At 48.7% G+C, this 279,659-nt stretch overlaps 13 protein-coding genes across 29 annotated transcripts; 5 read left to right on the top strand and 8 right to left on the bottom strand.

Moving 5' to 3' along the window:
- Positions 1–19,245: 19,245 nt before the first annotated feature.
- SMPD1 (sphingomyelin phosphodiesterase 1) lies at positions 19,246–23,827 on the top strand. Of its 2 annotated transcripts, none has more exons than XM_082340331.1 (6): positions 19,246–19,694; positions 20,629–21,401; positions 21,967–22,138; positions 22,444–22,520; positions 22,726–22,871; positions 23,059–23,827. In XM_082340331.1, the coding sequence occupies exons 1-6, from the start codon at positions 19,395–19,397 to the stop codon at positions 23,466–23,468; spliced, it is 1,878 nt and encodes a 625-aa protein (XP_082196457.1). In that variant the 5' UTR covers positions 19,246–19,394; the 3' UTR covers positions 23,469–23,827. The 2 variants fall into 2 exon arrangements, with proteins under 2 accessions (XP_082196457.1, XP_082196458.1); XM_082340332.1 differs by having other exon boundaries at positions 23,039–23,228.
- Positions 23,828–23,959: 132 nt separating this feature from the next.
- Positions 23,960–46,569, bottom strand: APBB1 (amyloid beta precursor protein binding family B member 1). 4 transcript variants are annotated; one of them, XM_082340318.1, is made up of 14 exons: positions 46,453–46,569; positions 38,392–39,123; positions 32,641–32,816; positions 32,490–32,546; positions 32,321–32,406; positions 32,143–32,206; positions 31,552–31,701; positions 31,046–31,173; positions 30,532–30,646; positions 30,299–30,383; positions 29,940–30,023; positions 24,937–25,052; positions 24,616–24,792; positions 23,960–24,531 (listed from the first exon to the last, which is right to left on the bottom strand). In XM_082340318.1, exons 2-14 carry the CDS (start codon positions 39,107–39,109, stop codon positions 24,364–24,366), a joined length of 2,124 nt encoding a protein of 707 aa, XP_082196444.1. In that variant the 5' UTR covers positions 39,110–39,123; positions 46,453–46,569; the 3' UTR covers positions 23,960–24,363. The 4 variants fall into 4 exon arrangements, with proteins under 4 accessions (XP_082196444.1, XP_082196443.1, XP_082196442.1 ...); XM_082340317.1 differs by having other exon boundaries at positions 46,403–46,541; XM_082340316.1 differs by lacking the exon at positions 46,453–46,569 and adding an exon at positions 45,998–46,155.
- Positions 46,570–54,577: 8,008 nt separating this feature from the next.
- HPX (hemopexin) lies at positions 54,578–63,421 on the bottom strand. The gene is made up of 10 exons (XM_082340344.1): positions 63,304–63,421; positions 63,091–63,155; positions 62,921–62,992; positions 62,621–62,742; positions 60,854–61,004; positions 59,948–60,160; positions 59,577–59,684; positions 55,302–55,432; positions 55,059–55,221; positions 54,578–54,922 (listed from the first exon to the last, which is right to left on the bottom strand). The coding sequence occupies exons 1-10, from the start codon at positions 63,384–63,386 to the stop codon at positions 54,663–54,665; spliced, it is 1,368 nt and encodes a 455-aa protein (XP_082196470.1). The 5' UTR covers positions 63,387–63,421; the 3' UTR covers positions 54,578–54,662.
- Positions 63,422–72,056: 8,635 nt separating this feature from the next.
- TRIM3 (tripartite motif containing 3) lies at positions 72,057–95,886 on the bottom strand. Of its 2 annotated transcripts, XM_082341494.1 has the most exons (12): positions 95,737–95,886; positions 87,826–87,991; positions 82,238–82,469; positions 81,865–82,016; positions 81,479–81,659; positions 80,465–81,197; positions 80,260–80,363; positions 74,589–74,756; positions 74,230–74,398; positions 73,905–73,975; positions 72,758–72,898; positions 72,057–72,631 (listed from the first exon to the last, which is right to left on the bottom strand). In XM_082341494.1, the coding sequence occupies exons 2-12, from the start codon at positions 87,954–87,956 to the stop codon at positions 72,479–72,481; spliced, it is 2,235 nt and encodes a 744-aa protein (XP_082197620.1). In that variant the 5' UTR covers positions 87,957–87,991; positions 95,737–95,886; the 3' UTR covers positions 72,057–72,478. The 2 variants fall into 2 exon arrangements, with proteins under 2 accessions (XP_082197620.1, XP_082197621.1); XM_082341495.1 differs by lacking the exons at positions 87,826–87,991; positions 95,737–95,886 and having other exon boundaries at positions 82,243–82,460.
- LOC309605583 (uncharacterized protein) lies at positions 95,751–96,640 on the top strand (the record flags this gene model as incomplete). The annotated part of the gene is made up of 2 exons (XM_082341676.1): positions 95,751–96,260; positions 96,500–96,640. The coding sequence occupies 2 exons, from the start codon at positions 95,751–95,753 to the stop codon at positions 96,635–96,637; spliced, it is 648 nt and encodes a 215-aa protein (XP_082197802.1). The 3' UTR covers positions 96,638–96,640.
- A 1,500-nt stretch (positions 96,641–98,140) lies between these two features.
- Positions 98,141–103,008, bottom strand: ARFIP2 (ARF interacting protein 2). Of its 2 annotated transcripts, XM_082341627.1 has the most exons (8): positions 102,877–103,008; positions 101,934–102,074; positions 101,581–101,677; positions 100,736–100,854; positions 100,338–100,559; positions 99,660–99,817; positions 99,337–99,511; positions 98,141–98,877 (listed from the first exon to the last, which is right to left on the bottom strand). In XM_082341627.1, the coding sequence occupies exons 2-8, from the start codon at positions 102,030–102,032 to the stop codon at positions 98,722–98,724; spliced, it is 1,026 nt and encodes a 341-aa protein (XP_082197753.1). In that variant the 5' UTR covers positions 102,033–102,074; positions 102,877–103,008; the 3' UTR covers positions 98,141–98,721. The 2 variants fall into 2 exon arrangements, with proteins under 2 accessions (XP_082197753.1, XP_082197754.1); XM_082341628.1 differs by lacking the exon at positions 101,934–102,074 and having other exon boundaries at positions 102,877–102,985.
- Positions 103,009–103,084: 76 nt separating this feature from the next.
- TIMM10B (translocase of inner mitochondrial membrane 10B) lies at positions 103,085–120,430 on the top strand. 4 transcript variants are annotated; one of them, XR_014231426.1, is made up of 4 exons: positions 103,085–103,231; positions 103,423–103,518; positions 103,716–103,980; positions 120,309–120,430. XR_014231426.1 is itself a non-coding variant. In XM_082341696.1 (4 exons), exons 1-4 carry the CDS (start codon positions 103,175–103,177, stop codon positions 104,497–104,499), a joined length of 291 nt encoding a protein of 96 aa, XP_082197822.1. In that variant the 5' UTR covers positions 103,085–103,174; the 3' UTR covers positions 104,500–105,534. The 4 variants fall into 4 exon arrangements, 2 of the variants coding, with proteins under 2 accessions (XP_082197822.1, XP_082197821.1); XR_014231427.1 differs by lacking the exon at positions 120,309–120,430 and adding an exon at positions 104,495–105,534; XM_082341696.1 differs by lacking the exon at positions 120,309–120,430 and adding an exon at positions 104,495–105,534 and having other exon boundaries at positions 103,716–103,848.
- Positions 105,674–192,148, top strand: DNHD1 (dynein heavy chain domain 1). The gene is made up of 46 exons (XM_082343922.1): positions 105,674–111,817; positions 112,179–115,332; positions 115,655–115,724; positions 115,834–115,907; positions 116,179–116,992; positions 120,309–120,479; positions 125,470–125,673; positions 125,753–125,863; positions 127,878–128,034; positions 131,427–131,681; positions 131,790–131,927; positions 132,061–132,112; positions 142,762–143,027; positions 143,118–143,361; positions 147,757–148,094; positions 148,399–148,533; positions 148,639–148,915; positions 154,225–154,352; positions 154,454–154,652; positions 154,761–155,194; positions 155,648–155,888; positions 157,271–157,396; positions 157,704–157,801; positions 157,905–160,791; positions 160,992–161,169; positions 161,340–161,532; positions 161,762–162,050; positions 171,213–172,809; positions 173,004–173,212; positions 173,411–173,615; positions 173,691–173,793; positions 177,577–177,726; positions 177,975–178,157; positions 178,283–178,714; positions 178,931–179,402; positions 186,241–186,522; positions 186,766–186,918; positions 187,098–187,276; positions 187,409–188,371; positions 188,415–188,757; positions 188,952–189,074; positions 189,160–189,361; positions 190,163–190,254; positions 190,416–190,565; positions 190,789–191,576; positions 191,760–192,148. Exons 4-46 carry the CDS (start codon positions 115,844–115,846, stop codon positions 192,108–192,110), a joined length of 14,976 nt encoding a protein of 4,991 aa, XP_082200048.1. The 5' UTR covers positions 105,674–111,817; positions 112,179–115,332; positions 115,655–115,724; positions 115,834–115,843; the 3' UTR covers positions 192,111–192,148.
- A 140-nt stretch (positions 192,149–192,288) lies between these two features.
- RRP8 (ribosomal RNA processing 8) lies at positions 192,289–208,080 on the bottom strand. Of its 6 annotated transcripts, none has more exons than XM_082341572.1 (8): positions 207,718–207,862; positions 206,314–206,732; positions 205,656–206,109; positions 205,436–205,565; positions 205,159–205,265; positions 204,978–205,074; positions 200,512–200,661; positions 192,289–195,305 (listed from the first exon to the last, which is right to left on the bottom strand). In XM_082341572.1, the coding sequence occupies exons 1-8, from the start codon at positions 207,804–207,806 to the stop codon at positions 195,255–195,257; spliced, it is 1,497 nt and encodes a 498-aa protein (XP_082197698.1). In that variant the 5' UTR covers positions 207,807–207,862; the 3' UTR covers positions 192,289–195,254. The 6 variants fall into 6 exon arrangements, 5 of the variants coding, with proteins under 5 accessions (XP_082197698.1, XP_082197696.1, XP_082197695.1 ...); XR_014231409.1 differs by lacking the exons at positions 192,289–195,305; positions 207,718–207,862 and adding exons at positions 204,505–204,749; positions 207,871–208,041 and having other exon boundaries at positions 200,570–200,661; positions 206,314–206,683; XM_082341570.1 differs by lacking the exons at positions 192,289–195,305; positions 207,718–207,862 and adding an exon at positions 207,871–208,080 and having other exon boundaries at positions 197,276–200,661; positions 206,314–206,683.
- A 59-nt stretch (positions 208,081–208,139) lies between these two features.
- On the top strand, positions 208,140–214,774 carry ILK (integrin linked kinase). 3 transcript variants are annotated; one of them, XM_082341543.1, is made up of 13 exons: positions 208,140–208,283; positions 208,672–208,852; positions 211,942–212,107; positions 212,290–212,385; positions 212,576–212,672; positions 212,771–212,854; positions 212,966–213,051; positions 213,181–213,290; positions 213,401–213,528; positions 213,620–213,741; positions 213,841–213,940; positions 214,048–214,178; positions 214,362–214,774. In XM_082341543.1, the coding sequence occupies exons 2-13, from the start codon at positions 208,764–208,766 to the stop codon at positions 214,509–214,511; spliced, it is 1,359 nt and encodes a 452-aa protein (XP_082197669.1). In that variant the 5' UTR covers positions 208,140–208,283; positions 208,672–208,763; the 3' UTR covers positions 214,512–214,774. The 3 variants fall into 3 exon arrangements, with proteins under 3 accessions (XP_082197669.1, XP_082197671.1, XP_082197670.1); XM_082341545.1 differs by having other exon boundaries at positions 208,187–208,283; positions 208,718–208,852; XM_082341544.1 differs by lacking the exon at positions 208,140–208,283 and adding an exon at positions 208,305–208,418.
- TAF10 (TATA-box binding protein associated factor 10) lies at positions 214,747–216,171 on the bottom strand. The gene is made up of 5 exons (XM_082341672.1): positions 215,898–216,171; positions 215,604–215,758; positions 215,300–215,364; positions 215,097–215,211; positions 214,747–214,913 (listed from the first exon to the last, which is right to left on the bottom strand). The coding sequence occupies exons 1-5, from the start codon at positions 216,127–216,129 to the stop codon at positions 214,824–214,826; spliced, it is 657 nt and encodes a 218-aa protein (XP_082197798.1). The 5' UTR covers positions 216,130–216,171; the 3' UTR covers positions 214,747–214,823.
- Positions 216,172–217,029: 858 nt separating this feature from the next.
- On the bottom strand, positions 217,030–223,601 carry TPP1 (tripeptidyl peptidase 1). Its single transcript, XM_082341602.1, has 13 exons — positions 223,505–223,601; positions 223,318–223,389; positions 222,916–223,055; positions 221,933–222,083; positions 221,599–221,726; positions 221,325–221,503; positions 220,937–221,135; positions 220,600–220,788; positions 220,291–220,360; positions 219,739–219,859; positions 219,496–219,654; positions 219,203–219,328; positions 217,030–219,029 (listed from the first exon to the last, which is right to left on the bottom strand). The coding sequence occupies exons 1-13, from the start codon at positions 223,546–223,548 to the stop codon at positions 218,889–218,891; spliced, it is 1,719 nt and encodes a 572-aa protein (XP_082197728.1). The 5' UTR covers positions 223,549–223,601; the 3' UTR covers positions 217,030–218,888.
- An 804-nt stretch (positions 223,602–224,405) lies between these two features.
- On the bottom strand, positions 224,406–259,232 carry DCHS1 (dachsous cadherin-related 1). The gene is made up of 21 exons (XM_082341334.1): positions 258,953–259,232; positions 243,089–244,996; positions 237,201–237,389; positions 236,879–237,110; positions 236,511–236,747; positions 235,155–236,180; positions 234,741–234,934; positions 234,434–234,530; positions 234,174–234,331; positions 233,103–233,967; positions 232,769–233,008; positions 232,549–232,674; positions 231,781–231,990; positions 229,871–230,749; positions 229,633–229,746; positions 229,247–229,458; positions 229,003–229,157; positions 228,681–228,811; positions 228,282–228,565; positions 227,814–227,952; positions 224,406–227,480 (listed from the first exon to the last, which is right to left on the bottom strand). The coding sequence occupies exons 2-21, from the start codon at positions 244,874–244,876 to the stop codon at positions 224,869–224,871; spliced, it is 9,888 nt and encodes a 3,295-aa protein (XP_082197460.1). The 5' UTR covers positions 244,877–244,996; positions 258,953–259,232; the 3' UTR covers positions 224,406–224,868.
- Between the last annotated feature and the right edge of the window lie 20,427 nt (positions 259,233–279,659).

Below are 279,659 nucleotides of genomic sequence, written 5' to 3'. Positions count from 1 at the left end.
TGAAGTAAGCCAGACAGAAAAGGACAAATATCATATGATATCACTTATATGTAGAATCTAAAATATGATTCAAATGGACTTATTTACAAGAAAGAAACAGACTCATAGACATAGAAACCAAACTTATTGTTACCAAAGGGGAAAGGCTGCAGGGATGGGTGGAAGGGGGGGATGAATTAAGACTTTGGGATTAGCAGATACAAACTACTATATATAAAATAGATAAACAATAAGGTCCTACTATATAGCACAGGGAACTATATTCAATATCTTGTAATAACTTATAATGAAAAAGAATATATATATATGTATATATAACTGAATCACTTTGCTGTACACCAGAATCTAGCACAACATTGTAAATCAACTACACTTCAATTTTTTAAAAAAGATTTACAAAGTTATGGAACAAGCTGTAGAAAAAATTAGGGCAAGCTGACTAGAGAAAAGCAGAAAAACTGCCAAGCAGCACTGATGGGCCATGTGAAGCTGTGGATTATGAATTTATCATCATATCAATCTTCTCCCCTATAGAATTTTCTATAACAATTTCAGCCCCTAGGATGCAGTAGTAGAAAAGCCAGATGAAAAGGACAGAGGGAAGAGGAGCAAGGGAGCTGCAGGTGTCTGTGGAGAATCATTATAACATTAGATTATAGAATATGATCTAGAAAGAACATGAAGCCAGGAGGGGTGGATAAAAGGGGAAAAAATAATGACAGATTGAAGGTATTGATGAAGTCAGAGAGCTATTGCAGTGGTGGGGAGTGGTGAGTGCATCCAAGCTCACCACTCAGGTGCACATGTCCGCACAACTATACATATTGGTTTTCTAATTAAATTCCTGTTTTCTGGCTGAAAAGTGCCACCATGGCTTAACTTCTATGGATAGTCGAGATGCTAATAAATGTAAATGATCCATAGGTTGTGGACTGGATTCCACCCCCGTTCAGCCCCACCCCAGTACAGGATGGTCCCTCCGGCATTTCACTCCACCCATGGTGTCAAAGACCTGATCACCTGCTTCAGTGGAGCTCAAAATATCCTGAGTCATTGAAAGTGGGGTGTCCACATGGGGCAGTATAGTTGGGGTGCAGCACTGTCTCAGGACACACACAGGTAACCTTCATCATTAGTAACGTGTACGCATAGTGGTTGGGGAACCTCCTCCCAACGATGACTGGGAGATCATCAGCCAACACTGGTGACATGGGGTGGTCATGTGACTGTTGACAGGCAGTCCACAGGGCATAGCTTCTGCCCAGCTTCCTGATTCTGGCTGATGGAGGTGGTACGGGCTCAGGCATCTTGGTGCTGACCCCGGAATAAGAGTCACTCCCGGTCCAGACTCCCAGCCTACCTTATCACTACCATCTCCTTGCTATCAGAAGTCCCCATGACCCTTATCTAGTTTCTCCAGGGCAAGGATGTGGGATTTGAATTACCTGCCTATCCTTGTTCTGTTCCCTATCTATTGTAATGGCATAAACTCCATGCCTTGATCCCCTTCCCTTTTTATTCCCCAAAGCTTGTTTCAAATAAACACTACACCCAGATACACACACACACACACAGACACACACACACACTACTCTACTCTAAACATTAGCCCTTTGCTTCTATTTGCATTCCTCCTACTAGCATAATCCTAAATTTCCTTGAGGTAGTATGTATTTCCCACTGTCTAGAGCCCTGGGCAGCAAATATTTCCTGTAAAGGGCCAGATAGGAAACACTTTAGGTTCCAGGGTCATAGAACCTCTGTTACAACTACTCAGCTCTGCCATACTGGTGTAAAAGCAGCCATAGACAATCATAAACTAGGGAGGGTGTCTGTGTTCCAATACAGCTTTATTTATAGGCATTGAAATTTGAATTTCCTGTAACTTTTGTATGCCACAACGTATTATTCTTCTTTTGATTTTCTTTAACTTTTTTTTTTTTTTTTTTGGTTGCGTTGGGTCTTCGTTGCTGCGCATGGGCTTTCTCTATTGCAGCGAGCAGGAGCTACTCTTTGTTGCGGTGCGCAGGCTTATTGCGGTGGCTTCTCTTGTTGCAGAGCATGGGCTCCAGGCACATGGGCTTCAGTAGTTGCAGTGCGTGGGCTCAGTAGTTGTGGCTCGCAAGCTCTAGAGAGCAGGCTTAGTAGTTGTGGCACATGGGCTTAGTTGCTCCGCAGCATGTGGGATCTTCCCAGACCAGGGAGCGAACCCATGCCCCCTGCATTGGCAGGCAGATTCTTAACCACTGCACTACCAGGGAAGTCCCCTCTTTAACTACTGAAAAGTGTAAAAACCATTCTTAGCTTATAGACTGTCCCAGAAAAACAACAATGGGCCAGATTTGGCCCATGGACAGTAGTTTACCCACCCTCTGTCTAGAGGAAGAATATGCAGAAAGGAAACACACACACACACATAAAGAAAAATATTCCAAGATATCTCATGATTATTTATAGTGGAATACTAAACTGCTTTTAAATTTTAGAGTAGAAGGTGCTTATTACAGCATTCTTCAAGTTTTCATGGAGGGGAAGTACTTCTGCTACATTTGTGAGCCAATAAGGTAGGGGGTCTCCAGGGAAAGAAAACCAGGAGTGGCTTTCTTGACATAAGAGAAGCCATTTTTGACCTAAACCACTTTGTGATCTAAGCCTGGCCACAATGCTAGCCCTTGAACAGGTCTCAGTAATGAATGATCTTAAGGGAACAAAAGAATGCAGAAATAAACTGTTATCAGGCAAGAGAAGTAGCAATAGCAAAGATAACAAATCAGCTGTAAAGGCCCCCAGTTCTGTTTCAAAGACTACCCTAAAGCATTGTCTTGAGCTGTTTTGCAGAATTTAAACCCTCCTCAGGTGCTCAACCACGAGACCAACTGGAACCTAAGGGATGAAATGTTGACCTCTTCTGACCCTCGTGACTTCTCTCAACTAAAGCTTGGACTCTGCAGTCACCCAAGCCCCATCATGGATATGCATGTACCCTTAACTTGAAACTTCCCTGATTTTGTTGTTCATCGAGACACTGCTTTGGGAAAGATCCCGAGTCTTTCCCAAAGATCCCTGGTTCTCCTTACTTGCTGCAGGTAATAAATCCTTCCTTCTCTCAATCTTTGCCTTGGTTGTGTCTTTTAGCTCGACACCCACCAAGAGGTGAATCCAGTTTTTGGGTAACACGTTCTCCACAAGAGAACTCTATTGAAAGAATGCTTCAGGTCTCTTTCTCCTCTCGCCAAACTCGTGACTCAGTTGGTGAAATGAGGCAAGTGGCTGCTAAACCACGGCCCAGTCTTCTGGCTCTTGCTCTCACATGGGGCTTGCAGGCCCACACGGAGCACACGCTTCCTCCACTCTCGCTCCCCTCCTTCTAGAGCAGCAGAGTATACACATCCCAGGCAGTGCACCAGTCAATCCACTGAGATGGATGTGAGAATAAAATATTAGGCTATGAGAAGAGGTATTTATTTTTATTTTTATTTCATTCTCTTAAATTTATATTTTAATAATTTTTAAAGAAAAATAATGCAACAGTAAATTTATATGTAGTGATTTGCAAATGAATGAATATATGAGAATGAGTACTCAAAAATCATTTATTCATAGGAATTTGCAAGTAAAAAAGTGTGTTGCTCTCTCCCAGTAGATGGGCGGGGCCAGGCTGTGATCCTCTATGCTTCTAGCTGAGTAAAGAACTGTTCTATAGCCCGAATTTTCCCCACAGATTGTCCCAAAGTCTGAATCTTGCTGAAGGGTGGCTTCAGGAGAAGATTCATAGGCAGTCTCACGCTGGCCTCCGGCCTCAGCATCCTCCTCCAGCACAGCACCAGGTTAAAGCAGATGGTGCCCCTCCATCCCCATCTGCCTCTGGGCATTTACCCTCCATTCAGAATCCAGTGAGGACCCAGTGTGATTAACTGGCTCCCTGGAACCACCCCAAAGTTAGCTCTCTGTATGTTGACATGAAAAGATACTTTGCTAAGTGAAAGAAACAATGTACCTTTTTTCCTTTGTGTATTTTGTATTGTTGCCTATAGATACACATGCAATGGAATATTGAATGAACTGAACTCAGTGAAGTACAATCATGTCTCAGCTTTCTTTCCTACCACAGCCTTCACCCAGGCTGCATTGAATGCCCTTTCACACCACCCTTCCCATGATGTCTCAAGTAGATCTCATAGATTTCTGGTCACTTTCAGATGGAAAGAGTCTCACATTCGTAATTAAAACTAAACTCAGGATTTCCCTGGTGGTCCAGTGGTTAGGACTCTGCGCTTCCTCTGCAGGGGACACAGGTTCCATCCCTGGTCAGGGAACTAAGATCCCACAGGTCGCGCAATGCGGCCAAAATAATAAATAAAATAAAATAAATCAAATAAAACTAAACTCACTTCGAGGTATTGAAATGATTCTGTTCTGCCTAAATCAAAATTCAAGACATTTCCAATTCAGAATTTCCCCCGTTAACCTTGCACTTCCAGCTCAGGCCAGTTCTGTGGCCTGGGGACTTGTAGTGATGAAAGAAGATGTGAATAGCTCTTTCATTCTCCATCCACCTCCTTCACCTCCCACAGTTGGCTCCTCCAGAGTCCCCAGAGCATATTTGCACAAGAGTTTACTTGAAAGACATAGCTGGAAAGAAGGCAGCAAACTCTGTGTCACATTTCAGCTCTTCCAAGAACTCTCTCACCACACTTTGCCCTGGTAGCGTCATTGAGATTGCACTGGGTATATGTTTCTGCAACTCTCCCAAGACTTTCTCCCCAAGAAAGTTACCAGGTTCCCAATCACTCTGAGTGGTTTCCTTGGAACACCGCGCCCCTCTCCCCATCTGACACACACACATACACAAACATACTTAGAAAACCATAGCACTTGCCCCGTATGCTTTAACTTTCATAGAATTTCAGACTTATATAGACTGAAGGTGGATGCTAGGGTTTGGGTCAAAGGATCTATTCAGCCAACTTTTAAGTAATCCTTTAGGTATGTGTATTGCCTAAGGCTAGAGCGTTTGTCAAAATATTTAGATATCAGAAGTCTCATTCAGGCTTCCCTGGTGGCGCAGTGGTTAAGAATCCGCCTGCCAATGCAGGGGACACAGGTTCAAGCCCTGGTCCGGGAAGACCCCACATGCCGCAGAGCAACTAAGCCTGTGCGCCACAACTACTGAGCCCGCATGCCTAGAGCCCATGCTCCGCAATAAGAGAAGCCACCGCAATGAGAAACCCGCGCACCGCAACAAAGAGTAGCCCCCACTCGCCACAACCAGAGAAAAGCCCGGGGGCAGCAACGAAGACCCAACGCAGCCAAATAAATAAATAAATAATATAAATAAATAAATAAAAGTAAATAATAAAATTAATTTATTAAAAAAAAGAGTCCCATTCAACATTCTGTTACACACACATACACACACACACACACACACACACACACACACATTATGGCAGGAACATTCTACAAACACACAGAGAAGTAGTCATGGTTCTCTCCAGAGAAAGGCTCAGGAGTTTGGGGTAGGAAGAAGGCATCCTCTATTTAAAGTATACCCATTGGGCTTCCCTGGTGGCGCAGTGGTTGAGAATCTGCCAATGCAGGGGATACGGGTTCGAGCCCTCGTCTGGGAAGATCCCACATGCAGCGGAGCAACTGGGCCCGTGAGCCACAATTACTGATCCTGCGCGTCTGGAGCCTGTGCTCTGCAACAAGAGAGGCCACGATAATGAGAGGCCCGCGCACCGCGATGAAGAATGGCCCCCACTTGCCGCAACTAGAGAAAGCCCTCGCACAGAAACGAAGACCCAACACAGCCATAAAAATAAATAAATAAATAAACCCAAAGTTTTTAAAAAAAAAAAAAAATTTAAAAAAATAAATAAATAAAGTATACCCATTAAAGTACTTAAAAACAATTTTTAACATGTGTATATATTACTTTTTCAATTTTAAGAAAACTGGCTGTTAAAAACATTGAAATCCTCCCTGTTCATTCTCCCATCTCCAAGATGGTCTCTGAAACACCTTACTGGGGTATGGTGCCTACACTGGTGTAACAGAAAAGTGTGGGTGGTATTACACAAAGCCAAGCAATGGCATTGTTAAAGCAACTTCTCAAACAAGTTGATTTAATCAAGGGTTAAAGTTTTATTTTAAGCTATCCCTCAAGGGATCTAGGCTTCCAAGAAACCCAGTTGAAAACAATTTTTTCTTTGGAGGAAAAAGGAGTATGTAGATAAAATTATTAGCTAAGATGCAAGAAAAATATGTTTGGTTAAAGATCATTAGGCTCATCACAAGACTAATGCGTAACTGAGAGGGTTAAATTCTAACTTTCTAAAAGGGACTGTTAATCAGATCAATCAGATCAAACAACAAGGTTCTTTTCCATTTAGTCTATCCAAGTGGTTCAACTTGACCATCTGGGCAATAGCATAAGAGTTCATCTTTTCTCAGGTTTTGGATCATTTTTTTTTCCTGTTTCTAATATCTGGATTCCCAGTCTTTTTTTTTTTTTTCAGTTTTATTGAGATATATTTGACATATATCTCTGTGTAAGTTTAAGGTGTACAGCATAATGACTTGACTTACATATATTGTGAAATGATGACCACAATAAGTTTAGTTAACATCCACTATCTCATGTAGATACCAAAAAAGAAAAAGAAAAAAATGCATTTTTCCCCCTTGCAATGAGAACTCTCAGCATCTACTCTCTTAACTACTTCCAAATATACCATATAGCAGGGTTAAGTACAGTCATCATGTTGTACATGACATCCCCAGTACTTGTTTATCTTATGATTGGAAGTTTGTACCTTTTGACCTGGATTTCCAGGCATACTTGTCAATAAGGTTGGTTGTTTCTCCTTAAATTCTTTGTCCTTCTGCTATCTCTGTACTGTCAACATTCTCCTCCAGACCCCCGCCTCAGCCTCACTCCTTTCTCAGAAACAAATAAACAGTGAGCACCCGTTCCAGGAAGTGGGGACAGAGCAGTGACACTGAAGCTGTGCCCTCGCAGACATCCGGTAACTGGGTAACTGTCTCAGGCTGGGCGCCTGACGTGCGTGCTGCGTGGAGACGCACCCTGTGCGTGTCCGAGTGGCTGAGCTGAGACCTGAAGGATAAGATGTTAGATGAGGGAGAAGGCAGTACAGACCAGGGCCCGTGTGGTCTCAAACTCCTACCCGCTGGAGGCCACAGGGACTTTGAAATCCCTTCACTTTCTGTCTTCTTCCTCCCCCTACACAAGGCTGAAGTACAGCAACTTCAGCCTCGGGGAAGCTGTATCTCTTTTCTTGTCCCGGTCCAACACTTACACGTGTGCTCCATCTGCCTATCTCCCAAGCCAGAAACCCTGACGTCTTTAACTCGAGTATTCACTTTTTTCACTTATTTACCTATGGATCTGATGTGGCTGCTTGGAAGGTATCAAGAGTTCCCTCCCCACAGTGTCCAGTTGGTTCTTTTGAGGCCGCTTTCAAATATCTCTTCTATCTGTACGCCCTGCAGAAAGCCCCTCTTCAATGCCACTTTTCAAAATTCATCATCTCTAACTTGACCTATCACCATTCTTTACCAGCTGATCTTCTGGCCCTTCCTCATTGCAACTCCATAGCTTATGGGGACAGACCCCTGATTAAAGGATCCTTTAGTGACTCACTTGTCCAGATTGTAGCTAAACTCTTCAAGATCTGGTCCCTGGCCACCCACCTCTCTTGCATCTCCTCTCAAAAGTACCCTTCATCTAAACTTTCAAAAATTTCCCCTTGTTGCATAATATTTCATGCCTTTGGTCCTTTACTTATACTCTCACATCTAATTTATTTAAGCAACCAATCTTTTTTTCTAATAAATTTATTTATTTATTTATTTTTGGCTGCATTGGGTCTTCGTTGCTGCACGCGGGCTTTCTCTAGTTGCGGCAAGCGGGGACTACTCTTCGTTGTGCGAGCTTCTCATTGCGGTGGCTTCTCTTGCTGCGGAGCACGGGTTCAGTAGTTGTGGCTCACGGGCTTAGTTGATCGGCATGTGGGATCTACCCGGCCCAGGGCTCAATCCCCTGTCCTCTACATTGGCAGGCGGATTCTTAACCACTGCGCCACCAGGGAAGTTCCCACTGAGAGACTTTTATTGTAGGTCTGTGCTTTCTTATCTGTATCTTCCCACGGGTCCACAGAGCTGTCTGAGGGAGCTGCTGCTGTCTTTTTTTTTTTTTTATTTTAACATCTTTATTGGAGTATAACTGCTTTACAATGGTGTGTTAGTTTCTGCTGCATAACAAAGTGAATCAGCTATACATATACATATCCCCATATCTCTTCCCTCTTGCGTCTCCCTCCCTCCCTCCCTATTCCACCCCTCTAGGTGGTCACAAAGCACTGAGCTGATCTCCCTGTGCTATGCGGCTGCTTCCCACTAGCTATCTATTTTACGTTTGGTAGTGTATATATGTCCATGCCACTCTCTCACTTCGTCCCAGCTTACCCCTCCCCCTCCCCATATCCTCAAGTCCATTCTCTGGTAGGTCTGCGTCTTTATTCCTGTCCTGCCCCTAGGTTCTTCAGGACCATTTTTTGTTTGTTTTTTAGATTCCATATATATGTGTTAGCATACCGTATTTGCTTTTCTCTTTCTGACTGACTTCACTCTGTATGACAGACTCTAGGTCCATCCACCTCGCTACAAACACCTCCATTTCATTTCTTTTTATGGCTGAGTGATACTCCATTGCACATATGTGCCCCATCTTCTGTATCCATTCGTCGTAGTCATCTCTGTGTCTCGCGCTCCCTGGCACAACACGGGGCACAGAGCAGACTCCCCAAGTGTTTGCCACCTGAATGGCCAGCTGGCCAGATGAAGGAAGGAAGAATATTAATAATAAATACACCCATTCCTTTGAGGATTAAGACTAAACTCTTTAACGCGATCCTCCTAGTTCAGCCGGTGCCAGCCTCTCCAGCCTCAGCTCTTGGCCCTTTCCCAGTCCGACTCCCTCTCAGGGCTCCCGTCTTCTCTCCCAGTTCCCGAACCTGCCCAGCCTTCCCCCGCCAGAGGACGGTGCGAGAGGTTCCCTGTGCCGGAGCATCAATCCTCCCACATCTATGCACACAAATCTCCTCCTCTGGAAACCTCCGCGAGGGCCCTCAGTTGCAGGGGACGCTCCTCCTCTCTGCTCCCAGGACTCCTCTCACTTAAACCGGTGAAGCACTCATCCGACTGATTAGAATTGCTCAGTTACTAGCACGATTGGGCCTCGGTATCCACGAGTTTGGCATTCACGGATTCAACCATCTGAGTGGTTGCTTAACTCCACGGGTGCCAAACACGCGGATATGGAGGGCCGACTGTACTCATTGTACGATGCCATTTTATACAAGGGATTTGAGCATCCAGTGGATTTTGGTATCTCCCGAGCTCCCGGAACCAATCCCCCATGGATACCAACGGTCAACTGTATAACAATATAGAGAAATTTCTAATTATATTTTTCTTAGATGCAGAATTCTTCCCTCTCCTTTCAGAGGAGAATTGTTTGTATTGAGTGAATCCTTTGATGAGAAGTTTAGGGGTGGGGAGATTGAGGCCCCGGAAGGCTGCATGAATAACAATAGGTGACTATACAGTAGGGCTTTTTTAAGGAGACTGAATTCAATGAGGGTTTTGTTTTGACAAATCAGTGTGTATGTGTGTATGTGTGTGTGTCTGTGTGTGTATGTGTTTTGAGTGAATGAATGCATGACTTCCTGGCTATAAAAGGAGCGGTTACTGTCTGTTAAATAAATGTTCCCTACATCCTAGGTGGAGCGGGGTGGGGGGTGGGGGAGGGGTGGGTTTCAAAGTTTCCCACATTCTTTCCTTTGGCCTTCACCTCACTTCAGCCAGAGTTCCTCTCCCCTGACAGTGGACCCCGTGAATGGGGGGTGGGAAACCGGGGAGGGCTGGGAGTTGGACCTCATTAAATTAAATCAATGATCGTCAATACAGATGGCAGATGCAGACGCTGTATTGCTGTGTATTGCTCTAAGAACTCTTTAGCTCACTGAATCTTCACCACAACCCTGTATTATTATCTCCACGTCACACAGGAAGAAACTGAAGTTCAGAAAGTGACATGCTTTGCAGGGTCACACAACCAGCGAGTGGCAGAGCCAGGATTCCAACCTAGGAGCCTGATTCTAAAGCCCACACCCTTAGTCACTGCCCTGCCACAGCGGGCTCTGTAAGCACTGCGCTGGAACTGCCTGTCAGAAGAAACCAATTCTTCAGGGTCTCTGGTACTCCCTAAAAATTCCACAAGAGGGAGACCTTTCCCCATCAGTTCTTGGCTGCTGATGAATTACAGATTTAATTTGTAGTTTCGCAAGCAGCCCAAGAATTGACTGGTTACCTGTGTAGAATTTGAACAGGTTTCCTGACAAAATGGAACACTAGGTACCCTAAATGGGATCAAATTAGCCCAAATTAACTAGGAAGTTCACGGTCCCAACCAGGCAGCCCATATTATCCCTCTGCCAATCACTCTCCTAGACTGGAACCCAATTTGCGATGGCAGCAGGGGCTGTGTGAGCCTTAGATCTTTAAACACTGGGCTCCCCTTCCCTTCCCCAAGTTCTCCCCATTGTCCAGGAGGCTGGGAGCCTCAAAAATAGGTTTCAGTGGTTCTAAAGGCTGGAGAAAATCAAGAATAAAGTTGTCCTTGACCACTTTCACTACCAGCCCTGCAGCGCCCCACTCATAATGACTCTTAGGCCACAGGATATCCAAGTTGTATCTGTGCCCTATCCTAAGACAGACATTGGGAATAAGAGTGTGGTGGGCGTGGTGTTATGCCCCCAGGTTCCCCTTCAGGTATGAAGGACTCACTCCTCCAGCTGCTGGGGTGCTGCTGGAACATGGCCCTCAAGGATGAGGCACTATAGGAGCCTCCACCTAGGACAACCACCTCGCCCAAGGCTATACCCGCTTTCTGGCGCAGCCCTCATCCTATGACTGATCTGTTTTGGCAGAGAAAAAAGGTCCAATCCCCTTGCCTCAGCTTGGAACAATCCTGAAGGGTCATCTCAGCTTCAGAGTTCACTGTAGGATCAGCTGCGGCCTCTGTAGGGAATGTATCAAAGCTAGTCCTCTCTCTCTGCCCAGTCCTACTTTCTTCCTTTCTGCCACAGGTGGTGATCCTGAGACTACTCCCTAATACACCTGCTGCAAGTTCATCTCGATCCTAGGGTCTGATTCTTGGGTAACTCAACCCGTAACAGTTGGTACCAGGGGTCTCTGAAAAAGCACATGCTGGGATGGGATTTGGGAGCTGGATCACTCACTACCCAGCTGACAGTGAGGACCCTGTCACTGATCAGGTGGAGCTTGGAGAGACCCTACTGGTGGCAAGAAATGCATCAGGCTTTTGAGAAACATGAGGGAAATAGTAACTATAAGGATAAGGGAATTGCTCAGTCTTAAAAAAGAATGAGGGCTTCCCTGGTGGCACAGTGGTTAAGAATCCACCTGCCAATGCAGGGGACACGGGTTCGATCCCTGGTCCAGGAAGATCCCACATGCTGCAGAGCAACTAAGCCCGTGTGCCACAACTACTGAGGCCACGTGCCACAACTACTGAAGTCCGTGCACCTAGAGCCTGCGCTCCGAAGCAAGAGAAGCCACTGCAACGAGAAGCTCGCGCGCAGCAACAAAGACCCAACACAGCCAAAAATAAATAAATTTAAAAAAAAAAAGAATGAAATAATGCCATTTGCAGCAACATGGATGGACCTAGAGATTATCATACTAAGTGAAGTAAACCAGACAAAGACAAATATCATATGATACCACTTATATGTAGAATCTAAAAAAAAAAAAAAAAGTACAAATAAACTTATCTACAAAACAGAAATAGACCCACAGACATAAAAAGCACACTTATGGTTACCAAAGGGGAAGGAGGGGGAGGGATAAATTAGGAGTTTGGGATTAACATATACATACTACTATGTATAAAATAGATAAACAGCAAGGTCTTACTGTATAGCACAGGGAATATACTCAATGTTTCAATGTTTTGTAATAACCTATAAGGGAAAAGAATCTGAAAAAGATTATTTTATATATATATTATATATATTCTTTTATATATATGTATATAAAACTGAATCACTTTTTTGTATACCTGAAACTAACACAAAATTGTAAATCAACTGTACTAAATAAAAATAAAAATTTTTAAAAAGGATAACGGAACTGAGTGACTATAGCTAAGCTTGATCAATACTCTGGAAAAGATAATGGAAAGTTGAAAATAATCAGCAGTTAAAAGCATCAAAAATGTTTGGGATTGACATATACACACTACTATATATAAAATAGATAACTAATAAGAACCTGCTGTATAGCACAGGGAACTAACTCTACTTAATACTCTGTAATGGCCTATTTGGGAAAAGAATCCAAAAAAAAAAAGAGAGAGAGAGTGGATATATGTATATGTATAACTGATTCACTTTGTTGTACACCTGAAATTAACACAACATTGTAAATCAACTATACTTCAATAAAAATTAAAAATAAATAAATAAATCACATCAAAAAAAGTGATGGCCCATACCAAGTGAGGAAGAAATGCCATAACTGACAGGGAGGATTTAAAAGGCTCAGAAAAGAGACTTCCCTGGTGGCGTAGTGGTTAAGAATCCACCTGCCAATGCAGGGGACACAGTTTCGATCCCTGGTCTGGGAAGATCCCACATGCCGCAGAGCAACTAAGCCCATGTGCCACAACTACTGAGCCCACGTGCTGCAACTACTGAAGCCCGTGCGCCTAGAGCCTATGCTCTGCAACAAGAGAAGCCACCGCAATGAGAAGCCCGCGCACCACAACGAAGAGCAGGCCCCGCTCGCCACAACTAGAGAAAGCCCGCATGCAGCAACAAAGACCCAATGCAGCCAAAAATAAATTAAATAAATGTCTTCAAAAAATAAAAATAAATAAAAGGCTCAGAAAGTGGGCATTGAGAATGGATATATCAGGCTGGAAAACCCACTAAATAATTATGTTCCTTGGGGCAGCCTGGAGGATACGCAATTTATGAAAGCAATAAGGAATGTGTGATGAGAAGGGCACCAGCATCACTAAGAATCTCCGTCATGGCTCTCCTGTATAGGCCAAGACCAATGGTAGGAAATGCCGCTACTGAGCTGGGCGCACTGATAGCGATGGAAATGATAGTACTTTCCCCCCAAAAAAGAGGCTAGGTGGCAGCATATAACCAACAGAAGCCCCCACTAGCATAGGCCCAATAGCAAGGGCTCCCACTTACCAAGGCTGACACAGCTTTTGCCACTGACAGTGCCTAAGCTGCTAGCAGCAAAAACAAGTGCCATCTTCCAGCATGCAGTGTCTACTTTAATACAACAACCTTTATATGGAGCTGTGTGCCCAACAGATAGAACATGTGAGTCTAGAAACAAGGGGAGAGGGAAACAGGAATGGCGTGCTTACCATCACTCCTGTGATCCAGTTGGGCAATTTGTATTTCCTGCCCCTACAACTCTAGGATCTCATGTTTAGAGTTTCTGGCTCCCAAACAGAAAATGCGTCCAACAGGAGAGAGAGTATGGCTGCTGTATAGGAACTCTGGGCTCCTTGTGTGAAGGGACCAGCAGGCAAGAAGAGGCATCGCCATGTGGACTACAAAGTAAATCCTGATCACAAGAACAAGGGGAGGCAGGATGGGGGGAATTCCCTGGTGGTCCAGTGGTTAGGACTCCGCGCTTTCACTGCCCAGGGTGCGGGCTCAATCCCTGGTCCGGAAGCTAAGATCCTGCAAGCCGTGCAGCACAGCCATAAATCAATAAATATTAGGTTAGCCAAAAAGTTCATTTGGGTTTTTCATGTTACAAAAAACCGGAACGAACTTTTTTGCCAACCCAATAAATAAATAAATAAGGGGAGGCAGGATGGCTGTTACACAAAGGAGACGTAAGGGAATGTGTTTGGCACCAGCTGGTCCACTTGGGAGCCTCTTGATACTCCCCTGCTCTGCTTTTTGACAGTAATGACAAGTGCAGCTGCTATGACCTGAGGAGAGCATGGATGCCACGGCTCAGACCCCTGAAGGGAAAAGTCTGGGTCGCATCATCAGGTGAGCCACTGAAATCAGCAGGAGTGCTAGCTAAGAGTGAAGGAAATCTAAAAGGTCTAGAAGAGGAAAACGATAGGTATCAGTTGCTGTCCTGAGATCAGCTACTGGGACTTCCCCAAATGAAGCTGCCCCTCACCCTATTTCAGGACAACCCTGAAGGGTCATCTCAGCTTCAACACGCCCATAAAATCCACTGGGTCCTCTGCGGAGACAGCATCGCAGCTCCACTGGTCCCTCTGCTCAACCCTGCTGCCTTCCCTTTCCTCCCACAGCTGTAGATTCCAAGAGTACCTCCTAATAAATCTCTTGCTTTTTCTTTTTGTTTTTTTGGCCGTGCCTCTTAGTTCCCCGACCAGGTATCAAACCCGGGCCCACAGCAGTGAAAGCGCAGACTCTTAACCACTGGACCGCTAGGGAATTCCCAAACCTCTTGAATGTTAATCTCTTTCTCAGAATCTGATTTCTGGAGAACAATGTCATCCATGTCAGAGGAAGAGGGGCCTTTGATCACTTATCCATAAGAATAAGGATGCTTGATATGCAGCAAGTGATGGTTCCATCAAAAGCAACAATATATGTGAAAACACTGTGAAAAAGAGGACTGGGCAAATGAAAAAGGAGGGAGTGATCAAGAATGGTGTTATTGGAGCTTCCCTGACGGCGCAGTGGTTAAGAATCCGCCTGCCAATGCAGGGGACACAGGTTCAAGCCCTGGTCCGGGAAGACCCCACATGCCGCAGAGCAACTAAGCCCCTGCACCACAATTACTGAAGCCCACGTGCCTAGAGCCTGTGCTCTGCAACAAGAGAAGCCACCGCAATGAGAGGCCCACGCACTGCAACGAAGAGTAGCCCCCACTCGCTGCAACTAGAGAAAGCCTGCGCACAGCAACGAAGACCCAACGCAGACAAAAAATAAATTAACTAATTAATTTAAAAAAAAAAAGAATGGTGTTATTAAGGAGATGGGATACGAGTGAAGGATAAGACTGTCGACTGAAAGAAAAACGCGCAATGTAAATTTGTGAGTTAAGACCTTACTGCGGGACTATAACCCAGGAGACAGCCTCTAGGATAGCTCTGAGGGATTGCTCCAAAGAAGTAAGGGAGAAGCCAGGATATATATGAGGTTTTTGCTGGGAAAACAAACAAACATATAGTTGAACATCAAAAGATTGCTGCTAATCACGAAGAACAGGCATCTCAAGTTAATTATTTTAGTTCTTTTCCATGTATGGGAAGATGCAAGAATCTTGGTTCGTTGAAGTTATTCTTTTTTTTTTTTTTTTTTTTTTTTGGCCATGCCATGCGGCACATGGGATCTTAGTTCCCTGACCAGGGATCAGGGCCGTGCCCCCTGCACTGGGAGTGCAGAGTCAACAAAATGGACCACCACGGAAGTCCCTGAAGTTATTCTTTAAACATGCATCTTAACTATCTAGGCAACTGCAGTGCTTGAGCCTTGTAGAACTGGAGTGATACGCAACATTTTTTGTTTATGAGACTTTGGAAGATAAGGTCTTGGAGAACAGATAGAATGTGGGCCCTGAGGGTCATCAGTGTCCTACATGAGGAAGGACAGAGACGCAGAGCAGTAGCAGTTGAGGAGAAATGGGGCTACTTGAAATCCCTTTCTTAATAACCATCTAAAGATATCCACCCTGTTGGGATGAGTCCCTTGATCCTCCCATCCATGTCTCCCCATTCTCTTGTTAATTAATATAATGTTTTTATTAGCATCTGTAAGACCCATGAGGGGAAGATAACAAATTCAATATGACTTCTTGGACTGGTGCTCCATTATGTAGCCGTAAAGTTACATGAGGTGTCAATGCAAAAGTGATGCCCATGCAAAAGGAGCCTGCTTAACCATAGCATTTACCATGTCCTGGGTAATGGGTATAGTCAGTGGGTGAATATCCAGGTCATCATAAAGCCAGTTCCACATGGCCTGCATATGAAGCAGATCAGCTGCTTTATCTGAGGTGTTCCACTTGACATTTATGAGGGTTGCTGAATAATTACCCTCATCGGGGTAAACAGACTTTACAGTGGCTTTTATCCAATCCAACAGCCTGGCCGTTTCCTCAGGAACAACCTGCTGTGTGTCTGGATCACATAACCATCTGTAATTGTTCCATAGTAAGCTATGGGTCTTGTATCAACCCAAAGATGCTCTTCCATTCTGTAGCATTTAAAAGCAAAGATACTGCCCCCAAATTAATCATTCTCACAATCCATTTCAGTGAAGATTATTTAGGAAGTTGATGATACTAATCTACAAAATAAAACAACTCTTTCACATTATATCCCCTGGTTTTAGTAGTTTTCTTGGTTTTGTCTTCTCCCAACATGTACTACCTTCTTGGTGACCAGAGTCTTAGAGGTACCCGCTGTCGTCCCCACATAATTTTTTCCCTGTGCAGGTGGCTCTGAGGCTAGTAGCTGAAGCTCAGACCAATCAAGGTCCAAGCCAGCACTCTCTCTCACTTTCATTTTGGCTACTACAGATATCAATAATCAAGAGATTATACAGTTTGCTTTTTTCTTATTAGTTTCCATTTCCTCAAGTACCTAGTGAACCAATGCCCCAGGAATTGGATCTACCTCTAAATTCCACTGGTAAAATTTACCTCTGGTAATTGATTACAGCACATCTGTTGCTTCATACCATGGGTGCCTATGAGGTCACCCAGGAATCAAAGGTTCCTTGTCCTCTGCCCTTTCATCCTATCTCTTCCCAAACCACTTGTTTCCATGAGCTAGGGCCAAGCAAGCAAATCCTACTTCTGACACCAGTTCTGGGGGTGCTTTCTTTGACACCAACCAATTCTCCAACACCAACAAATTTTACAACAATTCAATTAAATTCTGATACTATCTACCTGGAGTTAGCATCAGATTCCACAAATTAAAGGGTTCAGTCCCACAAGATTGTCCCCACTCCAGAGGCCAGTCACAATGTTACCGGAAAACTGGGTTCACCTCTCAGTGGGTGTCAAGCCAAAAGACACAAATGAGCCAGAGATTAGGAGAGGGAAGGGTTTATTACTTGTAGCAAGTAAGGTGAACCCCAGGAATCTTTCCCAAAGCAGCATCTCCCTGAACAGCAAGATGGGGGAAGTTTTAAGCAAAGGGCTCATACATATTCAAGAAGGGGCCTGAGCAGGGGAATTCTGCATAGAATTGAGGCAAAGGTCGATAGAGTCCCAGCTTTAGTTGATTGAAGTCAGAAAAGGTCAACATTATCATCCCTTAGGTTCCAGTGGCTCTTGGGTGTTCACTCAGAAGAGGGGTTTAAATTCTGAAAAACAGCTCAAGAAAGTGCTTCAGGTTGATCTTTACCATTGAAACAGAACTGGGAGTCTTTACAACTGATTTATTGTCTCTTTGCTATGGTTACCTCTCTTGCCTGATAACAGTCTTGTTCTTTTTTTCCCCTAAGATCTTTATTACTGAGACCTCTTGAAGGGCAGGCATTTTGCCAGGCTTAGATCACAAAATGGCTTAGGCCTAAAATGGCTTCTCTTATGTCAAAAAGCTATATCTGATTCTTTTCCTCTGGAGACACCCTACCCTATCTGCTTACAAAATGTCCCAGGTTGCCACCTATACTTCTGACCAACCAGCTGTAAATTCTAGGGTTCTATGACCCTCTACTCAGGTTTGATAATTTGCTTAGAACAGCTCACAGAACTCAGGAAAACACCTTACTTACATGTCCTGATTAATACAAAGGGTACAATTCAGGAATAGCCAGATGAAAGAGACGCATAGGGCAAGGCATGAGTGGGGGAATGTCACAGAACTTCCACGCCCTCTGCAGGTATACCCCCCTCCCAACACCTTGATATGTGCACCAACCCAGAAGCTCTGCGAGAGTTTTTATAGAGCTCAGTCTCCAACCCCCTTCCCCAACCAGAAGATTGGGGGTGAGACTGAAACATCTCACTCTCTGATCAGTTCTTTCTGGTGACCAGCCCCATCCTGAGGCTATTTAGGGGTCCCACCTTAACTCACCTTATTAGCATAAATTCAGGTGTGATTGAAAGGGGCTTGTATATGTAACAAAAGACACTCTTATCACTCAGGAAATTCAAAAGGTTTTAGGAGCTCAGTGCCAGAAACTGGAGATAAGACCAAATATATTTTCTATTATACCATAATTACTCTATGTGATATGATGTGGGGCGGGAAGGGCGGGGAGTCACTTGAAAAAAGTTCTCAAAGGCAAGAACTGACAGGACTTGGTAGATCTGTGGATCCTGGAGAAGCACTGAGTTACACAGTTTAGGTTTTAATTGCTATTCTGCCACTTAACTTTCCTATGCTTCAGTTTCCCCATCTGTAAAATGGAGGTAATAATAGTATTATACTTACTTCTCAGGGTTATTGTTAGAACTGAGGATTAGTCATTATAAAGTGCCTGTTTCAGTGCCTGGGACATCCTATAGAGCTCAGTAAATGATAGCTTTCACCATCATGGTTACAGGAAGGTGGCAGACCCAAGTTCTAATCCATGTTCCTGTCTGTATGGTCTTTACCCTTTCTTGGCCACTTCACCATTTTTGAGTCTGTTTCCTCATCCATATAATGAAGGTATGGGTGTCCCCGCATGAGCCCAGGGCCCCTTCCAACTGGAGAGGTCTGAGTCAGAAAGATTATCAGTCAGGGCGACTCAAGGGTGTGGATAGCAGTGGCAGAACATAAGAAATTGAGGGTCGGAGCCCTCTGGGCCGGAGAGGTGACAGTGTGAGAATCCCCTCCCCGCTGCGCTCCTGGCCACCAACACCCCCTATGTCCTCTCCACTTCCCCAGTTTAAAGCCCGGTGGGCCTGGCAGTTAGCTATTCCAGGAATTTGAGTGCAGGTTTGGAGAGAGGAGGGGCCTCTCACCAGCCACACATGACCGGCTCCAGCAAGAGCTGGGCGGCTACAGCGGCCTCGCACAGCTGTCAGAGCCTGGGCGGAATCGCAAGCGGGATCCTGGGCGGGTCCCAGGCGCGCCCGGCCCACTCCCCCTGCACCTCCGCCTCCCTAGCCTTGCCCGGGCTGCCAGCCAACGCGATCAGCTGCGGCGGAACCGAGGAAGAGGAAGGGGCGGAGCTGCTTTGTGGCTTGTCTCCGAGCAGTCAGCCGACTACAGCGGGGGACTAATCGGTGTCCCTGGCACCGCCAGGGATCCTGAGAGCCAACCAGGGCCTACGCCATCCGGGGCCGGGCGGGCGAACCTGCCTGGTCTAGGAAGCCGGGCGATGCCCCGCCACGGAGTGTCTTACGGCCAGGGCCGCCCCAGGTCGGGCCGGGAGCAGACACTGGACAGGTCCTTGGGGGCCCCCAGCCTGAGGCTCCTGTGGATGGGCTTGGCGCTGGCGCTGGCCCTGCCCGACTCCCAGGTTCTCTGGGCCCCTGCCGGGGCCCACCCTCTTCCCGCCCAAGGCCATCCCGCCAAGTTCATTCGCCTAGCGCCCCAGCTCCGGGAAGCCTTTAGCTGGTGGAACCTTACCTGCCCCGCCTGCAAAGGACTGTTCACCGCCATCGACATCAGGCTGCGGGTGAGCGCTAAAGGGGCTGCGGGAGGTGCAGGCCAGAAGGGAGGGCTGGCGGTGGCGGCTGGGGCTAAGGCCGGCGCTCCGGGGTCCCCAAGAGCATCCCTGATGGAGAGGCTGTCATCCACAAGCCTTTACTGAATTTGCCCCCCTTTGGGGCCCCCCGCGGCTGCAAACCACCACCAGCACTACCTCCACTGTGACCTATTGAAGTAAGGAAAGAGCGCAAGTTACATGCTGGGCACCGTGCCAACCCTTTTATACAGGCTAAATCTAGCCTGCAGGGTGGTTTCATTACTGTGGTTATCTCCGTTTTACAAATGAATAGCAGCCCCGGAGCTGAAGTCACTTGTAGGAGGGGCCGGCTGCTGGGGGGTGGGCTGGACTCCCACCCAGGCGTGCCTGACCGAATGCCCTCCGCCTTACACCTAGCACCTCCAGCCCCGAGCACCGTGTCTGGGACCAGCTACTCACTCAAAGGGGACCTGAATTAAGGAATATCCAGAGGTGTGGGACTAGTTGGGGCTGGGCTGCCTTGACCGACCCTGATGGGGTGATGAGGAGCGCTGGTTGGTAGGTGTGCTTTGTGGGGCTCCTTGGGGAATCAGGGCCCTCTCCTCGTGTGTGTCCCCAAACCCTGGTCAGTCTGTCATTCCGCCCAGCCCAAATTTCAGAGCACTCAGCAGACTGCCTGAGAAAGCCAGCTGCACAAGAAAAGGCTTGAAATGACACTGAGCTAAAAAGGAAGTACCGGCCTGGTGACGCCTGAGTCAGGGCAGTGTCTGTGAGAGGCAGGGGTGAACTGACATCTCTTCACCATGTGGTACTGAGTCCATGCTAGCCCCAGTGTGGATATGCAGGCCCACGGGTCGTATCCAGGTGTTGGCCTGGTCCCTGTGCTCTGTTTCTGACTTCTCACCGCTGGTTCTTCCCACCACAGCACGAGGACAGCGTGGCCCGGGTGGGCTCCATGGCCATCAAGATGTGCACGCTGCTGAAAATCGCACCGCCTGCTGTGTGCCAATCAGCTGTCCAGCTCTTTCAGGACGACGTGGTGGAGGTGTGGACGCGCTCGGTGCTGAGCCCGTCCGAGGCCTGTGGTCTGCTCCTGGGCTCCTCCTGTGGACACTGGGACATCTTCTCATCTTGGAACATCTCTTTGCCGGCTGTGCCAAAGCCATCCCCCCAGCCGCCCGTGCCCCCGGCCCCGGGCTCCCCCGTCAGCCGCGTCCTCTTCCTCACCGACCTGCACTGGGACCACGACTACCTGGAGGGCACAGACCCCGACTGTGAGAACCCGCTGTGTTGCCGCCAGGATTCCGGCCCACCGCCTGCCTCCCGGCCCGGTGCTGGATACTGGGGCGAGTACAGCAAGTGCGACCTGCCCCTGCGGACCCTGGAGAGCCTGTTGAGTGGCCTGGGCCCCGCCGGCCCTTTTGATATGGTGTACTGGACGGGCGATATCCCTGCCCACAACATCTGGCAGCAGTCTCGTCAGGACCAGCTGCGGGCCCTGACCACCGTCACAGACCTTGTGAGGAAGTTCTTGGGGCCAGTGCCTGTGTACCCTGCTGTGGGCAACCACGAGAGCACACCTGTCAATGGCTTCCCTCCCCCCTTCATAGAGGGCAACCAGTCTTCGCACTGGCTCTATGAGGCGATGGCCAAGGCCTGGGAGCCCTGGCTGCCTGCTGAAGCCCTTCGCACCCTCAGGTATTTGAGGCCCACGGAAACCCAGGAAGGGAGGAGAAAGATGGATGAAAGTGCAGGGAGCAGGGAACCTAGCATTATGTGTGGCTACTCTAAGCTGAGTCCTCAGCTCTCTCCACTGGCCCTCCAAATCGGACCCCACTTTCCGTTTCCACCCTTATCTCCAGCCACCCTCCTTCACAGGGTGAAGGGCTAGCAGCATACCTTCTCCATGGTAGTCTGTGTCTTTGCTCATGTTGGCCTTCTCTAAAATGCCTTTCCCTCTCTAACATCCCAGCTTTTCCCATCTTTCCCAGGCCTAGGTCCTCCTCCCTCTGGATGGCCTTTGCCTCTTCTAGCTCACTTTTATGTCTCCTCTGAACTCCAAGAGCCTTTAGTCCTCTGAGCCACTCGCTTCAGTCACACGGGCCCTATCATCAGTGCTGTCTGATCTTCAGCTAGAACGTGGGCTTGAGGCTAGGGGCGATGTCCTAGGTGCCTCTGCCCTCCACCCAGATTCCTTGCACAGGACTGGGCACACAGGGCTAGGATTATGAATGCGTGCTGACCCGTGTTCACTTTGTTTCAGAATTGGGGGGTACTATGCACTTTCCCCACGCCCCGGCCTCCGCCTCATCTCTCTCAATATGAATTTTTGTTCCCGTGAGAACTTCTGGCTCTTGATCAACTCCACAGATCCTGCTGGACAGCTCCAGTGGCTGGTGGGGGAGCTTCAGGCCTCTGAGGACCGAGGAGACAAAGTGAGGGAGAGTGGTGGGAACCCAGTGGGGCAGGTGCCGGTAGGGTGGGAGGAAAAGCAGGCCCTTCACAAACAGACTTCTCTCTGGAGCTGGAGCACCCATGAGCAGAGACGCTTGATTTTCTGGCACTCCCAACAGTGTTCCTTGGGGTTTCAGCTCACGGTCACCCTTAGAAAGTCCTTTCATTTCCTCCCCGTCTCTGGCCAGGAATGCCAGCCATTGTAGGAAAGATGAATACCAACTAGCCTGGCCAGGGCTTCCTGGACCCCTCTTGCCCTGATAACCGTCCTTAACTCTCCCCACAGGTGCATATAATTGGCCACATTCCCCCAGGGCACTGCCTGAAGAGCTGGAGCTGGAATTATTACCGAATCGTGGAGAGGTAGGAGGGAGGTGTGTTGGGGGCGAGCGGGTGAAGAGCCTAAAGGTCAGAAATTCCCTGGAACATCTCACCATCCCTGCTGCCCCACTGGGGTGGGGACGCCACTTCCTTGAACAGGATGGAGAAAGCAAGCATCCAGTCCTCCCCAGATCTCCTCCTCCCCCTCGCTTGAAACTTCTGAATATGATTAGTGTCTTCTGGCCAGGTATGAGAACACCTTGGCTGGTCAGTTCTTTGGCCACACCCACGTGGATGAGTTTGAGGTCTTCTACGACGAGGAGACCCTAAGCCGGCCGCTATCTGTAGCCTTCCTGGCGCCCAGTGCCACCACTTACATCAGCCTCAATCCTGGTGAGTGAGGTGGAAGCAAATTGTTGGGATAAAGGAGGTCTGGGGATAGAGGAAGCTGGTGAGAGGGAGGAAGTTGTTGGGGTAGAGGAAGGAGAGTTGGAGCCAAGGCCGCCCAGGGGCGAGCTCTGCCTCCCCACTGGAGTTGCCTTTGCCCTTTCCCTCTCCAGTCAGCCCTCCCTCCTTGCAGGGTACCGTGTCTACCAAATAGATGGCAACTACTCCGGGAGCTCTCACCTGGTCCTGGACCACGAGACCTACATCCTGAACCTGACGCAGGCGAATCAGCCCGGAGCCACACCGCACTGGAAGCTCCTCTACAGGGCTCGGGAAACCTATGGGCTGCCCAACGTGCTGCCCGCCGCCTGGCACGACCTGGTGTATCGCATGCGGAGCGACACACAGCTTTTCGAGACCTTCTGGTTTCTCTACCATAAGGGCCACCCGCCCTCAGAGCCCTGTGGCACACCCTGCCGCCTCGCTACTCTGTGCGCCCAGCTCTCCGCCCGGTCAGACAGCCCTGCTCTGTGTCGCCACCTGGCGCCGGACGCAAACCTCCCTCCTGTCCAGAGCCTGCGGCCAAGGCCACCATTATGCTAACACCCACGGGGCCCAGAGGTGGGAAAGTGCTTGTCTTCTTAGGAAAGGAGCGAAAACCCCAGAGGGACCCTGTGGTGAGAAGAATGTCTGGTGGAAGAGCTTATCCCTGGGCCCAAGCACACCTCGGAAACAAGACCTCCTTTCCTGGATCTGGTTTAGCAAAATATGGGAGCGGGGCTGGCTGCTCTGAGGCTGCTCCCCTTCCGTGGCCGGGGAGCAGAGGTCTAAGTTGGCACTGCCCTAGGAAGACCAGACAGAAGCTGTCACCCCAGGCCTGTGCTGGCCGGCCAGGAACCCTGTACTGCTGCTGCTGCCTGCTTGCCAGGCTGTTAAAATAAAAGCAAGGGACTTGGACTCCAGACCCTGCTGTGACTGTCCCAGTTTCTTCTTTTGAGGCAGGAAGGGCAAGGGGGCCCTGGAAACAAGAGCCTAACTGAGGGATCAAGGTACCAGGAGTGATGGTGTGGTACAGGCACAGGAAGGCACACAGCTCAGCAGGGCAGACTTTATTAGTGATATCAGTACAGCAGAGGTGCCCATGGAGCAAAGGGAAGGGGACCCATGCCGGGACCAGTCCCCTCCTTCTGCCCGGGCAGGACCCTACGAAAATGGGGCCTGGCCTAGACCAGTTCCTCCTGCTCCACCTGAAACGTGGCGATGGAGAGCCCGGGGCTGGCCTTGCTTCCTGCTCCTCTTCTCATCAACCCAGTATTGTCACTTCCTTGCAGGATTAGATCTCCCTCCCCAGCCCCTAGGCAGGGAACCCCAGCTACTGGGGAGGGGCAGCTCTGGGGGGGGCCTGAAGTCTAAGAATAACCTGTAGGGCCCCTCCCTGCCCCATGCCCTTGAATTCCCTGGGGCCCAACGCAAGCAGGTGGAGGGAGTACTGAGGGCTTCAGGGGGTGTGGGCCCCCAGCCGTTTGGGCTTAAGGGAGCCCCACAGCGACTGAACGCCCCTGCGGACGGTCCACCCTACGCGCCGGGCGACAGACTCAGCTGGGGGTGCCGGGAGGCAGGAGGTGGAGGCCTGGGAGCGGGCATCCAGACACTTCTGGTAGCGGAGCTGCAGAGAGGCGGGAGGGGCGGTCACGCTCCAGCCTGCCCCGTGTGGGCCGGGTGCCACCGCTCCACCACCCTACCCGCTTACCATGCACGCAGCCTGCACGGCCTCTGAGAGGCTGGCAGCATTGGGCTCGCACCAGAACATGTGGCAGCAGAAGGAGGCTGGGCCGGCAGCCATGATGAATGCAAACGTGTGGACATCTCTGCCCACGGCCAGGAAAGACAGGAAGCGCACGCGGCACTCCCCCAGCACTGCCTCCGTCTGCGGGGAGGGGAGCCAGTTGGAAAGGAATAGCCCGCCCCTCTTACACTGGGTGCGTCCATCTTACTGACGGCCCTTCCCCTCATTCCCGGTCTCCCCTCCGTGGCAAGGCCCCTCCATAACCTTCTCCACCCAGGTCTTTACCTGCTGGTGCAAGATGGTGAGGGTGGCAGGGGCCACACTGACGTGACTTGGGGTCCACTGCTCACGGCTACTGGAGGACAGGACCGATTCCAGGGCCCCATTTATCACATCTACCCCTGAAAGATAAGGACATGAACATGGCACTGCCGGTGGTGGAGAGAGGATACCCCCGCTCTACACTAGACTTTCCAGCTCTGCCCAGTCAAGCCCAGGGCCTTTGCTCCATCCCCACTTCACTAGCCTACAGCCCTGGGTGATGCTGTATCCCTTCCTTGGTCCTCTCCTCCTTGGCTTCAGTGACTGGCACTTTTCTCGCCTCTTCCATCTTGAATCCTAAGCTTGGTTTGCTTCACTGACTCTCTTTCTCCAGCCTCCTAAGCAGACTGACCCCCCAAATCTCTATCCTCTCCATATCTTGCTCTCCACATTCAGACATTCCAGGGCTTCACACCACAAGCACTTCCAGATCAGCCCCTGTAGGCCAGCCCTATCCAATCCTCAAGATCCAACCTTCATTTTTGTTTTAAAGATTTCCATTTGAGGAATGTTTACTCTTGTGTCATACCGTGCTAAGTCATTACAGTGTACTACGTCATTTACAATCTCACAATAGATCCCTTTATCTCCATTTTATAGATAAGGAAACTGAAGCTGAGAGAAACCAGGTAATAAACCTTAGGTCACACTAAGAAATGGGGATCTGAAGGCAAGCAGTCTGATTCCAGAGCCTGGGTTCTTAACCAGGCCTTTCCCCTGCCCCTTGCCTATAGTCCTAGTTTCAGAACCAGAGTGCTGTCAAAATCTTAGTTGTACTCAGTAATTTCTGTGACTTGCTCAAAAGCCGAGGAACCCAAGGTTCCTGGCTTTTAGATCAATCAACTTTCCCTTGTAACCATATCTCCTCTACTTCAAACTGCTGTTAAACATCTCCACCCATGCATCCCACTTTTGCTTGTACTCAGCAGAGAACCAAGGCAGGAGCACACTGGCATGGCGGGGCACGGGTTCTGTTCCCTGCACTGCTCGTGAGCTGGCTGTGTCATCTGGGTACCATCGCAGTGAAGAAGTTAGAGTGACCGATGCCAATGCAAAAGCACACACCTCTGTGGTCTGCTCTTGGGCCCTCTTGCCCCTTTCAGTGCCTCTGGGCTCCCACTAGGAGCAGAACACGTGGACCCTTTGAGGGCAGAAAACAGATCTTCCTCGAAAATTCTCCCTCATCTTGGCCTTGCTCGTCTTACCTCTGGCTGGATCAAAGCCAAACTCCTCTCCTAAGCATGAGGTCCTCCAAAAACTGGCCTCATCCGATCTGTCAAGCTTCATATTTTACTGCTCCCTGAGCTTCAAACGATTTATGTAGCATTATTAACATCTAATCTTGGCGAATGCCCAGCTAGGCAGATGGGGAATACAAAGTAAGAGAAGAGGATGCCCTTGAGAGACAGACTGTAACTGAGGGAAAAGCCTCTGTCTAGAGGGCCCTTCCCCTCTTGACTGTCTGCGAAACTCCCAATTCTCACGCTTCAGAGTTCACCCAGGGCCCACCTGGGAGGCCTTCCCTGCTGCAGGGCAGAGAGGGTGTTGCTGGGACAACTTTCAGCACACCTTGTCACTGCTGGGAAACCTTTCTCCACACTGGGCTGTGGCCATCTCAAGGACAGAAGCCAAGTTTAATTCATGTCTGTGTCCCCAGTCCTAGCACAGGGCTTATCTACTGAAGGAATTCCAGATGCTTGAGCAAGTCACCCTCAAGGCAATGTGGGCAAATGCACCCAAACTGGTATAACCAAGCAACCCAGGAGCCACAGAAGGCTGACAACACAGGCAGGAGTGGGTGGGCCAGGGCAGCCTGCAGAGGGCTCAGGTGTGAATGACACTGATGCCAGTCAACGGAAAAGCTCAAAGATCATGAGTGTAGACCAGACATCAAAGTCAAACTGCTTAATAAGCAGATGGAGCTGTGGAGGTGGCACCTGGCCCCAGGATGGGGAGAAGCAGCATGCAGGTGGGGAAAGCAGTGGAACTAGGTGGCCTGGAAAAAGTCTATTTGGTAACAGCTCAGGACTGAAACCTACACCCTGACCCCAGCCCCAAGCTCCCAATCCCCCTTATCCTTATTTTTTTTCCATCTCAGTTGTAGCCTTCTAACATACTATATAATTTACTTCTTTTATCTATCCTGAATAGAATGGCAGCTACTTGAAGGCAGGCATCTTGGTCAGTTTTGCTCATTAACATATACCAAGAACCTAGAGTAGTGCCTGGCACAAATCAGGCACCAATAGTCATTTGTTAATGAATGAGTGATTAATGAGTGAATATTGCAGCTTCAGGAGGGACCAATGTTAAACTCATGGAGGTTAAAAAGGGAGCATAAATAAAGCATGAAGTGGGACTTCCCTGGTGGTACAGTGGTTAAGAATCCGCCCGCCAATGCAGGGGACACAGTTCGATCCCTGGTCCGGGAAGATCCCACATGCCGCGGAGCAACTAAGCCCGTGCACCACAACTACTGAGCCTGCACTCTAGAGCCCGCGAGCCACAACTACTGAGCCCACGCACCACAACTACTGAAGCCCGCGCGCCTAGAGCCCGTGCTCCACAACGAAGAGTAGACCCCGCTCTCCGCAGCTAGAGAAAGCCCGCGTGCAGCAACGAAGACCCAATGCAGCCAAAAATAAATTTAAAAAAATAAATAAATTTATAAAAAAAACAAAAATAAAGCATGAAGTGAGTTTAGGGACTACAGTGTGAAAGCCGTGGCTTCAACAGAGCAGACCCACTGAGCTGATGGACAGCAGAGGGGCCGTCAAGGGCTACAGACAGTTGCTTTAATGTGGTGAGAACTTATGTGAGTGGCAGGTGGATAGGGGAGTAGGGTAGTAACTGGAAGAGGCGTGAAGTTGAGGGTGAGTGGGAGGAGGAAACTAGCGCAAAGGGGAAGGGCTCAGCCACGCCTCCTTCCTGCTCCCCCAGCAGGATTTTCTCGCCTGCAGCTTCACATCTGTGGCAGTGCCACGGAATCCAATCCACTCCTCTCTGCAAACCCAGGCCTTCCTTCAAACCCCAGCTAAATCCCCCCCCCGTCTCTAAGAAGGTTCCCTCACTGAATGTAAGGTGCTGGTCATTAGTCAGCATGGTTTGAGGGGAAGAGCAGAGAACTGAAGATGACCAGGGTTAGTAATGTCCTTGGTCTGCCATCTCCTGGGCTATGTCATTTGAGGCATTCTTTCATTTGTGTGTTTGTTTATCCATTTACCCAACACTGTCGAGTTCTTCCTAAGCGTCTTTTGACATGACACCCAACCATTTCTTAAAGCCGTCTCTTTTTTTTCCCTCTGACCTCGCTCCTCCACTGTCCATTAAATGTTGGAGGGGCTCACCGCCAGGCCTAGGCTCGTTTGCCTTCTCGCAGTGGCCGCCCACTTTCCGGGCTCGATCTTCTTCACACTCGTGGCTTTCAGTACCTCTCTAACCAGTGATGCCCACATTTGTATCTCCAGCCCAGACCCCTCCTCCGTGAATCCAGATGCCAATTTGAGTTTGCCGCTCACCTTCCTGAAGGCATATCAAACTCAGCATGCCTGAAAATTGAACTCAAATCTCCAAACCAAAATTGGCCTCTTCCAATGCTTACTACCTTTAGAGAATGGCACCACTATCCGGTTAGCTCCAAACGCCAGGAAGCCAGGGGTCAGCGTTAGTGCCTCTGTCCCTCACCCCGCATCCAACCAATCACCAAGGCCTGCTGACTTTACTTGTCTAATCATCTCTTGAATCCACACACTCCTCTGCAGCCCCAGCACAGTCCAAGATGTTCTCATTACTGGCCACAACTACTGCAAGATCCTCCTGGGTTCCCCACGTCCCCCTCCACCTGCTGAGCAGCTTCTCCACTGGTATAGCCAAGGTGAGCGTTACAAAACTCAAATGATTACGCCTAGTGCGCTCCAGAAAAATCCTCTTATAACTCCCTGCCGCTCTTAGGTTGAAGAACAAATCACTAACATGGCCTATGAGGTCCCGCAGGGTCTGACTGCCGCCGAGCTCCCAGCCTCATCTGGCACCGCTGGCCTTCTCTCAATGCCTTTGAAGTACCAAGGTGCCTCCCATGATGGGTCCTCACACTGTGCACTCTGTCTGGAGTGATCTTTCCCACTTTACTCCTGTCTCCATTCCACTTGGCCACATTAGATCCTACTCATTTTTTAAACCTCAGTTCAAATGTCACTTTCTCAAGTCCTTTCGGACTCCCTACACTAAATGAGGCTCCTCTGTTACACAGTTTCATAGCGTCTTGCTACTTTCTTTCAGCGAATGACTCAACTTGTAATTTTACATTTATCTGTGTGATTATTTGATTTATTCCTCTTTTTTTCTACTGTAATCTCCTGTAACCTCCATGAAAGCAGGGCTGTGGCCATTGTTCTCCCAGGACCTGGTACATGGTAGGCTTCATAGGTATTTGCTAAGTGAATGAACAAGTGAATAACAGGTACTGTAAAAGCATCAGAAATATAAGAGTGGACCTAATAGTCTCTACCCTCGGTTTCTTTATCTATAAAATGGGTATCATCATAATCCCAACCTCACAGGATCCTCAAGAATTAAATGACATATAAGGGAGTACTTTACAAACAATAAAGCACATTGACAAATATGCTCACTGCTTCCTCTCTAGATGCTCACAGCCCATACCAAACCCAGCTCCCGGCTGCTCCAGCGTTTCCAGTCATCGAAGACCTGCCTCCCAACCTAACCAAAGCTTTTCTGTGGGATTCAGGAGTGGGTCTCCCTATATGCCTGGTTCACTGGTTCACAGTGAGTGAAGGCAGGGTACGGAGTGCAGCTGGGACAGAAGTCCAGGAGGTGGGATGCATTTTGAAGGGCAGGGAGACATCAGCATGAGGAAGGTCTGGTAGAAGGGGCACTGGGAGGCAGAGGGTGGGAGCAGAGTTTTGGGATCAAGGAGGTGGTCCCTGCGTGAAAAAGGACACACATACCAACAGGTTTAGCAACAGGCACATTCCCCAGGTAATAGACTTGGAACTTTTGTACCAACTCATTCTTAGGCGCTGGGAATTCCACTGCGGGGGAAAAAAGAAGAGGATCAATCATAGTGGCAGATCTTGCTCACTCCCAGTCCCCACCACCAGGGTATAAGCTGGACATTCACCCAGCCAAGGCCCTACCTCCACCCCCTCCCCCTGCCTCCCTTTAACCAAAGTCCCTCCACTTATTTGACTCAAAGAATTGAGTCTCCATTTTTCTATCACTCTGTCCAGTAGCTCGTGCCTCTTCTTGGGTCACCCCACCTTTGCCAACAAAGCTGAGACAGACCTGGCAGGGTTGTGACACTGACCTTGGAAAGGGACATCCACAAGTTTAGAGTGGTCCAGAGAGAGTCCATTTACCAAGCAGCGGGCATTGCGCCGTTCGGCCATGATCTGCGGAAGGGGAAAGGGGAAGGCAAAGAGCGAGGGAGGGTGTGTTAGGCTTCACAGCCCTGGAGCCCCCCACCCCAACTCAGTGACCCCACCCACATCCTTGTAGAGCAAAGGTGGCAGCTAGTCCAGGGTGCGAAGGGGGCCGTGCCTTAGAGCAGATCTCATGCAGGCTGGTGGCGATGTTCTTGGCAGGTGCCTCACAGCGAAACACGTGGCACTTGAGCATCTGGGTCAGCTTATCGCGAGCCACGTAGGCAAAGTCCCTGTTGGGGGGAGGGGCACCTCAGCGGCTCCCAGTGCCTTCCAGTGCTGAGCCTCGTTCCCACCCCACCCACGCCCTCCCCATCCATCGCAGCTCCTCCAGGCCTCTGCCCTCGGGATGGGGTCCTGCGGGCGCTGCCTTCTGGCCGGAGGGTAGACAGGCAAGCATGCCGAGGTCGAGGAGAATGGGCGAGCACAGCGGGCAGGAAGGGGCAGGGCAGAATAGGGGAACTTGGGTGCTTCATGGCATCTGGTCCAGGTGTGGGAAGAGGAACGGTCAAGGCAAATTAGGCATAGTACCTCTCTCTGGGTCCGGCAGCACAAGAGAGGCAAAGAGCAGAGTTAGGGAGGAGGGCCCCACTCTGACTGCCCCCACCCAGGATCCCTGGCCCTGCTCCCACCTTCCGCTGTCCCGCCCGACGCCCCACACGCGAATGCTGACGATGGGCTGGGCGTGCAGCAGGGCCTGACTGTGCGGCTCCACCAGCTTTAGCGTCTCATCCTCCAGCTGTAGCAGCAGATCCTTTCCCTGCAGGCCCAGGAAGCAGACGCTCAGCGGTGCCCCAGCTGGGAAGGTGGCTGATCTTTGCCACTTCCAGCTTGAGGGAGGGCGAGCCACAGCCCAAGGGCCCTTGCTTTGGTGTCGGACCAGCCACCCTGCAGCCTCACTCTAGTAAAGGTCACACCCATCATCTCTAACAACGAGACTCCTTTTATCATCCGCATCGCCGTTGGACAACCATCTCCCAAGGTCCCAACGTGGAGTCACACGTCCATCTCACGGGCTGTCACCTGGTGGGTGTTCACCTCCCTCCCCAGCCCTTGTGGCGGCAGCTGGGCTCTCGCAGCTCTCACAGTTCCCTTCACTTCTCCGTTGCCCGGCCACCCTGCCAGCTCAGGCCCTCACCTCCCCCCAGCCCCCAGACATGGGGTCGTGCAGATTGTTTTTGTGGTAGGAGAGCTGACGGATGCAATTGTTGACTGCCACGCTGCTGCGGCCAGGGGCCAGCTCCTCCTCCGTCATCTCCACCCAGCCAAGGGAGCGCACGGCGAAACACTGCCAGACACAAAACAGGGGGTGGGAGATAGAGGCTCTGAGCTAAAATCGGAAGAGCCCCCAGCCCAGGACGCAAGGAGGTTTGCTGAGACCAGAGGAGTTCCTGACTCAGAACACGGCGGGTGGGAGGGTATAAGACTAAGAGGTTCTACAAACAGGATATAGTTGCAGGAGGGGTGCTGGTCTCAGAGGAGACCCCTGCCAGTCAAGGAAGCATCTGAGCCAAGCCTGGAACGGCCCCCTGCCAGGCCACAGGACTGGTTGGTTGAGTTAAAAACTGAAGTGCCTTCCGCTCAGACACAGGGGTCTGTGCTGAGACTTCAAGAGCTCAGGACCTGGGAAGCTGTACTGAGACCAGAGAGGCCTGCAGAACATGACCCAAGGGGCATTCCTGTACACGGGGGGGCCCAACGTGGGAACGGGCATTGGTCCTGAACAAACCTTGATCCCTGGGTTGGCATTCCGTGGGGGCAGCTTCTCCTCCTCTTGGGGCAACGGCTCTGGGCTGGAGGCAGATGGTAACACTTGGTACAGGCCCCCAAACGGGGAGCTGTCCCAAGGTCCCTTCCAGACAGACCCAGCCCACTGTCAGCCCACTGTGTCATGCCTTCCCACTTACCTGAGGCTCTGAGCTGGGAAAGGCAACGTCCCCTCCTCAGGGTCCTTCAGTCCCAAATCCATTGGGGCCTCCTCGCTGGGCTCATCCTTGGGAAGGGGAGAGAGGAATCAGGACCGAAATGATGCCCCTTCTCCAGCTCCTCCACTGTGAAGGAGGTCCCCTCACTCACCTTCCAAAATTCTCCATCCTCGAAGCCTTCTCCATGCGCGAAGCCGGTCCAGGTGAGCTAGGAGGGGTGGGAGCCAGGGGTGGGTGGCTCATCTAGCAACAGCAGCGCCACCCTCCCCCCTGGTCAAAACCATCAGGCCCGCGAGCCTCACCTGGGACTCCTCTCGGGGGCTGCTCCCCTGTGACGGGGAGGCCTGGCCCGGGGGCTCCCACTGAGTGGTCCCTGTTGGGATGTGCCAGTAGTAGGTCCCTGAGGTGTCCTGGACCCTCATCCATCCAGCTGGCAGGTCGGAATCCGTCTCGAAGGCGTTCGGGTTCCAAAAGGAATCTGCCAGGTGGGGGGTCTTGGTGAGGGTCTGCCCACCCAACAAACAAATCGTGGGTGCTATGGCCAGTCCCCTCCCAAGACCCCACGGTGGAGGAAGGGCGGGGGAAGGGCTCCAGCACAAGGTTCCTGCTTCCTCCTAGAGCCTGAAGTCTGGACTCACAGCATGGGGGGCCCCCAGCATGAGACGTGACTCAGGTCTCCTCCTGGGCTCTGCGCCTGGCTAATATAGCCACACAGAGGGAAGGAGGGAGGCAGAGAAGGGAGGGAGGTTGAGTGACCCCAAATGACCTCCTGTCATACATATCCGGATCACAGGTGCACACACTTAGCAGCTCCTGCACACACAGGTGCGCACAGACATAAAACATATACAAGCCCTACTACACACCTGTGCAACCACCACAACCCCAAGGGTGTGTACACACAGGAGACACCTGCACAGACAGCAGGTACTGCATACAGGTGCACGCGCAAGTGCAGGGGCGGACACACACACACCAACTCCAGCCATCCACTAATGCGGCCACCATACACGGAGGAGTGCGCACATACAGCGATAGAGTCCAGCCCCTGCTACACGTGTGTGCAGAGACCACACCCACAACGACCCCCAAAACATGTGTGGGTACCACACAGACAGTGAATGCACATTCAGACACACAACATGTGTCAACCTCTGCCACATGTGTGCAGATACCGCAGACACCCACAACCTAACCCTTGCCACACACGAATGCAGGCAAACATTTCATGCACATGCACACACACCACGCACCTGTGACACGGCCCCTCCTCCCCCGGCAGAGCCACGCCACTCCAGCCCTGCAGCCCAGCTGAGGCCTCCACCACTTCTGTGCTCCCTGCCAGCCCCGCCCCACATCATGCCCGGGCCCGTGCTGCCCCTCACCTGGGCTGCTGTCCTGCAGGACGATGGCCAGGAAGAAGTCCTGGGAGAACATGGCGCTTGTTCCCAGCCCCTCCTGCCTCCACCCTCCCTCCTCACAGCCCCTCCAGCCCAGCCAGCTGGGCTCACAGCCTGGTGCTGGGCTGCAGAGAAAAGCTCATCCCGCCCCCTTCTCACCAGGGCAGAGCGCCTGCCAGGCAAGATCCTCCCCCGCCTGGAGCTCACTAGGGAGGGGCCAGGACCACCAGGGAAGGGGACCCCATTGGGGTGGGGATGTGGGGTAGGGCTCATGAGACCCCAGCCTTCCCTGCTCACATCTCTTCTTTCTAATCCTGCATCCCCTCCCCCAATCCTGAATCTCCATCCCACCCCAAAGCGGTCACCTCAGTGCCACAGTCAAGCCCAGTCTTAGGGACACCAGGAGGCTCAGCCCTTCGGGAATACCCCAGCTACCTGGGGCCCTGCAAAGCCTAGAGCTCTCAGTACAAACAGGGTGTGGCTTCAAGGTTCCCAGGGATCCCTCCCCTGCCCAGAACCTGCCCAGCAGTTCAAGCGGAGAGTGGGCTTCAGGGGCTGGGCCCCAGCAAGCTTGAGGCCGGGCTTGGGGCTTCCCAGCACCAACCCCCCTCACCTGCCAGGGCCCAGCTAGGCTGCAGCATCTCCTCGGCAACCGCAGCACCAGGACCGGCTGGGAGCGCCCAGACTGCTGACGTGCTTCCCGTTACCAGGGAAACCAGAAATCCTGACTGGTCCAAGAGGCAGCACTGAGGGACAGGCAGTCCCCAGACCCAGGCTGCTGGGCAAACAGGCACGGAGGGCTGGGCGTGGGCGTGGTTACACCAAGGTGGATGCATACCTGACGTGAGAGTCACTGGGGCGAGGTGCCTCGCTGCCCTCAGCTTCCAGATGAGGTGGGCCCACAGAGGACGGGCTCTTCTTGCCCATCCAGCCTCTAGGTACCCATTACTGCCTCTTTCCCCCTTACCTCCCCTCCCCTCAGGCCCTAGGGAATTAGAATGCCCGCTTTTCCCCAGAGACCCTCCATCGTCTTCAGGGCTCTCCCGCCAAACCTTCCAGGAACCCCACACCCAGGGCAGTCGTGCCCCCTAGAGCCACACCTTTCTTCCTGAAGGGCCACAGACCCCTTGAATCTGCGGACCAGTTCACCATCTTCTGACTGAGTCACACACACCAATCCATCTGCCATCCCTGTCAGCCTGCACCTTCCTGCTTCAAAGAGCTTCATCCTTCCGATCTGTCCTGGAGGGGCCGCTCTCCCCCCTTGACCATCTGGGAGGCCCTTCTGGAGCTTGGCGCGTCTCCCTCCAAGCACAGCCCCACCCCGGCCTTTGCTTCCACAAGCACGCATTTATTCAGGAATGTACACTTTCACTCCTGCACCAATTCATTCAGGCGCTCCTCCACGCACTCAGAGGTTCATGTATCATTCATTTACCCACGCCTGCCTCCCAGGCTAAGCCAGACGTAGTCATTTGCTCAGGAGTCAGGAATGCTCTCCTTTCCCCACCCCCACGCACACCCGTGGTCCAGACTACTAGTATCTTCTACCTGGGTCAATGCAGCAGCCTCATGAACGGTCTCCCTCTTCCTGTTTAGTCTCCTCCAATCTGAGCTTCATGCTACACCCCAAATGATTGTTCCAAAATGCTAACCTTCTCTCCAGTTGAATAATTGTTTTCTCCTTGACCTCAGGATAGAACCCAAATTCCTCTACAAGGTTTGTTTGCTGTTATGAGCCCCTAATCACCTGCCTCTCAGCCTTACCTCTGACCACCCTCCATACCTCTGGTCTCTCTCTCCCTGCCTGGGACACGCCCCTTATCCTCCCTGAGCCCAGTCTCCCTCCCCTCAATCTTCACCTGGCACCAGCCACTCCTCCTTCCAGCATCAGTGTAAAGGTCGCTTCTCAAAACTGACCCACCCCCTCTCCCCGACCCTGCACACAGGCAGGGTGTGTGATATCCCTCCTGCACCTCCCCCACCCCAGGGCCCAAACTACCTGTCTACTTCTGTCTCCACCCTAGACTGTGAGCGCCCTGAGGGCAGGAACATCTGTCCCCCGCAGTATGTATTCTTAGCATTTAGGACAAGGCCTGGCACTGAGTATGAACCCAACACAGGTAGGAATGTTCATTCATTCATCATTCATCATTTGGTCGTCATTCATTCATTCATATACTTATGCATGCAATCAACAACTTTGTGGAGATCCTAGGGTGGGAAGGAGAAAATAATGTTTGCTCAATTCTACCACATTCCTACAGGAGCCCAGACCTCCTCTGTGGCCTTCCTGGTCATAGCAACACAGTTACAAAAGAGGCAGTGACGCAGCCCCTTCTGCTACCCTCAATTAACACAGCCTCCAGCAGAGCTTGATCCTTGCCCATCCTCTCGCCACACCAGCTCCCTTGCTGAGGTCACTGCCCGCACCCAGCATACCCTTCCCAGCTCTTCAGCAGTTCTGCCCTCCCACTCCCAGAAAGCTCATAGGAGCGGCCACTACAGTGACCATTCAGGGGCCCCAGAGCAGCCAGGCTCTCCATTATTTGGCCCCAGATTCACACCCCCTAAGGCAGAGGTTGCAAATAAGCAACCTGCAGTCTGATGTAAACCTCAGATAGATTTTGTTTGGCCTGCATGGTGCTTTTTTAAAAAACAGACTTGGTCGCTAACGTTTAGAAATTGGGATGTTTCACATCGATATCTAGTTTTCAGTTTCCCTTGAAAAGTTACACGAAGTGGCTCCACTGAGACTACATTTCCCCCCACCTAACCCTATAAATAACCAGCTGGAGTGGAGTAGTAGCTGTTCCCTGCAAAAGGGATCCAGGCGATGACCACTGACGGCCGCTAACATCCCCCTAAAGACAGGCAATCAGACTTTGTCTTTGGTAGAATTACTCAATACCACCCGTGAAGTGTTCTTACAAAAACAAAACACAAAAAAACCTCGAATCTGAATCTGATCAAGGCTCTAGAATTCACTGCCAATTTACAGGAAATACAGGGGAAGAGGAACATGTTCAACACCGCACAGGGAGGGTCTGCAAATCCAGACCACGGAAAGCCCAGGGCAAACAACACAGTGGCTTCAATTAAAACAACAACAACAACAAAACTGCGAGCAAAGATAGAGAGATGGAGGAATAATGCATAGATCAAAAGAAACCTTGACATATCGACTCTCAAAAGGTCTGTTCCTATTTGGATATTGATGCAGTGAATCAAAACTTTTTAAAAAGAGTGGGGAGGACATTTATCAGACAACTGGGAAATGTAAACATTGACTGGATATTCGATGATATTAAGGAATTATTGCTAAATTTCCATAGGCATGATATTGATATTGTGGATTTTTTTTCAAAAGAGTTTTATCTTTCAGAAAGGCATGAATGAGTGGGGACTTCCCTGGTGGTCCAGCGGTTAAGACTCCGAGCTTCCACTGCAGGGGGCGTGGGTTCGATCCCTGGTTGGGGAACTAAGATCTCGCATGCCTCATGGTGCAGCCAAAAAAAAAGCATGAGTAAACATTTATGGATATTTGCTTCAAAATAACCTAGGCTGGGGCCCAGGAGTAGGTGGGGGTATAGATGCAGCAAGGTCAGCCACGTGTTGATAATTGTTGAAACTGGGTCATGGGTAAATCAGGCTCATTGTTCTATTATTTTTGTATATGTCTGAAAATGTCCATAGTAAGTTCTTTGAAAGGGGATGACATGCTGCCCTGGGCTCATCTGAACTGCATGCTCCCTGCAAAGGTCCCCCAGTTTAGGGTCTGGGTAAGGTGCCTGCTGCCTGGTGTGGGAGGAGTCTTTCCTTACACTAATATCCAGCCCAGGCTTGTGGCCGCAGCCCATTATCTCTGCTCTTTGCTCCTCAGCTCTGTCTGCATCTCTATGTGACACTAGCAAATGCAGAGACTCAACTTATTTAAATGGGACACATTTAATGGTCAATCCTTGGAGTCCTAATATCTATCCCCCCAACCCCAACAGAGCATATGTTTATTCTTCCTTTGTTTCCTAACTTTTAGTCAATATCTTATTCCTGACTAAACAGTACTCTTGCAACATCCAGTGCAGTGCTCTGCACACAATACCCCAGTCTTTCCAAATAGACCTCTGTGGGGAGGAGCTGCCTCTTAGAAACAGCCCGGAGTGCACCTGGGCTCATCGTGCTGTAGGCATCGGTGACAGCATAAGGGCCAAGAGCTCGGGTTTGCACTTGCACTTGGTTTAGATCTCAGTTCTCCTGTGATCTCAGACTGTCTGTGACCCTGGGAAAGGACTAAACCTCTCCAGGCCTCTTTTTTGTCACCTGTAGTATGGGCATAATTATGGTATCTACCTCACGTTATAGTGAGGATTCCATACGATAATGCTGAGCACAGAGCCAGTACCTGGTAAGTGCCTCATAAACAGACCCCTAGTCCGTCATCCATCGGGAGTGTGGGATGGATGGGTCTATCAACTTGTTCAAGCACTCTCTGAATGCAGGGACCATTTCCTTCAGGAAAACCTGGGCATGGCCTGCTGAGGACTGAGGACACAGGCTCTGGGACTCACGCCCAGGCTGACCCTCTGTAATGGAGGGACCCACCCTCTGCCCTCCTGCCCTCCCACATTCCCCATATCAAGCTCCACAAGGTACCTGTGTCCTCCGGGGAGCCATAGGAGGGGCTGCCCTGGGATAAGGTGGCCCAGCTCGAGTCCTCGTCACTGGCTGCGCTGTTCCGCATGCCAAACAGGAGGCTGGCACTCTTGCTATGCTCTCGGGGGCCGTCTGCAAGGGCCTGGGGCCCGGGGGGCATCTCCGCACTCTCCAGGGGCTCCGGCAGCCCTGGGGGAGAAGACAAGTCCTCCTCCTCCTCTTCCTCCTCTTCCTCGTCGTCCTCCTCGGCCTCACCTGCCGCCTTCTCCTCTCCCTCATCTGGGCCCTGCTCTCGGGTGCTGATGATCAGGCCGGGTCCTCGGAGCCCTCTGTTGGCCGCGTTATGGGCGGAGAGCTCCAGCTCAGAGTACAGGTGCATCAGGCCTTTGGGGCCCAAGGGTGCCATCTCGGGCTCCTGGCTGGCTTCCTCGGCCAGGGTCAAGGTCACGTTGCGATTCTGGTCACGGTGGGCTGTGGCGGCCCGCCGGAGCTGGTTCTGGCCCTCCTTTAGCCACTTGGCATTGGCGGGGCCTGGCTCGGGCCCACCCCCCTCCCCCATGGCGCTGCGCAGGTCCTTGGGTCCCACGGCCGTGGCCTGCAGCTTGGCGTTGAGCAGCTGGTTGTGGGCAGCGTGCAGGGGCAGGGGCAGGCTCAGCGCGGGGCCTCCGTGGCTGTTGGCATTAATGGCCGACTGGCTCAGGGATGATGGAACAGACATGGCCTTGGCAGATCCTGCGGGCGGGGAGGGGAGACCACGTTGAGCCTCCAGGTCAGGATAGCAGCACCCCTGCTTCTGTCCCAGGCCTGTGCCCTGCACCTCCTCATCTCCCTACACTCAGCAGGCCAGCACACACCGTTGTGTCCGCTGAGCTATTTTCCCAGGAGAAATAACTGGGCTCGACTTCTGTCCGCCATCACCACCACCACCGGCTCAAACCCCACCCCCACTGACCGGGCCCAGGCCCGCAGTCCACCCCATCCCCAAATCCCCAGCCCTGAGTTTGCTGGGATAGCAGAGCCAGCCCCTGCTTTGCCCTCACTCCCAACTGCAGAGACGCCACACAATGGCTCTCTGTGCATCCCCACCCCCAGCTCACCCAACTGGGGCTTGCTGTGCCAGGGGCACAGCTGGTGAGGGACTGGCTCGTGTGTTCTGGACACTGGACACTGCCTGCCCCCTTCCTCCTGCCACACCGCTATGCACAGCCCCACCACTGTGAGCTCCCCACGCTCTGCTCCTATCATCATAAATCGCTGGGTCCAGTCAGCCCCCAAGCCCACCCCATCCTAGGGACCATGAGGACAAGAGAGAATGAGCATAGACCAAGCCCTCAAGGGCAAGGTCCTGGGAAGGCAGGACATAAAGGAAGGGCCTTCAGCTCCAATTTGTGGTTCCTTTGACCAGTTGAAGCAACATTTTGGTGACTGTTTCTATAAAGTATCTCACCTTGGGTACCAATTCCTCTTCCAGCCCCTATAATGCCCCATGCCTGGGTCACTGCAGGAGCCTTTGATCTGGACCCTCCAGCCCTTCAGGTCTTTGCCCAAATGTCACCTTTTCAGTGAGGCCTTCCCTGAATACCCTTTGTAAATCTGTAGGCCACCGTGCCCCCTCCCAGCAATCCCCAAACTCTCCCCAGCACCCAACACCATCTGACAAGCTAATTTATTATTTACTTTGTTTAATGATTGCCTGCTCATGACTCTAATTTCAGTTCCATGGTGGTGAGGATTTTGTCTTTCTTGTTTTTTTTTCTTCAATGTAGTATGCCTAGGGCTTAGCACAGCGCTGACACAGAGCAAGAACTCAATAAATATTTGTTGAATCAGTGTATGAATTTACCCTCCCATCTGCCCCAGGCCCCATTTAGCATCTCCTCTGCCAGTTTCAGAAAACATACTCTGGTCATGTTACTATGTCTCAACCATTGCTCATGATGCCCCAACCAAACCCCACCTGCCCTTCAGGTAAGGGGTTCTCCTGTCCCACAGTGAAAGCCCACCAGTCCTATCCCCTCGGACCCCCTCCTGCATCCTCAGAAGCGCTTCGTGGATCACCTTCTCCTCCTATCAGCCAAGCCCATCACCCTAAAGATTGATCTCACCCTCAAAGCCCCATTCCACCCTCCGCATCTCCCTGACCTTCTGCTGCTAGGCTTCTCTCCTTCCCTGACCCCCACTATAATGTGCTCACTCCCTGGACCCTCCCTGGCCACCCCCTCACAGTTTATTTTCCCTGACCAACCATTATCCGACTGTCTCTCCGCCTGACCCTCTTAGACACTATCCTCCCCTCCCTGATACCCTCACTCAGAGCTCTGTCTTCCTACTTGACCTCCCCTCAACACGCAACTCTCCCCTACGGACGGCCCCCCAGGCACACCTTCCCCTCAGACTCCCGCTGCACAGTCCTTTCTCCTCAGTTTCTTACCTGAGCACTCTCCACCTGCCTGTGTGCCCTGAGTTCTTTCTCTCCTTGAACCCACGGCCCCAGTGCTCTCTGTCTCCACAGCGCGGCTCTCAGCCCTGAGCACAGACTGCACGGACGTGTTTAGGCTGTCCCACAAGGCTCTGCCGTCTCTCGGGTGCAGTGCCGGGTCCTGGGGCAGGAGCCGTAGCTCGCCTTTCCATCACTCCTAGCCCCCCAGACCCTAGCACAATGCTATGCACACATCTGTGAAATAAATGTGAGAAGGTCCCCGTCCACGTGTCTGCCTCACATGTAACTACCTGCTGATCTGCTCGGTATGGCTCCACCTCGGCAATGAGAAAGCTCATGGCCACCGGCATAAATGAGAAAGACAGACGGCTCTGTTTCTACCCAGAACCACAGTAATCTTCCAGAAATGGAAACCAGATTGTGTCACTCTCCAGCTCAAAACATTAGATGGCTCAAGACTGCCTTTAGGATAATGTCTGTACTCGTTAGCAGATCACCAAGAGCCTCCTTGAGCCAATCCCTATGACCTCTCGGGCCCCCTCCCCATCCTGTCTCCTTCCCACCTTACACTCCAGCCACAGGAAGTATGGTGGATTCTAGAACATGTCACACTCACACGGCCCTGGCTCTTTGTTTACACTGATCTCTCGGCTTGGAATGCTGTCTCCCCTTATGAGGACCTCGGCTCATGTTTCACTACTTGGCTCAGCGGTCAAAGCTCCTAAGCAGTAAGTCTTTTCTGTTCAGTCCCCTATCCCCATCCTCACGTGCCCATTCCCTCCTTGGCTCACCATACCCAGTACTGCATTCTGTCCGAACATCTGAGACCCTGTCTCATGCAACTTCGCACCCCATTACCAAAGAGAGTGTGCTGTGCGTCTGCACAGAGTGGGCCCCTGGTCGGGATGGAGAGGTGAGAGGAACAGGAACTAGCAAGCTCAGAACTAATTGGGAACAGACACTGAGACAGGCTCGTGTGGCCTCATGGGCTGCGGATGGGAGTGTCAGGGAGGGTGCTGGAGAATGATGCAGGGTCCCTGAGAAGGAAGTAGGATGGGGTCCTGGACAGGTGAGGCCTGAGATCTAGGGAAAAAGGGAGGGAGGGAGCTAGCTTAAACCGATATCCTAGCTCAAAGGCTGTTCCTTTGAGTGGCAGCTCCATGAGTTTCAGGAGATGGAAGACCCCGTGACTCTGTCACGCTCAGAGCATCGTAGGGGTGCCGGGCCCTTCTCTGAAGCAGGAGTGTATGGCGCCAGGTTTCTCAGTGCTCAGGCCAGGACCAACCTCCTCCGCATTTGGAAGTGTGGTCTGGGAAGGGCAAATGCCCCGTGAGGCTGGGACAGTGAAGAAGCAGGGTGACTTCAGGGCAGGCCTGCCCATCTGGTCACGGGGGCAGAAAGCACCGGGGGAGGGAAGGGGGAAGTTCTGCTGTGTGAAGAGTGCTAAAGCCTGAGCGCCTAGCCCAAAGCAGTGCGGTCTCCTTCACCTCACTTTCTAAGGTCAAAGGATGACCAGCTGCCCAATACCTTCAAGAAGGGGCACAACCTAACCTCTCCCCTCTCACTGGTGCTACCCATACCTGGAGCCTCTCAAAGGATGGAAAGAGCCAAATGGATTCTGGCTCAAGGCAGGGAGCTGGGCGGAGCCCTCAGGGGAGGAGCTAAAAGAGTGGCCACTAAGCCTGAAGGGGCTGATAGGAGACCACACGGGTAGACAGGTGAGGCCTGCTCAAGGTCAATGGTCTTCTAACCTGACCACTTACTATACGCCAGGCACTGTGCTGGGCATGGGGGGAGACTGATGAATAATAAAGAAATGACTCTTCCCCGAAGGAGCTCACAGTCTAGCAGGGAAACAGTCACTGAACAACTCATTACAATGCAGTGTAATGGCAGTATCTAGCACTCTAAGCCCTCCCTATTTGTTGAATAAGTGATTGACTATTTTGATGGGGAAAGAACAGGGCACTATAGGAGCCCTAGGCTTACTTTGACTGAGACATTGGCGAAGACCTGCCTGAGACAAGAATACAATTCTCCTTGGACCACTCCCTTCACCATCCCTCCCTCTCAGAGGATGACCCCCAACCCCCAACGCCCTCCCAGTTCACGGAGGAAATGGCAGCCATCAGCCAGAGAACATCCTCAAACCTACAAACTTACTGACTCAGCACCTACCCTTTTCTCTCCTTTTTCCTAAAACCAGTTGCTTCACCTGTCATTTAAATCCTGCCTTTCGTGCCTTTCCAGGAATTGTATGCCACTGTTAATCCATTTTTTTCTTCTACCTAATCAACCGCTCCTCAGTGGGATCCACTATCTCCCAACTTAAACACAGAATCTTTCTTGACCTGACATTCTTCCAGCGCCACTTGCTACTCTCTTTTCTCCCCCACACCCGCAAACTTCTTGAAAGAGCTGTCTTTACTCATGGTTGCCGTATCCGCACCTAGGTCTCACTCTTCAACTCTTCCCAGTCCCGCTTTCACTCTCAACATGCCTCAGTAACAGCTCCTACCAAGGTCAACATGACCCCTGTGTCATTTAATCCAACAGACACTTGGAGTCCTCGTCCTGGTTGTCCTCTCAGCAGCATCTGACACCATGGGCCTCTCATCCAGCTTTCATCCATGGCTTCCACACACTACATCTCCTGGTTTTCTTCCTACACTCTAGTTACTGCCTGGTGGTTTCTTACACTCCTTTGCTGGCTCTTCATCCTCTGCCAGCCGTTACACGCTGGAGTTTCTCACAGCTTGTTCTTATGCCCTTTTCTCTTTCTCACCCGATATTCGACACAGGTATTCATTCATGCCCATAGCTTCAGTTGCCCCCTACAAATTGATGCTTTCCAAAAGTACACCTTCATTTCAGACCTCTCATCTGAGCTCCAGACACACACATTCAACTTTCTGCTCAACATCTCCACTTGGCTGTCTCAAAGGCCTCTCAAACCAACATATCCACTCCTTTCAGGATCTTGGCTCATGGAATGACATGACCAGCAGTTCTTTTCTGTAAACCAGAAGTAGCAATACCATTCTTGACACCACCTTCTCCCTCACTCCCCACATTCAATCCATCCCCAAGTACTGACGATTTTCTATCCAAGAAAGACTTTTGGACTTGTCAACTCTCTGCATCCACTACCGTCAACAGTCCACACCAATGGCAAAGACTTTAAGATCAAAATTCTTAACATGCCCTACATTGTCCGGCTCAGCCTTCCTCTCCAGCTTTGGCGCTCTGCTGTCCAGCATCACTGGCCTTCTTTTGATTCCTCAAAGACATCATGCTCTCTCTTTCCATAAGGTATCTGCACGTGATTCCCCCTCTGCCTGGACCCTCCTTCCCCTACCCTCTCAGTCTAATTCCTTTGCCTCTTAGGTCAAATGTCATGTTCTCAGAGACGCCTTCCTTGACCCTCTCTCCCCACCTCCTAGTCCAGTTTAGTTGGTGCTCTTGTGTGTTCTCAAGGCACCATTCACCTTTCCCTTCATGGTATTTATTACATTCGTAATTTTATTCTTATCTGATTTTCCCCTTAGACTGTCAGCTCCATGGGGACAAGGACACAGTCTATTTTGCTCGTAATTATATATTCAGTGCCTGACAGTACCTGGTATATATTAGATGCTCAAAGTATACTTGTTGAATGAATAAATGATCAGATAGTTTTGTTTTGTTTTTTAAGGAAAACACTACGTTAGAGTATTAAGAGGAGGTAGACAAGAGGGTATGTTATCAGAGCAATCAAGGAAAAAAGGGGGTGTGAGGCCTAGATTAAGTTTGGCAGCAGTGGGTGAGATGGAGTGAAATGAATGGATTTGTAAAATAGGTAGTGGATGTAACAGAACTTGGTGACTTAAGATGTACAGAGTGAGAGAGAGAGAGAGATTAATCTAGAATGTTGCGCAGGATTCCAGCTTGGGTAGCTGATTGGAAAGTATCCATTTCTGAGAGTTGAAGGAGGAACAGATTTGAAAGAAGGGATAGAGAGGGAACATAGGAAAGATAATACAGCTTGGGATCAGTAAGTCTGGAATTCCTGCTGGATTTCCAAGGGGATGTCATGAGGCCAGTTGGATATTGCGTCTGGAGTTCAGGAAAGAGATCTGGGCAAGATGTATAAATCCTAGAATCATATATATATATATAATCCTATATATATATATATATATATATATGAAATTTGAAGCCTTGAGAGTGAATAAAGGACCCGAGGAGAAAGTGCAGAATGAGAGAAGATAGCCCAGGAAAGAACCAAGAGCCTCACCAGCATCTAAAGAGAGGGGAAGGAGGTAGCAAATGAGATTGAGAGGGAGCAGACAATGCTGCAGGAAAATGTTTCAAGGAGAGCTGACACACACCACCAATACTAGAAAATGGAAAGGGGATAATAGGAAAGTGTCCATTGGAGTTGGCCACATGGACGTCTCCAGTGACCTTGGCTTGAGCAGTTTCCGTGGGTGCCAGAGACAGAAGACCGAGTGAAGTGAATGAATGGGAAGTGAGGAAATAATACGTCAAGTGTAGACGAGGTTCTGGCTTTAAGGAGTGGAGAGAGCTGGGACTCTGAGGTACTGGGAAAGCAAGAAACGCACAGGCAGATTCAATAGGTTCGAAATAGCCTCTGAATTGGCAGTGGGAAAACTGCTCCTAATGGGTGTTCCTGCCAATGCTAGGCCTCCTGGCCGAGGGGGGACACAGCCGGCCCCAGGGCACACCCCTCGGTCGCCGAGGGCAACAGGATGCGGCTTCACAGATTCCAGGCCTGGGACCCTGCAGGAACCCGTGCAGCCTCTGAGCTTACCTCACCACACGTCCTCTTCCCAGTCCTTGACCTCCCCTCCCCCATCCCCTAGTCCCCATCCCCCATCCCCCCACCGCCCCTCGCTTCCCTTCCCCTCTTCTCGCTCCCTATTCATCCCAGAGGGGCAGGACGTAAAGGTCGGGGAGGGGACGGTGTGAGGACCGAACTAGAGTCCGACCTTGTAAGGGGGAGAACAGGAGGGTAGTCGGAATACGCGGTGGGAGGGCCGCGCGCGGGGATGGGGCCTGGCGGGAGGACGTGGGCCGCCGCGGACTTCGGGCTGCGGGGTCCGCCGGCCACTGGGGGCCGGGATCCGACCGCCCGGGCTGGGTCCCGGCAGGGGCAGCTCCTACCTGCGCGGGGAGGCCCCAGGCCCAGGTGGCGGAGGTGGCTCAGGCTGCAGGGCTCGGGCTCCGCGGCGGCTTCTCCATCACAACATCCCCCGCCCAGGAGCGCGCGGGCCGCGGGGCCGCGCCCGGAGCAGCGGAGGCGCGCGCGGGGCAGGGGGTGGGGGAGGGGCGCCATCTTGGGCCGGGCGCGGGTCGGGGAGCTGGAGCCCCTCGGGGGCGTTACTGGTTGCAGCCGAGCGGAGAGCCCCTCCCTACGGGACCCTCGGGCCTCGATGAGTCCAGAGGCCCAAAGCCCCTCGCCGGCCGCCATCCCTGCGCCCGGGTCCCAGGGTTCCAGAGCGCTGCCCCAACCTCCGCCGACCCCCGCCCAGCCCGGCACCGCCCTCCACCACGAGGCCTTGGACTCACCCTGCGCGGCCCACTGGGCCCTGGCCCCGCACCCCGGCGGGGCGACTCACCGAGGGGTTGGAGCGGGAGCGGCTGTGGCAGTGCCAGGGCCGCGGCCGCGCGGGGAGGGGCTCCGCGGAGGCAGCCTGCTCCGCTCTTGCGGCAACACTCCGTGACGTCCTGGTGGAGGAGCGATGAGGGCACAGCGTTGATGATAATAATAGCTCTTATTTAGTGGCCGCTTACACGGTGCCAGGCTCTGTGTTAAACCCGTTATATGCATTCGTCCTCACATCAGCCCTGTGAAGTCGCCACTATGATCATCCTCAGTTTTCAGAGGCAGATGCTGAGGTTCAGAAAGGCAAAGCGACTTGCCTGCAGTCACAGGTAAGTGAGGGAAACTAACTGGAACCCAGATGTTTCTTAACACCCTACCACTGCTGCTGAACATGAAACTCTGACACCAAGGCCTTGCACATGTGAAGAATGAATCGCTCCCTGGTGGAAATTCACAGGAGGGAAGGAAGAAGGGGGAATGTGGATGAAAAGTGTGAAGGAAGGAATGATGGGGCCCAATATTGCACAGACTCCCTGGATAGTGAGATAGTTCCCAGTGGTCAGGTCAGCGGCACAGAGGCTGTCAAAGATAGTGAGGGGGAATATTACCATCTAGAAACCCTCTCCTGGCTCATTCCTCTAAGGCAGACGTTTTAATTTATTGTAACTAGTAAGTACTGAGCAACTGACTCAAGATGCCCTCAAGGTACCTAAAACTAAAAATGTCCAAATCTAAATTCATTGTTTCATCCCCTTTATTGGCCTTCTAAGAAGTTTCACTGGGGTGAAAAAGAACCCTCCCCAGTGCATGTGTGCATGAACACAAACACACACACACACTCACACACACACACACACACACACACACACACACACGACTGGATGCAGCTCCACTTTATCCATCCCAGTGAGTGGCACCACCATCTACTGCTTGCCTAAGCCAGAAGCCTCAAGATCATCTCTGACTACACTTTCACTTGATTTGAGGTGAATATAAATGTTTTAACTTTTTGTTATGGAAAATTTCAAATATATATAACAGAAGGAGACAGAACAGTATAATGAACCCTCATATACCCATCATTCAGCTTCAAAAATTATCAACTCCTGGACAAGAATTTATTATGAATTGACAAACTTCTATGATATATGAACCATGTACCAAGTCCCAAGCTAAGTCCTAGGGACCCAAAGATGAATCAGATTTGAGTGTCACCCAACCTGGAGGGTATAACATATGACCTTTGTCCTTGAAAGATGAGTAGGAGTTACCCAGAGGAAGAAAGGTGTCCTCATTCATTTGATCATTCTCTCTCAACAAATCATTATCATGTGGGAGGCACTGTCCTTGGTGCTAGGAACTTGTAAAGAAACAAGATTGAGTACTTGCCCTCAGGGAGCTTGAATAACAGGGGGAAGAGATATTAAACATATGATTAGAAATGTGATGAGTATTTTGAAGATGTACATGATGCTATGTGAATGGACTAAATTTGGTCTGGGAAGGTTTGGGAAGGCTTTCATATGGAAGGGCACTTATGTGAAGGGAAGGGGTGAAGGAGATAGAGGTTATCCAAAAGAAGAGAAAATGATTCCAAGTCAAAGGGGAAGTACAATAATGGGTGGCCAGTATGGGTGTGGAGAAGAATGGCATAAGGTGAGGTGGAAAGGTGGACAGGTGCCAAATCAAGGAGGGCCTTGTATGTTAGGCTTAGGGTTTTGGACTTCATTTTAAGGGCAATGGACAATCAACATAGAGTTTGAGGCAGGGGAGGGGCATGTTCACCCTTGCATTTTAGATCACTTCTGGCTGCTAAGTGGAGGATAGATAGGAGGAGAGCAAAACTGGCAAGGTGGAGACCAGTTAGAAAGCAATTGATATAGTCTAGGTAGGAGATGACTATAGTGGTGGGAGTAGGGATGGAAAAAATTGCATAGGTTTAATAAATGTTCAGGAGGCAGAATTCACAAAAACTGGTGATCAATTGATTGACTGGCTATGGTAGTATAAAGGAAAGGATGACTTCCAGATTTCTGCTTGAGCAAATGAAAAGAATCCAGAAATATCACTCATTTTAAAAAAAGCCCACCAGAATACTTGTCTTGCCAATCCCATTGAACAGAATGGCTTCAATATCCAGGAAAGTCTCTTCAGGTAATCAGAGGTTCACAGATAGGATGGTGAGGATGGGGAGAGGAGTCTAATTAGCTAAGATGAAAAAAGTAAAGTGTACAGTTCACACACAGTGCAGTTTGACCCCCACACCATCTTCCTGAATCCCTGATCTCCTAGGTCTGCAAAGCCTCCTGATCAGTGGGGAGTCAACCTGTACCCTTCACCCATCCCTTCTCTATTGTATCACATCCCCCTTCTGATGCTTTCTAGAGCAACCAATAGCCTATGAGCCACCTCAGATGCTATGTGTGGTTTTGACCAATGTGGGTCCCTCTGAGGCAGCAAACTTTTAAAATTATTACCTTGGACCTATCAGGAAAAACTTGAATTAGAAGCAAATCCATCCAGAGTCATTTACCAAGAGTACTGGCTTTATGCTATTTGGTTTGATAGATCAGCCTGGTGGACAGCTGCTTTACCAGGCACTTGGCACCCAAATCACCTGTAGGGAAGAATAGAGCTTACAACTCAATTAGCAGCAAAGACACTTTTGGAGCAAATGCAGCCTTTTCTACCACTACATGTAAATATTGCTTTGATATTGTAATTTTTATTGTAGTTGATCCAATAAACCCTCTTTCTTCAGGGTGGTTGTTATCATTTGGGAAGTCCATAAGGAGTAGAATCTTCCTACATATTATATCGCAATGGAATTCATAAATCAGTTGCTAGTCCTGGCAAGGATTTCCTCAACACCCTTCTTCAACAGGATTGTTCTAATACATTCCCAGGAAGAGCATATAGGGTGAGAAAAGAAAAGGAGGGAGGATTGAACATTTGGCAAGCCAGCAGAGGAAAAGAAGGCGAAGAGGAAAGATGAGAAGAAACAGAGAGTAAGAGACGATCAGGAGAGAGTAATGTCATAGAGAAAATCCAAGGGAGGAAAGACTCAAGGAGGAAGACATGGTCCACAGCATCAAATGCAACAAAGATTTCCAACAAGGTCAAGGCAAAAATGTATCCTTTGAGTTTGGCAACATGGAGGTCATGTATCCCCATGATATGATCTAAATCAGCAGAAAATGGAAGCAGAAGCCACAATGCAATGAATTGAGCAAATGAAAATGAGGAAGTAAGATAAGTAAGTGCAGATCCCCCTTTTGAGAAAGTTGGGAGAAAGGATAGACAGTAGCTGAAAAGTGATATAAAGTTAAAGACTCTGGTTTTGTCTTTTTTTTAAGATGATGGAGACTTGGCCATGGGTATAAACTACAAAAAGATACCAAGAGAGAAGATAAATTTGAAAGTAAAGAAAAAAGATGAAAGATGGATTGAGATCCTGGAGGTGATGAGAGGAGGTGGGATCAAGGGCTCATGTAGAATTGGACACCCGCACTTTAGAGGCTGAAGGGATAGGGGTGAGGGTAGGGGGTAGGTAAGGTAATTAATAAGGTGGGAACAGGCAAGAAGTTAAGGTATTTCATGCCTAGTGATATCAATATTTTCAAAGTCTTTAGCTGAGGAAGGGAAGAAGGGTTGGATGGAGAACAAGGAAAACCTTACAAGATAAAGTATTATCCTGTCACGAACATGTTGTTGTTGCCTTTGTTTTTATCAATGCAGCATCTTTTCCCCCTCTAATTGGTAGCAACACATCAATTTTCTTTGAAGACCCATCTCCTCCCCACTCTTAGTCTATGTAGTTTAGATGGGACTCCTTCCACTCCACAACCCACTTCAGTGTTGGGCTCCTAACCCAGGATCAAGTCAAAGTGATCAATTCAGATATAGGCACATGACTAAATCTGAGCCAGTGAAACCCAGTTCCGGGAATTTTCCTGCAACTTTTAGGCAAGAGGAGCTGGGCCTATCTTGCCACCAGGAGGGGTGAGCCTGCTTGAGAATGAAGCCAACTCAAAGAAAGCAGAGCTAAGGGCTGGAGAGAGACAGATGCCTGATAACATCAATTTAATGCCTATATTTACCCTTTCCTGAAGCCAGGTAAGTTGGTTTTTTTGTTGTTGGTTTTGTTTTTTTTTTTTGCTTACACCAGTTTGAGTTGGGTTTTATCACTTGCAACCAAGAGTTATGACAAATGCATGAGGCCAATATTGCCTGTTGGTACTCAGCCCCACATCCAGTCTTCTGTAATCTCCCCTGTACCAACAAAGCTGGAAATCTGAAAACCACATTTCTCAGATTCCTTTGTCGCTTCGTTCCGGTTAGGTTCTGCCAATGGGAACCCTCGCTTGAGGAAGGTGGGAGGAAGGTAAAAGTCGCTCTGCTTTTGGCAGTGTCTCTGGCGACCGCAGCAGCAGTGGTCCCAACCTAGCAAACGTGGAGGCTGTTCCAGCAGCATCAACAATACAAACTCCAGCTGCATCAGCAGCCAGTGCAGATGTGTGGGTTCTACCTCCTTGATCTTTAGGCAATGCCTTTTCTCCCTTTTGCTCCTCTAAGCCAAGATTAGTGGTGGTTTCCTGGTCTCTGGGTAACACTTCTTTCCCTCTTATGCTTCTACATATCTCCCCCACAACTTTGTAACAAATTATTTGCATTAAGTCCTTCTCTACTTGGAATATCTAGAGTGCCTCTGTACCCTTACGGAACAGTGATACAATACACATTTTCCTACTTTGCATACACATGTGCGTGTACACACGCATACACCACACACAAGGCTCAGAGAGGCTGAGTTTCTCAAATCTACAGTTAGTAAGTGGCCTAGCTGGGACTGCAGTTCAGACATGTCTGACTCTAAAGTTCTCAACTCTTTCTCTGACCTAAAGTTCGCTTTTGTTGTTCTTTTCTTTTTCATAGTTAGATTAAATAGAAGTTAAAGGGGACAGAGAAATAAAGGCATTGTTAAGAAAGTTGTTCAGATGATCAACCTTGATGTTCAATTTGGGTAGGAAAAAGAATAGCCTTCAGGGCATGGAGGACGGGGAGGTAATAAAGGGATCAAAATCTCTATAAAGTCAAAGAGCAGGAGAGTGAGAATGAAGTTGTGAGGGAGGCAGAAGGATGAGGGTAAGAGGCTGCGGTCACAAGGCTGATGTTGGAATGTAAGGAATTTCTTCACAGGTGGAGCAATTGTGAATGAGGACTAGGGTCTGAGTTTGGGTGATTGAAGTGGGGACTTCAGCAAGTAAGGACATAGTCAGGAGGTTGGTAGATGAAGACCATAAGAATACTACAGCTCGCTTGCTTGACGCCAAAGGAAGAGGAATTTAATCTGCATAGAAAGAAGAGAAATGGCGTAGACGTGTGTGGGAGTCATGCCAATGCTGAGATGCTTCCCATCCACTGGGACAGCTATAGGGAAAGGAAGAGGGCCCTGGGGCAGAGCCTGGTCTCAATTAAAGCTGCAGGTAAAGAGTTAGAGAAGCATATTAACTGTGGAGTGTATAAAGAATATAGAGAAGCTTATTGACCATGAAGAGTGCATTAGAGAGGGCACCATGGAAAGTACGGGAAGAAGAGGCACAATGATGAACAGGGAAAAGGGGCCATGGAGCAGCTTGGAGGTGAGATTCTTCACTCTCCCTCACCCTCCCATCCAATCTATCAGCAAGTCGTATAGACTGTGTGCTAAATGATTTTTAATCTGCCTACTTCTCTTCATCTCCTTGGCACCAGTGTCCAAGCCTCCATGATTTACCACCTGGACCACAGCACCAACCTCCTCAGTGGCCTTCTCAAATCCACAGCGGTCTTGTCTCACCCAGTACCCACTCTGCAACAGTCAGAGTAATCTTTCTAAAATGTAAATCTCATCACCTTACTCCTTTGTCTAAAATCCCTCAGTAGGTCTCCATTGTCCCAAAGATAGACAAAATCCAAGCTTCCGAGCCTGACACGCAAGTCCACATGAGATGAGAAGCCCCTGGCTCCTTCTCCAGCCTCATCTCCCACCAGCCTGTCACTCATCCCCTGTATTCAGCCCTGCTGAGTAGTTGCGGTCTCCACTCCTGGCTCTTTGCTTGTGTTGCCTCCTCTGTCTGTAATGCACTGCGCATGGTAGTGCGTAGCAGGGAATATATATTTACTAAAGGATCACGTACCTTCTATTCATCTTTTAAAATTCAGCTCAAGTGTAATGTCATAGATGAAGGCTTTCCTAAACCCCTCTCCATCGAGGTATTGCTGGCTCCACTTTCATTTGCATATATCGTCTTCCATCTTAATGTCTGTCTCACTCTACTGCATTTATCTGATGCCTTGTCTGCATCCCCCTCCTGACTGTGTAAAGTAGCAGGCCTTGGGGGCAGGGACTGTCCGATTCATCTTTTGATCCATTGCCTGACACACTGCCCAGAACATAGGAGGTACTAAATGCATGGATGGAAGAAGCATGAGTTGGACCTTTTCTGGGAGTCCTTGGACACAAGCTAGAGGCTTCCCTGCAACAGAGCAGATGGGAGAAGAGAAGAAAGAGGAGACTTAAATTCTCCTTTCTCAATAGAGAGGAGGAAGTTAACCTTGAGTATCCAGCAGAGTTGCTGGATAACTGTTTAGACACCTCTAGCCTCCCTGACATGATGCAGTGATGGCCCCATAGGTGACACATGGACTGAATAAGGCCCAGAACTGAGACTCTGGCCTTGTCCTCACCCCTCAGACTGAAGGAGGAGCAGCCAATCCCATGAGGAGAACCATCCAGACATCTTCCGGGTTGGAAGAGAAAGCTCAAGGCACTCCTTGGAAGTGGACCCCACAGCCCTGGTGCCTGGCCCCTACCTTAGTTCCCAGCCCCAGCCAACCTCAAGTGCTGGGTGGACCCTGATCTAAGGGTCCCAGGTTCATCCCCTGCTTCCCTTCCTAGCCGTTGAGGCTGGGGGAGGAGCCTGAGACAGTTCAACTGAACCGCAGGGGCCTGGTGCCTATTGGGAGCCACTCTATGGCCTGGCCTCGCAGTGCAAAACTTGTCCATCTACTCTTCTACCCATGAAAGCCCCACAGAGCAAGGGGCCACCAGGTCAGGAGGGGTGACCCTAAACCAGGAGAGGCCATGGGCCAGAGTGTGGGTATCCTTTCAGGCCCCTTCCAGAGTGAATCCAAGAGATGGGTTGAGTCCATACTCATTGTCACTGGGAAGTGTCTAGTATTATACCCATTTTATGGAAGAAGTCACTGAGGCTAAGATATGGAAGCTCAGAATGAGGGCCCCCTGCTAGAGTCTGAGGCTATTTTTTTTAGCCTAAAACAAACAAACTTTCAAGCTCAGGTGGGTTGGAAACATAGAGGAGGAAAAGGGTCTCACCTGAGACCCAGTTGCCTATAGTCCAGGCCAATCCCCAGTCAAATGGCTGTCAGTAAGTTTGGAGCCTAAAGCCTTGGTCAGCTTATGACCTGAAAAGAACAAACCACTGCAACCTCCACCCAGATGACATTCGCTGGCCTAGATGGTGCAGATACCCAGGGGACTTAGCCAGCAGGACCCCCCAAGGGCTGTGTGACGTTCTTCAAATGTGTTTCATGGTGCCCGCTCCCCGAATCAGGCCTTCTCCCCTTTCCCCAGCTTGCCTCAGGTGAGTGAAAACACTGTTTTCATTCCACTTGTTATGCCTAACTCATAGCAACCAAAGACTTGTCTTCTGGAGTGATGCTCCCTGAACCCCCGGACCTACAATTTGAGGGCCCCCGCGGCCCTCCGTGGCAGCACCGAGCCAATCCACTTTGCACAAACATAGCTGCCTCCAGCCCTATTTTCCCAATGTCCTGGGGCCAAGCTGTGGTCAGTTATTAGCAGGCGGGGGCAGAGTCCCTGCTCTGCCTCTTACGTGCTGGGTAGACACAGGGGTTCCTTTCTCTACTTTTGTTCCTCTGTTTCCCTCTCTGTGTCAGTAGTCTGGAAGAAGTCAGTTTATGACCGGGGTTCAGGAATCACCTGTGCAGAAATGAGGTCTGTCCCTGAGCCCTCCCCTCCCTTGTCTCCCGCAGCCTCTTTAAGAGCCTCAAAAGAGAGGTTACGAGCTTCTCAACTCAAAGAAAGAAGTGAGATCGTTCCACAACCAGGGCCCTTTGATTCAAGCGAGGAAGCACCCTGGCTTTATTGTAAGGAAAACCAGGAGAAGGAGCTGGGCCAGACTCACATCAGCAGTGCTGTCAGTGAGGGCAGCCCAGGAGGCTGTTTACTTTCTGAGGCTGGGGAAGGGCCTCGGTCACATTCAATTTCTCCACGTCTCTGTAGCAGTACAAATTGGGGCCTTGGACAAGGTACAAGCCGAGACCATTGGCGGAACACGAGTTGGGGCCCAGAGACTTTTCCGTACACAGGGCCGCGTCAACCTTTTCATGGGGCCAAGGAAGCTCTGTCCACGTGGCTTGAGCTCCTAACTTCAGGTCCAGCCACCACAGCTGCCGTCCTAGGAAGAAACACCGGACATAACATGGCTTCCACGTCATGGGGATCCTGACCTGGCTCTTCTCACGCCCTGACGGGGCTCTGTGCCAGGGAGAAGTAGCAGAACAAGCCACCCCTCAGCACCCGACGCCCCTCACCTGCCATGACGTGGAGCAGAGAAGACCCAGGACAGGTAAAGGCTGCATCCACAGTATCAAGGTTGATCCCATGAGGGCTCCCGAATTCCTTCTCCAGCCGCTTTGGATAACCCTCTACTAGGGTATAGCCTCCCTTTGTCAGGAAGATATATACCTCGGTGCCCTGGAGGACAAAGGACATTAATCAGCACAGAGCTGGGTATTTTCCCTGTCTCCACCCCAAGCGTCTCTCCCAACACACACCTGGATCAGATAGAGCTTATCATCCCAGGAAAAGGCAGTATCCACTGTTGAAGGACCATGGGGCCACAGATGCTCGATGGGCCAGCTATGCCACCCGTCCCGGCTGGTGTCCAGACGCCAGTAGTGGGATCCTGTGGGGTAGCAGAGGTACCTCTAGTACTGGTGGTAAAAGGCCAGGCAGTGAAGAGGCAAGTGACAGAGGCAGGGGTGAGTCTCGAGAGGGAGGAAAGAATGCATCCAGAGGCCAAGAGGGAAGAGGCCATGTGAGGAGTTGAGCAAGACTTGGTTGGCAAAGTTGGGCATTATGACCTAATTGGAATTGGAGTCAGTAGGGGCCTGACGGAAGGGCGAGTTTGGAGAACAGTGGCCAAGTTGCTAGGCAAGGCCAGCGTCATGGGGTTCAGTGGGGTCTCCTTATGCATCTCAGATGTCTGTGTGCAGAGATGCTACAATGAGACAGTGGCCAGAAGTTAAAAGGGAAGCACCGCAGCAAGCTTCCACTGGGCGTTCTCACGCTGGCTGTGTTCTCTAATCCCTTGAGATGGTAGGAGACGGAGGGAGTAGCCAGACCAGCGCCCTAATTTTCCTCTCCCCTTTTCATAACAACTTATTAAAGGAGTTGTCTAAACTCTCATTTACCTTTTCTTCCTCAGCCCATTTCACTTACATTCCTGTTTCCCTCTTCCATTGAGATTTCTCTTTTCAAGGTCACCAGTATCCTCCAACTTGCCAAATCTAATGTCTTCATCTTACTCTACCTCTCAGTGGCATTTGACTGCTCACAGCTCCCTTCTTTAAATATCTTTTTTGGATCTTGGCTCTGTGATTCCAGACTCTTCCAGTGTTCTTCTTATCTTTTTGACTCCTCTTCAGTCTGATATCTATTATTGGAATCCCCCAGTTTGGACCTCTGCTCTATCTACACTCACTCTCTTGGTGATTTCACCTAGTCCAGGGCTTTAAACACCATCTATATACAGATGACTTTTGATCTGTTCTCTTTGGATCTGATGGACTGCTTCTTCGAGTGTCAGGCTCAAACTCAGTTGCCTACCTGACCTGTCCATTTGGGACCATTAGACACCAAAACCCTAATGTGTCCAAACTTATTTCTGCCCCCACCAAACACACACACACACACACACACACACACACACCTCCTTCCCTAGTCTTTCCCAATTTTAGAAAAAGGAACCACCAGTCACCTAGTTTCCCAGTCCCCAAAAGCCAAGTCATTCTTGAAACCTCTCTTTTCCCTTCCCCACTCCGATCAGTATCCAAGGCATTGGTTAAGTGCCATGGGCCCGACTTCCAGAATACATCATGATGACTCCTCACCACCTCTGCTGCTGTTATCCCAGTCCAAGCTGTCATCACCTCCAATCCAGACAGCTGCAAGAACTCCTCGCTGGATTCCCTGCTTACACAATTGTACCTCTGTGACTTATATTCCACAAGAAGCCAGGAAGATCTTTTAAAAAAAATAAGCCATGGGCTTCCCTGGTGGCACAGTGGTTAAGAATCCGCCTGCCAATTCAGGGGACATGGGTTCGAGCCCTGGTCCGGGAAGATCCCACATGCCGCGGAGCAACTAAGCCCGTGCGCCACAACTACTGAGCCTGCGCTCTAGAGCCCGTGAGCCACAACTACTGAAGCCAGCGTGCCACAACTACTGAAGCCCACATGCTTAGAGCCCGTGCTCTGCAACAGAGAAGCCACTGCAATGAGAAGCCCGCGCACCACAACGAAGAGTAGCCCCCGCTTGCCGCAACTAGAGAAAGCCAGCGCGCAGCAATGAACACCCAACGCAGCCATAAATAAATTAAATAATTAATTAATTAAAAAAGAAAAAAAGACAGATGCTTAAAAAAATAAGCCAGAACATATCACAGCCCTGATCAAGAACCCTTCCTGGCTTCCTTTTACAGTTGAAAATCCTTACCAGGCCCATGTAATCTGGCCCCTGCCTCCCTCTTTTCAAGCCACTTACCTGCTCCTTCTCAACCTATCAGCCACACTGGCCTCCTTTCTTGACCCCTCAAAGTATTTGCTCTCTACCATCCCTAAAATGCTTCTCCTCCAGTGCTTTATGTGGCTAATTCCTTTTGATCACTGAAATCTCAGCTCAAAAATCATCTCTTCAGAGAAGGGGCCCCTAATTCTCTTCACCTCTATCCCATTATCCTGTCTTATTTTCTTCACAGCTTTTTGGGGACACTTCACATTTTTTATTTTATATTTTAAAACATCAACGACTCATAAATTCATTTATTCTAGCTTCAAATGGTATTTGAGAATAAGAAGCATTCTGATGTTCCCAGAACACATCACAGCTATTAACACTGCCTGAAAGTATTCTCTTTCATTTTCTCTTTTTTACTGTCCTCTCTCCCGCTAGCAGGCTCTCTGAGGGCAAGTGTCTCGTCTGCCATGTTCACGACTGTATCTCAGTGCCTAGAAAAATGCCCAGTGCCTATCAGGTGCTCGATATTTTTTGGTGCTCGAAAAATAGCTGGTATTCCCAATGCAGCCACAAGTTCTCTTTATGGGTATTAACTGGGCAAGTCACAGTAACTACATATCCACCTTCCCCTCCTGCTCGTGGCCCCTATTTTGAGAATCAGAGCTGTGCTGCATTTTGTGCAGAGGAAGTAAGTGCTGAGCCCCCAATCCATTAGAAGCCGATGCAGAGGCTGACCAGCAGCCACTTTAATGTGGTCTGGAATAAAAATACGGGCTGAGCCAGTCCCATTCTCTCTCTGGAAATCCAAGTAGGAAAAAGGGAGCCGAGGCAGTTATCAGTCAGATCTGAGGCTAAAAGATCCTGACTAGAGAGAAAGTAGAGAGGGCATGGTGGTCCCTGTGCGAGCCGAAGTAGTGACAAAACAGAAAGAATGGATTAGCAGCTATGAGGTAGAGACAAGAGATTTATCAATAAGGAAGAGGAGAGGACCAGCCCTGTGCTGAGTGGCTGGGTCACACTGGTGTTTTGACCAAGATAGTGAGTTCCCACCTCAGCTGGGTATTTTTAACATAACAATATTCTCTCAACAGCTATAGAACATCTCTAATACTCTTGATTTAGGAATTCAGCTGCATTCTATTTATGGACACATGGTCTTGAGGTTCCATGATCTCTCCATGGCTGGGTGTTCTCTCTACATCTCTGTGTGGTCCCTGTGGCCCTATTTTCTTAGTGTCTCTATCTCCATATCTCTCTATCTCTATTTATCTCTCTATCTCTATAACCATTGCTATTTCACTTTGTGTATGTGTCCTCCCCATGGTGACTTGCTCTCACCATAGCTGCATGTTCTCCTGACATTTATGTGTTCTTACTCTGGCATATATTCTCAGCATAGGTCTACCTTTTCACTACAGGTGTGTGTTTCATCACGGATGCATGTTCTCATTACAGCATGCATTCCTGCTGTGGGGATATGCTCTCCTTGCGGCTGTGTATTTTTCATTACAACTTCGTAGTCATATCTGATCAGATTTATTCAGGGATTAGGAGCAAGAAAGGATTTTCACTCTTCTGTATTCTCACCACTATTTTACATTTGTGTCTGATCATACATATATCTTAGGCTGAGTGTAATGTGGTAGGTCACTCCTTCTCTTGGAGCTGTCCTCAAGTATAGATCAAGACTTATCACTACCTGTCTGACTAGCCCTAGAACATCCTTAGGTATCATTAGATGGCTTTTTAATGGCACAGGTCTGGGGAGAGGGGTTTCTCCTGGTCACTCAGAGGAGAAATCTCTTCAGGCTGGTGAGACTATTGCCTGAAGGTCTAAGGGACTGAACACCTCTTGGCTGGTTCTCAACAATGGGAGCGTCTCATCCCCAGGTAATGCTGTGCCCAGAGGCCTGGACATAGGAACCAGGCACCTGGAACAAGATGGAGCTCCTGATGATAAGCTCAAAGTGGGGAGGTCCAGAGGACCCTGCAAGACATGCAAAAGCAAAGAGAATATGAGGAGTCACAGGGGCCAAGAGGTCCAGAGAAGGCACAGATCTGGGAATGGATGGTACTGGGAGGCAGACAGGTGAAGTTAGAGGCCTCAGCAATGAGAGACAGGTTGAACCGTATGCATCGGACGAAATGAGGTGTGAAAAGGGGCATGATAGGGTGTAAGGATGGGGGCCGATGGGACAAAATATGGGGCACAGTGATGAAAATGGAGGAAATGTGCCAGAGATGAGAGACACACATGAAAGAGATGGGAGGTATGGAGGGCAGAGATGGGGGAGTTGGAGGGCATCTCTTACCACTGAAGGCATAGGTGGCACCATGTTTGTCAGACAGCAGTGCAGACAAGACTAGATCTGGGCTACAGCGTTTATCCCTATGGTGGGTCACATTCCTGTGTGCATGGCCTTGGGGGAGAAATAGGTGAGGGGGAACACAGGAAGGCAAGAGGTCAGAATGAGTTCCGAGGTGGAAGAGGTGGCTGGGGTTATTGGGGGTGCAGGTTTTCCCCATATGAGGACAGCTGGGAAGAGCCAGAATGGAAGTGGAGCTAGGGCAAGGGCCAAGGTGTCATTCCACAGGGTGAAGGTAGGAGCTGGGTTATATGGGGTCCACGAACCCAGGGAAGGTGGACAAATTCCAGGAGGTCCCAGGGCTTGGGCTTTCTCACCTCTGCCAGGGCAGGGCATAAAGTAGTCTCGGACATCCAGAGGGTATTTAGGATACATATCTCCCGTGACAGGGTTGAAGCGCAGGAATTGGTTACCCCAGAAGCAGTAGTAGTGGCTGAGCCATCGCATGGCAGAAGAGCAGTTGCCAACAGCCTGCCAGGAACGTTTCTTTACGGTTTTTGTAGTGAAGTCCCAGAACCTCATGTGGTTGCCTTTGTCCAATCAACCAACAAGCATTCAGTGAGGCCAGGCTGTGCCTTCCCTTGTGCTTGTACTGGCCCCAGGATGGACCAGATATGGTCCCCATCACGTGGAGCTCACAGCCCAGCAGGGAAACAGTTGAGGAAAGTAATCATACAATAAAATGGAGCAGCAAAATACACATGATCAGCTCAGCAAGGGCGGTGGGACGAGTCAGGGAAAACTTCCCAGAGAAGGTGATACTTAAACTAAAATCTGAAGGAGGAGTTACAAGGCAGACAAGAGGGGGAGATGTAACTCCAGAAACAAAAGTCTAAAGCATGAAGCAACTTGGGTGTATAGGGAACAGCATAGAGTTTCTGGGGCTTCATATTCAAGGTAAGGGTTTGATGAGACTCAAGGCTGGAGGGTCAATAGGGACTTGGTCATGGAGAACCTTGTATGTAAAACTAAGGAACATAGATTTGTCCTAAGGGTCATGGGGGACAATGAGGGACTTTTAGCAGAATTACACCCAGTTACCTTCTCCAGGATGACTTCCCCTCCTTCCCCTACTCGACCTCTAGACCATAATTGGCTTCTCTACTCCTTCCCTTCCTCAGGAAACCATATAGTGGTTCCACCACCACCACCATCCCTACCACTACCTGTATCACCACCAACCTACCACTACCCCAGACTCCCTTATTCCAGCCTGGACTGACCTTGGAAGAAGAGGACACCCTCATGTAGGCATTCTTCATGGTGACATTCCACAGCTGCATCCACTGGGGATGGGATTCCAGGAAACTCCTCTTGGAGCAACTTTGGATATTTGCTCTCCTTCTCAGGAGGGTATTCCCAGACTCTGTCCCCCTGCATGCAGAAACATGCTATTTTTAGCATGCACGCCAGATACTACTGCCACTCTGCCATCCCACACAACATCTTTGATCTATTGCACTTACATAATATCCTTCTGCAGTCCCACACACTCTCAATCCATCTGTGGACAACAATGTGCTGTCCCCTCGCACAACTTCAGTTTGTGCAAATCCCATCACTGTTACTATACCACACACAACTGTCTATGTACAACCAGATACTCCCATGGCACAATTATCTGCAATACCACTGGTTTTGGCAAACACATCCACAAATAGTCATCCTGCAATCATCCATCCATTCCTACATTCATTTGTTCATTCATTCACTCAAGAAACAGTTGCTGAATGACTTACCATATGCCAGGTATTGTGAGAGACACTGGGGATAAAGGGGTGACAAGACTCTGTCTCTGCCTTCAAGGAATTCACTGTACAAAAGCAGAAAGGATCCTACAGTCCTAGCCATGTGAGCCCCAAGGTGGAGGCATGTGAAGTGCACTGGGAATACAGGGGGAATACCTAAGTCAACCTAGAGAATTCCTGGAAGGCTGCACAGAGGAGGAGGCATTTGGGCCAAGAGTTAAAAACTGAGCAGGAATATTCCAGGTAGACAAGTGTGGACTGGGCGTTATCAGCAGAGGGCGTAGCGTGTACACAGCATGCTCATGTGGCTGGCACACAGTGAATGTGGTGGAGGAGGAGATAAACCTGCAAAGATAACCAAAGTCCAGGTCTCAAGACCCATGTGCACCTGGCTCGCAGGAATCAGCACGTGGTGGTGCCATTTGCTGAAATAGGGAACTCAGGAGGAGGGGTGGATTTGTACAGAAGATATTGAGCTCCGTTTGGAGGATGCTGAATCTGAGGTGCCTACGGAACATCTAAGTTGAAGATGTCAGCCTGGAAATCGGAAAGAGATGTCTGGAGCTCCGGGGAGAGATCCAGATCTGGGGTCCACAACGTGGAGAGAACTCAGAGCCGTGGCAGTGGTTGAGATCACCCAGGCAGGGTGTATGGAAGGGCTGGGAAGGATCCCCAAGAAACATTCAAGGAGTGGCCCAGGATGAGAAGCCTGAGAAGAGCAGGAAAAGAGGCAGGAGGGAAAACAAAGCCGGCAGTGAGGGCCGCCCCGACCACACAGCATCTTTGTGCGAGTCAAGAGAAGGTGCCAGAAGGAGCAGACACAGGCTGGGCCAAGGCATGGGACTTGACGAGCACAGTAGGCTGGATTTCATCCTCCACTTGCCCCTCGGCCAGGTACCATTGTGTCGTGAACAACCTGGCAACCATAGGAAGAAGACTTGATGCAGGGTCATGGAAGCAAGGGAAGAAATTTCCCGGAAGGAAAGGATGGTCGACAGATTGAGGAGTAGCAGAGAGGTGTGGACGCAGATTAGGACTGAAGAAGAGCCACTGGATGTTGTGCCTCCCAGGCCCGCATGCACACAAACTCCCCTAGCCTGAGCTTTCTCAGAAAAGGAAGGCACAGGGGGAGGAAACCTGGAGCGTGTTGGTAAGGGCTCCATGCCAGGGCCACTTGGGGAAGGGTCTCTAGTGTTGATTCCAGCACTTCCTGGCCTGGCCCTGACCTTGGTCCAGCCGTACCTTGATCAGAAAGACTCTGTCATGACCATGGCGGAATGCAGCATCCACAGGGCCGGGGACATCCTTCCACCTCTCGGAGATTAACTCTTGAGTCCAATTGTGACCCTTCCACACGAACTCCCCTGCAAAACGCACACTCACTGAGGGACCCGGAACAAACTTTTGGCCTACCGAGCTAGTTACAAAGAAGCTATGGGTGATACTCTCAGATAATTCCTACGATCTCCCGCAGATGGATACACCCTCGGTGAAGGGGACCAAGTCTGAGGTCCCAAATGCCCCAATCCCAGCCCCTCATACCTTTAAAAAACAGCATAGTCCCATGCTCATCCAGGGTGGTAGCATCAAAGCCCCAGCCATCCGAGCAGCGTTCTGGGAAGGAGGTGGGGAGATAGCAAATAAAAGACCAGTCAGATGATACAGTGCAGAGACACAGCTAGACAGATAGACTCGGGAAGTCAGGGTCTCACCCATCACATCTGGGTCCAACTTGGTTGCATTCCCACCTTCAGCTTCATGCCTAGGGGCATTAGCCCTAGAGAGAAGACACGGAGACGTCTGGCTCCACAGGGTCCAATCCCTCTCCTTTAGCTGCTGACCCCAGACTTGCCCCAGACCTAAAAACTGGCCCTAGCCCACTCTAATCTGGAGCCCGGCCCTCCTCCAGCCCCGGCTTCACTCACAGAGAAAGAGGATGGGCGTTAGCCAGAGACCAGCACAAGCCCAACAACCACAGTACAACTGGCGTTCCCAGTGCCCGAGCCATGATGAGCTGGAGAGGCCACAGGACAGCTCTGGGCACCTGGCTGAACCCCTATATAGGCATGGCAGCAGCACCACCCCACCTCCAAGCCTGCTGGGAATGAGATCTCTCAGGGCTATGCCAATATTGGGTGATTACATCAGTGCAAATAAGGTCAGGGTCTGGACAGAAATCTGAGTCCAAGACTAACTCTTCCCAGCAGGAGGGCCCATCCCCCTTCAGTGACTTTTGAGCAGTGACTAGCCCAGCCCACTGATGTTCAACTGTGACTCTCTTCACCTTGGTGATGGGTCTGAGTGCCCGTAAGGTCGGGGAAGGGGGTAGATTGATTGAGGACCACCTTTCTGTGGTTGGATTTACCTCAACAATGCAGGAGGTGAGAAGAGGAAAGTAACATTTTTGTGTACTGTGCCATGCCCAGCTCTGAGACCCCTAATGACACTGACACTTACATATACTTAGTAACCACACACATATGCAAACACACTTAGAACTACTCAGAGAACAGCTTCTTCCAAGCTCCATCAGGGGCCTTTTGGGGGCATTCCCAAGCCTCTTTAGCTTTGCCCTTGATGGGTCAATAATATTTCACTGTTGCCAAAAGTCCAAGTTCCACCCTAGCCCCCACCCCCATTGACAAAGAGCTTTGCAAAAATCACCTGGGAGAGAAGGGCTGACAGTAATGGTGCAGGAAGAGGTGTCTCTCTTCCAGAGAGACCTACTAGTAATTAGACTTTCTCCATAGTTTCCACCTTAAGGGGAAAGTGTTTTGTTTACCTATCACAGAATAAATAGAACTGTACTGGGGTTTCACAATATTTACAGCTGATTCTTGCTTAAATGTTATCCTCTCAATGAAGCCTTTCTTGACCACCCCATCTAGCTATTTCAGACTCTCACTTGTTTCCTTTGTTACTTAATAAAACTTGAAATTATTTTGTCTGTCTGCTTACGCTTTTGCTTCTGCTTCTGCATGCTTGTGCTTTGTTTCTTTGCTTGTTTTGATTTGCCTGTTTTATGTACCATTACATTTTTTTTTAATGTTTTTGGTTTTTTGCCACACCACGCAGCATGTGGGATCTTAGTTCCCCAACCAGGGATCGAACCTCTGCCACTTGCATCAGAAGGGCAGAGTCTTAACCACTGGGCCACCAGGGCAGTCCCTGTACCATTACATTTTCTCCACCTAGTACCTGGCATGTACAGGCATACCTCAGAGATATCACAAGTTTGTTCCAGACCCTTGCAATAAAGTGAATATTGCAATAAAGTGAGTCACACAAATTTTTTGGTTTCCCAGTGCATATAAAAGTTTTGTTTATATGGGACTTCCCTGGTGGCGCAGTGGTTAAGAATCTGCCTGCCAATGCAGGAGACACGGGTTCAATCTCTGCTCTGGGAAGATCCCACATGCCGTGGAGCAACTAAGCCCATGCGCCACAAATACTGAGCCTGCGCTCTAGAGCCTGCGAGCCACAACTACTGAGCCTGCACTCCAGAGCCTGCGAGCCACAACTACTGAGCCCTCGTGCCACAACTACTGAAGCCCACATGCCTAGAGCCCGTGCTCCGCAACAAGAGAAGCCACCACAATGAGAAGCACGCCCACCGCAACGAAGAGTAGCCCCAGCTCGCCGCAACTAGAGAAAGCCCACATGCAGCAAAAAACACCCAACTCAGCCAAAAGTAAAATAAATAAATAAATAAATAAATTTAAAAAGTTATGTTTACACTATACTGTAATTTATTAAGTATGTAATAGCATTAGGTCTAAAAAAAATGTACATAGCTTAACTTAAAAATACTTTATTGCTAAAAATCCTAACCATCGTCCAAGCCTTCAGGGAGTTATAAACTTTTTACAACAGTAACATCACAGATCACCATAACAAATATAATAATACGGCTTCCCTGGTGGTGCAGTAGTTGAGAATCTGCCTGCCAATGCAGGGGACACGGGTTCAAGCCCTGGTCCGGGAAGATCCCACATGCCACGGAGCAACTAAGCCCGTGAGCCACAACTACTGAGCCTGCGTGTCTGGAGCTTGTGCTCCGCAACAAGAGAGGCCGCGAGAGTGAGAGGCCTGCGCACCGCGATGAAGAGTGGCCCCCGCTCGCCGCAACTAGAGAAAGCCCTCGCACAGCAACGAAGACCCAACACAGCCCCAAAAAATAAATAAATAAATAAATAAATAAATAAATGCAATTCACTTAAAAAAAAATTAATAATAATAATAATGAAAAAGTTTGAAATATTTCAAGAATTACCAGAATGCGACACAGTGACATGAACTGAGCAAATGCTGTTGGAAAAAATGTGCCAACAGACTTGCTCAACATAGGGTTGCCACAAACATTCAATTTGTAAAAACAATGCCACATCTGTGAAGTGCAATAAAGTGCAATAAACAAGTATGCCCGTAATAGATGCTCAATAAATATTTGTTGAATGAAAAAAATTAATTTCAAGTACTGAATAGTGTTACTAACGTTGCAGCCAAATTGCTAACAATTTTCCTCCTTCTGGGGTAAGGAGAATATCAGGATTGGGGGTGTGTTATTTTGGAGGCATGTTGCCATCTAAGGGTCACAGGTCTCCTTGGCACTGACCTTCATCTTATGGTTTTGTTTCTCTCTCCAGTGTCCCTGCCCTACATCCCTCTCCTCCTCTTAGCCCTCCTATCTCTGGTACCTGCTATCTTCGGCACTCACTGGGGCTACTCCCAAAGTCTGCCCCATTTCTATCTGAGATGTAGTTGCAGGAGACAAATATGGGCAGAGTCAGCTCTGGGCCAGGCTGAGGTTCCAGGATCCCTGTTCCCCAGTCCAGCCTGAAGGAGCCCTGATCCCTCTCAGATGCCCTTGACATATATAACCTTAGCAAAGGTCTCACTTCCCTTATCTACTCTGCGAAGATTCCTCCTAACAGGAAGACAGAGATTTCTGGGACCTCTGGAACAGCGTGTCATCATGCCTCTGCCAAAAGGATCAACATCCTCTCCTGACTTACAGTGAAGACAGCCACGTTAACAGCATTGCTCCCCTTGGGTTAGTGAACAAAGCTGGACTCCCCAGGCCCTTGGTAGCATGGACAGTGCCTCGGCTCCCTCAACAGATACCTGACACCCACCTTCTCCCACTTCAGGGCATCTCTGACTGCACCTGCTTCCCCCCAGCTGCTGGGCACTGGGCACTGGGGGCTGCTACTCCCAGACTCCCCCTCTCCTGTTCTTCAGCCTCGAAAACCTTAATATAACCTTCCTGGGATTCTCCCTCCTTGAGCACCCAGTGAACCTTTCATCAGCAAACCCCTCAACAGCTGTCTGTAGCTCCAGAACTGTGTCTGCGTGTCCTGCAGATTTCACTGAGCCTGCCTGGGGAGATGGAAGCGTTCACACCGAGTCACGAGCACCCCTCAGAAAACCCACAGTGAAGGTCTTCAAGAGTTGTACTGGCAGGGCCCCGCACAGGCCTGCTGGTCCAGGAAGCAGCCTCCCTGTGCCCTAGCAGGGCTCTTTGAGGGGAGACAGCACATATACTGGATGGCGGTTTTTCAGCTCAGCCTCTTCTTTCCCACACAGCTCTGGTCCCCTTCATAGCACCCCTATCTACCTATCGCAGAAGAGTGATTTGTGGCACTCTTCCACTGTTGTTTCCTAATTTGCTTGCCTACCCTAAGGTGGCTTAGATGCCATAATTGGAAGCCTTCCTCCTTCCTCCCGCCCACTCCCATCCCCCCAGCCTCTCAGGGACTAGACTAGCAGAGTCTTCTACATGGCAGGCAGCTCAGGTTGGAGCTCATATTCTGAGCAGGGGCTGAGAGGCCATTTGAGAACCCAGGCTGTGGATATGTTGGCCATTCTGGTGCTGGTAACAGGGCACAAGGCAACTGTTCTCAGGGGGCCCAAGAAAGGGCTGGCCTTGCTTCTCTTCTCCTCACTTGAGAGGGCTGTTTCTGCTTGTCCTGAGTCTTTCCCAGCGCTCTGGCTTCGGCTCAGGACAAAGCGCTTGCCCATACTTGGGCCTGAGCGCCCCCTGGAGGCCGAAGGGATCAGTGCGTTTCCACCCTTCGACCAGAGGCTACAGCCCCGGAGCTTTTCCTCCCAGAAACTGGCTCCCTACAGCCTTCCTCCTTCGCTCTTCTCAGCCTGGCTGTGGGGCCTTAGTGCCACATCCTCTCCCTCTGCAAACCTCTGCTGCCCAGAGCGGGTGCGGGGATCTCAGTCTCTTGCTTGATTTCTTGGGGAATTCAAGCCCAGAAATATACAACCGTCCCGTTTTCCATGTAGTCTTCCCAATCCTCATAACAGGCAGCTTTCTGGCTTCCCCCTGAGGCAGTCTGAATATGGGCCTGCAAACATCTTCATGGACAGAGCTTTCCCCTGCATTGCCAGGGACCACATTTAAGCTGGACACTGACCCACTGTCCCTTGGAATGGCTGTGTACAGCCTGCCCTGCTGTCATCTGAGTTCTCTGACCTCAGTTACTTGTCCTGGGCCCACTGAGTGCTGCCTGTGCTGGGCCTGCTGCCTGTGGCTGTGTACTCCAGGGAGCAGAGACTGGATTCTCCCTTGCCCTGGGCTTAGAAGAATTGGGATGCAGCTCCAGGTACCAAAAAGTGCTTGCTGCTCCCAGCCAACTCCTCCAGGATTTTCTCTTGCTCTGTTTCTAATGGGCCTTCCTGCATAGTCTATTCTTGCTTCCCTATGAATAAATAATTATAATAATAATTTGCTCATATCTATTGGGCACATGTACGTGCCTGGCATTGTGCTAAACACTTAACATGGATTATTTTATTAAATCATATTATTGGTATGATTTAATAAAATATATACTGTATTATTAGTCCCATGTTACAAATGGGGAAACCGACGTTTGGTGTCTCAGCCAAAGCCCATTATTAGCAAGCGGTAGAGCCATGATTAAGTTCCGGCTGCCTGACTCCCTGGGGTGTGCTCTTTACCCTATCAAGGGGTGTGCTGGTGCATATTTAACAGCCAGCTTTCCAGAAGGGAAAAAGCCCTGATGTGTAGCATTCATTAGTTTCTGTGGTGTAAATACTCCTATCACGGCCATCTTCAAGCTACCAACGAGACCAAAAAGCTACCAACAAGCATCTTCAAGCTGCATCTTCTCATGGAGTTGAGAAGAAATGCACAGTAACATACTACTTACTATATGGTATTTCCACCTTGCAGATAGGACACATATAAATAAGCCCAAGAGCACAGGTAATAGTAAAATGCAGTAAAATAATCAGGAAGGCATGAGTTTTGAGTATTTATTCTATTTGATTTTAATAAAATGAATTTAATTTTAAATTTACATAATTTAATTTTTAAATAATGGCTGAGTTTTCAACAATCAGTTGTCAAAATTCCTGCAAATTTTGGGAATTCCCTGGTGGTCCAGTGATTAGAACTCCGAGCTCTCACTGCAGAGGGCCTGGGTTCAATCCCTGGACGGGGAACTAAAATCCCACAAGCTGTGTGGCACGGCCAAAAATAAATTAAAAATTCCTGAAAATTTGACAATGAGCCCTCGTGGGCCAACATGAACCAGCTCCAGCACTGCACTGTTCACCATCCTGCCTCAATGAACAGGACCAGGATTTTATCTGCTTTATTCAATGCTATATCTTCAGTGCCTAGAGCAGGGCCTGAAACACTGTATGTGTTTAATAAATATTGAATCCTATTGTTCCTACTTCCTAATTAGACCTAAGAGTGCAAACACCATCATTTCTTATCTGATTACTGAAATAGCCTCTCCCTCTCTGCTTCTCCTGCCCCTCTATAACACATTCTTTGTAGCAACCATGGTACTCTTCAAAAACATATCTGAGACCACCTTATGCTCTGGCTTAAAAGTCTTTTTTCTTGAAGATAAAAATCAGTCTTAATTCTACTAGCCAGAGAACACCACTATATTTTAACATTTTGTCTATTCCGGTCTTTTTCTATTCTTGCAATTTCCTTTTTAAAACAAAGGTATGATTTTATAAACCTTTTTTTCTGGGACTTCCCTGGTGGCGCAGTGGTTAAAAATCCGCCTGCCAATGCAAGGGCACGCGGGTTCGAGCCCTGGTCTGGGAAGATCCCACATGCCGCGGAGCAACTAAGCCCGTGCGCCACAACTACTGAAGCCTGTGTGCCGCAACTACTGAGCCCACGTGCTGCAACTACTGAAGCCCGTGCACCTAGAGCCCGTGCTCCACAACAAGAGAAGCCACTGCAACGAGAAGCCCTCAAGCAGCAAGGAAGACCCAGCGCAGCCAAAAATAAAAAAAAAATAAAAAAAAATAAAAACCAACGTTTTTTCTGTAACAGTGTATCTCAGACTTTGGCGTTTTGAAAGGATGCATATAATTCCATTATATGTGTAAGCAGAACTTTATATAACCATTCCCTGCTGATGGTCATTTAGGTTTCTCCGGGATTTTTTTTTTTTTCTATTATAAATAAAGCTCTGATACACATTGCTGCACACACCCTCTTTGTGCATTTGCCCAATTATTTTCTTAGCAGACATGCCTAGAACTGCAAGACTAGAGATGATTTTAAGGCATCCGAAGTCTTAAGGAGGAGCAGTTTAGAGAGGTTGAATTTTCCTCTGTTTGTCAGTCCCCCTTCTCTTCGCACCCGCAGAAGCGCTGTCCAGCTGCCGGTTCATCCTGTAAGGCAGCCCTTTCATCCCTGTCACTTCAGCTTTTCCATGGCTTACTCTTATACTGCAAATCAAATCCAAACACTGTACCTGAGTTAAATGATCCAACTCAGGCCGGACTCTCCAGTCACCCTGGCCTCCTTTCAGATCCTCCAACACACCAAGATCTTGACCCCTCAGGACCTTTGTACCTGCTCCGCCTTTGTCTGGAAATCTCTATCTCCTCTCTCAACCCAGCTGGCTCCCTACCCACCCCGCAGCAACCCGCAGGTCACTGCTCAAAGAGGCCTTCTTCGCCCACCCTATTTAACACCATTTCACTCTCTATTTTATTTAATGCGTTCCATTCATTTCCTTCACAATTTAACACAAACTTTCATTACACCTTCAGTTCCTTGTGTCTACTGGTTTGCCTGCCTTCCCAACTAAACTATAAGCTCCGTAAGGGCAAAAGACCATTTCTGTCTGTATTCCCAGGGCTCAAAACTCTGCCCAACCAATAGGAAGTCTTCCGAAGTACTTTTTGAATGAATAAATGAACCTGTAGGCCACATATGGCCATAGGGCTGTTCTGATCTCCAGACAGCCCTATGTAAGCAAGGTATGAGCTCTTGCAGGACCGCAAAATAACTTTCTGACCTGTCCCAGCAGGAGGCTCTGCTGCAACCCCCAGGTCTGTAAAGATCGTTTAAGACTTAGGCCAAATGAGTCAAGGCATAGCTTCCACTGCCTGTCACCCCTTCCATCTACTTCTGGGCCCAAGGTCTGAATCGGAAATGAAATGCCCACTGTGATCAGATCTAGGAAAACGTGAGTGACTGCCCCCCACACACACACACCCCCCCCCCACCCTGGCTTGAGATGCCTTCTGCATGGCTTAGGCTGGTCCTGAGTGACTGATGACTGAGCACACCATCTCTGCTGGCCAGGGCATGGGCTCAGGCAATCCTACTCCTAATTGGGGCCAGGGCCTGTTAACACTTGCCCTAGAGCCTTCAGGGAGTTCATCTGTCCCTCCACCTGCTTACCAGGTCCCAACCAGTGGGGCCAAAAAGCACCAGGAAGGTGAACACACCATGTGGTCCACACGGTGTCCCTTTGATCTCTGCAAAGCCCCTATGGTCTTCCACAGGTCCATGGACAGGCCCTCCCACCCTAGCGCTGGGAATCATGCTACACCAGGACAAAGTCTTGAGCTTCCCCATGGCCTCTTATAACCAACCTTCCCAGATCCATCACTCCCCAAATATTGTTGAGTGCCTTCTCTGCCAGTCACCATGCTAGGTGCAAGGGGCGTAAGAATGAGTAAGGTGCTGTAACTTACCAGTTAGGAGTATGACACCTACAGATTCAAGACTGGCCTCTGCTCTTACTCAGCAATGAAGAGCAGCTTCAGCCTTCTGTAGAGAGGGAGAAACCACAGTCCCTGCCTCCCAAATCGCTGAGAGCTAGTGCTAATTCTCTCTGGAACTGGCAGCCAAACCCTGGCAGAACAGAGCTCAGGAGGGGACGCTAGGACCCTTGTTCCACTGTGGGGAAAGGGCAGCAGTCTTGGCATGAAGAGCAGGAGGATGAAGCAGAGCTCCAAGCCTTCAGGACTGAGTTCTCCAATGGGCCACGGAGTCTCCCACAGCCAGCTTCCACCTGGGCTCGCCCCAGGTCCCTAACCCAGGCCTGCGTTTCAAGGATTGCTGTCATCCCCACAACTGTTCTCCCTACAGCTGCTGGCTGTGTTCTAGGCCAGGGTCATTTCTCAGCCCCAGAGCAGATAGCCAAAGGACTCACTATTTCTGCAGGAGACGTGGGTCTGGGGACAGGCATTTAGAGGTGGCTGAGCCCCAGGCGTTCCCCCTCTCTGCTCTCCTCTCCTGAAGCTTCAAAACATCAGGGCACATTTGGGAAGCTGGGTCCCCTACCCAGCTGCTTGCCCACCTTTTCGTCAAGAGGTAGTTGCACCCTCCCCTCCCCTCCCAGCCCCGGCCCACAAGAAAGCAACAAAACCATCGTGGTGAACACATTTATTTAATATGAGGGGTGGGTATTGCTGTCTCTGTCAGTGTGTATGGGCTGGTAGGGAGACAACCAGAGGGACTTCTGCCCTGGAGTAAGAGGCTGTTCTGGCCCCAGGCTGGGGGTGGTGGGGAGCAGACTGAGGGGATGGGGTGGTGTGTAAGGAGGGGAGGGCAGGGTGAAGCTCTGCACACATCCTTGGGACCATGGTCCAGGCCCACCCAGTCACCAAAGCAAGAACCGAATAAATAAAGTGCAACCGTGGGGCTGGGAGTGGGGAGAGGGAGGGCACCGGGCGCACCCACGCCCGCAGCCCACATTCAGTGCTGCCAGGTCTGGCCCACCTCCTGGCCAGACCATCTTGTCCAATCACCCCTATGTCCGTCCCTCCAAGAGCCAGGCAGGCCCTGTGCGGCTACTGGAGGTAGCGATAGGCCTTAAAGCAGTGGTTGCCCGCGTCGGCCACCACCACGTGGCCATCCGAGGTCAGTGCCAGGCCCTGCGGGCCATACAGTGGCTCTGCAGATGTGTTGATATAGGACAGGAAGGAGCCAGAGCTGTCGAACACCTGAGGAACGAGTGGAGATTGGAGGGAGCCGTGAGATCAGGCAGATGAGTGGCATTTGGGAAGGGGGTGCATGGGGCCCAGCGGGAAACCTCCCCCTGGTGCCAACCCTGGGCCTTCCTTCCTCACCTGGATGCGGCTGTTGCCCCAGTCAGCCACGATGATGTTTCCATTGGAGTCCACAGCTACTCCCGTAGGGGCATTGAACTGCCCATTGCCCTCACCGTGGGAGCCGAACTTGAAGAGGAACTCTCCGTCGGCACTGTACACCTGGCAGGGGAAAGGGCTGGGGACTGGGGACCCGGCCTCAGGCAGAAGGCGGGGCCTTGGAGGAGGATGGGGTGAAGCCCCAGGGCTGAGGACCCCCAGATCTGCAGCTATAAACCAGTTCTTCTTCCCAGGCTTCACGTCCACGCATGCCACTGCCTACTGGACACCTCCAGCTGATGTCCCTTGGGCAGCTTATCTTCCCTGGGAAAGTAGTTCTTCTTTCTCCTTCCCAGTGACTGGCAACACCCAGGTAGCCATGAGTCATTCTCAACTCCACCTTCTCCTCTGTTTGACGGCCAATGAATTACCACAACCCGCTGACTGTATCGCAAATCTGTACCCTATGCATATATTGCCACTGCAATGGTCCTCAGCTAGATTATTGTAAAAGACTGATCTTCCTGCCTCTAGTCTCACCCCAGCCAGAGCGATCTTTCTAAGACACACAGGACTGCATCACCCTCCTGCCCGCAATCATTCAGTGACTCCCCATAGCTCTTAGGAAGAGAGCAAGCCCCTTAAGGGAATGAGCAAGCCTCATTCTCACCTGGCACCACTGCCCTCTTCAAACCTCATCTGAACTACTTGTAGTTTCTTGACTACATGGTATGAGTTCCCACCTCCTTGGCTTCTCCTGTCCCCCTACCTTCTGGTGAATTCCCACTTGTGCTTAGTCTCACCTGAATCAAATGCTCCTGCTACACCCTCACCCAGTTTCCCTGCACTCTCCTACCACAGAATGTATCACATCACACTGTAATATCCTGGCACCTTCTTCTCTTCCCCACTAGACCATAACCAATAAGATAGGGAATGTATTTGCTTTATTCATCACTGTATTCCCAACTTCTAGCATAGTGCCTGGGACAACGCAGCCACGCCATAGATGTTAATTGTTCAAATGAATGATCTCAAGGGGGAAAAAAGGGAGGTGAGGGAGAGAGGAGTCTTGTGCGAGAGGAAAGGGTGTTGGAACAGTGGTCACGCAGGGAGGGAGGACACTGACCTTCACGGAATGGTTATGGAAATCCGTCACTACAATCTCATTCTTGTTGTTCACAGCCACAAAATGGGGCCCTGAAAATACAAAGTGGGCTCTCTGGCAGTAAGCCAGGATACTGAGTGGGATGGGGAAGAACATCTGGGATGACAAAGCTGCGGTGTGAGGAGAGGGGTGGGGTCTCTGGGATGATGGTGCCAGGGTATAGTGAAGGGACAGGGTCCCCTAGGGCCAAAATATAGGAGGAGGGGGTCTGTAGAGCTGGGACATCCAGGGGAGTTCTCTGGGACTGGGGTATCGAAGACTAGGTCTCTAAATTCTTTCCCAATACCTGCAAAGTGGCGGTCAGTGGCCCCACGGCCCCCAAAACGGCCAACCAGCTTGCCATTGGGTTGGAAGGTAAAGACGCAGCAGGACTTGTTGTCGACCACAATGATATGCCCATTCCGGTCTACAGCCACTCCCTTGGGGCCCATGAGGCGGCCAGCTCCAACCTTGGTCTGGAGGAAGGGGATATCTGTTAGGGGCTTTATCCTGCCCGGTGGGGAGAGTAGTCCCAGCCTGGCACCAAAGCAGAACCTTAGGCTGAGGATGGATTGAGCAGTCCAGGCCCTGACCACCAGGAGGCACTAGAATGGTCATCTCAGCTGGCCCCAGGGGTGCAGAGTAGAGTGACAGCAGGCCTCTCACCTTGAACTTGCCCTCAGGGGAGAAGATGCTGACCCAACGGTTGTCATAGTCTGCCACGATAATGTCTCCATTGGTGTCCACAGCCACACCTGTGGGACGCTGCAGCTGCCCAGGCGAGCGTCCTCGGACCCCAAAGCGGAACTTGAACTGGCCTTCATTGGAGAAAACCTGGAGCAGAGGAGCAAGGGAGGGAGTGGGCAGGAGGGGAGAGACTGTAGGCACAGAGGGAAGGGAGCAGGATCCTGAGGGAGGAGACCCACCCCCATTCATTCATCACTCAACAAGCACTTCCTGACACCCTGCTGTGGGTAGAATCAGACGTTGCCAGCGCAGACCTTAGGGGACATGCAGCAGAGGTGTGAATGGGACTGTAAGAACGTGAAAGGGGTGAGAGGTGGTCCCAGGGCAGGGGCAATCCGAGCTAATAGCCTAATAAGGATGCCAAGAGATGAACCAAAGTTGGCGAGTAAAGAAGGAGGAAGAAAGGTGTTTAAGCAGAGTCAGCAGTATGTAGAAGGCACAGAGTCCAACAGGAGCACTGCTTGAATTCAGTATGGGCACTACTTGCCTAGTGTGGATGGAGTGCAGTGGGCACTCCTGTAAAGAACAGAAGGAGTAAGGTTTTATTCCGGGTATGATGAGAATTCACTGAAAATTTTTGGGCAAGAAAGTGACAAGATGAGATTTGACTTTGTAGTATAAGAAATATATTTGAGGGACTTCCCTGGTGGCACAGTGGTTGAGAATCTGCCCGCTAACACAGGGGACACGGGTTCCAGCCCTGGTCTGGTAAGATCCCACCTGCCGCACAGCAACAAAGCCCGTGTGTCACAACTACTGAGCCTGCGCTCTAGAGCCTGCGAGTCACAACTACTGAGCCTGAGTGCCACAACTACTGAAGCCTGAGCACCCTAGGACCCGTGCTCCGCAACAAAAGAAACCACCGCAATGAGAAGCCCGCACACCGCAACGAAGAGTAGCCCCCACTCGCCGAAACTAGAGAAAGCCCACGCACAGCAACGAAGACCCAAGGCAGCCAAAAATAAACAAATAAATAAATTTGGGAAAAAAAAAAAAAAAAAAAAAAAATATATATATATATATATATATATATATATATATATATTTGGCCTTTGTCCCCAGTGCCTGGCACAGAGCTCCTCAAACCCTTAGAATTTCCTGATCAATAAGAGTGTCTTTTGTCATTCATAAGGAGTCCCTTTTGAGTTTATGCTAATGAGGTGACTTAGGGCAGGGCCCCTAGATGGCTTCAGGATGGGGCTGGTCACCAGAAAGACCATCTGACTAAAGGGTCGGAACTTTCAGCTCTACCCACCAACCTCTGGGAAGGAGAAGGGGTGGGGAGCACAGATTAAGTTTTATAAAAATTCTTGAACAACAAGATTTGATGAGCTTCCGGGTTGGTGCCAGGAGGGTGTGTACCCCAGTTCCACAGGGACCAAAGCTCCTTATACTAGGGACTCTTCCAGACCTCACCCTATGTATCTCTTACCTGGCTGTTCATCTGTATCTTTTATAATATCTCTTATAGTAAACTGATAAACATAATTAAATGTTTGTCTGAGTTCTGTGAGCTGCTCTAGCTAATTAATTGAACACAAGGAGTGGGTTGTGGGAACTTCCAATTTATAGCTGGTTGGTCAGACTACAGGTGACAAACTGAACTTTTGATTAGCATCTGAAGTAGGGGCAGTCTTATGGGACTGAGCCCTCAACCTGCGGGATGTGATGCCATCTCCAGGTAGATCATGTTGGAATTGAGTTAAATTTATAGGATCCCTGGTCGGTGTCCACTGAGAACTGGAGAACTGCTTGGCGGTGTTGGAAAAAGCACATGGGAGCTTTTTCAGAAAGAGCACTCTGGCTGCAGGGAGGAGTCGAGACTGGGACCTGGCCGCCCAGTCAGAGGTGCTGCAGTGGTCCAGGTGAGAACTGATGATGGCTTGGACCAGGGCACTTGCTGGAGGGAAGTAGATGGATCAAGAGACATACAGGAGGAAGACTCCACAGGACTTAGCAGCAGACAAGAAAGGGGTAGGTAAGGGTGGGGGAATGGACAAGGATTAGCCCATCCAGGCTATGAGGCTGATAAGGTAATCTGGACAGAGGAAACCTTTCAAGCTCTCACCCTCTTCTACTTCTTCCACCTTAGCAACATGCTCAGGTCTCACCATCCTAAAAGCACCTACGATTTTAACGCTCCTCTCCTCTATAGCTAAGCCTTCGTGCTTCTCCTTCACAGCCACAACATCACTCACTGCATAAGCCTCACACATTGCTTTGTTATAACTCTAGGGACACAAGATAAATCAGAGCCAGGAGCAGCCTTGGAGAACTCGAGTTATGGGCCTTGGCCTTGTTCTTTGATTCAGATGTTCTCCCTCCTGCGTGGACTGAGCCCCCTGCCCCTGCACCATCCCCATTTCTTAGGCCCGCAGGGCTGTTTGAACTGGTCTCACCAATGGACATCACTTCCTCCTGATGTGGACCTCCCATCATGCCATCCCCTGGCTGATCAGAACAGCCCCTGGCTTCTGCCCTGGTCCCCTGTGGTTGGACAGCACTTGCCAGCACGAGAAGGCAGGCACCACGGGCTGAAGAAGTGCTGTACCACCAGCTGGGTAGTGAGGCAATGTGTCTGCCTTCTCCACTCCGAGCAGCTTAGTTTCTAGCTCAACACTGAGGCTTTAGGGGGTCTTCCTCTTCCCATCCTATCCTAACCTATCCCACCCATTACACCTGGCCAACTCCTACTCATCCTCCAGTTCTCAGAATTTCCAGGTCACTTCTTCAGAGAAGGTTTTAATGATCAACTCCATCTCCTATATCAATATACACACATAAAGTTAAGTCTCCGTGATATATGCTTTTTAGCTCTTTTCATAACAACTGTCACTCCTGTCACTAAATAACTGCTAAATATCCTTGTCCCCCATCTAAGGATGTAAGCCCCAGGTGGGGCAGGGACTGTGTCTGTTTTGTTCGCTGCTGCATTTGCAGCACCGGAATAGCAACTGGCACACAGCAGACATTCAACAAATGAATGAATCCGTCAGCTCACTCGCAGACCAGAATCGGACGCCTCCCCTTGGATGCCGCACAGCGATCTCAAACTCCCCGCACGCAAAAGTGAATTTATCAACTTATTCCCAGGCCCGCTCCCAAATGGCAACACCGCCTACTCAGGTCACCAAGCCCTGCAATTCTTGATCTCTCCCTCTCCCTAGACATCTGATGGCTCATGAAAACCTGCCGTATTTGCTTCCTTATCTCTAGAATCTGCCAGTGCCTTAATTTGATCCTTAACATCTCTCTCTTTTGCCATGGTAGCAGTAAGCAACTTCAGGATCTGAGTCTACTTGGGGGAGAGACCAAAACAAAATAAAACAAACCAACCAGGGATTCTGGTAGAGAATGAAAAGTGCTATATGGCAAAAGGCTGAGGGAGCTTGGAGGAGAGTGTGATTAGCATTCTGCCTGAAGGAAATGAGGAAGTTTTCACAGAAGAGCTGATAAAATTTCTGGACTCAGACAATTACACAAGGATGTAATATATCCAAATCAAATTCTTCATTCAGAATCACAAAATGTTTCTTCTCTTCTGTCAGCTGATGCTGATTCAGCACAAGGAGAGGATCTGCCTCAGCTGCCACCATAGCCGGGTCCAAAGGAGGAGAAGTTCACAAGAATCCCAATCCTCACGAACCGAGGGGGGGGTCACAGTGCATCTGGCAGCCTGGCCCACAGCACACCTGAGAACCCCAGAGTGAGAGAACCTCAGCTTTGGAATCGAGAGCCAGGCTCCTAGCAGCTATGAAGTTGCTGCGCGGGTGGCAGCAGGGGCAAGGAGGATGGCTGTAGTAGAAGGGAGTGTCTGGAGGGGGGAGGGGCTGCACTAGGCCCTCCCTCTTAAGTCCCCACCCTGAAACAACAGACAAACACAGCCCCTCGTCAGGGAGACAAAGTGGCACATCTTTCCGGGGATGTGAGTACCTGTGTGTGTGCGCCCCAGGGGAAGTTTCCCAAACCTCAACGTTTGTGCCAAAAAGCATCCTTGGCATAAGAAGGAGGAACGGAGTTGGAGGGTGGAGGGTGTGATGGAGTAGGGCCTCGGCACCACCCCTACCCATCCAAACCCCTCCACTCCTCACTATCCAGCCTGGACCCAAACGCCTCCCTGCGCTGACCTGAGCCTCTCCTTTCCTCTGCTCTTAGGAACAAGGTGGGAATAAAGGTGGGCTAGACAGGCTTGGGAATATAGTCATGGAAGAGTTCCTGGCTCCTTCAGTAGGCTAGGTGGAAAGCAAGGGCCAGGAGAGCAGACACTGAGGTGACAGGTCTTTGGCAGAGCTGCACCTGTGACAGGGGTACTCAGGCAGAGGGTCAGGAAGAAGTTTAAATATACAGATGTGAAGTAAGGATCTTCAGGGAAAAGTTTTACTACCTGACAAAATGTTTCCAAGAACTGAAAGTTTACAGTAGTTAGAAACAATCCTGTACAGAATAAAATCAAAGTTCCACAGCTTCCTCTCCAAAAGCATTTACCGCGTGACCTCAGCTACTCCACTCCTAAGAGTAATCTCCCTTCAGCCGCCCTGGGATCCTTCCAGTTCCCTGAACAACGCCCTAGAGCACCTTCCACCTCCTGGCTTTTGTCCCCACCTGGACAATGGTATTTTCAACAACAGCTAACAGTTAGAAGGTTCACTTGGTGTCAGGCACAGTACATGATGTCATTCAATGCTCCCAGCAACCCTCTGAGGTATTCTTTTCCTAATTTTACACATGAGTTAACCTAAGCTCAGGGAGGTCACATGACTTGTCAGTAAGTGGCAGAGCTAGGATTCAAGCCCAGGTGTCTGGTTTCAGAGCCTGAGCTTTGAACTGCTCTGCTGCGCCTACCACACTGGTGCCCGTCACTAGGCTCTGCCTGTTCGTAGGCTCACTACAAGGAAAAGAGAAAACCGCATCTTCTGGCTTTATGGAGCTCAGAGTGCAGCAGATGCCATGTCCCTTCAAGTGGCAGATGCTTTACTCAGGTGTGTGAGGCACTGGGAGGGCCAGAGGCAGGACCACCTATGAGGATGCACTATAGTCTAGCCACTGGAAGGCACCCCTTTTCACCAGTTATCCCCATTTGACTGTCTAGTCAACTGGACGTTTGCGGAGACGGGCACGGACGACACGCATTCCGGATCCACGCAGGCATGTTGGAAGATAGTGGGGAGGTGCAGAGACTGCATCCTGACCACTGTGGTGGGCAGAAAGCAAGCCAGCCAGGTGGAGACTCAGGTGGAGGCAGAGGGGAGGGAACAATGAGCCAGATCTTTGGGGTCCAGGTGCTGGTCTGGCCTGAGCCGCAGCCTGGGAGGTAGAGGCTGCCAGCACAGTAAACCCTGGTGCCTAACTGTGAAGGTGCTGGTTACGGCTGTGGCCCTTGTGGAACGGATGGCGAGTGAGTGGGTGAGGGGTGGTGCTATGATTCATTGCGCTTTAAGTAAAGGTACTATCTGTAGGGTTTCATCCTTCAGGAGGCGACCTGTATACTTTGTTGGGTTTTTGTTTCTTTGTTTGTTTTGTTGTTGTTTTGTTGTTGTTTTAGTAGGCTGTAGCTTGAGAACTTCTATTTTGGTGTTAGGGGAGAGCTTACCTGGATACATTGGTTGTTGCTGTCTGCTACCACTATGCGGCCGCTGCTGGCTGCGGACACACCCTGTAAATTGGTGAATTCACCCTTCTCCCTTCCACGACTGCCTGTGGGGAAGAAACGGGGTGGAAGCAAAAAATTCACACTGAGGCATTTTGACCTGGCCCCGCCCCATCCCCCCTCTGGCTCCGCCCTCGGCCCTCTGTACCAACGCGGAAGACGAGCTCGTCCTCAATGGGGTTGTCCTTCCGTTTGCCGCCGGTGCTGTACATGGAGCTGGGCCGACGCACCGCCTTCTGGCGCACGTGGCTGCCCGGGCCGCCAGGGGACTTGACGCGGCGCTTGACGTCGTCCGGGGAAGGTGGCAGGTCCCCAGGACGCAGGGCCCGCACGCGGAAGGGGCTGCCGCGCACCGGCTGTCCGTAGAGCAGCACCGAGAGGAGCAGCTCGCCTTCGGTGCGCGCCGTGTACACCAGCTCGTACGTGCCGTTCTTGTGGTCCACCACGGGCACCGGCAGGCGTGTGCCGTCGGGGCCCGTGATCTCCGCGCGCAGCTCGGCGCTGCCTGTGCGCACCAGCCGCCCATCCTTGTCTTTGGTAGTGACAGTGAGAGAGGCGGGCTGGCCCACCAGCGCCTGGCGCAGGCCCTCGCCAGTGGCCACCGTCTCGTGTGCAGTGGCGCTCGTAGTGAGCAGCGCACCCAGATTGAGCACCGATCGCCGCAGCCCGTCGACCTCGAGGACCAGTTCCAGCTGCGCGTTCTCGTGCGGCCGCTCTGGGAAGGCCTGTGCTGCCAACGCCGCCAGCCGCTCTCGCATGTGCTTGCGCACGAGCAACACCTCCGGGGCCGAGCCCAGGCGCAGTGCCTGCTCAGCGAAGCTGCAGCTACTGCCGATGTGCTCCTGCCCCTGGCGCAGTGTGTCTAACTGGGTCTGCAACACCTGAGGAGGGGTTAGGGGAAGGTTGGGTAAGCAGGCTCATGGAGGGGAAGGTGAGGGGGGCGTCTCTGTGATTCCTGATGAACTTGTGCTATGGCGTGAAAGGAATACAAGAGGGTGAGTGTGGACGAGGGACACAGATGCCCGCAGTACCTACTGGCCACGCCAGAAGGGGGCAAGTATAGACTAGGGGAAGGGGTGCGTGGGTGTGGGAAGCAGGGGACGCGTAGAGGCAACAGGCCATCTCATGATGGACGGTGGTGGGAAAGGGTGAGCAGACACACCTTCTGCTTGGCTCCACAAATGGCCTCCAGGTCGCTGACCAGGGCCTGCTTGCGCTGCTGCAGCGCTTGCTCCAGGTCCTCGAAGGCTGCGCTGATCTGGGCCAGGGCCTCCGCCTTGCGCTCCTGCAGCTGCTGGCTGATGCCCCCCACTAAGGCGATGGCAGCGGACAGCTGTGGTAGTCTGGGGAGGGGAAACATCTCATACCAGGGCTGCTTGAGGATGCCCTCACCAAACCGTCCCTTCTCCCTGGAGACCCTACTGCCGCCCTCCAGGATTTCCCCTCCCTAAGAATTTTATCTCCACCCTCCGGAAGGTCCCTCCTCTGCCCCTGCTGAAGCACCGTCCCAGATGGCCCCACCAGCGCGGGCTCCCGCCGGGCGCCTACCGGCCGCGCACCGCCTCGAGCTGGCGCTGCAGGGCGGCCTTGTGCTGCTCCACCACGTCGCGCAGCAGCACGGTGCCGTGCTCCCGATGCTCGCCGGCGCGGCACTCGCCGCACATGGCCGTCTCACAGGCCTCACAGTAAAACTCCATCGTCTGGCGGCGTAAGGACTCCCGTCAGGCAACGACTAGACACCACACTTCTCTGTCCCCTCCCCCCCCCACCTGCCTTCCTTGCCTCTCACCTTCCAGGTGCACCCCCCCCCCCACCTGGACCACTTAGAATACCCTCTCACCCACAGCCACTCGGCCCCTCCCCCGACCTCTCCTCCCCCTCCACCCCAAGTCCTGGCCTCACTGGGCCTGCTTGGGCCCACCTTGCCTTCATGGTTGGGGCAGGAGAGGGGGCGGCCAGCCACTGCGCTGAGGGGGTGGGGGTCCTCGGGGTCGTGGGCCCCATCAGGTGCCTGCTGCATGGCCTCCATGAGGCTGCTGATGAAGAAGTTGTTCTGCAGCGCAGAGACGCCTTGCTCAGGGAGGATGGACGTCTGCCGACACACTGGACAGGACAGCGTCAGGCTCTGGGCAGGGATGTAGTTCTGGAGGCATCTGGCCAGGGAGGAGGGGGAGTCAAAGGGATGAAGGGGCGGGGCGGTGTCAGTGCACCCCTCCTCTCACCTGCCATGGGTGCCAATCCTTCTCCTCACAGGTGTGCTGTTACATTCATTTTGAAACCTCTCTGGCTGGCACACGCATCTTGTCCTAACAGCAGGGGTAAAAGGCCTCACCTCTCACAACTGAGTGGGAACACATCCCTGACGTCTCTCAGAAGATCAGACATACCCACATTCCTCACAGTGTGCACAGACACAAGTTCACCTTTCACAGGTGTTTACAATCCCTTCTCACAGAAAATGTGTGACTACCTATCCCCGCACCATTAACTCATTAAACATTTACTGGCTGCCTACTCTTGCCAAATTTATGCCAAGCTCTGGGGATACAAAGATAAAGCACAGTGCCTACCTCTAAAATACTTCCCGTTTGTAGAGAAAAAAAGTAACAAAATTAGAGTTTGTAGAAGTAAACAGTGTGATGATTAAAGGCATGGGTCCTGGAGCTAGGCTGCCTGGGTTCAATTCCCAGGTCAGTCAACTCTTATACTGTATGACCCCTGACAAGTTACTTGACTTTTATGAGCCAAGAATCCCTCCTTTGTAAGATGGAGACAGTACAGGCTTCACAAGGTGTGGAGAATTAAATGTAAAGTGCTGACATGCCTGTACAATATATCGTACAGAAAGTATGATATATTGTAGTATTACAATACTATTATAATACTAATTATAGCTATTCGTATTACCTATCATTAATATAGGGAACACAGAAGATGCAGTGATAAGGAAATGCATGGAAGGGGCCTCTGGTAGTAGAGAGGGTAAGCAGAAAAGGCTGAAGAGAAGGTGACGTAAGCAAAATCTTCATGGACAAATAATTGTTAGTCTAACCAAGAAAGGTGCAGGGAAAGGAGGAAGGGTGTTCCAGATACAGAAGGTGGCCAGAAACAGCATAGTATGAGTAGGGAATTATAAGCAGTTCCAGGTGGCTGGAGAGAACGTCCAAGGCAAGGAATGCTAAGGGAAGTCTGGAGAGAGAGGCATGGGCCAGCTCATGGAGGGCTCCTGGGTCACATCAAGGAGCTCAGAAGTCATCTCAACGGCACGAGGGAGTTGCAGGAGCATGGTACAGCCAGGTTCACATTTTACCAAGTCCCCCTTCACTGCCTCTGTGTGGAGGGTGAGCGTGAACATGATGAGACAGCAGACGACGGGGAGGAGCATCCTCCTCAGCATCCAGCTACCATTTACTGAGCACAGTGTGCCAGGCTGTGCTTTGCACTTGGTGTTTGTTAATGGCCTCAGAAAGGGTAAGTGGTCCAAAGTAACGAAGCTAGTAAGCACAAGAGCCAGATCCAAGGCAAAGCGTGTGCTTGACCAAGGTACTCTTGTAATAGTCTAGGCAAGAGGTGAGGAAGACCTGGATTTAGGCAACAGCAATGCAGACTGAGGTGGAACAAATTTGAGAAGTATTTAAGAAGTGCAGGGCTTCCCTGGTGGCGCAGTGGTTGAGAGTCTGCCTGCCGATGCAGGGGACACGGGTTCGAGCCCTGGTCTGGGAAGATCCCACATGCCGCGGAGCAACTGGGCCCGTGAGCCACAATTACTGAGCCTGCGCGTCTGGAGCCTGTGCTCTGCAACAAGAGAGGCCGCGATAGTGAGAGGCCCGCGCACCGCGATGAAGAGTGGCCCCCGCTTGCCACAACTAGAGAAAGCCCTCGCACAGAAACGAAGACCTAACACAGCCAAAAATTAATTAATTAATTAATTTTTTTAAAATTAAAAAAAAAAAAAAAGACAGGGAGGCCATCAACATTTAGATGGCTTCTGTAGCCATGGGAGAGGATATGATCACCAAGAAGGGGATTACAGTGCCAGAGCACCCAGCAAGTACTGAAAGAGGCGAGCAAAGAGGAACGGGCAGAGAGGTAGGAGGAGAGAGAGTGTCAGGGCAGCAAAGTGAGTAGTGCAATTTCAGAAGCAGGGAATGAGTAGTCATCACTGTCAAAAGCAGCTGAGGAGTCAGGGAAGGTAAGGACTGGAAAATGCCCATGGAATTTGGCAACTGTAAGAGTACTTTTGTCTGTGAAGAAAACAGTGAGTGGAGGGAGGGGTAGAGGAAGGAAGGCTTGACTCTGGCCAGTTGAAGAGTGAATGGGAGGTTGGAAGTTTGAGTAAAAAGGAGGTTGATGGGTTGGATGGCAGCTGGGAGGGACAGAGGGACAAAGGAGTGTTCTTATCTGTTTGTAATGGGAAGCTTGAGCATGTTTGTAAGTTGAGGAGCCAGTAGAGAAGGAGGGAGGGAAGAGACTAGAAGACATGGGACGAGGTCTGGGGATGGGAGAGTGGCTTAGGTTGGCTGGAAGAGGAGGAGTAGACCCCATCCTCTGGACGGAGGGAGGGCAAAATGAGGTGGATGCACTTGAGCACAGGGGGCAAAATTGCAGAGAGGATGCCCAACTTGCCTCGGGCAAGGTCAGCTGCTGAAAGCGAAGGAGTGGGGTGGTGGTGGGAATCCAGGAGGACAGGGAGGCTGGGATTAGTCACTGAAGGGAGGAGGAGAGGAATCTTACTAGAAACAGACTGACGGCAGCTGTGTTTGGAGACCACAAATTTGTGGAGGGAAGATTTACATGTTGCAAAGTTTCCCATATCCTCAATCTCTTCTCTTAACGTTCTCTACACTTCTTGATCTGAATTAATTAATTTTTATTTATTTAACAAACACTATGTGCCAGGCACAATTCTAAGTGCTTCACAAATATTAACTTATTTGTGACCTAGTTTCCCCTTCAGTCTTCTCGAGTTGAGAGTGGTTTTTGTCTCATACTCCACATTCCTCAGGACCAGAAGGTGGGGTTGAGTCCTCCCCGCCCCCAACTGGAACATTTCTAAATTCTTCTTCTTCAGCTCCTTGGAAGCTCAGGCCTTCTGTCTACAACACCCCTCCTTGATGTCTCCGCTGACTCAACGGTTGCTTCCCCACTGGCCGAAGTCTTTCTTCTGGCTCACTCTCTTCTGTTACCCTCCCTCCCACCCCAACACACACACTCCTGCCATCATTCTCGGTGGCTCTGACATCCACAGGGTGACCCACCCACCGTCAAGATTTCTTAGTTCCTAAGCTTCCTCTCACCCCCTCCCCCAGTGATCTTTTCCTCCAGTTCACCTCAGCTGTCCACTCCCATGCTCCCAGCACTACCTATGTCTCATCACCCATCACGGCATCAACTACGAAATCTGCATTTCAACCATTCCACTCAGTTCCCCTGTAACTCTCTCCCCAGCTTTGCTGCATCTGGGGTTCACCCTGAATACCTTTGAACTCATCAAGATCTCCATCCTACGTGTTGCACATACCTGGCTTACGACTGCTTCCTAACTGGCTTCCTGTTTCCACTCTTGCTTCTCTAGAATCCACGCTCCAAACGGCAACCAGAATGAGCTTAAGAAAAATCTAATTTATGGAATTCCCTGGCAGTCCAGTTGTTAGGACTCCGTGCTCTCACTGCCGAGGGCTCGGGTTCGATCCCTGGATGGGGAACTAAAATCCCATAAGCCATGCGGCGCGGCCAAAAAAACAAAAGTCTAATTTATGTCACATTATTTCCCTGCTAAAAAAAAAAAATCCTCCGGTGGTTTCCCACTGCATATAGAACAAAATCCAAAACTTTCCTAAAACTGCCAAGCTCCCCCGTGAACTGTTCTGACTCTTTCGGACCTCACTTCATCCCACTTTCCTCCTCACTCAGTCACGCTGGCTTCTCCTCTGGTCACTGAACATGCCCCACTTACTCCTTTCTTAAGGTCTTTGCATGGAACAGCGCAAAGATAATCCTGTTGCCTGGAACAATCTGTACATGTCTGTTTCCTTCTCGTCCTCAGGTCTCAGGTCAAATGTCACCTCCTCGGGGAAGCCTTCCCTGATGACTCTATGTAGACTAGCCCCTGGCCCAACCGCCCTCACTTACTCCCTGTTTATTTTCTGGAAAACACTTAGTCCAAGCTGTGACTCTCCTGCTTGATTATTTGCTTGCCTACTGTCTGTCACCTCCCACTAGAGCATAAGTCTTTGAGAGCAGGGACCAGGGGATAAATGAATGAGTAGCATTAAGAGAGAAGGCTCTGCAGTTAAACCTGGATTCAGACCTCGACTATTTACTTGCTGCGGAGCCTCGAAAATATCTCTTAATTGACTCTGAACCCTAGTTTCCTCCTCTCTAAAATGGGGATAATAAAGTATCTGTTGTGAGGATTAAGTAAATCAATACATGTAAATCACTTAGCCAGTCCCTGGCAAATAGTAAGCAATCAATACACGGTAGCTACTGTTATAATTTCTCAGGCACTGATTTTCTCCAAGAGTGCTCAGTGATCTGGGTATAGGAGAAGGTATGGAGATATCCAATTACGGCTCAGATCCAGGATTCAGCTTCTGCCACATGGGTTTAGAAAAGGACAAAGGTGTGTGGGAATTGTAGAGGCCTATGGTCCACCATGGGATTCAGGATGGGTAGGAAAGAAAGGGAGACCAGGAAGGAGATGGAGGCTGGGAGAAGACGGAGCAGTCAAGGGCATTGGACATCTACATCCAGTCAAAGCTGGTGTAGTGAGAGTGGGGTAATGGAAGCCAAGAGTGGGATCCTGGAGTTTGTAACCACAGAAGAAGTGGTATTATTCTGGGTGTTGGCAAGATGCAGGGCGTCATTGGGAGGGTGTCTGACTGAGGTGGCACAGGACTACATTTATCTGTAGTCTGACTGTATGATGACTTGATTACTATCTTTCTCCTTCACTATACTGTAAGCTCCTTAAGAGCAAGGATCATATCTGTTTTTGCTTATCACTGCTTGCCCAGTGCCTGGGACAGGTCTGGCACATAGTAGTTGCTCGATAAATAAATATGTGTTAAGTGAATGAATAATAGATAGAAGCCCAGAGGCTGGGAGGGGTTGCCTTTCATTCAGTGCCTCAGGACAACAGTGAGGACAGGCAGGGAGGACAGACCTAGCTTTGAACATCTTCCCACTGGTCAGGAAGTTCTGGGGCCAGAGCTGGTTGAGAGTCTCAGCTCTGCCTGATTTCTCTGGGGGTGTCGAAGGCTGCCTTGGCGTTTGGGCAGGGGCAGAGAAGGCCCTGTTGTGGGCAGGGGCCACAGCCCAGTGTTAGGAACCTCTGGTCCTCTCACAGGTTCTTGCACCGAACCCTTACCTCCTGTAGGCTGGGGTTCATCTGCTCCCCTCCATGTGTGCACATATCTCCCTCACCTCTTACAGGTTTACACATGCCACTCCCTTCGCCAGGGGGCCTGCAAGGTCCTCATCCCTCCCCGGTACACACACCCTCACCTCTCACAGAAGGTGTGCAGGCAGGGCAGCACCTTGGGGCACCGGTACCGATCCAGGCAGATGCTGCACACCAGGAACTGCTTGTCCATTGGCTGGACCTCTGGGCCAGGGCTGTCCTCCCTCTTCGCCATGGTGCCCACGGATGGCTCCTGCCACTCACACCAGCCTGTGTACGGAAAGACGGTCAGCACCAGGGAAGCCAGCAATCCCTCCCTCCACCTGATCCCCATCACTCAAAACCCCTGCAGAGCACTAGCCCCATCTCTTCTCTGCCAGGGACCGAGCAGCGTGAAGAACATGGACTGAGTACCCTCCGAGCCTGCTGCTCTGGTTAAAAGCACAGGCGTCAGGTTAGATTGATTTCAAACCCAGCTCAGTCTCTTACCAGCTATGTGACCTTGCACAATTCATACACCCTCTCTGAGCCTCAGTTTCCTAATTTGCAGTTATGGAAATAATAATCCCTACCTCAAATGGTTGTTTTGAGAATTTGCGATAGTGTATGTCAAGTGTGTGGTACGGGGATGCCCTTCACTGACACACCCACCCTTCATCTCCTCTGCCTCCCCCAAACCCTCCCCCAGGAGGCTTTCCTGTTGGAGTGTCTCTCCTCTGACCACCTGCAGCCCTTCTATCTATGCTCTGACCCACCTCCCAGCACAACCGCCCGGGATCACATTCTTTTCCACATCCAATCAGTATCCAGGTCTCGTGGATTCTGCCCCCCAAATACCTTATCCCCTTTTCTCCAACTGCACAGATACCACCCCCAATTCAGGTGCCACCAATTCTCTCCAGCGATAACAGCAACAGCCTCCTAACTGGCGTCCTTGTCTCCTCGCCTATGCCTTCTCATCCCTCTCTCTCACAGCCAGAATGAGGCTTCTAGACACAGATTCCATCTTGTCACTAACTCCCTGTTTAAATTCTTTCAGTGGTTCTCCATTGTCCAGAGGACAAAGTCCAAACTCCTTAAACAGGCCAACAAAGCTTAGCTTTGGCCCATACCTCCCTCTACCACCTCACGTCTCATGATTCTGTGAGTAGTCACACTGGTTTCTTTCTTTTCAGTTCCTGGAAATCTCCTTGTTCTCTTTTGCTTCTGGGCAGTCACACATTCTGTTCCCTCTGCCTGAGATCCTCTTCTCACCCCCACTTCGTCTGGCTAACTCTTGCTTATCTTTCAGGTCTGCACGTAAATGTCACTTCCTCCAGAAGGCCTTCCCTGATTTCCTGAAGTCTGGGTGAGGTGCTCCACCTTTATGTCATTCTGCACCCTGTCTTTCCTCCATCCTGGCCCTTATACACTATACTGTAATTTTCTTGTTACTTCTCTGCTTTTTCCATAGTATGCAGAGTTCTTGAGGAGAGGCATTATATTTTATTTCTTTTTTATTCCTAGCACTTAGCACAGAGCCTGACATAAGGATTGGTCTATATTTATTGAATTAATTCAGTAATTCAACAAATATTTATTAAGTGCCTACTTTGTAAGGCGCTGGGGATAGAGTGATAAACAGAACAGATATGGTCACTGTCCTTGTGGTGGGGAGGTAGTGAAAAGTAAATAAATGAATAAATACATAATTACAAATTGGGGGACGGGAGTGCTATAGAGAAGAAAAGAATGCTATGAGAAAGAATGCTTTTTTGATTGGGTGATTGGGGAAGGCCTTTCCAAGCAGGTAACTTTTAAGCAGAGCTTTGAGGACTAGAAGGAAAATAGTAGGGATGAGGGTGTGGGCATCAGAGAGTGAGGGAGGGAAATCGTTCTAGGCTGAAGGAACAGCACGAAGGAAAGTCCTTAGGCAGAGACTCACTGAGAACTCGAAAGGGTTCATGTGGTCAGAGCAAAGGGAATAAAAGGCCGCAGGTGAGTTTGGGAAGGTAGGCTGGAATGAGATCACAAAGGACCTTGATGTTAAGAATCTGGGTTCTATCCCAAATTGGGAGGGAAATGATGCAATTTACAAAAAATAAAAATAAATTAAAAAGCTACACTGGCAGCTATGAGGATTGAAGAGGAGCCAGGGTGGAAGCAGGGAGACCGCCTGGGAGGCTACCCCAGTTCTTCAGGTAGGCTGATGTTGGCTATTAGCAGAGCTATAGGCAAGAAAGTGGATTGATTTGAGAAATAACCATGAGGTTGAGTCAAAAGGACACCACGATGGACTGGATGTGGGAGGGGAAAGGAATGACAATAAGGACTCCCAGGTTTCTCCCCTGAGGAGGATGGGCTGTGCCTAGAGACAGTGAAAGCTAAGGAGCTGATCTGGGCCATTCCATTTTAACCATGAGACGTCTGAGAGGTGCCTGTGTGATACCCAGGTAGAAATGTCAAGTAATAAATAGAATATAGGAGCTCCAGGGAGAGGTCTGGGCTGGTTTTTGACTTGGAAGCATTGGCATATTAATGACACAAGGCAATGATAACGGATGGGACCATCTAGGGATAGAGAGTGAAGAGTGAAGGAGAACTCAGAGAGATGGGAGGAAGACCAAGAGTGTGTGGGATGAAGGAAGTCAGGGGAGGGGGGGGATTCAAGAAAGAAGGAGCGGTGAAGTAAGATGAAGACTGGAGAGTGTCCACCAGATTTGGCTGTGGTGGAATGGGAGGGGCAGAAGCCAGGTCAGAGTGATGGAAAGATGAATGGAAATGAAGAAATTAACACAGCAGTTGTAGACGATTCAGGAGAGAAATCTGGCCATGAAGGGAAGCAGAAAGATAGTCAGACTACTTCAAAACAGGCAGTGACTAGGAGCAGGTCACCACTATCTGTGCCCAGCTCGATGCACCATGGCCCTCTCTAAAAACAATGCATGAATGAAGAACGAATGAATGAATGCAGTGGGGCCAGTCCAGAGTGCAGAGCTCTCTCCAGGTTTGCGGAGGGGCAGGAGAGGGGCTCAGCTGCATGTGCCTTATGTTTATGTGAGGGTGGGCATGGATAGGGTAGGAAGGGCATCCCTGAATGTGGACACTGGGATTCTGAGGTTCTTTCTCCAGATGTGCAGGGCTCTGAATCTGGAGACTTAATACAAAGACAACAACATAGCAGGAGCAGGACAGATTGAGGGTTGGCAGAGGGAGCAGGAGGCCAGAGCCGAGCTGAAGCTTCTGTTTGGCGAAGGGGAGGGCTGCGAGGAAGAGTAGGAGTGGTCTGCTGGGCCCTTCTGGGGCAGCTGGAAGTCAGGCTCCGCCTCTCTCCAAGCCCAAGGGGCTCTCCCAGCCTGTCACACAGGGGCGGAGATTGGGCAACATCCAAGCACAGACAGCTCCCTCCCTTCCCCTTCCTGCTTCAGTTCCCCACCCAGACGTGCTGGGCGTACAGCCGCTGAGGTCACACCCCTGCCTAAATCACCAAGATTCCCTTCCTCTCCTGGGCTTTTACTCCCACCTCTCCCATCTCGCTGCTCCTTAGAGATCTGCCCCCAAGGTCCTACAGGCCATGGTTTAAACAGACTGTTTATCACAGCAGGTACTTGGAAGATCTTGAACTCAGAGCTGAGATTTCACCCTCCTTCCTCGGGCTGCCTACTGCCATCTCTGCATCCCTTATCCTTCCCATCTTTTAACTGAGGTTCTAAAGGCACTTCATTTCCTCTTTCAGCATTCATTCAACACCTCTGCTAGGCCTGGGAATACAAAGATACATACTCGCAGCTCAGCCTTCATGGATTCCACAATCTAATAAATCAATTAATGTAGTGCAATATGGTGAGGGCTATGACAGGGAAGCACAGATTGCTAAGAGTCACCTAACCTAGATCTGGGGCGAGGGAAGGATGTACAGGAGGCTGGAGGTCCAGGGAGTTCTCCTGAAGAAAGGGCCATTCAAGAGCTCCAGGATGGGTAAGAGTTACAGAGAGAATGGTGCCTTCTGCATCAGGAGACTGAATCAAACACTGTGACAGGGGAGGACTAAGAAATGAGATGCAGTGGTAGGCAGGAGCTAGATCATACAAATCTTTGTTGGCCTTACTGAGGAGTTGAGACTTTACCCTTCCCTGCTAGGGGATTAAGGCTTTATCCAAAGAGCAAAGGAGCAGGGTGGGGAGGTGGAGAGGGTTTAAGTATAGAGCGAGAGAGCAAAAAGAGTAAAGTTTTGACTGCACCGTGGAAAACAGGTGAGGGGTATCATGAGTAGAAAGTTAAGAGACTGCCATGATATTGTAGAGGAGAGGTGATGGTGGCCTTGATTAGGGGAGTAGCAAAGGGGAGGTTGACAGAAGTGGATTTTATAGGGAGGAATCAATAGAACTTGGTGACCAGTTAGTTAGATAGGAAGAGTAGAGGGAGAAGAAAGAATTAGAGATGATTCCTAGTTTTCTGGCTTGAAAACTCTGAAAGACAAGCAGTTTGGATGGGAGGGTGACAGGCTCAGTGTTTAGTAAGAGGAATCTGAGGTGCCTATGGGACATTTGAGAGGTCCAGCTGGCAGTTGGAAAGATAAGCTGGAGCCTAGGAAAGAGGTCTGGCCTGGAGGTATGGATTTGGGAGTTGGTGTAGAGATGGTACCTGAAGGCATGGAAGTGGATGACATCACCCAGAGAGGGCATAAGATGAGAAAGGAGAGCCTCTGACTGTGCCCCAACGAACCTCAACATTTAAGGGACAGGCCCAGAAAGCAAAGCCTGAAAAGAAATTGAAAAGGTGTGGCCAGAGAGGCAGGAGAATCAGGAAAGAGATATGAAAGCCAAGGGAGAAGAGAGCTTCACAAGTAAGAGAACAATCTGCATTGTGAAATGCTGCAAAGAGTTCCCATGATCTAAAGCCCAAAAGAAGCTGGTATTAACCTCAGGGAGTGTGGTTTCTAAGGGCTGGAGGAAAGGAAGCCAGATCCAGGGGGCTGAAGAGGAAGTTGATTGTGAGCAAATGAGGACAGCCAGTGCTGATTCCACCTGATCTTTGACATCTGCAAAGGATGTGTTTCAAGGCTTTTCAGTTTCTCCAAATTCTCAAACAGCATCTAATTTCCTCCATGACTTCCTCGTACAACCTCATGAGAGTCCCAGTATACATGATTGACACAGCTGTGAGTGAAGGTAGGTGACCGAGGCATTGTGAAAAAGTGGATGCAAGAGGCCAGTTAGGCTCGCTTGCTTCTGAAAATGACTCACTCCTGGTCACTAGCCTCCAAGTGTATTTGATCATTTGAGGCTTCAGCAAAATGACAAATGACTGCAGGATACAGTCTTTGGGTTTTCTCTGAAACAGATGAAGACTTGGAGGAGGTAAAGTCCTCAAAGCCAAGGAATCCTTGCAATAACATTCGCAGGGAAGGAAAATGATGAAATTTGCAGTACCATCTCTCCCACCTCCTACTGCCAGACTGAGCAAGTAGGTGAATGAACCATTCAATGAGCTGATCAACCTATCAAACAATCAAACTTCCTGGGCACTCTGGACAAGGCCCTTAAAGTGGTTACTGGAGACACAATGCTGAAACAGACACACTCCCTGTCCTTCACAAGTTCTCAGACTAGTGTGGGAAACAGACATGGAAATACACAACTACCACGTGATAAGTGTCATGATATTGACATATTCAAACTGCTATGGCAGCAAAGAGGAGGAAGTACCCAACTCTGAAGGTGGTGGAGAATAAAGAAGACTTGCAGAGGAAGGGATGTATGAGCTGGCTCTTGGGGGACAAATAGGAGTTTGATAGGTACACTGGGAAAACAGTGAGTAATGGAACAGAAGCATGAAAAATTAAGAAACATGGACCAGTTGGGCAAGAGAGCAAGACTCAAAAGGGCAGAGGTTGTACTTGATGCTATCACAACCCACTCGATGCGAGTTCTCCACTTGCCTCTCTGGCTGCTCCTTCACTGTCCATTCCTTATATGTCTAGCTCCTCAGGGCTTTGTTCTAGGGCCTCTTCTCCCCTCACTTTCATACTGTCTGGAAAAATCTCACCATCTCCCATGGTTTCAGTTACCATCCACTTGCTAATGACTCCTAAAGCCTTATCTCCTGTGCAGAAAACTTTTTGAACCCACCACACCTGTATATCCAGCTGTACCTTGGACATCTGTACAGGGGTGATGCTAGAGACTAGTCTAAAACTGAACTCACTTTCCCCTAACCCACTCATCTTGCTGCGTCTCTCATCTCAATAAAAGCCACCACCATCCACCTAGCCACATCAGCCAGAATCCTGGGAGTCTTTTCAATTCCTCCTCTTCTTTCAACTTTCAGATATAAGGTATGACTATTATTCTTGTTTCTGCTCCTAAAATGTGTCTAGGTTAAAAGTCAGGAGATCCAGGAGCTAGTCCTGACTCTCACTAATTTCACCAATGCAAGGTAAGACTCTGGACAAGTTCCTACTCCATCCCCTTACTTGCAGATTGGGGGAGGGTGTCTTTTTCTTCCCCAAATCTGAGATTCCCAAGGTTTTCTGTCCAGCCAAAGGTCCCTACAGACTGTAATATGTACCCATGATTAAATCCAATCTTGTACTACCTTGAGTATGATTGCTGGTTTCCACAGGAAGGCTAGGTGTGTTAGAGAGTGGTTGTAGTTGTCCCCACCTCCCTTGCAAAATAAATGTTTGCTGAGTTTAGGGCACCCATGACACTCCCTCTGGGCACCCCCTACCCTAGCCTAGCAAAATGGTTTCGCTCCATTTTTCTGAACACAGCCTGTACTATATCAACGATGGGCCTTTGCTCAAGCTCTTCTCTCAGCAAGAACGCCATTGTCCCCTAAGTGGCTGAGGCAGCACCCGGCACACAGAGGGTGCTCAGTATATGTTGGTGATAAGAGAGCCATGTTTAAATCACTGCAGTATCCTCTCACCAGACAGAGAGGCAAAATCAAAGGCAATAACAAGACAAGTGAACGAAGTTCCAAGGAAAAAGACCTCTACTTAACATAAAGAAGCTTTCCCATAACAGAAGTAGTAAGTGCTCTGTCACTGGAGGCATGCAAGCCAAGAGAAGCAGGGCACCTGTCAGGCCTGCAGCTCTGATTCCAATTCTGCAGCAAATCAGAACCCTGCTTAGGGGATGAATGGGCACTGATGAGCTGGACAGACAGGCAGGGAGAGACCTGTGAAAAAGACCTCTGCACCTGCTCCAACCTCCCAGATCTCATCTTCCTACAGGGGCCAGTCCTGGGTTTCTGCTTTCCACATCGGAGACCCCCACACCAGGAACAAGCCCAGGGCTGGCCTTTAGTGGACTGACCTCCCTGGGGTGCAGCCTGCCCCTCCAACCTGCAACCATCTGTCCCTGCAGGTTTGCAGCCCATGATCTGAAGCCAAGTCCAGAAGGGAGGAGGCCAGAACCAGGGAGGAGCCTGGGGTCCTCCAGGCGGGGCCCAGGCTGCAGGGGAAACAGAAGGGTCCTTTCCTACAAGAAACAGCCTCCGGATGCGGCTTCCTGTCCAGAGGCCAGAGCTAGAGGAGGAAAGGGTGTCCTCTATACCCGCCGGTGGGCCTCTAGGTGCCTGAGAAGGGAGGGGGTAGCAAGGGGTGGAAGTGTCTGCACCAGGGAGAAAGGAACCCTCGGACAAGCTGGGCCACAAGATTCCAGAGTCCCACTCAGCAGCCCCACCCGCTCCCCCACCCCCCACCATCCTCGGCCGCAGCGTTCGACACCCTCCGCCAACATACACAAGCTCCCAAACCCCGCGCTCCTCCAAGGAAGCATCACCCATCCACCCGCGCCTCCCCCCTCAAACATGGACCTCACGTGAGCAGCCACAGCCCGAAGAATCCCCCCACTGCTCTCACGGACAGGGACACGCCTCACGTGGACAGAGACAGGCACAGCTTTTGAAAAAGCATCTATGCCCTCACCCACAGACACTCGGACACACACACCGCCGCTCGCACCCGGACCGGGACCTGGGCAGACAGGGATACAAACGCACCCCTGGGGGCCGCCCTTCGCACTCACCGCGGCGAGGCAGGATGGGAGGGCCAAGACCCGGACTGCGGCCACTCCGAAGGGCCCGCGGCGCTGCCGCTGCTGCCAGCGCCCGTCCGCCCGGCTCTGCCCGCGGCGCCGCCCCACGTCCCGCGCCTCCGCCTGTCCCCGCGCCGGCGCCGCCGCCGGACCCGCCGCACAGGCCGGAGGGAGGGGCCGGGGCGGGGCTGCGGACCAGCCGGGGGAGGGGGCGGCTCGGAGACCGAAGACCCACCCACGCCCCGCCCGCCGCCACGGAGGCCCCGCCCGCCCCTACCCCACCCGCACCGCTCCTCCAACTCTCCCGAGGCTCCTGCAGGAGCTGCCTCCCCTGTCGGGCTGGGGAATCCTTGAGCAGGATCCCGGATCCCGGATCCCGGATCCTCGATCCCCGCCAGCTGCCTCTGGCTCCCGACGGCTCCAGGAAAGGGCAGCGCAGTGGGTCTCAGGGACTGGGCGGACGCTCCGTCACGAAAAGGCAGCTGGACAGCAGGGTGTTCGGACTCTGGGAGCCGGTAAAGGCTGTCTCCTGGAGGTGCCCTTCCAGGCTTTCCTGGGGGGCTCCTACGGACTATGTTAGTGTGGTCTCTGCTGAGCAGGGGGAGACAGGGATCGCCGGTGCCTCGGCACGGATCTCTGGGCGGCGGACGAGCCCCAGGGTAGAAGGGCAGTACGCAGAGCTCTGGGAGAAGGGGCTGACGGGGTAGAAAGATGGGGGACTTAACTTGGCTCAAGGTGCCTGGCTCTCCCTCAGGAGCCCCCTCGCGAGGAAATTATGGTTCAGACCATCCAGCGACTCCCTTCCACCCTCCAAAGACCAGAGCAATTCTCAGAATCATCGCCTTGTGGAAAAGCAGCCCCGGTGGAAAATAATAAAAAGCATAACAGTTAACAAGGACTGAGTGCTTATTATGTGCCAGACACATAACGAATCACTTTACATATATTATCTTCTTTAGTACTCATAATCTTAATAGGTAGCTTCTTTTATTAGCCGTGTTTTGCAACGGAAATAACTGAGGGCCCTTGGCTCCCCAGACATTAACCCTGATCACTCAGGCAGAAAGTGCTGGAACCAGGGTTTGAGCTCTGCTTATAGGTCCTGCCTCCAGTCACTTGGAGCCTCAGTACCTTTCATGCTGAAAAAGCCCCAGTGGCCCATAAAGTGAGGGGCCTGTATGTGGACCACCCCACTCTATAATGAAGCTCCAGTCAGATAACTGCACCCTTCCAGAGGTAGGGGAGAATGCTGAAAAATTCTGGAGCAGTCCTTGGTCAAGGAGCATAGGGTGATGGTACCTGGTCCCTGAGTAAATCAAAGTGCTATTGGGGAGCTTTCTCGCATCACACAAGGTTCAGATTTGGGCTCAACACCTGGATGCAGCAGGGACCCTGGGAAGTGCCTTGACTTCTCATCTGCCTCAGTTCTGGCACCCAGCACAGGTGCTCTGGTGCTTGTAAATGAGCCTCAGACAGGGTTCACGCTTGCTTTGGAATATGGGGCCAGAGCTAAGAGACTACTCAATATGAGGCAACTCCGGTCTGTATTACACTATTTTAACCCTCACAAAGACTTCTTTCCTCAATCCTAAACTTCTCCCATGTCATCAAACATCTGCTGATAAGGCTTCACAGCTCCTTTGAACAAAGGGCAAAAGTCCTTAAGCAGCCTGAAAAGGCTCAGCATGATCTACTTACTACCTTACCTCTACAGTCATCCTCAGCCACTCCCCCTTCATTTTTCCCAAGCTGAATTCCTTCCTGTTCCTACTCAGGGCCTTCACATATGTTGGCCTCTTTGCCTAAGATGCTCTTCCCCCTACTCTTTACCTGGCTGTCCTCTAGTTACCCTCAGGTCTCAGCTTTCAAGTTGACATCCCCATCTCCACCCATCTAGGCTAGATGCCCCTCCTCTGTGCTCCCATAGCTCCCTGTACTTCTGTATTTCTGTATCCTAGTACTTATCACTGTATTGGAGTTGCCTAGTTACTTGCCTCTATCCCCCACTAGGCCATAAGCATTGTGGGCAGGGACCATGTTTTATTCCCTGATGTTTCGCCAGGGTCTAGCGCAGTGCCTGGCAAATAAAAACACTCAGTAAACATTTGCTGTATGAATGACTGGATGATGGAGGTCAGTGGGCCCAACCCCCTCTGGGCCCTGTGTTTTAAGATCCATTGCTATCTTGGTGCTAGCCTAAAGGGCAAATAAAGCTTTGGCTCCTACTGGGGCTGGGGGAGGAGAGTAGGCCCTCAGATTGTTTCCGAAACCTGTGACTTCAGCTATCTCGCCCCAGCTCTCCTGAAATGATAGGATTTTGGTGTGTAATTAGACTGAGCGTTTCTCTACCCAGACCACCCTCCTAGAGTCCCCCACAAATTGACCTCACTGGGCCTGCTTTTATGAAAGGTTTATTCCTAGTGCTAGGTCCCAATCTTCCAGGGCTCTAAGCACAATTAAACTGGGTGGGTAGGTGAGGGGAGACCCATTCAGATGCAGGGCCAGAAATGGGGCTCCCCATATCCCCACCCCTTTGGTCCCAGTCCCCTTCTCTGCAATGGGCACGCATTGAGGAGGGACAAAGGATATTGGAGGCAACATCATTGGCCCAGGGGAGCCCAAGAAGAGCTGCCATTGGCTGACAGGGCCTTTTGAGGCTCTGCCATTGGTCAGGGGGCACACCCCAGGAACTGGGATAGGCCTGAGGAGTGATGCCATTGGCCAGGGAGTGGTTTTTGTCATAGCCTTTGGCTGTGGAGTGGAAGGAAAAGATCTGGGAATGAAGCCCAGTGGCCAGGAAGATAAAGGACAGGGCAGCAGCTGCTGGGCCTGCAGACCTCCTGTCAGGCCCCAGCCAGGGAAAGGGAACCCAAGCCAGAGCGCAGGTGGCAAGGGATGTCCCATGTCCAAATCTCCCCCACCCTGGGACTGCCCCTCCCAATGTCCTTCTTGACAGCCAGGTTGGGCTGGAGTGGCTCACTGCTCCTCTAGCCAGGAGGGCTTCTCAGCTCCTGGAGGCCGCAGCTTGATGTTGAACTGCTGCAGGGTCTGCTCCAGTTGTTTCTGGTTCCCAGCAAAGTAGGCTGACACGGCATTGTGGAAGAGCAGCAGCTGCTTGTGCATCACCTTGATCTGGGGGTCCAGCAAGGTCAGCTGAGACTGGACTCAGACACCCTTCCTGAGGGGCTATGAGCCTGAGCCCAGACCAGGGGCACATGGACTCTGCTCTGATGGTGCTTTTGGAGTGGGGGCTGACCTCCATCAAGGGGGCCAAAGGATAAAAGCCAGTGTGATAGGAGAAACCGGACTTGATTGGCAGGGCCAGAGGTTCTGGCACCCAAGCTCAAGGGCTGGATTTTTCCCAGTTATGTTCTTGGGATCAGCAGCCAAATCGTCCAATAGGAAAGGGCCGGGGATCAGAGGGAGGGTGACAGGAAAGGTCCAGGGGCTGAGTGGGCTGGGGGAAGATCCCACTCCTTAGCCAGGCTGTATTTCCCCATCCAATAATGGGGAGGGTTTTTTCTTGGGGGGGGGGTGAGGTCAGTGTTACAGATGGGAAGGTGGGCTGGGTCAAAGGGGTGGGGTTAGCACCTTGTTTTCTTCCAGGAACTTGAGCTTGATGGCCACATCTCCCCGCAGCTTCTCATATTTGTCCCGATGGGCCTGGAAAGTGGCCTGGGCACTCTCAAGTCGACCACGCATCCCTGCATCACGGGGGCCTAGGCTCAGCTCCTCTAAGTCTGTCCGGTAGGCATCGTATTCCAGCCTGGGGAGGGGGCGATATGGGCTGGTCTCCACCCCTTTGCCCTCCACACATACTCTCCTTTCTTTTCTCAATTCTTATGCCCCTAAAGCTCAAACTTCCACCCATGCCAGCCAATGCCCCAAACCCTAGGCCCTGCCAGTGCCCACACCTGGCAGCCTCATACTGTTTGACAGTCATGAGTGTGTCTTCCATGGTCTTGGTTACCAACGTATTGATGCTAGAGACAAAGAAGTTCACAGCCCCTAGCAGCGTCTCTCCGTTCTTGCACAGCAGCTTCTGCGTCTCTGCATTGTAGCCAAATTCCTCCTGAGGGCAGAAGGGAGGGACAGGCCTTGAGTAACAGTCGGGGCTGTAGGGGGCCCTTCTTTCCCCTCCTGTCCTGGGAGGAACCAGCCATTGAAAGTGGAACAACCCAGCACTGCCTCCAGCAAGGCTCCCTTAGCCAGAAAGTTAGTGGGGCTGCCCTGGGGATGCCTGGGGCAGGAATGTGGGAGTGAGGGCCTCAGATGAAGTTCACAGGACTGGAATAGGGAAAGCTAGTGAAGCAGGCAAAGGAGGGGCTCCGATTAGGCTGAGCACTGAAGGCACTCCTGTCAACGCAGAGAGGGATACTTGTGATGCACCTGGTGTGCCGCCTGCCCCACCCCCTCCAACTTCTGGACCTCCGTACAAGCCCCTGCCTCCACAGGTGGGTGCTGCTGGGGGCAGAGCTGGGCCTGCCCTGGAGGGGTTCTCCCTCTGGGCTGCAGGAGGGAGGGAGGCTGAGGGGTGACTGCCTGGCGGGCCCGGGCCCAGCCCCCAACCCTCTCAGGCCTGGCTGAGGCACCTGAAGCTCTGGGGACTTCTGGCTGAGGTCAGCAAAGGCATCCCCTAGTGCATGCTGGGTCTGCAGCAGGCTGTAGAGGTGGGCTGTCAGTGCCCGGCCCAGCTGCAGGACACTCTCATACTTGCGCTTCGTCTCACGCAGCAGCTCAATCTGCAGCTCTAGCTCCAGGTCCACAGTCCGGGAGCCTCGGCCAAATCGCTCTGATAACAGCTGCTTTGTACACTGATTGGGAAGTGAGGGAATAGGTCAGAGACCCTAGCACCCTGTCCTCCCAAAAGGTACCTACCCCAGCATCCCCAGGCTCCTAGTCTCAGCCATAGATGGGACATTAGGATCTGGAAGATGGGGAAAAGGTACCCAGGGGAGTTTGGGGGAAGGGAGAGGTGCTTGAATCCCACCTTATATGTGTTGATGCCCCATTTCTTGACGATGTCAAACTTCTCTCCAGCGATGCCCCGAGCCACCTCATCTCCGGGGCCAGTAGGAGTGGTATTGTGAGATGGATGGCGGCCAGACCCTAAAGGACCAAGTTCTCTGACACCAGCCTCTCTCAGATACAATCAGACACCTCTGTGGTTCCGCCCATACTTCCCTCCCAGCACATGAAAATGACTTCCCTGAAGGAGCAGAAGCTAGAGACAATTAGATTCTCCTACTCACTAGGAGGAACTCATATATTGTGCCCTGAGACCCAAAACCCAATATACATCCGGCCTCCTTCTGAAGTGGTGGTGGGGATTGAAGAAGGAGGGAAGAGGGAGTTGCTAGTGTACAGGGGTAGAGAAAACAACAGGAAATAGGCTGAGTATGGGGTGACTGATCAAGGATAGTGTCAAACAGAAAACCCTGCTGACATTCCCATGTGGATACTAGTCAGTGTGAGATTCAGAGCTGTTTGTTCCTCTAAATGTTAGAGTCTAAAGTAAAACTCTGAGAAGCCTCACAAAGTTCCAAATGAGATTCAGGCTCCAGAGTAGGCGGGGGAGGCCTGTGAAACAGAGTTCTTTGCTTGACTTAGGTGGTGACAGCAGAGAAAGGACAAGTGGGGCTAAATGACAAGTGGGAGCAGATGGACACCTCTGGGAACTGGCCTTGGGCTGAGATTCCGTAGGGTTCATACTAGCAGAGGTTCCCAGGATCTCCAGACATAATTCAAGCCTCCTTAGACATGCTCTATGCTCCCTAGAACCACCACTCTCCCCCTCTCCACTCAAGCTCCCTGTCCTGTTCTGATCATTCATACCTGTGGGGATGAGTCCATCACCAGAGCCCCCATAGCCACCAGACACAATGCTGGTTTCATTGAGGTTGGGTCCTGACACCATCACCTGCTGGAGGTCCTATAGGCCAGAGAAGAGGGGGGCTTCAGGAACATAGGGGCAGCTGAAGCATTTTGGGGGTGAAAACAAGCTTGGATTGAAGCATCATAGAGAGAGCACACAAAGGAAGTCTGCACAGAATCAGAACAAAGATTTGTAAAAAGATTGAAGGGAGATAGGTAAGTTAGGGGAAGGCTACTGGAATAGGGGCGAGAGTTCAGGGTTTAGGAGTTGGGATTCCTCAATTGAAACAATATGAAGAATCAAACAGAAGCACCTGCTCCAGCCCATCATCCTCAGGAAGCTGCCCAGCTTCGCCATTCCCGTGGATGGGGATCTCCATTGTGGCTGCCTTCCCTAGGATCCCGTCCGTCATGGCTAGCGAAGGGACTGGAGTCAAAGTCTCTACCCCAGCACCCTGCAAAGCCCAACACAGACAGTTCTGGAAACTGGCCAGTACTCCAAAGAGGAAGATCTCCCCTGCCATTTCGGAGGTTGTCCCAGGGCCTCAGTGTTCTGGCGTTTGGCCACTACTCTTACCTGAAGTATATGTATTTCTTCCCTCCAAGGTGCATATTTGTAACACGCACACCCAGGCCTCAGGTGTGCCTGACCTGAGGTCATGTTCTCATGAACCCCCCATCCTACCAGGACTCCGGTGATCATTCATGCATTCAATCACTCAACAGACATTTAATGAGTGCCTACTATGTGTCATGCACTATTTGAGGCAATAGAAATACAGCAGTGAACAAGAGAGATAAAGTCTGTGCTCTCAAGAAGCGTATGCCCATGCAGGTGTTTCTCCCCATCAGGAGATGAACCCCTTTCCCAGGGCTCAGGTGTGTACCCCCACTCAGGTATGTTCACCACTGCTTGGCCTTTCACACTCCTTTAGTGTTTCTTCCTCTTTCCTGCAGGTGGTCTCCCCCTCCTCCATCCCATGCACCTCCTCTTCCTCGGGCCCTCCCCCCTCAGGCCTTAGTTGAATCAGTTGGTATAAGTTCCCGACCTCTGGGAAAAGCCTCTTTTTCCCAGTACATAGGTAGGTGATCCCTTCCAAAGTCAGTTATGTCTCCCCAGGTGTGTGAGTCTCCGCCCTCCCCCCATACACCTGGGCATCAGGTGTGTCCTCATCCTTCCCCAGGGTTCAGAGGCATCTTGTCCTCAGGTCAGGTTCGTGCATTCAACTTGCCCTCGCCCATGCACGTCCCTCTCACCTCGGGCCGGGCCGCTCTTCCCCTCAGGGCGCCAGGCCCGGGCCGCGCGGGGACCTCGGGCTCCAGTTCCCGTCGCGATCCTAGCGGCAGGTCAGGGACTTGGCGGAAGTGACGTCCTCTCCCGGGCAGAAGAAGCCGGCCACGTCGCAGATTATGAGGGCGGAAGTGACGTTAGCATCTGGGGGCAGGGCGATCCTGGAGCCAACCTCTCTGTCCCTGGGGAGCCACGAGAGGTCACTTCCGGGGCATGACCGAGAAGCTGTGAAGGAAGTGACGTAGGGCACGGGCCGGTGGCGTGATGGAGCAGCAGCAGCAGCAGCAGCAGCAGCAGCAGCAGCAGCAGCAGCTCAGAAACGTGAGTGGGAGCTTTAGGGCCATGCGTTCAGCTAGCATCCCTGTCTGCACGGCGGGAACTCCAAGGAACCAGGCATCAGAGGGCTGGGAACGTCGGGCCATGGGGTGCGGTCCTGGGAGAGCTCGGGCGGCGCGGCCTTGAATTGAGATGTGGCCCCTCTTCGCTGAGTTCCTTGTCCCCTTTCTTCCCAGCTGCGGGACTTCCTGTTGGTCTACAATCGGATGACGGAACTCTGCTTCCAGCGCTGCGTGCCCAGCCTGCACCACCGAGCTCTGGATGCTGAGGAGGTTAGGTGGGGGAACTGAGTAGGGAGATGACCCTCGATCCTCAGAGCTAACCGTAGACTGCTTCCCTATTCTGCCACTTCCCCTACCTCTGGCCCTGGCCTTTCTACGATCCTCGCCCCTAGGCTGGGGATGGGAGAGAAGGAGACGGACCTGACAAGACACCTTTGGCTTCTACTTCCACCCTGTCTTCCTTCCAGGAGGCCTGTCTGCACAGCTGTGCTGGGAAGCTGATCCATTCCAATCACCGCCTCATGGCCGCTTACGTGCAGCTCATGCCTGCCCTGGTACAGCGCCGCATCGCAGACTACGAGGCTGCCTCATCTGTGCCAGGTGTTGCTGCTGAACAGCCCGAAACCTCGCCATCAGGGAGCTAGCCGTCCCCAACCCCGGGAAGGGAGGCACTGGATGGACCCTCAAATTTAAGGAGCCAGTGGACCTTGGGCTGGGTGCAACCTATATATAGTAAGTGAGGAGTTGCCTGAGAGCTGGGTACTGTTGCTCCTTTTCCTGGAGCTAATAAACCCACTTTTACTTTGTTTGGTTTATATTCTGGGCAAGGAAGCTTTGCCCACTTGATTGGCACCATCTTTATTATTCTGTCAGGATGCTTCAGCCCTGGCAGCAGAGAAATTGCCTTCAATGTGTAGAAGAAAAACCTCAGCATTCCCAGGCACCTGGTTAAAGCGACGTCTGTGGGTACAACTTTAAGACTGGTAATAGCGACAAGAAGTTGGTTTCTGCCCAGATGACAGAAAATGGGAACTCTGTCTAGCTGTCCTTAAATCTGTCTGACTTAAATGGCTCACTTAGAGATATCTAAGGACAGCAGATTAAGAATCCACAGGGCTTTTAGGCGCTACCTCCTGGGAAGTCAGTAGCCTCAGACAGAGATGAAACCTGTAAGAATTCTGGAGTGTTCTGGAAAGTCAACCACTTCCTCAAGTTGTTACTTACTTAATATTTTCTGTCTTCTTAGGATGAGCAGTAAAATCTTTAAACAAAGAAGATCTGTGTACTTGTCTTCAGGAGCAGTCAGAAAGGGGAAAACTTGTGGAACCATATTCTGCAATACAGTCAGACTCGAGGGATAAAAACCTAAGGGAGGGGCTTCCCTGGTGGCGCAGTGGTTGAGAATCTGCCTGCCAATGCAGGGGACACGGGTTCGAGCCCTGGTCTGGGAAGATCCCACATGCCGCGGAGCATCTGGGCCCGTGAGCCACAATTACTGAGCCTGCACGTCTGGAGCCTGTGCTCCGCAACGAGAGGCCGCGACAGTGAGAGGCCCGTGCACCGCGATGAAGGGTGGCCCCCACTTGCCGCAACTAGAGAAAGCCCTCGCACAGAAACGAAGACCCAACACAGCCATAAATTAAATAAATAAATAAAATTTAAAAAAAAAAACCGAAGGGAGAAGTAGATGGTGATGGTTATGGGAAAAAAAGGAAGAAAGCCAAATCTTCAGGACTTCTTGAATGTTACCTTAATGTCTCACTGCTTGTCTGTAGTCTCCTGATTCCATCTCTTCGTCTACCCCACATTGTTCCCACTGTGCCTGTTCTGTGATTTCTAATTCCAACCTGTCTGTTCTTCCCTCATTATTTCCCTCCGTGTGGAATTTACTTCTGTATTCAGCAATCTGAGTGGCCTATCCATCACTGAATTTTCTTGCCATTTTTGTGTCCTTTTTGTATCAGCTGTTTTAACATTTCTGTTCCTCTATTCACACTGCTAGAGAAAAACAAAGCTGTGTAGTGAATGCCACTAAATATTCAAGGTCTCCAACCTCAACCAAGCCCTCGTTACAAACAAGCAACCCTTTGTGGGTTCCTGGTCTGTTTGCTTTCCTAATCACTACGGCAGTTATTTTACACCTTCATTGCTCTCCTTAATCCCCTACCTCACCCTCGACTATTCCCCATCAGGTGACCATGTTTGATTTTTAAAATGGAAGTAGAACTTCTTAGACATTGGTTTCCACAATCATTAAAAAAAAAAAAAGAAGAAAATAAAAGAAAACTTATAACCATCCACAAAGCAGATGTTTTCTCTCCTGTACAGATCAGGATGTTGAAATTCTCTGGTAGCAGACCCTGTCTGAAAATGCAGACCTGTGTTTAAAATCCTTTACTACACCAGGCTGCCTTTCAAAATATCTGTTGAGCACCTTCTTTGTATAGGTTCTGATCTTGGTATTATCCCCACTTAACAGATGAGGAAGCAAGAATTCAGTATGTACCAGAAGCCCACCTTATACACAGTTACCTATTGAGAAAAGTGGCTCTAATCAGCTTTTTGCCTCATTAGCTGAACAAATCTTGAACAGAAAGGCTTGCCAAGACCCTTCCTTAATAAAAAAGTTGTTGACCAGGAACTTTCCTACTGAGTGGCTTCATGTCTGCCCAATAAAGTTCTCTCCTTGAAAAGTAAATGCAGGTAAAACAGCTTGTGAACCTTGCAATTCCCAGAGACAGAAATGGAGACCTGGGATATTGTTGTGATGGTGAGAGGATTCTTCTACATTGATTTTTTTTTTTTTTTTAATTTCAGTGTGTGCTGTGTACCTTGTTTTCTTTTTTTTTTGTTGTTATAAATGGATGGGCAGTTAATTGAACCCAGTGTTTATATTTTATTTATTTATTTATGGCTGTGTTGGGTCTTTGTTTCTGTGCGAGGGCTTTTCTCCAGTTGTGGCAAGCGGGGGCCACTCACTATCATGGCCTCTCTTGTTGCGGAGCACAGGCTCCAGACGCGCAGGCTCAGTAATTGTGGCTCACGGGCCCAGTTGCTCCGCAGCATGTGGGATCCTCCCAGACCAGGGCTCGAACCCGTGTCCCCTGCATTGGCAGGTAGACTCCCAACCACTGCGCCACCAGGGAAGCCCCCTACATCGATATTTATGTATATCCCTGCAATAAACTTCCATTGTGAATTATCTATGTTTCCATGTCACATAATTAGTAATTGCTGGAGAAGGGCTAGGAACACAGATCTGTCTGACTCTAAAGCCTGTGTCCTTTGAACTTCCAGAGCTTATATTTGCCTGCTTATCTGCAGTCAACCTTTCCCTAGGCATGGAAAGACAAGTGTCTCTCAATCTGATCCACCAAGACTTTTTAATCTCTTCTTTCCTTTCTGTTTATAAATAGGTTCAATATTTATGAAAAGAACCTTATTCCTACTATCTGTCTTCCCTTGTCACTGAAATCTCCTTCAGGTCTTACCATAACGTCTTAGCCATTGTTACAATGAGCAATGTGATGTTTCAGGCACAACACGAGGGTAAATGTTGACAAAGCTTTATCCCTTTATCACAAACGTATTTGAGACAGGGTTGTTCTTGCTATTGTGGCTTCAGAACTTAACTGCCTACTCCTTTGCAAAGTCTAATTCCTTTGAGCCTATTCAACTATACCACCCTCTCTTATTACTTATCTGTAGTAACTGCCACTCTCCTACTTTCCTCTACATAGCTAGCTCTTGGTCTTCCTATCCACCTCTTGATACTTTAATGTTGCACAAGACAGTCCGTTCTGTTTCTCTTAGTTCCTTGACCCAATCTCTAATGATTTCTACTCTGTCTCAGCTACTCATACTTACATCCTTTCCATTGTCACCACCCCAAACTGCTCCATCTTCAAAGCACTATTACTTGCATCTTATTCACTGACTGTATTCCTTCCACTTTGTTTATTGAACTATTCCTCTACCATTTTTTTATTTAATTTCACTGCAGCATTCATACCATTGCTTCTACATTCTCTCCATTAACACCTTCCTGTCTTTAGATTCCTGTCGAGCTTAAATTCTAGTCATTCTTGGGACTTCGCTGGTCGTCCAGTGGTTGAGACTCTGCATTTCCACTGCAAGGGGCCTGGGTTCGATCCTTGGTCTAGGAACTAAGCTCCCGAATGCCATGGGGCGTGGCCAAAAACAAAGTCCTTACTAAATTCTAGTAATTCTTTTGGAATAGGCTAAATTTCCTTCCCTCTCATTTCTTTGTTGGACTTGGGTAAAATGAAACATTTGTGCCTGCATTTGGACATCTAAAAACTGCCCAAGGTAATCACTATAGAGCAGATTTATATCGCTATGAATCCATGGTTATCAACTTCAAATGGAGTCTGAGGCCCTGTAATCCCACTAGATTTTTCTAGTTGTCTTTCCTGTTCCCTGCAATGACTATTTCAAACCAATATTCTTTTTTTTTATATAAATTTTTTTAGTTTATTTTATTTTTATTTATTTATTTTTTGGCTGCGTTGGGTCTTCTTTGCTGCGCATGGGCTTTCTTTAGTTGCGGTGAGCGGGGGCTACGGATCGTTGGCGGTGCGCGGGCTTCTCATTGCGGTGGCTTCTCGTTCCGGAGCACAGGCTTGTGGCGCATGGGGCTCTAGAGCACAGGCTCAGTAGTTGTGGTTCACAGGCTTAGTTGCTCCACGGATCTTCCCGGACCAGGGCTCGAACCCATGTCCCCTGCATTGGCAGGCAGATTCTTAACCACTGCGCCGCCAGGGAAGCCCCAAACCAATATTCTTAAGCCTCTTATTATCCCCACGATTCTCTTCACTTTCTGCAGGTAACCTTATTTTAACTTCATAGGCAAAAGTAGAAGCTATCAGTTAGGAGCTCCCGCAACATCTTGCAACTCAAAACTTGGTCACCCATCTACATCTGCATCATTCTCTCCTCTTTCCCTCCCGTCTAAACAGGACAAGTATCCCTCTTAAGGCCAGTGCCTATTCCTGTGCACTGAATCCTAGTCCTTCCTTCTTTGGAGATCTCTGACTTTTTCCCACTTTACTAAATTCTCATCAGTGTTTAACCATGCCAAAGACTCCCGTTACAACAAACAAACCACTCTACCTCACAGGTACCGTCCAGTTTTTTTCCATTTTACAGCTAAACTCAAAACAGTGGATACTTTGGTCTTCTCCATTCCCACTTCTCCGCCCACTCTATTTTGACTTCTGTAACCTTTATTCTATTGAAATAGTTCTTCCTGAGGTCACCCTAGCTCACCAAGTGACCTTCATATCCCTGAATCCAGTGGTTATTTCCTCAGCTTACTTCACTTCTTAGTGGCATCTGGTACTATCGACTTGTTCCTCATGGACACTCTCACTGGTGTCTGTGATTCCACTCGTGTTTTCACTGCTACCTCTGGCCACATCTTAGCCTCCTTTGCAGGCTTACCCACCTCCAGCCATTAAATCTAAAAGTTTCTCAAGGTCCTGTTATTTCTCAGTGTAATTTTTCTGGGATTGTTTCATGCCCATTTTGAGCGTTAGTCACTGATAATTCAGATCTCTCCTCTGAGCTACTCGATTTGACATCTCCACTTAGGTGTTTCAGAAACATCCCAACTCAACATGTTTCCTCATAAACTTTCCTCCTATGCCTGGTACTCAACCAGTTGCAGAAACTTGAAACCTCACTCAATTACCAAATCCTATCAGTTTACATTTCTAAAAGTCCCTTGATTCTGTCTGCTTCTCTCCATCTTCACAATCTCCCACCAAGATTACTGCAATTCCTGCTTCTTCCCATATCCACTTCTGCACCCCTCCAATCTGTTGTCCATTCATTGGCCAGATGACACAAACTGAGGCTTAAAACCTTGCAGTAGCTCCCTCCCCATTAGGATTCAAAACTGACATTCTACACATGACCTACAAGGCCTTGCATGATCCAGCCCCCCCCCCCCCCCCCCCCCCCCGCAGCCCACCTCAGCTTAATCTTGTCAGTAACTGTCAAACACCAGACAGTTAATGCTGTTTGTTGAACTGAATTGAATGGAACTGAACCACACCTCACTCCCTCTCTGTATTCTAACAACTCTGGCCTTTCAGTTCCTCTAACCAGTCATACACTACTCCGTCTCGGGGCCTATCTGCTGTCTCCTGACTTGGAATGCTTTCCCCCTTACTCTCCCTACCTAATTTCTACTCATTCTTGAGTACTTAGTTCAAATACTGTGTCCTCAAATAACACTTCCCAAACTCCAGCTCCCATAAATGCTTATGTTTTTGGCATGTAGCACTTGTACACTTGGTAATGATCAATATAAACCCCATGAGGTCAGAGTCCTTGTCTGTATTGCTCACTGTTGTATCCTCATTACAGTGCCTGGCACATAAAAGTGCTTGATAAATATTTGTTGAATGAGCATCTTTCAGTCTCTTCCTAGCTCAATCAACTGTTTATATAATGAGAGAAAGGCTTTTTATCAGAAGGGACAGCGATGAATCTGCATTTAACCTTTGACCTTTTGCCAATGATTTAGAGGTGTTTTTCATTCAAACCTTCACTTTTTGTATCTTCCTCCCTTAAGCAGATAAGTCAACACCTAAAAGCCTCCATCTGCAGCAAATCATTCAGATCTTGTAATGAGGGATTCTTACCAGTCATTTACCCAGTTAAAAATTGGAGGTTCTGTTACTAAGAAGGAAGAGGAGAATGGTTACTGGGAGACACCTGCCAATCCATTATCCGTACTAACCAAGAGTGATTCATGTAAAATATAAAATTTAACCATGGTACTCATCTACTTAACGCCTTCCATGACCTTCAGACTCCTTAGCCTCACAATGGAGGCTTTCTCTGATCAGGTCCTAGATGACCTCTCTGGCCTCATCTTCAGCCAGCTTTTGATTATCTTATCCTCGTTATAAAAGAATTGATTTATTTGTAGTGTTCAGACACATCATGCTAATTCTGGACTCTTTCCTTTTCTGGGTATGGCCCACATTCATCCATACATTTATATATTTCACAAATACTTGAGAGACTGCCTTTACCAGCATTGTTAAGCCCTGCAGATACAGAGGTGAACGAGAAAGATGCAATCGTCGTTCTCTTGGAACTTAACATGGATATGGTGAAGGTCAATATAGAACAAGTAATTGCAACCGTGACGTATGTCAGGAAGAAGAAATGTGTGTTGTAATGAGAACAGACAGTAGTACTAACTTAACCCATGTGTGGGATGAAGAGGAACTTCCCTGAGGAAGTGATTTTGAAGCTGAGATTTGAAGGATGAATTAGAATTAACCAGGCAATAGACAGAGGGAAGGGCTGCCCTCCTTTCCTTCATGTCTTTGCTTAGATGCCACCTTTTATTAAGGTGATTTATTATTTATTACTCTGATTACCCTATTTAAAATTGCAACCCATCCTCTCCTTGGACATTCCTGATCCTCTTTTTTTCCCACAGCACTGTCACTTCTCACATACTACGTAGTTCGCTCATTTTGTTTATTATTTATTATTTGTGTCCTCCCCCACTAGAAAGTCAGCTCCATAAATCAGGAATTTTTGTCAGTGTTATTATTTTGTACACTGATATAACCAAACACCTAAATTGGTGCCCAACACAATTGATACTCCACAAATATTTGTTGATAAGTGAAGGCAAGAGAGAATATTTCCAGAGCAAAGGTCTAGAGCTTGGCTTTAGAGGGAGGAGGATCGTCTCTTATTGGTAACAGGAAGGAGGGAGGAATGGATGAGATCAGATCTAAGTAGTTTTTTGATTTGGTTTTGGAAGATTGAGAGTTCCTTTTAAATAGCTTGTGTAACAGTTAGTTTTATGTGTCAGTTTGGCTAGGTTACAGTACCCAGTTATTTCATCAAACGTTAATAATAGAGGTATTGCTATGATCGTATTTTATAGATGTGGTTAACATCTATAATTAGTTGACTTTAAGCAAAAGAAACTTCCCTCAATAACGTGGGTGGGCTTCATCTAATTAGTTGAAGGCCTCAAGAGCAAAAACTGAGATTTCCCAGAAAAGAAATTCTGCCTCAAGATTGCAACATTAACTCCTGCCTGAGTTTCTAGCATGCTGACCTGCCCTATAGATTTTGGACCTACCAGCGCCACAGTCGTGTGAGCCAGTTCCTTAAAATCAGTCTCTCTCTCCCTCTCTCTCTCTCTCTCTCTATATATATATATATATATATCTCTTTCTTCCTCCCTCCCTCCCTCACTTCCTTCCTTCCTTCCTTCCTTCCTTCCTCCGTCCCTCCCTCCCTCCCTCCATTCCTCCTTTGCTTTTTTTCTCTGGAGAACCCTGACTGATACAGCATCTACATTTTTTTTTTTTTTAAGTTGGAAGTGAAGTTATCATCAGAGAGTAAAGCCAAAGAAAATGGAAGATGAGAAAGTACAGCAGAAGGTTTGAAATAGTCATTGCACAGAATGAGAGAGTGAACTGACAAAAGGAACATAATTAGATTATTAGGTAGTGCTGAAGGCTCAGTAGAGGTTACTGAACAGAATTCCCTTTTGGCTTTGTCTGTCTGGAACTTTTTTTTTTTTTTTTTTTTAATTTTTTTTATAGCTACTTTTATTTTTATTTATTTATTTATTTATTTTTGGCTGTGCTGGGTCTTCGGTTCGTGCGAGGGCTTTCTCTAGTTGAGGCAAGTGGGGGCCACTCTTCATCGCGGTGCGGGGACCGCTCTTCATCGCGGTGCGCGGGCCTTTCACTATCGCGGCCCCTCCCGTTGCGGGGCACAGGCTCCAGACGCGCAGGCTCAGTAGTTGTGGCTCACGGGCCCAGCTGCTCCGTGGCATGTGGGATCTTCCCAGACCAGGGCTCGAACCCGTGTCCCCTGCATTAGCAGGCAGATTCTCAACCACTGCGCCACCAGGGAAGCCCTGGAACTTTTTTTAATTGAAGTATAATTGATACACATCGTTATATTAGTTTCAGGTGTGCAACATAGTGATTTGACATTTATATCCCTTATGAGATGATCACCACAATAAGTCTAGTCACCATCTGTCACCATTTAAAGTTATTACAATATTATGGACTGTATTCCCTCTTCTGTGTATTACATCCCCATAACTTAATTTATTTTATAACTGGAAAAAACTATTATTTTAAGGCCTAAAACTTTAAGGCCTACTGTAACTCTTCCTTGCCCTTTCCAGGAAGGATTCTTATTTGTGCCCTCATTGAACCCTTTTATGTCTCGTTCACCATTATGTCCACAGCACTTGGTAGAGTGCCATAAACAACAACAAAAACACAGCTCACACAAATCAGTTATATCACGTGTGTATTCTCTACCAGGCTCTAGTCTAAGCATTTTATATACATTAACTCATTTAATTCTCACAACAACCCTGTAAAGTAGGTACTACTATTATCTCCATTTTACAAAAAAAAATAGAATTGCAGTAAAATCCCACGACTAGCAAGTGGTGGAGTCAGGTTTTCAATCCAGTCAGTGTGACTTCCAGAGTCTGTCCTCTTTCTCACTAATGAAGATTGATTGCTATACATTTATGCATTTGTTCCACAAATATTTTCTGATGACCTACGCATGGTGCCTAGCACTAGGGGCTGGGGGTACAGCAGAGAGCAGTCAGAATCTGCCACCGTGGAGCTTATACTTCTAGTCAGGGGAAACAGACAATAAGCAGTTAAGTAAGTATTGATATGAGATGGTAATAAGTGCTATGGGGAAAATGAATGCAGGGTAAGAAGGATAAGGAAGGTGGGGAGAGTGTTGCTATTTTAGGCTAGGTTGTCAGAGAAGAACTCACTAATGAGGTCTCCTTAAGCAGAAACTTGAAATGAGGGAGTAAGCCTTGTGGACATCTGGAAAAAGAGTGTTCACTGTGGTATCAGCCACTACTTGCCCACAGCATCCATTGTCCCCTTCTTCCTTTACTAATAGAACCCCTGACTTCAACCTGGGCAGATGGTGGCTGAAAATAAAGATCAGATTTTGCAGCTTTCCTTGCAGCTAGGTGTGTCCATGTGATTGAGTGATGCATGCATTGCCAGGTTGTGCCCTTAAGGGTAAGGGTATGCCTTCTCCTACTCTTTCCCCCATCTCACTACTTGGGATGGGGCCCAACACACATGGTGTTGAACTGTCTTGGACCTTGAAGATAAGGACCACTTCCTTGGAGAAGGCAGAACAACTAAAAGTCTGCCATATTAGCCCTGGAGTACTTATTCCTGGACAGTTGTGTGAGAGAAAAAGTAAGCTTCTATTATGTTTAAGCCATCGTATTTTTGGGGTCTTTTTGTTATTACAGCATATGTGTAGTAGACAGAATGTTAACATGGTGCCCAAGATTTCCCACCCCCTGTGTACACACCCTGTATAATCCCTAGGACTGTGAATATGACAGATTTTACTTCTGTGATTAGGTTGAATTATATGACATACTTGACTGTAAGAAAGGGAGATTATCCGGGTGGGCCTGGCCTAACCACATGAACTTTTTAAAAGCAGGGAGTTTTCTCTGACTGGTTGCAGAAGAGAATGTCAGAAAGATTTGAAACATAAGAAGGATTTGAGGCACTGTTGCTGGTTTGAAGATGAAGGTGCCATATGGCAAGGAAGACAGGTGGCCTCTAGGACCTGAGAGTGGCCCCTAACTGAGGCCCAGGAGGAAACAGGGACCTCAGTCCCACAACCGCAAGAAACTGAATCCTGTCAACAACAAGAATGAGCTTGGAGGAGGATTTTCTCCCAGAGCCTCCAGACGAGAACTCAGCCCAGCTGACCTTTCAGGCTTATGATATCCTGAGCAGAGAACCCAGTCAGGCCATGCTGGGCGTCGATGTACAGAATTGTGAGATACTAAATGGATGTTGTTTTAAAGCTGCTTAGTTTGTGGCAGTTGGTTACACAGCCACAGAAAACTTCTCTGTCTTCTAAATGAACCGTAAGCAGAGACGTACTGTATGAAGGCTCTGGGGGTGGGGGTGGGGCATGCTCAGTGTGATCCAGGCACAGAGGAGTGGTGTGAATAGAGATAGAAGGACAAAAGGCCACAGAGGTAGCAGCCAGCTGATCAGATAGCAAATTGTAGCCTGTGTAGGACTTCGGCTTTCCTGAGGGAATGAGATGATAAGGCATTAGTGAGTTTGAGCAGAGGAGTGATAGGATCTGCCTGTATTTGAAAAAGGTCACTGGCTGCTCTGAAAAGAGCAGATTGTAGGGGCAAGGGAGGAAAGAGACCAGTTAGAAGTCTATGGAATAATCTAGGTGAGAGGTGATAGTGGCCTAGACCAAGGTTTAGCTCTTAGGGTGGTGAGAAATAGTTGGATTTTGGATATATTTTGAAGCTATAGCTTAACAAAATTTGCTAAAGCATTAGACGTGGGATGTGTGTGGGGGGAGAGGGGAGTCAAAGGTGACACTAAATTTTGACCCAGGCAACTGGAAAAATGGACTTGCTATTTACTGAGATGGGGAAGACAGTGAAAGGAACAGGTTTATTTGGGAGGGAGGCAGTTAGGAGTCTGGTTTCGGACATTTTAAGTTTTTAAGTTTGGGATTCTTATCAGATATATAAAGCAGAGGTGGGACTCTATCACGTGCTGAATTTCTATTCATTGTAATCATTCAGGCGTTCCCTCCACCTCCAACCCCCATTTTGAGCTCCCTGCGATCAAGGAGTTTGTCTTGTTTGGGTTTTTTGCAGGGGGTGAGGTGGGCTAGGCGGATTCGTGCGAGTGCGTGTTGGGTTGGGGAGTGTCCCAAAGACATAGCTTGCTGGTGCCCGTGGCAGCTTACAGGCTCAGTAATAGATAAACAGGCACATGCATTACACCTGCCCACGATGCCCTCAGGATTGCGACTTCCCCAGATCAACCACGTAGCTCTTTTCCAGACCCAACCGGTCAGACGGCCTGTTCCCAAGGCCGTAGGTTCGGCCTGGGCCCGGCCCCTCCCCCCTAGGCCCCGCCCCTTTCTGGCTTCACCCGCGCTCTGAAAGGAGGCTCGGGCCTCAAGCGATCCTGTAACTGTTCTAACCGCTGGGAGCGGGTGGAGCTGCGGGTGAGTTAGCTGCTGGGCATCAGCTTCCTTTCGCACGGCTCCCCGCACCGCCCCCAAGACACCCACTCTCGCCACTGCCCCCAGGCATGTCCCCTCCTGCGCTCCTACGGATCCCCCTCCCCTCCCTTCCCCTCCTCTTCCTTCTCCTTTCCTCCTCCTTCCAGCCCGGCCCTCTCCGCTCTACCCCGCGCCCCACTCCATCCAACCAAGTAGTTCTCTGTACCCACTCCTCTGCTTTCTGTCCTCAACACATCCCTCAGCCCGTGGGCAAATGGGACTGCGGCTTTGCTGCCTCTGAGTGACGACCTGTTCCTCCCTTCAGGCGATCGCCAGGCTCCAGTCCCAGTGACAGTTCCCTGCTGTCCTAAGGTCCTCTTGAGTGAGCCCTTTCGGTGTGTGTGTGATCACACGTGTGTGTGCCGGTCTCTGGGTGGAGGTGGCTGTGAGTAGAGCGAGCCTGTGCCTAGGACCCAAGTCTACGTTCATCCATTTCTCCAGCAGGCACTTCCCCATGAAACCTCACCAGCAGATACCGCTCTCTTCCCTTCCCTTGCCTCCCGTGCCTCTTAGGCCAGGTGAGGGGACAGTGTTCTGGGCAGTGGGAAGGGACTTTTGTGCAGGGAGGGCCCTACCTCTGTCCTGGGCCTGCTTTTTACCAGTCTTTGGGGGAATCTGTGGGGTCGGTTGAGGGTCTCAGGAAAGGCCCTCTGCTGGTCTAGCTCTGCCCTTCAGCTCCATCCATTTTCCTGTCCTAAGTCCCTCCCTCCCCCTTTCTCCCAATCCCTTTGACCTTGCCCAGAGCCTAAGCCCCCTTTCTCTTGCCCTCTCTTGGGCTGAACTAAGCAGGTGAGATCCAGCAACCACGAACCTGGAACTGGCAGTCGGATCCTGAGCAGTGGGCGGGGTCAGTTCGACAGCAGTTGAATGCCTGGCTCCTCTTGGTCTCGGATGAAGAGGCGTCATCTAGAGCCCTTGAATCTCAGCACTCTGTAGGTGTCCTAGACAAAGCACAGCAGCCCTGGGCCTGTCAGGGAAAACAGAGGCAGTTCCTGAAGGCAGTGACTCAGTCAGGGCGGCCTGCAGTGCTGGAGCTCCTGGTAGCTGAGCTCCAAACTCTGTTCTCAGCAGTGCTGCAGGATGGCAGCCCCGCAGCTTGGTACTACATGTACGCAGTGCTGGGTCTGCTGCCTCCATATCGTGCGCTGCTTGTTGGTCGCCTTGATTTGCTGCCTTTCGTGGAGCGGCTGTACCGCTGGGCACCCTGGGTCCAGGCCCAGCTCCAGCTGGACCTGCTAGGTGCCATAGACCAGGCCTTTCCCCGAGACACCTCTTTGTTAGAGGGCACCTCCCATGTTGACTGCTATCCCCAGAAGCAGAGGTTCCATCACGGGCCCCCACGCCCAGCCTGCCCTTTTGTGCAGGCCCGGTGGGGAGGGCAGCAAGTAGAGGAGGGGTTGGCCACATGGCTACGACCACTGACACTGCCTGAGCTACAGCACAGCCTGGGTATTGTTGGTACTGAGGTGGCCCTGGAAGAGGCCCACTGGCTAGATGGCCTTAGCCTCCTGCCCTTGGCACTAGCGACGGACATCCCTGTACAGTATGAAAGCAGTGACGGTGACAACGCAGAAGAGGAGCCTGTCGGAAGAAGAGAGACTAAGTAAGTGAGGGACCTAGTCTGGGGCTTTGAGCAAAAGAGAGACAGAACCCTCTTCCCTTCTGTCTGCAAAATAAACCCAGTGGTCTCAGTGTTAATCCCCATAGGGAAATGCAGAAATTAATGGAAATCAAAAGTCAACGATGAGGAAGCCAAAGCTTCAGACAATAGCTTGAGTTTCCAGAGTTTCTAGACTTCTTTTTCATACAGCGCTTAGTTGTTTTTCTCACTTGTTCGTAATCCCTGAGTCTTGCCTCTGGGCCTACCCAGTGCTGGGTGCTGGATGTTTGATCCAGGTCCTTCCCTCGGGACGCTCCTAGGTGAGTGCTTGTCTGAGGGCCCTTCCCACTCACATCTGTGCGAACTAAGCCAGCTCCAAGGCACATTACATTTGGCAGCACTGACAGATAGGACTTTCATCCTGACCTTCCAGAGCCTTCTTCCTGCCCTGCGAGTGAGGGGATCCTGGCCCCTGGAGTGCTGATTTTCTCCCCAGTCTGGCTCTCATTGCTCTCTTCAGGGTTTCAGAATGCCTACAGAGACCCCCTCTTCTGAGAGTTCTCTAACTCTAATCTTGGAATTTCTCCCTGTCCTCTGGCCAGCTTGTCTGTGACATATTCACTGTCTGGGAAGAAGGGTAGTTTTACGTTTAATCTAGCTTGGCTTTCTCAATTTTTGCTCTAAGTTAATGGCTGGGTCAAGTTTTTCCTGAAGTCTTAATGGTGGGCAGATAGGCAGGCTCCTGGGGGCCTGATGACAGGTGGCCAGTGCCAACAGTGTATGCCTTCAGCAACCCCAGCAGACTCTTCTTCTTCAAAGATCTTCCCTGTGCCCTAAGTATAAGTCTCCTTTCCTGGGGGAACCTAACTTGAGTGAGAATGGGCTGAGATGTTGGCAAGAAGCCAAGTTCTTTGTCCTCTCTTTGGAGCTGGCGGTAAACCTCTGAGGCCTAGCTAATGTGACTTAATTTGTACCATGTTCCCCAGGACTGGCCTCCCAGGCATTGATACATTCAAGAAGTATTATTGGTTATCTAATATATATCAGGAACTGCTAGATGGTGAGGATACAGAAGTGGTAAGATAGACTCAAGCTCTTCCCTGGGGTTTTACAGCTTAGTTAAGGGAGATAGATGTTAAGTAAGTTGATTTAAGTAAAATATCATGTTAAGTAAGTTGATTTAAGTAAAATATCATTACAATTTGTGTTAAGTGCTATAAAAATCAAAGAACACTGCCCTTCCCCTGGCTGCTCCTCTGGGGTGTGTGTGTGTGTATACACATCAGAGTTAGGGGAAAGCACATCAGAGGAGTTTGGGTTTAGATTAGGGTTAACAAAATATCTTGAAGATTAGGAGGTGAAATAAAGAGGAAAGTTTCAAGGAGGAGGGAGCAGTCAGTAGTGTTAAATGCTACTGAGGCAAGTAAGAAAAACCTGAAAAATACTCATGGAATTTAGCAATAAGGAAGAGGTTGGTGAGAGTGGTTTCAGTGGAGTTTCGTGAGGAGGAAGGCAGATTGTAGTGTGTACAGGAGTGAATGGAAGGTGAAGAAGTGGAAATCACATTTTGTTCTTTCATGAAGCTTGGCTTGAAAGGGAAAGAGAGAGATTAGGACAGCAGATTGAAAGAATAGTGGTATCTGAGTAGGACTCAAAGAAATGAAGAGATATTTATAGTCTTTAAGTCAGTGCTTGAGAAGTAAGTGCTCAATAAATATTTGTAGAGTTAATGACTAAATATAGGCTAACAGTCAAAGAAGAAGAGATTGAAAATACATCATGAAGGGAACTTCCCTGGCGGTCCAGTGGTTAAGACTTCACCTTCCAATGCAAGGGGTGCGGATTCGATCCCTGGTTGGGGAGTTAAGATCCCACATTCCTCGGGGCCAAAAAACCAAAACGTAAAACAGAAGCAATATTGTAACAAATTCAATAAAGACTTTTAAAAAAATGGTCCACATCAAAAAAAAAAAAAATCTTAAAAAAAGAAAAAATACATCATGAAGACGGGATAAGTGATCCCGAGCACAAATGGAGGAATTAACCTTGCAGAGAAGAAAGTCACTCCTTCCTCGCAAATTAGGAGACAAGATTAGGATGGAAATATGTACAGATAAATGTGTGGAAAGGCAGCTGAACTTGAGGGAGTTACTTCATGGCTGAGAGCCTCAGTTTTCCCTGGGCAGAGATGGAGGCAGAGAAGGGGACCGGGAGCTCAGCAGGGCTGGGCATAGGTGGGGGAGTGGGTAGGTTGAGGCCTGGAATAGCAGCTGAGGAGACTGCAAGGGGTAGCTCCCTGAGGACTTGTACTAAGACATCAAGCAGAGTGAGCCCACAGATGAGACTGGACACCAGGAATCTATAGAGGAGCTGATGATATTCCTTTGTTCTGAGATCGTCTGAACCTACTTAGATCATGTAGCACTTTAATTATTGAGGAAATGAATCTTTAATAGCAGTTACACCATTAAGATGTCCTGATCTGACGTCAAAATCATAAACCCTACTGTTGATGTGAACTTTAGAATAGGATTGCATTGTATCCCTGGGGTAACTTGTTCTGTTGATCTAGATTTGGGTCAATTAATGACACGAATATACTTTGACTGATTAATTTTTCAGAGAGTTTTTGGTTTGTTTTATTTTTGTGCTCTAACCAAAATTATTAGTCCAGGTAATTGACTTTTGGCTTCTTGAATAATTAATTTTAATACCAATTTTATCAACTGGTATGGTAGAAGTGTAGGAAGATTGATGGTACTGGTGCAGGCTTGAGTGGGCTGCAGGATGCATCATCGGATCCCGGCTGGGAAGAGATGGATGTGAAGCTGGAAGCTGGGTGATGATGGAGGAAGAGTAAGAAAGAATCACAAGCATGGAGATCACGCAGGGTTGGAAAGCAGGTATAATAGGGGCAAAGATAGATCAAGAACGTTAGGAGGGCTGCCAGAGAGAAGAAATCCAGGACCGTGGGCTGGCAAGGTGATGAGTTGGGACAGCCAACTATTCCCATTACTTTTACTCAGTATTATGTAATACTGACGTCATAGTAATCACAATCAATCCAGAATGATTATTCACTTATCAGAAAGGGAGAGGTTACTCACACACAGGTGTACGAATATAGTTGCCTGACTGTATCTCCTCATGGGCTGTATTTGCTCAGTATGTGAACCTTCGGGTGTCGATGGTCGACAGGCTCTGACAAGGTCACATCAGGTCCTCTCAGGCACCTGATCTAGCACCTTTATTCACTGGCTGACAGTGGCCACCTGACCGCTTTGCTCTGCCTCTTCTCTCCTGATTTTTTATCATACAGGTCTCAGCTTGACTCAGAAGTTCCTGGGGAGATCTTCCAGAAAAGAAGCACTGGCTTCTTACCGCAGACTTCCCTCCTGGGAAGCCAGATAAGGACCGTAATGAAGACAGAGAGATACCTGAAGAAGATCCACTTCCTCTATCTCAACGTGGCTCCCGGCCGCTACTTTCGGTGAGAGCCCATGCCCAGACCCTTGTCCTACTCCTCCCGCTCCCTGACTTCCTCCCGTGCTGTCTTCCCCCTCCTCCTCCTCCTCTCCAGACCCGCTCCTCTCCTATCTTTCTCCTCTCCCCTCTCATTTCTCCTCTGTCTCCTGGTTTCCCTCTGTCTTCCCTTCTCCTCAGCCTCCTCTCCACTCTTCACCTCCTCTTGCTTCCCTTGGCTCTCATAGCTTTTTGTCTTAGTCATTCTTTTCTACTTTTTTCTCTGTCTTCTTTGTTCTGTCCTAGCGTGATAGGAACATTTGGTCATCGCCTCGGAAGGGAATGTAATGGTGGTCTCTTCTAACTCCAGTGCAAGAGCCCTGGTGTTTGTCTAAATCTTGACTCTCAGGGGAGCTTTGTGTTGTGCAAGGCGTCCTGTTCCTTAGACTACTTTCTTCTAACTTCTACATTTTCGTCCTAATTTTATCTCTGTGCGGTAAAAACAAGTCTCAATCCACATGACTTGAGAGGCATTCATTCACTTTCCTCTATCAGGTCCAAATCTTAGTATTTTTACATGCTTTATTCAAGTCTCTTCTCTTCCCAGAAATAACAATAACAATTACCATTAATCAAGCTTTTCTATATACATGTGTCATTTAATCCCCACCTACCAGACGGGTGCCATTATTATTTCCATGTATGAGATGAATAGACTGATGCATAGAGAGGTTAGGTAACTGGTCCAAGACCACATAGTAAGTGATGGAAACAGGACTTAAACCTAGGACTGTCTTAACTCAAAAGTCCACACTGTTAAGCAGTATCTGATACCCACTCCCAGGGAGCCTTATTTCCTGCGTACACTGACCTCTTTCTCCTGAACTTAGGTGGCACTAATGAGCTGTACCATCCATTGATTTACTGATCAGTTCATTTAACGAAAGTTCACTGAGAGCCTTGGGCCAGTTATTAAGCAATTGTCTCTTGGCTCTAGTTCTGCTCTTCTCTCCCTGCTTTGTAATACTGGGGCTGGGACTGCAAACTTCATTTCTCCTTTTTCAGCTAGCTTCCTGTTAGGTTTGATCAATAGGGAGTGCTAGAAGGAGACTGGACACCAGGATAAGAGGAGAAGGGACTTTGTCCTTCCTTTGCTTGCTCTTCATGTCACTGCCCCGGAAATTGTCCTTCACTGTGGCAGCGGCTGGCAGTTTCTGAATCAGCCTCCTCTGATCCTGAGAGGGACCAACGCCAGCTGGGTAGCATCTTCCCATCAGAGTTGTGAGTCACCGCTCTGCAAGGCGCACCCCACCCCCTTCCAAACTCCTTATATACTAGTAATAGCCAGGCAGCATCTCCTTCTTAGAGAAACCTCTTCCTTTTGTTCCTCTAGTTCTAGGGCTGGCATCCATTTCCTGCAGTTATTGTCTCTGCGCTTAGTATTCCCTTTTTGCTTTTTAGGTGTCCTATGACACTTTTTCTAAAACACATTTTCTCTGTTAAATTCACTTTGTTGAAATTCCTAATGCAATTTATGTTTTCCTGACTGGACTCTGATATAGTACCTGATATTATGAGTGGTCCCAGGAAACAATCCTCAAATATGGGATTTTGATATTATTTTGGTAATGTCCTTGGCCTTGGACAGTACCGGCCTCCTTGTTAATGGGAAATAGTATACTAGTAATCCATGACCTATAGTGGCATCACAATTAATTAGTCACTGTGGTTGAAAGTGATAACCTACCTACTGACACTTAGTGGCTGCTACACTTGACTGTCCAGCAGTAGTGATAGTAATGGTAGCAATGTTGGATGAGATGCCTGTTGACCATGGTGGAGAGCCTACAGAAAGAAAATTACAAGCTTAGGGCTTTCAACTATCAGCTCAGTCATACTCAGAGAAGCAGCACAATCAAAGATAATTAGGCACAGAGAGAGACAAGAAACCATGAGCAAGAGAACTAAAAAGGCAGTGAATAATCACAGGGCCAACATCTGTCAAAGAAGGAACCCAGTGAAGTGAGTTTCGCACTTGGTTCTGCTTTTCCCCGGAGATTCCAGTAGAGGCAATGGTGTGTCAGTTTTACTATATGCTCCTGAAAGATGGAGAAGAGGAGCTGAGCTTTCAATAGACTCAGAAAGCTAAACAGCAGAAGTTGCAGCTGGGGGCCCACACCAAGGAGGGAGGTGTTTTCTGGTTCAACCTGTGTTGTAACCAGGGTCCCAGCTGGAAGCCCAGGGGATTTAATTTGTGGGTTCTCTGATGATTTTCATATTTTACCCAGATACTTTGCCCAGTTTTTCTAGTTGTTCTCAAGTAGGAGTGTTGGTCCAAATTTCAAGTGCACCATCAGTAAAAGTGGAAACTGGCATTTTTTGTTTCACTTTATTTATTTGCCATGTAACAGGTTTTCTTTCAAAGTATTTGCATTTATCAAAATTTTCTTGGTACTTCCCTGGTGGCACAGTGGTTAAGAATCCTCCTGCCAATGCAGGGGACACGGGTTCGATACCTGGTTCGGGAATATCCCACATGCCGCGGAGCAACTAAGCCTGTGCGCCACAACTACTGAGCCTGCGCTCTAGAGCCCGCACGCCACAACTAGTGAGCCCTCATGCCACAACTACTGAAGCCTGTGCACCTAGAGCCCGTGCTCCGCAGCAAGAGAAGCCACCACAATGAGAAGCCCGTGCACCACAACGAAGAGTAGCCTCCACTCCCTGCAACTAGAGAAAGCCCGCGCACAGCAACGAAGACCCAACGCAGCCAAAAATAAATAAATAAAATAAATAGATTTATTAAAAAAAATTTTTTCTTGTACTTGTCCTAGATTTTTTTTTTTTTTTGTCATACCACGTGGCTTGTGGGATCTCAGTTCCCTGACCAGGGATTGAACCCAGGCCACAGAAGTGAAAGCCAGGAATCCTAACCACTAGGCCACCTCCCTGTGGGACAGGGAACTCCCTGTCCTAGATTTTGATTTATACTTAGGGGAGAATATATTCCTTCACTTCCCTAGAGTCTTTGCTCAGCTATCCCTGACTCCTGGTCCTGTGCAGGAAGAGTAGCCTCCATTAAGAAGGCCACAGGGGAAGGAGTGTTCCCTTGGGAAGTCAGGCCTCAGTTAGGGTAGGTAGCTATCCTGTGGGATGCCAAATGACCCAGTGGTTAAGAGAGGGTGCTTGAGTCAGGTAGATTTGGTTTTTAAGTCCTGTATTCTTTCCTTAACTGCCTTGTGCAAAGTTATGACCTCTTTTTGTTCAGTTTTCTCATCTGTAATTTGGGGATAATAGTACTTGAGAAGATCTAGTCACTTTGTCAGAAATGAAATAAAGTTTTTAATTATTTATTTATTTTTGGCTGTGTTGGGTCTTTGTTTCTGTGCTAGAGCTTTCTCTAGTTGCGGCAAGCGGGGACCTCTCACTATCGCGGCCTCTCTTGTTGCAGAGCACAGGCTCCAGACACGCAGGCTCAGTAGTTGTGGCTCATGGGCTCAGTTGCTCCACGGCATGTGGGATCCTCCCAGACCAGGGCTCGAACCTGTGTCCCCTCCATTGGCAGGCAGATTCTCAACCACTGCGCCACCAGGGAAGCCCTGAAATAAAGTTTTTATATGACTTGACTTAGTGAATTTATTCTGGTATCCATGTAAATGCTCTTGAGTCATTTGCTATGTATTCTAGAGAGAGAGAGAAGGGTCGTTTCATCTTTTAGGCATTATATGCATGGGACCTGGGACACACTGCCTTTAAAGGGCTTAAAAATATATTTAGTGCTTAAAAGTATTACTGGTTCCAAGTTATGAAAAAAACCCTGCAAGATAAAAATTAATAAATGCTTGGGACTTCCCTGTGGTCCAGTGGTACCAATGCAGGGGACGCAGGTTCGATCTCTGGTCGGGGAACTAAGATCCCACATGCCACGGGGCAACTAAGCCCACGTGCCACAACTAGAAAGCTCACGCGCCACAACTAGAAAGCCCACGCGCCACAACGAGGAGGCCTTACGCTACAGCGGAGGATCCCGCATGCCACAATGAAGATCCCGCCTGCCACAACTAAGACCTGACGCAGCCAAAAATAAATATTTTAAAAAATTAATAAATGCTTTATTAAATGTGCCCAAACATAGCATTATGGCAACTAGTTTTCTGCAACTAGGTACAACTATTATATAGTTACATATAAATTGTATTTAATGTGGGATGTAGGTGCATTTTCTTGAAATAAGACAACTTAGTAGGATTTTAAGATGGCTCTGGAGGTACTTGTCTGGTTCACTAGGTGGCAGTTTTTCTCTTTATTGGCCTGTGTCTAGTCTTCTAGTTACTCTTGCTTTTCCCCATTCTCAGTTACTCCAAACGGCATTCCCTGATTATCTCTGCATGTTATTTCAGCATCTAGGGATATACATACTTTATCATTTCTAAGATGCACATTTCTTTTCACATTTCAACATCTCCGAAACATCTCATGTTACAAATTGGTGGCATATCATATTGGCGGCATTTTTTAATTTTAGCATTTCATAAGAAAATGTTGCAACTAGGGACTTCCCTGGTGGGCCAGTGGGTGGGACTCCTCGCTCCCAATGCAGGGGGCGCGGGTTCAATCCCTGGTTGGGGAACTAGATCCCGCGTGCATGCTGCAACTAGGACCTGACATGGCCTAAATAAATAAATAAATAAATAAATAAATAATTTTAAAAATACTGCGAGCTTACAGTTGATGGCATCTTAGATTTGATGGGATGTTAGCTCTCTGGGTCTGGAGATAGGAACTTCTTGAGACTGGCTAGGGGTCTTTTTCTTTCTTCCCACCTATTTTTGGCTGCTGTTTCTTCTTAATATTCCATCTTTCTGGTTTGAAGATCATTCTGCTCTCTTTCCCCTCTTCCCACTTTCTTCCGCCTTCTTTCCTGCTTCCTTATTTCCCCCTTCCTGTCCTTCTTTTGTCCCTCCCTGGAGTCTGCACAAGTTTGCAAGGCTCCCACTGATCTGTGCCCTTTCTTAAAGACCTTACAGCCTGATGGTGGTACCACCCAACAAGGTGAATTCTGAGCACTACATCTTCTCTCCCTTTGGGGTCCTGCACATACATCCTGTAGAGGGCAGTGAGGCAATGACGCTGGGTACCTGGCACCACCGCTCTGTCCTCTGGCAACAGCTCCAGTTCATTCCGTTCTTTAAGTATTGCCTCTTACGCAAGGCCTTGGCCTGGTAGGTGATGACGGGTATGGGATTTGGGAAGAAGTGTCACAAAGAGCAACAGCCACTCTCACTGCCCTCTGATCTGTAGCTGGAAGAAGGGTGTGAAGTTGCAGAGGCTGCACCGGCACCGGACTTTCCTAGAGAAGCATCTGCTCTTTGCCGTGCCCCACTTTGGAGCTGGGCTACTCCATATTAGCAGGTGAGGTCTTCAAAACACAACTTCAGTGGCCTTTAAAAAATTATTTTACAAGAAGTAACAACACGTTCATTGTAGAAGATTTGGAAAATATAAAAAAAAAAGCACAAAGGAAAAAAATCTTCAGTCTCACCATCTACAAATAACCATGACAAACATTTTGTTGCATATCCTTGTAGTCTTTTTTTCCATCACATATACCAATGTGATCATACTTTACATATTGTTAAGTAACCAGTTTTTTTCTCTGAATAATATATTCTGAATGTAGCTCTATGTATTAATGAATTTCTACATCAACTTGCCCCAGATCATACAATTATTAAATATCAAATTTGAGGATGTAATGCAGGTGTTTGAAACTCTGCTCTTACTATGGTATTACTTGGATTCTTTTTTTTTTTTTAAGAAAATCTTAGTTACTCCTATTTTCAGTACTTTCTTGCTTTCTCTGCACAACTCTTCAACCACTCCAGTTATGTTCTGTGATAGGAGTTGCAAGCTCAGATGCCTACAGGGCCCAAGTAGGAGCTATGGAAGAAATGCAATGGGTTCGATTCAAGACTTTAGGGAGTGTGGGACTGCAGTCAGTTTGGAGATTGCACCTAAAAAGGACAGTCACTACTCAGTTCCAACTGACTGTTGCCATGGGGAATATGGGTCCAATGCGTCAGCCACATTATTTTTTCAGGATGACCTGGGAATCCACATTTTGTTGTCAAATCTCTTAATTTTACCTGGTTAGTGAAAATTTTTATTAAAACACTGTGCTGGCCAACTCTTAGTGGTACATATAAAAACCTTTTCAGTCTGAATTCGTCCCATGGGCTACCAGTTTGCAACCTCTACTCTAGGTATCCTCCCAGTCTAGCTTAATCATCATGGCATAATTGGGCTGCACAGATCTGAATTTAAGTCCTGAACACTAGCAAGGGACTTTACTCTTTGCGCCCCAGTTTCCTGATCTGAAAACAAGAGAGGAAGATTTCTGCTACTCACAGCTGTAGTGAGAATTAAATGAGATTGTGAATGTAAAGTACCATGTTCAGTGCCCCAATAGGTACTGAATAAATTACATCCATTATGATCATCCTCTGCTTATTAGGGGGGGTCCTTCATTTTTTCAAGGATATTTAGAGATGTAGATTTTTCAGGGTGGTTGTTTGGGGAATGAATAACAGAAGTGGGTTTCATCAGGGATGAAACTTCCCTGTAGGGAAGTTGGAGGTTCCTCACCTTTGATTCTAAAACCTACCTGTCCTATATACACTACCAAATATAAAATAGCTAGCTAGTGGGAAGCAGCCGCATAGCACAGGGAGATCAGCTCGGTGCTTTGTGACCACCTAGAGGGGTGGGATAGGGAGGGTGGGAGGGAGGCGCAAGAGGGAGGAGATATGGGAATATATGTATACATATAGCTGACTCACTTTGTTGTACAGCAGAAACTAACACAACATTGTAAAGCAATTATACTCCAATAAAGATGTTTAAAAAATAGTAAAAAAGAAAGAAAGAAAGAAAAAATAAAATAAAACCTACCTGTCCATCTAGACTGTTAGGGCCCTTGGCTTCCCCTATTCCACGGAAGAAGCCGCTGCAGTCTCTCCTTCTAAGTCACACCTTGGGATCTCTCTGACCCTCTTTCCTGGCGGAAAGGTAACTCAGTGTAAACATTTGCAATAGATAACTAATAAGAACCTGCTGCATAAAAAAATAAATAAAATCCAAAAATTTTTTTTTTTAATTAAATAAATAAAACAGAAAAAAACCAAAACCAAAAAACATTTGCACATACCCCAAGCCTTTCCCAAAGAGTTCCCCAGCCAGCAACTTCCTGGGCTTAAACTCTTCCAAAGAACCCTCAAGAGGAGGCTGCACTGTTGGTCACTGGGAATATTATAATCTCTCTAAACCTTTGCTCATTCTGAGGTGAGCTGGGCTAGGAGGAAGTCAAAGGTGTCCAAGGTAAGAGGGCAGAGTCTCTGGCTCTGAGCAGTTTAGTCCTTGATTCCAGGCTTCTGCAGGAGCTGCGCTCTGAGTCCTGGCTCCCCCATGAAGCAGATCAGTGCTACGAGTTGCTGGACCTGCGGCGGGCTCTAGCCAAGGAAAACCACAACGCTCTGCGGCTGCTCCATCGCGGCCTGCGTCTCTGCACATCCATCCTTCATCTGGTAAGAGGCTCCGATTTATTGTGAGCTTTTTCTCCAAGCTGAACTCGCCAGTGTTTCAGCCTTCTCTTGGCTTAAGCTTCCCTGTGTGTTCTGGACTCTGCAGTTGGCTCAGAGCCATTGTCCTGTCCAGCAACAGCAGTCTCTGCTCTAGGTGGATGGATTAATAACAGGCAGGCAGAGACTTGGACTCAACCGTTTCCTAAGGCCTTGAGCAGAGAGGAAGAGGAACATAACAACGTCTGTTTTTTTCGGTTGTTCGTGCCAGGAGCCTTAGAGAATTTGAGAGTTGGAATCCTGATCTTTTGTGCTGCTAGGCTCATCTCTGAGCATACCTTGAACCTTTGACAGGCCACTGTGGCTGGTAGAACCATCCAGTCATGGAGTCCTTCCTTCGTGTGCCTACTTTGTATCTGTGGTACATGCCACCTAAGTACAGTTTATTGAAATTTTTGCATATGTCTACACCCATGTAACTACCAGCGGGTCAAGATATAGAACATTTATAGCACCTCAGCAAGCTCCCTGGTACCTCTCTCATCAGTGCCTCCACAAAGGTAACCACTACTCTGACCTCTGTCACCACAGATTAATTTTGTCCAATTTGGAATTTCATGTAAATGGAATCAGACAGCATGTGCTCTTTTTCGTCTGGCTTTTTTTCACTCCACATTATGTTAGTGAGATTTACCCATAACATTGCAGGTAGTAGTGGTTCACTCTTTTGTATTGCTATGTAGTGCTTTACTATAAAAATGTACCACAATTTATTTGTTAATTCTCCTATTGCTGGACATTTATGTTGGTTCCAGTTTTTTACTATTGTGAATAACTGTTATGAACATTTTTGTATGTCTTTTGATGGACATAAACACTCATTTCTTTGAGGTATATATTCTAGGAGTGGAATTGCTGGAATAGGGTTTATGTATGTTTTACAGTGCCAAACAGTTTTCTAGAGTAGTTGTACCAGTTTACATTCCCATCCGACTTATAGTTGTCCTGTGATCTCATCAGCACTTGGGAGTGTAAAGGTTTTTAATCTTAGCCAAATTGGTGAGTGTACAGTGGTATTTCATTGTGGTTTTAATTTGTGTTTCCGTGATCACCAGTGATGTTGAGCATCCTTTCATATTTTTATTGGCCATTTTGGTACCCTCTTCTCTGAAGTGTCAAACTTTTGCTCATTTTTGATTGGGTTGTCTGGGATTTTTCCTACTAATTTGTAGGAGTTCTTTATATATTCTGGATATGAGTTGGTATCAAATATATACATATTGTGGACATTTTATCCTAGTCTGTGGCTTACCTTTTTACTATTTTAATGGTATCTTTTGATGAGCAGAAGTTCTTAATTTTCTTGAAGTTCACTTTATTATTATTATTATTTATTTATTTATTTTTTGGTTAGTGTCCTTTGGGTTCTGGTTTAAGAAATCTTTGCCTACCCCATATTCTACTATGTTTTCTTCTAGAAATTTTATTATCTTATCTTTTACATTTAGGTGTATGATCCATTTCAAATTAATTTTTATGCATGGTGTGAGGTAAGAGTCAAGGTTTATTTTTCTCATTTATTGAAAAGACTTCCATTTCCCCACTGAATGACAGTGTTGTCTTTTTCTTAAATCAGATGATTGTGTATGTGTGGGTCTGTTTCTGGACTCTGTTCTGTACCATTAATCTATTTGTCTGTCTATTTGTCAGCGTCATGCTATCTTAATTATTGTAGCTTTATAGTAAGTCTTAATATCTGGTGTTGTTAGGTCCTACAGCTTTTTGTTATTCAAGATTTCCCTAGCTATTCTAGGTTCTTTGAATTTCCATATACATTTTAGGGTCAGCTTGTTAATTTCCACAAAGTAATTTACTGGAATTTTTTTTATTAGCTTGCTTTGAATCTATGGATCAATTTGGGGGAGAATTGATATCCTAACAATATTTAGTTTCCTAATCCGTGAACATGGATCTCTTGATTTATTTTGATTTCTTTATTCTTTCTTTTAACTAATGTTCTTTTTTTAAATTAATTAATTTTATTTTTGGCTGCGTTGGGTCTTCGTTGCTGCACGCGGGCTTTCTCCAGTTGCGGCGAGCGGGGGCTACTCTCCGTTGCTGTGCGCGGGCTTCTCATTGCGGTGGCTTCTCTTTGTTGTGGAGCATGGGCTCTAGGCGCGCAGGCTTCAGTAGTTGTGGCACGTGGGCTCAGTAGTTATGGCTTGCGGGCTCTAGAGCGCAGGCTCAGTAGTTGTGGCGCATGGGCTTAGTTGCTTCACGGCATGTGGGATCTTCCCGGACCAGGGCTCGAACCCATGTCCCCTACATTGGCAGGAGGATTGTTAACCACTGCACCACCAGGGAAGTCCCTCTTTAATTACTCTTAACAAGGTTTTGTGGGTTTCCTTTAGAGGTCTTGAAAATATTTCATTAGATTTATTACTAGATATTTGATATTTTTTGTTGCTATTATAAAAGGTATTTTAAAGCATTATTGTTTTCTAATAGTTGCTATACCATACACAAAAATTAATTCGTGATGGGGCTTCCCTGGTGGCGCAGTGGTTAAGAACCTCGCCAAGTCCAAGGCATGTCCGTATATGACACGCCTAGCTTAGGTCTCAACTGCCTTGTGTCTGGATCTCAGAAGACTGGGTTCTGAGCTCAGAGTTAGCAGAATACAATCCACAGACAACTCGTAGTTCTAATCACAAGCTCTGTTGAACATCAGAAAGAATAGGAGAGCAGCAAGGACAAAAGGTCCATCTGGCAAAATATGTCTTTCTGGTGTCTCCCTTCTGTTCCTCAACAGGACAGGCCCAGAGGTGGCAACTATCAGCAGCCTTTGTAGGCTGAGGAACTTCCCAGTTGTGAGAAGAACCCACAAAGAGGTCCCCAAGCTTTTAACCCTATTTTCTGTCCCCCACTAGAAAGTCTGTGTCAGTAGCCGGAGACAGCTTCTACTCTCGCAGAAGGCAGTGTTGTGCTGGTCAGCAGGCCACATCACCCAGGCCTAGTGATTGGACTCCATATCCTGGAATAATTGCTGAGCCTTACTTAGCCAGTCTCTCTTTTCCTTTGTCTGATCTATGCATTGTGAATCTCTCTATTTACACATGCACAAATTTTCTATTTGAGTTCCATCCTGGGGGCTTTTAGCAGACAGGCCTGGCCTATCAAACTAACTCACTGTGGCCTCTCAATATATGTTCTCCATTTCACATCTTCTCTGGTCACTTAAAGATTTCCAGGGCCAATCTCTACTAAAAAGCAGCCATTCATGTGTATATCTAGGTTTTAGGCTCCATGACCTGAGAGCTTTGCAACAGGCCAGTGGGTGGCCAGTTTGGTCTCCATCCCCTTTTCTCCAGTGAATTTTCCACTCTCTATTCTGACAGATTCATGAGGATACATACCACATGCAACAGGGCCTGCAGGAGCAAGTGAGAAACTGCAAGAGGATCAGGACAGGCCAGGGCTCCCTGTACCTTCAGAGGGTGCAGTGCCAGCAGCTAGAGCAGAAGCTGATGCAGGCAGAAGCCTGGCTGCTGCAGATGGGGCCGCTGGCCCGCCTGGTAGACTACATGATTTGCCAGAACCTCGTGTCCATCATAGAGGACGAGATAACCTCTTTTGTGGCCAACATCTTGCAAGTGAGGTGGTGGGTGTCATGTGTGGAGGTTGGCGGGCAGTCAGGGGCCAGCTGGTAGGGAGCGGATACTGACATCTAGCCCCACAACCTCTCCTTACCCCCCCTACAGGCGCCAAGGCAGAAACCCTTTCTCTCAGCGCAGCTGGTCTTTGACAGTTGTGGCCAGCTGTCTCATGAGCCCTGTATTGAAAATATGATCCAGATTATAACTGGGGGCCTAAGGTCTACGAAGGCCTCTGCCCTGAAGGTATTCTGGATTGGACAGGGGGCTGGCTGTAGGAATTCCCAGTTCCTATCCTCTGTATAATCAGAAGCTCTCAGCCTGGTCTGAACTCTCATTGTTTGCTATTTCTGTCCCTTCTCTGTACCTTGGCCTGAAGGTAATGCAGTGTACAGACCCGAAGACCTTCCGGGATTCCCTGTATTTTGAAGGTATTTAAGGAGCCCTAGGCAGCGGGGAGGAAGAGTGGAAGGAGGGAGAAGGGCACATGCAGTGTCCTAATGGCCAGAGAGTCGGGCACTGGGCATGGATGGAGCAGCTCTAACCTGGGTCTGCATGTGTGTTGGGCGGTAGGAGAGTGGAGACATGTTTTTGCTTACTCGTGCGTGTGCCTATGTGTATGTATGTGCACGCACCTGAGTGTAGTGAGAGGTGTATGAAAGAGTGTGAGTACATTGTCCTCTGATTTGTTCTAACTCCATGAGGTTTTTCTCTAATGTCATAATGGCGTTTCATTTACAATTGGATTTGATTGCTAAGTTAATTTGTACTTGTTTGAAGAACTCTGCCTGTTCAATATTTGCTTTATTTCATGCAGCTCTTTTTCATTTCATATAGAATAATTCATTAGTATTACTGAGCTATTTTATAGTTACCAGTTATCATTGATTATCAATCCTCAAACTAGTAAATCATCAGGGAGGAAATACACCTTCACATTCCCTTTATTTGGAATACTCACGCCGTCACAGATAAAACCATCAAATGCATTCAGTCACCTCTGACATGTAGGCGCTTTTTCATTTTCCCATTCAACTAGTACGTTTTCATTAAGATGATGTAAAGACACCAGGTTAATTTTAGGAATTAGGTGACAAGGAAGAAAAAGGGTCATTGAAAGGAGCCTGTGTTTTTCTTTTCTTTGTTTGTTTTTTGGCTGTACCTCGCAGCATGCAGGATCTTAGTTCCGCGAACAGGGATCGAACCAGTGCCCCCTGCAGTGGAAACTTGGAGTCCTAACCACTGGACCACCAGGGAATTCCCGAGCCTGCGTCTTTAACAAATCACACCAGTTGTGGCACATTTTTTTCTCAAGTGAATCTAGATTAATCAATAGAGATTATTGATGTTTGTTTTACATGGTACAGTGGAAAAAGGAAGGGCTCTGAAATCAGACAGGCTAGTTCACTAATCTGTAAAATGGGAAAACAAAAATACCTCAGTTGCAGCATTGTTTTGAAGAATAAAAGAGTAATATGTTTAGAATAATGCTCAGCACATAGTAGTACGTGTTACAGATAGTATCTTAGTAGTAGTAGTATTAAAGATTTAGGTAAATCATACATTTCACAGTGCTTCCTCATTATATGATGTACTAATTCATACTATGCATATGCTCCAGTATTTTCCTTTGAATGGCAAAACAAACAAACAAAAACCCCTTAAACTTTTATTCTAAATTCTAGTGAAAGTGAGAATATTCACTTGCAATGTCTTGGGTTATCCCTTGTACTTTTAGAAAAGCAGCAGGGACTGATGTATATAGGGGTGAAGTGTCACGATACTCATATCTTGCAAGTATTGGGTTGGCCAAAAAGTTCATTTGGGGTTTTCCATAACTATGGAAAATCCTGAATGAACTTTTTGGCCAAACCAATAGTTTAGGGAAAAGAAAAATAGAAGGAAAAACAAAAAAAGCAATGTGGCAAAATGTTAATAATTGTTGAGTCTAAGTAGATAGATAAAGAAAGGAGTGTGTAGAACCTTTAAACTTTTCTGCATGTTTGAGATTTTTCAAAATCAGAATTTGAAGGAAAAAAACAAGATCAGCATGGAAAATCAAGTTAATATCGTGGAGGAACCAGAATCAAAGTTCTGATTTGGGATTTTTCTGTAAGTTCTTTATGAAAATTAGAGTAATATACAATAAACATGTAGCAGGTAAAACAGTATAAGTAGTCTTTAAGAAATACATTCATCTGAGAAATCTTTTACTTAAATGAGGCAAAATTTATATGGCATTTTAACCAAATTACAAAATGATTTCAGTACCTCCATTTATACCCAAAAATATGAAAAATAAGCCCCTTATAACAGAAAATTATGTATTTACTAGATTCTAGTCCCTAAAAGAATACCCAGTGCTTTACTAAAGTGCTTGTAACATATTCTCTGTTCATAAGCTATGTTCTATGACATTTTCCAGAGGGCAGTCTTAGAACTGGAACATTTTGAGACCAAAAAGAGGTTATTAATGTTACTATCGGATGCTCTTACAGTCTTATCAGGAATATTCTGCAGTTTAAAACTGAGAAATACAATCAGATAATCATTTTTCTCATCTGGCAGGTGTCAAGTTCAGGAACTATTACCTTAAAGTTCTTACTTTAACTTTACTATAGCAATATCCTACCAAGATCGGAATATCTCTTTGAGAAATGAAGGAAACAATAGCAAAGATCAACAAAACTAAAAGCTGGTTCTTTGAGAAGATAAACAAAATTGATAAACCATTAGCCAGACTCATCAAGAAAAAAAAGGGAGAAGACTCAAATCAACAGAATTAGAAATGAAAAAGGAGAAGTAACAACTGACACTGCATAAATACACAGAATCATGAGGGATTACTACAAGCAACTATATGCCAATAAAATGGACAACCTGGGAGAAATGGACAAATTCTTAGAAAAGCACAACCTTCCAAGACTGAACCAGGAAGAAATAGAAAATACGAACACACCAATCACAAGTAATGAAATTGAAACTGTGATTAAAAATCTTCCAACAAACAAAAGTCCAGGACCAGATGGCTTCACAGGTGAATTCTATCAAACATTTAGAGAAGAGCTAACACCCATCCTTCTCAAAATTTCCAAAATACAGCAGAGGGAGGAACACTCCCAAACTCATTCTATGAGGCCACCATCACCCTGATAGCAAAACCAGACAAAGATGTCACAAAAAAAGACAACTACAGACCAATATCACTGATGAACATAGATGCAAAAATCCTCAACAAAATACTAGCAAACAGAATCCAACAGCACATTAAAAGGATCATACACCATGATCAAGTGGGGTTTATCCCACAAATGCAAGGATTCTCCAATATATGCAAATCAATCAACGTGATAAACCATATTAACAAATTGAAGGAGAAAAACCATATGATCATCTCAATAGATGCAGAAAAAGCTTTCGACAAAATTCAGCACCCATTTATGATAAAAACTCTCTAGAAAGTAGGCATAGAGGGAACCTACCTCAACATAATAAAGGCCATATATGACAAACCCACAGCCAACATCGTTCTCAATGGTGAAAAACTGAAAGCATTTCCTCTAAGATCAGGAACAAGACAAGGGTGCCCACTCTCACCACTATTATTCAACGTAGTTTTGGAAGTTTTAGCTACAGCAATCAGAGAAGAAAAAGAAATAAAAGGAATCCAAATCAGAAAAGAAGAATTAAAAATGTCACTGTTTGCAGATGACATGATACTATACATAGAGAATCCTAAAGATGCTACCAGAAAACAACTAGAGCTAATCAATGAATTTGGTAGAGTAGCAAGATACAAAATTAATGCACAGAAATCTCTTGCCTTCCTGTACACTAATGATAAAAAATCTGAAAGAGAAATTAAGGAAACACTCCCATTTACCATTACAACAAAAAGAATAAAATACCTAGGAATAAACCTACCTAACGAAACAAAAGACCTGTATGCAGAAAACTATAAGACACTGATGAAAGAAATTAAAGATGATACCAACAGATAGAGAGATATACCATGTTCTTGGATTGGAAGAGTCAACATTGTGAAAGTGACTATACTGCCCAAAGCAATCTACAGATTCAATGCAATCCCTATTAAACTACCAATGGCATTTTTCACAGAACTAGAACAAAAAGTTTCACAATTTGTATGGAAACAGAAAAGACCCTGAATAGCCAAAGCAATCTTGAGAAAGAAAAACGGAGCTGGAGGAATCAGACTCCTGGACTTCAGACTATACTACAAAGCTACGGTAATCAAGACAGTATGGTACTGGCACAAAAACAGAAATATAGATCAATGGAACAGGATAGAAAGCCCAGAGATAAACCCACACACCTATGGTCACCTTATCTTTGATAAAGGAGGCAAGAATATACAATGGAGAAAAGACAGTCTCTTCAATAAGTGGTGCTGGGAAAACTGGACGGCTACATGTAAAAGAATGAAATTAGAACACTTCCTAACACCATAAACAAAAATAAATTCAAAATGAATTAAAGACCTAAATGTAAGGCCAGACACTATAAAACTCTTAGAGGAAAACATAGGCAGAACACTCTATGACATAAATCACAGCAAGATCCTTTTTGACCCACCTCCTAGAGAAATGGAAATAAAAACTAAAATAAACAAATGGGACCTAATGAAACTTAAAAGCTTTTGCACAGCAAAGGAAACAATAAAAAAGACAAAAAGACAACCCTCAGAATGGGAGAAAATATTTGCAAACGAAGCAACTGACAAAGGATCAATCTCCAAAATATACAAGCAGCTCATGCAGCTCAATATCAAAAAAACAAACAACCCAATCGAAAAATGGGCAGAAGACCTAAATAGACATTTCTCCAAAGAAGATATACAGATTGCTAACAAACACATGAAATGATGCTCAACATCACTAATCATTAGAGAAATGCAAATCAAAACTACAATGAGGTATCACCTCACACCAGTCAGAATAGCCATCATCAAAAAATCTACAAACAATTAATGCTGGAGAGGGTGTGGAGAAAAGGGAACCCTCTTGCACTGTTGGTGGTAATGTAAATGATACAGCCACTATGGAGAACAGTATGGAGGTTCCTTAAAAAACTAAAAATAGAACTACCATATGACCTAGCAATCCCACTACTGGGCATATACCCTGAGAAAACCATAATTCAAAAAGAGTCATGTACCACAAAGTTCAAATTGCAGCATTATTTACAATAGCCAGGACATGGAAGCAACCTAAATGTCCATCGACAGATGAATGGATAAAGAAGATGTGGCACATATATACAATGGAATATTACTCAGCCATAAAAGGAGACGAAATTGAGTTATTTGTAGTGAGGTGGATGGACCTAGAGTCTGTCATACAGAGTGAAGTAAGTCAGAAAGAGAAAAACAAATACCATATGCTAACACATATATATGGAATGTAAACAACAACAAAAAAATGGTTCTGATGAACCTAAAGGCAGGACAGGAATAAAGACACAGACATAGAGAATGGACTTGAGGACATGGGGAGGGGGAAGGGTAAGCTGGGATGAAGTGAGAGAGTAGCATGGACATATATACACTACCAAATGTAAAGTAGAAAGCTAGTGGGAAGCAGCTGCCTAGCACAGGAAGATCAGCTCGGTGCTTTGTGACCACCTAGAGGGGTGGGATAAGGAGGGTGGGAGGGAGACATAAGAGGGAGGGGATATGGGGATATACTTATGCATATAGGTGATTCACTTTGTCATACAGCAGAAACTAACACAACACTGTAAAGCAATTATACTCCAATAAAGATATTAAAAAAAAAAGAATACATTTTTGATATTTGTGGTAAGATAAATCTGTAACCCTGAAAAGGGACAAAGGATTGCTTCATTTTTATTATAAAAATCTCTTGAAGTAGATTTTTGTTGGAATGGTGTTGAAGTTAGCTTAGAGATATAATGCAAAAAATGAAACTGTCCTTACTATATATTTTTCCAGGGGGCTGCATATGGCAGGGAGGGTATCTTGGGAATGTGAGGTGTGAACAGTATGACCAGCAAGAGGAAGTATAGATGGAAGCAGTGTAACAGTGAGCGGATTCATAGATGAGAGAGGAAGGAGTTTTTTTTCTTGCCACTCTGTAAGAAATTTTGAAACAATGAAAAGTCCTATAAGTGTGTTTGACAAGATGCTTTGCTCTGTGTGAAATATCTGAGTTACTCATTCAAGGAAACCTACTGTAAAGATCTATCATTATTTAGGTCTTTCAAGTTGGATGGATATTTTAAAATGCAGCTCCATGTTGACTCATATGTATTATACTAAAACATATATATTTTAAATGGAAGCCCAAATCACTTAGCAGTGACAGGTAACTTATATTTCTTTGATTTACTTGATATCAGGTCTCTTTATTTCACTCTTACTCTGGCTAAGAAGTCATTAGTGTTCTGTTCTGTTGGGATATTGCATTCGCCAAATTATATTAAAAATGCACTAGCTTTTCTTTCCATTGCTCAGAACCACACATGAATTGACTATATAGCATCATATTGCCTGAGTGCTCTCATGGGTCTTGGCACCTTGAATCACAGTTCTTCAACCCCATCTTTGTTTTGGAGCTCACAAAACAGAGAGTTACCAAATTCAAAGGCAGAAAAGATGTAGCAGCACCAAACTTCAGAGAAATTGAAACTAGAAAGTCAGGAAGAGAGTCCCTGTCTCTCAAATTGGTGATTATCCTTTCATCTATACTTCTGTCTGTGCTTCTTCCCAATTCCCCTGATTCTCTCCTAACACTAGCTGTTTCTGCTTCCTTTGAACTTTCTGCTCCCTTATAACCATTGCTTCCAAATGACTTAGACTTTCTATGGCACCAACTCCATTCTTGACTCTATATATGATCTTTCAGTTAAGTTCTCTTGATTGTGTGACTTAGTTCAAATTTTCCAGACAAGAAATATGATTGATTCAGCCTATCCTATAGAGAGTCATGTATCCATAAGATCTGGCAAGAGCAATGGGTCATGGTACAAATTAATTGGCTTTCGCTATAGGTCAGAGCATATCCTCTTAGAAGGGTGTATATGGTGGAGGAGGCTCCAACCTTCAGCTATGCTTGTCCTGGCTATAAACATCTATTATATGGGCCTAAATGTGCAAGTTGGTTTTGGATTACATTTCCTAACTCAAAGCTAGCTAAGGAAAAGGGGAGATTTTTTACTGGCCCCTATAACTAAGAAATTAATGAATACAGCTGGATTCAGGCTCAGCTGGATTCAGGGCTAAGGCAATGTCATCAAGGCTTTATCTCTCTCTCTTAGTCCTTTGATTTTACTTGTGAGTTTGAATTCTAAGTCAGTGAGAATGCTGTCAGCTGGAAGTAACAGAAGACCTAAGAGTAGCCTAAACAATACAATCATCTCACATAACAAGAAGTTTCCAGGTAGCTTCCAGGGTTGGTTCAGTGGCTCAGAAATGTCATCAAGTACCAGGCTCTTTATATCCTTCCCTGATTCCATTCTGGGTTTAGCTGTAGTTAAGGACAGATCCTCTTGGAAGGGTATATGTGCTAGGGGAGGATGCAATCAAAAATCTTTTTTCATCCTCAGGCTATTGCATTGTAGTTGCAAGACAAGTTGCAGCTCCATGCATCCCATTCTCAAGCAAAGTCATGTTTTAAAAAGGGGAGGCAAGGTTAGAGAGAAAGCTCTCCTTGCCTGACTCTCACTTATTATCAGGAAAATAAATCTTCTCCAGAAACTCCCCAGCAGATGCACTGTTACATCTCATTGTAAAAATCTAGGTGTGGGAAATCAAATGGCTGATATTTTTAGTTTCTCATGGAAGATAGGCTCTACCACCATGGAAGAAGGGAGAAGCAAATGGCTATTAGTTGGTCAAGCAATATGCCTTCCAAGGTTTCATTCTTCAGATAGGCTCTCTCCTCCTGGCAAGCAAGAGAATCACCAGCATTCTCTACATTGTCATTTCTGCTATATTCTTACCCTTTTAATAATTTTATTATTGAATAAAACCTCATTTAAGTTTAGTTCTACAAGTAACAATATATTTATGCTCACCAGCAGTCCTTATGTTGATGTCTCTTTTAGTCATTTTGTTTGCCCAAAGTTCATTCTCTATTTAGATTCCTCAGGATGGGCTTGTGGGAGCAGAATTCTCAAGTTCTTCTATGTTGATAATAGTTTGTACCCTTTGAAAGTTAGTATTACCAGTTGTAAAATCATTGCCTCATATGTTCTTCCTTTCCATATCTTAAAGATATTACTCCGTTTTCTTCTGGCATTAAAAGTTGTCAAAAAATCTGATAATAATCTAATTTTATTTCCTTTATTAATCACTTGCTTTTTTTTTTTTTTGCCTAGATACCTAAAATATTTTTTCCTTTTTCCTTGAAATTTAGTAATTTTAGTAGAATATGTCTTGGTATTGAACATTCTAAGATAGTATTCTCAGGTATGCTCCTTTATAAAGTAGCTTTAAGTATTTTTTATTTCAGGAAAGTATTCTTGAATTAAGGCTTTTAGTATTGTTCTCTTCCCTTGCTTTGGATTTTTCTTCAGGGACTCCTATTACATGTGTTTTAGATCCTTATCACGTTTCTCCCAATGTATGTTCCTTTCTCTTGAAATATTTTTTTTAAAATCCTTATTTCTTTTTTATTTTGTAATTATCCTTATTTTTACCTTCTATTTTTCTTAAGGCATTATTTACCTGTTAAGTTTATTTGCTCTTATCTTCCTTTTAGTTCAGTTTCCATTCCAAAATTATGTTTTCTTTTATTTCTAATTCTTTCCTGAGTTCTGTTGCATAATTTCTGAGTTTTTCTAATTCTGATATGTGGTTTTCTTTCATGCGTTATGCCATTTTCGGGGTGTCTTTTGACTTGTTTTGAAATGGGCTTGTTTTGATCTGTTTCCTGACATGCTTTCATTGTCTATAAAGATGTTATTCTACTCCCCGTTCTCTTTTTTCTTATACTAGCTTTGTATGGGGTTTGATGTTGGTACTTTTCTGTTACTCATTTCTGAAAAGTTCTCTTTTACTAACTTTTAGGAGACAGCTTGGTTCAAGAATAGTTTTCTAACCTTTCAATTTCCTTTTCTGTTGATTTTCTGTAGTATTCAAAAAACGGGGGCTAACTTTCTGAGATTTCCTGGTTTCTGTTTCTCTCTCCCACTTTTATTCGGACCTTTTCTTTTTCTCTATTGCTTCCATTCTGCTCACTTTTTACTTTACCCCCAGCAGTTTCACCTTAGTGCTGAGCACTGTCCCAGAAGGGAGCCCTCGCCGGTTGGTTTTAGGAGCTCATTGGGCATAGACTGCTAAAGCTTCTACGAACCTTACCTACCTGCTACTGGAGCGGGCAAATCCCCTTCCATTTTTACCTGCTGTTCTCGAATTAGCCCTCTTCTTTCCACAAAATGCCTGTTGGCTGTTGCAGAGTTTTCCTAGTCTCAGGTCAGTCTGGTATACCATTGTTCTCCTCTGCTTCCTTCCCCATAAATGGCGATGCCACTTGAGTCTTGAGGCTGTAGGTGGTTTGTTCCCACCCACTTATATTTTAGTGTTTGTAAGGATCCTTTGTCTTCATTTTGTTAAAAATGTTATCCAGATGGGTTTTTCGTTTTACTGTCTAATTGCTCTGTCAATTTTATATACCAAATTCATGTGGGAATTTGGAATAGATTTCAAAATTATGCTGCCACTTCCACCATCTTCCTAGAACCCCTCTGGCATTATTTTTAAAGGATCATTCTGGTTATGCAGGGCAGACTGCAAAGTGATAGAGGCAAGGACCAAAGCAGGGAGACGAGTTAGAAGGGTATTTCAATAATGCCGTGAGATTTGATGGTGACTTGGGCTGGGGAAAGAGGGGAAGGCAGTGGTACAGGTGGTGAGAATCGGTTGGATTTTGGATATATTTTGAACATAGAGCCAATGGGATTTTCTGATGGCTGGCTGTGTCGTATGTGAGAGAAGAGTCAAAGATAGCTTTAAAGTTTTTGACTGGAGCGCCCGGAAGAATGGAGTTCCCATTTACTGACGTTGGAGGACTGCATGAGGAGCAATCTGGGGGGGCAGATAGAGATCAGAGCTCATTTTGGGCTGTTAAAAGTTTGAGATGCATATTAGGCATCTAAGTAGAGATGTAGACTAGGCAGTTGTTTAAGTGGGATTGGGATTCAGGGAGAGATCTGAGCTAGACATAAGTTTCAGAGCAAATAGGTGGTATTTAAAACCATGAAACTGGATGAGCTCTCCTAGAAAGTGAGTACTGATGGGGAAGAGAAGAGATCTGAGGATGGGCCCTTGCGGGCACTGTGGTGTTTAGGTGTTGGCAGTATGGATCTAATTTCTGAACGTTTCGATGCTTCTTCTCCCTTTTTGTGCAAAGTTTTAACACAAATACTAAAATTGGCAATTAAACAGTTTCTAAGAATTAAGGGGGAGGCCAAGTTCAAGGATATTCCTTAAGACGGATACTGAGGACGGGCTTGCTCAGCTTCCTTTCTCACCTCCTCCTCTGTTCTGCAGAGGCTAGAGTGCTATAAACTGTGTTTCTCAGACCCCCTTGCGGCTGGGAGTCATATGTGATTTAGATCTATATGTGACTTCAGCTCAGAATTGAAGTAAGTAGGGGAGAGAGGCAGGGCATATGCCATCCATTCTGCTGGTGGGGCTCGTAATCGCTTATGATCATGTGCTTATGTAGCTGGTGGTATGGCAATGACATCCCAATTTACCAGGCAGCACAGAGCCCTAGACACTTGGCCTAGAGTGTTTTTGTTTTTCAGCTCTTGCAGTTATTCACAACCCATGTAATAATCTATAATAATTTCCTCCCTGCTTTTACTAGCTAGACTGAATTCTGTTCTCTGCACCTGAACCCTAACTAATAAATTCCCTTGGTGGGTCTGGTACTGTGTTTATGATGTAGATGTATGTGTAAACTCACTCATGAACAGAGAATGTGTGTGTGTGTGTGTGTGTTTGTATGTGTGTGTACACACTCAGGGTAGAGGGAGAGGTTGTGTGTGGTCCCTGGAGGACCAGGGAAAATTATGGCATGTACCCCCCTAGAAGAACATGAAGAGGAGGACCCGGACACGGACTTCATGATGCCCAAGTTCCAGGGCCAACCCAGCGACGCTGTGGACATTTTCTGCGGCCCGAGTATAGGATTGGTGTGGCCCTGGAAGTCTCACACAGTTACTGAAGCCCTGGAGGTCTGTGGGCACCGGCTGCGGGGCCAGTACTTGCCCCCCAATTATAAGCAGCTGCAAGAGGACCTGGACAACAGCCCTCGAATCCAGCAGGCACTGGCTGTACAACAGGCCCTGCTGGAGGTGGGGACAGAGGTTTAAAGAATGGGACGGTGGCCACCAATTCCCATCATAGCCACCCACCTCTGCCCTAAACACCTTGTCTGCCCCTAGGGCATGCTGCGGGAGGTGCAGGAATTCTGCAGGGACCATCACTGGATGAAAGGCATTTATGAGTTCCTGCAAGCCTGGGGGCCTCAGAAGCTGGAGTCTATGAGAGGTTGTCCTGTCAAGAACTACGCGATGCTGGTGAGCTGCCTAAATGGTTGGCAGGCCCGTGTCTCCAGCATCCCCATGGAGCTGGTCACAAAAGGCGGGCTGCTGCTGCTGAGCTGCCGTGACATACAGGTAGAGATGGGTGAGTGCTGCTTATCTTCCCTCCTTTCCTTTGCCTTCTGTACCTTATCCACACAGCCCTTCTTGGGCCTTCAGTGTCCTCCAGGGACCTTTGGTGCAGGCCCCTCATTGGACCTGTACAGCCTCCCAAAGCCCCAGGTCCCAGGCCCTTCCCTTTGCAACTGAAGGTGTGATCACTGCAGAGGACAGCCTCTCTGCCTGTCTTGGCTCTACTCATTCACCATACTCCCTAGGAATTGTGTCCCTGTCACCTAGCACTTTCTATTCTTATGGCGCGGAAGTAGTTCGAACCAAATGTGACTGAGAAAAATCCTAGCCTGCTCCTTAGGCTAGGAGAACTCAGGCTAGGAATCAAGGGTGCCCTCTCCCCACATGTAGAAGTCAAAATTGACACTACAATTTGCATGTATAAAAAGTTACTCTCTTTAACTGATCTTGGCTTAGTCTGTAGCCCTAAATTCTGCTGATGGTGAAAAAAGAGACAGTTGGCCCTTCCAATCTGCATGCTCTGTGTCTGTGGATAAAATTCCAGAGAGTTCCAAAAAGCAAAACTTGAACCAATAACTGTTTATATAGCATTTACATTGTATTTACAGCTATTTACATAGCATTTACGTCATTTTAGGTATTATAAGTAAACTAGAGATGATTTAAAGTATATAGGAGGACATATATAGGTTATATGCAAATACTATGCCATTTATAAAATGTGTGGATTTTGGTATCCTCAGGGATCCTAGAACCAGTCCCCCAAAGGGACAACTGTATTCCAATTGAAAGTGCACTTTTTTTAAATTTAAAGCAGCACTTTTGGTCTAATTCAGTCTATTTTGGGTATTTGCTCAATTCAAAATTCATACTACAGTTCTGGATTGTTTTGATTTTCAAGTGTCCTCTACTCCTTTTCCTCCCCAAGGTGGCCCCGGCATTAGAGAGGGCTTCTGGGCTGTGTGCTCTTCTTTGCTGGCTTCTGTTGCCTTCCCTGAGGTCTCTGCCCTCCTTGTGACCTTGCTGCTCCTGGTGCAGCTGTGTCCTGAGCTGGTGTACCTGGCGTGTGTTCTCCTGGCTAATAGGAGCCCAGAGTGTCTACCTTTGCTGACTCGGCTCTGCATTGGCTCCTGCTGACATTACATATCCTTAGGGTTTTAGTGAACCCTTCAACCAGTCTTTGTCTTAGGCTGGCCACCCCATAGCTTCTGCTTAAGGGTCCCTCGCCCCTCAACACAGGAACCCTATCTGGGCCCACTGGCTATCAACTCTCCACTATCTCCTGTATCTCCTGCCATTTGGGAGCTGTGGCGGGCTTGGGAACATTATATTTGGACCTCTTTCTGCCACAACACATCACACCATGATTTCTGCTCTGCTGTGCCTATCTCATGTCATATGAGCATGAGGGCACCCTGCAAGGGGGTATCTTCCCAAAGCGATACATGGAAAGTGGAGCTCAAGCCCACTCTGCTGTCTGTTCCCCGCTCAGCCCATCTCAGTTTCCCACCTCATGTGTCTACCTACCCGCACGAGGCCAAGGCCCAGTTGGTCTCCCTGGGTCTCTGAGAAATCTGGTTTAAGACCTAGTCTTGTTCCTCTTTTCTCTTCCTCCCTTTCCATGGGAAGGATGTCTCATGCTACTGGTTACTAGCTAAGTGCCTCCACGCAGGAGATGGCTGTGGAGAAACACACAGAGGGGTAGATTGGGAAGCTGGTGATTTGTTCTTCTGGGAAACAGAGGTTTTGTCACCTAACACCCATGAATGGCAGTAACCAATCGTGTCTGCTTCCTGCAGAGACTAGATACTCTCAGATCCATGGCCTCCAGGCCTGCTTTCTTTCTTTCTTTGGTTGCACCAGGTCTTAGTTGCAGCAGGCGGGCTCCTTAGTTGCAGCTCACCAGCTCCTTAGTTGCGGCTCGCCTGCTCCTTAGTTGCGGCAGGCAGGCTCTTTAGTTGTGGCATGTGAACTCTTAGTTGCACCATGCATGTGGGATCTAGTTCCTTGACCAGCTATCGAACCCGGGCCCCCTGCATTGGGAGTGCAGAGTCTTATCCACTGCACCGCCAGGGGAGTCCCCAGGCCTGCTTTCTTTATAAGGTGGGAGGCCTTGGAGCTGGGCCTGAAAGAGTTTGCTTGAAAGTGCTTGCCTGCCTAGCCCTCCCTGCCTTTGTTCTTCCACAGATGAAAGCACATACCTGCTTAGGTATCTTCTAGACCACAGAACTCCCCGCTCTTTCCCCAACCATCGCTCCTAAATGCACAGGGAATTCAGACTGACAAGGCAGGAATAGGAGGGCCTGTGATTGGCCGGCTTTCTTTCTGACACTGTTTTGGGCAGGCTTTGCTCCACTCTTGCTCAGGAAGTCAGTGTTCTTTCTAGTTTGTTGGCTTCTTGGTCCTTAGTCCAGGTTCAACTGGCCTCTTCAAGAGGAGCAGATGGAGAGATAAAAGCACAGGGTTCAGAATCCTGGCTCTGTTTTTTACTCGTTTGCATGACTTCAGATCACTGAGCTTCAGTTTCTTTATTTGTAACACAGGCATAACAATGTAGTCGCTCACAGGGTAATGGGAAGGAGGATTAAATGAGATATTATTTGCAATGTTCCTAGCATTGAGTATGGCATGCAGTAGATGCTTAATTTTTTTCATTTCACCTTATTCCCTTCTGTCCCCTCTCATCCTTCTTGCTGATCTAATTCTATCTTCTTATCCTGCAACTTTATTCCTCTTCTACTTGGGCTCCCTTGAATACTTGAATTACCTACTGTTATGAGTTGGCCTCACCAGAAACTTGAGTTCATACTTTACTCTTCCCTCTCCCTAACTCCACCACGTCCAGCCTGTCACCAAATCCTTTCCATTCTTCTGCCTCCTAAATATCTCTCAAATGTGTTTTCCCATCCGTCTCCAACTTCCAGGAGCCCTGGTATTTTATCAGTCCGTTGCTCCTTTATACCACACAGTGTCACTGTTGAGCTCCTCTCTGTCTTCACTGGCCCCGTGCTGCTGGTCAGAAAGCGGCACCATTGCAATGGCCTAGCTACTGTCATAGGTCAATGGGATAGTTTGAAAAAGGATAAGTGCACATCTTTGTGTTCTGTTCAACCTTGGGTACCCCTCAGAAGTTCCCTTGTCTTGGTTTTCTCAGTCTCAGCTCTGGGTGCCAAGTCCTATTCGTTACCTCCTCCAAAGCTCCAACAGGTCCATTGCCTGTATGTCTCAATTACCTGTGCCTGGAACTCACTGTCCTACTTTCCAGTTGCAGAGATGCTCATGGAGGATGAGTTAATTTACTTCTCACCCTTCAAAGCATAAAATATAACACAGTGGAGCCAGGCTGCCAGAGTTTGAATCCTTGCTCTAAGCATTGTGTGATGTTGATATTTAACCTCTCTGAGTCTCACTTTGCTTATCTTTAAAACAGGGGCAATAATACTATCTACCTCAAAGGGTTTTGTGAGGATTAAATGGGTTAATACTATCTACCTCAAAGGGTTTGTGAGGATTAAATGGGTTAATACAGGTAAAGTAGTTGACACTGTGTCTGGCATGTAGTAAGCACTCTATACTATATTTTTGTGGCATACTCCAGACCCTATTTCTATATTGTATTTTGCTGCTCTGTGCATATTTTAACATCTCTGAACTTAAGAGGTGTATTATAATTGATGGCATCATCTTTTCTTTTTTCGTGGTGTATGTAAAATAATGGTGCTTCTTACAAGTGTTATCTTAGATTTGACGAGGTATCATGTTGGTATTACTCCTGTCCTCAGCGACAGTGGAGGTGTTCATAGTGCCAAAGCCAGCTTTCAAGATTATCTTCTAGCCCCAAATCCACCTGACAGCCTCTTTCCTTTAATCCTTAAAACCAAAAGGCAGATTACACGCTCTTCTTGGTACCTCTCCTACTAGAGCAGAGGCAGTAAGACTTCTCAGATAGAAAATGTTTATCTGTGGTGGGCATTCTGCTCTTCATGGACACGGCATCCCTGTGGCTTTGCACACAGTTTCATCCACTTGGCGTCCCCTTCCCTGAGGAGGCCTTCCCCAGCGTCCTCAGGCCTCCTGCCCCTTCACTGAGCCAGGTTGAGGGCTCTTTGAAGAGCATTTATCACACTGGTATGTGATTATCCCCTTATATGTCTGTCTCTGCTGCCATACTGTGAGCTTCTGAGGGTGGGAACACTTTCTGTCTCACTCATCACTCTTGTCTACCGGTGCCCAGCACAGGCCCAAGTGCACTGCAGCTGACTGGACACCAAGCAGGGGTCCAGTAAGTGTTCAGTGACTGAGGGAACGAATTCATGCTCTGGCTGCCCCTTCAACCTGCTCCCACTCCGGCCCCGCCACGCTCCCCTGGCACTTCACCCCCTCATGCCTAACTCTCTCCTGTCTTCAGAATCCAAGCTGGTGAGCATCAGGAAGGACCTTCTTGAACAGGTCCAGAACGAATGCCGGAGCCGCGGTCAGCAGCTAATAACAGAGCTCACAGATTTCACGAAGGCCTTCCAAACCATCAAGTCAGACATCCACGCCCTCACGTGGTGCTCCCAGAAGGTGGGCTCTCCCCATTCTCCTTTCCCAGCTTATCCAGGGCCGTCCCGCTCGCATGCCCAGCACACTCCCTTCAAGTCTCAGCTGAGCTCTCGACGGGGCTTGATGCTCTTAAACTGTGCTCACATGTGTGGTCTGCCCTTGCCAGTTCTCATCCTGCTCACGTGGCCCTCAATATCATCATGAGAGGGGGAGGCCCTGGTGTCTTGAGAGAGATAAAGTCTGGCTTTCAGAGACCGAGTTCTGCTCTCTGTACAGTCAAGTAGGGATCCATACCCTGCCATCAGGGCAACGATCTGATGGGGGAGGAACTGTGCTGTCTTCAGGGAGACCTAGGTCAGATGGGGGATCTGATCCCAGATTGCCCTGATCCCAGTTGGTTAAAAGGTGGCTGCTGGGGCCTGGAGCCTCTAGCAGGTGGGAGTGCCCCTCAGGATGGGCCTAGAGAAGTGCAAAGGGCTGTGGGAGTGCTGGTCTCATACTGTAGTCCCTGCAGCTGAACGAGGCCAACGAGCGGTACCCAGAGCTGGAGGAGCGAATGGAATATACGCGGTCACTCTATGAGCTCGTCCGCAACGACTTTGGCGTCTTCAGTGCTGAGAATGAGGCACTGGACATCTCGGTGAGAAGGCACCTCTCCCGTCTCTCCCAGTGCCCCTCCCCCGTCTCTCCCAGTGCCCCTCCCCCATAACCACCTCTGCTTGACTGCCCTCTGCCCGCCCCGCAGCTTCTGGACACGTGGGAGTCATTCCAGTTTGAGAAAAGCCAGGCCTCAGGGCTCCTGCTCAGTGAGCGACATGCCATTGTGCCTAAGCTGCAGCAGCTGACGGCGGCGGCGCTGGCGGAGCTGGAGGGCCTGATTGGGAAGGCCCTGTCCGGTCCCTTCATGGACCCTGCGCAGGAGCAGAGGAGCACTGAACGGCAGCTCATCTCCCTGGAGCGTCAGTTCCAGAACACAGCCAGCAGCCTCAGGGAACTGCACCATGCCTACACCACCTTCACTGGTACCGAGGGCCCCGCCCCCTCCATCGCCACCCTGGGATGCCCCCTCCCACTGAGATCAGGGTTGGGACTCAGGGACCTGCATCTTGGGTGACCCTAAGCAAGTCTTGGGAATCATATACCTTCATTTTAGTCTCTTTTATATGTGAAGACTGCAGGACAAAATCTAAATACATTGGGTATGTCAAGTGTTGTCCTTAGGGTGGGGATACGGGGGCACACAGTCTGGTAGAGAAGGCAAATAGGTGAGCGTTCCATCAGAATGTGATGGGGTCAGAGGGCTAAAAGCCTGTGCAGGAGAAATGTAAAGGTGTCCTCATCGTAGTCCTTAGCCTTTGTGTAGCCCTGTTCAACCCAGTCCTACACCAGGCAGCAGGTCCCAGATAAAAAGGGGTCTTGATGCTCCACGGCCACTGCTTCCAGCCAATGTGGTGGAGAGAGCTGGCTACTAAAGGCCTCACCGGCCCCTAGGAGGAGACCGGGACAGAACTATTGGCCTTAGCCCTTCTGTGCAGTGGTGTAGCTAGGCTGGCTCCCCTCTGCACATAAAAAACTTTGTAGGCTCCAGTTTCTTTTCTCAGTTGCAGTCACTTCTGTTGGTCACTTGTATCCCTTGGAAGGGCACACTGCTTCTGACTTGCCTCTTGGCCAACCGCCAACCGTTACCATCTCTGCCTGTGGGATCCTCAATCCCAGGGAGGGCCATTTGACCAAATGTGAGGTGGAAGACACTGTGGGACCATCCTCAAACAAGGGGCTTTTTCTTTGGTCAAGTATTGGGAGACCCTCATCCTATACTGTAACTGATGTAGACCAGACCTTGACCTTTCCTGCTAGTGGTTGGGACATTTGTGGAAAAGCAGAGTAGGGGACTCAGGCCTTGTGGGGTTAGGCCCAGGAAACCCCACAGCATTGCTTTTACTTCCTTCTTCCGTCCCTGTCTCCTCACCAAACTCCCAGTTTTTAAAAATAATCTAGGATCTTAGATCGAGACCATTAATACTACTCTTTATTTTCTACTACGTATCTTTTATTTTACTTACTACCTTTGACATTTGCTTTGTTCTATAACTGTGTTAACAACTATTTTGATATCTAAGGTTTAATGGTTTTGTTTACCCACTGCCAATTTTTAAAGTACCACATCTTTTCATTATTTTCACTCCTTCCTTGGATGGCTGCAATAATTCTTTGAGTATTTCTTTTTTCTAAGAAGGGAGTTGGAGGTGTTACAATTTCTAAACTTCTTATGGCTAAGAATGACTGTATAATGTCCTTATATCACAGCTTGGCTAAATATTGAATTCTGAAGTCACAAAATTTTTTTGTCCAGACTTAGATATTACATCACTGTCTTCTGACATTTATCATTTTGGACAAATCTGATATCAATCTGATTTTCTTCCTTTGTAGGTAATCTTTTTTTCGATTATTTGATAATGGCTCTTACAATTGCTCTGCTCCCCTTTCAGAATTTTTATTTGTATGTTGGATTTTCTGGATCTCTCCTCCATTTCTTTCATCTGCTTCATCATTATTTCTTTTATTCTTTCTTTTTTTTTTTTTGAGTTCTGGGGAAATGTGAATTTATCTTATAAGCTTCCATTTTCTGTGGTGTCTACTCTGTAATTTCTTTCTTTTTTTAAAAAAATAAATTTATTTATTTATTTTTGGCTGCGTTGGGTCTTCGTTGCTGCGCGTGGGCTTTCTCTAGCTGTGGCGAGTGGGGGTTACTCTTCGTTGCGGTGCGCGGGCTTCTCATTGCGGTGGCTTCTCTTGTTGCGGAGCAAGGGCTCTAGGTGCACGGGCTTCAGTAGTTGTGGCACACGGGCTCAGTAGTTGTGGATCGTGGGCTTTAGAGTGCAGCCTCAGTAGTTGTGGCGCATGGGCTTAGTTGCTCCGTGGCACGTTAGATCTTCCCAGACCAGGGCTCGAACCCGTGTCCCCTGCATTGGCAGGCGGATTCTTAACCACTGTGCCACCAGGGCAGTCCCTGCAATTTCCATTGCGTTTTAAAACACACATACACATGTTGTATTTGTTTGATTAAGTGCACATGTATATGTATATAAGTGTATGTATATGTGTATATATACATGAACATATTTCCTAGCTCTGTCTACTGAAGAGTCCAAGAAGGAAATACACTCCAATAGCAAGGAGCCACATTGTGCCCAGATCGTAGTTTCTAATACCATTCCCCACTAAAAGGAATCAGGGCTCCTCAGAGAATGAATGATTCCAGGGCCATGGCAGGGTAGGTACAAGATGAGAGTGGAATATCTTTTTAAGCTAGATAGTAAGGAAGTGTTAAGTTCTTTTTAAAAGTGATGGGACATGGCACAAGGACACAGAAGGGATGCCAACTGGACAAATCTGGGACAATTTGACCACCAGTGGAAGTACAAAGCAAACTACTGAAAAAAACAGGAATGTATTATCCATACTAATACTAAGTAGATAAATCAGTGAGGGAGAAATGAGGACTTGTGCTTACAGTAGAATGCCGGAGCCAGCTGGGCAGTGTGAAGGGAGGGCTGGAGAGGGCCCTCATTTTGCCAACCATCATGGTAAATATTGGATTGGGAGAGGATCATCAATGAATGCCAAATTCGGGGGCAAATTTGATGAGGAACAGAATATTTGCACTGTCTTAGAGAGTCTCCCTCAGAGACTACTTATTAGTTGCAAAGGTAATAATTCAGTGGAGAAACTGGGCAACATTTTGAAGGTGATCAAAATTAATATCGCCAATGAGGGACAGATGAGACACAAATGGACATCACGTACCTCCAGACGTGATACCCAGAGGACACAACATTACCGATTCAACAGTCCAGCATTACCGATTCAACAGTCCAGCTGAGAGTGATTTTACAACCTTAGCCATGAAAAGAAGCATAGAAACACAGCACAAGAAACTTTCTGTTAACAAAAAAGGGAGAAAGGGGACTGTCTACTTCAAAAATGTCTATGTTACAAAAGACTGTGGGGAATGTTCCAGATTAAAAGAAGTTGAGGAGACATGACAAGTAAATATGGTACTTGACCCTAGACTGGATGCTGTACTTGAGGGGAAAAAAAATGCTATAGAGGACATTACTAGGCCAACTGACAAAATGGAAATATAGACAGTAGATCAGGTAAAAGTATTATATCAATGTAATATATGAAGTTGATAATTGTACCAACGTTGTAGAAGAGAATATCCCTTTTCTTAGTAAATACACACTTGAGTATTCAGGGGTAAAGGGACATGATATATGTAACTTAGTTTAAATAGTTCAGAGAAGAATTATGCATTTGTGTGTGTATACACACCTGCCCAGACACCCACAGAGCATGTAAACACAAATGGTAAAGAGAATGGGTAAAATGTTAACAAAAGGTGATCTTGATAAAGGGTATACAGGAATTCTTTTTACTATTTTTTTTTTTGCAACTTTAAAAAGTTTGATAGCATTTCCAAATAAAAAGTTTTAAAATGCAATGGAATTTACGGAATAGACAATCCTCAAGTTTGTCTTTATTTTCTCGTGTGTCTGGAGATACTATGTCTGCTCCTTCTTACAAAGAGAGTTCTTTACTTGTTCAATATTTAATGTTAAGACAACTGCTATCAAAGATTATATGGGGGGAGTTCCCTGGCGGTCTTGTGGTTAGATTTCCAAACTCTCCCACTGCTCTGGCCCGGGTTCAGTCCCTGGTCTGGGAATTGAGATCCTCAAGCCTCATGGCGCAGCCAAAAAAAAAGATTATATGGGTTTCTAGCTGGATCTTTTGAGTTCAGACAAAGGAAGATTTAAAGAGTTTAATTTACTTTGTGTGTGTGGTTTTTCGGGTTTGGTTTGGTTTTGCGTTTTGGTTAGATCAGAGCTCTGATAGCCTAGTGATTCTCAGACCTCCATGATGGATGATGCATCATGTAAGATGCATGGTTCTCAGCATTTGGGTGTAGCTTTTTCACTTTTTCTCTCACTCAAGAAGGTACAGTGGAATTCAAGTGAATGAGAGTGACAGTTTTATTGCAATATTCTTGAATCTGGTCTGATGTCTTTTAAGTAAATTGCAAACCTCAGTACTATAATTATTATTATTATTTATTTTTTTTTTTTTTTTAATTTTATTTATTTATTTATTTATGGCCATGTTGGGTCTTCGTTTCTGTGCGAGGGCTTTCTCTAGTTGCGGCAAGCGGGGGCCACTCTTCATCGCGGTGCGCGGGCCTCTCACTATCGCGGCCTCTCTTGCTGCGGAGCACAGGCTCCAGACGCGCAGGCTCAGTAGTTGTGGCTCACGGGCCCAGTTGCTCCGCGGCATGTGGGATCTTCCCAGACCAGGGCTCGAACCCGTGTCCCCTGCATTGGCAGGCAGATTCTCAACCACTGCGCCACCAGGGAAGCCCCTATAATTATTATTAAGAACAAATTATTTTTGACACATATCTCAAAAATGAATATAAATTTTGGTTAAGAACTAATGCAGAAGCTTGTGAGATGAAGGGAGGGAATAATGGTCAGAGACAGACACAATAGGGAGCATCACCATTTACCCCTTATGGTCCTCCCTGTGGGCCAGATCTTTTTTCATATGCATCTCACTGAACTCATTCATTTGTCCAACACATATTTGTTGAGTGCCTACTGTGCACCATGCTTGAAGTATATCAATGAACAAATGACAGAACCCCTGCCCTCATGAACTGAACGTTCTAGCTGGGAGAGAAAGACAACAAATAATAAACATAAAATATAACCAAATGATGGAATATGTTAGAAAGTGATAAATGGTATAGAAAAAAAGTAGAGCAGGCTAGGAGGGGTTGGGAATGCCCGGGAGGGTGGCTAGCAGTTCTTAATGAGGTGGGCTGCATAGGCCTCATTCGGAAGGTGATATTTGAGCAAGGACTTGAATGTGGTGAGGGACTGAGCCGTGTGGTTTTCTAGGGGAAGTGTGTTCCAGAAAGAATGAACTGCCAGTCAAAGGCCCTCAGCAGGAGGGAGCACGCCTGGTGTATCTGAGCAACAGTAAAGAGTGTGGTGTGGCCGGAGTGGCATAAGTGAGACAGAAACTAATAGAAGAGGAATCCTTCCCTTTCATCACTATCACATTTTCCTAGATATTCTTTCCTTGGACTAACTCTCCCTTGGATTATTGTACTGAACAATTTTGGGCAACCCCACCTGCCCTGTCCCTGGCACTTTCAGGACCCTCCCTTCTGTCATTATGGGCTCTTGACTGACCATCCCCCATCATGCCCCCACCCCCAGCCCTGCACATAGCCTGGGCCTCAGCAAGCCCTATCCCACAGGGGACGAGAGTCCTGTGCCCTTGCCAGTCTGTGGGACCTGTCCTATTGTGCAGCAGCAGCGCATCTGGCACCTGTACCGAGTCATCTCTGAAAATATCAGCGAATGGAAGTGCATGGCTTTTGCCAAGGTGCTGACACCCTCCTTGGACCCCCTGCCTGGGAGTGGAGAGTCTGCAGGGGTCGGGGTGGGGAAGGGTCTCCAGCTGCCAGTGTGCCTTTCTCCCTACAGTTCAATCTGGCTGTGGCCCAGGAGAAGACAGACGGCTGGCTGACAGAGGCGGCCCAGATGAGTGCAACCCTGGGGCTGCACAGCCCAGTTCTGCAGCGCTGCATGCACGTGCTGGAGGAGTTCCGCAGCCTCCTGCCGTTGCTCACCAGGCTGGGCAGCCTCCAGCTGCAGAACGTCAACTGCCAAGCCCTCCTGCGAGGTGGGTTTGGGTAGAGTCAGAAGGGAGGGGAAGGGAAGGACGTAGGGTTTGAACAATGGGACAACTAAGTTCCCTATTGCTCTTTTTGGAAACACCTTTCCTCCTCAGGTTGCCCTGGTCTTCCCTCACGGACCACAGCCTCCTTTCCCCCACAGGGACAAACATTCTTAACCTCTCGCACTACCATGTGGGTCCTCTCTGCTGACTTGGGCTGGGCTGGGCTGGAGTCTTACCTCTGGACTCTGAATTGTGCTCTGGACCTTAGGTTCTGGGCCCTTGCCTCTGTGTCGTGCTCTGAGACATGCTGTCTGGGAGCTAGGCTGGGCTGGGCTGGTCTCTGCCAAAGACCGAGAGTTGCTCTGACTTGTTGTCCCTCCCCCTCCAGACTTAGGGTTAGGCGATCTCCACAACATAGAGCTCCTAACAGTGGGCCAGCTGCTCTCTTGTCCCCTGCTGGAGTTTACAGATCGAATCAAAGAGGTGGGCTCCCCCCCGCTCTCCGCCCACAAAGGAAAGGTGGTCCAAGCCCAGGGCCTGTTTGCTAAGCTCTAATAGAGCCAGTTAAGGCTTAGCAGCCCCTTGAGACAAGGAGGACAGTGGGTATTGGCTTGTAGTAGGGTGGGGTTGAGATTGCTAGCCTGCCTGGAGGGTATGGGGATCTGATGGGTGGTTCCAGATGCTCTGTGACGGAAAGTATGTCCCTTCCCTCCCAGGGGAAGGAAGCGGGTGGCAGCCCTGAAGTTGTGGGCACACAGGATGGCAGATGTCCCCCAACACTTACCCTGGCCCAAAAGAGCATGAGCTGACTGAGGCACTGTCTGCTCAGCTGGAGCTTTGCAAAAAAGTGGGTTTCAGGGCAGCAGCCCTCGGTCACAGTGTGATGCTGGTGGCCTGTCTTTGAAGCCTGATGGTCCCACTCTCCATCTCTGAGACCTCCACTCTCCTGGGCCCTGGCCCTCGAGTCCCAGCTCCAAGGCTATCCCCTGAGCCATTAGCCAGTCCTGGTTCCTGAGACCCAACTGTTCCAGATCTGGCGGTGTGAAAACATACGGACTCATGCCCAAGAGGCCCTACTGCAGCTGCAGCGGGCCTGGGAAGCACGACAGCTGCGACTGCTCAACTTCATCCTGCACGTGCCGTACGAGCCCCCAGCTTCAGAGCGCTCCAAGAGACAAGCGCCCCGCAGCCCCCAGTGGCAGGTAGTGGGCAAGGATAGTGGCACCTTCATCCTTTCAGGTGAGACCCAGCCCTCGCGGCCCAGTGAAAGCCCCTGCTGCTGGGGAGCGTATTCATCCCCCAAGCCCTGCCGGATCTGGCTTCTCTAGCCAGGGCCCCCTCCCCCCTGGACAGCCTGAGCCATCAGTCTGTTCTGAGACAATATCTTCCACGTAGCTCTCGTACAGTCTTAATCTTCTTGGGAGCCCCCCACCCACTCCCTCCCACCCAATGCCTGGCCTCTTCAGCAAAGGTCCTCCCCTTTCTGCGTGTGCTAAGAAATTCCTCATGGTCACGTCTCTCCAGCTTTCAATGCTCTGTCCTCCAGACTGCACCCACTCATTAATTCCTTTGTCATTCCCTCATCAAACTCACCTGCCTCTTCTGAGCCAAATGCAGGAGACTCTGAGATTTACAGACCGAAGTCCCGTCCCTTGCGGACTCCCAGGCCAGTGAGAGAGGGACAAGAGAATAGAGACAGGTGCATGACAGAGCACCTAACTGAGGGCAGTAGCATCTCAGGAAGAGGACCAACATCAAGGGACCGGCAGAGTTAGAGAAATCTTCCCTTCCCTTAGGCAAAGGCCTCATTCTGACTTCTGAAGGAGTAGGAGTTTGCCAAATTTGCAAGGGGAGAAGGGCATGCCACTCAGAGGGAGCAGCGTATGTACGGGCACTCAAGATGGTATAATTAGGGCAGTAAAGGAGAAATTCTCTTATCCAGCCTAATTGAAACCCAACTGGCGAATTCCAAAAGTTAAACAGGGAAATCATAAAATATGCATACATGGCTTAAGATTTTCATTTTAGCTTAAATCATATAATGTACATTTATTTACTAACCTTTTAACCTAAAGACAAGAGATTTTCTTTGATTTGCAGTCAAGTGATAGAAGCTCCTCACTGCCTTTCTTGCGTTAATACATCATCTGCTATTTCCACTTTCAGTTTCTGTAAAGTTGAGAAGTGACATGAGGACACTTGTAAAGCTATCTGAATCCAGAACTTTTCTAGATTTTTATTATAATTTCACAATCTTAAAATATCAACTTGCCTATATCTAATTTAATATCATGTTTTTATTAGTTTACTGAAGCCCTTCCATAGTTTCCATAGATCCAGCAACTATTTTACCACCCATATTTCAGCGGTTAACATGATATAAGATTAAATTCTGTAATTAAAATTATAACTCACACAAACAGAACTCACATAAACAAGTTTGCAAACACACTCTGACTCTTGGTGAGCAACTAGTTTCAACTAGTAGAAGAAAAAAAGTTTGTGTCTTCTAGAGAGTAGTTTGAGATCTGTGAGTTTCAGTGTATTTTGGGTATCAGTCACCCCTGCCCTTGCCCCATCTGACTGCCAGCTCAGCTCAGCTCGAGCCCACTCTTCCTTAGATTACAGCAACCTGCAGGATTCTATCCAGGAAAGTCTTCAGGTGTTGTTCAAGATCCTGGCCATCCAGAAGTCAGGAGACTTAAACAAAATGGCTTTGGAGTGGGTGACTATCATGCATGGCCTGAGTGAGTGCAGGCCTCTAGCTGGGCTGGTGGGTGGGTCCTGAGGTGAGATGGCCCAGAAGGATGGGGAGAGAGGTCGGGGGTGGGTGAGGACAGAGTGAGGACCTCCTTCAGGGCCACTTCTTGGGCTGAAGTGACCAGGTCTTTATTCACGCTGCAGGTTTTCTCTCCTTCGAGCAAGGTCCCTGGGTCCTGCTAAGCAGAGTTTTTGGGGGGTGGGGCATCCCAAGAGGGCAGGAGCAGGCTGGACCCCCTCACAGAAGCTAGAACCCTAGTCTCCCTCCAGTGTTCCCCTGGCTGCTTCTCACAGGTGCCCTGCTGCAGGTGTGGGTGACTTTCCAGCAGAAGTGGATCTTTTTGAATAAAGTTCTGCATGAGATGAAGATCCAGTTTCCTAGTTCTGACCTGGTAGGGAAGGGGGGTGTGGCAGGGTGGGCAAGTGCTACTGGACAGTGGGGCTCGGGGCGGGAGGGGGATGCCGCCCTCACTCTTACCTTCTCTCTCACCACAGCGCTCCCGTTTCGCGGCCATGGATGAGCAGTATCGGACCCTGATGAGGATCTCTGTAGCTGACCCCCTGGTTCTGTCACTTATAGTGCCCAGTGCCAAGCGGAGCCCTTCCTTCCAAGGCCAGCAGCTGCAACAACTGCTGCAAGCGGGCTCCGTGGAGCTAGAGGGCATCATCGTGGCTCTGGAGAGCGTGCTCTATGCCACGTGTGCTCACTTCCCCCGCCTCTTCTTCCTCAGTGACAGTGAGCTGGTGGCCCTGCTAGCTGCCCCGCTGGAGCCCTGTGAGGCCCAGCTATGGGCACGACGCTGTTTTCCTCACGTGCATGCCGTGAGCTTCAAGTCCAGCCGAACTGATAGAAACACGGATGACCGGGAGTCAAGCCCAAGCCCACAGACTCAGGTGGAGGCACTTGCAGTGCTCGGGGCAGGTGGGGAGGAGGTGAAGCTGCCGGCATCCCTTCCTCTGCATCCAGATCTCCCCAGGTGGCTGGCCTCCCTGGAGGAGTGTCTGCGTCTGGCCCTGGTGCACATGCTGCAGGACTGTGTAGCTTCCCGTCTTGCTCTGGGCCCGTCCCTAGACAAGGCCTTCAGGCAGCCGCCCCAGCAAAGCCAGTCGCCCCCGCAGATGTATGTCCAGCACTGGCTGGACCTGGTCCAGGCCTTCCCGTGGCAGTGTGTGCTGGTGGCAGAGGAGGTGGTATGGCGGGCCAACATGGAGGAGGCTCTGCTTGAAGGGAAGGCCCTGGCCGCGGTCCCCATGCACGTGCGCAAGCTTGAGGTACTGGTGAATTTTTTGCGGGCCCAGAGGGCCTCTCAGGGTGAGCAGCCCCTGCCCTCTGTCCGCCAGACCAGCCTGCTCAGCGCCCTGTTGGTCATGACAGTGACTCACCGGGATATAGCGCAGCTGCTGCAGGAGCACCAGGTCAGTGATCTGACGGACTTCCACTGGGCCCGCCAACTCAAGTACCACCTGGCTTCGCCTCACCCCACTCCCCAAAGCCCCCTGCAGAGTCCCAAGTCTCCTGCACCTACTGAGACTTCTCTGTCACCAGCTGCATGCTGGGTAGATGTGCTGGGTCGGTCTTTCCGGTACAATTACGAGTACCTGGGTCCCAGACTGGGGTCTCTCCCCAGCCTGCTTCCTGAGCGGCCGGCCCTAGTGCTGTTATTCGCCCTGGAAGAGGTGGCCTGTGGGACCCTACTGGGCCCTGATGGTGTGGGCAAGGCAGCTATGGTGAAGACGCTAGCGCAGGCCCTGGGGCGCCAGCTGGTGGTGGTGCCCTGCTTGCCTCAGATGGAGGCCCAAAGCCTGAGCAATTACCTGAACGGGGCCCTGCAGGGTGGCGGCTGGCTGCTGTTAGAAGCAGCTCAGCACTTGCCCCTTGGCTTACTCTCCGCCCTGGGTCAGCGCTTGGCCGAACTGCGCCACCTCTATGCCCCACTGTACCAGGAAGCTTCCCGAAGTACCAGCACCATCGACCCCACCCACCCCCAGCTCCTTGGCAGTGGCTTCTTTGAGAAACGTCACGTGGACGTGCGCCTTGGCTATGGCTGTCTCCTGACGCTGCGTGCCCTGAGCCCTGCCATGCCTGCCAACCTGCGCCAACTACTGAGGCCTGTGGCATTGACACTGCCTGACCTGCGGCAAGTGGCAGAGCTGACCCTGCTGGGTGCGGGGATACGGGACGCCTCCCGCATGGCTACCCGCCTATCCAAATTCTTCTCCCTTGAGTGTGAGCTGGTGTCTGGGCCCCTGCCCTGCCGCTTGCCCCTGCTGAAGAAGGTGCTGGAAGACATGATACAGGCTCTAAACGTGACCAAGGAGGATCCCGAGTCCGAGCAGCCCCGCAGCCTAGCCGCCATCGAGGAGGCCGCCCTACTGCGTGCCCTGCTGCGCTCCCCACTGTTCAGCATACTGGATGGGGTCCACCTGCACAACCTCCAAAAGCTGCTCTGTGGGCTCTTCCCTACCACCAACGAGGTGCTGGCAGAGCCTGTAACCCCCAGGCTGAGGAAGTCACTGCTGGTGGAGGAGTTGCAGCAAGGAGGCCTGCAACCCAGCCCTGATATTTTGGGGTCCCTGGAGCAGCTGAGTCAGGCCCTGGGCCAGGCCTCAGGTGTTTTGCTCCTGGGCCCTGCAGGCAGTGGCAAGACCACATGTTGGCGCAGCTTATTTAAGATCCAGAATCGGTTGGCAGCCATGGAGGACCCCTCAACCCAGAGCTGCCAGCCTGTGGAAATTACTCACCTGTATCCCAGTGTCCTCAGTCCCCAGGAGTTCCTGGGATGGCTGGAGGGCCCCTGCTGGCACCATGGTGTCTTCCCCAGGCTGCTTCGTGAAGCCAGTCGGTGTAAGACTGTGGGCCCAAGGGGGAAGGTGCAGGAATCAGTGGGGATTCATCACTGGATAATATGTGATGGGGCTCCCAGTGCTGCTTGGCTGGACTCCATCACTTGCCTCCTGGGTGACCCCCCCCAGCTTAGCCTCCCCAATGGTCAGCAAATAGCACGACCCCCAGGTACTTTTCTTTTGATGGAGGTGGGAGATGCAACAGACATGTCTCCCACAGTGGTGGGCCGTTGTGCCCTAGTCTGGTGCGGTGGGGAGCAGACTTGGCAGGGTATGCTGAGCGTCCTGATGGCAGCCCTGCCCCGGGAGTACCGCCTGCAGCTCCAGACTGTCACTGCACTCAACCACCTGGCAGAAGTGCTGGTGCCTGCCACATTCCGATTCCTCACCTGCCAGGGTGCCAGCTCTCTGCTGCAGGTACATGGGCAGCGGGCCGTTTGCCCAGGTGTGGCTGAAGTCACCAGCTTGGCCCGCATCTTGCGTTGTCTGCTTGACCCACACCTGCGCATAGATGAGAAGGAGAAGGCACATATCCCAGGTGAAGGGAAGGGCTGATTTGAGAGCTATGTGGCCTTGAGGATAGCTGGGATATAGCTCGAGCCTGTGGCCCAGGTTCTTAGGTGGACTTGGGCCTGGGGACTGAAAGTGAGAAGTAATAGCCAACCTCTACTCTCTTCCCCCACCTCCCTCCCCTTTTTCCTCCTGGGGCTCCGATTCTGGCCATGGTGACCTTTGCAGAGGACCTCAGCTATAGTGATCCTGTGGCCCGAAGCTTCAAGTCCTCGAAAAGCAGCTCTCTGCACCGGTACCAGGTTGACAGTGACGCTGTGCCTAGTAAGCGCAGGGAGCACTTGCTGGCTGTCAGCAGCTTTCTTTTTGCTTTGATCTGGGGCTTTGGAGCCCACCTTCCCTCCAGGTATCTACAGGGGTGGGGGATGGGGGATGCAGAGGGCTGAGATGGAATGAATGGCCCATGGGAGTCAAAACCCAGGTGACATTGTTGGGGGAGGGTGGAGTGTGTGAGTGTATCACAAATGGAACTGTTGTAACTGTCTGACACTTTTGCCTGTATGTCCATCTGAGCAGGCTCTGGCCCCTCTTTGATACCTTCCTGAGGGATTCTATTAGTTGCCTCTCCAACTACCCTGAGCTACCAGCCTCAGCCTTGGTGTTTGATCTACACGTATGCCCTGAAGATGGGACGCTGGCCCCCTTCAATGGCCAATACCTGGGCAGCCGCATCAAGGGAACTCAGGGCACCTTCAACCCTTCTCCTCAGGTGTGAGGACAGTGGGGCAGTAGCTGGGGTTGGGGCTCAAAGAGATATCCTGGGGCGGTCCATGTCCTAGGCCTACCTGCTCCCATTCCTTGAAATGTTTTCACAGTCTCCAGAATGCATGCAGTGTTCTGCAAATACAGCTTTAATACAGATTCCTAGACCTTTACTTTCGGCTAGATTACTGTGCTAACCTGGAGCTGCCACAGTAAGCCCTGCTCCTGTCCTGTAGACCGAACGGCTCTTGTACGTGGTGGACCTGCTTCTGTCAGAGGGACACCCGGTGCTGCTGGCTGGAGAGGCAGCCACGGGGAAGTCAGCCTTTGTGGAGGTGCTAGTGGAGCCACAGCACCCTTACACGTCCAGCCCCATCCACCCTGCCGTCAGTCCCACCCACCTTCGCCTCCTGCTGAGCCGGGGGGTCCAGGGCCAATCACAAGCCAGCCCGTGGCCTGGGCGGCACGTGGATTCCAAAGGCTTTCTCCTCTTCCTGCTGGAAGATCTGCACCTGGCTGCTTCCGGTAAGGAGCTGGGAGGAGGGAAGGAGTCATTGTCAACTCTTGAGACTGGAAAAGCCCAGGCAATATTCAACTCTCAAACATACACCTACAGACCAAACTTCAGTGTTCCATTCTTAATATCTTCTCAGTCTACGTACGCTCCCTGAATAATCCTGTCCCTTGCATGGCCTCATCCACCATCTCTATGCTCTGACTGCTAAATCTCCATCTCCAAGATCCTCTTCTAAGCACCAGATCTGTTTATCTAACAGTCTGCTATATATCTCTACCTTGTTGTCCCATTAACACCACAGATCCAACTCTGAACTCATCATCCTCCCCTAAAACCCTGCTCTCATGTGCCCGCTCAGTACCTGGTACCACCATCCATCCAGTCACTGTAGCCAGAAATCCTGTTGACATCTTCCCCTCCCTCACCAATATCCAGTCACCATGTGTCTTAATTTTGCCTCCTAAGTATCTCTCAAACCTCTCCACCTATTTCCATTCCATCTTCCCTGGTTCAGGCAGTCATTACCGGGAACTCTGGCAAATTTTCTTGTGATGAGTCTTCTCTAGATTTTTATGCTCTGTGCTCTAACTGGATTCAACTTTGTAATGCAGGCATCCAGTAAGTTAGGCTTCCTCTAGCCTCTGGGATCGCCATCCTCTCGGCCTTCTCTCCTGCATTTATCTAGCTAAATCCTACTTATTCTTTACAAATAATCTCAGGCAATATCTCCTCCAGGAAGTCTGGGCCTCCAGGCTAGGTTCGATACTCATTCTGTGCTCTGTACAAAAATCTATGACAAATATGGTTTTATGACTGTACGTTTACTGGCCTGTCCCTGCCATCCCACTCTGAGCGTCATCAGAACAGAGAGTTGTTTCACTCATTTTGATAGACCCAGCAGGAAGTAAGTTCTCAGTAAGAGTTTGTAGAAGAAAAGATAAGGAAGGAAAGGGGAGAAATTGTGATGAAAGTTTGGGTTATTAAAGTTTAATGTTTCTAAAGCAATATGATGTCAAATCCAGATGATGACAGTTTCCAAATATGGCCATGGGAATGGGCAAAAATGAAGTATAGGTACAGGTTATTGAAGTCAAGGAAGTCAGTGGGCTAAAGCTTTAGATGGATTGTCCAGTTAGACACTGGAGTCCTTATGCAATGTAGAAACTTGAACCAGGTGGTATAAGTACTTAATAATATTTGGTATAATTTATTGAGTACTATATGCTACATGCTTTATCTATGTCATCTTTAGTGTTCATAAAAGCCTAATAAGATGGAGATTTGTTATGATTATTTTAAAGATAAAGAAACTGGGAGATTTTATAACTTGACCAAGACACTCTAGCCAGTAAGTATCAGACCAAGATTAAAATTTAAGCCTGCTTGGCTAAAAACCAGCAATTTCTTCCAACTAAATTATTTGGCCTTCTCAGTGAATTCACACAAGAAATCAGGATGTCAGTGGATAATAGAAAGAGTAAAAGGTGGTACTGCCAGATCTGTGAATGGCAACCAAGACAAGATTTCAACAGGAAGGTTGAAAACATTGTAAGCAATGTTGTAGAGTGAAGTATACACAGCTGGCAGTGTAAAAGCTGTCCTTGGGTGAAAGCCACCAAAACATCCAGTATAAAGTAAAAAATTAATATACATACAACAAAACAGAAAACTGACCCACTGTCAAGAGAAAATGGTCAATAAAAAACTGAGCCTGAGATGGTCTATAAGTTGAGTTTCAGAGCATCCAAGTACTGAAAGGAAAATATGAGCTTAATGAGTGGACATAGAGGTAATCTCAGCAAAGGAATGGAAACTACTAAAAACAACTAAATGGAAATTGTAGAACTGGAAAATACAATAACTGAAATGAAAAATTTACTGGGTAGCTTAACAGCACATTGGAAATGGCAAAAGAAAGTGTCAGTGAACCCTGAAGCGTGGAAAAATATTGACTATGAAAAGAGCTTCAACCCAATGTATATATAGTTGGAGTTTCAGAAGGAAAGAAGAGTGAGACTAGGGCAGAAAAATATCTTTGAGGAAATAATGGCCTACATTTTCCCAAATTTCTATAAAAATATTGACTTTCAGATATAGAAATCTCAGTTATCCCCAAGTAGGATAATAAAAAGAAAAACATATCTAGGAACATCTTAGTCAACTTGCTGAAAAACCAAAGAAAGAAAAACTTTGAAAGTAGAGGGAAAAAAAGACACATAATGTACACATGAACAACATTAAAAATGGTTAACTTCTCATCAGAAATAACAGAGTCCTGAGGGTGGTGGTACAACATCTTTTTTTTTTAACTTATTTTTGGCTGTGTTGGCTCTTAGTTGCGGCATACGGGATCTTCGTTGAGGCACGGGGGATCTTTCGTTGCGGCGGGCAGGCGGGCTTCTCTCTAGTTGTGGTGTGTGGGTTTTCTCATCTCTAGTTGTGGCATGCAGGCTTCAGGGTGTGTGGGCTCTGTAGATGTGGCATGCAAGTTCCAGAGCATGTGAGCTCTGTAGTTTGTGGCACGCAGGCTCTCTAGCTGAGGCGGGCAAGCTCAGTAGTTGTGGGGCGTGGACTTAGTTGCCCTGCGGCGTGTGGGGTCTTAGTTCCCTGACCTGGGATCGAACCCTTGTCCCCTGTATTGGAAGGTGGATTCTTTACCACTGGACCACCAGGGAAGTCCCAGTACAACATCTTTAAAGTACTAAAAGGGAAAAAACAAAACAAAACCCTGTCACCCTAATTCTCTACTGAGTAAAGAAACCTTTATAAATGAGGATAAAATAAAGATATTTCAGATACATGAAAGCTGAGAAAATTCATTGCTGCTAGAATTGTACTACAAGAAATGCTAAAAGATTTTCTTTAGGTAGAAGGGAAATAATATCATATGGAAACTCATATCTACAGAAGAGAATGAAGAGCATCAGGGACAGTAAATATGTGGGTACATATAAGTAACCATTTTTTGTCTCTTAATTTCTTCTAAAGATAGCTGGTAGTTTAAAACAAAAATAATAATATTGTTAGATAGAGTTGGCAATGTAAGTAGAAGTGAAAAAAATTGGAACAGTAGTAAAAGGACAGGGTGGGGAGCAGTGGGTAAACTGAATTATACCATTCTAAGGTTCTTACATTTGTAAAATGTGAAATAGGAAGGTGAAATAGGAAGTGGGAAAGGTTAGGTATGAGGTGTGAAGTGGTACAGTGTTACTTCTAAGCACTGAGAAGTTAAGGAGGCATATTGTTAGCCCTAGAGAAATCACTAAATACTAATAACAAAGAGTATAACTAAAAAAGCCAATAAAGGAAATACAGTGGGGTATAAAAATATTTAAGTTATGTGAAAGAAAGCAGGAAATGAGCAACAGTGGAGTAAAAAAAATAGAAGACAACAATATGGTGGACTTTTTAAAATTTTTGATTGGAGTATAGGTGATTTACAACGTTGTGTTACTTTCAGCTGTACAACAAAGTGAATCAGTTATACATATACATATATCCACTCTTTTTTCGATTCTTTTCCCATATAGGTCATTACAGAGTATTGAGTAGAGTTCCCTGTGCTATACAGTAGGTCCTTATTAGTTATCTATTTTATATATAGTAGTGATGTATATGTCAATCCCAATCTCCCAATTTATCCCTCCCACACTTCCCCCCTGGTAACCATAAGATTGTTTTCTAAATCTGTAACTCCATTTCTGTTTTGTAGATAAGTTCATTTGTACCATTTGTTTTAGACTCCACATATGTGATAGCATACGATATTTGTCCTTCGCTGTCTGACTTACTTCACTCAATATGACAATCTCTGGGTCCATCCATGTTGCTGCAAATGGCCTTATTTTGTTCTTTTTTATGGCTGAGTAATATTCCATTGTATATATGTACCACATCTTCTTTATCCATTCCTCTGTCAATGGACATTTAGGTTGCTTCCATGTCCTGGCTATTGTAAATAGTGCTGCAGTGAACACTGGGGTGCATGTATCTTTTCAAATTATGGTTTTCTCCAGGTATATGCCCATGAGTGGGATTGCTGGATCATGTGGTAACTCTATTTTTAGTTTTTTAAAGAGCCTCAATATGGTGGACTTTAAACCAACCGTATCAGTAATTACATTAAATGTAAATGGACTAACACTCTGAATAAAAGGATAGCTTTGTTAGACTAGATGAAAAGGTAAGAAGTAGCTATATGCTATCTAAGAGATATACTTTAAATTAAAAACACAGATAGATGCTTTTAAAGGCAAAATATTTACCATACAACTAGTATGCATAAGAAAGTTGTGTGGCTATAATAATATGAAAGTCCTTCAAGACAAAGTGTATTATAGAGAGCTGGAGATCTCATAATCAAAAGATTCAAATAATCAGAAAGACATAAAAGTCAAAAATGTGTATGCACCTAAAACAGAGCTTCAAAATATATGAAGAAAAAAAACGGACAGAAATGAGGGAGAAATAACAAGTCCAAAATCCTAGTAAGGGGCCTTCCCTGGTGGCTCAGTGGTTAAGAATCTGCCTGCCAATGCAGGGGACACGGGTTCAATCCCTGGTCTGGGAAGGTCCCACATGCCGTGGAGCAACTAAGTCTATGCACCATAACTACTGAGCCTGCACTCCAGAGCCCGCGAGCCACAACTACTGAAGCCTGCGCTGCCTAGAGCCCATGCTCCGCAGCAAGAGAAGCCACCGCAATGAGAAGCCCACTCACTGCAATGAAGAGCAGCCCCCTCTCGCCACAACTAGAGAAAGCCCACGCGCGGCAACGAAGACCCAACACAGCCAAAAATAAATAAATAAATATTTTTTAAAAAGTAATGCTTCAAAATCATAGTAGGAGATTTAACACTCCTCTCTTAATAATTTATAGAACAAGGATAGAGAAAATAAGGATATAGATCTGAATAACACTATCAACCATGTTGACATTTAGAGAACATTATACCCACTAACTGCAAAATGCACTTTCTTTTCAAGTGCACATGGAACATCCACCAAGACAGACCATATGCATAAAATAAGTCTCAATAAATTTCAAAGGATTACAATTTACAGAATATTTTTCTCTGACTGTAACAATAAAAACCAGTAATAATAAGATACCTAGAAAATCCCCAGTTCTTTGAAATTAAACAGCACACTTCTAAATAACTCATGCATCAAAGAAGAAACTCCAAGGGAAATCAGAAAATATTTTGAACTGAAAAATAATGAAAACACAACACATCAAAATTTGCAGGATGTAGCTAAAGCAGTGCTCAGAGAGTTTATAGCTTTAAATGCTTATATTAGAAAAGAAGAAAAATTTGGAATCAGTGATCTGTATTTTCAGCTTAAGAACCTAGAAAAAGAAGAGCAAGTTAAGCCCAAAGTAATTAGAAGGAGATAAATAATAAAGATCAATGAAATGGAATAAAGCACAAACAACAGAAAATATCAATACAGCCAAAATTTGAAAAAGATAAATCAAATGAATCGCCAAGTAACACAAATCAAGAAATAAAATGAGAAAATATAAATTATCAACATCAGGAATGAAAGAGGTTTTATTTTAAAGATGTTAAAAAAGATAACAAGGGAATATTGAGAAAAACTTTATACTAATAAATTTAGCAATTTAGATGAAATGGACAGATGCCTTGATAAACACAACTTATCAAAGTCTGACTCGAGAGGAAAAAGAATAGAAAATGAATAGCCCTATATGTCTATTAAAAATTTGAATTCATAATAATAAACATCCCCATTCCCGGAAGGTTACACAGTTAAATTATATCCAATATTTAAGAAAACAATGGAAACTTACACACAGGTTTTCAGAAAATGGAGTAAATGCTTTTCCACTCATTTTATAAGGCCACCATAACCCTAATACCAAGTTCTGAAAAGATATTTCAAGAAAATAAATTATAGACCATGATCTTTCATAAATATAAATGCAAAAATAAATCCTCAGGGACTTCCCTGGTGGCGCCGTGGTTAAGAATCCACCTGCCAATGCAGGGTACATGGATTTGAGCCCTAGTCAGGGAAGATCCCACATGCCGTGGAGCAACTAAGCCCGTGCACCACAACTACTCAGCTTGTGCTCTAGAGCCTGCGAGCCACAACTACTGAGCCCGCGTGCCACAACTACTGAAGCCCGTGCGCCTAGAGCCTGGAATCCTCAACAAGAGAAGCCACCGCAATGAGAAGCCCGTACACTGCAACAAAGAGTAGCCCCCACTCGCCGCAACTAGAGAAAGCCCACGTGCAGCAATGAAGACCCAATGCAGCCAAAAATAAATAAATAAAATAAATAAATTTATTTTAAAAAATCCTCAATGAGATATTAAGTAAAATTCAGCAACATATGAAAAGAACAACACATTATGATCAAGTAGGGTATATCCCAAGAATGCAAAGTTGACTCAACATTCAAAAATCAATGTAATTCATGACATTAACAGAATAAAGGAGAAAAAGTGTAACATCGCCTCATTAGATAAAGAAAATGCATTTGATAAAATTCAACACTATTGGGAATTCCCTGGTGGTCCAGTGGTTAGGACTCCATGCTTCCATTGCAGGAGGCATGGGTTTGATCCCTGGTTGGGAAACTAAGATCCTGCATGCTGCGGTGCGGCCAAAAAAAAAAAAGATCAACACTATGGTAACTCCCAGCAAACTACGAAAAGAAGGGAATTTTCTCAATTTGATGAAGGGCATCTATTAAAATCTACAGCTAATACATACTTAACTGTGAAATATTGAACACTTTCTCCATAAGATCAGTCACAAGCAAGAATGTCCACTCTCACTGCTTCTATTCAATAGTGCACCAGAGACCCACATCAGTGCAATAAGAAAAAGAAATAAAAGCCTTTAAAATTGGAAAAGACAAAGTAATACTGTCTCCACTAGCATATAACATGATTTACTACACGGAGAGTCCTAAGGAATCTATCAAAAAAAAAAAAAAAACAAACTACAAAACTATTAGAATAAATAAGTGAATTTAACAGGGTCACAGCATACAAAGTCAATCTGTTGAATCATTATTATTTCTATATCCTAATTACAAACAATTGGAAATCAAAATTTTTAAATATTTAAAATATCATCTAAAAGCTCAAAGTATTTAGGAATAAACTTAGTGAAAGATATACACTGAAAATTACTAAATATTGCTGAGATAAAGGAGATTTAAGTAAATGAAGAGCTATACCATGTTCATAGATCAGAAGAGTCAACATCGTTAAGGTGCTCATTCTCCCCAAATTGATCTATAAATTAACTGTAATCCCAGTCTAAATCTGGGCAGGCTTTTTCTTTTTTTTTTTTTAGGAATTGACAGACTCATTCTGAGACTTATATGGAAATGCTAAAGACCTAGAAGGGCCAAAACAACTTTGAAAAAGAAGAACAAAGTTGGAGGGCTTACACTAGTGATTTCAAGACTTGCTATATACAGTTACAGTAATCAAGAAAGTGTAATATTGATATAAGGACATGGATACAGCTTAAAGGAACAAATATACAATCATTTGGTTTTCAACAAGTGTGTCAAGATAATTCAATGAGGGAAAGGATAGTCTTTTCAGTGAATGGGGCAGAAACAACTGTATGTCTGTGTGGGGGGAAAAAAATGAACCTTGAATCCTACCTCACAACATCCACAAAAATCAATTATAAATGGATTATAGACCTAAATGCAAAAGCCAAAACTATAAAACTTAAAAAAATATTGGAGAAAAATCTGTGTGAACTTGGTTAGAAGCAGTGATTTCTTAAGATACAAAAATTGTATTTTACCAAAATTAAAAACCTATGTCCTTCAAGACACTGTTAAGAAAATGAAAAAATAAGCCATAGAAAAAATTCATGATACATATATCTGACAAAGGACTTATACCTAGAATACATAAAAAGCTCTTATAACTCAGTAAGAAAAATTTCATTAAAAAAATGGAGAAGACTTGAATAGACACTTCACAAAAGAAAAATATATGAGTGGCCAATAGCACATGAAAAGGTGCTCGATATTATTAGGCATCAGTGAACTGCAAATTAAAACCACCGTGGGACAGTACTTCACACCTAGAAAGATTATAATTAGAAAGACCGATAATAATTGTGAAATGTGGAGAAAGTGAAACCCTCACACTTTGCTGGTAGTGTAAAATGATACAACCACTATGAAAAAAAAAAGTGTGACAGTTCTTACAAATTAAATGTATGCTTACTATATGACCCAGCTGTTCTTCTCATAGGTATTTACCCAAGTGAAGTGAAAGCACATGTATGTTCTCAAATAAACTTATACATGAATGTTCATAGCATTATTCTGAATAGTCAAAACCTGGAAACAACGTAAAAGTCCATCAATGTGTCAGTGGATCTACAAATTGTGACATTTTCATAATGAAACATCACTCAGCAATGAAATAGAACAAACTACTGCTACACGCCAAACACGGATGAATCTCAAAATCACGCTGAGTGAAAGAAGCCAGACACGGTAAACTACATACTGTATGATTCCCTTATATGAAGTTCTAGAACAGGCAAAGCTAATCCATAGTGATAGAAATCAGATCAGATAGAAATTCCTGGGACAGTGTGATGGGGATTGACTGTGATGGGGCATGAGGGAACTTTCTGGGGCAATGAAAGTGTCCTAAGTATCATTGGGGTGGTGGTTACACAGGCATACACATTTGTCAAAACTCATTGAACTATTTAAAATATGTACATTTTATTTTATATAAATAATTTCTTAATAAAGTTGACTTTATAAAAGTGTGCATGAGATATAACTCAACTATGTTTGACTGTGATGATTGCACTTTTCCCTCTATTGTGGTCAGATCATGTTTCCATCAGTCTCAGTTTCCAAACCTTCCCAACTCATTAACCTTCAGTTAAGGAATATGCAATTGGTCTTAGAGGTAGGATTTGGGGCAGAAGAGGGGAAAAAATCACTCACTCCTAAGGAGAGTGCGAGGGAGAGAGAAGAACTTACTCAGACATGACCAAGTCCCAACACACCAGATGCATAAAATTCCTTAGAACCCCGTGTGTGCCAGGAGCAGACCCAGTGAGGCAGGGAGAGGAGGAGTGGGGTGACACTGTCATGCGGACTTACGCCTGTTCTCTCTGTTGTTCTTCACGGCCCACAGACCCAGAGAAGAGCTGTCAGCCAGTGTTGGAGACTCTGCGCCAGGCCATAGACGGCACCGTGTATGCCCACAGCACCTTGGAGGTGCAGACGCTGCAGCCTATAGTCAACTTCCTCGCCACGGCCACAGTGCCAGGCTTCTGCGAGCTCCCGCTGTGCCCACGCCTCTCTCGGCTCTTCACCGTGCTGGCCCTGGGCAGCGTGACCCCGGCCACGCTGCTGAGCAGGCACGTGCCCAGCATCCAGGCCTGGCTCGAGAGCTTCCCCTCTGTGGAGCGGGAGAGCGTTCTAGCAAGAGCCCTGGTCCGGGCCTCAGTGGAGGCCTGGGAGGCGGTGGGCAACTGCTTTCTGCCCTCACCCCTCCGCCCACACTACCGCTTCTCCCTGCACTCTGTGAGCCAGCTGCTGGGCAGCCTGCAGCTGCTGCCCATCAGGGTGGGCTCCCGGGGTTTTGTGGATTGTCCCAACCACCAGGAGCACCTGCGCTGGGTGTCCGGCTTACGTGGCACCCGCCTGGCAGTCATGATGGCCACGCGCAACATAGTGCGTCTTTGGTTGCATGAGGCACAGAGAACCTTTTGTGACCGGCTGGACAGCCCCAGGGAACGCTCCTTCTGTGCCAACCTGCTCCTAGAGGTAGCTCAGAATGTTTTCTGCTGTGGGCCAGCGCCCCAGAGCTTGGGCAAGGGCTACGAGGAGGAGGAGGAGGAAGAGAGGGTGCCTGAAGTGGAATCCGAAGGGGAGCTGGCCCAGTGGGAGGACTTGAGCAACAGCGGCGGTGAGACCGAGGAGGAGGAGGACCCGTGCGGCCTTCAGGCCACAGGCTCACTGTCCAATGATTCAGCACCATCCAGAGCACCAGTAAAGAGGGCGACCACAGGGAGCTTAAGTCAGAAGATAAGCCAGGAGGAAGGCACAGGGACCTCCAGCTACAAACTCCAGCTGAATAACAGATCCAAGAACTGGTGGCAGAAGACAACCCAGGCAGACGTGACCTCCCCCCTGTTGTTCCCAGTGCTACTGCTCTGTCCCCAGGAAAAGCCCTCAGACCTGGTCTTCAGTCAGGAACTGATACTACGGTCCAACTCGGAGAGCTCCAACTTGTACCTGGAACGGCAGTGGGTGAGCCTGGAGGAGCAGCTGGCCGCATCAGCTGCGCAGCTGAAGCTGAGCCCCCACCTGGCCCGGTGCCGCTCGATGGCCCAGCACGTGGCCCGCCTGGTCCGGGTGCTAGCCAGGCCCAGGCAGCATGGCCTCCTGCTCTCGGGGGCTCAGGGGACTGGGCGCCGTACTGCCGTCACTCTGGCTGCTAGCATTTGTCAGGCCCGCCTCTTCCATCTGCCACGTGGATCAGAGGAGGCCATTCTCCAGTGTCTACGGGATGCCAGCTGGCATGCTGGCATGTTAGGCCAGCCAGTGGCCCTGCTGGTGCCCAAGGGTGTGAATCTCACTACCCTTCATCACCTGCTGGCCCTGGCAACCTCAGGCAGGTTCCCTGACCAGTACACAGAGGCAGATCTGGACAACATTGAAGAACATCTCCCCAGGGACAACCTTAGTGTCAAGCAGAACGTCAAGAAGGAAATGCTGCTGCAGAGGTGAGGCCAAGAACCCCAAGGTAGGGGCTGCTCTGCTCTTGCCCCACCCTGGCCAAAGGCCAAAACCCCCCACAAAACCGAAGGGCTACTGTGAGGGCACAGGAGAGCAGGGCTGAGGCGTCAGGTTGGGATGGGGACCTAGATGGGCAAACAGGGATAAAGCGGAGGATGGTATCTGAGCTCCTGCCCCACAGGTTCTACCAGCAGGTGTGCAGCCACCTGCACATGTTCATCCTGATCGGAGATGACCAGGCCCACAAACAGCTGCCCTCCACCCTTTTCCTGAGGCTCCTTCAACTGGCCATCGCCAGCACTGACTGCTATGAACCCTGGGACCAAGATTCCCTGGTCAGTGTGGCCCAGCACCATCTGGAGGGTGCTCAGAGCCCACCCCTTGATGACGGTGAGCCCTTTTTACCTGTCCTTGCCACTCATCTTGACCAGGTTCTAAAGAGGATTATTAATTAGGTCAGTCTCTCTCTCTAGAACCTAGTTGAGCCCCCTTCACCTCTTCTGCCCTCCTTCCTGAGCCAGGAGAGGGTCTCTGTCATTTCTTCCCCTACGAACTCACAAGTCCAGGCTAAAGCCATGCCTATTGCAGACTTCTTGAAGTGCCCAGACCTTCAGGCCTCAATTCCCAGTGTGGCCAAATCCATGGCTCTCATCCACCTTTCGGCTGCCAGCTACCACGGGCACCTGTGCCCGGAATTGCCTCTCGTCACCCCCAAGGCCTTCCTGGACTTCCTGGACAACTTCGTGCTGCTGCAGCAACAGATGACCCTGCAGATTAAGAACAAGGCCCAGCGGTGAGTGGCCCCATTCCCTCCCCTGTACCTCCTTCTGCTCCCTTGGGTCCACTCACTGGCACACCGTGTCTTCAGGATCCAGGATGCCCTGGGAAACCTGAGGATGCTGACTGAGCAGCACAGTGCCCATGCCAACCTGGTCGTCAGCTTGGAGCAGCAGCTGAAAGACTCCCGCAAGGTAAAGGGGAGAGGATTTTGAGGCGTGCACAGTAGGGTCAAAGCAGGAGCCCAAACGGGGACTTTGGAGGAACCATACAGACGGAACCTTTGTTCTTGTCTCCTGAGAGTCCCCCTTTCCCCAGGGGATCTAATTCCTGCCACCTCCTCCTTTAGAGCTCAGGCTCAAAGTTCCCCATGGCGCAGCTGAGATCGGGCTGGTTCCTCTAAACACATGAAACCCAAGTGTCTGCTTCTGGTTGTCCCTAGTACCTTGACTGTGTGAATTTCAGTATGCTCCCCAAGCTCTCCAGAGATCCCCACTGGGGATGGGGCAGGATTACATCCTCATGGTCCCCTCTCATTGTAATCCTCTTCTCCTGGATTCTCTATCACTGCTGGTTGGCACACCTCCTGTAGCTGTCCTCTCTTCCCATGCTGCTTTGTCCCTGCACGGCTTCCTTCCACAAAAGCACCAAATACACAAATATATACACTGTATATATAAAAATATACACTGTTATATACAGCGGATGGGAGATGGCTGTGGGGGCCATTTACATTCTAGAACAGAACCAGAAATAGATTAAATGGCATACTAGAGCTCAGTGTCCTGAATTTTTCTCTGTCACCTTCCTCTACAGGGCATTTGCTAGTGACGGACTTTTCTCTCCTCCTCCCATCTCCACAATACTGTTCCGCAATGCTATTCAGCCACCCCACTTTTCCTTTAGAGCTCCCCAAATACAGTGCTCATGTAATAAGAGGTTTTTCTTTCTAGTCCAAACCCTAAATCCTGTTGCTTTCTTATACAGAGCAATTTCTTCTTTGAATAAACAAACCGCTCATATCTAGCTAAAACTGGTAGCAGTGGGGGCATCACACCTTCTATAGTCAAACACTCTTAGTTAATAGTGTTTTTCTAAAATAAAGACACTTTTTTCTTTTGTTTTGTTTTTAATAAGAGGAATTCTGAAATTGCATTTTTTTTCCTTCCTGCTACACAAGACTTTTTTTTTTTAATTATTTATTTATTTATTTATTTTTATTTATGGCTGTGTTGGGTCTTCGTTTCTGTGCGAGGGCTTTCTCTAGTTGTGGCAAGTGGGGGCCACTCTTCATCGCGGTGCGCGGGCCTCTCTTGTTGCGGAGCACAGGCTCCAGACGCGCAGGCTCAGTAGTTGTGGCACACGGGCTTAGCTGCTCTGCGGCATGTGGGATCTTCCCAGACCAGGGCTCGAACCCGTGTCCCCTCCATTGGCAGGCAGACTCTCAACCACTGCACCACCAGGGAAGCCCAGACACAAGACTTTTTGATGAAGGTTCAGAGATAACTACAGTGAAGTAAACTAGTGATCAATTTATGAGCAGATAATCTGAGTTACTTTCTACTGGGCTTTCAGGGCTTCCAGCTCCCAATGCCTAACCCGCCTCTTCTGATGGGTGCCCTCAGGGCTGTCATCCAGTGTTGCACAACTCCAGGGGCATGGCTTACATTGTGTCTAAGTACATGTATCTACTCCACATGTGTTCTGTGCAGTCCTCATAGTACTGGTGCCCGCCTACCATCAGCCACAGAGGGTCACTAGCTTAGATTAAACATGAAGACTCAGTTGAGATGCAAAAAATTGAGAAGTTCATAGATGGACAGGAGTCCTCTTTCCCATGTTTTCCAAATTTCAGTTTCTTGTCTTGGGCCTTACGTTTTCCCAAAATGGATAACACCAGGAATTGTTGATATGGCTTAGGGGTGTTATTATTCTTTGATCCCTGGGTCAGTTACATCAGCACAACATAAGAACCCCAAAATCTGGATATGAGATTTTCATAGTCTCAGGGGCATTCACTCAACAGCCATAATGGTGTGTACTTCTTTCAATGTTGTCTACCTCAGGAAATGGCACCACCATCCACTTAGTCATTTAAGCTAAATCCCCGGAGTCATTCTGGACCCCTCCATCTCTTTTCCCTCTCATATTCAGTTGGTTCATTTATTTATTACTGTACTCAACAAAAATTAATTGAACTCCATATTTTTTGTCCGAGCACTCATTAATATTTTTGTCCATGTCTACATCTATGCTTACATCTAGATAGATAGATAGAATTTTCGCCTCAACTTTTCTAAGGAGGCCATCCTTTCTTCCGTTTTACAGATGAGAAAACTCAGATCCAGAGAGGTTAGGATGAGAATTAAATGAGACCTTACATGTAAAGCACTTCAAAGTGCTGGCACATAGCAAGAGCCCAATAAATGTTATCATGTATTAGACTGCCTCCTAATAAGAAAGATAAGACACTGCCCTTGACTTCGTGGTGCCTAGTTTACTGGAAGATATAGGCTCATGCAGGAGATTACAAAACAGTGTGTTATGACAGAACAAGTCCAGGGTGCTCTGAAGTATCAAGAAAGACTTTCTAGAGAAAGCACAGTGCCACACAGTATGTAGCACAGAGGCACGTGTAGAACACGGCAGGTGTTCAAAAGCATTCCTTAAATATGTAAATAAATGAATGAAGTATCAAGGGTGATACCTGAAGGTTAGGTAAGATTACGTATAAAAGGGTTTGGGAAGAGTGTCACAGGCTGAAGTAACAGCAGGTGCAAAGGCCCAGAGGCAAGAGGATGTGTGCCACCTTGGAGGAGCTGAAAGTCAGGAATGGCTGGAGAGCAGAGTTCTGGGAGAGGAAAAGGAAATGAGGTTGGAAAGATGAGTAGAGGCCTCCTGGTCATGGAGGCATTGTAAACCAAATGAAAAAAGTGGCAAGTGTTAAGGGACATGATGATACGATATTTGGCTTTGAGAAAACCAATTAGGCTGCAGCATGAAAAGCCAGTTAGAGGATGGGGAGTAGGAGTTAGGAAGCCAGTGCAGAAGGTCAGGAGTGAGAGAGCATGGGCGTGAATGATGGTGTTGGGGATGGGAGTAGATATGAGAGACGTTTAGGAGGTGGAACCAAAAGGCCTTGAAGATGGGTTGGGTTTGGGGGACTAGAAGAGATGGAGTCAGGGTAACAATTAGGTTTCTTCCTTGGGAAACTTTGATGTATTTTGCCACAGTTCTCTGAGAAAAGAACACATGAAGAGATGAGTAAGATTGCAAGAGATCTGAGGAGGCATAGCTAATACGTTCACTTCTGGACACGTGGAGTCTGAGGGGCCTGTGAGACACCGAAGAGGAGATTCCCACTAAGTGGATGGATACGGGGGTGTGGGTCTTGGGAAAGAATCTGGCTAGATATGAAGATTTGGAAGTTGTTAAGGTATAAGTGGTAATCAGAGCCATGAGATTAAGGAGGGTGCCCAGAAGTGTAGGCTGAGAAGAGAAGGCGGCCCTGAAAAAATTTCTGAGAAATATTTAAGGGATGGCAGAGGAAGAGACTGAGAAAGAGCAGCCACAGAAGCTGGAGAAAGCCAAAGAAGAACATGGGCTCATGAAAGTCAAAGGAGGAGAATGTTCAAGAGGGGGGAGCTGTCCTCTGTGGCAAATGCCACTAATGGGTCAAGTAAGAGTGTAGCCCAATGGTTAGTGTGCAGGCTTTGGACTCAGACTTCCTGGGCCTATATGGTAGGTCAGGAGAAGCACCCACCCACTCGGGGCTGCATTACTAGATGTATAACTCACACATAAGAAAATGACACTTTCAGAGCTCAGCATGTATCTGTGGCCTATCTGAGGTTCAACTTGGTCACCCTGACTATCGAGTGAGGAGTACGCCTGAGTCCAAGCCCATGGGGTCTTCCCTTGGGGTAGTCCCACCTGGCCCGGGATCTAGAGCTACAGGGCCTGAACTCTGTTCACAGAGCCTCGGCAGACTGCATCATCAGCTAGACCAAAACAAGCTTCTGCACAAGCGGCAGCTGGCAGAGTGTCGGCAGCAGGAGAACCTCATTGAGAACCTGAGCAAGCAGCGGGATGCCCTGCGGGCTCAGCATGAGGCTTTCCTGGAGCAGGTGGGCTCTTCCTGCTGCCTGCCCGGCACTGCTCCTCTCTTGGAAGAGGACAACCCCTCACAGGAGGCCCAGAGGAGAGGATGGGTTGACTTCTCATGAAGTCTCCTGGGGGAGGGGGAAAGGTAATAAGATGGCTTGGGGTATGGTCCCTTAGGGGACCCTAGGAGAAGATGATCCCTCCTGGAAATACACTGAAGAAAGAGGACATTCTGGGAGCTCACTTCAAGAGCCCATCTCTCCTCATTCAGATGGGCAAGGCATTTCTGGGGCCCCTGAGCCAGCTGCAGGTGGCTGACTTTGAGGAGATACGGAGCTATCGAGCGCCACCAGAATCTGTGGTCCAGGTGACCGATGCTCTGTGTGACCTCTTCCACCGCGAAACAGGCTGGGCCAGTGCCAAGCAGCTGCTATGCACTGAGGATTTTTATCAGGTAGGGAATGTGGGGCGCAATGGAGGAGGAGAGTGGAGGCATGGAGGGGAGACTTGGCAAGGCTGTGGGGCAAGGTTCAGAGCACCTATGTCTTCCCCCACCCTTCTTAACACACACTCTCCCAGGAGCTGGTGTTCTTCCCCAAGGAGAAGATGACAGACTCAGAGATGATAAAGTTAAACCTAGCTCTGAAGGCTCCAGGCATGAGCGATGCAGCCTTGCGGGTAGTGAGCACACCTGCAGCAAGGCTGGCAGCCTGGCTCTGGGCCGTTCTGTGCTACGGGCTGGCACGGCGCCGAGGACTGCCCACGGGCCTGCTGTTGCGGCAGGTGGAGGCGACACTGGCTCGGGAGCAGGCCCGCCTGGGCCAGTACCAGTTCCAGGCCCAGGAGATCCTAGCGTACAGTTTGGCCCTGTCCAAGAAGCTGGAAGATGCCCAGGCTTCCCACAAGCATGTGGCAGAGAAACTCGGTCAGGCACAGTGTGGCCATCATCACAAGTGGCCCATCAAGGCTGCACTGCTCACGCCCATGCATTCCTGGACTACAGAGCTCCAGGTAACCAGCCCCTCCTAGGCTGCCCCCTAAAGTCCATTTCGGCACCACAGTCCCACTCCTCTGCTCCTCCCCGTGCCCTCACTGCCTTCTTCTGTCCCACTCTGCCCTCCTTGCCACGCTTTCCTCCACACCCTGCCTTGCTCCCTCTCTGCCAGACCCTCTGCCTCTACCCTCCCCGCTGGCCTACACACCCTCTGGTCTTCCCTTCCACACCAGAAGTTGAAGGGGCACTGCACGACTGTGTTCGGCGATGCTGTCTTGTGTTCAGCTGCCATCAGCTACCTGGGTCCCTTCCCACCAATGCGGCGCCAGGAGCTACTTGACAAGTGGCTGGCTCTCTGTAGGGGCTGTCAGGAGCCGCTGGGCCCAGATGACGTGGCACAGGCACTGAAGCAGATGCAGAAATCTGTCATCACGCCACCAAAGAAACCCCTGCTCTCCACACGCTCTCCCTTCAGCCTTCTGGCCTTGCTGAGCTCTGAATCTGAACAGTTACATTGGGACCGAGACCTGAAGCCCAAGGCAAAGTCAGCCCGCCTGGCAGGCCTGCTTCTGCGAAGTCACACTCACTACTTCAGTTGCCGTTGGCCCCTGCTGCTTGACCCCAGCAACCAGGCCCTCATCTGGCTGAACCCACTGCCTCTAGAAGAGGCTGGATGCTTGGCCACAGGTCCCACCAAAGGCAGAGGTAAAGCCAGGGATAGTAAACCCAGTGCATCTTGGGTGTCTGAGCTGCCCAACACTCTCAGCCACATGTGCTCTTCCCTTTCATAATGAAGACACTAAATTTTTATGGCCAGGGTATCCCAGATTTCATTAGCCAACATGATATTTTTTAAAAATATTTATTTATTTATTTTGGCTCTGCCGGGTCTTGGTTGCGGCACGCGGGATCTTTAGTTGCGGCATGCAGGATCTTTTAGTTGCAGCACGCAGACTCTTAGCTGCAGCATGCATGCGGGGTCTAGTCCCCTGACCAGGGATCGAACCCGGGCCCCCTGCATTGGGAGCACGGAGTCTTACCCACTGGACCACCAGGGAAGTCCCCAGCCAACATGGTATGAATAAATTAGGTCACATTTACATTTTTGGGCCCATATTGCAATGATTCTGAATCTACGTGGCTGACCATGATCTTCCGCATCCTGATCTGCTCAGCACTATTAGAAACTTGAACTACAGCTCAGAGCTTTACCCAAATTTATCCCATGTTCAGGAATTCTGGGGAAATATTTCTATTGGTCCTGCTTGGATCAGGGACCCATCTGGGTAGAGCATCAGAAGGAGCATTTCCTAGGGGAAGGGAGAGTGTTTATTTCCCAGAAGAAGGGGTTGAGGGTTGTACTGGTAAGAGCAATAGACATCTAGAATAGAAGGTGTATAATAAATTTGTCTGTAACAGGGGCTCTATAAGCAGACTATCTGGGTCAAATATCTGTCCTTTGTTAGCTGTGTGACCCAGGCAAGGTATTTAACCTCTCTAAGCCCAAGTTTATTTGCCAATAAAATGAGGGTCTTAATTATACCCATCTCATAAATTGTTGTGAGTATTAAGATAATTCATGAAGAAAGAGTTCTAACACAGTGCCTAATATATAATAAGTTCTCAAAAACATTAGTCATTATTACTACCAATATATTACTGCTATCATTATTACCGTCCATCCCTTGGCTGTCCAGCACAACTTTCTGTCTCTCTGTTGTTCCCATACACCATTACAAAAACGTCCATTATACAGCTATCACATGTGTATCTATAAATTAGTTTACCCCCTCTCTAATAAGAGACACCCTGAAAGAAACATCTAGCTGCTATACCCAATTCTGAGTGCCGAAACTCTGAATGATGTTTGTTGCTCTTGATCAGATCTGGATGTGGCTCTTCATGATTCTGTAACCTATGCTACATGACACGCTGAATCTCACCATACCAATACACCTGATATGCAAAGTGAAGCAAAATCAAATCAAGATAACTATAATAAACTTCTGTTTAGAAACTTGGAAAGGGTAAGAAGTGCACGCTGTATATTGGTCTCTAGCATGTACTGTACAATGCTAGACAGATATAGTAAGACAAATGATTAGCATCATTTCACTGGCTGATGGAACTCACTGGAGTGAGTTCTTGGACAGCCAGTTCAGCTGCCCTGAGTTCTGATGAATAGCATAATTTTCCTTGCCCATTGTCCCCAGGGCTACCTGTGAGAGGAAAGTTGGGCAAAAGTCCCCTGTTCATAGCCGTTATGCCATAAATGTCCGCTTCCTATTGGAATGGGTATGGGGGCTTAGGATTTGCCTTAAAATTAAGCAAACACAGATCACTTGTTACCAGATGGGAGATTTTCCGGCTAATCCCTTAAAATCTCTCATCTTTTTTCCTGCAGATTTCATTTGTAAGGACTCTATTAGCTATTAACAGATGCCAGAAATATTGATACATTCTCATTATTGAATTTAAACCCCAGCTTCTGGCTTCTGTCTCTTAATATTGGTTCTGGGGGCTCCACAAATTCCACTAAGCCTTAGTGTAACTGTCATCCATCTAAACCTTGGCCTTCACCTCAGAGCTGTAGTAAGAAAATAGTCTGAGTAGTGAGCTTAGGCTAACTGGCCATGGAATGGAGCCCCTATTTGGGCTGTATGCAAATCAAAAGGGGGAGGGAGACTATTTCTTGTCAAGCAGGGAATGCATAGAGAGAAGTGCTTCGGATGAACCTGGAGGCTTCCCTGATTTTCCAGGCTCCTCCAATAGCCCATAATTTCCTATTCCATGTGACATGATATACAAAATCATTTTTTATAAATCAGCAAGTTGCATGAGTATCTGATCATGTGTGATCTGAAATTTCTTGATATGAGAAGAAAGGAATTCCCTGAAAGTTTTTTCTGGAGGTTGTTTCTCTCATCTAAGTAGAGAAGTAGCCAGCATGCTCCAGTATTTTCTACTAAATCCACTAAAGTTCAGTGAGCACATGGTCCAAGTCCCATGAGATAAGCTAACTTCTTACCCAACACATAGCCTAACTACCTTCCCAGTAGGGAAAAGAAAAATCCTCATTTGCCCTTACTCCCCAGTGTGCTCTATCAGTTAGGAATGCTCTCACTACCAGTAACAAAAATCCAACTCACCATGGGATTTATTCATCTCACATTATAAGATGGACTGGGATAAACAGGTACAGGGCTTCAGTGTTGACTTCAAGCACCCAGAATCTTCTACCTTTCTGACCTATGATCCTTGGTATGTTCATTTATCACATTGTAGTGGGTTGAATGGTGTACACCCAAAAGATATATCCACATCCTAACCTCCAGAACCTATGAATGTGACCTTTTTTTGGAAAAAGAGTCTTTGCAGATGTAATTAAGTTCAGGGTCTTGTAATGAGACCATCCTAGATTTCCAAGGGTTGGCCTAAGTCCAATGACAAGTGTCCTTATAAGAGACAGAAGAGAAGGCATAGGTACACAGAGGAAGGCCGTGTGAAGATGGAGAGCTAGTGGAATTACGTAGCCATGAGCCAAGGAACTCCTAGAACCACCAGAAGCTGGAGGAGGCAAGAAAGGAGTCTTCCTTAAAGCCTTCCGAAGAAGTACAGCCTTGCCAACGCCTTGATTTTGGATTTCTGGCCTCCAGAAATCTGAGAGAATAAGTTTCTGTTGTTTTAAGCCACCATATTTGCTATCAAATGCTGCTCTCTCTCCAAGCATCGTGCCAGAGTTTCTCCTAGCCAATTCCGTCCCCTTCATCAGAAAAACAAAAGATCTTCCAGAAATCTCAACAGCAAAATGCACTAGGCAGAATTTGGCCCCCATCACCTTTGTCCTCTGATGTTACTCCATAATTATGTTACATGGCAAGAGAGACTTTGCAGATGTAATTAAGGTTGTTAATCAATTGACCTTAAAATGCCCATTTTTTGATTGGGTTGGGTTTTTGTTTTGGCTGCTTTGAGTCTTCGTTGCTGCGTGCAGGCTTTCTCTAGTTGCGGTGCGCAGGCTTTCTCTGTTTGCGGCAAGCAGGGTTACTCTTCGTTGCAGTGCACGGGCTTCTCATTGCGGTGGCTTCTCTTGTTGCAGAGCAAGGGTTCTAGGCGGGCAGGCTTCAGTAGTTGTGGCACACGGGCTCAGTAGTTGTGGCTCACGGGCTCTAGAGTGCAGGCTCAGTAGCTGTGGCGCGTGGGCTTAGTTGCTCCACGGCATGTGGGATCTTCCTGGACCAGGGCTCGAACCCGTGTCCCCTGCATTGGCAGGCAGATTCTTAACCACTGCGCCACCAGGGAAGTCCCTGTTTTTTGTTTGTTTGTTTGTTTTTTGATATATATATTATTATATATATAATATATATATATATATAATATATATATATTGAGCTATATGAGCTGTTTGTATGTTTTGGATATTAATCCCTTGTTGAAAAGATATATTATATATATTATATATTATTATTATATATATAATATATATATTATATATAATAAATATATAATATATATATTATATATAATATATAATAATATATAATATATATATATTGAGCTATATGAGCTGTTTGTATGTTTTGGATATTAATCCCTTGTTGAAAAGATATATGCACCCCAGTGTGCATAGCCACACTATTTACAATAGACAAGACATGGAAGCAACCTAAATGTCCATCAACAGATAAAGAAGATGTGGTGTGTGTGTGTGTGTATATATATATATACATGCACAAATAATGCCATTTGCAGCAACATGGATGGACCTAGAGATTATCATACTAAGTGAAGCAAGTCAGACAGAGAAAGACAAATATCATATGACATCACTTATATGTGAAATCAATAAAAAAAATACAAACAAACTTATTTACAAAACAGAAATAGACATACAGACATAGAAAACAAAGTTATGGTTACCAAAGGGGAAGGAGTGGGGAGTATAAATTAGGAGTTTGGGACTAACAGATACACACCACTATATATAAAATAGATAAACAACAAGGACCTACAGTATAGCACAGGGAACTATATTCAATATCTTATAATAACCTATAATGGAAAAGAATCTGAAAAAGAATAAATAAATATATAAGTATATATGTGTATATATATATCTGAATCACTTTGCTCTACACCTGAAACTATCACAACATTGTAAATAAGCTATACTTCAATAAAACAACAAAAACAAACAAAAAACTCCAAAATAGTAAGCCTGGAAGAGCACGCAAGTCCCAGATGAGCACTGCAGCCCCAGTGATTTTAGCCTTTTTTAAAAAAAATTAATTTATTTATTTTTGGCTGAGCTGGGTCTTCGTTGCTGCATGCGGGCTTTCTCTAGCTGCGGCGAGCAGGGGCTACTCTTCGTTGTAGTGCGTGGGCTTCTCGTTGCAGTGGCTTCTCTTGTTGCAGAGCACAGGATCTAGGCACGCAGGCTTCAGTAGTTGTGGCTTGTGGGATCTAGAGCGCAGGCTCGGTACTTGTGGCGCACGGGCTTAGTTGCTCCACGGCATGTGGGATCTTCCTGGACCAGGGCTTGAACCCATGTACCCTGCATTGGCAGGCAGATTCTTAACCACTGTGCCACCAGGGAAGTCCCTGTTTTTTGTCTGTTTGTTTGTTTTTTGATATTGAGCTATATGAGCTGTTTGTATATTTTGGATATTAATCCCTTGTTGAAAAGATATATGCACCCCAGTGTGCATAGCCACACTATTTACAATAGACAAGACATGGAAGCAACCTAAGTGTCCATTGACAGATAAAGAAGATGTGTGTGTGTGTGTGTGTATATATATATATACATGCGCAAATAATGCCATTTGCAGCAACATGGATGGACCTAGAGATTGTCATACTAAGTGAAGCAAGTCAGACAGAGAAAGACAAATATCATATGACATCACTTATATGTGGAATCAATAAAAAAATATACAAACGAACTTATTTACAAAACAGAAATAGACATACAGACATAGAAAACAAAGTTATGGTTACCAAAGGGGAAGGAGCGGGGAGGATAAATTAGGAGTTTGGGATTAACAGATATACACCACTATATATAAAATAGATAAACAACAAGGACCTACAGTATAGCACAGGGAACTATATTCAATATCTTATAATAACCTATAATGGAAAAGAATCTGAAAAAGAATAAATATATATATGTATATATGTGTATATACATATATATATATATATCTGAATCACTCTGCTGTACACCTGAAACTATCACAACATTGTAAATAAGCTATACTTCAATACTTCAATAAAACAACAAAAACAAACAAAAAACTCCAAAATAGTAAGCCTGGAAGAGCACGCAAGTCCAAGATGAGCACTGCAGCCCCAGTGATTTTAGTCTTTTTTTAAAAAATTAATTAATTAATTTATTTTTGGCTGAGTTGGGTCTTTGTTGCTGCACGCGGGCTTTCTCTAGTTGCGGCGAGCGGGGGGCTACTCTTCGTTGTAGTGCGCGGGCTTCTCGTTGCGGTGGCTTCTCTTGTTGCAGAGCACAGGATCTAGGCGCGTGGGCTTCAGTAGTTGTGGCTTGTGGGCTCTAGAGCGCAGGCTCAGTACTTGTGGCGCACGGGCTTAGTTGCTCCACGGCATGTGGGATCTTCCTGGACCAGGGCTCGAACCCGTGTCCCCTGCACTGGCAGGCGGATTCTTAACCACTGCGCCACCAGGGAAGCCCGATTCTAGCCTTGATTTTAGCCCAGTGTAACTCTGAGCAGAGTGCCTGATCAGGCTTCTAAGCTACTGAGGTGAGAGATAATAAATGGGGTGTTGTTTTTAGCTAAGTTTGCGGTAACTTGTTAAGCAATAGGAAACGAACATACCAAATTGTGGACCTGGCAACCTCCACTTGCCCACTTCTTGAACACTTAATATTTTAAAAAATCCTTAAAATTCTTAAATTTCTTGACAATTAAAAAAATAAGTATTTATGTTTTCCAGATCCTGCAGTAGAGGAGGCAAAGGAGAAGGGGGCTGCAGACGGCTGCTGGTCAGCTAACCACTTCGTGCACGGCACTGTCCATGACGTGGCTATTGCCACAGTTTATGGCCTTTTCTCCTACAAGTTGTTACTTCCAGGCACGGCCTCTATGCTAGTGATGACTCTTGTAGTTGTTAGTGACAGACTTTGCTTAGGCAAAAAGGGAAATGCACTGACTCTTCTAACCAACCTACAGAAAAGCAGAAATGGAGCTGATTTCAGGGGTGACTAGAACCCCTCCCTGGAATTTTAGAGTAGCAATAATGAGAGCTACCCTTTACTGAGTGCTTGGTAGGTGCCAGCAGAGTGCTTTCTATGCATTGTTCCATGTCATCTTCACAGTAACCCTATGAGGTACTCACTACTATCAACCCCATTTTGCAGATGACGGAATTGCGTCACAGAGAGCTTAAGTGACTTTCCTAAGGTGTCTTCTCGCAGAACTTCCTTCATGAGCTGGAGCCCTTGGGTGAACGGCGCTCCCCAGGAGCCTGAGTCCCTCCCTGAGAAGAGCTCCTCTTCATCTTTCTGCCACAGGGAAGGGCTTCAGGAGAAATCAAGGAGAAGAGTCTAAAGAGGAGGACGCGGAAGACGAAGGTGATGAGAGCGATGAGTGTTATAAGACAAAAGAGCAGACGGCAGAAGAAAGGGGAATCGAGGAGAAGAACAAGGAAGAGGAAGCGCAGCAGGAGGGAGAGGAGACAGAACAGGAGGAGGGGGCGGGGACTGCGACTCAGTCCCCGCCCCCTCCCGAACTCCGCGTCTTCTCGGGTGCTGACCCAGAGCTGGGGCCTCAGCTCCAGGAGGCAGCTGCCGGTGGTGAGAACTCGTCCCCTCCACCCGCGTGTCTCCCGTGTCCTCCCCCTACTCTGTGGCCCCGCAGGACTCCAACACCCCAGTCTAACCTCAGCTCCCACCTTTACCCTGGTCACTAACTCTGTGGAAGAGCCCTGAGGGAGCCATCCTGTCAGCCGGAGGGGAGCAAGTCGGAGCCAGATTTTGTGCATGGGGGTGCCCAGGTGCTGGCATGGTGGGTAGGGTGTCCTTGCCTCCCCCTCGCAGGCCTGCCGGTGCTACTGACCAACATGGAGCTGGGCCTAGAGTGCCCAGAACTGCAATGGCTACTGCAGCGGGAACAGCTGTGCCCACCCCAGTTGCAGCCTGGCTTCTGTCTCTATCTGAGCACGACCCTTCCCCTCAGTTCTTTGGAAAAAGGTGAGGCCCAGTGGGTAAGTTGCCAGAACAGCTTTGTGGGAACACCAGGGCCTGAGCTTCACTCAGTCAGTCTGGCCCAGAGCGGGCTCAGGACCGTAGCAGGGAGCCATGCTCCCTGTGCCTCTCACCCCTGGCTCTGCCAAGGGGAAGAGGTTAAGCGTCTCCCATGTGATTCCAAGTGCTAGGCTGTGAATTGCTGAAAGGGCTGAATGTGCTGGACCTGGGCATGAACATGGAAATCCTAGAAGAACAGCTGCTGCGTGAAATCTTGTGCACAGAGCGTCCTGAGCTTGAGAGCCACTGGCAGGACCTGAGGATCCGATTCCTGGATGCCTGGGAAGCCGTGCAGGCTGCTGAGGTGCTTGGGGGGTCCAGTCTGCGGGTTGGGATGAGCTTTGCAGGGGCCCAGGTACGGGGGTGGAGGTGAGTGCTGCTGATTGGGAGCTACGTGGGAAAGCGCCGGATCCACGCAACAGGCGACTGTTTGCAGGAGCGGCTGCTGACGACGCTGCTGCTCCAGAACCCAGGGCATCAGAAACCAGCCAAGTTCCTGCGAGACATGGTGAGGGCCCAGGCAGAGCTGTGTCGGCTGCGTGCCCATTTCGAGGAGTTAGAAGAGCTGAGGATGCAGGAGGTGGCATTGTGGGCACCCTATCGGCATGTGGTCTGGCATGGAATGGCCATTATAAAGGCTCTTAGCTCACTGCAGAACCTGCTACCGCTTTTCCGTATGAGTCCAGAGAACTGTCTGGCAGCCACCAAGCGGGCTCTGAACAGCATGAAAGGTGAGATTCATCAACAGGAAGAACTACCCTGCCGTCTGCTGCAGTTAAAAAGACAGCTGACCCTCCAGCTACTGGGCAGTACTGTCGCTACACTGGGCCTGACCCAAGTACCCTTGGTGGGTGCCTTGGGTGCTCTGGCTCTGCTGCAAGTGGCAAGGAAGGCACCAGAGCTGGAGAGGCTGGCCCTCTGGCCTGGACTGGCAGCCTCTCCCAGCACAGGCTACAGAAAACCAGTCCCAGGTGTGGCTCGACCGGCCTGGCTAGGGCTGAGAGCCTGGCACGAATGTGAGATGTTAGAGGTACTGCCCCCATATGCTGGGCTGTGTGCATCCCTGGCAGGCCACTCCAATGTTTGGCAGGCTTACTTGTCACTGTCATCCACAGTGCTAGGTCCTGCACCGGGGCCTGGGACTGACCCATTCAGCCTCCTCCAGAAGCTGATCCTGTGGCGTGTGCTGCGACCTGAGTGCCTGGCCAGTGCCCTGGCAACCTTCACCACCAGCCTCCTGGGCCGGCCCCTGGATGAAAACCTGTGTGCTCCCACCATACCCTTTGAACACAGTCAGGCTACTCAGCCCACGCTGATTTTGTTGCCACCACCTGGTCACCCCACCGCCACTGTGCATCCCCTGACCGTCATCCAGAAACTGGCTGCCAAACATGAGCAGGTTTGAGCCTAGCCTCTTGGCCACAGAGCCACCGGGCTCTTAGGGCTGGGATGGGGTGTGGGTCTCCCCTCCCAGCATTCTCATGGATCCTTCTGGATTACTCAGGGACTTTTCAGGTCATCTACGGCATTACTCTGGGTCCCTTGGGTCACCCTGGGATCCCTTTGAGTTACTCTGCCATTTTGCTGTTGGTCCTCAGGGGCAGAAGCACCTGAAGGTGATAGCTCTGGGCTCTGAAGCCTGGGACCCGGTCTCGGTTGTGGTCAGCATTCTCCGCAAGGCTATGCACAGCGGGCACTGGCTGGTGCTGGAGAACTGTCATCTGATGCCTCACTGGCCAAAAGAGCTGCTACAGCCCTTGCTGGGGCTGTTGGCCAGAGCCAAGGGTGGGTTTGCTGCCTAGAGATGGCTTCTAGGACCCTATCCTACACTTGGGCCTGAGCTTGAACTCAGATCTCATGGCTGATCCCCTAATCCCCTTTGTATCTGACTCCTAACCCCCTAGCCTTAAGTCTGATCTCTAGGCTTATGTCTGACCCTTTACCCAGCGATTGATCTCAGCCCCATGTCTGACCCCTAGTGGTCTCGGACCTGGAGTTAGAACTGCTTTATGCTCAACAAGCAAGAGAGAATGTGGCCACTGTCCACAGAGATTTCCATCTTTGGCTTATTGTGTCTGCAGAGGCTATTGCTTCCTTACCAGGTGAGGAGCTCCCCCACTTAGGCTCTCAGATTGGAGTGGGGAGGTAACTGTATTGTGCTGACTCAGCACTTTCCTTCCTCCCTAGCTGTGCTGACTCAGCACTCCATGCCTATTTTCTGGGACCAGTCCCTGGAGCTGGGCCATGTCTTGGTCGACAGTGTGGAGCTAGTCCAGCAAGGACTCTGTGTGCAACCCCCAACCAGGGTGCTGCCTCTGCTCCTCCTACATGGCCTCCTGCTACACCGGCAGCTCTACGGAATGAAGCTGCAGGCTCACAGGGGGTGCTGGTGAGGGACCCCACCCATCCTACTCTGTCAGCCACTCAGCAAACACTGAATATTTTTCACATGCTGGGATTCATCTCTGGGGAGCTCCAAAATGTGAGGGCAGGGGGAAGTCAAGGAAGGCTTCTCCAAGGACTTAGGGATCTCACTTTGAACTGAGTCCTGACAGCAGAGGCATATCAGGTGGAGATGAGGCCTTTCTGAGCAGAAGGAACTAAGCTTAGCAGGAGAGAGGACTTCAGTGTGGCTGATGTGGACATGCTGGGGGTTGAGTGGGGAGAGGTGAGGCTTGTGGTAAAGGGCCTTTAAGACCATCACAAGGGACCTGATTGGATCCTGAGGACAGTGGGAAGCCACTGAACAGTTTTAAGTAGAAGACACATGATCCCATCTGTCTGTTGGAAAGATTACTCTGGCTGCAGCCTGGAGAATGGACCAGATGGGGCAGGGCTGGAGGCAAGCATAATAGTTTTGGGAGGCTCTGGCAGTCTTGAGGAACGAGATCATGGTATGGGAGGTAAGGACTAGGGTAGTCACAGTGGGGAGAGAGTAAATATGGGGTGAGGAAGAGGGAAGAGTCAAGGATGGCTCTCAGATTTCTGCCTTGGACAACTGGGTGGGTGGTGTGGGAGGAAATGATGATTTCAGTTGAAAGGAAGTCGTATTTGTGGTGCCAAGTGGCGATGACTAGTGAGCCCTCATGGGTCTGGAGCTCAGGAGAGAGGTTTGGGCTGGAGAGAAAGATGTGAAAGTCCTCAGCATATAGATGGTTTTGAAACCCTACTTCCTGCTCTCCACCCCCAGGAGTCAAGTGACGCTGACCCGGGTCCTGCAGATCCAAGACCAGCTGTGGGCCAGCCTGAGCAATCCCAGTGCTGCCATGCAGGAGCTGGCTGGTGAGACTCCTCCTGTCCCCCATGCAGTCACCAGCCCCCAGGAGAGCCCAGAAAGGGGTAGGGAGGGGAGCACTGAGATGGGGACATAATCTACGACTTTGGTTTGGGAGGTGGTGGAAACTGGAGGGGCTGTAACTGAGGGGCTCTGACCTCATCCTCAGCTTCAGTTTTCTATGGGGGTCCTGTGGGAGACGAGAAGGACAGGGAGGTCCTGACTAGCCTCACGCAAGCCTGCCTGAGCTCCAGCAGCGGGAACCAGGCCCAACCACACACACCCCAGTGTCTGCTGGCCACTCTGATGCCCAGCCCAGGTAAGCTCCAGTCAGGTATCTGCGTTGAGGTGGGGAACAGCACAGTAATACCACCTTGCTCAAGGGAATATAACAGAGGTACCAATAAAGGTGTAGAAGGGGGCAATATTCACAGTTATGGGATGATGATGGCTTAAAGTGTCAGAGAAAGGCCTACTCCCTTGGGTCTGGGTTGGGAAGAGACAGTCGTCTCTCTCACCCCTCACTCACCTCCACCCCCAAGAACTAGGGGAGCTGGATGCTATGGAAGAGTGCAAGGCCCAGATGCGCCTACTGCCCACACCACCTGAACCCCGGACCTGCGGACTGAGTGCTGGCCCCCAGACCTGGCTGCTGCGACGCCAGAGTCGCGCAGTCCTGAGCGCGCTGCAGCGGTGTTCGCCCACTTGGGTTCCGGCGGCCCGCGGAGGCTCCCGGCGCGCCGAAAGGCGGCTGCGGCAACGCCTGGTGCAAGCCAAGGGGAGGCTGGAGTCATTGCAGGCCCTGCTGACCGAGACCACTCGCCAAGCTGAGTCCTGCGCGGGGTGGGGGGAGCTGGGGCTGAGTGCGCCGCGGCCTCTGGAGGGCTTCCTCAAGACGGAGGTGCTGGAACTGAGCCAGCTGGTGGGCGCGCTGCAACGGGACCTTGATTGCCTGTTGCAGCAGCTGAAGGGCGCGCCCCCGTGTGCCTCCCGGCGCTGTGCCGCAGTGGCTCACGCTCTCTGGACTGGCCGCCTACCCTCGCCTTGGCGACCCCACGCGCCTGCCGGGCCTCAGCCGCCCTGGCACTGGCTGCGACAGCTGTCGCGCCGTGGGCAGCTGTTGGTTCGCTACCTGGGTGTGGGAACCCAAGTACCAGAGCGCATCTTTCACCTGTCAGCCTTTTGCCACCCGCGCCGCCTGCTGCTGTCACTGCGTTGGGAGGCTGCCTTTGCTGGGATTGACCTGACGAATTTCCCTGGTTGCCAAGGCTCTAGCGCCAGTCAGCTCCCCCATAAACGTCAGGAGCTAATCAGCCCTCTGCACCTCCAGGTATCCTCGTGCTGCCCCTTCGTTTCCAATTCCGCCCCTTGAAGTCCCTGATTACACCTCTTCGTTACCCCACCTTGCCTCTTCTTGGTTTTACTCCCTCTAGCCCCATCTGCTTCTCTGATCCCGCTCCACCACGACCCTTCAGCTTCTTAGCCTTGCCTGACCAGTTTCTGGCGCCCCCAGGTGGTGAACGGCCCAAACCCCAGGGTTCCAGAGGTGGGGCTGCTGCTGATTGGGCTACAGCTCTGGAACGCCGAGTGGGACCCGCTCACAGGGGCCTTGCAGGACAGTTCTTCCTGTCAGCCCAGCCCTCTGCCTCCAGTCAGAGTCAGCGCCCAGGCCCCGGGGGCCAATGACGTGCCACCCCCAGCCGGCCTGGCCGTGTATTCCTGTCCTGTGTACTTGGAAGGGCCCCTCGGCAACACTAGGCTGCACAGCAGGAAGATCCTGATGCACCTGGCCCTGCCCACGAAGCTCAGCCCCGCCACCTGTGCCCAACGGAGAGTCCATGTGTGCAGCCCACCGTTGCCCTGAGCCCTCAGCCAAAATAAAGTTGGAGTGCTTTGATGAAAGATTTCTGAGACTTAATAAGGAATGCAGGTGTGTGCCCACTGATAATGTGACACACTGAGGGGAAAGCACAGTGTACACAACTGAGAGAGAGGTGGTCTGTTCACACTGAAGGTAGAAGAGGGTGTGTGCCTGGCGATAGGGAGAGGGGAGTGTGGGTACACTGTGGGGGAGATGGGCCTGGGGTTAGTCACATATCCAAGGGGCTAGGCAGATCTCAGGATGGCTAACACACAGGACTTGGAATCCCTACCCAGCTCTCGACTGTGCTAAACCCACAAGCGATATTTTTAAAGGGAGAACATTAGAACTCAAGATAATTCTTTCAGGCACTTAGCAGTATTATTGGGAATGCCCCAATCCTGCCCTACTAGTCATCCCCTCCCCCAGAATGGATCCTGAGTGAGTCATACACACACACACACACACAAAAGCAAAATAAGACACAAGGTCATACGTTCATTCAACGATTGGTTATGAGTACTCCTCTGAACGAGGTGCTCTGCCAGGCACTGATGAGGCTGTTCTAATGCCGGGAGACAGAAAATAAAAGGCCAACATACAAATGAGTTAAATTTGATGACTTTTAAGTGCTATAAAAAAAACCAAAGCAGGCTGATGTGTTAGAGAGTGACTAGAGGGGAGCAGTTAATCTAGTTTGGGTGGTCAGGGAAGGCTTGCTGAATATTTGAAAGAGAGCTATTTGAAGATCTAGGAGGGTTTCAGGTAGAGCCCTCAGTAGGTGCAAAGGTGCTGAGGCAGGAACAACCTTGGGGTGTTCAAGGAACAGAATATATAGCTGGAGCACTGTGAGTGAGGGTCAGAGTAAGCCAAAAGGATGGAAAGGGATAGAAAGGGGCAGATCACGTAGAGCCTTTTCATGATAATGAGCTTGTATTTTTTAAAAGAAGGAATCTATTAGAGAGTATTAGTTGGGAAATGAGCTTTTTCAAAGATTACTCTGGCTGTTCTATGGTGGGTGGATGGATGGAAGGAAATCCAGAGTAACAAGGAGGAAGATTTGTTTGGAGGCTACTGAAGTAATTCAAGTGAGAGATGATGGAGTTTGGACTAAGGTCATTAACAGTGGAGATGGAGAATTAATGGATTTAGGAAATATTCTGGAGACAAAGCCAGCAGAACTTGCTGATGGATTGAATGTGAAGAGTGAGGGAAAAGGGCAAATCTACCGTAGGATGACTGAGCAACTGGGTGGATCATGGTGTTACTAACTGAGATGAGAAATCTGAGAGACAGGTTGGAGGTAGGGAATCAGAGGAGTTCTGCTTTGATACGTTCAGTTATTATTAGTTGCGTGATTGCTTGCTACCCCAGGGCAAACCTCTCTGACAAAAGCTGGGTTACAGTATAGCAGACAACACCAGCTAAAAGCCAACAAGAGCTCCTCTCCTTGCCCCCAAGCACCAAAACTTACTAGGTACAACTTACTCCCCTTGCTGTATGATTCGGTACAAGCTACATGGTGCGAAAGGCTAAGCAAAGAGGCAAAAGCTTTCTCTTTCCTCAGCAACTCTTCCCTTTTCCTTTCCACACTCAACCAGGGGCATGCCTACTCCTTCAGGAGAGGAGATTAGCAGAGTACTAAAGAAGTCCTTCTGGATAAATGAACCCTCTGTCCATATTTACCATCAGTACTATTTTCCCCAGTGGGAACAGGGAACAATAGTGATATACGAGTAAAACCATCTGAAATTGGTTAGCACAGAATAGTTTCTACAAATCCACATCCTTCTCTAGACCAAAATTTATTCTTTTTTGTAACCTAGCATTTCTTTTATTTTTTTAAATTTCAGCTTTATTGATGCATAATTGACTGAAATTCATTCTTGAATTATGCCCAGCAAATTATTAAACTTAGTCAATCAGAGATTATAAAATAAGTACCAAGTGACAGCATAGCTCAAATACAATGACTGCATGTAAAAATGTTCCAGATTTGACAGTTTCACTGTTGAAATTGTCTAGCAGGTAAATTAAAATCTCATTAGGGAGAATTGCCTGGCAGTCCAGTGGATAGGACTCAGTGCTTTCACTGCCAGGGCCTGGGTTTGATCCCTGGTCGGCAAACTAAGATTCTGCATGCTGCTAGGTGTGGCCAAAAAAAATCTCATTAGGGAAGTAAAGTCTCAATGAAAGTCAGGAGGAAGTAAGACACATGACAAAGGGGAGAAATATGTCCCATCCTGTCTGGACAGATGGGGTGGCAGGGGTTGGGGGGATGGATGAAGGAGTGGAATCAAGGGAGGGAGGAATATGACAAAATCAACCTGATCTGGGACTTTAGCAGTAAACTGAGGTACTGAGGGCAGAGGCTTTTGCCCTTTTCCCTAACTGGGACTTTAGAAGGGAACTGCTCTGCAGCATGGACCTACTGTGGCCCCAAGAGGATAAAGAAGGCAGAGTGACATGGAAAGGAAGAAGTATCCCTTGATCCCTACATGGTGTGGAAACTGAATAGAGACCTGTTAGGCTCGAGGGAATATGAGGCAGAGAATCACTAGGGTCTGCAGCACCAAACAGAGTTGTTGAGAGGAGGCCAAATTGGCAGGGAGGAGCAAAAGGCCCTGACAGCTGAAAAAGACAAGACCACGAATTCATCAGCTTTAGAAGCAAATTCTGGCAGGATGCCCAGGGGTGGAACTGGGCCAACCATACCCAGAGAATTCCAGCTTGTGCACACCCAAGAACCAGTATAAGGCCAGGGACCCCTTCCTTCTGAACATCAAAATGCCACACAAGCCCTCCTCTCTACACCTAGATGCCACTTTGGAGAGGAGCAAAGGTAGAATGCTCAGAATTTGAAATTCTGAGCCTGTATTTCAAAGAGAATAAATGAAACCTAAAGAGAGTGAAACAAATTTATTTCTAGCCTCTTCTACTATCCAGCGGAGTGGAGAATGGGAGTGAGACTTGTGAGGAAAATCAGACCAGTAATTGAGAAAGGAGCTAAATTTTATTTGCATATCCAAATTTGTGAGGAAATCTGTGATCCTGCTCTGTACACTATATGCACTAATAATCCAAAGACCAAAAATTTCATTCACTAGTGCTCTGCAGCTCACCTGAAACTCGTATTTTTTCAGCTTTTCAGTCTAATTTGAAATCCTCATTCAGAAATAGGATATATAGGAGAAATGTCTGAAATAGAAAAAAAAAAAAGTGCCAGTTCACCCACTAATGCCTAAGAAGCCCTGGTAACTATAATAGTAGCTATAATAAGTACTATTATTATTCCATGCTACAGATCAGGAAACTGAGATACAAATTCAGTCAGTTATTCAAGGTCATAAAGTCAGAGCCAGTTTGTTTGTTTTTTACCTTTATTGTCTATATTTCTTTCTCTAAAAAAATTTAGTCAGTAGTTATTACAACAAAATCATACCTGGGTCTTATTTTAGGCAAAGTGTACTCTTACTCAGGTTTCAAGTTCTTACTCTGCTTGAGAGCCATGCAAGGAATGGCATTTTGAATAAGAGTACTTTTAAAAACTTCAGGATGACAAATCCTCTTGGATGGGACCTAAGACAGCACTACTTTATACTGAACTTTTTTCTGCATGAAAGAATATAGTAAACATCCAGCACAGTCGTCACTGGCCCTGAGGATCTGAGCCACCGCTTAGAATGGGGATTCAAGTTCGCCCCACTGAATATGGCTTTCTCTAGGTGTATGTGAGTTGGGGGAAGGAGGCCCCTCTTTCGTCTTGGATGAACGATTAGCCCATCCCTGGAGAGTATGGGTCTGCTGGAAGACTGGTTGGTGCCAGCACTGAAGGTAGAGACATGGGCCTTTTGAGTGTTTAGTCTTTTTAGATTGAACAGATTAAATCATTTTGGGGAGCAGATCCTACACGCCATATGCCAGGTACTGGAGGAGTCACTTTCAAATCGGTTCTCTCCTTTAATCCTTTTAACAATCCTGCGAGTGTTGTTGATTTTCTGTCTAGTTGTTTTACCGATTGTTGAGAGTCTCCAACTGCAAGTTTGGATTTGTTTATTTCTCCTTTCAGTTATATCAGATCTACTTCATGTACTTTGCACACTGTTGTTTGGTGTGTACACATTTAGGATTGCTATGTTTTCTTGCTGCATTGACCCATTTATTATTATATAATGTCCCTTTCTCCCTCTGTCAAAATCTTTTCCTCAGGTCTACTTTATCTGATATCAATATAGCCACTCCTGGTTCCTTTTAAATAATGTTTGCATGATATATCTTTTTCTTCCTCTTACTTTCAATTTGCCTATATTGTTATATTTAAAGTTTCTTGTAGACAACATATATTTGGGTCTTTTTTTTTCAAATCACTCTGCCCATCTTTGTTTTTTAATTGGTGTATTCAGTTCATTAACATATAATTATTGATATGCTAGGGAGTAAATCTGCTTTTGTTTTTCTGTTTACTCTGATTTTTGTCTGTTTTCTTTTTTCTGCTTTCTATGAGTTAACTGAATATTTTTTAGAACTCCATTTTGAGTTATCTATAGTGTTTTTGAGTTTATATCTTTATATAGCTTTTTAGTAGTTGTTTTATGTATTACATTATATATACATTACTTAACATGGTTTACTGGTGTTGTCATCTTGTTCAAGTGAAGTATTGAAACCTTACTTCCCTTTATCCTTCCCTGTTTATAATGTAATTGTCTTAATACATTTAGAACCACATCAGACAATGTTATAAACTTTGCTTCAACCATCAAACACAAGTCAGAGAACTCAAGAGAAGGAAAGCTAGCTGTACATGCACACATGTTTGTTTATACATATATTTGTGCCCTTTCATCTTTCCTGATGTTCTAAGACTTCTTCTTTTATCATTCCCTATTTGGAGAACTTCTTTTAGCCATTCTTTTAGGGTAGGTCTGCTGATGACAAATTCTCCTAGTTTCCCTTCATCTGAGAATATCCAAATTTCCCCTTCACTCCTAAAGGATATTTTATTTTCACTGGGTATAAGTTTCTGGGTTAACAGTTCTTTTATTTCAAAATCTGAGAAAAATTGTGCCACTCCCCTATAGCTTCCATGGTTTCTGATAAGAACTCTGCTGTCATTCAATTGTTTTCTCCCTTTAGGTAAGGTGTCATTTTTCTTTAGTTGTTTCAAATTTTTTCTTTTTATTTAGTTTTCATAAGTTTAATTATATATGTTTTAAATGGATTTCTTCATGTTTATTCTGTTTCGGGTTCACTTGCTTCTTGAATCCATATGGATTTCTTACCAAACTTGGGAAGTTTCTGGATATTTTCCATCAAGTGCTTTCTCAGCTACATCCTCCTTCTCATCTTCTTCTGGGACTTCAATGACACAATGTTAGATCTTTTGTTATAATCCCACAGGTCCCATCAATTTTTTCAGTCTATTTTCTCTGTTGTACAAATCAAGTACTTTGTATTATCCTTTTTTTTCCCCCCTTTTATTTATATTTTTCAGTTCTAGAATTTCCATTTGGTTCTTTCTTGTAGTTTCTATGTTCTGGCAAGGTTCCCCATCTGTATATTCGTTGAGGCCATATTTTCCTTGAATTTCTTATCCATATTTTCATTTTATTATTTAGACACATTAATAACAGCTACTTTGAACTGTGACAACTAAATCCAATATCTGAGCCCACTAGAGTCAGTTTCTATTGAATGTCTTTTCCCTTGAGTATAAATTACTGTTTATAATTTCATATTTTTATAATTATAATAGGGCTATAATTTCCTATTTATTTGCATGTCTCGTAATTTTGGTTGAAAACTGGATATTGTGAATAATATGTTGTAGAAACACAGAAACTACAAGAAGGAACCAAATGGAAATTTTCATTCTGTTATGTTCTGAAGATTTGTTGTTGGTGTTGTTATGAAGGAATTTTGGGATGGGGGGGGCCTCAAAATGCAAATTTCATATTTCCTATGTTGTGCATACAACAGTTGACATATCTACTTAGTTCTTTCGGCTTCTAGCAGCTGCTTTTTTAGCCTAGCCTCAGAGCATCTCACCTGCATTTACATAGGTTAGTCACTGGCCAAAGACTTGGACAGATTTTGGGGGTTCATCTCCTCTATAGTTCTTTTGCTTCTGGGATTTTCCTTTTAAATTTCCAGCTGCTCTCCACTGCCAAACCCTGTCTTCTGACACTTCAGCTGCCACCCAAGCTGGACATGAATTGAGGAATGTATTCAGGCAAAAAAAGCAGCAAATTTGCACATCTTACTCCAGTGCATTTCTGTCATTTGAAGATAGGCTCCACGCTGGATTCTGCCAGCTATTTTTGCTAGGTCCCCTTGAGTCTCCCCTTTGCATGTGTAATTTAGTAGTCATCCAAAGATTTGGGTTGAGTTTGTCCAAATTTTGGTTTCACCCCTTATACCACTCTCTCTTCCAGGATTTCTGCTCTTAAATTTCCAGCATTTTTACCAGCCTTGAACTCTGTCCTCTGCTGTTTTGAGTAAGGCTGTGGTTTTCTGCGTTTGGAACTGGGGGATAGGGTGGGGCTGGAAAATGGGGTGGGGAAGGAAAACCTTCAGACAGAAAGACCACAAAAATCACAATTCTTACCCACTGCAGCTAAAGTCTTTCATGGGTAAATTCTCCTGTGCTTTCTGCCTGCTTTTGTTCACTTTCCAGGGCCTTCAAATATTGGTTTTTGTGTGTATTTTGCTCAGATTTTATAGTTGTTAATTGTGGCATAACTGGCCTGACAAATTAACTTGAAATCTGGAACCAAGACTCATATATACACTGTATACATTTAAGAGAACATTTATAAGAAAATCCTTCCCCCATTTTTTTGTAGTCACAAGGATTTGGATAATCTAAATGTCTTTAGAGGAATGGCTATGTTAAATGTTCTAAACAAATACATGTTGGAACACTAAACAGATGTCAGATGCAAGTATGTACTGGATCCCAGGGACACAGTATTAAATAAAACAGATAAGTCCCTGCTCTCTTGGAATTTACATTCTAGTGTGGGGAAATACACAATAACTACATAAACAAATAAATATGTAATTTAAAAGGTGGTGATTAGTCCCCTGAAGAAACACTAAGCATGGTAAGGCAGTAGAAAGTATTGGCTTAAAAAAAAAAGTTAAAAAAAAAAAGTATTGGCTAGAGAGAGAGATTATCTGATAGATTGACATTTGAACAGAGACCCAAATATAGTGTGGAAGTAGGCCATAAAGATAACTGTGAAAATATATTCCAGGTAGATGAAATAGTACAATGGCCCTGAGGCAGGGGCATGCCTAGAATATTCAATAAATAGCAAAGTGGACAGTATGGCTGAAAAGGTGTGCATGAAGGGGGCGAGTGTTAGAGAGATAATTGGAATCCAGATAATACAAGGGCCTTTTCGGTTATAGTAAAGAACTGTGGGCTATATTATGAATGAGATGGGAAGCCATTAGAGCATTTGAAAAAGAGGTTAAAGTGAGTTATAGGTACATATAGCAACACGAAGAGAACGAAAAGCACTGTGTTGAGTGGGAAAAGGAAGATTTATAGGAAGATATCACTTATGTTCACTCATGAGCACAGATTAAAAAGTCCTATACAAAGTATTATTAAACTGATTTCATCAATATATAAAAAAGATATAATCAACTAAGCTGATTTTATTCCAAAAACTCAAGGTTGATTTCACATATGGAAATAAATCTTTTACTTGCTACACTGACAGAATTTTTAAAAACATATGATCATCTCAATTCAGAAGCAGCATTTGACAAAATTCAAAATCCAATTCATGGGGGCTTCCCCGGTGGCCCAGTGGTTGAGAATCTGCCTGCCAATGCAGGGGACACGGGTTCGAGCCCTGGTCTGGGAAGATCCCACATGCCGCGGAGCAACTAGGCCCTGAGCCACAACTACTGAGCCTGCGCGACTGGAGACTGTGCTCCACAACAAGAGAGGCCGCGATAGTGAGAGGCCCGCGCACCGCGATGAAGAGTGGCCCCCGCTCGCCGCAACTAGAGAAAGCCCTCGCACAGAAACGAAGACCCAACACAGCCAAAAATAAATAAATTAATTAATTAAAAAAAAAAATGATTGCAATGTCTAATCCTACGTTACAATAAATAATCTGCACCTATTGTAGCTTTAACTATTTCGCCTCCCAGCTCTGTCCCACTTAAGTCAAGGAGCCTGCACTAGGGAAGGGAGGAACAATCTGGATGCTCTCTGCTCTTCTCACCTCCTTTCCACCTAAGAGCTGCTGACTGCTCTGGACCCAACTGCAGAGAAGGAAGGGGATAAAACAGTTCTTGCTTGACTGGATGTTTCTGTGCCCCATGAGCCTGCTACATATTTAAAGGGAGCATCATGCTGTCCCTTTTCTGCAGTCCCCTTTACCTTGGTGGAGGCAGCTTTACTCTGGGTGGTCTCCTGAGCCTCCCTCCTCAGCCCACATGGCACACTCCTAGCTTCTTTGTGCTGAGGTCTCCTTGCCTCTTCAAATGGTCCTACCGGACAGGACTCAAGACCAGCTGACGCTTCCCTCTCCTGCAAGGTGCAAAGGATACACTCATGCATGGCTTACCACAGCAAATTCTGGGAACACAGGCCAATGCAAAAGCAGCAGCACTCCCCTGGCTCCACCCCTGAAACAGTTAATGAATCTCTGTTTGCCCTCCGCATTTCCAGGGCAGGAGTCAGATTCCAGGTTCACCATTTCTTGGCTTTAGGAATAAATACCTCAAGCTTCCCAAATGCTCCCAGTGGAATCTCCAATTACACTCTTTCCCACTCCTGTTTACCTCTTACTATGACTGCACGCCTTCATTCTGTTCTCCAATTGTTCCTTAAACTGATCTCATTGTTCCTTAAACAGCCGGCATGCTGTTATTTCTTAAAAGAAATATATATTGTTCTCTCTTCAGTCTAGGCTCTCAACACTAGACACTGAAGCCCAGGCGTGGACTTGAAGAACAGCTTGTCCTGAAGCTGATGATGGAGCAGGGAGGACCCAGACGCAGGAAAGTCCTGCTTTCAGAATTGATAGAAATGCAGATAAGAGGCTTGGCTGAGTTAGGGGGAGCCGGGGGCCTGAGTCAGACCCAGAAAGATGTTTATATAGGTGGCTGGAGCCAGGACAGGCAAAGAAAGAATCCAAATTTTAAGTAAGGGAGGAAAGCAAAAGAGGGAGGAAGGCAGACCCCAGCTGTCCTGCTGAGCATAATAATGAAGCAGGGAAAATTAATCAAGATCTAGGAATATAAATAACACTTGGGAAACAGAGATGTGGAACTATAAAAAGGTGATGTGTGTCCTACAGTGAGACAGATGCCCTGCTACTCCGAAACATCCCTTAGACTTCATGGCTTGCCTCCCTGTTATCCCAGGTGATTCCTGCCCCACGGAGCTGCCACAGCAGCTGTCTCTCCAGCAATCCCCAGTGAATCCCGACACGCTGGAGGGGACTGTCGGGGTACTCTGTCTTGGCTGCCTGACAGCCAGCTCCACTCACCAGCCTCACGTCACCCCCGGGATCCAAGATGGAAGTCTCTCTAGTAGGCTGTGCGAGCCCTCTGTCCCTTTGAAATTCATGCTATCCCGCCTCTCCTACTCTTTGCAGATCTCCTGGATCTGCCCCCGTCTTCAAGAGGTTGGCACCTGCTCCATGCTTATGTCTACCTTCATACTGGAGAATTTCAAAGTCCACGCAGAACCTCTCTCAATACCTGAGGCCTCCATGCATTAACCAGTCTCCTGGCAACCTCCCTTGCACACCTCTCAGGCACTCACCCCTATAACTACACTCTAAACTTGGCCATTGCCTGGAGCTGCTCTGCTTCCAATATGAATTATTCAGGCATTCCAGTTTCTGACCACAGTCTCCCATCCTTCCAGGTTACTTGTTCAGTTACCCCCAATGCAACAACCTACTCCTGTCTTTACTCCACTCACCTGTTCTACCAAATTCCATGGTCCAGCATAGCAATCACTTACTTAACGAACGGTCTGAAATTCCTTTGCTCGTTTATTTCAACTGCATGGCAAGTTTCCAACTCTGGATGATCCCTCAGTACTCACTTTTTCCACAGCTACACCTAGATTCCTGAGTAGGTAGAGATAACCACAGCATTGGGCTGATTGGGCTCACTATAAATTCATGAATAATACCACTATAAATTCAAACCCCAGGCCCTCAACATTATGCAGCAATCCTCTCCCTGCTGCGATCTGACCTCTCTCTCATCTTAATAGACCTTTCAACAGCATCTGACAGCCAGAAATCTCCCCACTCCTTCCACACTAAGAAATCCATTCTCCTGGTTTTACTCCTCCATCTCTGGCCCCACCTTCTCTTCTTGTCCCCTTTATTGGTTCATTTTCCTTTACTCATCCATTAAGTGCTCCTGAGAGTTCTATTCCAAGCCATTTTCTCTTCTCATTATCTTACTTTGGATATCTTATCTATTCCTATGACTTGAATTACCTCCTCTGGCTGCTGAGTTTCTGTCCCACTTCCAAATGAACATCTAGGTACCAAAAACCCAACCTTGAATGGCATCACCAGCCCAACCAGTTGCTCAAGCCAGAAACCCAAGACTTGCTTCAGATTCCTTTCTCTCACCAAGCCGCAATGTCCCACCGGTTCTACTCACTGAAGCTCTCCCAACCGCCTCCGCCTATTCCACCGTCACTAGTCCACTGTGCCCTCATCATGTGCCGGAACCTGGGTTCCTGCAACACCCCTGCTTCTCATCGGTCCCACTCAACTGAACCCTGTCATCCTTATCACCTCCTTAGATGGATCTCAAGTGACCAGCTCGGGAATACAAAGATAAACATGAGTTGAGAAGACTGCAGCCTAATGCACAAAGCAATTGCCACACAGTATTTAAGTGCTGAAATTGCACTCTTCACGTAGCACTTTGAGAGTGCGGATGAAGAGGTTAGTTCTGCTTTGGGAGTAACGGAGTAGGAAACAACTAGGCTGTTTGGAAGCATGAGTAAGACTCTGCCAATCAGATGAGTATTCAGCAGAGAGAAGCACATGCAAAGGTACTGAGCAGTATCTGCTGGATGGTTCATAGCCCAGCCTCCAAACATGCCCTCTGGCCTACACAGCCGGCCTCAAAACACCCACCTTACTGGAGGCACCCAACTGCCTCAGAGCCCCGGAACCTGTGTCCCAGTGGTCACTCTCAGTTCTTGTTCTTTGAAATAGGTAGAACAGGCTCTATCTTTATACCTGGGCCCATGGCAGATGCCTTCTGGAAGAGGCCAAGGACCTATCATCTCAGTTCATCTTCTCCCAGCACTAGCCTTCCCTGTCCATAGCTTTCCTAGGACATGCTGATTTGGGCCCACTACAAGGCAGAAACAACAGACAGACCCTTCTGCCAATGAACAGCCCAATCTCCACCCCAAATAGCATCAATCAGTTGTGATTTATGAAGAGACCCAGCTCCTGCACCACCCCTCCTCCAAGAACAGCTCACAATCTGTCAAGAATCTCTAAAAATCCTATAAAATAAGCCTGTTGAAAGTCCTATCTTGAGCTCTCCCAGTCTTCCTCAGTCAACAAATCCATTCTTTACTCTTCAACCCCTAACCCTGCCTGGAGAAGGTCTTTAGAAAACAGTAACGCTTACAACACACATCAGCCACAGCTACAGTTTATTGTGCACCTCCTGTGCACCCAGCCCTAGCTACAGATTTCCTCATTAACCCACACCACACAACAATCCCATGAGACAAGAATCCTACCATTTTCCAAATGAGTAATATGACATTCAAAGATTAAAAGACTCTCAGCAATCAGTGGCAGGCCTACCTGATTCCAAAATCTGTGCCCTCAGCCAGACACACACCAGGGCCCTATGGGACAATAGATACTAGGAGTAGTTTGGGCCATACAGCTCCCAAGATGGAGACGAGGATCAGGGGCAAGAAGCACTCAGTACAGGGACAATCAAACCATCCTGACCTAGAAGCCCAGACTGATGTGCTCAACCAGGATGTTGGCGGGCTACCAGCTGCCCCAGAGCCAAGAAGCAATGCCTGCCCCAGGCCTTCAAGGCCTGGGCAAACCAAAGCTGCAGAAGCTATGGGTAAGCAGGAGCTGGTGCTCAAACAGGAAAAGCAGAATAGAGGAGAGTGGAGATGCTAGGACAGAAAGCCCATGTGGCTCCTGAGAGATGGAAAGAGGAGCCAAACCCAGAGATGCCTTGAATTCCAAACCATGTCGTTTCCATGACACTGAGGGGATCCATAATTCCCAGATACTCCTGCATTCTCACAATAAACTCCTTATTCTTTAGCTAGCCCAAATGACTTTATGCTTCCTGGAACCAAGAAGCCTTCATTAGAGCAGGGCTGAGCCAGGGGTTTCATTACATTTTGTTCTTGGGATGGAGTAAGGGTGGTACCAGGCCCCGGGTCACAGCCTGGCTGGATACAGTCTTCAGAGTACTGAGCCTGGAGTTCAAGACTTGCCTCCCCTTTCAAGGGGGGTCCAGAGGTCACCTGCGCTTGTAGAGACAAGGCTGGAGCTTCAGGCCTGAGAGTTGAGCCTTGGGCCCGACCCGAGGAGGCCCAGTCTTTTGAAAGTCAAACAAGAAGAAGTGGCTGTTGGTCAGGTCCTACGGACATAAAAGACCCAGTGAGCTCTAAATCCTCACCCCAGCTCCTCAAACCACCTCCGTCCACATCCCATCCCTGCTCAGAAAGCTTCCCAGGGCTCTCCCACGAGTCATGCCTTCAAGGAACAAACGTCTGTGTCTGATTATGACCTCCTTCCTGAACACCACTATTACCCTGAAGGGCCACACATGTGACAAAAATACGGACAGACTTCTTAGGGCCCTCACCTTGGAGATGACCTTGAAGCCCAGTTTGGTGACAGCCCCCAGAAAGGTCCGAACATCTTCAAAGCGGCTGCTGACCTCAGCCACTTTCAGGAGACCCCTGCAAAGGATGGAAAGTTCTGGGTAAATGCACAGACACACGCGTGTGCACATATACATGCATCTGTTTCCTGGGGACTCCTACCCTGGCTTCAGCACTCGATTTGCCTCCTCTAGGAAGTCTCTGATGTTGGTTCCCATCAGTGAAAGGCAGAACACAGCCACATCTACAGATTCATCCTCCAGAGGCACCTGTGCAGAGTGAGAGTATTGTATGAAGCACACATTATGGGGAGGAGAAAGCCAGCACTGAGTGCTAGGGGTGGACACAAGGATGCCGGGCAGAGATGGCACGTTAGAGATTAGCACATGGAGTTTGGGCCTAGGGCACAGGCCAGTTATGTGGAAGGAGTGGGGTTTACCTGGGCCATGTCACACACAGTGACCCGGGGGTCCAGAGAGGCCAAGTCGAAGCAGTGCACAGGGTTCCGGATACTTGAAGCCAGGCGGCAGTCCCCACAGCCAAAGTCAGCCACCACGAGGGACGCAGGCCTGGAAGTGGAAGGGAGGAATAGCTCACTGGTCTGGTCTGAGCCCGTGACTGACACACCTCGCTTCTCACAATGCCCAACTCCCACTCACCGCCGGTGAAGATCCCTGGCAATGCGGTCCACTGGCTGCAGTGGCCACTTCTTAACTTGGCTCTGGAAGCCACGGTGGTAGAGGAGAAAGGCCTCAGGGTCTTCCTGGAAGAGGCGCTGTGCAGCACTGCTGGGCCCTGAGTACAGCTGTTCACTGAGGTAGCGGAACCGGGCACCATCCAGCCGCTGGGCCATGCGGGCTCGCAGAGCCTCCGCCCGGGCTCCATGGCTGTCTGGACTGGGGGCAGGAGGCACCTCTGTCTCCTCTGCGGCGGCTGTGACTGAGGCCTGCTCTGGTGGCTGAGGAAGCCGAAACTTGTTCTTCTGTCTACGCTTGTTCTTCTGCCGGTTCCGCCACTGCTTGCGACTCAAGGTATGCGGAGGATTAGAGCAAGGGGTCTCAGGGCGTGGCTTGGTGAAGTCATTTGCAGCACTAGAATTCCAAGCTTTGGAACCTGCAGGGAGTGAGATGGGAAGGCATATTTGGGGCAATATCCCCTGAATTCAGAGGCTTAGCAAGAGACTAAAACCTGAGACAGAGGTTGTGGCCCAGACAAAAGTACTTCTTATTCCCTAACCCCAAACCTAGTGGTGGCAGATAACCTCTGTCATATGTAGGATCAGCTGAACCCCCCTCCCTGTCCCACATGCACTAATACCAGTTTGGTCAACATTGTCCAGGGGCTGGGCAGGATTTGAAGGGTCCTGTTTCTGGCATTTCCTCTTTCTCTTCTCTTCTTCAGCAAAGTCATTTCCAAGAAGAGCCCCTTTGTGGCACTTCTTCCTTTCCACTTCCTCTTCCTTGGAGTCACTGCTAGGTGGGCCCTGTTTTTGACGTTTCTTCTTCCTTTTCTTCTCTACTTCAGGAGAAGTGCTGGCAAACAAGACCTTTTTTGGGCGTTTCTTCTTTCTTTCCACCACCTCCTCCTCGTCCTCCTCGTCACTGCCAGGCAGACTGGGGGGCTGCTGGGGAAGAGATGCTGCCTCCAGGGCCCGTAATGTGGCCAAGAGCTGGCGGCGCTTGGAGCCCTGGGGGAAAACAAGGGATGAGAGCAGGGGCGAAGAGAATGGATGGGGCCTGGAGAATAAGAAAGGAGAGATGGGGACCTCATTCAGACGCTGGTTAGAGGCATCTCTGGATTATTCCCAATCAACTTAACTCGTCATGAAGACTGCCAGACCCTGAAGAACTTTCAAGTCGTCATCCCAAGGAGGGCAGATAAATCATCCACCCCACTTTCTTCCTCGTGCAGATGAGGTAATGGGGTTCCCCAGAGAAATGCGATAAGGTCACAAGCTACAAGATCAAGGCCAGGGACCAGGAGTTCCAACCCTCAATCTCAGGCTTCTACCTCTAACTAATACCTTTTTATAAAAGTTAGGAAGGTTTCTGAAAACAAGAGTAACAGGATCACACGTGCGTGTATTAAAGGTGCCTCCTTTAATAGTTGTAGTGTAGAGAACAAACTGAAAAGGACAAGCTGTAGACAAAGGCCAGTGGCAAGGACTACAGCAATGGGTTGAGGGGTTGAAGAGGAGGGAATAAAGCAGACAGATTCCATGTTGGAGGCTGACCGAAGGATAGAAAGAGCCTGAGCAAGTGCAGCAGCCCTCACATCGGCAAAAGCTTAAAGGAGAAGGTCTGCTGTCTGGGAGGCCATTCTAGGTTGAAGTCCTACTGGGCGGTCCTAAGCCAGGCACTTGTCTTGGAGTTCCCCTCAGCACCACCTCCCTTTGAAAAGTAGTACTGACAACCCTTCATCGTCATTCACTCTTGCTCTCTCCTATCTCCACACAGCACCCAATGACCTTTTCAAAATTCAAATCTGAAGAAATCATTCCTCTGCTAAAACACTCCACTGGCTTCTATCTTTACTGTATGCAAAGCTTCTAATCTAGCTCTCCAATTTCTACGGCACCCCCTCTCACTCTCTCCGTTCCAATTACACAGATTACTTCTGTGTAGGTGTGTGACCCTAGCAGAACATGCTCTCTCACACCACGGTCTCTACACGTGCTTTTCCTTCCAAGAAACCCTCTTTGCTTCACTAACTTCTACTCACCAAGTCTCTCTCAGTTCCAACGTCACTTTCTTTTGGAAGTTCCGGGATTTTCGGGCGGCCGCAGGCTCCCGCCTCCCCCTAATACACATACGGCGCGCCCCAGCTCTGGGATCCAGCGGGGTCCGTTCCGAGTGCCCCTGCGGGTCCACTCACCTTGATCTGCGAGTCGGCCGTGGTCCGAGGCCGTAAGGCTACAGACCCGAGGTCCGCGACTACTGGGGCCTCCTCGGCCCACTCCGGCTCCTCGAACATGGGGCTGGCGAGAGCGAGGTCGCGCGGTCCACCAGCCTCTCCACGTGCCCAGCTCGTCTCCAGGAATCAAATCGCTCAGAGCCTCCAGAACAGGGCCGGAAACCAAAGAGTGAAAGCTAAGGCGGCTAGAGCAGCCGGCGCAGCGCCGAAAACCATCGAGTTTAGACACTGGTGGGCTAGAAGGTCAAGGAAGGCGGGCTGGAGGGCTGGGGGAAGGAGGCCCGCGCTAGCCAGAGAGGGCCAGGGGCGGGGCCGGGCGGCGGGCGCGGCCGGACGGGAGTTCCCCGGAGAAGGCTCCTCCAGCCCGAGTCCCGGTGAGTGTGGGAGCACCCGTGCCCCCTCCCCAAGGCTCGAGCTCTACCAGGCGGTCACCCCTCACTCCGCCTACTCCGTTCCGAGTGGGGAACGAGGGCCATCCCCGGGAAGGACCTCCGGTCCCCTCCCCCAGGGTATAGGGCGCCTAAACTCCCCCCTCCCCCCAGCTCTGTCCGCGGGTAGGGTCTCTGTGCTTGCTCTCTGACGTCCCTTCGGGAGGTACTACCTCTTAATCACCCCCTACTTCGCCCGACCCGCCTTTCCCTCGCGCCCAGGGGACACAGTACGGGATCATCCCGCTGCCCCCCAACCCCTTCACAGACCTCCAGTAGCCGGGGACGCAGTGCCCAGACCCCCACCCTAACACAAACACTTCTCTCCTTTAAGGGACAAAGCTTGGGGCTCACCCCCCCTTCCCTGGATCCTTCTACAGTCCCCACGCTTTCCCAATCGAGGGGACTGAGCGCCGGGACGCTGCTATGGACGACATTTTCACTCAGTGCCGGGAGGGCAATGCGGTTGCCGTCCGCCTGTGGCTGGACAACACGGAGAACGACCTCAACCAGGGGTGAGCTGAGGTGGCTGGTGGGGGAGAGGAAGGGCGAAGACATGCGCCTCTCCGCGATGTGGGGGTGCTCACGTCTGGTGCGGGCTGCCGACTTTCCTATCCAGTGTGATGAGGGCTAAGCACAGCCAGTCAGCGGGGCAGAGGGTCTCCACACAGGAAACTGTTGTTTGAGCTGAATCTGGACTGAATAAGAATTTCACAGGCAGAGGCTGCAGAGAACTTTTCTAGCCTCAGTAAACTGCATGGGCAAAAGCTAGGGGGCAAGACACCCAGAAGAGGGTGCCCGGAAATTGTCCAGAGTTCCATATGGCTAGAGGATAGAAGACCTCTGTGGGCTTCTGTGGGCTGAAGCACTGGGTACAAGCGGAGAACGACAGGAGATAAGATTGGAAAGGTCTGCAAGGGTCAGCCAGATCATGCAAGAATATTTAGACTATAATAATGTATTTATTCCAAGAACAAGGGTTTAAGGCCATGTAATGATATGATGAGACTGTCCATTTGTTAAGTGTCTTGGATGCTTTGTGAAGAGCAGGTGGTGATGTGAAGAGAGGCACCAGCAGTGGTGATAGCTTGGACTGGAATTGGGGCAGGTAAAAAAGAAAAAAATGATCAAATTCCTGAAACCTTTAGGATAAAGAATTGGTGAGACTTGGTGTGGGAAGTGAGGAAGGTCAAAGATGATGACCAGGGTTCTGGCTTGGGCACTTGGGTAGATGGTGGTTCCTTTTACTGACATGGACAAGACTGAAGGGTGATGAGGTCCACTCTGGACATGTTAAAGTGACAGTACAGTGAAGTGGAAATGTTGAGTAGGCTGTTGGATTTCAAGAGAGATCTGACTTGGAGACAGATTTGGGAGATATTAGCAGGTAGGTGTCACCTGAAGAGGTGGGTGTGAAACAGAGGGGATGAGAAACCTACAAGACCAAAAAGGAGCAACTGGAGGTTGAAGGAAGGAAAATATGCTAGTAAGGCTTGGAGAAGTGGCTGTTTTAAAAAAAGGGGAGTGGTCAACGGTACTATAGGCTGCTGAAAGGTCAAAGAACTTGAGCACTTTAAAGTAACCACTGAATTTACAATTATATATTTGATGATCTCTGTGAGGGCTGTTTCAGAGGAAAACAGGTGAAGAAACCAGACTATACTTGGTTCCTTCATTTAAGGAACTATACTGAACTTCTGTGCTGGGTGCTAGAGGTCCAGAATCAGACATAATGCTTGCCTTCAAGGCAGCAGCCCTGTGACAGGTTGAATGGGAGGTAGAGAAAGTGAATGTAGACAAGTTCTCTAAGGTTGGCTGAGACAGGAGGACAAGAAAAGCAGTAGTGATGTTGATTCAGGATGGTGGATTTTAATTTTATTTTAAAATTTTAGTCTTTGAGGTTGGGAGAATTTATTTCTTAGGTTTGAGAGGTAAGGATCACCTGTTATCTTCATCCAGGCTTTACAGGTCCCTATTAGGCTCTATGCTATTTCTCCATAATTCGCAGTCACTCCTTCCGTTTTTCATGTAATTCTTCAAAGGGTGCTCTGATAAAAGACAGCGAGCGCAGTTAGTATTTTGTTGGTGGGGTTATAACGGGTCAGGTGAGGTTGTCCAGTGAGCCTGGCATCTAGGAAGACTCAGCTGCCAAAAGGTGAAGGGGTGGCATTAGTGAAACTGGTGCTGGTTTGAGTGGATAGGCTTTGGGGGCCCAACTGGCTATATGCTGGATATGAAGTGAGGGTGAACTTCCTGCTGGCCTCTTCGGGACTAAAGTTCAGGTTCTGAGGTGACCTGACAGTGGGCAGAACCCTTGTGCCCATACTTTTGCTCTCAGGCTCTGGCCTGCTCTGGGGCTACAGACTGCCAGAGGCTGATAAGCTGGGGCACAAATTAAAGAGCTGGGATGCAAAACTGACTGATAAGCAGGGGGTGGTGATTGCTTTAGGAAGAGGGAGGGGAACACCCACCTCCCAGGAAAGGTTTTGGCTATCTTTGCGAGCAGATGAGGGCAGCTGTGGAGGGAAATCTAAGTTAAAGGCCACACCCACCACCCACATTGGCTGTGGGGACATCTGGGTGGCCCTCGGTGGCGGCTCCAGGCCCCGCCCAGAGCCCACACACGGGAAGTGACCGCAGCACTAAGGCATCCCGAGGCTGCCGGCCCAGACCACGGACTGCCCCCCTGCTCCGCCCCTTGGATCTGCAGCCCAGGACTGGAGGGAATTTCCTTTTATGGCCCCAGGCTGTCAGGCCGGCCTAGCTTCCACCCAGTTGTTTTTTTTGTTTGTTTGTTTGTTTGTGTTTTTTTGTACAAGTTCTTGGGAAAAGAAAAAAGTCAGGTATAGCTTTCTTTCTAAAGAAGCCATTCTCATTTTCTTGTTTTCTTTGCCCAGGATTGCTTGAGTAGAGGAATCCTGTCTTATGTGGTGGTATCTACTTCATCATGAATGACTTATCAAAAGCATTTCTCCTTTTCATTATAAACCCTTCCAAACCATCATTTTAATTCCATTCCCTTTTTAGATCTTAATTTCAGTATCAGAACCAATCAGTAAGCTTGCTTCCTCTCCCATGAGCTGCGGCTTTCCTTCTCAAAGCTACCCCTCCTTCCCATTAACATGCACTGAACAGCTGCCCTCACTCCTTTCTCTCAAGAAGCTTACAGTCTAATAGACAAGACAGCCCACTAAAAGATTTTTACAATCCAGTGTGACAAGTACTGTAGTAGGGGGGTGTGCCAGATGCAGTGGAAAACAGAAAGGACCAACAGTTGCAAAAGGGGTGCAAAGGAAACCAGATGAAGAATGTTACCACTTAATGAGATAGGGCATGCCAGGTAAGAAAGGCTAGTGGGAGATAGTGATGAAGACAATGAATCATATGGATTTGTTGGGATTTCAGGTAGTGGTTGGTTGGGTTTGAAGCTCAGGGGAAGGTCTGAATTGGACAGCTTTGGGAGTTGCTGGCATGAATGAGAATCAAAGTCCTAGAGGTAAAGTTTCTCGGGGAGAGTATGCAGAGTGACTATCAGTTTTTTTTGTATCAAAGCCTTTGCCCCCATCCCACCTCCAGATCAATGACCATTGCCCCTTCCTCAAAGGGACGATCATGGCTTCTCCCCCTTGCACTGGGCCTGCCGAGAAGGCCGATCTGCTGTGGTCGAGATGCTGATCATGCGCGGGGCACGAATCAATGTGATGAACCGTGGGGATGACACCCCTCTGCACCTGGCAGCCAGTCATGGGCACCGTGATATTGTACAGAAGGTATGTATGAACCCCTGCTTCTGTCATCTACTTGACGTACCTGCCTGGAAGTCAGCCACAGGCACTATAACATACCGTAGAAAGTATGTATACTCTTCTCCCTCCTTGCATGCCTCAACACACATCTCTCATTTGGGACTGACTGTACCCTCTGCCTCTTTCTGTTTGGCCATGGGGACCAGCTGCTGCAGTACAAAGCTGACATCAATGCAGTGAATGAGCATGGGAATGTGCCCCTGCACTATGCCTGTTTTTGGGGCCAAGATCAGGTGGCAGAGGTGAGTACTCAGGCCCCGAGTTCCGGGATGGGTGGGAAGCAAAGTCTGAGCTGGAGTGGGAGATTCTAGAACCCTCAATCCATCCTGAGTACTGCCCAGTACTCACCACATTCACAGGGTTTGTACTGCATCTACATTCATGGTTGGTTGTGACTGCCCTCATCACATCACAGCCACCTTTTAATTCCAGGACCTCGTGGCTAATGGGGCCCTTGTCAGCATCTGTAACAAGTATGGAGAGATGCCTGTGGACAAAGCCAAGGCACCCTTGAGAGAGCTTCTCCGAGGTCTGTCCCCACCCACCGCTCGTGTCTTATCATATTTCAGCCTATCTCCTCCCAGCACACAACAGCTGAGGCCAAGACTGTTTGTCTTTCTTCCCTAGAGCGGGCAGAGAAGATGGGCCAGAATCTGAACCGTATTCCATACAAGGACACATTCTGGAAGGGGACTACCCGCACTCGGCCCCGTGAGTCAGTTGTGAGGGGAGGGGTGGTGATAGAGAATAATCCTGGGCTCCTGGGGCTGGGTGAGAGGGAGGCTGGTTAGAGGGAAGTACCTGACCTGCCCGTACTCTCAGGAAATGGGACTCTGAACAAACACTCTGGCATTGACTTCAAACAGCTCAACTTCCTGGCGAAGCTCAACGAGAATCACTCTGGAGAGGTGACCCCTGCCCTTGCCCTCCCACCCCCCCACATATTACCTGCTCTGCACTCGTTTTAAGTTTTTCCTCCAGTTAGTGGGCAGGAAAGCAGTGGCCTTAAAGCCTTCTAACCCATATCTGTCCCCCAGCTATGGAAGGGCCGCTGGCAGGGCAATGACATCGTCGTGAAGATGCTGAAGGTTCGAGACTGGAGTACAAGGAAGAGTAGGGACTTCAACGAGGAGTGTCCCCGGCTCAGGTGCGGCAAGGTGTAAACTGGAAGCCTTGGTTCCAAGGAACCCTGCCCAGCACCCAGAGGGAGATCTTTTATGCTGGGCCTCAGCCAGGGACATTCTCTCCCTCTTCCAGGATCTTCTCCCATCCGAATGTGCTCCCAGTGCTCGGTGCCTGTCAGTCTCCACCTGCTCCTCACCCCACCCTCATCACACACTGGATGCCATATGGATCCCTGTACAATGTGCTACATGAAGGCACCAGTGAGTAGGGGATGCCAAATCTCGTTGTGGCAGGGGAGGGGAGAGAAGTGTAAGCCTCTCCAAACTATTTAACTCTTGCCTCCTCTTTTAGATTTCGTTGTGGACCAGAGCCAGGCTGTGAAGTTTGCACTGGACATGGCAAGGGGCATGGCCTTCCTACACACACTAGAGCCCCTCATCCCACGACATGCACTCAACAGTCGTAGTGTAATGGTGAGGTCACAACTTCACTCCTGGCCCAGGCCCCAGAAGCCCTTTCCCTATCTAGAATAGGACTTACCTCCTTCCACACAACTATCTTCTCTTCCTCAGATTGATGAGGACATGACTGCTCGAATCAGTATGGCCGACGTCAAGTTCTCCTTCCAGTGCCCCGGACGCATGTATGCACCTGCCTGGGTGGCCCCTGAAGGTGAGTGAGTGCATTATGTTGGGAGGCAGAGAAGGGGCAGCTCAGTAGTAACGGAAGGGAGCAGAGACAGGATAGGCAGCTGGAACAGTTAAGTCCTGTCCCTCCAGCTCTGCAAAAGAAGCCTGAAGACACAAACAGACGCTCAGCAGACATGTGGAGTTTTGCAGTGCTTCTGTGGGAACTGGTGACACGGGAGGTACCCTTTGCTGACCTCTCCAACATGGAAATTGGAATGAAGGTGAGAGCATAACTGGATATACTTGTGTTGGGGGAATGGTGGTGGTAGTGACAATAATTGTAGTGGGGCTGGACTCTTCCTACATTTGTTCAAATATACAGAATCCTGTCCTGAGGGCTAGAGGCCGATCCCCACATGAGACTCAAGTTCTGAGACCCACGTTGTTTTTCCTTGTGCTTGCAGGTGGCATTGGAAGGCCTTCGGCCTACCATCCCACCAGGCATTTCCCCCCATGTATGTAAACTCATGAAGATCTGCATGAATGAAGACCCTGCTAAGCGGCCCAAGTTTGACATGATTGTGCCTATCCTGGAGAAGATGCAGGACAAGTAGGGCTGGAGAGTCCTTGTCTAAAACTCCAGAGGTGTCAGGACACGGTTAGGGGAGTGCACCTCCCCAAAGCAGCAGGCCTCTGGTTGCCTCCCCTGCCTCTAGTCATGGTACTACCCCAGCCATGGGGCCCACCCCCTGCCCCCATCCCTACCACTGTGGCCCAAAAAGGGAATGGGCTTAAAGCTTTGTCACTTGCCACACGGTGTCTCCCAGCATGGGAGGGATCAGCCCTGCCTGTCACAATAAAGTTTATTATGAAAACAGGCTGGTGTGGGGACAAGGGGATGGACAAGTACATTTAGATTGGGTGGCTCAGGTGAAGTAGTGCGGCTTCTTCACATTGATGCCATACTCGCTGAGGGCAGGGGTCAAGTCCTCCATGGTTAGAGTGTACTTGCGGTCCTGAGGGAAGAGGGAAGAGCACCAGCTGAACACAGGAATTCCAGATTTCAATCCCAGGTGGGTGACCCTGAGTAGGTCTTTCACCTCCCCTAGGGCTTAGTTTCCCTCAAAGGGGTTTCAGGATAATTTAAGCCTCTGCTGCTGTAGGAGGTAATAACTGACTCAATGAGCCTCCCCTCACACCTTGCTCTTGCTTCGGGAACTGCCAGAGGCTGTGCCCTTCATTTTGCAGTGCTGTAGGGCATCGTTGGCAATATCTGAGATGAATTTCTGGGCAGCTAGGGAGATGAGCCGAATTCTAGAGAGAGAAAGATGGTATGAGAAGGAGGTGGACAGCAAACTCCACACAAGCACCCAAGGCTCTAACCTGCCCGGAGTTTACTCACATGCGTGGGTCCGAGGCCTCAAAGCCAGCACGGTTCAAGTAGTAACCAGTCACTGCATCGGGGATCTGAGAAATCAATTAGACGACTGTCAGTGTTAGCCCTGTGTACTGTGGGGCTGAGAGTGGGAGGGTAAGGGAAATGGAGGGCAAGCCTGGCTACCAGGAAGCTCCTCGTTTGGGTGGGCAGAGGGATAAATCACAAGCGCTAGTAGGGGAGTACACGCAAGAGGACGCTGCAAATACAGGTGGTGTGGCAGAAGCTGACGTGACAGCGGGCCAGCAGCCTGTTCAGGCGGGAAGCCCACCGTAGGCGTGTAATCCTCCAGCTGCATCAGGAAGTCCACCAGAGGCGTGCTGGACACCACCGGCTTCACATCTCCGTTGGCCGCGCTTGGCAGCACGTAAACCCCGTTAGACATGGCCCCCTCCGGGGGCGCCGCGCCGCCCGCCGTCACCGGAGCTGAAGGAGAACCAGCAAACTGAGACATGGAGGTGGGAGGCGCGGGGGCCCAGCTAGGTCTGCCTTAACCCTCTGCCCTCAACCGCCGCTGAGCCCAGCCCAAGGCGCGGCCCTCGCCCTCACCCGTCCCGGCCCTCACCCGCCCCGCGCCGCTCGGCCGGCTCCCCGGCCCGCGCCGCCACGGCTCCCGTGCCCCCTGCCGCGGCTCCAGACCCAGGCCCCCCAGCTGTCCCCGCGGGGCTGGCCTTGTTCTCCGCAGCGACGCCGGCGGGCAGCGCGGCGGGGGCCGAGACCGCGGGTGCCGGGCCCGAGGCCGAGGCGGCGGAGGCCGGCGCCGCCTCGGGGTCCGCGCCGGAGCCGCTGCAGCTCATCGGGCCGGTGGGAGAGGCGGCGAACAGAGCCGCTTCCGCTTCCGTTCACGTTACGCACGCACCAGGGTTGACGTCACACGCCTCGCGACTCGCCCCACCCACGCCACGTTCGCTCCTCCCTTAGGCCGCCCGCCTCTTTTCGCGGCCCCTCGGGCGGCTAGATGAGAAAGGCCGATGGGCGGAGACCAAGTGTTGGAGAACTGCGGTAGCGCGAACATTTCTCCTCCCACCCCGCGGTTCTCCTAGGCCGATCCGCTGGGATGGGAATGCTTGAATGTCGAGGAGTCTCTTCCGTAGGTCTGGGACCCCTCACCCAGCCTGACGCCCGAAAACCTTGCTTTGGGGCCCATCGCCCCGACACCTCTCGACCGTTGGTTGCCTGCCAGTCTGCATCCTTTCTAGTCCCTTTATTCAGCCTTTTACGGGTTTGTAGTGGAGTTGGATAGCCTCTCTCCCTGGCAGCTGCCCAAAGAAGTGAGGGCAACAGGAGAACTCAGTGCTGCTGCAGATGGGGAGGGAGGTACAGTCCACCCTCCGTATAGGTGGTGAGGGGTGGGCAGGATTGGTTCCAGGACCCTCCCCTCAACCCCCTTCCCCCCCCCAACCCTGGATACCAAAACCCATGGATGCTCAAGTCCCTTATATGAAATGGCATAGTATTTGCACTGTATACTTTAAATCATCTCTAGATTACTTATAATATCTAATACAATGTAAATGCTATGTAAATTGTTGCTGGTAAATTCAAGTTTTGCTTTTTATAACTTCCTGGAATTTTTTTTTTTTTAATATCAATTCATGGTTGGTTGAATCTGTGGCTGTGGTATGTGAGGATACAGAGGGACGGCTGTCTTTCAGCCTAAATAAACAAGATATGCAAAATCACACCTAGTGAAAGAGTGGGGTTTTCAATGCAGCAAACATTTATTTAATTCCTATTTGTCAGTCCTGAGCTAGGGCCTGCGAATACAAAGTTAAGTAGGACAAGGTTCTAGTCCTCTAGGCACCAATAGTCTTGGAAAGGGAGGCAAACAGTTAAACTGGCCATTTCAACAATATATGGGGGTTTAAATACTGGAGGTAGACACAGAGTGTACAGTGCAAGGGAGGAAGGGAACTAACAGCTGCTGCCTATATCTGTGTCAGGCATTCTATTAACTTTATCCCATTTAATGATTCCCTGAATATTAGAGGCAGGTATCAATATCCTCATGTAACAGATGAGGAAAAAGGCTCAGAGAGTTGAACTTTTTTGCCCAAGGCTCTCGCCTAGTCTATATCAGAACCAAGAATCAAACAGGTTTGTTTTCAAGAATCTAGGATTTTTCTGTCATACCAAAATCAACTAGCTTCAGGGAGCCAAAAGGTTCACACGAGAAGGTGACTTCTGAGCTGAGTCTCGAAAGAATTCTGGAAATCAACCAGGCAAAGGGAGCCAGGTGTAATGTTAGGGCCCAGAATATCTTGAGCAAAAGTGAAAGTGTCTGTGGGGAGGGCAGGAAAGGATAAACAATTTGTTACTCAGGAACAAATGGCAAGTAAGGGATTAGGTTTTTAAGTCATGATAAAAAGCCTGAACTATATCCAGTAATCTTTGAAGGGTCTTAATCAAGTAAATGACCTTATGGGATTTGCATCTTACTCTGGTAGATGGTTTAGGGAAGGGCGGAAAGTAAGGACACTTCTTGCAAGGGTCTCCTCAATTCAGAGGAGAGGGAATATGGCTCAGGGCTAATGTAGTAGCAATAGAGATGGAGAGGATTCGATGAGTTCTAGATATACTTAGGAAATACAAATGGCAGGACTTGTGGATTGATAAAGATGTATTTAAGAGGTAAAGTCAGTAGGACTTGTTGATTGAAGATGATGATGGGAGGAGGTGAGGAAAAGGGAGTCTAGGATGACACTTTAGGTTTCTGGCTTGGTTGGAAGAAGCATAGTGTCATTTACAAAGAAGAAACAGAAGAGAACAGTTTGGGATTGGGAAGAAGGGAGATGAAATATTGAGTATCACACATACTACTTTTGAGGTATCAATCACTGTTGGATAAAAAGTCTGATATAGTGAGATGGTGATGGCTGTGGATGCCAGTGATTGATTTGTTCCAGGGTCAATGAGTAGAGCGAGAAGAGCAAAAGACTAAGGATGGAGCAATGAAATACAACAACATTCGATGAGGAAGCGGAGAAAGAGAAAGAGGGAAGAGGGAATGAAGGAGGAATAGGGAGTCGTCAGAGGAGAAGTTAAGCCCTGGATGCTAAGGAAGGAGAGGCAGTAGACTACTGTGACAGAGAGCCCACAAAGCAAAGATTGGGAAGTGTCCACTGGATGAAGCAGCAGGGAGGCCTTCATTGCTCAGTGTTTCTCAGGGGAGGAAAGAGTGAAAAAGTAAGAGCAGAGGTCTCATGGCAATGAATTGAGGAGTGAAGATGAAGTGAAATAGTGTACTACACAGACAGTGTAAACAACTGAAAAAAAAAAAGAAAAAATGGAAGAGGGGGCGGTGTGCAGGGGAGGCTCCCAAACAGTGCAGGTTATAGCATCTGTAGAGGAACCTGGGGAAGGGGCAGGGGGACCTGAGTATGAGGGAGCAGGTAGCGTTGGGAGTCAAGTCAAGCTCACAGCATTTCTGGGTTAGGGAGATAAGCTGCGGCAGTCAACAGTTGAGGGTTTAGCAGGGCTTCCAACAGTGCAGAATCAGGGACCGAGCCACCAGCTGTGGGGCAGTGGACAGGCCCACTCTTCTAGCAAGAAAGGATCAAGGGTTAATTAGTGTCTTCAGCAGAGCTGGGAAGTTGGGTGTTCCCCAGCCAGTCACAGGATCCCAGCCAGGGCCAGAGCAGAAACCTTGACCCTCCACCTCTTCATTCAAACAGGACTCATGGCAGCCACGTGTTACCTAGGGAGAAGGTGGGCATCAGATCCCGGCTTGCTGATACTAGCAGACTACAGCACCTCACCTTGTATTCACATTCCAGAGGCTATCCCACCCCATCAGAATTGTCCTCAAGTTCATCTTAGCACTCCACATACTCTTACGAAAGTGGCCACACCCCTCTCTTCCATACTCACATCAAAGAGCCCTGCCCCGTGCTGCTGGTAGAGCCGTGGGTTGAGAAAACCAAGAGGGGGGAGGCCTCTGAGGATTCTGTGTTCATTTATCAGGGATAGGAGTCCCCCAAACACTGGAGTCGAGGCCTGCAAGGGTGAGGGTACAAGTAGAGGTTACGGGTTCAGAGTGATTGGACTTTTTGGGAGGGATGGATCAGAGGTCTCTGAGGAATCGGGGTTCTGGGTGTAAGGTCTTGGGGGTGGAGGGTGCGGGTAGTCCCTGGGTGGGGGTTTGGAGCCAGGCTCATTCTCACCGAGGTGCCAGACACCCATGGAATGGGCACACGGTTGCTGACCACCCAGTAGCCATCAGAGAGTGCAGCCACGTCTGGGTAGGCACGGCCGCTGGCATTGAAGTAACTGGATGGTGGCAGGTGGGGACTGGAGCTCAGGTACTGGGCTACAGCTTCCTCCTAAAAGGCATTCTTGAGTGAGTATCATCTGCTGCACTGAGGATCCCACCCGTCCCCCCTCCATCCACACAAACACACACGTACCTGGTACGAAGGCCGTCGGAACACATTGCTGAAGCCGCCACCACTGATATAGTCAACAACCTCATCTGTGACTCGGAAAGGATTCTGGAAGGATGTGCCTCCCACCGTGGTGACATAGGGGCTGAGGGCAGAAGACAGCACTCAGATTGCAGGGTCCTAAGGGCACCTCCAAAATGCATGGGGATGGGTGAGTATGGGTCTGGGTCTTGCTGGAGGGACTGGGGAAGCACTCTGGTGAAGTATGTACATGGGGATGACTGAGAGATTTTGGGCCCTCAAGGCATGGCCTGAGGTGACTGTGCACACTTTTCCCTACGGAACACCCACCAAATCTCCCCCTAAAATGCCTGGGGACTGAGGAAGCGGAACACTGGGAGCTATGTCCTACTCAGGAGACTCGGGGCCTGCGACCTACAGGAAGAAGAGGGGGGGCGCAGGTAAAGTTGAGGGTTGAGCCACAGGAGCACCTGGTGTGATCAAGACAAAGGTTCCAGATCATGAGGTCATAGATGAATTGGTGGTCACAGGTAAGTGGTGGGCTGGGGTGCTTACCTGGAGGCAGGGAAGCTGGGACGGAACTGGTGTCTTCCAGAGACAGACCAACACCCAGCCCCACTGTCACCTGGGAGAGAGACCAAGTTTGCCACTCAGTTTAATTGGTCAGAGCTTGGAATGTGGGTTCAGATGTCAGAGAGGAAATTCAAGTGTTAGTCATTACTGCAAGAGGTCAGAGTTGAGGTCAGGTCAGTGGTCCCTGTTGAGTTCAGATTATGAGATAGAGATCAGGTCCAGGAGTCACTGCGCGGTCAAAGTTCTGAGGCTGGGTGGGTGTGGGGGTCTAAGTTTAGAGTAGGAGGTCACCTGAGGCAAAGAGCAGGGTGAGACCCCGAGCAGCAGCCTTTATGAGCTCAGTGTTGACCCGCTGGATGTAGGCGCTGCTGAGGGAGTCCTCATCATCTCCGTAGCTCACGGTGTGCACATGTGGCAGGGCTGACTCATTACTGAGCAGCAGGAGCCACTGTAGGAAGGGCTCCTGTGACTCATGCCGGCCTGGATTTTTTTTTGGAGAAGAGGGAACAAGGGCAGTCATTTGGGAGGTTGTCAGGATCTCCCTGTAGCTCATGGGATTCCCTTGGGGAAGCAAAGATCACCACTCACCCCCACCTCTATCCCCACCAGCCAGTCCCCTTGGCAGTACCAGGGCTACTGTAGACCCAGGTGGAGATGTTGGCACCAGCACTCATCAGGTACTCCACATCTAGGCTGGCCTCGATTCCGGCCTTGCCCCGGCCCTGCTGTCCGACCACACGGGCTACTGATGCGTGGTGTGCGAAGTTCCCACCGAAGAGGTGCATGAACTCAGCCAGGTCTGAATCATGGAAATACTGCTCCAGGAACTATGGAGGGTATGAGAGCAGATATCATGGGTCAGAGGACACAGCCCCAAGGGTCAGGTCAGGGGATACTGTCCCAAATCGCAGGATTGGGGGTGAGAGCCCAGGGGTTAGAGTCAAGAGAGTCAGCCCCAGGCTGGTCAGGCACCTTGGGGAGGCGGTAAGGACCCTGAGGCTCTCTGCGTGGCTCACCTGGGCACAGGCTTGACTGTTGTTGGTCGTGCCAGAGCCCACGTCTTGTGCCGTCAAGTTGTAACGCTCACGGATCACAGATGGGGTCACCCCCAGGTGCAGGCCAACAGTACCTGGCACCTGTGGCTCGGGGCGTTGCCTCAGGGTTGATGTGGGGGGAAAGCGGTGCAGCCCCCCCACTGTGGGGAGGAGTCAGGCTTGAGGAAGAGATCCTTTAGCCTCCAACCCCCATTTTATCACTGACCCCCCCCCCACCAACCCCCCTGGGTGTTACCAAAGTCCACGTGGGAGGCCAAGGCCTTCGGGAGCCGGTAGGGACGTGGGGACCTTACAACATGGGTCTCTGCAGGTCCCCCCATATAGCGATGAAACTCAGCCCCAGAGAGCAGCAGCTCTGCTTGTCTGAAGTCAGAGATCAGAGAACAGAGGTCAGAAAGCGTGGAACAGAGCAGAGGAGGCTGCCTGAGCATCACTGGGCAGTTAGTCGTTATCTCCCCATGTGTTTTCACCCACAGGCCCTGGCAAGCTCTCAGCTCCCTTCCACTGCGGTGACAAATCTCCCTGATGGGATGATTGGTGCCCTCCATGAGGCAATTATTCCCTCTTACCGGACACTCAGCCAGCAAGTCAGAAAGTCCTGTGTGGTCACTGAGTGGCAGTTCCAGGCTCCAGCAGCCAAAAGCCATTTTTGGACTGTGTGGAGGGTCAGTGGTGATGGCCGGACCAGTTCAGCCACATCCTCTAGGGTCAGGTACTTTCCTGCAGGGATTCAGTAGAGGCTTTTGCCTTTATTCCTTGCTTTTCTAAGTTGCCCTTTTTGAACCTTAACCAGGAGACATTGGAGCTTAACATGATGGCGAGTCACTGCTCTCCTGTGTGGATCATGCATACACCTCCTGGGTGAACCTTAGATTGCCCCCCTCACCACGAAGGGCTTCCAGCAGGGGAAGCCCACAATCCAGCTTGACCACTGAAGCAAAACATGGACCTTCTGGAGCAGAGTGGGGAGTAAAGTAGGGAGAAGAGTGGAGGGGAAGAGACTGCAGACCAGTGAGGGGGCTGGCAGCAGTCCAGGTGAAAGAGTAATCAACTGAGTTGGTGGCAACAAGGAATGGTGAGACAGTGGCGTATTTCAGAGCTGCAACTGGCAGACTTAGGGTCGAATGGAGGAGTAAATGAGAGTGAATTTAGTGGGGGGAGGTGAAATTTGAGGTAATGAGCACTTATACGTACTGGATGCTACTTCCCCATTTGTCTGGTAGTTGGTAAACAGTAGAGTCAGAATTTGAATCCAGATCTGATCACCAAGCCTGTGCTCTTAACCATACCCACTTTCAGTTTTTTAGCCTGATGAACAGAGGTGGAAAGTTTTGGAGGAAAGAATGTGAATTAGTTTTGGACACTCTAGTTCCAATTCACCTTTTTATTCAGAAACTCTTTAACAAGGGTCACTGCCATTCATCTGTCCTATACCACCCCCTCGACAGGCCCCAAGAGCATGTCCCTGACATGACCTGCACCGTCCCACGCTCAGCCCAGTCCTGTGTCCCTCCACTGCATCCCACATCCCGCCCCCAGTCCCATCAGGCACCGTAGCGAGAAGAGCCGGGATCCGACACAGCCTGCACCAGCTCGGACAGTCTCTCCAGGTTCTGCTGTCTCAGGGCAAACGTGAGACTCAGTTCTTCCTCAGGGTCCACACGGCCCAGAGACACCCAGCCTGGTGGCAGCCTGCAGGGTCAGGGGTCAGGCACATGGCCTTCATTAGAGTAGGGATGGGAAGGTTCAGCATTAGACCTAGACCTTGGGGAGGATTCCAGAAGCAGATATGGATCACAGGAGGTGGATTATCGGGGACTGAGTCTGGGAACCTGGGAATAAGGCTATGGAGTGGGTACCAGGAGCTGGTAAGGGGGGTGAGGGAGGCTAGAACCAGGAAAACGGGTACAGGAGAGGCCATGGGGTAGGGGGTGTTAGTGCTAAGTCAACTCACGTCCGCTGCTGGTCAGGCTCTGGGCTGTAACTGCATTTGCCGGCGACGAAGAGGGCAAGGAGCCCTAGGAGGCTGCAGGGGCAGCACATGGGTTTCAGCAGGAGCTGGACTGTCATTGTGTTCCCACCCTCCAACATATACTCCCTCCAACATGATTCCCTTCTCCCAGGGCCCCCTAGTTTCTTACCAGGCTCGGGTGCCCATTCTGCCTTTCTGCAGATCCGCTGTCATGTGACAGATCACATGAGCCCTATAGTGCACCACCACCCGTCTCTGCCTAGAAACTAGTGACGATGCTGGCTCCTCCCTTGAATGGGTGGTCCTGAATGCTGAAGAAGGGGAGGGGCTGCCCCTCGGATTCTCCCTCTGTGGACTGTCAAACCCTGGGTAAGCTCAGGGCTCCCTACCTGCTGCCAGAATCCAGGACTCACCACAGTGTAGGGGATGCTTAAGAAAGGGGCTTTGGAGGCCCACAGACCCACAGACCCAGGTTCTTACTAGCTGTATGATATCAGAAAGTCACTTAACTTCTCGGAGCCTAGGTTTCTTCATGTAGAATATGGAGACTATTATGTTAAAAGTGCTCTGCCTCAGAGGGTTGCAGTGAAAATTTACAGAGGTAAAGCAGGCAAACCCCTCAGCAGAGAGCCTCACATGGCAAAGGCTCAACAAATGAGAGCTCTTATTACACGTGAGTATATAGGGGCCCCACGGAAAACAAATACACCACGTGGCTGCTCTTGTACCCACCCCCACCTCCCTGAAGACCCTCAGGCCTAGAGCTGGTCATCTCCAAGATCTCTCCCCAGCCAGCCAATCCCTCTCTAGGTCACTGCCACAAGCAAGCCCCTGCTGTCTGCCGTCTTCTGGCCTCCTGCCCATGTTAGAGGGAAAGGTCGACTGCAGAGAGATCTGATAGTCAGCCTCAGGCTGGGCTCGGGCTCCCAGTGCCATCCCCACTTGCTCCCACCCTAGATGCTCCTATGTCCAGCACCTTCCGTGACTTCTGAGGTGTCCACAGTGTGCCAGGTGCCTTCCCATCATCCCCCCCACCCCTACGGCCCCCACAGAACAGGCCGGACACTGGATACAAACTGCAGTTTATTAAGGCTCCAGAGTGAGAATTGGCACTTGATTCTGGGCAGGGGCAGGGGTGTCAGTGGAACCCAAAGGAGCTGGGCCCAAACAAGTTAGAGGGACTGCCCCCATTCCCCCTACCCCCCAATAAATAAAGTCTCAGCTCCATCTCAGGGTGCTGGCACAGGGCAAGAAGCCCTCACTGAGGAGGACCCAGGGCTGCTGCCTCCTTCATCATCTTTCTCTCCACACTGGACCTGGCCACAGGTCAGTGCCCAACAGGGCCTCGTGGTGCTGGTGCTCTGACAGGGCCGGGGTGAGACGTGAGACCTGTCCCCACTGGAGGACTCTGGGGTGGGGCGCTGGCCTCCCCCGCGGCCAATCATGGTCCGAGGCTGCCCAGGGCAGGCTCAGATGGGGCCTGCATTGGGGACACTGTGTGCATCCCAGGTCGGGGCCCAGCCCGGGCCACAGCTAGATATGCAGCTCCGTGTCATCGGGTGGCTCCAGGCCGGACTCTGCACTCAGTGCTGAGGCTGAGGGGCCCTGGGCCACCCCAAATGGTGAGACAACAGGTGAGCGAGCAGCCAGAGGAGACAGTGAGGGTGAGAAGCTGGGGGACATGGCAGCTGAGGACAGGGAACCTTCATGGCTGATGGGGGAGCGGTGAGAGGCTGGTGGGAAGATGGCCCGGGTTGTGGCCGTGCTGGCTGGCTTGGGGGGCACAGACTTGGCTCCTGGGTGGGCCACGGCAGTGATGAGGGGTGGTGGGTCAATACGGGGAGCCGGGGGACATGGCCGAGCCTCATCCTTGAGCCGGGCGATCTCTGTGAAGACGCTGGCCAGCGGCTGGAACTGAGGGCACCAGCTCAGCAGGTAGTCCCAGTTATAGCTGCCACGGAGCTCCTCCTCACCAGCCACAATGGCCGTCAGTGCTCCTGCCACACATGGCTTGCCATCTGCTGGAAAGCCATAGTCCCCAGTGGGCGCAGGGCTTAGGCCACAGCCCCCCAAGAAGGCTGTGGCAGCGGCTGGGGGGCCCTCTTCTCGGTACAGAGTGGCCCCTGCACCCGGCAGCAGCAGCCCTGCCTTGCGGCCCTTATACCAGGTGTCGGGGGCAGGTGGCTCGCAGGATGTGTCACTCAGTCCATCTGCATCCTGCTGGATGCCGGAGTCAGGGCCACGGGCAGCCAGAGAGGAAGCCACACTGGCCACACGGGGGAACTCGTTGATCATGCGGATCTCGTCATCCTCTGCAGCCTCCGCTGAGCCTCGGCCGCTTGAGTGTGAAGGGTCCAGGGAGCCACCACGGGGGTAGGGTCCTCCAGCTCCTGGCCCACCATAGCTGGGGAGAGTCTGGTGATACAGGTGCTCTGAAGGCGGTGGGCTGGGTGGCTCTCGGCCCAGTTTCTGTAGAGAACCACTGGCCAGGGGTGCTGCCTGTGACATCGGCCCAGGTGCCGCCTCAGCCTTGCGGCTCCGGGCCCGCACCAGCCCTAGGACCAGGGCTGCCAGTGCGAGCACCACCACGACTCCCAGGGAGGCCGCCACAGCCCCCACCAATAGCAGGTTGAGGTCAGGTGCCAGGCCCAGTGCAGTGTGGGTGATGTCCACAGTTACGGGCACCGTGGCACTCCGGGAACCAGGCAGAGGCCCCCGTGCTACCACCTCCAGCCTCAGCTCCCGTGGTGCCTCACGTCGGGTCCGGCCCCCACCCCCAGAGGTGCCTGTTCCGCTGCCTGGTGCCCGGCTGTCCACCCGCAGGTACAGGGCACCTGTAGTCTGGTTGATACCAAAATAGGGGGAAGAGGTGGCAAGGGAATAGAGCACCAGGCCATCAGCACCTCCATCCTCGTCTGTGGCCTGCACGTGACCCAGGCTGTGGCCACGCCGGGCACCCTCTGGCACTTGGAAGTGGAAAGCTGGAGCCAAGAATACCGGGTCATACTCATCCTCACCAGTCACCAGCACTGACACAGTGACTGAGGCTGACAAATTCCCAGCGTCGGTAGCACCCACCAGCAACTGGAAGCTTCCTGTGTGCTCATAGTCAAAGGCCACTCGTGCCCGCAGCTCCCCTGTTGAGCTGTTCAGCGCAAATGCCTCACGGCCCTCAGGCCCTGGCCCAGCCTCCAGCAGGTTGTAGCGGAGCCTTCCGAAAGCCCCAGCATCCCCATCGATCGCGTGCAGAGTAGTCACGAGAGTGCCCGGAGGCTGGTTCTCTGCCAGGCTGGTGCTGAGCAAGCTCAGAGGGAAGGCCGGCCTGTGGTCATTCACATCCTGGACCTCGATGGTCACTGGTGCCAGAGCAAAGTGTGCCCCGGCAGGGTCGGCAGCCCGCACGACAAGCTGATGTCGAGCTTGGGTCTCACAGTCCAAGGGGTGGGCCAGTCGCAAGTCACCCGAGCTCTCATCCAGCTGAAAGAGCCCAAAAGGGTCGCCTGAGCTGAGGGTGAAACGCACAAGGCCATGCGGGCCTGGGTCAGCGTCGGAGGCCTCCACGTGCAGCAGCTCGGCTCCAACAGGTGTGTCCTCGGGTACTGCCACACGGTAGGATGCTCGGGTGAAGACAGGTGGGTTATCATTGACATCCAGCACAGTGACGGTGACCGGCACAGCCGAGCTTCGAGGTGGCTGTCCCCGGTCAGCTGCAGCCACAGTTAGATTGTACTGGGTTAGGCTTTCGAAGTCTAGAGGCTCAAGCAACACCAGGCAGCCCAGGGCCTGGGGGCCTAATCCATCACCCTCCCCAGCCTCAGCCAGCCGGGGTTCCAGCTGGAAGACTCGGCCCCGGTTGCCACTGACGATGCTGTAGTCCACGGTGGCGTGGGTGCGGCTTCCGTCGGCATCTGTGGCCTCCAGGGTGAGCAGGGTGGAACCAGGGGGCAGATCTTCAGTTACTGCCACACGGTAGTGTGGCAACGTGAAGCTCGGGGCATGGTCGTTCTGGTCCTGCAGCTGCACGTGCACTGTGGTGCGTGCTGCCCGAGCCGGCGTCCCATGATCTCGTGCTTCCAGCACCACGTCCACCACTCCTGGCCCTTCATGGCCCAAGGCCATTGTCCCCACTGTTGTGAACAAGGTCCCTGAGATGAGAAGGGAATGAAGAGAAATATGCCATCAGCAGAGGCTGTGGGTGAGCAGAGTGACCCTTCGGGGACTGGGAAATGGCCTCAGAAGTCAGACTCCGGGGAGTGGCCTATGTGCTAGGAGATTACGGAGTGGCCTCCAGGATTCAGAGAATGGCTTCTAGGCATGCAGTCAGGACAGTGCTTAAAATAGAGACAAAGGGCGGAAAATGTCCTCCCTGGGTCAGAGATCTAGGAGTTAAAGAGTTCAGGCAAGAAATTCCAGGAATGAGGTCAAAACATGGCCCAGCACAGTCAAGGATAAGGGGGTAGATCCCAGGAAGGACGCACCGTTGTTGGGGTCAACACTGAAGCCCTCAGCAGGGGAAGCCAGGTGGTAGGAGACGTGACCATTGGCACCTGAGTCCCGGTCAGTGGCAGAGACGGAGAGAATGGCACTGCCTGGGGGTGTGTGCTCAAGCAGCATCACCTGAGGTGTGAGGACAAGGGTTTATGGCCAAGCATCCCAGCTGCCCACTCAGCCTATGTTCTGGAGCTTGGTCTCATGAGCTCCGCTTGGCATTCGTCCCAGCTTGCAGCCCATCTACCCCTTAGAATTTGGATTGTGCACCTTCCCCCATTTGTGGGCACTGGATGAAGAACCTGGACACAGTTCCCAGGACTTATAAGGCTGGTCTTATATCTCCAAAGATCCGTCCCCAAGTCAGTCCCGACATCCAGCCCACCTCAGATCCTTCTAGCCTTGTCACTCCCCTCCATTGTGAACAACCCTGGGCCCAGAGGTGGGGGCATCAGTACCTGGTAGAGGGTCTGTGAGAAGGCGGGTGCATTGTCATTGACATCCTCCACGAGCACCGTGAGGTTGGCACGGCCCTCGTGAGGCCCGTCATGTGCCAGGAGCTGCAGGTGGTAGCGGTCACGCTGCTCGAAATCCAAGGGGCCCGTGAGGGAGAGGCGGCCACCATAGCGGCCTACACTGAAGGGATCCTGAGGCCCAGAAGGGCTCAGCACATACCACAGTACTGGTCCTGAGTCCACATCATTCCCTGTTACCTGTGCAATCTCTGAGCCCAATAGTGCATCTGCAATACATGGGACAAGTGTGTTTGGCATGGTCCCAGAGGCCCCTGGAGCCCCAGAGTGGGGAAAAGTGCTTCCCTACCACCCTTTGTACCCCTCACTTCACACAGTCCTCACCTTCCGATACTCGGAGCTCCCAGGGCTGGGGGATGGTGGGGCGATTGTCATTGGTGTCGATGACCATCACCGTCAGGGTAGCTGAGCCCACCAGGGCTGGGCTTCCTCTGTCTGTGGCCATCAGCACCAGCCTGAACACAGAGCACAATCGGGGTGGGACCTGGGGATAAGGGAGAACCTTGTGCAGGGATAGGAGGGCTCAGGACAGGCTGGGGGGTGGGGAACTCAGGACGTGGCCTAGGGATTGAAGGGGATTCCATGCGGGGCTCAAAACTGGATGGACCTGGGATGGAGTCTCAGGGTCTACAGACCCAAGCCTCACCGTGTTTCAGCCCAGATCTCACGGTCCAGGATAGCTGTGGTAGTGATAGTGCCTGTGGCTGAGTCTACATGGAACAGTCCCCGGGCTGGCTGGGATGCGGCCAGACTGTAGGAGATCTGTCCACTGGGGCCTTGATCCAGGTCATCTGCTTCGACCTGGTGAAAGTAGGAGGCTGCTGGCACTGGGCTGGCCACAGACAAAGTCCGCCCAGCCCTGCCCCCCATCTTCCCGTCACACCCCACACCTGCAGCAGGGGTCCCTCCAAGGGCCTAGACTCAGGCAAGAAGGCCACGTAGTGGGGCCGCAGGAAGCGGGGAGCATTGTCATTGGCATCTTGCAGGGTTAGGGTCAGCACGGAGAAGGCAAAGGCTCCTCCACTCTCCGCCTGCAGCACCAGTCGCAGCCGTGGGCTTGCCTCAAAGTCCAGCCCCTCTGCTGAGCGAACTGTGACGGCTCCTGGAGGGAGGTGGAATGTACATCACTGACAGACCTCTTGCTTGCCCTAGAGCCTCCCTGTCTGAGGCCCGCTACTCAAGGGCAGCCTCTCCCCAACCAGAGTCTCTTCGGGCCCAAAGAGGAGCCCCGCCAGGAGCCTGTCCCCTCACAGAGCCCCCTGCTCCTGCCCCTTACCTGTACTAGGCTGGATGGAGAATGTCCCTTTCTCATTCCCACTGAGAATGCTGTATGTGATGGGTCCACTTGAGCCCCCTGTATGGATAGCCTTGGGGGAGACAATGGGAGTCCCTGCAGAGGGGATGATATTGGTTGAAATGTGAGCACTTGACTGAGGGAGTCTGGGGACTATTTTTAGTTAGTAACCCCAACCCATCCAGGGATACAAAGCTGGGAGACATGGTTGGGCACCCACCTGGGGGTGCATTCTCACGGAGCATGGCTTCGCTACTAGCCCGGGGAAAGCGGGGTCCACGCTCAGACTCCCCCTGCAGCCCAACAATGACCACACCAGTGGCAGAGCGAGCTGGACGGCCAAGGTCGGTTGCCACGATGAAGAGGACACGATCCTGGGGACCCAGGGATACAGGGGAGCGGGCCACACGGATTTCACCGGTGTAAGAGTCCACAGTGGTGCCAGGAGGTGGTGTGCCTGCCAGCCGGTATAGGATGGAGGCATTGGCACCAGCATCACGGTCTTCAGCTCGCAGAGTGGCCAGAGCCAGGGTTGGGGTGCTGAGGCTAGGGCCTGGGCGGGGCAGGCGCAGCCTCAGGGGACTGGTGGGGAAGGTGGGCGCGTGGTCATTGACATCGCGCACCATGATGGTGATAGGCACTGTGGTGCTTAGGGGTCCAGCAGCTGCACCATCCACTGCATTCACGGTAAAGGCATAACTGGGACACTGCTCTCTGTCCAGGGCTGTGGCTGTGCGCAATTCCCCAGAGCTGGGCTCCAGCAGGAAGGCTCCTGCTGCACCTGCACCCAGGTAGTAGGTCACGCGGCCATTGGGCCCAGCATCAGGATCATGAGCCTGTAGCTGCAGCAGCAGGGTCCCTGCAGGTGCATCCTCAGGCACCTCCACAGAGTAGGCAGGCACAGGGAAGGCGGGGGCATGGTCATTAGCATCCAGCACTGTCACTGTCACAAGCAGAGTAGCACTGAGAGCTGGCTGGCCTCCGTCCCGGGCTTCTATCTGCAGCTGGAATGCTGGCTCCACCTCCCGGTCTAGTGGCCTCATGGTGCCAAACTCCCCAGAAGCTAGGTCCAGGACAAAGGCTTCTGATGGGTCCCCATCTGCAGAGAAGGGCATGCACACATAAACATACATGTGTCAGCTCATGGGAGTGGGGGTGATTTACAGGCAACCTGGCAAAGAAAGAGAAAGAGAGAGGGAGAGAGAAAAGAGGGAAAGTGGGATAAAGGCAGAGAAACAAAGAGAAACACAGAAGGTAAAGAAAGATACTGCAAAGTAGCTTTTCTAAGAGTGTGGTCTGCGGACCCCAGGGATTCCCCTGAGACCCTTTTGGAGAGTACATAAGATCAAAACTATTTTCATAGTAATACTAAGACATTATATGACTTTTTCATTCTCATCAACTCATAAATGCAGAGTGGGGTCCAGATGCTACCTGACATGTGATGACATCATGACTTGGATGCTTAATGGAATGTGTGTGCTTGTGTAGTCTTGTGTTTCCCAGAATATTCTAGGTAGAAAGTTTAGAGCATAAATATGTGTTGTTTTCAGAGATTCACTCACTTTTTGCTGGCTTGTGTTCAGTTATACCTGCTATAATCTTTGTAACCTCATTACTGTCCAACAAATTGTTAGTTGAAATCCTAAAATTTCCTTGGGCCTATGCAGAAATATGGCAAGTGGTATACTTCATTGGCTTGTTTTGCAATGATATTTTAAAATTTTCTCATCTTTAATATAAATATTGTAAATACTGATATAATTTGTTTACTATATATTTATATATTTATTAAATTATTATTTCACATTTTATTATATCAATAAATGCTGATATCATATAAGCCGAAGTTCTTTACAGTTCTCAAAAATTAAGAATGTTAAGGGTTCCTGAGATGAAAAAGTTTGAGAACAACTGCTCTACAGGGAGAGACAATCAAGAAAGAAAAAGAAAGAAAAGAAACAAAAAGATAAAAAGAGACAAAGAGGAGATCAAGAACTGGAGGGGAACAGAAATAGATGCTTGGAGACACAGAAACATAAAGAGAAGGAAAAGGACACCGGGCACATTGGGTCTGACACAGGCCAACAAGGAGTACCCCTGGGCAAGTGGGTGCGGGAAGGTTCTCACCCAGGATGCGGTACTGCAGCTGCCCGTTGGCTCCCACATCCGGGTCAGAGGCCCGCAGCGTGGTAAGGGTCTGTGGGTCCTGGCCCTCAGGCACCTCCAGGGAGAGATGGGTACTCCCAAAGGCTGGGGCGTGGTCATTCTCATCCTCCACAGCCACTCGCACTGTGACATGGGTCAACAGCGGAGGCGAGCCCCCATCCCGGGCATACACTATCGGGAAGCAAAATCAGTGAGATCTAGCCTGCTCTCATCCCATGGAGGAATCCACACCACATAGTGTTCACATGTGTTCACCAGGTGCACACAAAAATCAGAATATGTCCCTCTCTCCACACCCCACAAGCACACAGGCACACATACGTATATGTGGTGGTGTGACAGAAAAGGCACTAAATGAGGTAACAAAAGATCTGAGTTCAAGTCCCAGCTCTGCCACTTCCAAGCTGTGTTAGCCTAAGCAAGTTACTTAATCTCTCTGGTACTCAATATCCACATGCTACTCTGTTAAATGGCTGCAGTGTAATCTGAGGGAATCCTAGAGGGCACAGCTGTGACATTACGCATTTGAGAGTGTGATCACACTGGTGACAGCCTAGATGGCAGTTCAACTTGGACTCTGCCAAACTCTTGACTCCCCAAAAGGATTAAAAATATAATAGAAACTGTGCTGTAAGAGGTGGAAGCTTATAAAATGTACTTTGGGGGTCCTGCCCATGTAACACCGCTGTTTACACCACCTCAGGCTTTGGGCATCCTGTCAACGTATACCTGTCAGATTGATCTCCTCCTGCTCCTCCCGATCCAGGGCCCGAAGAGTTGTAAGAACTCCAGTGTCTGGGTCCAGGGAGAAGCTTTCGCCAGAGATGCCTCCATAAGTCACTTGCCCATTGGCCCCTGAGGAGGGGCGGCGTGGGGGAAGATCAGAGGGTGAATATACCCTTTCTTGACCCAGTCCATCCCTCTTTCAACTCATCCCCCCAGGCCTTACCCAGGTCTGGGTCGGTTGCCTGCAGAGTGAGCAGAGATGTGCCAGGCGGGCTGTTCTCACGCAAGAGGACGCTGTACTCCTGCTGTTGGAAAGCGGGTGCCTCGTCGTTGACGTCGGCGACACTGACAGTCAGGAGCTGCGTGGCTGAGCGCGGCGGGGAGCCATGGTCGGAGGCCACCACAGTCAGCACGAACTCAGCTCGCTGTTCACGGTCCAGGGACCGCACCACGGACAGCGCTCCTAGTGGAGCGGTAGGGCGGGTTGGAAGGAAACCTCAACACTCGCCCCACGTCAGCACCCTCCTCGTCCCCACCGCCACCCCGGCCCAACTCACCGGTACTGGGGTGTAGCCGGAAGTAGCCGTCCCCGCCAGCTGCCAGGCGATATGACACGCGTGCAGCCTCGCCCAGGTCCGGGTCCCGGGCTACCACATGCAGCGCTGCGGGCCCCGGCGGCTGATCTTCCGAGAGGCGCACACGTGAGGGCGACGCAAAGACCGGGGCGTTGTCATTCTCATCCGTGACAAAGACGCGCGCGGAAACGCGTGCTGCGCGGCGGCGGCTGGCATTGGCAGGCCGGTCGGTGGCTTCCACGAGCAGCAGCAGAGCGGGAGTGGTCTCCCGGTCCAGGCCTCTCGGGGCGCTGAGCGCCCCGGTGCGTGAGTCCAGGCGAAGCGCGGGCACGGGCGGCTCCTGGCGCAGCAGACGGTAGCGCACGTCGCTGTTGGGGCCCGGGCCGTCGGCGTCTGACGCCCGGAAAGTGTACAGCGCTGCGCCCGCCTCTGGGTTCTCCGGAAGCGCCAGAGCCAGCGGGTCACGCGCGAAGGCCGGCGCATGCTCGTTCTCGTCCTGCACGCGTACCTGCACTCGCAGCAGCCGCGCGCCCGCGCCTCCCGGCCCTTCGGCGCGCACTGTGAGCGCGCGCCACGCCGGGCCCGCCTCGAAGTCCAGGGGCCGCGCCAGGTACAAGCGCCCAGACGCCGCGTCCAGCGCGAAAGTGCCCTCCGGGTCGGCGCCGCCCACCAGTGTGTAGGTGAGTGCGCCCACCCCCGCCGGCTCTGGCGGCGCCACCGAGCCCAACAGAGAGCCGGGCTGGAGCCCCTCGGCTGCCGTCACGGTCAGCACGACAGGCACAGGTGCGGCCGGGTCTGGGTCTGAGGGTTCCGGCGGAGGCTCAGCCGCGCGAGCTGAGGGAAGCACCTGTTGTGAACCCAGGAGGGAGTACGGAATCAGGCGGACCCGTGTAAACGGGAATCTGGGCTGGCCTGCTGAGTAGCAGGAAGGGCGGTCAGAGTGGCCTGACTAGAGGAGAGGGTGCAAGGACTTAGGAAGATGCTCTCTTGGAGGGGGGTGCCCACACTGGTGACCAAGGAGACGTGGACAGATTGGAGGAAGGGCAGCCATACCTGCACCAGCAGCTGGAGGCTGGAGCTCCGAGGGGGGCTCCCTTGGTCGTGAGCGCTTAGCGTCAGCACATAGTGAGGCCGCTCTGCTCGGACCAGGGGTGCTGCAGTGAGCAGCTCCCCTGAGTGAGGGTGCAGAGAGAAGAGCTCTGAGCCAGGACCTGGGGACAGGCAGAGGAAGGGTGAGGCCTCGGGTTCCAGAGCTGGGCATGTCATGAGGGCCTGCCATCACCCACCAACTCCCTTCTCTCCAGCCCCCATACCAGTTAGCATGTACAGGATTGTTCCATTCTCCCCCTCATCCGGATCCCTGGCCTGCAGAGTTGTCACCAGTGTTCCTGGAGGCACACCATCTGGTACCTGTGGGAACACAGCTCATCTACAGTTGTCTCCTTTCTGTTCTTGAGACAACTCAGGATGGAGTTCCCATCACCTATGTGCAGGCAGAGCCCCTTTTTTGCTCTCAAACCTGTTCCAAGACGCAGTCTCTCTTTCTTACACCTACAGCTCTAAGCAGAGACCCACATACCCTCTTACTTCTTCAGGGCAGAGTCCTGCAGCTTCACATACCTGTACAGGGAGGCCCCCACCAGCAGCCCCTGAAGCCTGCAGGAAGGTGGGGCTGTTGTCATTGAGGTCGAGCACTGCAATGTGTACGGTGCCTGTGACACTGCGGGGTGGGCTTCCCCCATCCTGCACCTGCACCAGGAGCTGGTAGCTGCTCTGCCGCTCACGGTCCAGAGTTTGGAGTGTGGTAACCTCTCCTGGGAGTGCAGGACAGATAGAGATCATGTATGGGGTAGCTAGGGATGCAGAGCCTGAGGTCCGTGAGAGGCCGGGGTTTGGGGAGTGTGGAAGGGAATGCCCGGGTAAAACTCCAGCTCAGTCCTGGTCCTCATGGCCAGGCTCTGGGGAGCGTGTCTGGGTGTTCACCAGTCTGAGGATGAGGCTATGGGGTCTCAGATTTTGGGTCCCAGTGCTCACCAGTCTGGGGGTGGATGCGGAAGGCCTTGCTGTCTTCTGACAGCTGTCGCAGGCTGTAGGTCAGACGTCCATTGGGTCCTGAGTCTCGGTCAGTGGCAAAGACCCGGCCCACACTGGTCCCTGGGGGCTGGTTCTCAGCCACAGCCAGGAAGGTGGGCTCCTCAAACAAGCGGGGACTGTGGTCATTCTGGTTGAGGATGCTGACCCTCACGGTGGCTGTGGCTGTCTGCTGCCCCAACTCAGCTTTGGACCCAGACACTGCCATTACTTTCAGTGTGTATAACTCCTGGGCCTCACGGTCCAGTGCTGCTCGCACCCATAGCCACCCACTCTGTGGTTCCAGGCCAAAGGGGCTACTTGGCCCATCTGCTGCAAGGCGGTAGGTGACAGGGCCCCCATCTGGTGCTCGAGCCTGCACTTGCAGGACTTGAGTTCCAGGGGTGGTGCCTGAGGGCAGGTCCACACGGTAGGTTGGGCTGTCGAAGTGGGGAGCCAGCCCACGGGTCCCCAAGTCCTGTACCACCACCCGCAGTCGAAAGTGGCTGGTGCGGGGTGGGGAGCCGCCATCCCGGGCTTCCAGCTCCAGTTCATGGGCTGGCCCCCCTGGAGGCCCCAGAGGTCCCATAAGCAGTATGTGGCCTGTGGTGGGGTCCACAGTGAAGGCCCCACCACCCCCAGCAAGCAGGGTAAAGGTGACTCGACTGTTAACGCCTGAGTCGGGGTCCAGAGCCCGCAGTGTATAGATGGGGGTCCCTGGGGCAGTGCTTGGTGGCAGCAACACCGTGTCTTCAGGTGCAGGGAAGGCAGGGGAGTTGTCATTCACATCATCCAGCAGCACACGCACCCGAGCTACAGCGAAAGCCGGGGGCACTCCACTGCCTGCCCGTACCTCCAGCTCTAGCACTGGTCCCAGCAGCTCCCGGTCCAGAGCTCGAAGCGTTTGTAACAGCCCTGTGGCCCCATCTAGGGAGAAGAGTCCTCGGGGATCCCCACCTGATAGGGTGAGGGTCACAGGCCCCAGGCGACCTAGGGAAGAGGAAAGAAGGGTCAGAAAAGAGATGGGGGGCACCTATTGAGTTGGGGCGCAGACTCTGATCCCCGAAAGGGCTAGGCAGTGCCCACACCTGGGCCTTTCAAAGTATTAGGGGGAGGGGCAGGTGTTGGCAGAGAAGCCGGGTGGCACCAGGGTGATATTCATGTACCTGGGGATGAAGCAGAGTGCCTGTACCATGCCCAAGGAGGTGGCGGGGATTGGAACCACAGTGTTTTGTATTGGGGCTATCAGTGGTGTGATACTCGAGGGTTATGTTGGGGTGTCTGGGTATGGCACCGAATGGATATAATGATAAGTGATACCTGATGGATTGTGTGCTTGGACTATGCCCACACTGGTGCCTGGTGGCACATCCTCTGGCACAGAAAAGACATACTGTAGTTGCTCAAATACTGGTGGTATGGGAGTTCCAGGCACAATGCTGATGTTGACTCGGGCACTGGGCTCTGCCTGCAGGCCACCTCCATCCTGAGCCCCGATCTCCAGCTGCACCACGGAATTGGCCCGTCTGGCCAAGGGCCAGGCTACCGTCAACAGCCCTGAGAGGAGGGACAGAAGTGGAGATGTATAGGGAAACAGAATAGAGCTGGAAAGGTTGGGGGGTGGGGTGCAGGCAGTACTTCATTTAGGCAGATGGGGAGGCAAGCCCTGGGAATGTGAAGATCCTCACCTGAGTGCTGATCCAAGGCAAATAGTGGGGGGCTATTGCCAGCCAGGATGTGGTAGGAGAGTCGCCCATGGGGTCCCTGGTCAGGGTCATGGGCACGCACCCTCAGCACAGCTGTGCCTGGTATACTGTGGGCGCTCAGACTGGCAGCATACTCCCGTGGATAAAACTGAGGTGGGTTGTCATTCTCGTCTGACACAAACACCTTCACATACACCATAGACTTGAGGCCTCCCTGGTGAGACATGCAGCCATTAAGTCAGGTGGCCCTTGATTGGCCCTGGTGAATGCCCTACCCCAGTCTGCCCACAGACTGTCCACTCACCCCATCCACAGCCGTCACAGTGAAGTCGAAGCTTGAGGGCCCCTGATCGCGGTCCAGGGTCCGGGTCGTGCACACGTCGCCACTGTGGGCATCGATGCGGAATGGGGGAGACCCCGAGGCCCCAAGTCCGGCACCCAAGGAATAGGAGAGGAGGCCAAATGGGCCACTGTCTGCATCTGTGGCTGTCACCTGGGGAGAGGCTGGGGTGAGTAATGCCCCATCTTCTTGGCCAGAAAAGCCATAACTAAGTGGCAATTGGAAGGAGAAGGCCCTGGGCCAGTTGGTGCCCAGAGTCTTTGGATGGTGGACACACAGAAGGGACTAGTAGGACACGGGCCAAAATCCAAACCCAGCTCAGACCTCACCACCTGCGTTAGGTTCCTGTGAGACTCTGATCACAACATTTTTGTCAACTGGTCAATATAGAACTTTGTTTTATGTGTGTTTCTGTTTAAAGGCACCTTATTTAATATATATTGTTGGTTCATTAACACTGAATTCATGGCCAATGGCACAACTCATAACTAAATGAAACTTATCTAACACATGTATTTTCTCCATAAGGCACAGCACAGCCTTCTTGTGTTTAGGAAAACAGACATCACTTCAGCACTACACTTGGGGACCATTTTATACAGCAAAATCACCAAACAAAAAGCACAAAAATGCAAAAAACGTGGCATTAAATAGACCACGAAAAGGACCCTTGTTTACCATGTAAGAGCTGTAACATGAAGGCAGAGCATTGCCTTGTTCGACCTCAGCCGGGAATGTGCTTGTTGAGAGACTTGAATTTTCCATCCTTCTGCACATGTCCAGGAATGACTGTGAAAGCTCCATGAGTATTGATTCAGGGTTACAAATAAATTTTAGAGAGTTGGCGAATTCACAAATACAGAATCTGCAAATGATGAGGACCCACTGTACTTAAAAGGGGAGTGCTAAGGGCTGTGATAGCAAATTCCAGGTGGGTCACAGGGAGTTAATAACCATCACCGAGTCTCATAATCACTCCAGTCAGAGAACTGGCTGACCAACAGAGTTATTGAGACTGATGTTACAGGCCTTCTCTTTACTGAGTTTGGTTATAAAGTGGGATCTGATGGATACTCAGCTCTGGTAACTGGAGTGATCAGGATCTGCACTGTGAATTTATGGGGTGTGGCTCATGCACCTTTAGCACCCCTTCATCTCTCAAGCCAACCTCACTGGAAATGAGAAAGGGAGAACTGCAGGTCTATAGGAGAATACCGAGGTCATTACGTTCCAGGGGCTCCCCAAAACTAAGAAATAGGGGAAGGTTTTCCTGGTGACTTCTCAGGCATCTCCCAGACTGGCTCAGGAAGAGTTTATGACTGGACACCAATGTCAGGAGCCTCTGAACATTTCAGAGCCAGATCAGCAGGAGACAACATTCCGAAAGCTTCTGAGCCTAGGACAGGGCCAGGCACACAGTAGGTACTCTATGTATATTTGTTCATTGAGTAAACAGACATTCGGATTGCCCTGCCTTACAACAAAAGCTTCTTTCAAACTAAGTTTTATAAATTGGGTGCACATTAGGCCCTCAATAGTGGGTTAGCTGGTGCAGACTGCTGTAGCTTGTGACAAAGTACTCTTTGTGGCTACACGGGCCTCAGGGTCATGATATGCTGCAAAAGGAAGCTGGAGAGTTCCCCTTTCTTGGCCAGAAAATGTTGCTCAGAGAGAAGCCTAGCCAAGGACTTCTGATTGTTGCCCAGACCTTTGACAGAAGTGATTTGTGCCATTGTTTACCCTCCTGAGAGACACTAAGACCTTGCCGTGCTGAATCCTGGAAACAGCTCCTGCCCCAACTCTTTACTGTGGCCGTGGGCCTGGATATCCCAGGAGACAAACTTGCCCCTGGATCAGTCTGGCGGGCTGCGGCACAGCTGCCGCACCATCTCCAGAAGCTGTTAAAGACCTCTGCCCTCTGACTCGCTGCAGGAAGAAAGCAATAAATAGTGGTCAAGAGAAGTTGTCAGGAAGTGACCCCAAAAGGCGCAGGGGCCGTTGACTGGAAATGACCAAGGCAGAAGTGAATTTTCTGGCCTGTGCAGCCCCTGCTCGGAGGTCCTAGTGCAAATGCAGTCTCCATTTTCAGCAGACTCTCAGCCTTGCTTCATAGTCCAACCTTGGTCAGCTCCCGCTTCCAGCTCTGCCTGAAAGCTGTAACTAACCTCATCTCTCTCCTCTTGTCCCCACCCCACCCCTAGCTCTCATCAAATGCACTAGTGCAAGGAGAAAATAAAGACCCTCATCTGTGAACTCTCTAAAATTCCTAGCAGACCACAAACTTACTTCATCTGCCCCATGCTGACATCCTTCCCAGGTGTCGCTCCTGCTTTGACACTTTGATACTGTGCTCTCCTGCTTCTCCTCCCACTGCTTCCCCACCCCCAGCCTTCCTCCACCTCTCCTTACTCTGTATGTTATACACTGTTGTTCTCTGGAATCTTTCCTTGGCCTCTTCTCATTCTACACACTCTGAGGGCCTTCTCTTCCACTGCTGTGGCTTTGACCATCATCTGTACTTTGACCCAGACCACTCCTCTGTGCTCCAAACTTGTACATCCAGATGCCTGCTCAACATCTCCACTTGGACGTCCCACAAGCACCTTAAATCCAACCTGTCCTAAACTAAACTCATGATAATTCCAACCCCTCTCTAATGATTCCTCCATCCACGCAGTTGCTCGAGCCAGAAATCTGTTCTTCCCTTTTCCTCTCTTGGCATATCAGTCAAGCAGGGACTAAGTAAATCCTCATTATCCCTCCTATTTGTCTGTTCCTCTCCATCGCCATTATCACTGTCCTGACTTGGGCCTGAGTCGTCTCTCCCCTGGACTACTGTAGCTCCCTTCTCATAGGTGTCTGACCCTCCAATCTGTCCTCCATACCAGGACTTCTCAACCTTGGCATGACTGACATTTTGGATCGATAATTCTTTGTTGTGGTGCTGTCATATGCATTATAGGATGTTGACAGCATCTCTATCCACTAGATACCAATAGATCCCACCAGTTGTGACAACCAAAAATGTCTCTAAACATTGCCAAATGTCCCCTCCAGAGGGCAAAATCACCAGCCGTTGTGAACCACTGCTCTACACTAACTAATAAAAGCATCTTTTGAGAAAACAAATATCATATTATTCCTCTACCCAAATATCTTCAGTGTCCCCTAAAGAAAAATGCTCAAACTCCTTGGCTTGGCTTGACTCCTCACTGTCTGGCCTCCTGCAGTCTCATCTCCCACCTTAAATTCCAGAGATACCGAGCCACTTGTAGGCCCTTGAACGAGTCAGACAAGTCAAGCTCTTCCACTTCTCTCTGCGTGTCACCTCTGCTTCAACCCTTCCCTTATCTCGCCCCCTCATCAGCTCCTGCTCATCTTTTAAGTCTCAGCTCAAAGGTCCTTTCTTTTGAGAAAACATTCCAACTGCCTATCTGTACCTCATGAATATCCCCATATAGAAGTTTTTATTATTGGAATAAAACTGTTTCTCTGCATATGAATCTCACCTCTAGACTATAAACTCCATGAATTAGGTAGGGGTTACTCAGTCATTACTGTATTCTGTGTCCCTAATACAATGACAGGCACATGGCAGATAGTTGATAAATGAATATTGAATAAATCAAATATTAAGACTTCTTGTAACAGTTATGAACACCCAACGGTCATTTTTACCCCTGCTTCCCTATGATTACTACTAGTAAAAACTCCAGGAAACCACCTGGAGAGATGCCCTCTTGCTTCAGGCACTAGTGAGGAGGGAAGACGTTTGGAAGCCACAGCCCATTGGTCCTGGGCCAAGAGGGAGAGTAAACACATGGGAGAGTGGGTGGGAGCTGGACAGCAGTAGGCAGGCAAGTACCCAGAGTCTGGCCAGACAGGAGGTCAGCCAGGCCTAGGCACTGGCCTGAAAGTCTAGGCCAACAGGCAGCTCCTAGAAGATGCTCAGGGATCTGGTGGACTTCTGAGACATAAAGACTTCAAGCACGAATCTCCTAAGAGACCACCCTGCCTCCAGTCTCCTCTTCTGCATCCAAATTCCATGGGGCAGCCAAAGCAATCTTTCCAAAAGACATATCAGATTTGCCTAGAGCCTCTCAATGGCTCCCTATGATTTTTAAAATAAAGTCAAAGCTTGTCATCTGTTCCCTGTCTACTCGCTTGTCTCATCTCCCCATAACTCTTTTTCATCAGCACAGTCGAGGCCAACTTGAACAACGCAGTTCCGTGAACACATCATGATGTTCTGTAGCTCTTTCTGTGGCCTTGGAGTCCCTGTCCTCATACCCCATGTTATTCACTTGGCAAAGTCTCATTGCTTCTGCAAAGGTCTGCCTTTAGGCTTCCATAGCACCTCATATGCAGCCTGATGCATTACTAGTTACTGGTGTGTCTCCTTGCCTAGACTGGGACTGGCCTGGGAATAAGACTGTTTCCTTTCTTTGTTCTCAGGGCCCAGCAGAGTGCCAAGCTTACAGTGGGTAAGTTAATTTTTGAATGTATCACTTACCATTGATCTAATCTCTCTTTCACTAAAGCTAAAGCAAGTTAGCTTCCCAAAAAAAAAAAAAAAATACAAAAATGGGACTTCCCTGGCGGTCCCAGTAGTTAAGACTGTGCGCTTCCATGCAGGGAGCACGGGTTTGATCCCTGGTTGGGAACTAAGATCCCATATGCTGTGTGGCATGGCCAAAAAACAAACAAAAAAACAATCTGTAGTGAGGAGGGAGGGATGAATAGGTAGAGAACAGAGGATTTTTAGGGCAGTGAAACTACTCTCTATAATACTATAGTGTATGTCATTATATATGTCCATTATACATATACTTTATACTTTTGTCCAAACCCATAGAATGTACAACACCAAGAGTGAACTCTAATGTAAACTATGGACTTGGGTGACAATGATGTGTCAATGTAGGTTCATCTGTTGTAACAAATGTACCACTCTGGTGTGGGATGTTGATAATGCGTGAGGCTATGAGTGGGGGCATGGGGTATATGAGAAATCTGTACCCTCCACTCAATATTGCTATGAATCTAAAACTGCCCCCAAAACATAAAGTCCTGAAAAAAAACCAAAACCGAATCTGATCATGCCTTTTCTGCCTCAAAGAAGTTCAGTGACCTCTTTTGCCTTCCAAGTAAAGTCCTAACCCCTCATGGCTTGGTGTCCAAGGACTTCTGCAGTTTGGCCTCAGCCTGCCTCTCCAGTTTCATGCTCCACCCATCTCCTCCAAGCCTGACTTGCAGGAAGTCTGTGGCTCCCACAGCCTGTCCAGGGCTCCTGCCTTTTCCTCTGAGAGGTCTTCCTGCTCTGGACATTGGGATCTCACTCGATACTTCTTGTTGTCTCTCATCCTCGTGCCTGAGCCCAAGTGTCCCATCAAGGCTCAGTTCCAAGGGCAGGGATGGGAGTGTATTCCAGGAAACCTCAGCACTAGACTAGGGTTGGAGAGCTCTGTAAATGCTGGCATCTCCCTTGGGGAACAGGAGCCACATGGGTGTGCAGAATCTCCGTCTCTGCCCTGCAGAACAACTTTGAAACTTTAAAGAGTCCTCTCTCACTTCCTGCCACCACAGGACACATTTTCTCTATATCCAATCTTAATTCTCTCAACTGCCAAGATTACCTGGCCCAGCTCTTGCACCCTGCTTTCTTATCTTCTCATTAATCCTCACCCTCTGCACAGACTGTGGAGCTCACCAAGTAGGACCGAACCCTCTGGCATATGTCACCATCAACAGATGGCACCTGCAAGGCTTGGTTCCTGCTCTGAGGTCCCCTGTGACCCTCTGATCCACTCCTGCCCACAGAATCATCCTGCTGTGTGCGGGGGCTTACCCACCTGCAGGAAGCAGGTTCCGGGCTGGGTGCCCTCAGGCAAGGAGGCATTGTAGAAAGTCCTCTGGAACTGCGGCTCATTATCATTCACATCCTGCAAGGCCACACTCACTGTGGCAGAGGAGGTGAGAGGGGGCAAGCCCCCATCCGTGGCCACCACAATTAGCTGTGGCTGTGGTTCCAACTCATAGTCCAGTGAAGCAGCTGTGGTGATGATGCCTGAAGTGGGATCGATGGAGAACCAGCGGGTGTGGGCACCTGGGGCCAGGCTATAGGTGACCTGACCGTTGGTGCCCTGGTCAGGATCCCGGGCCATCACTCGCACCACGAAGCTCCCAGGCAGCGCAACCTCAGGCAGGGGCTCGGGTCGGTAGAGCTGGCGGTCAAAGGCAGGGGCGTTGTCGTTGACATCAGTGACATGCAGCACAAAGGCAGCCTCGGCTCGCAGCGGGGGTGAGCCTGAGTCTGTGGCAGTAACTCGCAAGTTATAGGCATCCCTTTCCTCTCGATCCAGCTGCCGAGCCACGCACACCAGGTAGATGACGCTGTCCTGGGTGCTGAGCGCAAAGTGGCCCTCTCCACCCTCCAGGGACACATTGACATGGGCAAAGTCACCATCATCTGGGTCTGACACAGAGATTCGAGCAACAAGCTGGCCAGGGGGGGCAGCCTCAGACACTCGGGGGGAGCCATCCGCACTCAGGAAGATGACAGTCATAGAGGGCTGATTGTCATTGGCATCTCGCACGTGCACGGTCACAAAGGCCGAGCCCAGCTCAGGGTGAGCCCCTCCATCCCGTGCCTGTACCACCAGTTCATGGACCCGCCGTTGCTCGAAGTCCAGTGGCCGCTCCAGCCGCAGGAGCCCCGTGTGTGCGTCGATGGAGAAGGGTCCGTCACCCTCGCTCTGCCTCCGGTTGATCTCGTAAGTTACAGCCCCATTGGCACCGGCATCGGCATCAGAGGCATACACCTGCAAGACAGGACTGCCGGGGGCCAGGCTCTCGGACACCACAGCGTGGTAGCGGCTCTGATTGAAAGCTGGGGCATGGTCATTGATGTCCAGCAATGTCACGTCCAGTAGGGCCTGGGCCCTCCGGGGTGGTGAACCACCGTCGTAGGCCTCCAGTTGCAGCATGTAGTGTGAGCGGTTCTCTCGGTCCAGCTCCCCGGTAACTACCAGCTCAGGCACTGGGGCCCCATCTGGACCGGGACGTGTCTCCAGCCGGAAGATCTCTCCAGCCCCATCACCAGACAGCGCATAGCCCTGGGTTCCTAGGCGGCCAGCGTCTGCATCACGAGCAGGCTCCAGTGGGTAGCGGGTGCCAAGAGCTGTATGCTCAGGTATCTGCAGGACAGCTCGAGCCTGTGGGAAGGCTGGAGCGTGGTCATTGATGTCAGCCACTCGCACGGTAACTTCCACGGTGGCGCCATCAGGAGTGACTGCAGTGAAGCGGTAGCGATCCCGCCGCTCGCGGTCCAAGACTCGGGCTGTACGGACCACCCCACTGTGTTCGTCAATGGCCAGGTCTGTGCCCACCCCGCTGCCCTCCTGGGCGGAGATGAAGTACATGGGAGGTGCTGCCGTGCCTGCTGGAAGCCCTGCACTGATGTCCCCGATCAGTGTGCCCGCTGGCTGCTCCTCATCAATCTGCAGGTCCAAGCTCCCAGCCTGACCCCAGGCGCCTGGCACCCCCGCACCCAGGAGCAGCAGCAGCAGTGATAGCAGGGGTAGGGGCCTGGGGCTCTGCATGCCTGGGCAAGAAGGTGCAATGCCCCGCTCCTTCTGCATGACAGGGCCAGTCCAGCTGTGGCTTGGGCTCCAGCTCCAGGCCAGGCTCCGGGCTCAGCTTGATCTCAGGCTTTGGATCAGATCCAACTTGGACCCCGACTCCAGCTCACGATTTCTGACCTGGGAGAAAATCGGAAGCAAAAAGGTCATGATGGAGGAGGAATCAACCGTCCAGGCTGGGGTCTAGGCCACACCAGGACTCAAGCATGCTCAGTTCCCCCCGCAGGGCCCTTGTGCTGCCTCATACCGTCTGGGGCCCAGGAAGCTCCTCAGGACCCACTCCAGTCTTTACCTGGCAGGTCCCATCCCACTCTGATTCCCGTCCCCCCTCCACCCCCCAGCAGATTGTTTTTTCCTATTGTTCAGACCTAAATGCCTTCAGACTCCCTTCCTTCCATCTGTAGACTTAAACATGTGGCCAATTCTTTCTCATTTTTCTTCTCATCCAGGATTAATACCTCAGTAATCATGTGCTTGGCAACCTCACCCGAATCTCAACATTGTCCTCTCTGCCAGAGCCTTCTACCAACATTTAACTATGCTGAAGTCTCTCTCTCTCTCTTTCTCTCTTCTCTCTCTCTCTATATATATATTGTATGTATATATATACACCTTTAGCCCTACTTCCCTCTCTATTCAACAAGAGATTGAGCACCTATTATGTGGAGGCACTGGAGACACCTCAGAATAAAGGAAACAGTCCAGGAATTGGACAAGTAATTAGAAGTGTGATAAGAGCTGTGAGGGAGAAGTGCGGGGAGCTGTGAAGGCATAGGTATAGGAGGGGCTTACCACAGTCAGGGAGTCAGGGAGTGCTTCTCTGAGGAAGCGACATTCAAGTCAGGATCTACTTAATGTAGGTGTTTGCTAGACAATGGTGGGCGGAGAAGGGAGATACAGAAACGAGAGAAGAACATTCAGAAGAGGGAACTGAATGGGAGGCTTAGAGTCTGCAGTCAAGAAAGGGCTGAGGGTGTCTGGGGGCAGGTAGGGCACAACGTGTGTGAGGTGTAGAGTGCTGGGGCAGAAGGTATGACATGGGGCAGGGGCTCGTAGGCCATACTGATGATTCTGACTTTATGCCGAGGACAAATGGAAGCCATGAAACCATCTTAAGAGTGGGTGCTGCAATATGACTTGCGTCTTGTGAAGATCTCTATTGCTGCCCCTTTGTAAACAAGGATCACACAGATGGGAAGGTTATCTTAGGACAGCCCTGATAACACACTTGGGGGAGTCCAGGTGAGGGTGAACTGACGGTGAATTGGATGAGTGTTAGCAATGAAAATGGGGAGAAGCGGATAGCTCTGCGGGACGTTTTGCAGGTAGAACAGGCAGGGCTTGATGATGGCTTGAGGCAGGGCATGAGGGAGTGGGAGGAGTCAAGGATGATGGGCAGATTTCAGGCCTGAACCATTAGCTGGACAAAGGCAGCATTAACTGGCCAGAGAGAGAGACAGAGAAAGAAATCCAGGGAAGGGCGGTGCCTCTGTGACTAAGGGAGCCAGGGCTTCAAATGCTGCTGACGTTCAAGAAGGAGGAGGCCTAAAGCCCCATGAAGGCCTTTAAGGACTGAGTGAGAGCAGAATCCGTGGAGACATTGCCCTCTCTGAAAGGTTTGTTCACTGCCTCCAATTTCTCACCTCTCACCCCCTCCTCCATCTACACAGAGAGTCTTCCTCTCCTGTGACACTGCTTTCACTAGGCTTCCAATCATCGCTATACTCTACATCCAATGGACACTTTGTTATCTTCTTGCTGGATCATTCTGGAACACTGAAACACTGATCAGCCTCCCATGGTGACCCCCCACCTCTTGCTTCCATTGTACTTCTATGTCCACTCTAAAGTCCCCTGGGCAAGTTCTTCCTCTGCCCTTAAAAACTGGTGCTCCTCAGGACTCAGTCCAGGGCCGCATGTTTTCCCACTTACCACACTGCCTGGGTGATCTTATCCACTCCCATGCCTTCAGTTCAAATGTATCAATCATTTTATGTACCGTCTATGTGCTGATGACTTTGCAGTCTCCAGCTCTGGAGAGCACTGGAGACACATGTCCATCCATACAATGGACTTCCTTACAATGTATCCCCAACCTTCACCACAACCTGATTTTCTTCCTCCATTCCCTTTCCTGTGAACAGCACCACCGCTCAGAAACTCTCCTTGCTTTCCTTGCTTTTCTTCAGTCCTGATTTCCAATTAGTCTTCAGAACCTGACCATCTTAACTAGACATGTCTCAAGTCTGCCCTTTCCTATGTTTCCACACTGCTGCTGTCCCAGTCCAAGCACTGTCATCCCTCTTTTCGATTCCTGCCACAGCCCTTTCCTGGCCCCCATGCCTCCTGGATTGGACCCTCTGATCCATGTCCACCTGACCAGAGCTATCCTCACAACTCTCACCAAACCAGTCCCGACAAAAGGCTTCCACTGGTTTGCCATTACTGACGGCAGAAAACTGCTGCCCATTACGGACAAAAAAATGCAGATGCACATACACCCAAACTGTGTCTGCAGTTTCACGGGTTCATGGACACTAGGTATAGAACTTCTTTTCGCAAGACAAAGCCCAACCTCCTTAATATATCTTCCTGACCTGAGCCCTGCCAACCTCTCCACTGTGCCCCACACTCACCTTCCCCCACTGCACCCTGCATTCCAACACTAAACCCATCACCTGATCCTTCCCAACTCCTTGCCTTGTATGCACCATGCTCTTGCCCTGAGATATCCTCTAAAAGTCCTGTCCAATTGGCCATCCCCTACTCAAACTTCAAGATCCCATTCAAATATCCTGTCTTCTGTGGACTCTTCTATGATATCTCTCTGACCTCCCTGCAGTGCCTATGGTATCCCCTACTGGGCTCTCACTGCTTTTGATGCACACTGACAATAAATTGCACAGCAGCCCTGATTTGTTCATGTGTCTGCCCGTCACACCCCTCCCCCTACACCGAACTGAAAGCTCCTTGAGGACAGCAGCTTGAGGGTCTTAGTTAGTTTCTGGTTCTCCAGCAGTTCGTAGAGGTATCACGAGAGCAGGCAATCAGTGCTGAACAAATGTGCAGAACCTCATAACTGCACACCACCACCCTCACCTACTGACACAGGGAGAAACGTCCCTGGACACGCCAACTCAGACAACACACACAAACGCGTGTGAGCCCATGCCCCTGAGGCACCATGGTCAGGAGTGTGGCCGTAGAAATGGCTGCAGAAGTGTGTCCTTTGGTCTTTCTAGATTCGCTCTGCTCTAGGACTTCCTGTCCTCCCAAGGGATGAGAGTTTCTGACCCTCTGCTTACACTTCCAACCCCCATCTCTCCCATCTGTGTGAGGCAATTAAAAGAGCTGGGACTCTGGAGTTTGAGCTGGCTTTGAGTCCAATCTGAGTGTTATTTTCCTAAGCTATATAATGGCCATGTTAATGCCTACTTTGTGGGGTTTTAGGAGAGTTACAGGCAATGGAAACAAGGAGCTCAGAGTTGGGCATTTGGTAGATGCTCTCTCCTCGGTTCCCAACACCATCCCTGGCTTCAGAGTTCTAGGATTTACTAAGACCCCTCTCCCCAAGGCTCAAGTCTGTGAAGTCTGTGGAGCTTCCACATGGAATAACAGATCAGAGGAATTCAGAACAAGAAGGTCAGAGTGAACACAGGCCTGACTCAGAGAGGGGAGAGGCTGTGTGTAGAGAGATGGCGCAGTGGCCGGGGCAGGGATCTAGGCCTAGAGACTGGGTTAGAGGTCAAGGGTTAGGAATTGGTCCTATTCATTTAATCAGTCAGTGGAGAGAAAGCAGAGTGGGGATAATGGATAGTGAGGTCAATGTACTTCTTACATTCTGTGTTAGGATTCTTTGTCCCCAACCCAGAATGTCAGCTGTTTGAGGGCCAGGACTGTATCTTATTCACCTTTGTGTGTAGCACAGAGCATGGCACATAGCACATGATCAATACATTTTCTGATTGAAAGGATGTATGAATGGTATGAGATAAAACTCAGGTGAATGATCAGCCTTGAGGAGGAGGGATTCAGGCCCAGGCAGATGTCCCTTCTCCCAACCTGTGTAGACCCTGGTGCCCTCCTGGGTCCCTGTTCAATGCAAACTCCCCCATACACCCTCACAGTGGATGCACAAACGTGCCTACTCACGAAGTCACAGACCCACACACAGCCAGGCACACAGATGCACAGACTTACATGCAGACGGGCACACTCAACACACATACTCACATAGACAGGAGCTACTCTAACATACACAGAGACACCCAGCCTCACAGAGGAGCATCACACAGATGCTCACTCACACAGATGGGCATGTTCATTCACCTGGAACCTTCCCCCACCCCCCACACACGTGCAGGCACACATGCAAACACACACAGGCATGCTTTTGCCCACACAGACACATACACACAGAAAGACACTTTCTCGCGGGCCTCAAACAGGCGCGCGCACACATGCACACGCACACATACACACAGGCACACTCACACCCCCTCCCTCTCATGGACACAGACAAACCACTTTCACCCCTGCACAGACTCACGCTGGCAGGCCCGCGCACACACTTGCAGATGCACCCACACGCCGGCACGCTCTCACACACGCTGTTGGGGCACTCGTGGTCAGCTCTGCGGCTGCAGCTGTGACCTCGAGGTCCCTGGGGCCTGTCTGGACTATGCTTCATCACTTCCTGCTCCAGGGCTTCTAGTTCCAAACTCGAACTCCAGACTCTCTCCCGAGACTGTCTCATCCTCTCTCCAACTCTCTTCTCAGCACCATCTCCCCATCTGTCCACTGTTTCTCACTGCTTCTTCCCCAAGACTTGCTCCTCCTCTCTGTTCCTGTCTCTTTCCCTCTCCAGGTTTGTCCCATCCCTTCCCCCAGACCTGGCCTAAGCCATCCATCTTGTCTCTTTCCCCAATCTGTCCTGCCTCCTACCCAGATCTGTCTTCTTTCTGCCCCCAGATTGGTCACATCTCTTCCCCCACCCAGTTCTGCCTTGCTACATGCCCTCACCCTGTCCCGGTCCTGTTACTCTGTCCTCTGGCTCCATCCTGCTCTCCCCCTCTAGCCCCACATCTGGGCCTCTGGAACCACAGCTGGTTCTCATTAGGAGGGGGAGGGGCGAGACTGTTCATTGGGGCCTGCAATGTGATGTCAATCCCCCCCCCCACCAGCAGGCTGTGCGTCTATAGGACCTGGGAGCAGGGAGAACATGGGAGAGGAAAGAGGTGGGCTGTGGGGAGAGTAGTAGGGGGACCATAAGGGAAAGGGTGCTCCAGAAGGAAGCAGAGGAATGGCCCAAGGTGCAGAGGGGAAGCAGGCTGGGGGAGCTGGTACCTCACAGGTCTCCTCCCTCAACTTCCTGTCCCAGAGCCAGGGAGGGGCTGAGACCAGAAAGACAACAGGGTGAGGAGGGGGCTGCAAAAGGCAGATTGGCCCAGAAGTGGAGGAAGAAGAGGGTAGCTTTGGTGAGCAAAGGGAGGTGGAGATACAGGGCCAGGCATAAAGGAGAGGAAGAGAGGCGAGAGTTCTCATGGGGGATGACTCGGAGCAGGACTGAGGGAGAGCGTGTGTCAGCAAAGGAAAGAGTGAGTGCAGTTCATACAGAAAGGGGAGGCACGTCAGAGACAGGAACAGCTGGGCTGGAGAGGTGGGGGGCGGTAAATAAAGGCGGGAGCTAGGGCTGGGGAGTGGGTGGAAGGGGGTAAAGAGGAGAGGAGGCGTTAGTAAGGGAGGAGGGAGGAGAAGGCTGACAAGCTGGCTTCTTGGATGTCCCCAGGACAACCTCATGGATGGGTGGCCAGGGCAGTGTCCGGGCCTGGCTCTGTCCCTCCTGAGGACTGGTCCCATTAGGCACCTCAGGGAGAGGCCGGGGATGGATGTGAGCAGAGCAGGCAGAGGGAAAGTTTCTTTTCTGAACTGTTAGTGTGCTGGCAATTCATAGACGGTGCCTTATTTTATCATCGTAACAACCGCGTGAAGAAGGCATCCCACCTTCCACTGAGGAAACTGGGGCTCGGAGTGAAACAACTGTCCTGAGTTAACACAGCCTTGATTTGATCCCAGGACTATGCACTCCATACTGCCTGAGATTCATGGAGAAGGGAAAGATGAAATTTCAGGGGAGAGACCTAGGAAGACAATGGAGGCCTGGAGAAGAGAACCTATGGGAGGAGGGACACCAAGGACAAGGTGTTTGTAACCCAGGTCAGCAGTAGCGGGACAGAGAGGACACAGAGAAGAAAGATGTGAGGAGGTGAAGTTGACAAGATTTGGCCACCAGCCCTTCAGGAAGGGTGAGGGAATGGAAGGGCTCTAGACTGACTCCAGGGTTCTGGCCTGATTACTAACGTGGTGCCATTAGGACACCACAGAAGAGAAGCCATTTTGGGGGTTCCTGTTGAGGTCTCCCCATGGAGATGTCCCAAACACAGTTGGATTTGCAGGTCTGGAGCTTAGGAGAGAGGTCTAGGTTGGAGATGGATTTGGACCAATCAAGGAGTAACTCATAGCCATGGGTATGGAGATCCATCAGGTAGGACATGTAGAGCGAAAAGAGAGTCTACGACAGAGCCCTGGGGAACAGTCACATTCAAGGGGCAGACTGAGGAGAGCGTTATTCTTCTTGGAGGAGAAAGAGAAGGAGGCCGTAGCTCAGAAGTTAAAGGAGGGAGCATTTCAACAAGGATGGAGAGAGCGATAGTGTCCAATGCTGCTGAAAGGTCAAGAAAGATGAAGACTGAGAAGCAGCCACTGGTTTTAGCAGTCAGGAGGTCATAGTGATCTTGGGGAGAATCGTTTCAGGAGAGTCCTAAGGGAGCAAGCCTCCTGCAATGGGAACTGATAGAGAATGAATCAACTAACAACTAGCCATAGACCAGATGTCAGTATAGATTCATTCATCAACACATGCTTACTGCACTCCTAGAAAATGGAGGCAATGTATCATGGTGAGGTAGGACCAGACAGTGATGAAGACATGGACTCTGGGGGTAAACCAACTCTGGGATTTCTCCCCAGCTTCTCACTTGCTAGCTGTGTAATCTTGGGTGAGCCACTGAAATGCTCAGTGCTTCCATTTCCTCATTTATAAAATAGGGACAGGGACTTCCCTGGTGGTCCAGTGGTTAGGATTTCGCCTTCCAATGCAGGGGGGGCGGGTTCGACCCTTGGTCAGGGAGCTAGGATCCCACACACCTCATGGCCAAAAAACAGAAAAACATAAAACAGAAGCAGTATTGTAACAAATTCAATAAAGACTTTAAAAAAATGGTCCACATAAAAAAAATAGGGACAATAATAATACTACAGTGTATTCGCAGTTAGAATAGTGTGTTGCACACAATAAGCACACATAAGCGTGAACACAAACATGCTTGTGTAAGTACACAAGCATGAACTATTATTACAGTGGTTAAGAAGATGGGCTCTGCTGTCTGACAGACTCGAGTTCAAATTCTGACTCCGCCACTTATAGTGAAATCCTGGGAAAACCATTTAACCTTTCTAGACCTAAGTTTCTTCTTTTGTAAAATGGGGATTAAAGTTCCTACTTTATATGGTTGATATGAAAGTTAAATGAAAGAATGACAAAAAACTTAGCAGTGGCTGGTATACAGTGAAGGCTCAATAAATGTTGGCTGCTATTGCGTGCCAGACACTCACAATAACCCTGGGATAAGTGTTATTCTACAGATGAGGAGACTGAGGCTCAGACTAGGTAGCAGAGAAACATCTGGAACATAGCTCTGATGGACTCCAAAGCTAGTGCTTTCTCTTCCACAATATTGCTTCTCTGCTGGAGGGCTCGGAACAGCCTGATAAACGTTCATGTAAGTGGCCAGGCAACCAAACAGGGAAGCAGCCTGAGCAGAGCTGCGTGTAGGAGAGTAACTCCAGCAGTATATGCAAGGTGGGTCGGAGCAGGAGGTGATCAGTGACGAGGCAGTTCTGAGTCCAGGTTGAGGGTCAGGTGGGCATGGGGTCAGGTGGTTAGAGGGGAAGTGACCAGAGGATGCTTGGAGGTCTCCAGGAGACAAAGGGAAAAATAGGAGAGGTGGGCCCAGGGCACGTGTGTGAAATGATTCACTAATAGATTTATTCAATAAGTACCTATTGAAGACCTACCATGTGCCAAACACCATACTAGGCACTAGAGACATAGCAGTGACCTGGACAGATCGCGTCCCTGCCTTCATGGTGTTCACAGGTAGGGAGGCCTGGGCAGGGATGGGCAGGGCAGGGGGAGGGAGCTACAGTGGTGGGATGAGCAGCAAGGACCTGGTCTTAAGATCTGACTCTCACAAGTAGAGTCCGGGCTGCAGAGGAGGCCAGTGAGGCTGGAGCTAGCTGAGAAGCTGGAGACGTAGAGGGAAGAACGAGCCTGGGGAAGCAAGAGGTGGAGGAGAAGGAGAGAGTAGTAGAGGGACTGAGATCTTGGAAGTAAAATGAACTAAGTTAAGAGTTGAGCACTTAATAGTTGTTTTCTTTCTCAATCCTCAGAACAACTCTCTTACTGTTACCTCCATATTCAGCTGAGGAAAGGGAAGCTCAGAGAAGCTAAGGTCATCCAGGTGGTAAATGGTGAGGCTGGAAGGTGTGAGGTGTACCCCCCACCCCCGCTTCCTTTCCTCCCTTTCCTCCTTCCTCACCAAGCATATGAGAGTGTGTTCTAGGCTCTGAGAGGAAACAGCTCCTTCCACGGAGCAGCTTAGACAGAAAAACATAAACAACAGGGCACTCCACTGTGCTAAGCGAACACAGAGGGGCATCCTGACTCAGGCCTGGGGGTTCTAGGTGGGACTGCTGGAAGGAGGTGCCCTCTCACCAGGGGACACAGGAACCGAGAAGCCCCTCCTAAGTGGCAGAGGTTGAAATGCCCGGAAGTCAGAGGATTACCTGGAAACACTGACACCGGAGCTGAAGGAAGGGGCAGGCAGCAGGAAACCAGGAAAAAGATGGGATCCAATACCATGAACCCATGGGAGGGGCTTTTGCTTGCAGGTACCGGGGCATCAGAGAGTCCAGTCTTGCTTCTGTCACCACTGACAGGCAAAAGGAAGAGGAAGAAGAGGGCACAAGTATCTGGGAACCTGATACAGGGAGGAGCAGGGGCCTGGGTGCCAGGAGTAGGAGGGCTCAGAGTGGTGTATGTGAGGGGGTGTTAGAGGAAGGAGCAGCCCGTGGCACCCCCAGGGAAGGGGGCCTGGTGGAGTAGAGCAGATGGAGAGGCACTGTAGTCCTGTGGCCTGGTGGCATGTCACAGCTTCCTCGTCTTCCACTCCCTCCAAGAACCCCAACAGGCACGTGGCCCAGTAGATTTGGATCTGCAAATTTCTGGTGTTTGTTAAATATTTGCTAGCTGAATGAAAGGGAAATAAAGTACAATAGGGGAGAGGAAGAGGATCCAGGAAAAGAGAAGTCCAGGTGAAAGAGAGAGAAGAGGAGAGACAGTAGGGTGAGGAAGGACAACTTGTGGGGGAGGGGAGTGGAAATGTCTCTAGTGGGTAAGTGGGCATGTGTGAAAATGTCTCTACTGTGTGGGCAGCTGAGAACAGGGGTGAGTCTTCTGAAGAGTGAATGAGGGTGAGGGAGGTGCTGTGAGGTGCCTCATTCATTCATTCATCTGTTCATTGCCAAGCATCTGTAGAGGGGTCCGGGGACATGAAGATGAATAATATACAACCTTGTCATTAAGGATATCCCAGCCCAGGCAGAGAGACAGAAAGGGAAGAGGTAATGACAACAGTGAGACAAGAGGGTCCCAAGCTTGCCTGGTGGTCAGGAGAGGCAGGGTTTGAGACTAGAGCTGAGGATGGGAAGGGGTTAGCCAGGAGACAAAGGGAGTAAAAGGCTTTTCCAGGCAGTATGTGCAAAGGGCCAGAAGCATGGAAGAATGCAGTATCTTTGGGGAACTACAAGGAATTCAGTATGGCTGGAACTTGCAATGTGAGGGAGCTATGGAAATGGGAGAGGGTGGGGAGGCTGGGGGAGTCAGGTCATGACAGACCTCCTAAGCCTCCTTAAAGTAGAGATCTCACCCAAGACAGTGGTAGGATACTAAAGAATGCTGAGCAGGGAATGCCGTGGCTGGATTTGCACTTTAGGGAGAGCCGCAATGAGAAGACTGGATTGGAAGAGGGAAGAGTAGACGTCTAGGGAGACAAGTTAGGAGGCTCTTGAAGTAATTCATGTGAAAAGATGGTGAAGGCAGTAGCTGAGGCCATGGATAAAAGGGGATGGGATATCAGAGATAGCTGGAAAGGAAGTAGAACCAACAGGTCCCAATGACTTTCTGGGCTATGGGACATGTGGAGAAGGGAGTGGCTACGGTTAATTTCTGGGTTGGTAGCTTGATAACTGAGTGGGGATGGTGGCTTGGGGGAGGAAGGAATGATGAGATGAGGTCTGGACATGTTAAGGGGTTTATGGACTCTATAGTAAAGATCAGGTAGGAAGCAGACCTGCAGGTCTGGGGGTCAGAAGAGAGGTCTGGAAGAGATAGATATTTGGGAGTCATCAGCTTATACAGATGATAATTAAAGCCCTGGAAATGAATGAGACAGATGACCAAGAGGGGTGTATACAGTGAGACAATGAGAAGGTCCAAGCCAGAACCCTAATAAACAGTAACATTTAGGGGCCACCCAAGGGAGCCCCCAAAGCAGACTGAGAAGGAACAGCCAGGAGGTGCTCTGAAAGAGAGATGCACAGATCCCACCCTACTGTATTATCTGTTTGTCTGTCTCCCTTGCCAAGGGTAGGTATAGAATAGTGTCTTCTATTACAGTATCCCCACCACCTAGCAGTGAGCTCATTAAATATTGACAGAATAAAATAGTGGCTCAAAAGGCGTAAGAATGATTCAAAGAGAAAAAAACAGTCAACAATGTTGGACCCTGCCAAGAGGTCAAGCAGTTGAGGAGTTTTGAAAAGAGCCCCTAAATTTGGCAGGTGAGAGGTCATGTTCTCTTAGGGAGAGCAGTTACATTGGATGGGGCAGGAGTAAATGGGAAGTGAGGAGGTGGGAACAGCTCTGTGCGGAAGACCCTTTCACAAAATGTGGCAGTGAGGCAACGTGAGAGAGCGTCTTAGCTAGTCAGGTATTACGGGGTTAATACCTGGAGAGGTATTATAACCTAGAAGGTAGGAGAGCCTGGAGGCTCTTCATGTGCTCACAGGAGGAACGGGTACAGAGGGAGAAACTGGACACATGGATAAGACTCAGAGTAATTTGTCAAGTGAGGCCGAAGGGGGTGGGATCTGCAACAGCCGAGGGAATTCAAACTGGATGGCCTCAATTTTCCGAGTGGCCGACAGACCAGGTGTGTCTGTCATGTCTACTCTTCCTTCCCCCCTTTCCTTCAGCCTCCACATCCATTCTGTCACTGAGCCCTTCTGACCCCACTGCCTAAAGAATTCTTGAAACTATCTACTTCCTCGTCCTCTACTGCCACTCCTCCAGTTCAGACCAGCATTATCCCCTCCTGGGTTCCTGCAACAGCCAACTATCCCTTTCTTTTCAGACTCCTCCCTCCAGTCACCACACTGCTGTCAGAGTGGTATTTATAAGACAGATCTGATCATATCACACCACAGCTTCAAATGATTCGGTGATTTTCAATTATTCTTGGCTTCCATAAGCTCTCATATGACCTACAAGAACTGCATGACCTAACTAACCCTTCATTACCTCTCCCAGACTCTGTGACCTGCCCTCACGTCATGCTACTAGTGCCAGGCTCACTGGATTGCTTTTTCCCTCAGACATACAATACTTTCTTACATGTGGGCTTTCCATTGCGGCTCCCTAGGCTTGGCATATTTTCCACCCACTCCACCTCACCTCCACCTCTCCTTTGCTTGGTAGACTCCCTATGTATCTATCAAGCTTCAGCTTAAATGTCACTTCCTTCCAAAAGCCTCTTCTGGTCTCCCTACAAGGGCTCAGGTTTCCCTGCTATGTGCTGCCATGGTACAGAGCTCACCCCATAGCCTGTAAGCTCCATATGGGCAAGGACCATGTCTATTTTGTTCACCCTTGTAATGCCAGCACCTACCACACTGCCTGGCACAGAGTAGGTGCTTAGTAGGTGTTTGCAGAATAAATCATCCAGCGAGTTGACTAATTAATCTGCTGAAAACAATGAGGGATGTGAAAAAATAGAAAAAATTTCATCTATGTATTTATGGAGGGCCCAGTTGAGGGTGCAATTTATAGAAGCATGAATTTATAGAAGCATAACTTGGTGTGGTTGAGAAATCATTCCAGCTAGGATTGAGACTTTGTGGGATGGGTGGTCTCAAGGACAACAATAAAACGGAACAAAGAGTGGCCAAGGAGTGGGTGAAGTGATGGTCCTGGGCATATAAACTGGAAGGAGAGCACAAAGCTAGAAAGGGGCAGATTAGGACAAAGCAAAGAGGTCAAGGGCAAGGAGTCATTATGAGGTTGAAGAGTAAGTGGAATGGGAGCGAGGGCATCCGGGAGCTCGAAGGACACTGGAGGCTGTGGGCAGAGTGGAATGTAGGAGTTCAGAATTTTAGAGATGGACCAATTATACAGAGTGGTCGTGGGAGGGGAGAAGGTAACAGGACCTAAAGAGCTCAAGAAACTGTGAGGCTACACTTGGAGGGACACTTGGAACCATAGCAGGGTATAGGGTGAGGGGAAGACTGATGTAGGTCCCCAAGTTTTCAGGGAACTTCCCAGAGGGTAAGCCTGCGAAGTCTATGAGTGAGAAGAAGCCATGGTGTGAGTATCATAAGTTAATGGGAGTTTATTCAGCAGTTGGGACAGCTCAGTCTGTGGTGTATGCAAGACACCTAAAACTGTGTTTCCTATGGGATATACACATGGGTGTTGGTAAGGGTGACTGCAACACAGCCTCCTGTTAGTGTCAGGTCTCTGAGACACCTGCGATGTACAGGCAGTCCTGATGAAGTATAACCTAGATGATGGCTTGGCTGTGACAGGGTTACCATTGGATGTATATTGCTGTGGCAGTGTCTCCGGAAAGGTGCTGGCAGCAGTGGTGTCTCCCATGGTTTGTGGTGGCCTTGACAGTGATCCTGTGGGAATGTGTTGGCTGCACCATTTCTGTCGTGGGTGTATGCTGTTCTGAAAGCACCCTCTGTAAATGTGTAGTGGCTCTGACAGTGCTTCCGGGGGTTGTGTGATGGCTGTGAAGGCATCTCTTGTGGATGTGTGCTGCCTGCAACTGTGTCCCCTGTGGGTATTTGAGGAGTTGACATAAGCAACAATATTTTTCTGGCCTATGACCCCGTGGCTGTGAGCCCGGCCCACGCCACACTGAGCTCATTGTACTTCTAGACCTCCATTTCCCCACCCCCTCCACGTGGGGCTAGGCCCGCAGTGACCTCTCTCCGTCCCCTGCACAGGATTCCCATCTAGGCATCCTGGACACAAACTCAACACCAGTCTGGGTGACAGACTTCCAGTTCGGGCTTCGCCTGTCTCTCCTCTGTTTCTCTTTACTTCTCCCCCCTCAGTTTCTTTGTTTCTGTCTCAGTTTGTCTCTGTCACACACCCATCCTCCACATTCTGACACATGGCTCCCACAGAGGCAGGCAACACACACACACGCGCGCACACACACACACACACACACTCCCTCACAGGGACTGGCTCACCAGACACATACTCACTCTGACCCACACACCCTCGGAGTGACACGCACGTACACACGGCCAAACACACACACACACGCACACAAACTCCCCAGTGACACGCACTGACTCACACTAGGCGATGCACTCGCGCTCACACTCACATTCGGAGGAGCACACACACACCCTGCCCACACCCCCGGCACACTCACGCCGCCACACATCCGACTCGATGACACACGCACACAAAGACCCCCAGGCCCTGCCCCCACGCTCACGTTCACGCTCGTCCTCGTCCCGCAGGCCCAGGCCCCCCCCCTCCCCCATTGTCTCTGGCTCAGAACAAAGCCCCCGGCTCCGTCGCCGCCACCGCCGCCCAGGAGAGGCCGGCGGCCCGGCGGGTGCGGCCGGACGGGCCGGGCGACCGCGGGCACTGACCTCCGCGCGGCGCGGGCTCCCTTGCCCGGTCCTGGGGCGCCGTCCGGCGCGGTCAGCCCCCTGGGCAGCGCCCGCCTGCGCGGGGCCTGGGGCCGCGCATCGTCCGCCACCGGTGTCTCCCGGCCAGCGAGCAGCTCCGGGCGGGCGGCCGGCCGTCGGTTCGCAAGCCCCCGCCCGTCGATCGGTCCGTCCGCCGCCGCCGTCGCCGCCGCCGGGGCGCCGCCTCCTCCACAGCCGCCCCGAGGAGGAAGCGAGATTCGCCGCCGCGGCCCCGCGCCCCCTCCCCTCCCCTCCCCTCCCCCGCCCTCCGCGCGGTAACCCGAGCCCCCGCCCCTCCGCCCGCGAGCCCCCGCCCCCGCCCCCACCCGCGCTCCGCGCCGCTGCCCCCCCAGCGCCCGCCAGTCTTCCCTCCGCCCCTAGACTTCCCGGCCCCAGTCCCCGGCCGGATCCGGCCCCAGCGCTGCGCGGTTCCCGCGTCCCCGTTCTCTTCCCTTCTCCTGGTCCAAGCGCCCTGTCCCCTTCTCCCATCCCGTTCTCTACATCCTCTCTCCTCGTCCCCTTCTCCTTCTCGTCCTGCTCTTCCATCTTCTTTCCTACCCCCCATTCCTCCACCGTCCCCTCTTCTCCCTCACTGCCCTATTCTCCCTCCCAACCCTTTTCTCTCCATTCCCCTCTCCCTTCTCCCTACCCTCTTCTTCTCGCCCCATCTCCCATCTTTCCTCTCCAGCCCCTTGTCCCCATCCCTTCTCGATCCTTTCTCCTCAGCCTCTTCTCCACACCAGTTCTCCCCATGTCCTTTGCCTGCCCTTCTCCTTTCCCTGTCTCCCCACCTCTTCTCTTCACCTCTTTTCCCCCAACCCCTTCTCCCTGTCCCTTTTTCCCTGTCTCTTCCCCACATGGCTTTCCCTCCCAGTTTCCTTCTGTCATCCCTCTTTCCTCATCCTCTTCTTCCATATTAATCTCTCCATTCTCTCCTCCTGGTCACTTCTGTTTAACCCATGCTCTTTATTAGTTCTCCTTCCCTCACTTCCTCTTTCATCCCAAAGTTGAGGCTCCAGATGGAGGGTATTGGAACGAGGAGATTTAGGGATGGTGGTCTCACTCAGGGTATACTCCTCAGAAAAGGAAAGCGAGATGGAAACTAGGCAAGGAGGTGGGAAGGGGCTTGAGGGGCCAACTGGCAGAGAAAATGGAAAGAAGTAAATCAGATGGAGGCAGACAGTATTAAAGAACTGGAAGAGTTTTGATCCCTCCTCTGTCCTTCCTGTGACTGAGTATAGGCTGTGAATCCAAAGGTATTCTGACTTGAGACATGTGCAAATGGTACAAAGAAATCAGGAACTTCTGGGGTGAGAGAACACACTTTCATTTAAAGCAGAAGAGAGTGTGATTTTGAAATAGGGGAGTGAAGAAGAGGCTGGAATCCTTGATAACATCCAGGTTTCTGGCTTGGGCAGCTGGGTGGATGGTGGTGACATTCACTGTGTTGGACAAAAGGAACAGGAGTTGCTTGCAGGAGGCTGATTTAGAAAGATGATGACTTTCGATTTGGGCTGCTAACTTTGAAGTGCCTGTCGGGTAGGTAGGTTTGCAGCTTAGAAGAGTGGTCTGGGATGGACATAAATATTTGGGAGTCATCAGCAAATACCGTATAAGCTTGAATATAGGGTGAGGTTTTTGCTGTTTTGTTTTTCTAAAATCATCCCAAGGAAAGAGGGAGTAACCTTACATTTCAGTCCTTACAAAGTCTCTCATATTACAGGGTTTGCTCTCATTTACTTTATTTTGAACAACAAACCACTGGATAGAGCAGTATGGTATGGTGACTAAGCTTGTGGACTCTGGGGCCAGACTGCCTGGCTTGGGGTCCAGACCCTGCCATTTACAAGCTGTGTGGCTTTTAAAAAGTTACTTAACCTGTCTCTGCCTCAGTTTTCTCATCTATAAAGTGGGGCTAAGGGTTAAAGTATTTAATATATATAAAGTACTTCGTACCTGGCATATAGTGAGTGCTCCATGAATGCTAACTATTTTTACTGTTTGGGCAAGACCCATTAACCTGAAATGCTCTCAACAATGCTATTTTGGATGCCTATATAGGTCATTTGCCACAGAATCAATAGTCACAGCTTTGATAGCTATTCCTGGTAATAGTCTCACAACTGCATGTGTTGAATGTTTCTAAATATGCTTTATAAAAAGTGCCTTTAAAAGTAATACTGTAGTACTTGGGAGGGGCTTCTAGGCTGCTGGAAATATTCTCTTTCTTGACCTGAGTGATGTTATATGGATGTTTTACTTTGTGACAATTCATTGAGCCAAACACTTATGACTTGGGCCATTTTCTGTATGAATATTATACTTCAGTAAAAAAATTAACAATTAAAAAGTTATTTTTAAAAGGCAAAACATTAAGTGATTGTTAGAGGTCATGACTATATTCTTGCAGGATGCATGCCAAACACCAGCTGCCCTAGAGTGATGCAAATGGGGACCTGTGACTTGGGATACAGTTTCCAATGACTGCATCACAAATGGATTCAAATTGTGCTGTGTCCTCTCCCAAATTCTCCACTTTGACTGAAGAGAAGATCATCTGTTCTGAAAAATAGGTAAGATGGCTGAAAAAGTGACCCTAATAATGAGAAAGACACTGCTTTGGAGAATTCATGTTAAAAGTATGCATTAAATTGTTTATGGAATTATGAGAATGGAAAGAAAGCAATATTTATAAATCAATATATTATTTATAAATATTTATACTTCATGATGATATGTGAATTTAAATATATGTATAATAAAGTCCATTAACTGATAGAAGTAAACTTTTGGTTGTTTCATCCTCATCCCTGAAGGTATACAGTTTCAGGTTGGTCAAAAAGCTTTTTGGATTTTCTCATTGGGAAAATGAGGAATCACCTTAGGTTTGGGTTGGCTTATATGGGAAATGTGATAAATGGTAAATGAAGCTAAGGGAGTGAATAAGATTTCTCAGGAACAGCATGTACACTGGGAAGAGAAGGGGGCTAGGACAGACCCTAAGAAGCTCCAGCACTTAAAGGTTGAGGAGAGGAGGCACAGCCTTCAAAGGAGAGTGAGAAGGAGTAGCCAGAGAGGGAGAAGAAGGGGAGGAGGCAGTGCCAATGAAGCCAAGGGAAAGCCAAAGGAAGCCATGGGACAGAGAGTGTTCATCAGGGTTGACTGACACAGAGGAGGCCAGGGAGGCAAGGACTGATACATATCCATTGGATTTGGCCAGAGGGAGACCACTGGTGACCTTGGGGACAATGGGGTGGGTGGAGAGGTCGGGGTGGAAACTAGTCAGCACTCAGTAAAGGAGTTGGGTAGGGTGGAGGGGGGGACTGAAGACATGGAGTAGAGCCTGTTCTTTAAAGAGGCTTGACTACAGGAAAGGAGAGAGATCTATAGCAGGGGGAGGGGACAGGTGTTTTAGGGGGCCAGAGAGTTTTTCCAATAGGAGAACCTAAATTTTCTTACTTCCTTCTATTTACTGAAGACACATATAAGTGGCCAGCTTTATACTTAAGATACATAGTGAGGATATGACTAAGGAGCTCACAGTAAGCTGTGAAGACAGATCTGCACATTGGCACTGGGTAGTATAATGATAGAGGAAAGCATGGGATTGTGGGCATAGAGAAGATTCTTAATCTAGCCCGGGGTTGGGATGTCAGCAAATGGTGTCACAAAGATGATGCTGGAACTGGATCTTGAAAGATGAGTAGAATCATAGCAGAGGGAGAAGTTGGAGAAAGGACTTTCAGGCAGAGTAAACAGCACCATGTTCAAAATCACAAGAGCATGAAAGAAAATAGCCCTTGGCCGTGGAGGCTGGTGTACAGGTGGTAAGTGTTGGTGGTTCCTGAGTACACTGACTTGGCTGGAGTGTAAGGCATACGGGCTGGTGTGAAAGGAGAAAACAAGAAAGGTAAATGGGGCCAAATCATGGAGGATATTACCTATCATGCATATAGTCCAGGCTCTGAGGAGCCATTGTAAGGTTTATTTAATAAGGGAAATGATCAGGTTATGTGACATCAGCATCATTTTGGCTTCAATACTAAGGATCAAAGGAAAATAGGCAAGAGTCAGTTTCAATTGCCCAGCTTGTAATGAGGATCTAAACTAAGCCAGTGGTCATAGGATTAGAAAAGAGGAGTAAGATATGAGAGAAGTTACAGAGACTACAATTCTTGGTGGCTGACTAGATGTGAGGAGTGGTGGTGCGGGAGGAGTGTAGTGTAAGATGACTTCTGTCTTCCTGGGACGTACATCAGTGATGTTACTCATGATGTTTGGGAAGAAAAGGATGAACAGGTTTGAGAGGAGAGACATACCATAATGAATTTGGTTTTGTACATGATGACTTTAAGATGTATGTGAGATATCCAAATGAAGATGTCTAGGATGTGGTTGAGTATAAAATTTGGAACTCAGGTGAGCTGAGGATAGATATTTTGGAGACATCAGTCTGTCAGTCTATAGTGGTTAAGTGGAACCATGAGAATGGATGTTGTCACCTCCAGAGAATATGTAGTGAAAGGAGGGCCTGGGCAGCATTAAGCGTGGATAACAAAAGAAGAGCCATGAAGGGGATTGGGAAGAGCAGCCAATGAGGTAAGAATTGAACAAGAGAGTACTGTCCAATGTGTTATCATAGAAGCCAAGGAAGGAAACAGCTACTAGAATGAGAGTCGTCAACAGAGTAAAAATACCACAGTAATATGAGATCTGATAGGTCTCCATTAGACTTTGAAATTAGGTTGTGGCTGATGATCCTAATGATTCAAAGACAGGAGAGGAAGAAGAAAAAAGCTGGAGGCATCACACTTCCTGATTTCAAACTGTATTACACAGCTATAGTAATCAGAACAGTATGATATCTGCATAAAAGAAGACACATAGATCAATGGAACAGAATAGAGAACCCAGAAATAAACCCATGCATATGTGGTCAATTTTTTTTAATATTTAAAAATAAAATTATTTATTTATTTGGCTGCACCAGGTCTTAGTTGTGGCACACGGCATCTTCGTTGCCACGTGCGGGATCTTGCGGGATCTTCGTTGCAGCATGCGGGATCTTTTTTTTTTTAAATTTTTCTTAGTTGCGGCATGCGAACTCTTAGTTGCGGCATGTGGGATCTAGTTCCCTGACCAGGGATAGAACCCGGGCCCCCTGCATTGGGAGCACAGAACCTTAGCCACTGGATCACCAAGTCCCGGTGGTCAATTAATTTTCAACAAAGGTGCCAAGAATACACAATGGGGAGAGGATAGTGTCTTTAATAAATGGTGCTGGGAAAACTGGATATCCATGGGCGAAAGAATGAAACCAGACCCTTATCTGACACCATACTCAAAAATCAACTCAAAGTGGATTAGATTTGAACATTAGGACCTGGAACGATAAACCTCCTAGGAGAACTTCAACATAAGGGGTAAGCTGCTTGACATTGGTCTTGGCAATTACTTTTTTGGATTTGACACTAAAAGCAAAGGGAACAAAAGCAAAAATTAACAAGTGGGCCACATCAAACTGAGAATCTTCTGCATATCAAAGGAGACCGTCAACAAAATGAAAAGGCAACCTATGGAAGGGGAGAAAATATTTGCAAACTACGTATCAGCTAAGGGATTAATATCCAAAATATACAAGGAACTCATACAACTCAAGAGCAAAAAACCAAATAATCCAATTTAAAAATAGGCAAGGGATTTTTTTTTAAAATTATTATCACCTTTTAATTATTTATTTATTTATTTATTTATTTATTTATTTGGCTGTGTCGGGTCTTCATTTCTGTGCGAGGGCTTTCTCTAGTTGCGGCAAGCGGGGGCCACTCTTCATTGCGGTGCGCGGGCCTCTCACTATCGTGGCCTCTCTTGTTGCGGAGCGCAGGCTCAGTAGTTGTGGCTCACAGGCCCAGTTGCTCCGTGGCATGTGGGATCTTCCCAGACCAGGGCTCGAACCCGTGTCCCCTGCATTAGCAGGCAGATTCTCAACCACTGTGCCACCAGGGAAGCCCCAGGCAAGGGATCTTAATAGATCTTTTTCCAAAGAAAATATACAAATGTCCAATAGGCACATGAAAAGTTGTTCAACATCACTAATCATCACAAAAATGCAAATCAAAACCACAATGAGATACCACCTTATACCTGTTAGGACTGCTGTTATCAAAAAACAAGACATCAAAAATGCTGGCAAGGATGTGGAGAAACAGTGAACCCTTGGACACCGCTGGTGGCAATGTAAACTGGTACAGCCGCTATGGCAAACATTATGGAGGTTCCTCAAGAAATTTTAAAATAGAACCACCATATGATCCAGCAATTCTGCTTCTGGGTATATCCAAAGGAAATGAAATCACTATCTCAAAGAGATATCTGCACCTCACGTCCATTGCAACATTATTCACAAAAGCCAAGACATGGAAACAACCTAAGTGTCCACTGATGGATAAATGAATAAATAATATTCGTTTATGCTGAATATAAGAAAGAATATAAATATTTTTTCCAGAATAAAGAAAGGATGCTAGTGAGACAGGAGGATGAAGAACTACTACTCAGTGAGTGCAGCAAGGAAAGAGAGAAAGGATAGGTAACAGGAGGCTGAGAGGAGGAGTGGGGAGGGGAAGGGAAGGATTGAGGAACAGTTGCTGGGAAGTAAGCACTGGGACCTTGTTTAACACCGCAGGTAAAGAGTTGATGGACAGGCAATGGCTAGTGGAGCAAGGTCCCAGAGGAGAGAGGAGGGTCTGAGGAATTAACCATGGCTACAGGAAGGAATTGGTTTTTAACCTAGAGAGGTACCTCCTCCTTCAAGACTGAAAGGGAAGATGGGTGAGGATGCAGATAAGTGCATGCATGAGGGTATGATGGCAGTGCAGAAGGAGGGCGGACAGGGTGGGAATTTGAGGCCATCATACCTGGTGATCCCATTCTCTCTGGAGAGGAGTTGGAGTTTGTGAAAAATGGGGCTTGAGGGAGGCAGTATGTTAGTGATTTTGAGGAAAGTGTTAAAGGAATAGAGACACTGTTAAGAGGAATGATGGCTGGTGGCCTTACAGGCTTAAAGGACCATGGAGTTGAGGATGCTGGTGAGAGAACAAAGGGTACAGGCACAGCTATACTAAAGTCTTTGATGAAAAAGAAAGGTCATTTCATGACAACACTGAGGAGGGTAGAGGCTTGAGTAACAAGATGGTATGATTCTCAAAGACTTGGGGGAGGTGTGGAAAAGTACTTATGTGTGTTTGGGCCTTAGGGAGCCCCAAGAGTGGAGATAACTTCTCTCTCCTCCCTAGACTTGTGGAAGAATGTGAAGAAATGATGTACTTAAACAAAGCCAACTCTCTTAGAGGAAGTGGAGACTCGGGTGTATAATGGGGCTGAGAATTTAGTGGTTTCAGAACAGGAGAGATTGGGAGGAGAGTCCACGATGGAAAGGGCTAAACTCTGGGAAGCAGTGGAAGGACAAATTAACCAGGGGCAAGGAAGGACAGATGAATGTGGGGAAGATCGAATGGAAAAGGAAAGATGACCCAAAAGGCCTGCCTTGTAAATGATGATCCTGAATGACAGGATGGGAGGCTAACAATTCTCATTGGCTCTGTTATCCAATTGTTCCTTCTTAGTGCGGGAGGAGGCACCAGGTAGCATCATTGCTTGGTTGCATACTGCTCTGAGACTGAGCCCCCGTTCAAATGCTCATGAGAGACCACAGTCATTAGCACTCTTCAGTAGAGCCCAGCCCTGGAGAAAGTGAGCAGGAGTATTAAAAAAATGGCCAGAGTCCAGCACTGTTTGAGTTGGGATCTTCCAAGACCAAGTATATTTTCCAGGCTCTGAAGGATTTCAATTCCCTGCAGAGACTCTAGGAAAGGAAAAAGGAGACTCTTGATTCTCTCCCACAGGGCAGGAGCCAGAGAAGGCAGAACAAGATGGAATCTAGAACACAGGTGGAAGGATTAAATGTGGAGAAGAGGAAGGACTCCTATCCTCTGGGATAGGAAGTAAGGAGAGCCAGTTCTCTGAATTTCAGTTCACAGAATGATCAATTTGCTGAAATTCACCAATTTTCTCAATTTACCAAAATTTTGTTTCTTTTAATTATGTGTAAAGTTTACAACAATTGCATGGTTGTATGGATTTTAACTACTTTTGAACATTTCTACAAATTATCAGTTGACTCATTTGAAGTGTAGTTTAGCTCAGTTTTAGTTTTAATTTATTTGCTGTTTCACTGAAGTCATTTTGCCATGGCTGGCCAAAGTTCAGTGTAATCTAAAATTTTCCTTACTTTGAATCTAAACTTTTGAGACTGAGAAGTTCTTGTGTATTTTGTTCTACAAGTGTTGTGCAATGACTCAAATGTCAAATATAAACAATCTTGCGGGGGGGGGGGTTCTCTCTTTCAAAACATTTTCAATCTCATAATTTTCCTTCTTAAAAACACTTTTTTGTGCACTTATAATTTTAATAGGTATATAGATATGGGCTGAAATATGGCCATACTGTATTTCCATACTGGTTGGTAAGTGGAATTAATAGTTACTACAGTAAGTGCTACAATTAATTATATAAGTTCATTAGTTAAAGATAATTGTTCTAAGATCTCATGATGACCATTGATGAATGGGCCTCCTGCCATAGTGACATCAAAGAAACATTTGTAGAATTTCTGCCAGTCCCATTCACGTCACAATAGGATGACTGTACTTTAGGAATATCTCTGATTATTCTTATCCTTGATTATGTAGTTGCTACTACTTCTAAATAAAGTTTTTACTTTGATTTTATTTTTTATTTGTTTAAGTAAGTTTTATTGAGATACAATTTATATACCATAAAGTTCATCCTTTTTTTTTTTTTTAATAAATTTATTTATTTATTTATTTTTGGCTGTGTTGGGTCTTCGTTGCTGCGCACGAGCTTTCTTTAGTTGTGGTGAGCGGGGGCTACTCTTCACTGTGGTGCGTGGGCTTCTCATTGTCGTGGCTTCTCTTGCTGCGGAGCACGGGCTCTAGGCGTGCGGGCTTCAGTAGTTGTGGCACGTGGGCTCAGTAGTTGTGGCTTGCGAGCTCTAGAGCTCAGGCTCAGTAGTTGTGGTGCACAGGCTTAGTTGCTCCGCGGCATGTGGGATCTTCCTGGGCCAGGGCTCGAACCCGTGTCCCCTGCATTGGCAGGCGGATTCTTAACCACTGCGCCATCAGGGAAGCCCAAGTTCATCCTTTTAAACTGTATAGTTCACAGTGGTTTTTAGTATATTCACAGTTGTATATCCATCAACCACAATCAAATTCCAGAATGTTTTCATTGTTCCAAAAGAAACCCCATACTCACTAGCAGTTACTCCCCATTTCCTTCTCCCTTCAGCCCATGGCAACTAATAATCTGTTTTCTGTTTCTGTGGATTTGCTTTTTTTGGGTATTTCATATAAATGGAATCATACAATAGGTAGCCTTTTGTGTCTGGCTTCTTTCACTTATCCTATTTTTGAAGTTCATCTATGTTGTAGAATACATCAGTATTTCATTCTTTTTTATGGCAGAATAATATTCCATTCTATGGATATATCACATTCTGTTTATTCATTCATCAGTTGATGGACATTTAGATTTTTTGCCCTTTTTGGCTATTGCGAATAATGCTGCTGTGAACATTTGCATACAAGTTTTTGTGTAGACGTACTTTTTCAATATCCTTGGGTATATACCTAGGAGTGGAATTGCTGGTATGATACACATTGTAACTATGTATTATAAACTATGTTCACCATTTTGAGGAAATATTTGAGGAAATGTGGCCAAACTTTCCTACAGCAACTTCACCATTTTACCTTTCTACCAGGAGTGTATGAGGGTTCCAATTTCTCTACATCCTTGCCAACACTTGTTAATGTTTATCTTTTTTATTATAATCATCTTAGCGGGTATGAAGTGGTATCTCATTGTGGTTTTGATTTACATTTCTCTAATGACTAATGATGTTCAGCCTCTCTTTGTATGCTTATTGGCCATTGTATAACTTCTTCTCTGGCTTCTTTCAAGATTTTCTATGCCTTTGATTTTCTGTGGTTTGAATATTTTCTGTAGTTTAAATATTCTGCAGTTTTGTACACCTAGGTGTAGATTTTTTTCAGTGTCTATTTTGATGTCTTCTGAGCTTTCTGGATCTGTGGTTTGGTGTCTGTCATTAATTTCAGAAAATTCTCAGTGATTATTACTTCAAATGTTTCTTCTGTTTCTCTCTCTCTTTCTTCTCCTCTGGTATTCCCATTACATACATTTTGTTATTGTTCCATAGTTCTTGTTATTGTCCCACAGTTCTTGGATATTCTGTTCCTTAAATAATTATCTTATTTTCCTTTTTAAAAAACTTTTTTAAATTAAATGATTCTTTAAATTCTGTAGCGCTTTAAATTTTCAAGTTTCACACACATGATTTCATATAATCACATTAAATAACCCTTTTTTTCCCCACCCCTATGTTGCCCCTTCTCCCTCTTATTTTCCTTTTGTTGCTTGTGTTTTTGGCATTCTATCTAAGAAATCATCTTCTAATCCAAGGACAAGATTTACTGCTATTTTTTTGTAACAGTTTTATAGTTTTAGCTCTTACATTTAGGTCTATGATCCATTGAATTAATTTTTGTATGTGGTGTGAGGTAGCGGTCCAACTTTAATTTTTTACATGTGGATAGCTGGTTCTATCATTATTTGTTAAAAAGACTTGTCTTTCCTTATTTGATTTTCTTGTCATCCTTGTTAAGAAAAAAAATGACTATAAATCTAAGGGTTTATTTCTGACCTCTCAATTCTGTTCCCTTGATCTACATGTCTGTCCTTATGCCAGTACCACAGAGTCTTGATTACTTTGTAGAAGTTTTAAAATGAGGAAGTATGAGTCCTCCCACTTTGTTCTTTTTCAAGATTATTTTGTGTGGCTATTCTGAGTCTCTTGAATTTCCATATGAATTTTAGTATTTCTGCAAAAAAAAAAAAGCAGCATGACTTTGATAGGGATGGTGTTGAATCTCTAAATCAATTTGGGGAGTATCTGCATCTTAACAATACTAAGTCTTCAAATCCATGAACATGTGTTATCTTTACATTATTTAGGCGTTTTACATTTTCTCTCAATAATCTTTTGTAGTTTTCAGTGTGTGAGTCTTGCACTTCTTTTGTTAAATTTATTCCTAAACATTTTATTCTTTTTGATGCTATTGTAAATGGAATTGTTTTCTTAATTTATTTTTTGGATTGTTCCTTGCTAGTGTGTAGAAATATAATTGATTTTTGTATACTGATTGATTTCAGAATGGTAACCAATCTTGTATTTCTGGTGTAAAGCTCACTTGGTCCTAGTGTATAATTCTTTTTTTATGTTGTTGGATACAGTTTGCTAGTATTCTGTTGGCAAATTTTGCATCTATATTCATAAGGGATATTGATCTTTTCTTGCAATGTCTTTTTCTGATTTTAGTATCATGGTAATAATGGCTTCACAGAATGAGTTAGTGCTGTTTTTAACTTTGTTTAATTCCTAGATTTTTTTATCAGCTTGATCAAACGAGTATTATATATTCATTTTAGGCATCTGAATCCTAAGTTTCTGATATGAGTATCACACACAAAAGTGACATTCAACAGTTTGATTGAAATCTGGTTATACAACAGACCTAATGAGAAGACTCTGGTTAAACTAAAACTAAACTAAATCAAGCTGAAATTAATTGAAAACTAAAACTAAAAAAAAAAAAGCAAAAGAAAAAAGAGTGAATCCATAAGCTTATTGAATCTTTCCACACAACACAATTTCTATAAATTTTATACATTATTGATAGAAACAAATTTTTGGTGAATTGATAACTCTACCAAATAGATTTTGGTGCTCAAAATCAACAATTTTTAAACTTGATAACTTTGGAAAATTTGATGAATTGAGCTTTTGGGAGCATGGTCATTGGGTGAACTGTCTTCAGTAAATAGATTTTCAACTTATTGCCTAGTTCCTAAATATAGATAAAGATCAGGAGGATAGGGAATTGAGAAGACCATGCCTACAGCCTCCTTTTTTTTTTAATTCTGGGAAGTAGGAGGTGAAGTTAAGTGCTTATACTAAGAGATGAAGATGATACAAAGAGTTTAAGAAAAGTGGAGAAAGTTTGCAGGGGTCAAAGAGATGGTAGGATTGAGCAATCCAGGCTTGTTGTGTTCAGGGCCTGGTTCTGTTGATCCCAGTGCGAGTGGTTGTGTGATATTTTTTGTTCCTAGGAGCTCTTAGTGATGAGGGCACAGGAGTAGAGAAATCTGGTAATTAATAAGTGGGTGGGAGAGAAAGACATGGGGTTGACTAGGGGCTGCCATGAGAACAGGTGAAGTTGGATCATGATATCCAGGCTGGGTTGAAAAGGAAGAAAGGCCTGGTATATACAGGGAGAGAAGAGTTCAGAGGACTAGAGTTTGAAAATTTGATATGTGCGCAAAGGGAGACCCAGAGGTAAGAAGCTGGGTTTAGAGAGTGAGATTCTGGAGGATAAAGCTTCAGGGGTAAAGTAGATCTGGTCATGAAAGGGTCAAAGGCATGGTAAACAGAGCGGGCTGGATTGATGGGCTTCAGTAGGAGAGAACAATAAAGAACTATGGGGCCAGAGTAGTTTTTTCAATAAAATTTTAAAAAATTTATTATTTATTTATTTATTTTTTGGCTGCATTGGGTCTTCGTTGCTGAGCACGGGCTTTCTCTAGTTGCGGCAAGTGGAGGCTACTCTTCGTTGCAGTGCATGGGCTTCTTATTGTGGTGGCTTCTCTTGTTGTGGAGCACGGGCTCTAGGCACACAGGCTTCAGTAGTTGCAGCACATGGGCTCAGTAGTTGCAGCACGCAGGCCCTAGAACGCTCAGGCTTCAGTAATTGTGGTGTGTGGGCCCAGTAGTTGTGGCACACGGGCTTAGTTGCTCCACGGCATGTGGGATCTTCCCGGACCAGGGATCGAACCTGTGTCCCCTGCATTGGCAGGCGGATTCTTAACCACTGCGCCACCAGGGAAGTCCCAGGGGCAGAGTCTTGAATGGGGCATCCAAGGTTGGGATGGTGAGTAAGACTCTGGGCCTAAGACTTGAATGAATGTGTGAGTGATCAGAAGCTGTCTTCCCCCACCTTCACCCCTAGTCAGCCTGGCATGAATGGCCCAGTCTGTTATAAAAAAGACAGATGTGGGGTAGGGTTCTCAGTGTTACAAAACCCCTTCAGAGTTTTGACTTTCCTGTACTTGCTTTTATCTCTGCTAGCTCCATGCTGACTTCTCAGTCACATTCGGAATTCCTGATATTTTGTCTGTCTGCTCTAGCCCATCCTGTTAGGTCTGAGACTGACGGAATTTAACGATTCATTTTGTGACTAGCTCTGGGCTATACACTGTGTATGTTTTCTCCTCAAAGGCAGACAAGTTCAAACTGCAAGCTTGCCAACTGACTTCCTGTACGTTGGGCCAGCAGGTGCTTCAGGCATCCTGTAGCAGCTAAGGCCAAGAACATCAGGAGGAGGTGGTCAACCAAGGTCTCGAGTCCCCAAAGAAAAGAGGCTTTACATAAGGGTGGAGGAGCCATGGAAGCCACAGTGGCGAACGAGAAAGCTCTCTTCCATCCCCTTTGCCCTCAACACAAGATTTTGGACTTTTCCCTCAAACCTACACAAACCCTTAAGTGTCTATCTCCATAACTAAGGCCTGGCAAAAGTACTCATTATAAAATTGTCTTAGTCTATTTGGGCTGTTATTACAAAATACTGCAGACTGGGTAATTTATAAACAATAGAAATTTCTCATAGTTCTGGAGGATGGGAAGTCCAAGATCGAGGTACTAGCATGGCTGAGTTCTGGTGAGGACCCTCGTGCAGGTTCACAGCCAGCACCTTCTCACTGTGCCCTCTCATGGTGGAGGGAACAAGGGATCTCTGTGGGGTCTCCTTTATAAGAACAATATTCCCATTTGTGAGGCTTCCACCCTCATGACCTAAGCACCTTCCAAAGGCCCCACCTCCCAATACCATCAAATTGGGCATTAGGATTTCAACATATGAATCTGGGTAGGGGGGGGACACAAACATTCAGACGATAGCAAAAAATAAATATATTAATCTTCAAAATTCACTTTTTAAATCTCCTTTCCTCTCAAGTTGCTGCCGTATCTTCTCTTTTCATTGTTACCAAACTTCTCCAGTTGTCTTTATGGTTTCTGCTTTTGCCCCTCTCAAGAGACTGCTCCATTAGAGGTCAACAGTGAACATCCTCATTTTTAAGTCCAATGGCCAAAGATACTCATTAAACCACTATTCTGGAGCCTGGCCAACATTAGGTTCTAAGAATACAAAAATCATCTAGTGTCTGTCCTTAGGACCTCAGAATCTGAGGGAGATGTTTTTGACCCCACCTCCCTTGGATTTTGAGACACCAGTGTTCTAGCTGTAGTCCTTCTTTTCACCCTCCTCCGAGGGCTTCTCTTTTTTTCTGTCTGGCCTTTGAATGTTGGCTCTATCCTTTTTCTTTTACTTTTACTCTATATTTTTTGTCTGGGAAATCTCATCTAGTCCAATTGCTTCAATTTCCTCCTATGTGTGAATAGCACATCTGGATTGCTGGCTTACCTATATCCTTTGAGATCCAGAACAACTGTTCACAAGACAACTCTGTAACATGAATACGTTTACAACAAAGCTCATCACAGAATCTCAGATCTGCTTCTCCTCTGCTATCCTCATTCTCTGTGAATGGAATTACTTCACCCAACTGCCCAAGTAGAAACTTGGTATCGTGCTTGACTCTTAACTTCTTCCTCTATCTCATGTAGTCACACACGATGTCTAGTCTATTCTATCTCCTGTATATCTGTTTGATCTGTTGGCTTCTCTCCTTCCCCCCTGCTTCAGGCCTAGTCTAGCCTTCCCTCAACTCCCCTTGGATTCCTTAACTAGCCTCCTATTTGGTTTCCTTGCTTCCAGTCTTGGCCCCTAACCCATCTTCCGGTCTGATGGAAGAATGATATTTCTGAATTGTAAATCTGATCCCTTTTCTCTCCATTTAAAAATCCTTCAGTGGCTTCCCCTGGTCTTCAGGATAAAATCTAAGCACTTTATCATGTCTTACAGGGTCCTTTGTAACCTGATCTTGCCTGGCTTTCCTGCTTCATTTCCTCCACTTCTTCCTCAAAGCTAAATCCCATCTGTACCAAATTACTTACTTGGAATTTCTCAACCACTCCATTCTGTTTCATAATTCAGTGCACTTCTACCTGCAGATCTTGCTGCCTGGAATGCCCTCCCAGAGGACCTCTCTACCCAAAGCTTGATGAATGCCTATTCATTCTTCAAGATGCAGCCCTAGCATTGCTTCCTCTGAAAAGTTCCTTATTGACCTCTCCTTTCTTGGTACTCCAGTATGCCTTGTGCACACCACTTTCTTAGCTACCTGTCTTACTATCTTATACTTATTCATGATCTGTCTCTCCAACTGGCCTGATGGGCCCAGGAGGAGTCATCCCTGTATTCTCTATACTAGCACAGTGCTTTGAATGAAAAAGGACTATGCTTGCTAAATTCATTTGATAATTATTTTTTGAGTGTCTCCTATGTACAAGGAAGACACTGTACTGGGTACTGTGATGAATTTTGCAGGTTCTCTTTCCTCTCTGTAAGGCAATTTCTCAGTCTCCTTCATAGATTCTGCATCCTGTCTGTCCTCTAATGTCTGACCTCAGTCTCCTTTCCCTCTACATATACACTCTGAGTCATCCTATCCATTTCCTTAGCTTTAATTGCCAAGAACTCCCAAATCTCTTTTCCCGGCGAAGAACTCTTTCCTAAACTCCACATGCTCCCAGGCATCTCAAACTCAGCACATACAAAACTGAACTATTTTTCCTTTCTTTTGTTCCTTTTGGGATAAAAGGAAAAGATAACTGTAGGAAAGCTTCTGAGACCATTTTAAGGAAAAGAAGTTAGAAATTAAGTCAGAACAATGGTATTGAGTTTTCAGTGACATCTCTAGGTACAGCTTTTGCATTTTCATCTCCTTGAAGTGAACAGCAGTAGAACTTTAAAGCTGTGCTTCCCATGCTGGGCTACACGGTGGTGTGCCAAGGCATATGTGAAGCCACAGTGTAAACAAGGCTCATCTTAGAGCTTAGAGCATCAATTTTGATAGGATTGTGTGTGTATGTATGTGTGCAATGTTTAACTTGTAAGAACTAAAAACATTACTTTTATATTAAATAGATATACTGTGGAACAGAATGCAAAATATCAGAAAAGTTGAAACTCCTTTCCTCGAAATATAAGCACACAGACCATTTTTATTATTAGGGCATCTCAAATTTAACTGCCGAATTCATGTCCCTGAGTCAGAGAGCTACAATATGCCCCCACATTTAAGGGCACGGAGAGGAAAACCTTAAGGGTACAGACGTTACCCAGTAGTGAACAATGGGGAATCAGTGTTGCAGGAAGTTCATTTTCAGATGAAGTAAGAGGAAACTGGGGAAGGGAGGAGTTAGTAAACCTAAAAGGCAGAGCTTGGCTGAAGAACTTAGTACAACAGACATTTATAGACGCCTATTTTGTTCCATGTTCTCTACTGGGTAGCCCAAGAGTTGATTAGGTATGTCCCCTACCCTCTAGGAATAAAGCAGCTAGTTATGGGTGTTGAACAATGTAATTGTGCCATTGCTACAATGAAGGATGTACGTGTGAAACTGGACCACTGGAAAAGTCCCTAACTTAGCTTGCAGAATTCAGTGAATACTTCTCAGAAGAGGCATCAGATCAGCTTTTGGCTATGTCTTGGAAAATGTATAGGTATTTTCTGTCTGTAGGTAGGTTAGAAATATTTCAGGAAATTGAAATATGAAATGTGTGGGAAATGAATTAGACACATGCTTACATTCTTGACTGTCATTATGAACATTTAAATCCCTGGAGAGGAAGGAGCCCATTTCTTCAGCCTTGGTATACTCAGCAGTGTAGCTTAGCATTGTCCCTGCACACGGTACCATGTTTATGGTTTTATACAGCTAAGTTGATTGTCATAGACAACATGTAGCTTACTCCTCCTCATTTAATAAACATATATTGAATCAGGTCCAATGGTAGGTATAGAGTTACCCAGAAGAATGAGTCCCAGTTCCTGGCTTTGGGAGCTCAGTTGAGTGAAGGAGTCAGTCAAGCAGACAGGCAACTGTAGCAGAGTGTAATGAGTGCTTTGACAGACATATGACCCAAGGGCTATTACTGCACCCAGGAATGGACCTAGTCCCATCTGGAGGATGATGTGGAGTTTGGAGAAGGCCTCAAAGAAGTGACTTTGAGTAGAGATTTGAACGACGTGTAGGAGGTAATTTGAAACAGGGCAAGCACAATAGTAAAGGCACCATCATGCAAAAAGGTATGATACATTCAGAGAATAACAAGTTAATTTCCTGTGAAGGGTGGTAGCAGGTAATGGTAGGAGACGAGCCTGAGAGGTGACTGAGACCAGGCCATAGGTGGCCTTTGTGCCATGATAGAAGCCTGGATTTTATCCAGCAAAGGTAATGGTGAATCACTGTAATGCTGGTTTAGATCAGTGTTTCTCAGAGAAGGTTGTAAAACATTAGTGAGTTGTAAAATCAACTTAGTGAATTGGGACCATCATTTTAAAAGAGTAAACTAGAAAAGAGTAGACAATATCAGTGCACATGATATTTGTACAAATAAATAATGTTTTGTGATGCTTTGGTTTCAATTATATATATACATGTCAATTTCGTGTTCTGATGTGTTTTTTGATCTGTGGGTCATAGTAAAAAAAATTGGGGGAAACACTAGCCTAAAGATTCAACAGTACAAAATAATTTACCAGATTACTCTCAGTAGCAATTAACAGAAAACTCAGGCACAAATGGGAGTAGTCACTAAAGATTCTTACTATATAGTATCTTTTAGTTGTTCTGACCTGCCACTCTAAGTGTCATCTTCAGCCTAGAGCCAGTTCCCTGTGTTTATCAGAATAACAAGCAATCTTACTCTTATCTAGCAGAGTAGAGCCTGGATTCTCATTGCCTCAAATTATTTAAGGCCTGTCCATCCCTGAATCCATCAATAGCTAGGGGATGGAAGTAGCAGGACTGCCTTAGACTAATCCGGGGTGGATGTTTGGGAATTAACCCACTGCAGGGAATTGTAATGCAATGTGGTAAATCCAGTGCGTTATGGGAATACCATAGTGGCACCTACGGTCACAAAGTAATGAACTTAGGTGTGGAAATGGTCAGAGCAGTCACCCAGGAGATGCCAAAAGTTTGTGTACAAGGCAGGTAGGTAAAAGGGGGAGGGTTTTCTGGGTAGTAGATGAACAGAAGGTGATAGGGAGAGACCTGCATAGGGAAACAGTCAAAATAAGGCCTTCCAAGCCTCTGGAGCATAAACTTAGAGGCAAGGGAAGAAGCTGGAGCAACGAGCAGGTGCCTACTCACCAAGGGGAGTCATGGTAAGGAATCTGGACTCTTTCCCTACAGGAAGAGAAGAGCCACTGGAGACCATCAAGCAGAGAATTAAGACAGCAGATTCCTATCACCATGGCTGCAGTGGGGAGGAAGGCAAGTTAGGAGGCTGTTGCAGTAATCCAGGATAGGGATGTCTTGGATCTCAGACTAGGGAGAGATGTCTGCAGATTGATAAAATCCACATGATGTGCTAATTTGACTGCCGAAGATGAGTGTAAGGAAACAGTCTCTGACTTTTGTAATTGTGTCTCCTCTAGATCTTGGGCTTACACTGTGTCACTGATCTATTGAGGCTAGAGGAAATTTGTCACATTTTGAGGGGAATGGGCATTAACTGTGAACCTTGTAGTGAAGAACTGGGGCCTGAACAGTGAACCTTTGAAAGTAAGAGGGAATTTCAGTGTATCCAGGTCTCTCTTGGAAGTTTGGACTTTATTAAAGAGCTGCCTGGGTGGACTTGGGGGCATATTCCACCAATTTAGGTGAAGAGTTACCATTTATAGGCCAGATTAGTAAAACTGCTACATTGTTGTTTATTTCCCTTGTGTTAATCCCTGAGCCTTTAGTAAACGTTCTAGGATTCATGTGCTCCAAAATATTAAAGGGGATGCAGTGTCTCTTGAGACCACTGTGGCAGTAGAAGTGGCCCATTAGACTGTGAGCTCCTTGATGGCAAAGCCTGTTTCTTCTCATTTCTATATCCCAGTATCTAGCCCAGGGCCCGACACATGGCTGCCACTTGTTAAACTGGTATATCCCTAGTGCCTAAAATGATGCTGGGTACTAGCAGATGCTGAATAAGCACTTAGGGAACTACTGAAAGCCCCAAAGGAAGTTATATTTCTGGGCACCAGGAGAAAAAGCTGTGAGAATCCAGCCATAACTCACCTGTTAACCGTTACTTAAAGATGTGATTTTAATTTTAAGGAAAGAGCTTTCTCTAGAAGTCAAGGATGACTCCAAGACATCTGGCTGAGGTGAATGTTCGTATCAAAAAGACAGAAAGAGGGCAAATTTTTTTAGAGAAGCATTCAGAGTTGTAGGTTTATTCAATAAATGTTTTGAGTGTCTACTATATGTCACTCAAAATATAATGTCAGAAAGAGCTTTCTGGCAATAGTGTGAAAGACCAACTGGAGTAGAGTAAAAGAGATGAGATCCCTGTTGGGAGCAGATGAGTCTCAGACTAGGGCAGCTGTACTGAAATAGTACCAGAATAGCTCTGTCACTGAAGCTAATATCTGTCTGCTAGACCAGTGACCCCTCCACCCACACCCTCATTATCTCAGACAGTGGATGGGTTTGGTGGGCCAAACACCCTCTGTAGGTCTGGCCTAAGATAAAAATCTGTTTTTTCCACTTTACTAGAAAGATGGGATTTGCTAGGCCCTGCTGTCACGTGTTCATGCAGGGATGATGGCTCCAAGTCCTCCCACGACTATCACCCCTGTCAAGCCTGAGTGTGAGGGATGGGCAGCCTGCCTGGGCCAAGTCTGGCTTCACAGTAACTAGTGCACATAAAGGAACGTCCTACTTTTCACATGCCCTGACCATTCTTAAGCCGGATTTCCTTTTTCCGAGTTCCCGGAGAGGCCCAGATTGAAAACTTCCAGGAAATTCCCACAGGTTTAACTTCCTAATCTTCCTCCCACTTCAACCCTCTCCTTCACCCTTCCACTCCCACCCCAAGAGGAAGGAGCTTATCCTGGAGTCAACATCCTCTGCTGAACACTTCCACTCCCTTGGCCAGGGTGGTCGTACATCTGAGTTCTCAGGTCCTCTCCTCTGAGGCCTATTCGGGGCTTGAGGTGAACACTTAAGGGTAATATGTGATCCTGTCCAGAAACAGAGGAATGGAACCTTGTAGGTTCCTAGAGTACCAGATTATTACAGAAAGTTCGCTTCTAGATGTTCACCCTCCCACCCCTGTCAGGTGGTAATCCTTCTCTAAGAAATCCCTGGGGCTCAGTCTCTATGCTAGATATCAAAACTCAATCACCTCTGGGGGCTAGTTTGGAATTACAGGATACATACCTCATATAATCTAGCATTAAAAAAAACAAAACTGTGCTAACCCAACCCAACCCAGATTTAAGAACCAGAAACATACACCATGAATTTACTATCCCACACAGACCAAGC

This window comes from Balaenoptera borealis (assembly GCF_965194805.1).
Source record: "Balaenoptera borealis genome assembly, chromosome: 11".
Classification (NCBI taxonomy): domain Eukaryota; kingdom Metazoa; phylum Chordata; class Mammalia; order Artiodactyla; family Balaenopteridae; genus Balaenoptera; species Balaenoptera borealis.
Note: the sequence above shows the minus strand (reverse complement) of the source record. Positions and strands in the feature narration are given on the sequence as shown.

Excerpts from the sequence above, each read along its gene's own strand:
- TIMM10B (XM_082341695.1), top strand. The coding sequence starts at position 103,175 with ATGGAGCAGCAGCAGCAGCAGCAGCAGCAGCAGCAGCAGCAGCAGCAG. Across the intron at positions 103,232-103,422 it reads AGCAGCAGCAGCTCAGAAAC|CTGCGGGACTTCCTGTTGGT; the intron begins GTGAGTGGGAGC and ends CTTTCTTCCCAG. Across the intron at positions 103,519-103,715 it reads GAGCTCTGGATGCTGAGGAG|GAGGCCTGTCTGCACAGCTG; the intron begins GTTAGGTGGGGG and ends TCTTCCTTCCAG.
- ARFIP2 (XM_082341627.1), bottom strand. The coding sequence starts at position 102,032 with ATGACGGACGGGATCCTAGGGAAGGCAGCCACAATGGAGATCCCCATC. Across the intron at positions 100,855-101,580 it reads TGATGGACTCATCCCCACAG|GGTCTGGCCGCCATCCATCT; the intron begins GTATGAATGATC and ends TTGGTCCTTTAG. Across the intron at positions 100,560-100,735 it reads GGGGCATCAACACATATAAG|TGTACAAAGCAGCTGTTATC; the intron begins GTGGGATTCAAG and ends CTTCCCAATCAG.
- APBB1 (XM_082340318.1), bottom strand. The coding sequence starts at position 39,109 with ATGTCTGTTCCATCATCCCTGAGCCAGTCGGCCATTAATGCCAACAGC. Across the intron at positions 32,407-32,489 it reads AGGATGGAGAATTTTGGAAG|GATGAGCCCAGCGAGGAGGC; the intron begins GTGAGTGAGGGG and ends CCCCTTCCCAAG. Across the intron at positions 30,384-30,531 it reads TGCATGAGATCTGCTCTAAG|ATCATGGCCGAACGGCGCAA; the intron begins GCACGGCCCCCT and ends CCCCTTCCGCAG.
- DCHS1 (XM_082341334.1), bottom strand. The coding sequence starts at position 244,876 with ATGCAGAAGGAGCGGGGCATTGCACCTTCTTGCCCAGGCATGCAGAGC. Across the intron at positions 232,675-232,768 it reads GGCAACCGACCCAGACCTGG|GGGCCAATGGGCAAGTGACT; the intron begins GTAAGGCCTGGG and ends GCCCCTCCTCAG. Across the intron at positions 231,991-232,548 it reads GGAGGAGATCAATCTGACAG|TGTATGCCCGGGATGGGGGC; the intron begins GTATACGTTGAC and ends GCTTCCCGATAG.
- SMPD1 (XM_082340331.1), top strand. The coding sequence starts at position 19,395 with ATGCCCCGCCACGGAGTGTCTTACGGCCAGGGCCGCCCCAGGTCGGGC. Across the intron at positions 19,695-20,628 it reads CCATCGACATCAGGCTGCGG|CACGAGGACAGCGTGGCCCG; the intron begins GTGAGCGCTAAA and ends TTCCCACCACAG. Across the intron at positions 22,521-22,725 it reads TATTACCGAATCGTGGAGAG|GTATGAGAACACCTTGGCTG; the intron begins GTAGGAGGGAGG and ends TCTTCTGGCCAG.
- TPP1 (XM_082341602.1), bottom strand. The coding sequence starts at position 223,548 with ATGACAGCGGATCTGCAGAAAGGCAGAATGGGCACCCGAGCCTG. Across the intron at positions 220,789-220,936 it reads CTGGGTCTACAGTAGCCCTG|GCCGGCATGAGTCACAGGAG; the intron begins GTACTGCCAAGG and ends AAAAAAATCCAG. Across the intron at positions 220,361-220,599 it reads CACCCTGCTCTTTGCCTCAG|GTGACAGTGGGGCTGGGTGT; the intron begins GTGACCTCCTAC and ends TCTCTCTCCCAG.
- TAF10 (XM_082341672.1), bottom strand. The coding sequence starts at position 216,129 with ATGAGCTGCAGCGGCTCCGGCGCGGACCCCGAGGCGGCGCCGGCCTCC. Across the intron at positions 215,365-215,603 it reads TGGAGGATTACACGCCTACG|ATCCCCGATGCAGTGACTGG; the intron begins GTGGGCTTCCCG and ends TTGATTTCTCAG. Across the intron at positions 215,212-215,299 it reads GAGGCCTCGGACCCACGCAT|AATTCGGCTCATCTCCCTAG; the intron begins GTGAGTAAACTC and ends TTCTCTCTCTAG.
- RRP8 (XM_082341569.1), bottom strand. The coding sequence starts at position 207,806 with ATGTGTATTAGGGGGAGGCGGGAGCCTGCGGCCGCCCGAAAATCCCGG. Across the intron at positions 206,733-207,717 it reads TTGGAACTGAGAGAGACTTG|GCCCCATCCATTCTCTTCGC; the intron begins GTGAGTAGAAGT and ends CTTATTCTCCAG. Across the intron at positions 205,266-205,435 it reads CTGTGTGTGACATGGCCCAG|GTGCCTCTGGAGGATGAATC; the intron begins GTAAACCCCACT and ends CACTCTGCACAG.
- ILK (XM_082341543.1), top strand. The coding sequence starts at position 208,764 with ATGGACGACATTTTCACTCAGTGCCGGGAGGGCAATGCGGTTGCCGTC. Across the intron at positions 212,855-212,965 it reads GACTACCCGCACTCGGCCCC|GAAATGGGACTCTGAACAAA; the intron begins GTGAGTCAGTTG and ends CCGTACTCTCAG. Across the intron at positions 213,291-213,400 it reads GAGGAGTGTCCCCGGCTCAG|GATCTTCTCCCATCCGAATG; the intron begins GTGCGGCAAGGT and ends TCCCTCTTCCAG.
- DNHD1 (XM_082343922.1), top strand. The coding sequence starts at position 115,844 with ATGAAACCTCACCAGCAGATACCGCTCTCTTCCCTTCCCTTGCCTCCC. Across the intron at positions 148,916-154,224 it reads TGCCTACACCACCTTCACTG|GGGACGAGAGTCCTGTGCCC; the intron begins GTACCGAGGGCC and ends CCTATCCCACAG. Across the intron at positions 186,523-186,765 it reads CCAGGAGGCAGCTGCCGGTG|GCCTGCCGGTGCTACTGACC; the intron begins GTGAGAACTCGT and ends TCCCCCTCGCAG.
- TRIM3 (XM_082341494.1), bottom strand. The coding sequence starts at position 87,956 with ATGGCGAAGAGGGAGGACAGCCCTGGCCCAGAGGTCCAGCCAATGGAC. Across the intron at positions 81,198-81,478 it reads TTTGTGGAGCCAAGCAGAAG|GTGTTGCAGACCCAGTTAGA; the intron begins GTGTGTCTGCTC and ends ACCCCTCCTCAG. Across the intron at positions 73,976-74,229 it reads CACTGACCGCCACTTTGCAG|GGCCCCATTTTGTGGCTGTG; the intron begins GTATTGGGAAAG and ends TTGTATTTTCAG.
- HPX (XM_082340344.1), bottom strand. The coding sequence starts at position 63,386 with ATGGCTCGGGCACTGGGAACGCCAGTTGTACTGTGGTTGTTGGGCTTG. Across the intron at positions 62,993-63,090 it reads GTTGGACCCAGATGTGATGG|AACGCTGCTCGGATGGCTGG; the intron begins GTGAGACCCTGA and ends CCTCCTTCCCAG. Across the intron at positions 55,222-55,301 it reads ATAAGCTCTATCTGATCCAG|GGCACCGAGGTATATATCTT; the intron begins GTGTGTGTTGGG and ends TTTGTCCTCCAG.